Here is a 237656-nt window from a genome sequence, read left to right on the forward strand (position 1 = left end):
AATGAGTATGGAGCAGGAATTCGCAGTACCCAAGAGGGTTTCATAACCCCTTACATTTATAGATCAATGTTGACATTTGCATTAAGCATATATTTAGCTACTGCTAAACATCCAAAAATTAAAGGCCCAAGGCCAGAAGCTTCAGTGAGGTAAGTAGTTCCTGAAAGACACAGGATGAGCCAGGAGCAGGCAATCGCAGTACCAAAGAGGGTTTCCTAACCCTAATTGATAACCCAAGAGGGTTTCATAACCAACCATAATTGGGAAATGTTTGTGTAGCAGCATGGTCAATCTACTCTGAGGCATCTGGCATTGGTGGCTGGAAATCCTGGCTGATCCATCCCTGATTTATCTTGAAAAACGTCAGTCTCTCCACATTTTTAGTGGACAGACGAGTTCGCCTTGGGGTGACTATGGCCCCGGCCGCACTAAACACCCGCTGATGGCACACTACTGGCCGGGCAGGACAGCTTTTCCAGGGCAAACTCTGCTAGTTGTGGCCATAAATCAAGTTTGGCTGCCCAGAAGTCCAGCGGATCTTCAATGGTTGTTGGCATGGCCATGTCAAGGTATGCCACCACCTGCAGGTCCTGCTCCAAGTCTACCTGCTGCTGATGAGTTGCTTCACTATGCGGGTGAAAAAAGCTACTCATCAGCGACTGTAGACTCAGGCTGCTGCTGATTGAGCTTGTACTGCTCCTGCCACCCCTCCCCTCCCCAGCAGCCATGGCAGTGGAAGGTGAGCGCAGAGGGCCCCCCCCAAGTCAGACCTGCGAGTGGATGGACCATGTGGTCGATAGGCATCAGCCAACTGACTACGTAGAATCTCTCTGTAGTAGGTCAGGCCCCCATTTTGGGACGGTAGCGAGGGTCTAATAAGCTGGAGATCCAGAAGTCATCCTGCTGACTAATTTTGACAATTCGGGGGTCACTACGCAAGCAACTGAGCATGCATCGTGGCATTTGCGCCAGTGACTTGGAGGGACTACCTGCCTCCATCTCCACTGCATACTGCCACGGTGTGTCTGGGTCCTCTGTCTCAACTTCCTCATAACCCTCCAGCTCCTCTGGCTGCTCCTGCTCCTCATCTCCTGTCCGAAGACTAGAAACACCGGCCATCTCATCCAACCTAAACTGTGCTCCGCTCTGCCCCTCATCCTCCTCCTCCTCCAGTTCAGCCCCCACAGGGCTCATGTAGCCTTGAGATGTAGGCGCAATGTCTCCATTGCCGTGACCAGCCATGGTTTCAATCATTTGTTGTAGGAAATGTAGGAGTGGAATTACGTCGTTCATGGTGTAATCCAGGCGACTCACAAATAATGTGGCTTCCTCAAAGGGCCTCAGCAAACGGCAGGTGTCACGTATGAGCTGCCACTGGTTCACATTGAAGCTACACAGGGGAGTACTCCTATCTGCTTGGATCATCAAGAAATCGGTGATGGCTTTTCTTTGTTCATATAGTCTGTCCAACATATGGAGGGTGGAATTCCAACTTGTGGCAACGTCACAAATAAGACTATGTTGTGGGATACCGTTCTGATGCTGCAGGAAGGTGTGCTTGGCGGTGTACGAGTGGCTGAGGTGCATGCACAGTTTCCTTGCCATTTTCAGGATGTTTTGCAAATGGGGTGAAGACTTGAGGAAGTGCTTGACAACCAGATTCAACACGTGTGCCATGCAGAGCGCATGTTTCACACTTCCTTGTCGCAGCGCGGACACAATGTTCTTCCCGTTGTCGGTCACCATGGTTCCCATTTCCAGATTTCGTGGAGTAAGCCATACTCGGATTTCTTTACGAATGAACTTTACCAGTTCCTCCCCTGTGTGACTCCGTTCACTAAGGCAAACCATGTGAAGAACAGCTTGACACTGCCGTGCCCTACACACATGGTACGATGAAGGGCCACCGAGATTTGGATGTGCAGTGGAGGCCGAGGACATGGTGGAGGATGAGGAGGCGGCGTCGCACGCTGTAACAGGACCAACTGCCTGGGAGCGTGGAGGAGGAAGCTGTGTGACCTGTCCAAGTTGCTGTTGTGGCTGTGCAGGAACCACATTTACCCAATGGGCCATAAAAGACAAGTATTGTCCCTGCCCGTAGTTACAGCTCCACACGTCGGCGCTGCCGTGCACTTTTGAACACATCAACAGGTCAAGGACTGGCCCACCTTTTCTTGTACAAACTTAAGCAGGGCACTGCCTTCTTTGCAAAGAAATGACGGCTTGGGACTCTCCACCTCGGCTCGGCACAAGCCATCAATTCTCTGAAAGGTGCAGAGTCCACCACCTGAAAAGGGAGGGACTGCAACACCAGCAAATTGGACAGGAGCACATTCAACTTCTGTGCCGTTGGATGAGTGGGTGCATACTGTTGTCTCTTGGACATGGCTTCGCCGAAGGTTTGTTGGCGGAATGGCTGACTAAGCAGGAGCGACAGAAGGAGGGTTTGACACACAGGTGTAGGAGCCTTGACTGGAGGAGGGAGCGCATGGCCACGCTTCACCTTCTGCCGACAGATCTTGCATGTGGCTACGTGAACCTCCTCCGGATGCCTTATGACAAACTTCCACACCGCCGAGTAGCTGATTTTCCCACCCGCAGTCTGCACTAATTGACTGCTACTGGCGCCGTCTCCAGAAACCCCTGTTCCACTTCCTCCCGGAAAGGTGGGCTGCCGCAAGCAGGTGGTCTCCCCCGGGCACGTTTGGCTCCTGAATTTCCACTCTGACTGCCAACCGTGCTACCGCCTTGCTGCCTTAAGGACAACCTGCAACTCTCTTCTCCTGATGATGATGAAGCCCCTTCTGCACCCGGCTCCCAATTGCGATCGGCTTCATCATCATCAACAGTTGTGTGCACGTCACTGATGTCCTCCTCAGGTTCCCCAACAGTGTCTGCTTCAGGACTCTGAACACTTGCAACACCGCCTCCCACATCACTCTCCGCATCACTACTTGGCCGCCTAGCGGAGCAAGCGGCGCATGTCTCCTCCCCTTCTTGGCTGTTCAGTAGCTGCTGACTGTCCTCTATTAGATCGTCCTCAGTAAATAGTGGAGCTGAACCCACAGCATAAGATACTTCTCTAGGAGAGGGAACAGCATAGGACAAAGGCAATGGGAGGACAGGGACTGCTCCCGGGCCATTCCAACTGAGGGTTGTGTCTGAGGAACCCACCAACTGTTGACTGGGGGTGTCAGATGTCACTTGTGATGATGTGGATGAGCGTGTTAACCAATCGACGATGGCAGACGGGTTGCTGGTGGAGACACGACCGCTGGCTGATAATGGGAGCTCAGGCCTCTCGCTGCGACTCCTGCTGCCACTCGCCCCAAGTCTGCTGCCAACTCTGCCTGAAGTATTTAGGCACTCCTCTATGCACGTCCTGGCACCTCTCTGCCTGACATACTTAGTGTGTTTATGAGGGTATTACAATACGCTACACTACTCTTTAAACAGTATTTGTCTAGAACAGCAGCAGGTGATTACTTATGGCTGTCCTTTCACAGTATGTAGGCCCTTGACAGATTAACAGGTACAAGATGGTACACTACTTGGATGTACCTCTGCGGTATGCACTTATGAGGGCAGTAATAAGCGTAACTATACGCAGAAAAAACTCTGTATTTTTGTAAAACACCAGCCGGTGAATGCTATTGTTTCGACTTTGACGATATGGAGCACCTTGACAGATTAACAGGTACTAAATGGTACAATACTTGGATGTACCTATGTGGTATGCACTGATGAGGGCAGTAATATGCCTAACTATACGCAGAAAAAAATCTGTATTTTTGTAAAACACCAGCCAGTGGATACTATTGTTTGGACTTTGACGGTATGGAGCACCTTGACAGCTTAACAGGTACTAAATGGTACAATACTTGGATGTACCTATGCAGTATGCACTGATGAGGGCAGTTATATATGCAGAACTATACACAGAAAAAACTATAAAAAATAAAAAAACAGCCGGTGAATACTATTGTTTGGACTTGCACAGTATGTAGCCCCTTGACAGATTAACAGGTACAAAATGGTACAAATGCACTACAGTCCACTGAACAATCACATATTTCTGAACAGCAGCAGGACCCAACAGTGCAGCACCACAAAAAAAAAATCCAGGGATTAAACCCTAAATTGCAATTCTGAGCAGCAGAAGATTTGTGGAGCAAAAAAAATTAACTCAATTGGGCTGGAAAATTAGGAGATGAGATGCTTCAGAAAGTTCAGGCAGCTTGGAGATCTGTATGAGACAGCTGACAGCTATCTGCCCCTCTCTGCTGCAATGCTCAATAACGTGAATAGGAGGTTTAGCTATCAATGATCCTTCTGAGTGTAACAGCAAAGCACTCTGCACTCCTAATGCTGATGTGAATAGCAGTTGCAGTGTAACGCTGTGGTATGAGCTATTCACACACACACAGTCCCGTCCTCTCCATCTGAGTGCATAGATGAAATGAAGAGAGGCAAGATGGCCGCCGATTATATAGGGGCTGTGACATCACAGGGGTCATCTCACATGTGATTCAGGGTCAGCCCGCCTACCTTCATTCCCGCTGCTGTTTCCCGCCCCCCCATAATCCCCTGCCCCATGTACTCACATGTGAATCCGCCATCTTAGGTCTTCAATAACCTGGAACGCTGTAAAATGGAGTTTAATGAAGCGATTCGCGCAAACGAATCGCGGCGATATTCGCATTCGTTGTGAATCGAATTTTTCATGAAATTCGTAACGAATTCGGGTTCGTCAACTTCGATTCGCTCATCTCTAGCAGTGATGTTTTGGGGCTGTTACTGGGCAACACAGACTTTCAACTCCCTCCAAAGGTTTTCTATGGGGTTGAGATCTGGAGACTGGCTAGGCCCCTCCAGGACCTTGAAATGCTTCTTATGAAGCCACTCCTTCGTTGCCTGGGTGGTGTGCTTGGGATCATTTTCTTGCTGAAAGACCCAGCTACGTTTCATCTTCAATGCCCTTGCTGATGGAAGGAGGTTTTTACTCAAAATCTCACGATACATGGCCCCATTCATTCTTTCCTTTACATGGATCAGTTGTCCTGGTCCCTTTGCTGATATACAGCCCCAAAGCATGATGTATCCATTCCCATGCTTCACAGTAGGTATGGTGTTCTTTGGATGCAACTCAGCATTCTTTCTCCTCCAAACACGGCAAGTTGAGTTTTTACCAAAAAGTTCTACTTTGGTTTCATCTGACCATATGACATTCTCACAATCCTCTTCTGGATCATCCAACTGCTCTCTATCAAACTTCAGACGGGTCCGGACATGTACTGGCTTAAGCAGGGGGACATGTCTGGCACTGCATGATTTTAGTCTCTGGCCTAGTGTGTTACTGATGGTAGCCTTGGTTACTTTGGTCCCAGCTCTCTGCAGGTCATTCACTAGGTCCCCCCAAGTGGTTCTGGGATTTTTGCTCACTGTTCCTGTGATAATTTTGACACCACGGGGTGAGAACTTGTATGGAGCCCCAGATCGAGGGAGATTATCAGTGGTCTTTTATGTCTTCCATTTTGTAATAATTTCTCCCACAGTTCACACCAAGCTGCTTGCCTATTGCAGATTCAGTCTACCCAGCCTGGTGCAGTTCTACAATTTTGTTTCTGGTGTCCTTCGACAGCTCTTTGGTCTTGGCCATAGTGGAGTTTGGATTGTGATTGAGGTTGTGGACAGGTGTCTTTTATACTGATACTGATTCAAACAGGTGCCATTAATACAGGTAATGAGTGAAGGACAAAGGAGACTCTTAAAGAAGAAGTTACAGGTCTGTGAGAGCCAGAACGCTTACTTGTATGTAGGTGACCAAATACTTATTTTACCGAGGAATTTACCAATTAATTAATTAGAAATCCTACAATATGATTTCCTGTATTCTTTACCCCCATTCTGTGTATCATAGTTGAAATGTACCTATGACGAAAATGACAGGCCTCCCTCATCTTTTTAAATTGGAGAACTTGCACAATGGGTGGCTGACTAAATACTTTTTTCCCCACTGTATGTGTGTGTGTGCATATATATATATGTGTGTGTATATATATATATATATATATATATATATATATATATATACTCACCATAACTCTACTAGACATCCCAGCTGATTTGTTTAAAAATCAGACCCCCAAAAACAGCCCTTGAAAATCCCATGGTCACATGGATAGAGAATCAGTGAGTATAGATGGAGGTAAGGGACAATCACACACTGCACACTGAAGCACTCAGGGCTCTCGGAGTTGAGGAGAAGGGATTGTGATGTTACAAAGTAATGTGTCAGGCCCAGCAAATTGGTGCCCGTCAGTCATCATGTGTGCTGACAACTACTGGACTTTCTGCCTGGAGGAAAAGTTGAGAGAAACAGGGTATGTGCTCAGCAAAGATTACACTTTACATGACTAATTTATAGAACTTCAACATGTGCAGCTATATAAAGTTAAAGGGGTACTCCGGTGGTCAACGTGTTTTTCCATTTTTGACTTACCCTATTTGTTTTGTTTCATTTCTATTCTTGTTGTTTAGCCTACTCTATTTCCGTTCTTTGTTGTCTTTTTATCCCCCACTTTGTTTTCTTATCTTTGCTTCTATTTCCTGTTTCTTGCTGTGCTGAAAACTACAAATCCCAGCATGCCACATGCCTTGCTGGTTTGGGGCAGCTCCTTTTTTTTGTTTGTTTGTTTGTTCCGCCCTTTACCCATCCTACTATTTTCCCAGGTCAGCCCCCTTATACACAGCACACTAATATAATCAGCCTTGGTTGGGATACACTGGCATACACACACAAAAGGGACTACAACTCCCAGCATGTGTCATTCAGGAGTCTTCAGTCTTTGGTATGACACCAGCATGCTGCCTCTGTAGTCTCCTGGGGGTTGTAGTTCACCACACCTCTGTAGGGCATACACTAGTGTTTCCCAACCAGGGTGCCTCCAGCTGTTGCAAAACTACAACTGCCAGCATGCCCTCACAGCCTTTGGGCATGCTAGGAGTTGTAGTTTTGCAACAACTGGAGGCAAATTGGTTGGGAAACACTGGTGTTACATGATGTGTATGATGAATAGGCTAGAACAGTGTTTCCCAACCATTGTACCTCCAGATGTTGCAAATCTACAACTCCCAGCATGCCCAAAGTCTGTCAGGGTATGCTGGGAGTTGTAGTTTTGCAACAGCTGGAGGCACACTGGTTTGTAAACACTAGCATACACACACACACAGCAGAGACTACAACTCCCAGCATGTGTCATTCAGGAGTCCCCCCCCCCCCTCCCCCTTCACATATAGGGGGAGATTTATCAAAACCTGTGCAGAGGGAAAACTTTCCCAGTTGCCCATAGCAACCAATCAGCTTGCTACTTTCATTTTCATGAAGGCCTGTGAAAAATGAAAGAAGCAATCTGATTGGTTGCTATGGACAACTGGGCAAGTTTTCCTCTGCACAGGTTTTGATAAATCTCCCCCATAGAGATCCTTTCCAGTATGAGATTTATTCCCCTGCAGTCCATACATCCCCAGCCCGTGCACCTTCTCATCCACCCCTTCAGATAACACTTATCTTCTCTGTGAGGTCCTTCTCCTGTGCAGACCTGTATCCTTAGAATACAATGCAGGGAGGAGGGGAGGAGCTGTGTACTCAGCTGGATGAGATGAGGGGGCGTGGCTTATTCCTCATGCAGACAGAGAAAAAAAAAGTGCTATGACATCTTGTCCACAACAGACTCAGAACTGTGGACAACAGTAAAAGAAAACCCTCCGAACTACAGAACTTCCTGCCCAACAAACAGGTAAAAAAAACACATACATGCTGCCAAAACATATAACACATGTATATTGCAAAAAAAAACTAAACTTACAAAGAAGATGCCACATAGTCAAAAAAATTAACCACCGGAGTACCCCTTTAACTTCATCCTTCTGGAGTTCTCCTTTAAATGATGAATCTCTACCTATACAAATAGGAAGAGAATTGTCACAAGGACCATTATGAACAGACATTAATTAAATTTCTTTCAATATGTTTTACAGCTTTGTCCTGATTCTAAAACTGAAGAAGTTTTATTCACAATTCTTTGAAAATGATTTTGCATTCATAAGCTATTAAAGGGGTACTCCCCTGGAAAAAAAAAATTGAAATCCACTGGTGCCAGAAAGTTAAAAAGATTTGTAAATTACTTCTATTTAAAAATCTTAATCCTTCCAGTACTTATCAGCTGCTATATGCTCCACAGGAAGTTATTTTCTTTTTGAATTTCCTTTCTGTCTGACCACAGTGCTCTCTGCTGACACCTCTGTCCATTTTAGGAACTGTCCAGAGCAGAATAGGTTTGCTATGGGGATTTGCTCCTGCTCTGGACAGTTCCTGACATGGACAGAGGTGTCAGCAGAGAGCACTGTGGTCAGACAGAAAGGAAAATCAAAAAGAACTTTCTGTGGAACATACAGCAGCTGATAAGTACTGGAAGGATTAAGATTTTTAAATAGAAGTAATTTACAAAACAGTTTAACTTTCTGGCACCATTTGATTAAAAAAAAGTAAGAATACTTTTGCTGAGCAGACTACCCCTTTAAAGTTCTTTCAGGAGAAACTTGTACATTTGATCCAAGTTGCACAAAGAAACTTCTTGACCACATACAGTGGGGATCAAAAGTTTGGGCCCCCAGGTAAAAATGTGTATTAATGTGCATAAAGAAGCCAAGGAAAGATGGAAAAATCTCCAAAAGGCATCAAATTACAGATTAGACATTCTTATAGTATGTCAACAAAAGTTAGATTTTATTTCCATCATTTACACTTTCAAAATAACAGAAAACAAAAAAATGGCATCTGCAAAAGTTTGGGCACTCTGCAGAGTTAATATCTTGTACTGCCCACTTTGGCAAGTATCACAGCTTATAAACGCTTTTTGTAGCCAGCCAAGAGTCTTTCAATTCTTGTTTGAGGTATCTTTGCCCATTCTTCCTTACAAAAGTCTTCCAGTTCTTTGAGATTTCTGGGCTGTCTGTCACATTCTGCTCTTTTAAGGTCTATCCATAGATTTTCAATTATGTTGAGGTCAGGAGATTGTGAAGGCCATGGCAAAACCTTCAGTTTACGCCTCTTGATGTAATCCCCCGTGGATTTCAACGCGTGTTTAGGATCATTATCCATTTGTAGAAGCCATCCTCTCTTTAACTTCAGCTTTTTCTCAGATGGCATCAAGTTAGCATCCAAAATTTGCTGAAATGCTTAACAGTTGGACAGAGGTTCTTTTCATTAAATTCTGTTCCCCTTCTTCTCCAAACGTACCTTTGCTCATTCCGGCCAAAAAGTTCAATTTTAACCTCATCGGTCCACAGAACTTGTTTCCAAAATGCATCAGGCATGTCTATATGTTCATTTGCAAAGTTCAAATGCTGATTTTTGTGTGGTGAGGACATAGAAGAGGTTTTCTATCTCTTTATAGTGGAATAGTGTACCACAACTCCAGTGTCTGCCAGATCTTTCTGGAGGGATTGTGCAGTCAAACGTGGGTTTTGAATTGTTTTTCTCACAATCCTGCGAGTGGTTCTGTCTGATATTTTTCTTGGTCTTCCAGATCTTGCTTTAACTTCCACTGTTCCTGATGACTGCCATTTCTTAATTACATTCCAAACAGAGTATATAGACATCTGAAAAAGTTTTGCTATCTTCTTATAGCCTTCTCCAGCTTTGTGAGCGTAAACTATTTTCACTTTCAGATTTCTAGACAACTGCTTAGAAGAACCCATGGTTCCGATTGTTGGGGCAAGGTCAGATGAGTCTGGGCATTTAAAACCTTTGAGATTGACATCACCTGGTCTTCCCAGATGATGATTGAGCACAATCCATGACACTGGCAGGTCTCAGCTTTGCAAAGAGGGCAGTGCAAGCTATAAATTCTGAAGGGTGACTAAACTTTTGCAGATGCCATTTTTTTGTTTTCTGTTATTTTGAAAGTGTAAGTGATGGAAATAAAATCAAATTTTTGTTGACATATTATAAGAATGTCTAATCTGTAATTTGATGCCTTTTGGAGATTTTTCATCCAGTCCGGAGCCACGAGAATGGCAGAGATGCCCTCCGCTTTGAGCTTCCTCAGGGTTCTGGGAAGGAGAGGAAGGGGAGGGAAGAGATAGGGGAGGACGAAGTGCGACCAGGGAATCATTAAGGCATCCACGGCCAGAGCCAGAGGGTCGTGGGACTTTGCGACGAAGCGAGGAACTTTCTGGATGTGGCAAGATGCGAAGAGGTCTACGTCTGGATTCCCCCAGAGGTTGCAGATTTCCGCAAACACCTCCGGATAAAGAGACCACTTGCCGGGGTCAGCAGAGGAGTGGCTGAGGAAGTCCGCCTCCCAATTGTCCACTCCCGGAATGTGAATCGCCGAGATGGAGAGATCTGAGTTCCGCCCAGAGCATGATTCTGGAGACCTTGGACATCGCCACGGGGCTGCGAATGTCGCCCTGGTGATTGACATACACCACAGCCGTGGAGTTGTCCGACTGGACACGAACAGGATGGTTCTGGAGAAGTCACTCCCAATGGAGGAGGCAAAGGTAAATTGACCGGAGTTCCAGAATGTTGATGGGGAGAAGAGCTTCCTGAGAGGACCAACGGCCCTGGACCGTCCAATCCTGGAACACTCCGCGCCCCCCCCCCAACCGCTGAGACTGGGGTCCATCGTGATGACCTGCCAGTGAGGGGGCAGGAAGGACTGTCCCTGCCGAAGAAGGGGAGACTGGAGCCACCACAGGAGGGACTGGCGAATCCTAGGGGGAATAAGAATCCTGCGATCGAGGGAAAGCGGAGACTTGTCCCATCGGGACAGAATGGCCAGCTGAAGGGGCCGATAATGAAACTGGGCAGAGGTAACGGCTTTTATGGTCACCACTATCCAACGCAGGATTTCCATGCAGAATCGAATGGAAACTGGAACGGGACTACAGAGAAGGCGAACACCTGCTGATAGAGAGCAGCGCTTTTCCGGCAGAAGCCTAACCCGGGCAGCCATCTTGTCGAACTGGAGTCCCAAAAATATCAGAAACTGGGTGGGATTCAAGTTTGACTTTCCGTGGTTGATTACCCAGCCGAAACGAGACAAGGTCTGAAGAGTGAGGAGGAGACTCTCCTGATTTTGGTCCCTGGTTGAAGCCTTGATCAGGAGGTCGTCCAGGTAAGGGATCACGTACACAGCTCGGGCTTGAAGGATGGCGATAATTGCTGCCAGGACCTTGGAGAAGACCCTTGGGGCCGTGGCTAGGCCAAATGGAAGGGCCACAAACTGAAAATGGCCCTCCGGAAAGGCAAAGCAGAGATAGCACTGATGAAGCGGAAAAATCGGGATGTGAAGATTTGTGTCCCGGATATCCACCGATGAAAGAAATTCTGCTTGATCCATGGAAGCCACCACAGAACGGAGAGACTCCATATGAAAATGACACAGGAGTAGGTGGGAGGAACTGGGACAATCACTTCCTGAACGAAAAGGGTCTGAGGTGCAACCCGAAAAGCCACCGATAGATAATCAAGAAGAACGAGGAGGTTGAGAATGAAAAAAGCTGTCCCTTGGAAAGGAAGCAAACTCGATCCGATAACCGTCGGAAACGGCATCTGGGACCCAAGAGTCCTGCACCTGAGCAAGCCAAACATCCGGAAAAGGGACAAATGACCTGCCACCTGAAAATAATTCTCGGATGGGGGCGTCCCTTCAGGCAGAGGGAGGCTTACAGGTGCCCGACTTTGCTGCAAGCGGCCTGAACGGTTATCCGACGTGGCCATTTGCCCCTAGTTCTTGATAAAGCCACTGATGTGGTGAAACGTAGGACGGACTATGCGTCAGTGATTTTAAAAATTTTCCACCACACTCTAAAAAAACAAAGTCAAATAAAGAAGTGGACTGCAGCCACATTACTTTCTAGTACGTAAATACGTAGCAAGCACAGTCTTGCAAAATAAATTATTACAAATTGAGTGTTTTGGTGGAACTGTTTTTAAATCTTCATGAGACATTAAAAGTTAAGTTTTATATTTATGGTGGATGGTAAATTTAGGGTTTAGTGGTCACATTAGTGACCAGCTGGTAATATAATATAAAGTGATCCTCCATCCACTGGTCCGTAACAGTGGATAAGACTGCAAGGAAGCAGAGCACAAGTAGTCTCCAGCATTGGAGAGTTGGAGCGCAAGATCCGCCAAATCCTCTGAAATCCTCCCAGACAAAATGCCCTGGCAGAGCTCTTGTCCGCTGGATCCTTAAAGAAGGCCGCATCCGCTAATGGTAGAGTAGTCGATTTTCACTGGCGGGAAACCAGAGGATCCACAGCAGGTGGTGTCGACCATTTAGCAATAAGGTTCTTGGCAAAGGGAAACTGCGCCTGAACCTTCTTAGTCCTCTGGAAGCGTTTTTCTGGATGCTTCCATGCCGCTTCCAGCAAGGCGTCAAATTCCGCATGAGAGCTGAATACCGTAGGAGAGCGGCAGGAGCGATGGAAGGAAACTTCTGGAGCTGGGTACGAAGTTCCGGGGTCCTCTAGGTGAAAGGTGTCTCTGATGGCTGAAGCCAAACTGTCCACCATGTCAGACACGCTGGTTCGGTCCTCTGGATCAGAAGCAGAACCTGACGCCTCATCTTCCAACTCCCCAGGAGAATGGAAGTGGGTGGAGGAAGCCTTAGATGAAGGCGAGGCGGACCTGGCACGTAGACCTGGAGACCTAGGACAGTGAACAGGAGAGCGACCCCTAGAGCAAGGGTGCCGCCGGGGTTGAGGAGCGGGACCCGTGAGGAGAGGGTCTGTCCCGAGCTCGGGATTCTGGAGAGGAGCCAGAGGATAACACCTTAGGGCACTTGTGAGGATGGCCAAAAGGAGAGTCAGGGGAGAGGGAGCAAGCCTCTCTGGAGGCCGGACGCAAGGAAGATTGTTCCAAGACAGAAACCACAGAGCAGGAAACTCGCACCAGATCGGAAATTGACTGGGAAAGGGAGGAAACCCATTCCAGGGCGGGAGCCGGATTCACACGTTTTGGTGGAACATCCTGGGCGAAAGTACCAGGAGAGCAGAGGCGCACAGAGGTGCAGCCGGAACAGGTGGATTCAGCAGAACCACCAGGCATTTTAGTTTTGCAGCCCACACAAGTGTAATAAGTGACCAGGGCCACAGTGACCTGTCTGGAGGGAGGGTCAGGTCTGGGTTCAGACATAAGTGCAAGCCAAAAAAAAAAAGACAGCAAAGAAAATGGAGCAGTCTCACCCGGTTTCTGTGTCCCACAGATGGAGAGGAGAAGCAGGCTGCAGCATGAAGCAGGCACTTGTTCCAGAGAGAGAGAGAGGGAGGGAGAGAGGGGGAGGGTCCAGCATAAGGAGGTGGAACCCAACCATGCATGTCTCTCATTGGAGGAAGAGGAGGGAGACACCCAGAATGGCCCCTGGAGTTTACACGCCGCACTGATAGGAGGTCACTAGCCCCCAGTGCGCGGTGCAGTAATAGGACGGTAGGGAGAAGTGGCCGGACCCCGGACGAAAAGCCTGATCAGCGGGGAGTGGATGGAGCTAACGGTCGGCCGCTCGCTTATAACGCAGCCGACAGGGAAGAAGTGCCTGTGAATATACAAAAACTGCAGAGTTGCGGTTCCTCGGAAGCATTAGAAAAGTTGGCCCTTTGAAAGTGCACCCCTGACTTAGGATTCTGAACTTCTGGAATACCCCTGTTTTGGGCCCATCCTAATATATACAGAAGGGAAGGGGGGGTGGACAATACTCACCCTGTCTTGGAGAAAAAAAAAAAAAAAAAAACCTACCTACCGAAGTCTTCAGCCAGCCATTAAACACCTGCATCTGAAACAGCGAGACGAGCAGGGAAGGTAGGTTAGACCTGGACCCAAGGTACAACCTCAGGTGCTGGCCAAAGGTGAGAAGGGGTTGACCGTGCATAACTCGATGCCTGTGCCCTTCATCCAATATGAGGGAACAGTGAGCGCTATGCTCCTGGACCCCCACCTAAAAACGGGAAATAAAAAGGAGAAAGAAAAAAAAAATCTAAAAACAGTTCCCTGAACTAAAAGAAAAAAATAAAGTAAAAGACCAAGTCTGGAGAACTCCAGACCTGTGTCTGGATCCTATGGACACTAAGCTAAAACTGATTAGCTCAGAGTCTGTAGGCGGGGTATATCCTGCCAGAAGGGGCAGACTTTTGTTGCCTAGTGGCAGCAGCATATACCCATGGTCTCTGTGTCCCCCCCAGTGGAGAAAATGTGCCCGCAACTTGGCTTACCTGCTCCGTGGATCTTCTTGTATACTCTGCCCACAGAATTTTTCACGTTTGCACTTTCGTTTTTTCTTTCTCACCTTCTAATAATCATAATGCTTACATTTTCCACCTATAGACCTATACGAGGGCTTGTGTTTTTTGTGCCACCAATTGTTCTTTGTAATGATATGAATAATTTTACCACAAATTATGGTGAAACAAAAAGATATTTTTTTTTTGTGGTGTGAAATAAAAAAACAAAAAACACCATTTTGCTAATTTGGGGGCTTACGTTCCTACATAGTGCACTTTTCAGTAAAATTACACATTATTATTATTCTGAAGGTCCATAAGATTACAAAAATATTTTTGCTTTTATTTTACAACTTTAAAAAAAAATTATAACTTTTTGTACCAAAATTAATTTTTATTGGATCGCCCAATAAGACTTCACTAACTTAAAGGGGTACTCTGGTGGTTAAGTTTTTTGGCTATATTGAATCTTTCAATGTTCAGGTTTTTTTGCAATTGACATGTATTATATGTTTGTGTAGCATGTGTCTTTTTTCTTACCTGTTTGTGGGTCAGGAAGTTCTGTAGTTCTGTGTTGGATCTCTTACTATTGTTCTCATTTTAGGATTAGGCTGTGGACAAAATGTCAGGGCTTTTTTTTTCCTCTGTTCTTTCAGAACTGCATGAGGGAAATAAGCCACGCCCCCTCACCTCCCCCTCCTGGAGGACGCAGGTCTGCATGAGAGAAAGAAGCCAGAGCAGGGGGAGAGAGAGGACGTACACAGCTCCTCATCTCCCCTCCCCCTACTCTGTCTTCTATGGACGCAGGTCTGCACTGAAAGAAGACAGAGAAGATAATAGTGTTATCTGAAGGGGAGGATAACAAAGTGCACAGGCTGGGGATGTATAGACTGCAGGGGAATAAATCTTGGACTGGAGAGGATTTCTGTGTGTGAAGGAGGAGGGGGGGGGGGGAACACTCCTGAATGACACATGCTGGGAGTTGTAGTCCCTGTTATGTATGTGTATGCTAGTGTTTCCAAACCAGTGTGCCTCCAGCTGTTGCAAAACTAAAACTCCCAGCATGCCTGGACAGCCTTTGGTGAACTTGATGGACATATGTCTTTTTTCGACCGTACTAACTATGTAACTATGTAACAGCTGGAGGCACACTGATTGGGAAACACTGTCCTAGCCTATTCAGTATATTACAAAAAAAGTGCGTTGTTTCCCAACCAGGGTGTCGTCAGCTGTATCAAAACTACAACTCCCCACTGTCCGGGCATGCTGGTAGTAGTTTTGCAACACCTGGAGGCACCCTGGTTGGGAAACACTGGTGTATGCCCTATAGAGGTGTGGTGAACTACAACCCCCAGGAGACTACAGATGCAGCATGCTGGTGTTATACCACAGACTAAAGACTCCTGAATGACATGCTGGGAGTTGTAGTCCCTTTTGTGTGTGTATGACAGTGTATCCCAACCAGGGCTGATTATATTAGTGTGCTGTGTATAAGGGGGCTGACCCGGGAAAATAGTAGGGCGGGTAAAGGGCGGAGCAAAAAAAAAAGGAGCCGCCCCAAACCAGCAAGGCATGTGGCATGCTGGGATTTGTAGTTTTCAGCACAGCAAAAAACAGGGAATAGAAGCAAAGATAGGAAAACAAAGTGGGGGATAAAAAGACAACAAAGAACAGAAATAGAGTAGGCTAAACAACAAGAATAGAAATGAAACAAAAAAAAAAATAGGGTAAGTAAAAACGGAAAAACACGTTGACCACCGGAGTACCCCTTTAATGCTGATTCAGCATACAGCCTGCCATTGGCTTTCTGCAAGAAAGGAGCGCTGATCGGACAGCAGGGAAGCAGTTAAGACACTTCCCACCATCCTCACAGCTAATCAGGACCCTGAGTTGCTGGGATGTGTTTTCAAGGACTTTTAGATTCCACAATTAACTTTGATTGCAGTGTCTAAAGCGTAATGCCGGATATCAGCCTGATCAGTTGGGACCAACAGAGTATGAAGGGTGCACAGAGTACATTTACACCCTGTGTCCTTAATCCATTAAGGACGCAGTGTTTTTCCATTTTTGCACTTTCGTTTTTTTCTCACCTTTTAAAAATCATAACCCTTTCAATTTTGAACCTAAAATTACATATTATGGCTTATGTTTTGCGCCACCAATTCTACTTTGCAGTAGAGTCCACGGGAAAATGGAAAAAAAAAAATTAATGTGCGACAAAATTGAAGAAAAAAATTACATTTTGTAACTTTGGAGGGCTTCAGTTTCTACGCAGTGCATTTTTCGGTAAATATTTGACCTTTTCTTTATTTTGTAGGTCTATACGATTAAATTGATACCCTACTTATATACGTTTGATTGCATAACTACATGCACAAAAATGAATACATTTAAAATTGTAATTTTTTTACCTCTAACTTTTTTCCGGCGTACGGGACAGTATGAGGGCTAATTTTTTTGTGCCGTGATCTGAAGTTTTTAGTGGTACCATTTTTGTATTGATTGGACTTTTTGATCGCTTCTTACACATTTTTTCATGATATAAAAAGTGACCAAAAATAAGCTATTTTGAACTTTGGAATTTTTTCACGCGTCCGCCATTGACCGTGCGGTTTAATTGACAATATATTTTTATATTTCGAACATTTCTGCACGCAGCAATACCACGTTTATTTTTACACAGTTTTTTTGTTTTTTTTATGGAAAGGGGGGGGGGCAGATTTTTATTAGGGAAGGGGTTAAAAGATCTTTATTAACTTTTTTTCACAATTTTTTTTGCAATGTAGGGGCTACAACACTGCACACACTGATCTTTTACACAGATCACTACCATGCATTAACATGGCAATGATCAGTGTTATCGGCGGTCGATTGCTCAAGCCTGGATTTCAGCCTTGGAGCAATCGCCGATTGGACGCGCCGGGGGCAGGTAACGGACCCTCTGCTCGCATTCTAGCTGATCGGGATATCGCGATGGTCCCGATCAGCCCGACTGAACTGACTGGAGTGTATTATTGTTACTTTGGACGTGCCGATCAACTTTGAACGCCGCATCTAAGTGCGATCGTTGTGCCATGTGCTATTAGCCCAGGGTCCCGGCTTTCATTAGCCACTGGGACTGACCACCACATTATGGGTGTCAGGTCCGAGCATTCCTAGATGAACAGTTTCTTGGAAAGTGGATTGGTCGTCGTGGACCAGTTGAATGGCCCCCAAGGTCTCCTGATCTGACCCCCTTAGACTTATCTTTGGGGTCATCTGAAGGCAATTGTCTATGCTGTGAAGATACGAGATGTGCAGCACCTGAAACTATGGATACTGGAAGCCTGTGCTAGCATTTCTCCTGCGGTGTTGCTATCAGTGTGTGAAGAGTGGGAGAAGAGGGTTGCATTGACAATCCAACACAATGGGCAACACATTGAACACATTTTATAAGTGGTCAGAAACTTGTAAATAACTAATGAAATAATAAAGTTACGTTAAAACCAAGCACACCAGTGTTTTTCTTGTGAAATTCCCAATAAGTTTGATGTGTCACATGACCCTCTTCCTATTGAAAAAACAAAAGTTGGATTCAAAATGGCCGCCATGGTCACCACCCATCCTGAAAAGTTTCCCCCCCCCTCACATATACTAATGTGCCACAAACAGGAAGTTAATATCACCAACCATTCCCATTTTATTAAGGTGTATCCATATAAATGGCCCACCCTGTATATTAATTGATTAAAAGGCCGTTTTGTTTTTTATACTTATTTTACTGAAATTTTTTACTTTTGGGATAGAATGCAGTAGATCGGACCGGACTGTGCTAGGAATAGAATATACTCTTCGTACAATATCTGCTAATTTAGTGACCTTGGACTGTCTCTGTTCACAGTAACAAACTGTAAGATATTACTGCAAAGTTCATTAAAGGGGTTATCCACCATAAGGTGATTTTAGTACGTACCCGGCAGGCAGTAATGGACATGCTTAGGAAGGATCTGCGCTTGTCTTGGGGCTAAATGGCTATGTCATGAGATTACCATAATACTGTGGCTAGCTTTTTGTGAACTGGTATTTCCTATTTCAGTTTTCAGACTACAAATCCCAAAATTGCATCTTCCACCCTCCCACACATCAGCCACCCCACCAATTGAAACATAAATGAGCGGCATCCATTCAAATCAGTGTGGTTTTCAATCAGGGTGCCTACAGCTGTTGCATTAGTTGCAGATCGATCTCTCTCCCACCAAGTGATCCCTCCACCCATTGAAGCAGACAGTCTCCCTGTAATCAGCTGACTAGTGAGTCAGGTCTCGGCCGCATTGCAAGCTGGGAAAAATCTGAGACAACAGTCATCTTGTATGCTGTTAAAAATATTGGAGTGAAAAATCACATAAAAATTGTGAGAAAACCGTCACACAAAAGGTACAGACACTATATTATGAACTACACTAACTATACTTCCCCTGTAACATAGTCAAATAAAAAAAAATCCTGGAATACCCCGTTAAGCAAGAACACAAAGCATTGTTTCACACAAAATTGTAAACCGTTTATTTTTTTTTTCTGTACAGTAAACTGCAAATTTTAGAAATATTTCAGATTTAAGTTATTTTCTGCTTCTTTATCAAAATAAAAAAAAAATCTCTATGACCTATATTTACAGAGGTATAAAAATATACATACATTTATATATATCTATTGTGTCTTATGAGGTATGAGAATTATGGGTTCTTAGGCTATCCCCAGCCAGTACATTCAATAAGGCACTATGGAGATGTAAATAAAATGATTGCACACCGCTGCTGTGACAACACCTATGAAACTGGTCAATGCCATATCAAATGTCGCCAGTTACAATCCAAATTTTAGCTATAAATCTTATGTAGGCGCTAGTCTTACTCCTTGAAACCTTAAATAGCTGCTTTTGGAGGAATCATCAACATGTGTAAGCAAGATTAAATACAACTGACTATACTGAAGCCTAACATTCAAATATTCAGAATGTTAGGGTACTTTATCCACCATTTTAAACTTTATAGAGCAAGGATACATCCCATTTACAGAAAGCAAGATTGGTAGGCCGTGGTTGAAAATGTGCATTTACTGGGTCATTGCTCTTTTTGGAAAGTGAAATAGTGGTGGCCATCATTTTTTTTACACTTCTAAATGCTTGCTGAATTGGTCCTTTATTTCATTTGCACACAATGCAAGTGTCAAAAATTATACGCCAAAAATAAAGATAATACACAGAACCCCATTCATCTCTTGCCTAATTTTCAAGAGAATAGCGAAGAGTTGTCAGGTGCACAGAAACAGAATATCACCTCACTTTACCAAAGCTGCACATTTGCTCCATTTTCAAAATATGCAGAGCTGCTTTGCAACTACAGTATATCCTAAAAGTGCCAAAGCATTCCAGAGGATTTTAGTCCAGCTCAATGTGATAATACATTTACGTAAATGTTATACTTTTCTTTCCATATGAGAGTATATAATCTATCAAAGAAAAACATACAGCGACAACAGAGAGCTGGAAATTATTGTGTGGATTTTCCATTGTCCCTCTGTAAAAGGGGCATATTTTGTCTTTATTTACAAAATGCCCGAGCGGAGGGCACTGTTTGCCTTCTCTCAGTCTGTTATCACTACAAGCTCTCCTTCACTCTTGATTGAGTCCTCAGAGTCACTGTACAGTTCATGCATACGTGGCACAGGCCCTCTTGGATCCTGGTTTTGAAGGCTCCTGGAGTTGAGAATTACTGGCCTGTTGCCATCCTGGGATTGGTAAATATCAGAAGGGGACAGATGAGACATTCCTTTCAGAGATTGGGACTGAAATCCAGATGGTGATGGAGGACTTGCCACTGAGCCTTGGGATCTTGGAGAAAAAAAAAAATATATATACATTTCTTTTTAAGTCTCCTAAGAGGGATATAAGCATACAATTGCTTGTGGCAGAAATAATATGCCTTCTGCCACCCATATGCCATGTATGCCACAACATAATTTTACAACAGAAATATATGAGATGGAACATAGCCTAAAAGGGTATATTCACATGTACAGGATCTGCTGCATATTTTGTACAGCTTATTTTGCTACCCGTTAACTTCAATGGGTAGCAAAATCAGCTGCAGAAAATATGCAGCAGATCCTGTATGTGTAAACGTTCCCTAAAGCAACGTTTGTCAGCAAGCAATTCTATGACTGTCTCTTGGCATTCATCAGATCCCTTGGAATCAGCATAAACATTAGTTACACTTTCATTTGCATATGTTAAACTTATAAATGCCCATAAGGTTATGTTCACACTGCATTAAGTATGTAAAACTAGCTTTCAGTGAACAGTTATGTCAGGATGCAGCAGAAATGTGCGTTTTCTCTACTGATATCTGCACAAAGTTATGCAGATTTGCATTTCAGGTTTTTGAAGATGACAAAATTAGCAAGCAGGTTAGTTGACTACTGCGCCATAAATACAAAACAAGTGTTAATAATTCGAGAGCGGAATCTGTGTCTAATTAAAAAAACAAAAGAGCCACACCTTCTGGAAGAACAACCTGCATGTGCTGGCCTAGAGGCTAGGATTTATAAAACCTACAAAAAAACTTAGGCTGCAAGCTAAACAAATATGTTCGTAATCTAGTAACAAAATGAGGATTCATTAAACAAGGTACAAAAGAGAAACAGTTGCCTCTGAACTGAGCCAACATCTCCTTGGCGCTCCCTTTTGTATCCTGCAGTTATTTATCTGGAAGGGACACAAAAGATATGCCATGCCGCAATGATTCCTTTAGATCAAGGACAAGAGATGGGTAAAACCTTTTGTGTTTGCTTTAATTGAATGTCTCAATTATAAAAGACTTTCTCCTATAGAAGCACAATTTATGGGGCAATGTGCCCACAAAAATACAGTCTGTCTATAGTTTAGTATACTTTTAAAATAACATGAAAGCGGTCATGTAAAAGTACTTCAGCTCCCCATTACATAGAATAGATATGATGAATAGGACATTACCCTAAAAGCAATCTGTAAAACTGAGTGTTTTCTCCTGTATAGTCCTAGTCAGAAGTTACTCAACAATGAAGTGGTATAACGGCTGTCTACTTTTGCTTTGTAGTCTGGGATTTCTAGGTCTGTTCCTAAATGGGTGGCTAAACCGGACAGGGCTAAAATAAAAATACCTATAGTTTAGATAGATTATGCATAATTATTGTGTTTTTTTTTTTATACATATCTTTTTACTAATCCATAATCATCTGCCTTCATATCTTTAGATTTCTTATCAGAAAGACAGGTTTTTAAAACAGGAAAAAAAAAATACATAAAGTTCAAATCTAATTATGGATATAGTTCTGATCATTTATTAAAGGAAAACTGTCAGCCAGTTCACCCACACTAAACCCAATACACTGGGTTATAGTGTGGTTGAACAGGAGTCTCTAAAGGGTTCACTTACGTTGTAAAGTTTTGTTGCCGCTGAGTTAGCGTCCTCTAAAGTGTTGTACTTCACCTCGTGTTGTGCTCTGTGTCTTTCTTTGGGTTCCGGAGGAAGGTGCCGAAGTCTGCCCCCTTTGTTGCATATTCATTTATTTGGGTTCCGGAGGAAGGCTTCCGAAGGCCGCCCCCCTTGTTGCATATTCTTAAGTCGGGAGTAGTGAGGGACTGGAGCATGGCAGTTACGCAGCACAGAGCGGCTCTCCCGACACACTGTAAAAACTTCAGCGAATGTGCTCTGAAAAGAGAGCACTACGCTCAGAGGCGTATACCTCCACATCACTAGGACGTGTAGTAGCAGTAAATGAATATGAAACAAGGGGGGGGGGGGGGGCGGCCTTCAGAAGCCTTCCTCTGGAACCCAAATAAATGAATATGCAACAAGGGGGACAGACATCGGCGCCTTCCTTTGGAGCCCAAAGAAAGACTGCCGACGGGGGACCCGCCTGCAAAGGGCAACACAGGAGGTGAAGCACAACACTTTAGAGGATGCTAACTCAGCGGCAACAAAACTTTACAAAGTGAACCAGTATTGGGTTTAGTGTGGGTGAACTGGCTTACAGTTTTCCTTTAAATTCATAGCAAGAGTGGGTACATCTAGTATTAACTGTGGGGTCACAGCGAAGAAAAGAAAAAAAGACTAATATACAAATTGTAGAAATATATTTTAAATATTTAGTTGTGTGCAAAACAATCAATAAAACCAAATAAAAATGTTGTCTTATATAGAGATCTTACATACTTACGGGAGGACATATCCATGACGGGAGTCTTGTCTTCGGTTTTTCATTAGAGCTTTGTATTCTCCTACTCTTAGTCTCTTTCCCTCTACAATACAAGTACGTTTTGGTCGTGGCTTGTATTTGTAGTCTGGATACTTCTCCAAGTGCTGTCGGCTCAGCCGTGCCTGTTCTTCATAGTATGGTTGCTTTTCAGAGTTACTCATAGACTTCCAGCGAGAGCCTGAAAAAAGAAAAACCAACATGCTTGGCACAATCTAAGACACACGTAGCTCCTGTTTACAAAACAAATTTTAAACTTTATTTTAAAGAGTTTACAGACTCCTTTTAAACTTATTTTATTTTAATATGAACAGACCTGCACTTATCAGTGTTTATTGCATGATACCAAACTACCTGCTAACTGTAGTTCAGGATGAGACCCAGGGTTCAATTGCAGTAATAAGGCCCCTGCAGTGAAAAGACTGCTTGACAATTTAAGTACTGCTGGCATCCAACTGGATTCTATGGCATTTTACCATTCAATATCCAAAAATACTATATACTCAAGAAGACAAAAATAATCTTACCAAGAATTTTGCTGATGCTGGAATTGTGCATGTCTGGAAAAGCTTGCAAGATCTTCCTACGTTCATCCTTTGCCCATACCATAAAAGCATTCATTGGCCTCTTTATATGGCTGCCACGGCTCTCAGGGAAGTGGCGAGAACCTAGTAAAAATTTGGAATAAAGATAAAGTTAGACAAAAAAAAAAAAAAGCTTTACACTGGAAAATAATTGATAATTTTGAGCTTCACAAAAGTTGATGCGAAGACACCAATATATGGTTTGAACATAAAACTTGCTACAACTGGCTTTTAGGCCTAAAAGCCCAAAATGAAAGTTTTTTTCTTCCCAATAGCAAACCATATTGTAAACTGAAAAATATGATCAATCCAGACATCAGCTGCTAAATAAAGGCCAGAATCAAGAATGCAGTTTTGTGGCAAACACGGGAGTGGTTCAAAAGTGAAGTATCAGACTTTTCTTCTTGTCAGATCAACCCCTGGATTTGGCTCACAAAACTGCCATAAACATTACATTAGAGATTCCCACTGAACCCTTGGTAGACCTTACCATCAATGTCCATGCTGCATCGTAGCAAAGACTCATCCCCGTCTTGCAGAGAAGAGTCATCCTGAAGTTCCCTTTGAGGCATCGATTCAAACATTTCCTGTGAGACACAAAAATACTGAAGTTTACACAATTTGCTGTTAAGAATATACATTTCTGATGGTTTAAACAACTGCTAAACATATATGTTCCAAAAACAAGTTCAGTGTCTGAAAATAAACTGCAACTAGTGTGACAATTCTTTGAGTATTCCAGTCCAATGTATAGTAATTGCATTTTTTCAGTAATTTCCGACATAATCACTCCCACTTACTGGCTCAAAGTGTGATGTTTATAGCTTGTTGCCTAGGATTCCAGCACGTAGGTTAGCATTATCTTTTTGGTCACACATGCTCAGTCACAGCAATAGGAGTTATAGAAATGTGAGCGGTTTGTTCATGAAACAATAGAAAATAGGAATTAAGAATTCATGTCTAGGCTCTGAGGCAAGGCAGCAAGGAAGCACAATAGGGATAATCATCAAAACCTACGAGAGGAAGCATAATGTAGTTTCTCATAGCAACCAGATTGAAAAATGAGGCATGCAATCTGATTGGTTACTATGGGCAACTGTGCCACTATTCCTCTACACAGGTTTTGCTAAACCTGCTCCTATATGAAGTGCAAAATGGTGTGTAGACTTGCATTTTAGCAATCAGAAGAATATAGGTAGAAGGGGACGGCATGAAGCAGATGTCCTCCGCCACCTTATGGAAATTGTAGTCTGCTGTCCACATGGGAAGCCAAGCTGACAAAAAAGGGTAACTGTACATGTTAAGGATGTATTATTAGAGTTATACTGCTGTTCTGTGTGTAATGTCCCTGAAGCCTTTCATTCAAACTCTATAATACCACTATTTATGGCTGGACTGCATATTAATAGCAAAAGTAGCTCCCTGCTCTCTGGCACTTAACTCCCTGACTTGACACTTAATCTACCTTATTGCAGTAGACTGGCTTCAGAGACTTCTAATGGAGCCAATCTCCTGTAATGAGTCAGATCCATGTGGAGCTTTCCATGCTCCACAGATTGGTGGGGTCTCAGCACTGTGAACCTGACATGACAATTTTTTATTTATTTTTTAAGTCACAATAACACTTTATCCCCTTAACGACACAGGACGTAAGGTGGTACTTAAAGCACCAGGACATACATTTACGTCCTGTACATGACGCGAGCACCGGAGCAGTGCTTGCATCATGCACGGCAGGTCTAGTTAATCGCGCTGATGTCCCCCATTAACCCCTTAAATGCCACGGTATTACCATTTGCGGTAATGCGGGCGTTTAAATGGAACCAACATGGTGGCCAGAGGTCCCATTACCTGCCTCCAGCCATCTCCAGGGGTCTTCTGCTCTGGTCTGAGATCAAGCAGACCAGAGCAGAAGATATCCGATTGCACTGAACAGTATTAGCAATCAATTGAAATAAAAAAAAAAAAAAAGTGTATAAAAAGGAAAACAAAATAACCTCCCCCAGTTATATGAAAGTCGTCCCCCATTTTACCCCCCAAAAAGCATAAAAAAGAAAAAATGTTTTTTTTTGTTTTTTTTTACATATTTGGTATCGCTGTGTGCATTAATGTCCAAACTATCAAAATATTAATTTTAATAATTGTAATAAATTTAATGTTAATAATCCCATATGGTGAACAGCATAATTTAAAAAAAAAAAAAGTTATTTAAAAAGTTAACTATAAGCAAAAGTGGTAGCGATAAAAACAACAGATCATGTCCTCATATGGAAAAATGAGAAAGTTGTAGGTGGTTAAAGTAGGGCAATTTTAAACATACTAATTTTGTTTAAAATGTTTGAGATTCTTTTAAAGCGGTACAATTGTAGAAAAGCATATAACATGGGTATCTTTTTTAATCATATTGGCCCATAGAATAAATAAAACATGTTTAAAAAAAAATTACGGTAACGTTTACACCGTGAAAACAAAACCTTCCTAAATTTGCTAAATTGCGGTTTTCCTTATTAATTTCCCAACATAAATAATATTTTTTGGGTTGGGCCATTCATTTTATGATGAAATTAGTGATGTCACTACAAAGTGATATTAGTCACGAAAAAAAAAAGCCCTCATATTGGTCTGTGAATGGAAATAGAAAAGTTACGATTTTTAGAAGGAGAGGAGGAAAAAACAAAACTGTAAAATAAAATTGCCCTGGTCCTAAAGGCCAAAATGGGCTTGGTCCTTAACCCCTTAAGGACTCAGCCCATTTTGGCCTTAAGGACTCAGACAATTTAATTTTTACGTTTTCATTTTTTCCTCCTCGCCTTCTAAAAATCATAACTCTTTTATATTTTCATCCACAGACTAGTATGAGGGCTTGTTTTTTGCGCGACCAGTTGTCCTTTGTAATGACATCACTCATTATATCATAAAATGTATGGCGCAACCAAAAAACACTATTTTTGTGGGGAAATTAAAACGAAAAACGCAATTTTGCTAATTTTGGAAGGTTTTGTTTTCACGCCGTACAATTTATGGAAAAAATTACATGTGTTCTTTATTCTTAGGGTCAATACGATTAAAATGATACCCATTATTATATACTTTTATATTATTGTTGCGCTTAAAAAAAAATCAAACTTTTTAACCAAATTAGTACGTTTATAATCCCTTTATTTTGATGACCTCTAACTTTTTTATTTTTCCGTATAAGTGGCGGTATGGGGGCTCATTTTTAGCGCCATGATCTGTACTTTTTTTTGATACCACATTTGCATATAAAAAACTTTTAATACACTTTTTATAATTTTTTTTTTAATAAAATGTATTAAAAAAGTAGGAATTTTGGACTTTTTTTTATTTTTTTTTTGTTCACGCCGTTCACCGTACGGGATCATTTACATTTTATTTTAATAGTTCGGACATTTACGCACGCGGCGATACCAAATATGTCTATAAAAAATGTTTTTTACGCTTTTTGGGGGTAAAATAGGAAAAAACGGACATTTTACTTTTTTATTGGGGGAGGGGATTTTTCACTTTTTTTTTACTTTTACTTTTACATTTTTTTACATTTTTTTTTTTACACTTGAATAGTCCCCATAGGGGACTATTCATAGCAATACCATGATTGCTAATACTGATCTGTTCTATGTATAGGACATAGAACAGATCAGTATTATCGGTCATCTCCTGCTCTGGTCTGCTCGATCACAGACCAGAGCAGGAGACGCCGGGAGCCGCACGGAGGAAGGTGAGGGGACCTCCGTGCGGCGTTATGAATGATCGGATCCCATCAGCAGCGCTACGGGCGATCCGATCGTTCATTTAAATCGCGAACTCCCGCAGATGCCGGGATCTGTATTGATCCCGGCACCTGAGGGGTTATTGGCGGACGCCCGCGAGATCGCGGGCGTCGGCCATTGCCGGTGGGTCCCTGGCTGCGATCAGCAGCCGGGATCAGCCGCGCATGACACGGGCATCGCTCCGATGCCCGCGGTTATGCTTAGGACGTAAATGTACGTCCTGGTGCGTTAAGTACCACCTCACCAGGACGTACATTTACGTCCTGCGTCCTTAAGGGGTTAAGGGGTTAATGATCAGTCAGAAAAAAATGGTTTCCGGTATGGTCACATGTAGCAGAAGTGCTGTGGATTTTCTACAGGAAAGTTTTCATGTGGAAAATCTGCAGCATTTACACATTCAGCAAAATGGCTGGAATTTCAGGCACATACCACAGAAATGGTGCACAATTTCTATTTCTATTAACAGGTTGGGTTTACAATAGTAAATCAGGGCCATTTTGTCAGGTTGTGCGCCAGATTTTGCGCCAGAATTTCAAAAACCCAACCAACTCTACATTTTTACTCAGAAAACCTTGAAAAGGGGGTGTGGTCACCGAAGAGGGGGTGTGGTCACCAAAAAGTAGCGTATCCACGTATATTTAGTAAGCTTTCCACATAAAATGTGGTGGATTTGAACTCCGGAAAACCACACAGCTCAGAACAGTTAAAAAAAAAAAACAAAAAAAAAAACTGCAGGGGGGCAGACAGCTGACAAGTCCGGAATCATGGTAACAGGTAAACAAAACAAAGCTCATAGCGCAACAGCTGACCAGAGACCAGGGAGCATGCACAAACAGTTTGTGCATGCTCCCTGGTCTCCGGCCAGCTGTTGCACTATGAGCTTTGTTTTGTTTACCTGTTACCGTGACTCTGGACCTGTCAGCTGTCTGCCCCCCTGCGGTGACCGTGTCTATTTACATGGTGCTGTGTGCAGCAGCGGAGATAGGCGTGACCAAGCGGTGTGTTTGACCGTGAAACGGGGCCGTCGCCGCTCCTCTTGCAGCTCCTGGAGCAGTGTTCCTCCCGTGTGATGTAACTGCACTACGATTTCCAAATAAACCCCTCCACGTTTGCTGAATCAAAGGGTGAGTGCTTCTCTATTATTTCTCTGCACTGTGTGTTAAAAAATGAAACCTGACCTGTGATTGGTTGCTGTGGGCAAAACCAGTTTTTGTTTTTACAGATTTTAATTTATCCAACCAGATTGGTTCAGGTGCCAGATAGGAAAATGTGTCCAGAGTTTTCCTATCTAGCTCAAACTTTGCAAGCGGGAAAAGGAAAAATGCCTGATGACAAGTGATGCAAAAAACACAAAACCAGGTCCCAATGCAATGGATATATGCAGGGCTGGTTTTAGGCTTAATGTGGCCATGGGCAAAATTAAAAGTGGGGCCCCAGAAGCCAAACAAGTCAGTCACATTTAGTTAATTCAGGATGTAGCATGCCAAGAGTGTTGCAAGTTTGTTAACCTCTTAAGGACACAGCACATACCTGTAAGCCCTGCACCCGCTCCCCTGCCAGGACCTATGTCTAATGCCGTACATCACCGGTCGCAGTGATGCCCAGCATTAGCCCCTAGTTGATCGCCATGTCTAACGTGAAAGTAAAACCGTTCCCGGCTGTACGGGACCACCGCGGTGAAATCGGCTGGATCAGCAGAGCGCTGATAACACTGATCTATGCTATGGTATAGCATTGAACAGTGTATGCAATCAGAAGACTGCATGTAATAGTCCACTATGGGGACTAAAAAATGGTTTAAAAAAAAAGAAAAAAAAACCTTTCCTAATAAAAGTTTGAATCGCCCCCCTTTTCGCATAAAAAAAAAAGAAAAAAAAATATGTAAGCAAAAAACAAACAAACTTGTGGTATTGCCACATGCGTAAATGTCCGAACTATAAAAATATAATGTTAACTAAACCAATGGCGTATACGTCAAAAAAATTTCAAAGTCCAAAATTGCGTATTTTTGGTCATTTTGTATACCCTAATAAAAATTTATAAAAAGCGATCAAAAAGTCCCATCAAAACAAAAATGATACCAATAAAAAACTACAGACCATGGCGCAAAACATTTTGCCCTCATACATCCCCATATACGGAAAAATAAAGATCTAGGGGTCAGAAGATGCCAATTTTAAACATACTAATTTTGGTGCATGTAGTTCTATATTTTTAAAATAATATAATAAAATGAAACCTACATAAATTGGGTATCCTTGTAACCATATGGACCTACAGAATAAATATCACTTTTTTTTCCCCCACAAACAATTTTTTTTTGTTTCGTCATAGATTCTGTGGTGAAATGACTGATGTCATTGCAAAGTAAAATTGGTAGAAGGTGAGGAGGAAAAAACGAAAGCGCAAAAATGGGAAAAAGCCGAGTCCTGAAAGGGTTAAAGGATCAGGAGCACAAGCCACAAAGCATGTGTCCCTATAGACACACAGAATACTGCTATAGTGTTCCCAAATAAAAATCACAATATAAATAAAATTATATTATCACATACAGTACATAGTGGTAGATACCAGCTATACCCTGGCACCATGCAGACCGAATGAGGAGGGGTTCACATATATCAGGTGTCCGGCACAGTTTCCCTATGGCGTGCACTGGAGCGAAACTGATGCTTGAACTGATCCCGTTCATTTGAATGGGACAGTTCACAATGATTCAGAGTCTTAATTTTGACACCAGATGTTTGGACACACCGGAGAGAGAAGTTTGGATTACACCCCTGAAATACACTACTGTGTGTGTGTGTGTGTGTGTAATATATATATATATTTTTTTTTTTTTTTTTTCCCCATGCATACACAATATATTATATATATATACATATATACACACACACACACATATACATATATACACACACATAATATTATACACACATACACACATATATATTATATATACATATATACACACTACACCCATAGCTGTAGAGAATTTTCACAAGCTAAACAGAAGAGGAAAAACTACTTTGTCAAAATACACTCCAAAATGTTTTTTTTTTTTAATATATATATATATATATATATATATATATATATATATATATATATATATATATATATATATATATATATATATATATATATATATATACATACACACACACACACACTTTTTTTTTTGGGGGGGGGTTGTAATCCAGGCTATAAAAGGATTGTCCTTACACAGACTTGAAAATCCAAAGGCAGAATTGTATTGAATACACATGAATATACATGTTTTCAGGTAACGGAGGATGCTGATTAGCCTGGCTATAAGGGAAGCAATCACTCCCAAAGCCACAGTAAATTCCATCTCCATCAAAAATCTGAGGGTATACCTTGGATTTTTGCTGAAGAAAAAGGAAGACTGCTGATGTTTTCAGGCACTGACCATAATTTCCTATTAATCAAGGGTGTTATCACCACATGACCTCACTTGACTTATTGCCTGGTTGTTCCTGTTCTTTTTTAAAAGATGTGCACTGGAAACAGTGTTGCACCCTATTATAGTTACCTTAACATTGTGACCATCACGTTGCTCTGGTGTTTTGTTCTGTCCATGAAGAAGCTGCCGTGCTTCTTGTATTGCTTTAGTAATGGCATCACCTTCACCCAGGAAACCTGAGGAAGAAAATATTAATAAATCACAATATTAGGATGAATAAATTCATACAATTTCAGCAATAGAATTAAGCAGAATGGGAAGAGTTTATTAACCCACTGGCACCATCTGCTGTACATTCCTTGCAGATAGCACAGACAGTGCATGAGGCGGCCTCAGGAGCAGAGTCCACTTCACAAGCAGTGGGTGTCAACAAATATATTATGGCTGACATGGTGTTGGCATCTAAGTGGTTAGGCGGATTGAGGGGAGATTCCTCTGTCACCTAATCACTGCATTGCTGACTGTTTTAATTGGTAGCCAGGGGTCTAATGAAGGCCCCCAGTTGTGCCATCTTAGCATTATCTAATTAAGCCCTGACTCTTGAGGGCCTAATAGGTGTATGTGTATTATGCAAACTATCAAGTGATCAAAAACACACAAAAAAATTGTTATGTAGGAATCAAAATAATAAAGAAGTTGGCTATTTTGGGAGAGTTTGTTTTCACAGTGTACATGGTGGTAAAAACAACATGATAAAGGGGTTGTCTTTGCCAACCAGCCAGCACAAAGCCTAACTTTGAATACACAAATATATTTATAACAAACTCCCCCAAAATAGCCAATTTCTGTAATATTTTGATTCCTACACACCAATTTTTTTTTGTGTTTGTGTATACATAAGTTACATTAACCCCTTAAGGACCAAGACCATTTTAACCTTAAGGACCAGGCCAATTTTATTTTTATTCTAAAATCCGTAACTCTTATATTTCCATCTACAGACCCATATAAGGGCTTTTTTTTTTTTTTGCGTGACCAATTGTATTTTGTAAGGAAACCTAATTTTACCATAAAATGTACGGCGAACGCAAAAAATTTTTTTTTTTTTTTTTTTTTTTTAAGGGAGGAAATTTAAATGAAAACCACAATTTTACACATTTTGGAGGGTTTTGTTTTCAAACTGTACACATTACGGTAAAATGACATGACATGTGTTCTTTACTCTGTGGGTCAATACGATTAAAATGATACCCATGGCTAGATACTTAGATTTATTTTATTTTTTTTTGCGGTACAAAAATATAAAACACTTTTTGTACAAAAATCAGTAATGTAAAATCGCCCTATTTTGCGCCGTCATCTGTACTTTTAATCGATACCACATTTGCATATATAAAACTTTTAGATCATTTTTTTATAAAATGCTACTAAAAAGCAGCATTTTTGGACTTAGATTTTTTACATTTATGCCGTTCACCGTACGGGATCATTAACATTATATTTTGATAGTTGGGACATTTACGCACGCGGCGATAAATAGGTTTATAAAAAAAATAATTACGCTTTTTGGGGGTAAAATGGGAAAAAAAAGGTATAGGAAGCAATCAATAAAATCGAGGTAATGGCACAGATTTACTATTGTAGTAGGCTTTTTAGGCACACATCTCTGGAAAATTGTGGCGCACCGATGAAGTGGCTTATTGAGCTCCAATCGGATTTACACAAACTAACAGCAAAATTATGAAAAAAGAATTTAGAAAATTTTCCTTACACAATTACTTCAGATTTTTTTGACCACTAAGATTTGTGAAAAAAACACAACTAAAACTGCATTTTGAGTAGATTTCAATATTAAAAACCCATGGACAAGCTCACTTTATTGGGTTAAAAATGCAATTTGTAATGTTGTTTAGGTTTTCTCTTTTAAAGTATCACAATTTGCTAAAATGTTGGTGCATGAGTATGGGATGATGGGATGTAAATAGTAAATCTGGGCCATTGTGTTTTTAAATTTTTTTTTTTTTTAAGCCTATTAATACATATTTTACTAATGCAAATATCAGAAATTTTGGTTTACCAGAACAACCTCTTTTTCAAAGGAATATAAATCATCTGATAGTCTTAAAGGTTATGGACACCTTCGCATTGATTTTTCTTCATTGCTAACTTGTTTTCTGAATGCAAAATGAGGTCACTTTCTAAACAGCCTTCAATAAAAGTTTCATACCATTTAGCTGTTGCTCAGACAAACAGCTTGTCTGCTGTCTGTGTGATAGCAGCAGGGAGGAGTTACAGACCAACGCAAAGTGTGGACAAAATGGAGAGAAAACTTAAAGGACAGCTCACACAGGCTGGAGAAAGAAGAGAGCAGACCCAAGGCAGTGTGCAGGGAAGATCACATGGGATTTATACATGTACAGAGGGAAAACAAAGCTCACACAAAAAATGTAGAAGAGATACTAAGCTAAATGATTTAATGACATATGAAGACGTTTTTATACCACAAAAAGTACAAAGAAAGAAAAAAAATATATAAAATGTATTTTAGAAGGTGTCCTAGCTATAAATGTGTAACCTTAAAACATGGCTACTGCAGACATACCAAGCGGTAAGCTGGATCGTGTAGGACTAGATGCAGTATCTCGGTTACCTCCAACACCATTGCTTGCTGCTGGTGAAAGTTTTAAATTTGGAGAGTTACTCGATGTGGGAGACTGGTCAGAAGCTTTGGGTTTGGCTGTCAGATTCAAAGGCTGAGATGGTTCCTAAGTAAAATGTGAAAAGGAACATTAGAACCGTATTTTATATTACACCTTATTCCTTTACTGATTCAAGTTTTTTTACTAAAGTACTTCACCTGTTTTCCAGTAGTAGAGGCTCTTGGTGGTGTAGGATTATGAAGCAGCTGCATGGGATATTCCACTGAAAGTTGAAGTAGTGCATTAATACAAACTGACTGTAATGTTGCTCTTAATAGTAATACTTAACAAATGAAAAATAATTTTTAAAATACCGTATATACTCGAGTATAAGCCGACCCGAGTATAAGCCGAGACCCCTAATTTCAACCCAAAATCCCAGGAAAAGTTATTGACTCGAGTATAAGCCTAGGGTGGGAAATACCTCATCCCCCCTGTCATCATCCAGACCCGTCATTAACATCCTCATCATCCCCTTGTCATCATCCCACACATCCCCCCTTCATCATCCCCTTGTCATCATCCCACACATCCCCTTATCATCCCACACATCCCCCCTTCATCATCCCCTTGTCATCATCCCACACATCCCCCCTTCATCATCCCCTTGTCATCATCCCACACATCCCCTTATCCCACACATCCCCCCTTCATCATCCCCTTGTCATCATCCCACACATCCCCTTATCCCACACATCCCCCCTTCATCATCCCCTTGTCATCATCCCACACATCCCCCCTTCATCATCCCCTTGTCATCATCCCACACATCCCCTTATCATCCCACACATCCCCCCTTCATCATCCCCTTGTAATCATCCCACACCCCCCCCCTTCATCATCCCCACCCCCCTTCATCATCCCCACACCCCCCCCCCCCTTCATTATCCTCTTCTCATCATTCGCCCTCAGTGGTCTTCAACCTGCGGACCTCCAGAGGTTTCAAAACTACAACTCCCAGCAAGCCCGGGCAGCCATCGGCTGTCCGGGCTTGCTGGGAGTTGTAGTTTTGAAACCTCCGGAGGTCCGCAGGTTGAAGACCACTGCGGCCTTCAACATGCGGACCTCCAGAGGTTTCAAAACTACAACTCCCAGCAAGCCCGGGCAGCCATCGGCTGTCCGGGCTTGCTGGGAGTTGTAGTTTTGAAACCTCCGGAGGTCCGCAGGTTGAAGACCACTGCGGCCTTCAACATCATCCAGCCCCCTCTCACCCCCTTTAGTTCTGAGTACTCACCTCCGCTCGGCGCTGGTCCGGTCCTGCAGGGCTGTCCGGTAAGGAGGTGGTCCGGTGAGGAGGTGGTCCGGGCTGCTATCTTCACCGGGGGCGCCTCTTCTCCGCGCTTCCGGCCCGGAATAGAGCCGTTGCCTTGACAGCGACGTATCTGCGTCGTTGTCAAGGCAACGTGACTATTCTGAGGCCGGGCCGGAAGCGCTTAGAAGAGGCCTCCCCGGTGAAGATAGCAGCCCGGACCACCTCCTCACCGGACCACCTCCTTACCGGACAGCCCTGCAGGACCGGACCAGCGCCGAGCGGAGGTGAGTACTCAGAACTAAAGGGGGTGAGAGGGGGCTGGATGATGTTGAAGGCCGCAGTGGTCTTCAACCTGCGGACCTCCGGAGGTTTCAAAACTACAACTCCCAGCAAGCCCGGACAGCCGATGGCTGCCCGGGCTTGCTGGGAGTTGTAGTTTTGAAACCTCTGGAGGTCCGCATGTTGAAGACCACTGCGGGTGGGGGAGTTCACTCGAGTATAAGCCGAGGGGGGTGTTTTCAGCACGAAAAATCGTGCTGAAAAACTCGGCCTATACTCGAGTATATACGGTATGTGCAAAAAATCTTGGTGAAACTTTGCAACACGTGTAGCAAAATATCTGAGGTTTTCCCAAAGGACCAGGAGATTTTGCTTTGAACAGAATAATGAAAGTTAATAAACTATATATAAATATTTACTGCAGTATACAAGTAAATTATTTTATTAAAAAATCTTAATCCTTCCAATAATTATCAGCTACTGAAGTTGAGTTGTTCTTATCTGTCTGGAAACAGTGCTCTCTGCTGACATCTCTGCTTGTCTCAGGAACTGCACAGAGCAGAATAGGTTTGCTATGGGAATTTGCTTCTACTCTGGACAGCTCCCGAGACACGTGTCATCAGAGAGCACCGAGACAGAAAACAACGCAACTTCAGCAGCTCATAAGTATAGAAAGGATTAAGATTTTTTTTTATAGAAGTGAGTTACAAATCTTACAATGGAAAAGGGTAGCATGCACTCACCGCGGGTAAACAGCTGCAGGCCCGAGGTCCGGGATCACCACGGCATGGACGAGGACGGTAAGGGGCGCTCAGAGGCTACGTCGGCTGTTTTGGACGTAGGAACGTCCTTCTTCTGGCCTCAACGTTCACGTCATAGCGTTGCCCTTTTATGGAAGTCTGTAGAAAATGTGAGTAACCATAGAAACGTATAAACTATGGGTCTGTGTGTGGATCAAAATGGAACAAAAAGCGAAGGCGAGTCGAGGAAAGAGAAAATGAGTTCCAATACCAGGTAGTAAAGAATAAAGCTCATATTGGAAGCTATATACTTTTAGTAATAACTAATGGTGAATATATAGACCCTAATGGAAAGAAAAAGAAAAGCCAAAAAGTGAAAAAAGTAAATAGTGTTCACCATTAGTTATTACTGAAAGTATATAGCTTCCAATATGAGCTTTATTCTTTACTACCTGGTATTGGAACTCATTTTCTCTTTCCTTGACTCACCTTCGCTTTTTGTTCCATTTTGATCCACACACAGACCCATAGTTTATATGTTTCTATGGTTACTCACGTTTCCTAAAGACTTCCATAAAAGGGCAACGCTATGTCTGAAACAGCCGGCGTAGCCTCTGAGCACCCCTTACCATCCTCGTCCATGCCGTGGTGATCCCGGACCTCGGGCCTGCAGCTGTTTACCTGCGGTGAGTGCACGCTACCCTTTTCCATTGTATTGTTTGATACTTTATCTAGTGTGTGCCCCCCGCAGGTGCTGCGTTGTTATATATCGGGTCCGGAGGCTGCCAGTGTTTACCAGTGGTATTGTATATTTGCATGCTTAAGCTATACGGTGTGCTCTCTCCTTCTCTAGTGGCTTGAGTTACAAATCTGTTTAACTTTCTGGAGCCAGTTGATATATTAAAAAAAAGTTTTCCTGGATAACCACTTTAAGGACTTTTATTTTTACGTTTTTCCTCCTCGCCTTCAAAAATTCATAACTCTTTTATATTTTCATCCACAGACTAGTATGAGTGCTTGTTTTTTGCACGACCAGTTGTCCGTTGTAATGCCATCACTAACTTTACCATAAAATGTATGGTGCAAAAAAAAAAAAAAAAACATTTGTGTGGGGAAATTAAAAAGAAAACCAATTTTGCAAATTTTGGAAGGTTTCGTTTTCACGCCGTACAATTTACGGTAAAAATGACATGTGTTCTTTATTCTTTGGGTCAATACGATTAAAATTATACCCATGATAACATATTTTTCTATTAGGCTGCTTTCACACTATGAGGTTCTCCCGTTAATACACGTACGTTTGAAACATAATTATTAACACACGTTAAACAACCCCATTCAAGTCAATGGGTTTTTTCGTTTACCCTTTGTCACACGTTATAGCCAGTCATGACTAATGTACGTTAGTTGTGACGGGAGAAATAACGTGACATGCACTAATTTTTCGCACGTCACAAGAAACGGGTATATTAACGTATGTTATTTTTAACATTGAAGTCTATGGCCGACATACGTTAGAAAATACATCCGTTAATGCCCGTTATTATAACGGACATTATTTTTACTGAGCATGCTCAGAAGAGGTGACATCTGTAGACTCCTGCAGTGCTGAGGGACTACTACTGCTCCCATCATGAAACAGACTTGTTTCCATGCTAGGAGTAGTAATTCCTCACTGCAGGAGTCTGCCGGTGGCTGGGGAGGTTACATTAGTGTTTGTACTACTACCCCCATCATGGAACAGACTCTGTTCCATGATGGGGGTTGTAGTACAGGGGCTGAGGGATTGATTGCACCGGGTCTCACTTCTGACACCCGATGCGATCAGAAGTTATTAAGCAGGGGAGTGGGCGGCATGCTCCGCAACCCTGCGATCACGATGCATTTTTTACTTTCATTTTTAAATTCCCCGCGGGGAACCCTGAATGCCCTGTACTGAGGAGCCAATCAGGGATCCCCCTGGGGTTTTAAAAATGGACAATGTGAGGGAACATATGTATAATAAAAGTGTTTATTTGGGGGGGGGGGGGAGGAATAGATCGCTATATATCTAGCCCCCGCCAGCGCATTAATAAAAATATGACCCCTGCCAGCCCATTTATAAGTATATATCTATACCCCCACCAGCGCATTTATAAGTATATATCTATACCCTCCGCCAGCGCATTTTTAAGTATATATCTATACCCCCCGCCAGCACATACTGTGACCCCGCCAGCGCATTTGTCCTAATTTTCTATTGCAGCGCTATATGTGACAACCGTCCATACCTATCAGAACGTATTCAGCAGCGGCCCGGCCAGATGATCCTGACAGATATATTATTCATTCATAGCGCCGGCAGCTGTATATGTATATAGATGTGCTGGGGGGCAGACATATAGCGTTATCTGCCCCCCACATCGCTTCTATATACATATACAGCTGCCGGCGATATGAATGAATAGTATATCTGTCAGGATCATCGGCCGAGCGGCTGCTGGAATGCGCTCCTGACATATATACTTGTCATATATAGCGCATTTAGACAGCGTTATATATGACAAGTATATATGTCAGGAGCGCATCCAGCAGCCGCTCGGCCGATGATCCTGACAGATATACTATTCATTCATAGAGCGGCAGCTGCATATCTGTCAGGATCATCGGCCGAGCAGCTGCTGGAATGCGCTCCTGACATATATACTTGTCATATATAGCGCATTTAGACAGCGTTATATATGACAAGTATATATGTCAGGAGCGCATCCAGCAGCCGCTCGGCCGATGATCCTGACAGATATACTATTCATTCATAGAGCGGCAGCTGCATATCTGTCAGGATCATCGGCCGAGCGGCTGCTGGATGCGCTCCTGACATATATACTTGTCATATATAACGCTGTATAAATAGGGACCCACTCTAAATAGGTGGCCTTGACGTGGCGAGTGGGCTTGTACTTTTTGATCAAAAATGTATACTAACAACCTGTTAGTTTTTGATATTATGCTGAGAAGCAAGTAGATCATTATACAAGATTGTAGATGTGCGACCATGTCTGTTTCTTCTACCTGAATTCACAGAGGTGTAAAAACGTCCGGTACATGACTATGTTTTGTAGCATCCCTTAATTCACCCGTTATTAAACGTCTGTTAATAATACATAATAACATACGTTTATTAACGGGTGAACTTCATAGTGTGAAAGCAGCCTTACTGTTGTGCTTAGAAAAAAAGAAAAAAATCGCAAACTGTTTAACCAAATTAGTACGTTTAAAATCCCCCTATTTTGAAGACCTATAACTTTTTCATTTTTTCGTATAAGCGGCAGTATGAGGGCTCATTTTTTGCGACGTGATCTGTACTTTTTATTGATCCCATATTGCTTATATAAAACTTTTAATACTTTTTTTAATAAATTTTTTGGGGAATAAAATGTTATAAAAAAGCAGCTATTTTGGACTTTTTTTTACGTTCACCGTACGGTATCATTAACATTTTATGCTCATGGTTATGCATAGGACGTAAATGTACGTCCTGGTGCGTTAAGTACCAGCTCACCAAGATGTACATTTACGTCCTGTGGCGTTTAAGGGTTAACAAGAGGCTGTGCTCACATGGTGCCATTATTTTCAATAATTTCTTGGCCTCAAATATATTTAACATATAGAGAGGATTTGTTCTATAGGTTAAAAATTTACTTTGATTCATTTTTAGTACTCACCAGGCTTGCAAGGAATTGGTTGCATAAGAGGTGACATCTGGGGATCTGAAGGAACTGCCTGAGCAGGGGGGAATGCTGGAATCATGACATATGGCATGTTTACTTGCTGCAAAGACCACACAAAAAAAAAGTGTGAAGGTTTAACAATAAGAACAGAGATTGTAAAAGTTTCTAGTAGATTGAAGATGGAAACTGATAATTACCTGGATCTGCTGCTGTAACATATTAATTTTGTGCTGCTGCTGGATAAGCTGTTGCTGCTGTTTAGCAATCTGTGCAGGAAAAGTTGACAGAAGATAAGTACTACAATAATACAATGCAAAACAGTCATGTAGTACACTGTTTGTTTATTTATTTTTACTTGTTTTATTGAAAAGTGAGTAAAGGCAGATACAATGTACATTACAGGCGACAGGGGAATAATAACCGTAACAAGATCTTCAGAGTCACAGTTGCCATAGTACATAGTTAGTGGAAACAGAACATGAAGGGATATAAAACCCAGACACGAGTGCAAACAAGAACATGAACAAAATGCCTTCACAATGCTGGTGTACGGAGTCAGGATGACCTATTGTAGACAAGGCAGAGCTTCCCCACAGACCGTCCCTATGGTACCGCTGAACAGGGAAAAGGAAAAGAGGAAGGACAAGACAGAGGAAGAGGTAGGAAAGGTACAAGATTAAAGGGGGGAGCCAAGGGCACCTGAAGACAAAGAGGCAAAGGCTAAAGGCGAGTTCCAAGTAAGAGGAGTTCAACACCAAGTTCCCTACACCGTATAGAATTTATTAGGACACTTTCTATGTTTGAAAACCAGTTGTCTGAAGTGGATAATACCATTAACCAGTTTCTTCTATTAGGAGAGGGAGGGGGGAACGGGGGTCCATCCAGCGCAAGGCTATAGCCTTCTTTGCCAGTGATAGCACTTCCCAAAGGAAGATCTTCATGTGGTGTTGCCAGGAATTCCCAGGGAGTGCCCCAAAGAGAGATCAGGGGGTCTAACAGGACCAGGATAGAAAATAAAGAGGAGAGGAAGCCAATCACCTCCCGCCAGTAAGTTTGTAGAAATGGGCACATCCAGATCATATGCCGGGGGAGCGGAGGAAGGTATGTACATCTTTATTTTTTTTATTGCCGGCAGTATGGGGGACAATTTTATATTCTGGAGTTCTCGTTTAATGTCAGTAAACAAAGTCATGGTCTGAGACTGTCGCCAGACCTGTATGGCTAGCTTATGGAGGCGTAAGAGCCCTAAGACCAGAGGGGGAGCACCCTCCAGGAACACCCGTAAGGATTCAGGACCCAGAAAGAGCCAGGTGATGCTCCACATTCGGCAAGTGGTCCGTGGACACCCATTGCCGAATATAGTGGAGTTGTCCAGCCAGGAAATAAGCCACATTCAGTTTGTTTCTACCTGCTCCTGCTGCTGTCTTGCAAGCTCCATCTGCTGCTGCTGTTTCTCCAACAGCATAGCTGCCATGTTCCGATGTTCAGAATGTGCACTAAGAAGCTGATCCCTCAATCCTGCTAGCTGACGGATCATCAACAACAATTGTAGCTCTTTCTCTGCCAAGCTCTCCTGAGTGCCTAAAAACATAAAAGAATTAATCTAATATGGAAACACACAAAATATGCTAGACATGGTAGAAACTTAAGTTATATGATGGGATCACATTACAATGCCATGAAAATATAGCATGTCCATATCAGGCTAGGTTTCTTTTAAAAAGGTCCTAATTAAATTTACTTAATAAAAATACCATTGCAGTAACTGTATGGGGGGGGTTACCATGAAGCATTAGTGGCAACGTTATACTTGGACTTTTAAGGTTAGTGATTTAAGGTTAAGTTATTTGTAAAAAGCTGTCTAATGCACAAGACCATTTAGAAAATACCTTTCACATCTTTACTTTCAAGTGTTCCATTTCCAAATAGTTTGTCTCTCCAATCACTATTTAGCAGTTTCTCTAGAGCTGGCATTGCTGAAAAGAGAGTAGTATATATAAATAAAAATATATTGTCAACTGCCACAGGATATACTGTAATACTGAGCACAGACCATGCAGATTGAGAAGACCGAGGGCACATTACTGTCAAAGGGTTGTTCATTAAAAGGAGTTATACTACAGAAAACATTGGGGGAGATTTATCAAAACCTGTGCAGAGGAAAAGTTGACCAGTTGCCCATAGCAACCAATCAGATCGCTTCTTTCATTATTTTTTAGAGGCCTTTACAAAAATGAAAGCAGCAATCTGATTGGTTGCTATGGAAAACTTGTCAATTCTTACTCTGCACAGGTTTTGATAAATCTCCCCCATTGTCTATAGTTAAATCCAGCCCCAAATTATGAAAAACAAAAAGCACTATCCTTTCACAAGATCTTCTAGCAATATTATAATATATTAGTATCCCACCACCTGCAGTTTCTTTTCAAAAGTTGTGTCCATCTCAGTAAGTGTGATGAGGTGGACACATATGCTTAGTCATGCACCTCCCTTCACTGGGTATGCAGAGGAATCCCTAGTGTGGTGAGCAGTTGTTTTCAAAGCTGCAGTGTCTTCTCTGCTCCTTAGAGCTAGTGTAAATGAAGCAAAAATTGCAGTCTTTACCTCAGCCAAGCAGAAAAGACACTAGAGCTTGAGAGACTGCCAGCTCACCAGACCAGGGATCCCTCTTCATCCCCAGAGGGGGAGAGAAGGCGCAAGAGAGAAGGCGCAAGAGAGAAGGCGCAAGAGAGAAGGCGCAAGAGAGAAGGCGCAAGAGAGAAGGCGCAAGAGAGAAGGCGCAAGAAAACAGTAAATTAATTGAAAAAAATATAGCAGGTGGGACTATACCAACATTATTCCTGGAATATTTGGAGATACAAATATATTTTTAATAAGCATATAATGGGACAACCCCTTTACAATTAGATAACTTGCTAATCTTACTTTAAGCTCAGAGCCTATTGCCCTTCTCTGGACAGCAATGGTCAACTCTATAGCTTTTTTTTTACCTGTAACATTCCCTGAGAAGCAGAGTTAATGCATAGTATTAAGCAGTCTACAACTGATTGCTTAATAAAGTAAGCCTTCAATCCCTTCCAGACACTGTAATTCCATTAAAGGGGTAGTCCGGCCAAAGACATCTTATCCCCTATCCAAAGGATAGGGGATAAGATGTCTTTGACCAGAATACCCCTTTAATACCATACATCTACAATAAAAATAAGCCAGTAAAGTGTGTAAATGCACAGGAGGTCCAAGGAGAATCACGGAAGTTGCATTGGAAATAAAAAACTGAGCCCAGTTTTTACTTTCTAAGGAGACATCTGCAATTGCCTTGGACCTTCTGTGCTTTACTGACCAATCATTAGTGGTCAGCATTGTCCAGTATGAAATATACATTCAAGGCACTATCAGGTGTTGTGCTCTGCTAATAGTTAGTGGTATCATCCCCATCATCCCAAACTCTCCTGCCTATGAAGGCCTGTTTATTTCTTCTAAAGTATGTAAATGGTTAATGACATTATGGCAATACAAGAAAGGAGGAACTGACTGCAATGTCTTTAAAGATACTCATATTTTAAAAATGATATTAATTAAAAAGAAAAAACTGTAATTAGTATAAACAGTATGTCAAATCTATCATGTCAATTATCTGCTGGGTATAAAGTCTGTGTTTAGCGACTTACCATCTTTCATAGTTTTGCTCAGTTCAGGACTTTCAAGGCGTCCGTTAAACTGTGGTGCAACATTTCGAGAATCAGGGGCATACAAGGCATCCTGGGTAAAATAAAAGTCACAACAACAATGCTAACAGAATTAGATCCACTATTTAACTTGTGTTTCTATGATCCATTTCTATATTTTAGATTGCTAAATTACTGTCTGTAATCGTGTTTGAACTTCGTAGGCAACTGGCAATGTCAGAGTATTTGAAAATGTCAAAACAGTTTTTCTTCAACAAGCCAAAGCTAAGAAATATTTAATTTACTCAAATGTTCTCACTAGGTGGCAATGTTGTCTATTGAAAAAAGTTAAAATAGAAAAATTGGTAGGGATTGCTTGTCTAAAAGGTTAGATTACCTATTAGTTGGCTATCTTTAAGCATTACAAAAAACTTGACATGTCACACAGACATGGCAAGTTTTGATTGGTCGGGGTCTCCCACCATGCTCTGAATGTAAATAGGAGAAATACACTGCAGCACACTCCACTCCTGGCTCCATGCTCGATCTGACTCCTTGCAGGAGATTGGCTTAATTATAGGTCTATGGAGACAGAGCCAGGGAGTAAAGTGTGCTGCCACACACCTCTCTAGGCTATATCTATAAATCGATGGGGATCGCAGCACTTAGACCTCGACTGATCAAAACTAATGTCTGCGTGACACAGGGATTGGTTCTTTGGAGTTTCATGACCTACCCTCCAAAAACAATGTACTAGGCAGAATGTATATTGTAACTAAAGCATACATATGCATCTTAACATATGTAAATATTTAGCTTACAGCTAATAAAGTTAAATCAGAAGATCAGGAAGATTTTATGTAAGCATATTAATACAGGTTGTTGCGAGTGTTATAGGTACTCTATGATTTTTTTATTTGGAGAGTATTCTATTACAAACACATTAACTACTATGCAATTCAAAATTTGCTAACTTGTGTGTAAACTGTAGATAAAATCTGCACAATACCATCACAATTTTAGGCTGCTATTTTTAGTGGATTATGTTCATGTGTTATATGTGAAGCAGATTTTTCTCAGAAACTTCTGCAAAAAATGTGTTCCATTCACCTGTATGGGGTTGTTTCTGAATTAAACACACGCTCTCCACCCCCACCCAGCACGATTCAGAAGAATGAGACAGGCACTGCAACAGATCTGCCATGAGTAAATTCACACTTCACCCATATTTTCACCTTAAAGGAGTACTCTGGTGCAAAGTATTCCTGCTCCGTCCTGCCCGGGCTGCAAAATAAATGAAAATAAACCATCTCTCACCTTCCTGGGTTCCCGCAGAGCGCCACTACAGCTGATCGGTCCTTCGGTCCATCCTCTTCATACTTCTGGGTGTAATGAAGCGTCACATAGCGCTCAGCCTATCGTCGGCCGAGGCAGAAGATCGCGGCGGCCGGCAATAGGCTGAGAGCCATGTGACGCTTCGTTACACCCGGAAGTATGAAGAAGATGGACCGGAGGACCGATCAGCTGTAGTGGCGCTCTGCGGGAACCCAGGAAGGTGAGTGATTGTTTATTTTCATTTATTTTGCAGCCTGGGCAGGACGGAGCAGGAATACTCTGCACTAGAGTACTCCTTTAAAGGGGTACTCCGGCGCTAAGGTATCTTATCCCCTATCCAAAGGATAGGGGATAAGATACCTGATCGCGGGGGTCCCGCCGCTGGGGACCCCCGTAATCTTGAACACAGCACCCAGTTAGAATCAGTCCCCGGAGCGTGTTCACTCCGGGTCTGATTACTGTCGATCACGGGGACAGAGCGTTGTGACATCACAGTTCTGCCCCCGTGTGACGTCACGCTCCGCCTCCTCAATGTAAGCGTATGGGAGGGGGCGTGTAAGCATATGGGAGAGGATGTCATACGGGGGCGGAGCCGTGCCGTCACAACGCTCCGTCCCCGTGATTGACAGTAATCAGACCCGGAGCGAACACGCTCCGGGGACTGATTCTAACGGGGTGCTGCGTGCAAGATCACGGGGGTCCCCAGCGGCGGGACCACCGTGATCTTGCATGCAGCACCCCGTTAGAATGGCGCCGGTGCACCCCTTTAAAGGACTCAGCAAATTTTCATTTTTTCCTCCTTCCTTCATAACAATTTCAATTTTTTCACCTACAGACCTATATAAAGGTTTTTTTTTTGCGTCACCAATTGTACTTTGTAATGACATCACTTATTTTAGATATCACCTGCGGCGAAAATAAAACACACATTTGTGGGGTGAAACGAAAAAAGAAATGCCATTTTGTAAATTTTGGGGGCTCCCATTTCTACGCAGTGCACTTTTCGCTAAAAATTATACATTGGCCGATATTTTTCATTGTCTTTAGACAATTTTTTAGCCGACATTTATCATTGCCTTTAGAGACTGTTTTTTTGTGTCTAGAAAAGGCACAAAAAAGGCGCAAGCAGGGTTTATTTGTGCCTTTTGGTTTTCACATTTCTGCTGATTTTGAGTTGCAATCCACTGATTTTGACAATACACATGATATGGAAGGGTTTTATGAACTGCGCTTTTTTGTGAAAAGTCGCAAAGCCACTGAAAAGTCTCAAACTACACCAGCCCAGACTTAGTTTAGCTTTTTGGTGTATGTGAAGAGAGAAATTTCTGAAAATGTGACCTGCACAAAATTTATCAAATGCTCTGTGACCATTTCATAAATTTGGTGCTCCTACACATTACAAGCACACACACACACACACAAAAAAAAAAAAAAAAAAAAAGGGTAAAAAATGCTTCACTTACACCTACAATGATAAATGCTGGCCATTATCTTTATTCAGTTTTTTTTAAATACTTAAAAAAATTATAAGCTACATCCACCATAATTAGTATGTTTAAAATTGGCATCTTCAACTTTCATTTTTCCGTGTACGGGGCGGTATGAGGGCTCATTTTTTGCGCCGTCTGTAGTTTTTATCGGTACCATTTTTGTTTTGATGGGACTTTTTGATCGCTGTTTATTAATATTTTTATGGTATATGAAGTGACCAAAAAATGCACAATTTTGGACTTTGGTATTTTTTAAGTGTACGCCATCGACCGTGCGGTTTAGCTAACCTTATATTTTAATAGTTCGGACATTTACGCAGGCGGCGGTACCACATGTTTATTACATTATTTATTTATTTTTTTTAAATGGGAAAAGGGGGGTGATTTAAACTTTTAATAGGGAAGGGTTAATGAACTTTTAGTACATTATATTTTTTTTCCACACTTTTTTCTTCTTTTTTAGCCCCCATAGGGGGCTACAACATGCAATCTTCTGATTACATAGCATTGATCAGTGTAACCGGCACTCTGCTGCTCTAGCCTGCTTTCGCTGATCGGACGACAGAGAGGCAGGTGAGCACCCTCCCTTCATCCGGTAAGCTGATTTTGTCGCGATAGTCCTGATCAGCTCTGCCGAGCTGCCGGGATTCTTTTACTTTCACTTTAGACGCCGCAATAAACTTTGATCGTGGCGTCTAAAGGGTTAATGCCGGGCATCGGCCCGATCGGCCTTGCCCGGCATTAGATGTGGGTCCTGGCTGCCTGTAGTAACCAGGACCCACCGGGTTTGACACGTTCTCTGCCGGTCAGAACTGTTTAAACCCATTAACCTGGACCAGGGCGTACAGGTACACCCCGAGTCCTTAAGGATCTGGGATGCAGGGTGTATGCATATGCCCTGCGTCCCCAAGAGGTTAAAATCCAAATACAAATGCCTGACTCACCTGAAGAGTTGAATCCTGTTGTAAAGTAGCAAAATGGGTTACATGTTGTAAGATGTCTTCTTTAGAATCTTCCTCCATCTTAGGGCAGAATTCTGCTGGAGACGCTGACACCTTCAAATCGACACTGCAATAGAGAGATGAAAAGGGTTCATTGAGTTTATCATTTCTGTATTTTTACACGCTAATAAAATGTGGTCAAATAATAAGTTACAGGAATATCCTTGAGAACAAAAATAAAAGTTCAATCTAGTCACTTTAAAGGAGCAGTATAAACTACAACACTCATATTATGAACAATACAGCTATATCAGTGAAGGCCTAGACTTGAAAAGTACAGCCCAAGCAACTTTGCTTTTATTACATTCTGTTAAATGGTCACTCTCATTAAAACTAATTTTTGCTATTGCACTCCTTATGGTAAAAAAATATTTCCAATGTACTTTGTTAAAGAAAAATGACGTTTTCTGTGTTTTATTTGTGCTTAAAAAAAGCTCAGGAGCACATTTTCCCCCATCTCATACACAGACTTTGGACCGAAGCCCAAACACAGGAAGTGCCGCCTGGAGTGCTAGGGGGGGGGGGGTCCAACCAACAGCATATGGCAGTTAAGTGTGAGAGGAGCTATGATTGGATGAGGCTGGACACCCCCCCTCAGCACTCCAGGCTGCACTTCCTGTTTTTGGACTTCGTTCCAAAGTCTGTGTATGAGATGGGGGGAAATGTGCTCTTGAGCTTTTTTTAAGCACAAATAAAACATAGAAAGCTTTATTTTTTTTTAAACAAAGTATACTAGAAATATTTTTTATTTACCATAAGGAGTGCAATAGCAAAAATTATTTTTAATGAGTTACCATTTAAGAGCTTAGGATTGGGAAATGCTGTTTCCTTTTTTTTTTTCCATAAGGCTGCCTCATGAAAAATATTGATTTCCCCTTGTGGAGATTCAGCTGGAAGTGAGTCTACAGAGCAAAGCTCCCTTGAAGTTGTACTAGAGAGACCTGTTGTGCACAGGAAAATCTCTCTCTCTACATTTGTCTTCATCTTACAATAGCATAATGCAGGATAAAGGTTTACATAACAAGTGCAAGGAATTGAGCAATATATTCTTCACCAGATTGATGGTCTTTAGAGAAGTGATCTAATAAATTCTTATGGAAGTGATCTAACTACAAAGCTTTAATATCTGCGAATCTGAGCATGTTATTACCATTCTTCTATTTTCTCTCAATCCAATAACAGAACTAAGTATTCTGAAAATCAGCTGCAAGTGAAATACTGTCACAGGACTCCCATTTCTGGGACATTGTAAGCAATAACAGACCATTTAGGAATTGCTGTAAAAGTAATTCCCTGTTACTTGGTGGAAAATGTAGCTTCCAATCTAAGCTTCTCATTCTTGTTTTAGTACATTAAAGTGAATTCTACACAATGAATCAAACTAGACCTGAAGTGATATAGTGCGCCAAGGGAGAAAGTTCAATCAAAGGAAGTAAATTCATGACTCAAAGTTCACAGCCATTGTCGTTTGTCATTGTGCACACTATTGCTTGTGCTTATTGTCCTGATGAAAAAAGGGAGGAACACAGCTAGCTGTAAGGGAGGAAAAACAAGGATGAGGAAAGAAAAGCGGCAGCAACAAAAGCACATGAAAAGTGGTTCAGTACACGACACATGATATGAAGTCCTATTAGGAAATGTTACTTTACTAAGACGATGGATATCCACTGTTACTAGACATTAATATAAAACCAATAGTAACAAAAAGCTAATTATTATGCAAAATAAAATATTAAGAATATATAGGAGAAAGGTGAAGAAAAATCAGTCAATTCCTCCATTGAATCATTTTCTGGGATGTGTTTGCCTTCTTTACTCAGACCTTTACTCCTTATAAACACCCTCACCTCTGTATTTAGCTTTGCTGGCACAATACTGGAGGGAGTGCAAAAGCTTCCTGGTGGAGGCAAAGCAAGGAGAGGCCACTCAGCAGGGGGCACAGGAAGCAGAACAATGAGCGGACAAACTAACAAAGGAAGTATGACAAGAACACAATGGGGCATTGTGAGAATGTTCCGCTGCCAGGAACCTGTACGCTCACACACAGACATGTATCATTTATCCACAAACAGTTTACCTACAATGCATGACTCACACACCTATATGTCAGCAATGATGACAGATACACATATTTCTAAGCACCTGCTGAAATAAATGCAGTCTTTAGCAAATGTTATTAAGATCCCTTCATACATTACCACTGCTATCTTATAGTTTCATCTGCTTATTCTCCTCTCCCTCTCTTATCCTCCTTCATTCTCTCCATTTTTCACTCCCTCCCCCTACCCATCAGGCCTGTTCCTGCCCTGCAGGTTGCTGTGGGGACTCTGCCTTCGCTAAGGATGGCATTGTTAGAATACAATGACTTCCCCCACCCTCGCTCCATGCACTGAGCCTCTCCCACATTCCTCACACTCGGCCGCTGATCACCAGGGAAGAGAAAACACAAGGGACACTTTAGAACACCCATGTTATTAACAGCACTCCCGTACAAATATAGCTTTAAATATCTTTTAGCCTTCTTTCTCACTCACGCTCCCTATGAGCTAACATTTACTTTACTTCTTTATCATTGATTCTGCAGGTAAATCTCTGCACACCTGGTTAGAGCACTGACAAAAACAGCTCAAAAGCTACAGAAACAGAAATATATAAAAAAATATATAAAGGACATAACATTTCATTCAAATTAGGGAATATATGTACTAAATGCTGCTAAAATAATAAAAATGGAAGTGAAACCCTAGAAGAAAATGTTCCTGCAAATTCATCCAGAGACCATAGGTGTACATGTTGTGGTGAGTTTCTGAGGTTACATGAAGGTTACCTATGACTACCCAAACCTCATGCATCCTTCTGGGGTGTAAAAGAGGCACTCTCATTGTTAAAAACTTTTGATATACTGCAGAACCAATCATAATATGCCTTTTTGAAATATACATCTATTAAACATTTTTTTAAGTTTCACCAGAAATAAAACCTAAAAATTGCTGCCACTAGGTGTCGCCTGTCTTTTATCCAGACAACTAGTCTTGATTTTGCAACATACTGGATACCAGCCGTAAAGCATGCTTTTATCCAGTATGGGCGATCGCCGCTGTATTCGCTACAGTGTATGCACGGGCATGCACTGCCTGTGAATGAGCGCAGGGAGTGCGCACACACAGGCAGTGCGGAGTGATCCCTCAGTCCAAGAGAGGGAGCTCCCCAATCTCTAAACCCTATAATGCAAGCTAACCACATGCCACCCCCTTTCCCTCCGGCACCAGCCACGATCCCTTAGCCGCCCCAGCGCACACAGGCACGCAGCTGAGTGCATCGCTGCTGTGACCTGATCACCTGCATCTTCATGTTGGTCACTGGTGAGGAACTGAAGGAGCAGCGGGTGGTGCAATTTGGGGTCAAGAGGCGGGGGGGGTTTAATGTTTGCTGGGGGTTGTGTGAATGATGTGTGTGTATGTACTGCATGTATGTATGTATGATCTATGAATGATGTGTGTGTATGTATGATGTACGAATGATGTGTGTGTATGTATGATGTACGAATGATGTGTGTATGTATGATGTACGAATGATGTGAGTGTAGGAAAAGGGTTAGAGAGTAGAGTGCAATGATTTGCAGACTGCCCAGGCTCGCTCTGGAGACTCCGAGCAGATGAGTAATCCCTGTTAGAGACAGACAGACATGTCCCCTCCAAAAAGAAGAAAATCAAAGTAAGTGAGCAACAGATTAAATCAGATAAATGCCATTTGCTCTGTATATATAGGTCCTTTACACATTACTGAGTAACATCCTTTTTTTTGCACTATGACAGGTACGCTTTAAAGCAGTGTAACGTTTGTGGTCGTACCCCTGGCTCGCAGAGGAAGGTGGGTCAGTTTGGGGATTTGGAACACATCTCAGGCCAAGTGTGGCTTTCAACTGTGGGTGCATCTTTAAGGTGCTGGCCATTTTTGTTTTTTGTGTTGGTGTTGGTATTGGTAATTCTGGTCTTGGTATACGATTTTGGCAGTAACCGTATATGGTGGTAACATGTTAGGTGATCATATTTTCTCTTTGTAGAGGCTGGTATTTTGTAACAGTATGATTTTTGTTTAGAGGTATATAGAGTGTTTACCTATTGTCTACCTTTCTTGGCCTATAATCAGGTGTTCTGAGCAAGATACCACACTGATGCCCATCTGTTCTAAAGGGGCAAACAGCCAGTGAAGGTAAAATTCACTGTACACAATGTTATGCTATTAAAATGAAAATGCTCAGTCAACAGCAGCACACAGAGTTTCCACGGAAAAATGAGTGAAAACTGCTAATAAGGTGATGAAAACAAAACTGAATTATTAAAGAGGGGGTTTCTGGCCCTTCATTTATTAGCCACACAGGGCAGCAGCTAAAAATATGAATCTCTTGCTTTAAAAGGTTCAGGGGAATAACATTTTCATTTACTGGAAATGCTGTAAAGCTTCAGTCTGAATTTTCAGACAGAAGATCCACAGTGGAATATATTAGCAGCAACATGGAGATTTAAGAAAATCCACAACAATATCCACAGCTGCAAATCTGCACCCAACCCGCACAGCTAGTTTTACCTTTGCTGCTTCCAATTTGTCTGCAGATTTCCTGAACATTTGGATACAGTTACATGTAAACAAGCATTATGATTTTTAATACAGTAAACCCCTTCAGGACACAGCCCATTTTGCCCTTAGGACACAGCCAAGTTCCCTTTTTTTGCATTTTCGTGTTTCCAACTCATATTTGATGCTTTGTATTTGAAGCTGCAGATTTTATGCTACATATTTCAATGAAAACTAAATAACTGAACACAGCTTCAAATCTGCAGCTTGAAATCCTGTGCATCAAATACAGGTGAACAGACCCTTAAGAGACGTCTCTTTTTCCATTCATAGAGCCATAAGAGGGCCAGTGTTTTGCACGACCAGTTGTACTTTGTAACTCCACCTTTAAATTTACTATAAAATGTACAGCAACACCAAATATTTGTGGGGAGAAATTGAAAAGAGAACAGCCATTCATTTTTACAGAGTGCACTTTATTCTGCAGATCAATACAATGAAAAGAATACCCATATTTGCATGCTCTTATTATTGTACTGCAAAAAAAGTCAAACAAAATGAGTATGTTTAAAATTTATGTATTCCGACCCCTATAACTTACTTTTCCATACATAGGGCTGTATGACTGGGATGAGATTACCAAAATAATTTCCTTTTAGTAATGTTTACACCATTTACTGTACGGGATCATAATCATTATGGGGGAGATTTATGAAAACCTGTTCAGAGGAAAAGTTGCCCAGAGCAACCAATCAGATCGCTTCTTTCATTTTGCAGAGGCCTTGTTAAAAATGAAAGAATCAATCTGATTGGTTGCTATGGGCAACTCAGCAACTTATCCTCTGGACAGGTTTTGATAAATCTCGCACTATGTTATGTTTTAATTCCGCACGTAATGATACCAAATTGATTTTTTACATTTGAAAATGGCATAAGGAGGTGGTTTTAATTTTTATTAGGGGAGAGGCTATTTGCATTTTAACGGCACTTGAGTGCCACTCCTCTCACCTGCTCCATGTAGCTCAGGGTTCAGATCTTTTGCTAGAGCCTGCTGAGCCAGACCCTACCAGCAGATCACAATAACATTGAGTAATGCTATGCAACATGTTTGGCATTGCCATGCTAAAATGTCTGAACTATTAAAACAATGTTTATGATGCCGTGAGAGGAAACCGTCCAGAATTGCATATTTTTTGTCACATCACACCTTAGAAAAAAAATTAATAAATAAAAAAGTGGTGCAGATAGAGATTACTGGCCACGGTGCAAAACATGAGCCCTCATACAGCCGCATAAGAAATTTTTTTATTTTATTTTTTTTTAAATAAGGCATGTTTTTAAATATAATTTTGTCTGAAAAGCTTTAGCTTTTTTAAAAGCAGTACAATAATAGAAGTAAACATGGGTAATGTGTTAATCATATTGATCCACAGAATTTCAATTTTTTCCATAAAGTGCACCCCCCCCCCCCGCCACACACACAATTTTTTTTTCGTTGCACCGTCAACTTTACAGTAAAATGAAGAGTATCATTACAAAGTACAATTGGTCATGCAAAAACAAGCCATAATACATAGTCATGCATGTCTGTGGATGTAAAAATAAAAAAAGTTTTCAAGGAAGAAAAACCAAAGTGCAAAAATTGAAAACTTGCTGTGTCCTAAGGGCAAATGGTCTGTGTCCTTAAAGTGTACCGGGCATTACATTTTTTATATATATATAATGAGGAAAACAACATATGTATATTTGTAATATACATTGGTTAACCAATGTGTATATTTTTGTCCCAGGAGATATTGCATGTGTGTCTAAGAGGAGTCCAAATTCAGAAAGTGTAAATGGACAAGCAGGGGCTCTGCCCACTGGGGACAAGCAGGGGCTCTGCCCACTGGGGACAAGCAGGGGCTCTGCCCACTGGGGACAAGCAGGGGCTCTGCCCACTGGGGACAAGCAGGGGCTCTGCCCACTGGGGACAAGCAGGGGCTCTGCCCACTGGGGACAAGCAGGGGCTCTGCCCACTGGGGACAAGCAGGGGCTCTGCCCACTGGGGACAAGCAGGGGCTCTGCCCACTGGGGACAAGCAGGGGCTCTGCCCACTGGGGACAAGCAGGGGCTCTGCCCACTGGGGACAAGCAGGGGCTCTGCCCACTGGGGACAAGCAGGGGCTCTGCCCACTGGGGACAAGCAGGGGCTCTGCCCACTGGGGACAAGCAGGGGCTCTGCCCACTGGGGACAAGCAGGGGCTCTGCCCACTGGGGACAAGCAGGGGCTCTGCCCACTGGGGACAAGCAGGGGCTCTGCGACATGCTCCCAGGTCACGCAGCAGGATGGTTGACAATTTGGGAGTCTTCACAGATCCCTGCTTTTCCTGCCCTCAACTTCTGTATTTGGACTCCTCAGAGACACTCATGCAATACCTGCAGGAACATCTTTTTTTCACCCAAAATATACACATTTTTAACCAATGTGTATTACAAAGACACTCATAACGGTATTCTCTACATTATATAAAAAGTTTTTGTTAACAATAGGTATATGGGAGCTACAGCACTCTGGCATCCCATAAGAATTAATGGAGCATGCGCCAAAGTTCTCCTTTATACAGATGCCACTGTGATATGCTGCCCTATTTAAACTAGGCAGCATATTACAGTATCAGCTCTGATGTAATATTAGGGGGTGTAACACTCAGTTGTCAATTTATTTATAAATTCCTAGGAGAATTAACAGATTAATAACACAATGCAGACTTGAGATGTTCCAGAATTGTTCTTTTATGGGGAATACATATATTTACTAAAAACAGACACGAGAAATATCAGGCCCTCATAAAAGAAGTTACCTTTGCTCTTGTAGGTTTCCAGAATAGCATTTCAATCCATCCTGTTCTGCTGAAAAATCCATTTAAGATAGCACTAGAAGACAAAAAAAGTAAATAAGTTTAAAGAGGTTATTTTGTTCCAGTGGGGGGGAAACAAACAATAAAAAAAAAAACAAATAGCAAATTTTGAAATATACTTAATTAGCCTTATCTTACTATTTTGTGAAAAAGCTTGTATGCAGATTAGTGTGCAACAGTTCCAACAATAAACAAACCCATGTGTAGTCTAATCCTGCAGTCATCTATTTGTACAAAACACAACACTTTAGAGGCATCTGTGGTCAGAACGGGTTAGTATTAATTGACAGTGAAGGGAGAGATTCTCTTAAACACAGCGGGTTAATAAGAATGAGATACATCACAAAAGCAGCCCTGGTCTAAGCAATTACAAATTACATTGAGGAGGCTTCACTGTGTACAGGGGAAGACCACAAGTATTTATTAAGGGACAGCTGCTCAGAACTATATGGGTAAGAAATAGGAGGGAAGCCTTGATTGACCTTTTATGCATAATGCAAACTAGCACTGCAACTAACATTTTCATAATCGATTAGTTGACCGACTATTTCTTCGAGTAATCAAATATAATTAAAAAAAAAAAAAAACACAGGATTGGGAAGAGTTAATGGAAGGACGGGAAAGAGGAAACCGCACCTGGAGGGATCACAGAGTAAAAACAACAGGCCAGCACCTAAAGGGTTAACAGTCAAGAGCAGGGTTAGCACCTAGGTTTACCTGTGAGCCAAAGCCTTGCTGAAGAAGGGAGGGGGAGCAGTTTACAGATCTTAGAAATGGCAGTCCTCCCTGCACCAGAAAGATCTGTCATTGCAGGAAGGATGAAGAACAGAGGTTCTGGCAGGAGACGGGATCAGGGGGCTTTGGCAATGTCAGGACAAAGTTTCTTGTGACTGGAAGCACCAAAGACAAAGATGCAGTGCTTACTGATTATGCTGGTGCCGGCTTCCAGATTGAACTCCAGGTTGCAGTCTGTGCAAGAGGTAGGCCGCATATGTCGCTGGCCAGCAGTGCCTTGAAAAGGGAACACAAAAGGCACCAGAGAGTAAGGATTAAAGGGGTACTCCACCAAAAAATATCTTATCCCCTATTCGAAGTATAGGGGATAACATGTCTGATCACGGGGGTCCCGCCACTGGGGACCCCCACAATCTTCGTCAGGGCACCCCAGTCATCCGTGCATGAAGCGCACTCCCATACGTGCCGGATGACTGGTGACTACAGCCCCCACACCCCTCCATATTTGTCTATGGGAGGAGGGATGACTGCAACATACTAGCTGTCACGCCCCCTCCCATAGACATGAATGGAGGGGATGTGGCGTGATCACAAACGCGGAAGCTCCAAGCTTCCGTGTTCCGGACGCCGATGCTACCGGCCCCGAGATTGCGGAGGTCCCCAGCGGCAGGACCCCTGCGATCAGACATCTTATCCCCTATCCTTTGCATAGGGTATAAGAGGTTTTTCAGCGGAGTATCCCTTTAAGACTAAAAGGCTAAGAGGCTGGGAAAGAGGTAGTGGTAGCAGGTATATACAATTAGTTGATTAGCCCCACCCCCTAATGACAGATAAATCGATAATGGAAATCATTGACAACGATTTCCAATATTGAATAGTCATTGCAGCTCTAGTGCAGACACTTTTGAACAGTGTGGACCCACCAGGAGAAGGGAGAGTCTCAGGATGCATACACTCCAGGCTCTCTACTGTTCATAGCACTATCTATGCCCCATCCATACTTCCTATTTTCTTTTTTTCTCTTCAGCTAAAAATGGAACGTTTGGTAGTGGACAGCAGATTGTAGAGAAGAGAGACACCTAGTGGCCAAGACTTTACATCTTTTTTTTCTGTGGCAATTAGTCATTTTTGAAAATTAAGTGATTAACAAATATGTTGCAAATCACATGGAATGGAGAGAAAATGAGGGACATCAAATGGAGGGAAATTGTTTGAAAGTAGAGAGACTATTTAAGTATTAACACACTACATAATGTATTATTGTGCTTTACAGCAGCCACAGTCTATAGGAAGCAATCTGGAGCTGACTTCTTAACATACATGAAAGTGACCTGTGCAGAATTCACTGTGCATGAAGCAGGAGGAAGTAAACATAGCCTGTTACTTTTAGGCTATGTTCATGCAGTTGTGCTCCGTCCTGCTGTGGGTACATTCGGCTCTTTGTTTTCTACACTGCAAAAAAAAAAAAAAACACACCGTGTGTCCGAAACACATCATTAGGGTATGTTCAGCTTGGTCTAAATAAATACACAGCTGTAGCCTGCAAGAAGACATTTTGTAGGGCTCTGGCCAAGTTGAGGGCCTCATGTCCCTGGTCAGCTCTGCTTGATTATACTGAACCTGTCACCTGTTTCATGCTGTCCAAATCATGGGCAGCATGAAACAAATGCAGGCAGTGGAATGGCAAGACACTTATTTGCTTTGAAATGCTCAGGCATGTTAAAGAAATCATAGTTTTAAAAGTAGTGACCCGGGTAATTAGGCAATGGGGTGGATCCCTGCAAATGCTCCCAGCTGGCCATGAGTGGAGTGTCTCTCCTTAGGAGTGTATAGAAAAAGATAAGTCAAGGCTGGGTTCACATCACGTTTTTCAACTACGGTTCCCGCATACGTATTGGGATGGTATTGAAAACGGTATACATAGGCAAAGCATTGCAAACCATATGCACCCTGATGCATATGGCTGCGTACGGTTTGCTTGCAATACGGTCTTTAACAGTACTCCAAACTGTGTTCAACCACGGTTTTGACTCTGGGTTAAAAACCGTATTGCAACCGCATTCTTTTTAAAATTTTTTTTTTTTTTTTTTTTTAACATGGATGTCAATGGGAAATGCACATGTATACGGTTCCATACCCAAAAACGTATGCATTTTTTCTTTGCACATGCGCATTTGCATCCTAAAGTCCCCATCCTAGACCCCTCATATTAAAAATGGACAGAATTTTCAAAAACGTGTTTTTTTTAATTAAAACGGACGGAACTGTACGCACTTTTAAAAAAAGTATACGGTTTAAAAACGCATATGTTAACTTTTTCCCATACTGTTCCATCCGTTTTTTTCCCCATACGGTTTTTGATAGAAAACGTATGCGGGAACCGTAGTTGAAAAACATGAGGTGAACCCAGCCTCACTAGGGCCGGCAGTGCAGAAAGCAGCTGCAGGGACCATGTCCTGTGACTACTTATCTGCATCACGATTGCCTTTTAAAACTATGATTTCTCTGAAGTCTGAGGCTATGTTCACATTCCAGAATTTCCATGTAGAAATCTGCATTGGAATTCCACAGCAGCATAGACCCATTGATTTCAATGGGATTGTAGTGTGCTGAGCACACAGAATTTCCACCACAGAAACATCTGGCATGAAAATTTTAATTATGGTGTCCGCAGAAAGAATGGACATGTCCATTCTTTCTGTTGACTCTGCACGGAATGCATTGCCGTCTACGAGAGGGTGCATTTCTGAGCAGTCCCAGCACCGACATGTCATGCCAGTGCTCCGCAGTCTGCAGAATGTCCACACAGATTTCCTGTGCGGATATTCTGACATTTGAACATAGTCTAAGCATTTAAAAGTACATCATAGCATCACTATCATGCTGCCCATGGTTTGAGCAGAATAAAACCGGTGACAGGTTCCCTTTAATAGCCCTCGTCCTGGTAAATTTGTATCCATGTATCCAGTGCACCAACACCCCTATCAATTAGGTACAGTGATGGTAAGAAGCGAACAGCTTTATAAAAAGAAAAAGTGCTTTAGCACAAAGCAGATTGAGGTAATCTTGCCAGTGTACAATAGTACATAAGCCCACTTAACCTGCACAATTTGGATGGAAATATTTTTTTAAAAGGCCATGTTCACATGTAGCAGAGGTGCTATGTGTCCAATCATCACACAGAAAAAGCACAAACATGTGACTGCAAATTGCAGCAGTTTGTTTTAAAACACAGGTGGTTTTGCTGTGCGGCAACTGGCTCTGTGGTACACTACTATTATATGTGAAAGTCATTTTACCAGATGAGAGGAGTCAGACAGAAGCCGCGGTAAGCCAAACCACCTCACTTGAATGTACCTTGAAGAGCCATTAAGAACAATTAGCATTAGACATTGGATTTCTAGTCGTATTTTGAAGGGAAAAAAATATATATGATAAAAACTAAAACATAAAAAGCACAGGACAAAATTGGGCTGCTAATGCTTCCAGAGGACTGACTAGGCTGGATAAAAAAAAAACAAAAAAATAAAAAAATAAACACACTATAAAAAATTCTGACTGCAAAATAAGTACTATAAAAAAAAATAAAAAATGTATTTTAGTGCAAAGAAAGGGAAGAAAAAAAAAAAAAAACACTGCAGGTACATCAATTAGAGGAAGATCCTAGGACTCATTTTCCTCCAATGATTGTACCTACTTTGCACTAAAATATATTACAATAATGTATGCAATTTATAGTTAATGGGCGAGTGCCGTGGAGAGGTATCTTGTTATTTTGGGATATGTATGTGGATTGTAGGTCACCACCAGTTTCAGCTGCAGTATTTTGCTAAGACCCATATAAGTTCACTCTATGGTTGTCTGTCTATAACATGTGGGTAGTGCTGACAAGACTATTAGACAATATATAAAAATGGTATATCATTTTATTATATAATGATTAAGGTATAGTTCATTTATACCTTGACCCCCCCCCCCCCCCTTAAGCATAAACCATCTACAAAAGGTCCATTTTTGAGGATATTAAAATCCAGCCTTATTGACCTATATAAAACACAGTTCTTGAAATATAATTAAGTTACCTAGACACAAGTACAGTTTACATCAGATATAAGCAGGCCACCAGAAAAAGTACATTCTGCATAAAAGATTTGTATAATCATCATCATCATCATCATCATCATCATCATCTTCTTCTAGCCTCATTTTTACATGGCCTCAGCTGGCCACACAATATTCATGGACAAACACCAGATTTAGAGAATGCTAATAAAATAATTTATTTTATTTTATTAGAATTGATACCTTATGTAAGAGAGAACGTTTTCTTGAAAGATCCATTTGTACAAAAATATTTACGCAGCTAAGAATTTAACAATGTAATATCTCCTGATCAAAGCCTTAGGTATTACCAAAAGTAACTAAAATATTTGCATGCACAGTAATACTGTATATATTGGAAAAAGCAATAAGAAAATTTTTTTTTAAAATATATTCTGCATTGTCAATAACCAGACATTGCATCAATATTTATCCCCACTATACAATCTATGGGTTTATAAGTTATGTACTCTATATCACCACGCTTAAACAGCCACAAAAACGAATTATATTACATAACGCGACTATGCAGCCAGCAGAGACTACAAAGCCAATAATGTAAATGCTACAATTTTACTACAAAATGCATACCTTCATAGAGATAAGGAAAACATTGAGTCAACCTACATCTATCTCTTTGACTGCACATAACTCTTATGAATAAACATGAAGCAGTACAATACATTTTACATCATGTCGATGTTTAGTATAATATAAAATAAATGTAATACACACTTTTTTTTTTAAACATTAAAGCACAAGTATACATGAAGCTAATAGTCAAAATGCCCAGGTACCGTATATTACTTCAGATAGTTAATTTTTTTCCCCAAGATATCATTGGTTGGTAGCTACGTATATACATAAAGAAATATATAAAAATTTTATAAGAGAAAGAAACCTTGCGCCATAGAAAGGACTGCCCTCTTCATGCTCATGCTGCAGGAGCACCCATAAGTGATTTTGTTCAAATATCGAAGAATCGAATCATATAAAGTCCATGCATTAGCTTGTAATGTCTGGTTATTTCGGCACAATGCATGTTCCTTACCTACAGTGCTCTGCAGTGTTAGTGTAATTTGTGGTTTTATATCAGTTTGATCCAAATATTAAATAAATATTGTTCTTGACCTTTCTCCAGTCAGCAGCCCACCATTTATTAACGTCACAGGTAACGGCATCTCTCACCACATTGCTAGCTATTTGTGTAACACAGTCAGGGAGTAGTATTCTCATTACCAGAGATCCCATCTATTTGTTCCTACCTATGAAGAGGCAGGAAGTGGGTTTAGCAGTGATCCTATCAGATTCCTGCCTCTATTCTTATAGCTTATTTTTCCAACCAAAAATGTTATCTATGATTTGTTTAGAATTAAGAAAAACACATTCAACCCCCAAAACCAAAGTAATGCCATACTGTAAAGTAAAATTAAAAAAGGTACCAGAGCGTTCAAAATAAATTGACATGTCCTCGGATCATGTCAAAAGGTTTTAATTGGTCGGGGTCTAAAAGTTTAGACTTTGATTGATCGCTAAAACTAGTGGGGAGAGATGGATAGCCAAGTATAGCTTCTCTCCATGGCCCCATAAACTTACATTCTGAGACACGCTACTTAGCGCTGTATTTTCCCAGTTGTGATCTGTACACTGAGCAATCAAGAAACTTATGACATGTCCCTAAGACATATCAAAAGGAGTTTGCTGAAAAGTCAGCGACCATTTAAGTACATACTTTATTGGCCATTCTTATGTCCTTCATGATTGTCATAGTACAGAAGTGTTGAGTTGGCACCTTCTTACAACTCTGCAGATAAACCATGTACAGCTTTAAAAGACAAAGTCCTTGAGAAGGCCACCCATGATCTAGACAAGATTTTTGGGCAGTGACTTTAGACTTTTCTTACATCCTATTTAGGCTAGCACACTTCAGGGAATAACCCCTTCTGAAGGTCCTTTAGGGTGCGTTCCCACAGGGCGTATACGTAGCGTATTTGACGCTGCACAAAATGTATGGCAGCAGCGGGAAATACGCTGCGTATCCCTTGCTCACTATACACACAGGGCTTTCCGGCGGCAGCCCTATGCGTGTAGTGAGTTTTGGAGGCGGAGTCGCGTGTCACAGACACGCCGGCACATGGCCCCGCCTCCAAAACTCCCTGCACACATGGGGCTGCCGCCGGAAAGCCCTGTGTGTATAGTGAGCAAGAGATACGCAGCGTAGTTCCCGCTGCTGCCATAAATTTTGCGCAGCGTCAAATACGCTGTGTATACCCCCTGTGGGAACGCACCCTTAAGGGTACATTCACACATCCAGGATACTGCGCAGATTTCATGCGCAGGATTTTTAACTGCTGATTAGAAGATGTGCTCCGTCATTTAATTTACACTGAAATCTGCAGCAGAAAATCCTGTAAAGTGTAAAAAGTAAAGTGTACAGAAGATTATCTGGAGATTTCACAAAAGAGCTTAAAAGGCTTCAGAATGTACTTTGATATCAATTGTGTAATAAGTTTATAAAACCACAGTACAAGAAACTTTTGGGTGGGTGCTGCAGTAATGATATTTTATTACACATAAGGATATGTTCACACAGAATTTCCCCTACTTCTCTATGCAAAAACCACGGCACACAAGTAATTTGTAGCAGATTGCAAGCAAATTTCCATGTGAAAATTCGGCCTGGAATCTAAGACCCATTTACGTCAATGATCCTGATATGTTAAAGGGGTTATCCACAATAAGGTGATTATAATACGTACCTGGCAGACAGTAATGGACATGCTTAGGAAGGATCTGCGCTTCTCTTGGGGCTTAATGGCTATGTTGTGAGATTACCATAATACTGTGGCTAGCTTTTTGTGAACTGGTATTTCCCATTTCAGGTTTTTTTTTGCCTACAAATCCAATAATTAAATTTCCTCCCTCCCACACATCAGCTACCCCACCCATTAAAACATAAATGAGCTGCATCCATTCCAAAGACCTGTGGTTTTCAATCAGGGTGCCTACAGCTGTTGCATTAGTTGCAGATTGATCTCTCTCCCACCAAGCGATTGCTCCACCCACTGAAGCAGACAGGCTCCCTGTCATCAGCTGACTAGTGAGTCAGGTCTCGGCCGCATTGCAAGCTGGAAAAAATCTGAGACAACAGTCATTTTGTATGCTGATAAATATTGAAGTGAAAAATCACAGAAGAATGGTGAGAAAACCATCACACACAGGTACAGACACTATATTATAAACTACACTAACTTTGCAGCCCCTGTAGCATAGTAAAAAAAATCCTGGAATACCCCTTTAGTTCTTAAAGCAGAATACTCCTTAGGCTATGTCAACACAGGCGATAAACAGTAGTGGGCATTCTGCACGTTTGACTAACCAGTGGGCACTAGGACCGCTCGGTAATTTGCTACCTCAGACAGCAGTGCATTTCCTTGTGGACTCAGAAAGAATAGAATTATTTCTAAGGTCACCAGATGTTAGAGCGGAATATTCATTCGGCATTTCGTACAGACATTCTGCCGTGTGAACATAGCCATAGCCTATGTTCACACAGCAGAATTTCCAAGTGGAATTCTGTGGGAATATTCAGCTTGGAAATTTAGCTGCAGCAGAGTCCAATTAATTCCAATGGGATTCTGCTGCACTGTACACAAGCCAGAATATCCTGAAATCCTGATTCCAGCATCTGTAAAAACATTGAACCACTTAAGTGTTTCTGCTTGGAAATGCATTGCCGTCTATGAAGACTGTGCATTTACGCGTGGTCCTAGTGCCACCAAATCAAGTAAATGTGCTGAATGTCTGCCCATGTTTTTTTACATTAATGGAGACTTTAAAAGGGGTATTTCTGTGGAAAACATTTTTTTTTTTTAAGTCAACTGGTGCCAGAAAGTTAAACAGATTTGAAATTTACTTCTATTAAAATGAGCTGCTGTATACTACAGAGGAAGTTTGTTTCTTTTTGAATTTATTTTCTGTCTGAGCACAGTGCTCTCTGCTGACACCTCTGTCCACATCAGGAACTGTCCAGAGAAGGATAGGTTTGCTATGGGGATTTGCTTCTGCTCTGGACAGTTCCTGACATGGACAGAGGTGTCAGCAGAGAGCACTGCAGTCAGACAAAAGAAATTCAATAAAAAGAGAACTTCCTCTAGTATCCTCTATAACTTTCTGGCACCAGTTGATAAATTTTCCACTGGAGTATCCCTTTAATATCAGGCAGAATTTCCACATGGAAATTCTGTTTGGAATCTACTTCAAATTACTAGAGCAAAATTTTTTGCAAAAACGAAATAGAGGAAATTCAGTAAGGAAATTCTGCTGTGTGAACATACAGTGGGGCCAAAAAAGTATTTATTCAGCCACAAATTGTACAAGTTCTCCCACTTAAAGAAATGAGAGAGGCCTGTAATTTTCATCATAGGTATACCTCAACTATGAGACATAATGAGATAATAAAATCCATAAAATCACATTGTTTTTTAAAGAATTTATTTGCAAATTATGGTGGAAAATAAGTATTTGTTCAATAACAAAAGTTCATCTTAATACTTTGTTATAGACCCTTGTAGGCAATGAAAGAGGTCAAACGTTTTCTGTAAGTCTTCACAAGTTTTTCACACACTGTTGCTGATATTTTGGCCCATTCCTCCATGCAGATCTCCTCTAGAGCAGTGATGTTTTGGGGCTGTCGCTGGGTAACACGAACTTTCAACTCCCTCCAAAGGTTTTCTATGGGGTTGAGATCTGGAGACTGGCTAGGCCACTCTTGGACCTTGAAATGCTTCTTACAAAGCCACTCCTTCGTTGCCCGGGCGGTGTGTTTGGGATCATTGTCATGCTGAAAGACATTACATTTCATCTTCAATGCCCTTGCTGATGGAAGGTTTTCAAAGTCTCACGATACATGGTCCCATTCATTCTTTCCTTTACACCAATGAGTCATCCTGGTCCATTTGCAGAAAAACTGCCCAAAAGCATGATGTTTCCACCCCCATGCTTCACAGTAAGCATGGTGTTCTTTGGATGCAACTCAACATTCTTTCTCCAACAAACACGACAAGTTGAGTTTTTACCAAAAAAGTTTGGTTTCATCTGACCATATGACATTCTCCTAATACTCTTCTGGATGATCCAAATGCTCTCTAGCAAACTTCAGACAGGCCCCGACATGTACTGGCTTAAGCAGTGAGACATGTCTGTTACTGCATGATTTGAATCCCTGGCAGTGTAGTGTGTTACTGATGGTAGCCTTTGTTACTTTGGTCCCAGCTCTCTGCAGGTCATTCCCTAGGTCCCCTCGTGTGGTTCTGGGATTTTTGCTAACCGTTCTTGGGATTATTTTTGACACCATGGGGTGAGATCTTGCGTACAGCCCCAGATCGAGAGAGATTATCAGTAGTCTTATGTTTTCCATTTTCTAATAATTGCTCCCACAGTTGATTTCTTCACACCAAGCTGCTTGCCTATTGCAGATTCAGTCTTCCCAGCCTGGTGTAGGTCTATTGTTACAGCGGGTCTGACCCGGGCGCTGCAGAGAGGAGAACGCCGTGAGCGCTCCGGGGAGGAGCAGGGACCCGGAGCGCTCACGGCGTTCTCCTCTCTGCAGCGCCCCGGTCAGACCCGCTGACCGGGAGCGCTGCACTGTCACTGCCGGCGGGGATGCGATCTGCGTAGCGGGTCGCATCCCAATCTACTCACCTGTCCCGTTCCCCGGGTGTCACGTCCCGGCACGCGCGGCCCTGCTCTCTAGGGCGCGCGCGACAGCTCTCTAAGATTTAAAGGGCCAATGCACCACTAATTGGTGCCTGGCCCAATCAGTGTCTATTAGCTTCCCTGCTCCATGTGTATAAAAGCCCACTTCCCCTTCCTGTCCTTTCCGGATCTTGTTGCCTTGTGCCTAGTGAAAGCGTTTTGTATTTGCCCTTACCAGTGTTTCCAGACCTTCTGCCGTTGCCCTTGACTATGAACCTTGCCGCCTGCCCTGACCTTCTGCTATGTCTGACCTCGCCTCTGTCTAGTCCTTCTGTACCACGCCAGTCTCAGCAGTCAGTGAGGTTGAGCCGCTACCTGTGGACACGACCTGGTTGCTACCGCCGCAGCAAGACCATCCCGCTTTGCGGCGGGCTCTGGTGAAAACCAGTAGCAACTTAGAACCGGTTCTCCGGTACGGTCCACGCCAATCCATTTGATAGTTACATAAAGTATTCTGCATCTAGGAATGTAGCTGCTACACTGTATAAAATACTATTTATAAACAGGTATAATGTTAACCACTGATTTATAGGATCAGATGAAAGGAAAAAGTGATTTTCACTGAAATATCCAAATAGAAGAATGTATCAGGCTTAAATCTGTATAAAGTTTAGCACAAGTGTTGCTGCCAATCACTACAGTGTGCTGTAAACACTAGAGTAAATAATGTCATCTTTGTAACTGTTCACTGCTAGGGCCGAAATTTATTTTGCTTTGTTCTCCTGAAGCGGCTTGTGTATACTTTCTGAGGTTATGCAACAATAGTAATAAATTCCAGGCAGGATTATTTTAAATTTAGCCTGAGCAAAACAAGCAGCATAACACATTTGTAACACAGCTGCAAAACTATACAATAACCCTTCATAGACTCTACCTGCACTGTGACCTGTAGAAACTAGGGCGCTTTTTATCTACACAGCAGAAGAGATTGCTCCTTTGAGGGTCATCCACGCGTGAGGCTTTGGTTTCAATCCAGCTACTTGTGAAGTTCCAAACTTCTTTCATCTTTCAGAATGTCAACTTCTAATTCTCAATGGCTCCAATACAATCTGTGCCAGCCCCTAAAAACTTAACCAGGGTACAACATACTGAACTCTGAAATTTCTCTCTCATGAAGTCAGTCCTGCCTTTTTCCTTATCCATTAGAAGTAACTAGCTAAATTAGGAGCTAAATTCCAATAATGTTGGGAAGATTATTTTTCAAGCCATATTCAGTAAAAACTAAATATGTTTAAAAAAACAAAACATGGGAAAAAAAACCTAGATTGAAAAATTTTCGAAAACCCATAAAATGTAAATCAAAATACAGATGATGACATGTATCAGACACCACGATAACAGATCTCTCATTTTCCAATCTCCCTCTGTGTGTGTTCTCTGTGTACAGAGATACATCACATGGAAAGTTTCCAGTAAATGCTGAACAGCTGGCCAAACACTGTAAAACTGAACTGTGTATGGCAAGTGCAACAACTCGTTCTGGTACTTGAGCTGGGGTGTTTATCTTGCTGTTCAAATCTGTACAAAAAAAAAGGCATGCAGTTTTGGTAATAGACACACCCCCCCCCCCCCCCCCCCCCCAACCATCTACAGTATAAAAAAAAAAAAAAATACATCTAGTTAGGTACAAAATCATACCACTAACTGCTTTAACATAAATCTGCAAAAAAAAAAGGCATCAGCAAACCATACAGCTCACTTTTAGCCCATTTTCCCATGTCAGAACGTCCACAAACTGCGAGTACCGGTGCTAGGACCACACAGGAATGTACCAAATTAGACTGCTATGCATGCCATGTGGAGTCTGCAGAAAGAATGAATGAACGAACAGACATATGGCACTGAAATTCTGTCGTGTGCACAGCACAGCAGAATCCCGTTGAATTTAACGGGATTCTGCTGCAGCGGAGTTTATATGCCAAATTCCAATGCGAAATCTGGCACAGAAATTCCAACGTGTGAACATAGCCTTAGGGTACCTGGTAGTAACTTATTGACTTTGGTAGAGGAGATAAGGCTAAGCTCACATGTGCACCAGAGACGCCATTCAGAGCCAGTCTCAAATTCCATCAAAAATGCTAGTAAAATTCTTGAAACCACGAAAAGGATATTTTAAACCATCCATCTACCTACCTTCCGCCTCTTCTCTGATGCTTTTGTTGTCCTGCTGCAGTCCCCGGTACTCTACTCTTCCTGGTTCCCTGGTCAGCACGTCATGCTGTGGCTCAACAAAACCCAGCCTCGGCCAGTGATTGCTGGGAGACAATCTGACATATTAAGCACATGCCCCAGTCTTCTTTCTGGCGCCAGAGCTCAATACATCAGATTGCTGCTCAGCCAATCACTGGCTCGGGCGGGGCACCACTGAACATGACAATAGGAAACCATGAAGGGGAGAGCATCAAGGAATGCAGCAGGACAACGGAGGCTGTGGGGAAGCAGCAGAAAGTAGGTGGAGGTATATTTTTCTTATACCTGATAGAATGGTAAATTTGATAAAACACCCTCCCACCCTTTAAGCCAATGTGGTCCATTTGGTTCTATAACTAAAAATAATAAAAATGAGTAATCAGGTGTGAACCCAATTTAAACATGCATGCCAAGCGAAGGCAAAGGTGAATGGAAATATCAGGGAAGCTGGCCATAGACTCACCCATATCAAATCTATATGTTAGTACACCTTTACAAAGCATTTGGGGGGGGGGGGGGGGGGGGGGGGGGAAATCACACAACAGTCAAAAGTAAAGTTCCCCTTGCTTCCTCTTTATGTGACTTCTTAAAAAAGGTAAACGCTTCTTAACATAGTGGCTTCCTTAATTCCCCCAATACAGTAACAATTCTATCCAAACATGTTTTGCTGTGATATGTACATTGATCTGGCATTGTAATGGGGCAGCAGTGTAATCTGATTATAGATTAGATGATCTAAAAAAAAGCTGTAGAGAAGAGTAAATGGTAAAACTTTGCCTCTATCATTTTGGTGGTTTTTTACTAGTTTGTTTTACTTGGCTGGTCATTTTATAGAGTCTGCAGCCCCATCTATAAAAATCAGGAAAACAGCTTGTAATTCCTGAATGTTTTATAGTGAATCATCATTACATATTTGACCAAAACAAATAATTAAAGATGCAAGGATGCTTGGATACTTGATGCTTAGATAAACCGTTCCATAGAACTAATTAGCAAACTAAACATTATATGAACATTTTATTTTAAAGAAAACCACATCTAACACACACACACATACATACATATATATATATATATATCTCCAGACAAGTGCAAGAAAAAGACATCTGTTCCTCACCTGTACGCCTGAGAGCATACCAACCTCCTGCCCATCTAATGAAGTGAAATAAGACAAACTAGTTGAGCAGCTGGCCAAAGCAACCATACTTAAGTCCTCATGTTTAGATGCTCTTTGGAAATAACACACCACATCCTTATTTTGGATGAGTGCTAGGCAGATTTAAAGCACAGACTTGATCATGCCTACAGACCGCCCTGATGACTCCTGACAGCTAATTTACATGCTGCATATGGTGGGCTTACAGTATAATAATTATGACATAATGTGGCAATTGTTATTCATACAGTAAATTTCTAAAACTATTTTTATTTAAAATGAATATTAAGATAACACTGTAAATTCTATCAGAAGGTCATCAGAAAATGGCCTAATGTTTAAAACAAAGTTTTTATGTTAAACATATTTTTTAAGAATTGTTGGCGATTTTAATTTTCTAATTTTCCATTTTATCTACATTATAAAATGATTCTATTGATTGGCTGTGCCTGTTAATGTCATCCTTTGTTCTCTGTAATCACCATATTATGTTGACGAATAGATGAGTGTTGCATACATCATTATGATTCCCGAAGTGAAATTCAGAAAAAATGCCCCCCATGATCAATACAGTATTTCCAGTCATAAGAACTACCTGGAACGCACATGTAAAAGATTTTAAAGGCAAAGCCATTTAGATGGGCAGATGTGTGCTTATGGATTGGTGCACATTTAAAGGAGTTTGTTACATGGATTGACTATAGTACAGATGATTGCTTGTTTGTTTGTTTGGTCCTCTACTTCCACTATTCTTTAGCCTCACATGCTCTATTACAAGAAGAGACATGGGCCTGACATTTTTTAAACAATGCAACCAGCAGACAAACAAGCATTTTTTTGTTTGGCCAATAGTCACAGTGTAATAGGGCCCTAACTCTACAAGGGGCCAATGTACCTAAAAATTACTGTTGATAAAATACCTACAGTTTTAACTAGTATTACAAAAGACCAACAATCTGTTGTCAGATCCTCTTTTGTATTGATCCAATCTAACAGCCCATCTTCTATTGTCTCTAGGTCAACGAAAAGAGAGGACTTACCCCCAGGATCAGACTACGCAAAAAATAGTTGTAGTCTGTTTCCATGGAGATTTTGTTTTGTTTATAGTTAAATGTGCAGCAGCCACAAACAGACTACAAATGTGTACAGTTGTTTTAACTGCAAACCATTTGGCTTTAGGGTCCCGGTCTGTAGAACCATTAGAATTCCTTTCCTGACCTCTACTGGCACAACTGCTGTATCATACGGACAGTTTTATTCAGCTTAAAATGTCCCACATGGTACAAGAACAAAAAATAAACATTTACACTACAGATATTTTTTATATTTCTAATATGGCATGCACTGAGCAACAGGACGGGCACGGTGGGCACATTCCACTTGGGGAGGAAGAGATCTTGCTGACGATACATGGGTACAAGGGTACAGAAGTGGTGCATTGGGTGATGATGGAAGGATTAGTTGGAGCTACAAATAATATATATATATATATATATATATATATATATATATATATATATATATACATACACACACATACATACATACACATACATACACACACACGGTCCAAGCTATTTGGCCGCCAAATTTGCAAGCTAAGTACCTCACTGTTTCATAATTTCATATTTTAATTTGTTGCATTACAGCTGTATAGCTTTTCATGTTTTATCTATATACTCATGTTTCATCTATATCTTTGTGCTAGCAGTGTGCTGCTGTATTCTCCTGTTGCTGTGTGTGTGTATATATATATATATATATATATATATATATATATATATATATAGCAAACACAGATTCTGCCACGCTTTAATTGGTAAAATTGGTCTCCATTGAGGCTCAAAATCTAAATTCACCTATCAGTATGCTTTCAAGTGTGGGAGAAAACCGGAGTACCAGGAGGAAAACCACACAAACACGAAGATAATTTTTTTTGCATATGTTGTCCATGGTGAATTTGAACCTAGGACCCCAGTGCTGCAAGGCAACAGTGCCAACCACTGAACCACCATACCATGTGGCATGGGCAGTTTCATTGACATACAGGAACAGAGGTAAAATCTGGAAGAGCACCTGAAAACTATACTCTCCTTCTGCTGTCAGTCTTATTCAGTGTCATGATAAAGAGGGGGGGGGGGGGGTGTCCGTCTACTTTCCCAACATCCTTGTGACAGTCACTTGTTGCAGGTAACAAAGGAAATGTAAAAGTACACAAAAGACCTTTTGTTTGCCTGCAACTATTGTTGTTAGGCGTCACAATAGCAGATTAAAACAACAATAGCTGCAGGCAAACAAAAGGTCTTTTGTACACTTTAACACTCCTTGTGAAACCCTATCGCTGCAGGTGACAAAAGGACAATGGGAAGGTGCACATCATCTCCACCCTGTACTGTCTAATGTGTATTCATGCTGATCAGCTACGACATATGGCTTTACTAACAGTCCAAATACTAGGTCAAAGAGACATGCAGCATTCAGCATTCTTATTTCTATAAAAGCATAACTAAAGGGTTTACAATATGAAATATCTGATATATATATAGCATAAAAAGATGAACGGCAATCTGAGCGGCATCCTGATGATCAGACAGAAGATACAAGACTATATAGTCTGTTTTGCCAGGTAGTCAGAGGGGGAGATTTATCAAAACCTGTGTAAATGAAAAGTTGCACATAGCAACCAATCAGATTGCTTCTTTCATTTTTCAGAGGCCCTTTTCAAAATGAAAGAAGCGATCTGATTGGTTGCTATGGGCAACTGGTCAACATTTCCTCTGCACAGGTTTTGATAAATCTCCCCCAGTATGTGCGCAGAGATCAGGGTGTAGTGAAATGTGTCCAGGGAGCTGGCGCCAAATAGTGAGAAGAGCCAGGCTGTTCAACAGCGGCGCCGTGATACAATCGCGCGTAGCCGTTTGTTGCTATGGCAGCAGGAAGTCAGATCATGACCTCCTATCTGCCTGCTACGGAAGCCTGTTAGAAGCCAGAGGCTGTACTGTGTGCTGCTGATCAGGTCATACTGTGCTGCAGCTTAGTATAACCTGTAATAAATAAAATAAAAAGTTCTTCAATAAAAGTAGTGTTAAGAAAAATAAAAAAAGCCCCTTTCCCAATAAAACTCTTTATTGTCATCAAAGAAGACAAATCATATACATACTAGGTATTGCCACATCCATAATGATGTACTATAAAACTATGATATAAATTATCCCGCAGAGTGAACGCCGTCAATTTTGGTACAGATAAGTACAGTACAAATAAAAGAGATCAAAAGGTAGCAAAAAAAATCTCAGAATCGCTCCACTCAAAGCTTTCTAAAGTTATTACCATTTTAAGAGACCCAGTCAAATAAAAAAAATAAAAAAAGACTGGTTATTAAGGTAATACATGGGTCCGTCCTTAACCCCTTAAGGACCGGAGGTTTTTCCGTTTTTGCATTTTCGTTTTTTGCTCCTTGCCTTTAAAAAAATCATAACTTTCAAATTTACACCTAAAAATCCATATGATGGCTTATTTTTTGCGCCACCAATTCTACTTTGTAATGACGTCAGTCATTTTGCCCAAAAATCTATGGTGAAGCGGGAAAAAAAATCATTGTGCGACAAAATTGAAAAAAAAAAACGCTGTTTTGTAACTTTTGGGGGCTTCCGTTTCTACGTAGTACATTTTTCGGTAAAAATGACACCTGATATGTATTCTGTAGGTCCATACGATTAAAATGATACCCTACTTATATAGGTTTGATTTTGTCGTACTTCTGGAAAAAATCATAACTACATGCAGGAAAATTAATACGTTTAAAATTGTCATCTTCTGACCCCTATAACTTTTTTATTTTTCCGTGTATGGGGCGGTATGAGGGCTCATTTTTTGCGCCGTGATCTGAAGTTTTTAACGGTACCATTTTTGCATTGATAGGACTTATTGATCACTTTTTATTCATTTTTAAATTATATAAAAAGTGACCAAAAATGCACTATTTTGGACTTTGGAATTTTTTTGCGCGCACGCCATTGACCGAGCGGTTTAATTAATGATATATTTTTATAATTCGGACATTTCCGCACGCGGTGATACCACATATGTTTATTTTTATTTTTATTTACACTGTGTTTTTCTTTTTATTGGAAAAGGGGGGTGATTCAAACTTTTAATAGGGGAGGCGTTAAATGATCTTTATTCACTTTTTTTTTTCACTTTTTTTTTGCAGTGTTATAGGTCCCATAGGGACCTATAACACTGCACACACTGATCTTCTATGCTGATCACTGGTTTCTCATAAGAAACCAGTGATCAACGATTCTGCCGCATGACTGCTCATGCCTGGATCTCAGGTACTGAGCAGTCATTCGGCGATCGGACAGCGAGGAGGCAGGAAGGGGCCCTCCCGCTGTCCTGTCAGCTGTTCGGGATGCCGCGATTAGCCGCGGCTATCCCGAACAGCCCGGCTGAGCTAGTCGGGAACTTTCACTTTTAGCCGCGCGGCTCAGCTCTGAGCGCGCGGCTAAAGGGTTAATAGCGCGCGGCGCCGCGATCGGCGCTGCGCGCTATTAGAGGCGGGTCCCGGCTTCACTATGACGCCGGGCCCGCCATGATATGACGCGGGGTTACTGTGTAACCCCGCGTTATATCAGAAGAGCAGGACCAAGGACGTACCGGAACGTCCTTGGTCCTTAACCCCTTAAGGACTCAGCCCATTTTGGCCTTAAGGACTCAGACAATTTAATTTTTACGTTTTCATTTTTTCCTCCTCGCCTTCTAAAAATCATAACTCTTTTATATTTTTATCCACAGACTAGTATGAGGGCTTGTTTTTTGCGCGACCAGTTGTCCTTTGTAATGACATCACTCATTATATCATAAAATGTATGGCGCAACCAAAAAACACTATTTTTGTGGGGAAATTAAAACGAAAAACGCAATTTTGCTAATTTTGGAAGGTTTTGTTTTCACGCTGTACAATTTATGGTAAAAATGACGTGTGTTCTTTATTCTGAGGGTCAATACGATTAAAATGATACCCATTATTATATACTTTTATATTATTGTTGCGCTTAAAAAAAAAATCACAAACTTTTTAACCAAATTAGTACGTTTATAATCTCTTTATTTTGATGACCTCTAACTTTTTATTTTTCCGTATAAGCGGCGGTATGAGGGCTCATTTTTTGCGCCATGATCTGTACTTTTTTTTGATACCACATTTGCATATAAAAAAACTTTTAATACATTTTTTATAATGTTTTTTTTTTTATAAAATGTATTAAAAAAGTAGAAATTTTGGACTTTTTTTTTATTTTTTTTCGTTCACGCCGTTCACCGTACGGGATCATTAACATTTTATTTTAATAGTTCTGAACTTTACGCACGCGGCGATACCAAATATGTCTATGAAAAAAAATTTACGCTTTTTGGGGGTAAAATAGGAAAAAACGGACGTTTAACTTTTTTATTGGGGGAGGGGATTTTTCACTTTTTTTTTACTTTTACTTTTACATTTTTTTTTACATTTTTTTACACTTGAATAGTCCCCATAGGGGACTATTCATAGCAATACCATGATTGCTAATACTGATCTGTTCTATGTATAGGACATAGAACAGATCAGTATTATCGGTCATCTCCTGCTCTGGTCTGCTCGATCACAGACCAGAGCAGGAGATGCCGGGAGCCGCACGGAGGAAGGAGAGGGGACCTCCGTGCGGCGTTCTGAATGATCGGATCCCCGCAGCAGCGCTGCGGGCGATCCGATCGTTCATTTAAATCGCGAACCGCCGCAGATGCCGGGATCTGTATTGATCCCGGCACCTGAGGGGTTAATGGCGCACGCCCGCGAGATCGCGGGCGTCGGCCATTGCCGGCGGGTCCCTGGCTGCGATCAGCAGCCGGGATCAGCCGCGCATGACACGGGCATCGCTCCGATGCCCGCGGTTATGCTTAGGACGTAAATGTACGTCCTGGTGCGTTAAGTACCACCTCACCAGGACGTACATTTACGTCCTGCGTCCTTAAGGGGTTAAAGGGGTATTCCAGGCAAAACCTTTTTTTTTTTTATACATATCAACTGGCTCCGGAAAGTCAAACAGATTTGTAATTTACTTCTATTAAACAATCTTAATCCTTCCAATAGTTATTAGCTTCTGAAGTTTTCTGTCTAACTGCTCAATGATGATGTCACGTCCCGGGAGCTGTGCATGATGGGAGAATATCCCCATAGGAACTGCACAGCTCCCGGGATGAGAGTCATCAGAGAGCACTCAGACAGAAAACAACAACTCAACTTCAGAAGCTAATAACTATTGGAAGCATTACGTTTTTTAATAGAAGTAATTTACAAATCTGTTTAACTTTCCGGAGCCAGTTGAGATATAAAAAAAAGGTTTTGGCCTGGAATACCCCTTTAAGGGGTTAACATAGGACATCTTTTGACCCTTTATGAAATAATATTCACATTTTGAGTACGGTAGTTTTTGAACCAGATCTGGTCCCTAACAAATAAAGGATATTGGAGGAAAAATGACTGGCCGACTGATCAAATCCAAAAACGATTCACTTATGAACTGTCTTTGCCAAAAGCAAAAAGCACTACAAACTAATAGAAAGCAGAACTGGGGAAAAAATAAAAAACAATGGCCCTCATTTACTAAGAAAATCGGGTTGTAAGTCTATCTTGCTTTCTTACCCGATTGCTTTTTTCCCCTGGTATTTATTATTATGTCGCATCCTGTTTGTCGCACGTGGGTTTTGTTGGTTTTGGTTTCCAACTCCTCTGAGCTGTCGGGAAAAAATCCACAACAATTCAACAAATTCGGGTTGGAAACCTTCATAAATACGTGGGAAAGCTCAGAAATGTCGGGTTACGCCCCTTTTTCGGGTTTGGGAGAATCCACATCGGGTCCGTCGGGAAAAATGTCGCATCGTGTCGCAGACTGGCGCACGATGTCTGCGACATGGCGCAGACAAAGATGCGACAAAAAAACCCGACAAAAGAGGTCGGGTTTAGAATAGTAAATGAGGGCCAATATTTGGATTATAAAGAGTGACTGTGGATGAACACCACCATTTTTTGATTCAATCTTTCCAATCCATCAAAATCTGTATATTAAAAACAGACATGATGTTTTCATGCACAGTGGTAGAGATCTTTCAAAAAAAGGTGCTATGGAGAAGAGATGGAGTCTTATTGGTTGCTATGGCAAACTGCAGCAGAATTATTTCATCTCCCCGTAAAGCACATTGTAGAGGACACACGTTCTTAAAAACACAAAATGTATGAGAATATATAGAATAAGTATTATATAAGAATGTACCTATCAAATATCATTCATTAAGGTACGATACACAGAGAACTGAAATAAAGGGTAACAATAACAAGCAAACCTATCAATGCAAAATCTGCAGATGCATTTCTCAAATGAACCAGTCACATGAAAAAAATAAAAACAATATACTATACACAATAGGCCCAGATTATTCAATCTGTCCGAGGCAAAAATGTGACCGATTTAGGTCTCCCAATCACAGCTCCGCTTTCATTTTAAGAGATCAATTTGAAAATAGAGACAAAAATCTGACATTTTTGTCTGACAGATTCTCAGACAGAGAGCAACCAATTATAGCTCAGCACTCACTACTCAAATTGATCTTTTTAAAATGAAAGCTGAGCGGTGATTGGTTGCTATCTGTCAGAGGCAAATCAGAATTTTTTTTGTCTCAGATTAATAAATCTGGGCAAACGTTGCTTATTATATTTAATACCATATCTTAATGAACCCATTTGGTAAGAGCATGAGGCGAGCTATACAAGTTTTGGCACAGAAAATGTCATACAAGTTTCATAAATGAGGTGCATATAAGAAGCTTACACTAATACGAATTATGTCTCATTGTCTCCACAGTATACTTTATGCTACTAGGGTTAATACATTTTTAATTTGACAATGCAGTAATTATTGCCAAATATCAGAATAATATATGATCTAATATAAAGTCCTATTCATTCTAACACAGGAAAACAATGATTATTTTGTGGCCATGATAAACAGGGATGACAGCTGACAAGAAGCAGCTGCAATTTTTTAAAGGCATGTGAAGGAATTTCCATGGGGTTACTGTTAGGGTATGTCCACACATGGCAGATCGTAAGGGAGTCCATAGCTGCAGATTCACATATACAGCGGATACAGCATGCTGCAGATTTAAAAATCCATTCTGCAAGTCGGAATCAATGCAAAAACTATCCGCACCATATAGAAAGAAATTCAGTAAAATTACATTCACTTGCCTTGTACTGTAACCCAAAGTGGATTTTTCCTGCAGAAATGTAAGAGGTAAAATATATACCAAATGCAGAAAGAGCAAGATACATGTGGCAGAATAAAAAAATAAAAATAAAAAACACAAACTGACCCAAAGACCCCACAAACCAAAATGCTATGTATGTAGAATTTCTACCAATATTACAATATAAATACAGAAAAATTCTGTGTTTGATTTCAGCTTAAAGGGGTAGTCCAGTGGTGAAAAACAGTTCACAAGCTAGTATCTAGCAGCGGGTTTTTCCGCAGGAGTTACACTACCATTGATTTGAATAGGTCCGGACAGTCCGCAAATCAACACTATTGCGGACTGTCTGTAGACCCATTTAAATCAATTGTAGCGTAACTGGCTGCTAGTAATAGCGTGTGAACGCACCCTAAATGTGGGTTTTACGGAAATGGAGGATAAGTATAAATGAGACATTTCTCAACTGGAGGTAAGAAGTAACCTCTTTGTTCTCTGGATTGGGTCTCAAGCACGGTTCTCAGTGGTCAGTGAATCAGGCATCACCACAGTTATATCATCCGTGAAAGACTAAGGAAAGACTTGAGGAACGCGCTTGAGAAACACTGATCAAGTTGGACTCCCTCTCAATGTGGAAAAAAGGCAGATCAAGGCCTTTTCCCATTAGGAGAAGTGAAAGTCAAAAAAAAAAAAAAAAAAGCCAAAAGCTTTCAGGGACATTCCATGTTGGGCATCTTTCTACCTCTAACAGGGAACAGACATTAAGGTCAGTAGGGACTCCTGACTTCTGCCACCCACTAGTTATATACACTGCTCAAGAAAAATAAAGGAACACTAACATAACACATCCTAGTTCTGAATGAATTAACTAATCGTATGAAATACTTTCGTCTTTACATAGTAGAATGTGCTGACAACTAAATCACACAAAAATTATCAATGGAAATCAAATTTATCAACCCATGGAGATCTGGATATGGAGTCACACTCAAAATCAGAGTGGAAAACCACACTACAGGCTGATCCAACTTTGATGTAATGTCCTTAACCCTTAAGTTTCAGTTTTTGCATTTTCGTTTTTTCCTCCTTACCTTTTAAAAATCATAACCCTTTCAATTTTCTACCTAAAAAAAATTCATATTATGGCTTATTTTTTGCACCATTTTGTAAATTTTGGGGGCTTCCACTTCTACGCAGTGCATATTTTGGTAAAAATGACTCCTCTTTATTCTGTAGGTCCATACAATTAAAATGATACCCTACTTATACAAGTTTGATTTTGTCGTACTTCTGGAAAAAATCATAACTATATGCAGGAAAATGTATACTTTTAAAAATGTCATCTTCTGACCCCTATAACTTCTTTATTTTTCCGTGTACGGGGCGGTATAAGGGCTCATTTTTTGCCCCGTGATCTGAAGTTTTTATCTGTAACATGTTTGTTTTGATCAGACTTTTTGATCACTTTTTATTTTTTTTAATGGTATAAAAAAGTGACCAAAAATATGCTATTTTGGACTTATGAATTTTTTTACATGAACGCCATTGACCGTGCGGTTTAATTAATGATATATTTTTATAGTTCGGACATTTACGCACGAGGTGATACCACAAATGTTTATTTTTATTTACACTTTTTTTTATGGGAAAAGGGGGGGGGGGTGATTCAAACTTTTATTAAGGAAGGGGTTAAATCACATATATTAACATATAGGGGGCTATAACACTGCACACACTGATCTTTTATACTGATCACTGGCATGTATTAACATGCCATTGATCAGTGTTATCAGCGCTTGACTGCTCCTGCCTTGATCTCAGGCAGGGATCAGTCATTCGCCGATCGGACACCGAGGAGGCAGGTAGGGATCCTCCGGTGTCCTGTAAGCTGTGTGGCACATCACGGCAGTCCCGAACAGCCCAGCTGAGCTGCCGGGATACTTTCAGTTTAACTTCAGACGCGGCGGCCAACTTTGATCACCGCGTCTGAAGGGTTAATACAGACATCACCGCGATCGGTTGATGGCCACCGGGACAGTTGATGGCCGCCGGGACAGGCCAGATATGATGCTGGGTCACCATGTAACCCTGCGTTATATCACGGGAGCTGGCGCAGGACGTAAATAAGGCTCAGTAGTGTGTGGCCTCCAAAAGCATGTATGACCTCCCTACAACGCCTGAGCATGCTCCTGATGAGGTGGCGGATGATCTCCTGAGGGATTTCCTCCCAGACCTGGACTAAAGCATCCACCAACTCCTGGACAGTCTGTGGTGCAACGTGGAATTGGTGGATGAAGCAAGACATGATGTCCCAGATGTAACATAGTTCATAAGGTTGAAAAAAGACCAGAGTCCATCACGTTCAACCTATATCCCTAATGAGTCCCTACTGAGTTAATCCAGAGGAAGGCAAAAAAAAAAAAAAAACTCATACTAGAGGTAAAAAATTCCTTCCCGACTCCAAATATGGCAGTCAGAATAAATCCCTGGATCAACCTTCTGTCCCTATAATTCTAATTTACATAACCAGCAACGTTCTTACTCTCCAAAAATGCATCCAGACCCCTTTTGAACTCTTTTACAGAGTTCACCATGACCACCTCCTCCGGGAGAGAATTCCACAGTCTCACTGCTCTTACAGTAAAGAACCCCTGTCTGTGCTGGTGTAGAAACCTTTTTTCCTCTAAACGTAGAGGATGCCCCCTTGTTATAGATACAGTCCTGGGTATAAACAGATCATGAGAAAGATCTCTGTACTGTCCCCTGATATATTTATACATAGTTATTAGGTCTCCCCTAAGCCTTCTTTTTTCTAAACTAAATAACCCCAATTCTGATAATCTTTCTGGGTACTGTAGTCCTCCCATTCCCCATATTACCCTGGTTGCCCGTCTTTGAACCCTCTCCAGCTCCACTATATCTTTCTTGTACACTGGTGCCCAGTACTGTACACAATATTCTATGTGTGGTCTGACTAGTGATTTGTACAGCAGATTCAGGTCTGGGGAACGGGCAGGCCAGTTCATAGCATCAATGCCTTTCTCTTGCAGGAACTGCTGACACACTCCAGCCACATGAGGTCTAGCATTGTCTTGCATTAGAAGGAACCCAGGGCCAAACGCACCTGCATATGGTCTCACAAGGTCTGAGGATCTCACCTCAGTACTTAATGGCCTTCAGGCTACCTCTGGCAAGCAAATGGAGGGCTCTGCGGCCCCCTAAGAAACGCCACCCCACTCCATTACTGACCCATCGCCAAACCGGTCATGCTGGAGGATGTTGCAGGCAGAAGAACGTTCTCCACGGCATCTCCAGACTGTCACATGTGCTCAGTGTGAACCTGCTTTCATCTGTGAAGAGCACAGGGCGCCATCGGCGAATTTGCCAATCTTAGTTTTCTCTAGCAAATGCCAAAAATCCTGCACGGTGTTGGGCTGTAAGCACAACCCCCACCTATGGACGTCAGGCCCTCATACCATCCTCATGGATTCTGTTTCTGACCATTTGAGTGGACACATGTACATTTGTGGCCGGCTGGAGGTCATTTTGCAGGGCTCTGGCAGTGCTCCTCCTTGCACAAAGGTGGAGGTAGCGGTCCTGCTGCTGGGTTGTTGCCCTCCTATGGCCTCCTCCACATCTTATGATGTACTGGCCTGTCTCCTGGTAGCACCTCCTCTGGACACTACGCTGACAGACACAGCAAACCTTCTTGCCACAGCTCGCATTGATGTGCCATCCTGGATGAGCTGCACTACCTGAGCCACTTGTGTGAATTGTAGACTCCGTCTCATGCTACCACTAGAGTGAAAGCAACGCCAGCATTCAAAAGTGACCAAAACATCAGCCAGGAAGCATAGGAACTGAGAAGTGGTCTGTGGTCACCACCTGCAGAACCAATCCTTTTTTGGGGGTGTCTTGCTAATTGCCTATAATTTCCACCTGTTGTCTGTTCCATTTGCACAACAGCATGTCAATTAGTGTTGCTTCCTGAGTGGACACTGTGATTGACTTGGAGTTACATTGTGTTTAAGTGTTCCCTTTAGTTTTTTGAGCAGTGTGCTTTCAGAAGACCAGCATTGCATGGTGGTTTTCCATGGGATGACCTCCTCAAAGAGAATGGCTCTATTATGCAAAATGTATGGTGGACTGAAAAGCCGTCACACAAAACCTAGCCTTGTTGAGGAGCTGGTCTGCTCAAAAAGGTGGTCTTTTAGAGAGGTTTCACTATAGAATATTGTAGTCATCACTTCCATAGATACAATCCATAAACATAAGCACTAACAGTTAGTTTCTGGAAGAACTGACTTCCCAGGATTGGTCCAGCCCTGACATATATGCAAAACTGATAATATCCATTTTTATTCCTTTTGTATCAGATCTCCTCTTACAAATATGAAGACAGCAGATAATCTGTAAGCAAGCATCTCTGACAGCTGCTTAGAGTGGTGAAAGGTCTTGTGAGACTCTTTATAGAAGTCTTCATTCATCTCTCATATTAGGAGGAACAATGTATAGTGAACAATGAAAGCCGTACATGCAGCTGGTTCCACATCTGTCATCTCACACGTGCATACACAATTTCACCAAGGATTTTTATAGTGCTGGAGAACAGAGATTTCCTTTCTAAACACATTTCAAGCTTCTCACTTATTGTCATGTTGCTAAAGACACCAAGGTCTCTGACAGGTTGAAAAACATTTTTTAAATGTGCCGCATATTAGACATTTTCACAATTTAAAGTTGAGGGTAACCCTGTGTAACAAGTCTATCCTGTTGTATGTGTACTTTATTGCCATAATGGGATGATACATACATAGCCATATCGTAGCTGGTTAGCCAAGCCCCTTTGTTTAAGAAGAATAAAAAGGTGATGTCACGGTATTGAGTGTAAGGCCAGTTACAGAAGGGCGTCATACGGTCGCACTAATTACATCTGTATTACAGCTATAAGTCCAGCATGTGAGTCTGATGGTCAGAACCAAGAGAATTATAGGCGTCTATGATGCTTTTAATTCAGGTCACTGGACCTGTGGTCAGGTTTCAGAAATGACCAGCATATATTGTATAACAAAAATAAAACTGTAGTAGAGGTTATCTAAGCAATGATACCAAAATTCTGTACAAACTTCACAGCAAAATGCAGAATTGTTGTACAAAGTATTAGTGTGTATGTATTTCAGAATTGAGGTGACATACAGAAAAGCATCTACCATTTCAAGCAAGTTGTGTCAGAGGTGTCATGCGTCCTATTGTGAGAAACTTTTCTAACTTCACAAATCTTTTGACACTATTGACAACATTCTCCCAGCAAGTACTCATAACAGCATCCTCCGTTGATCCGGTCGAGTTTTTTAGGGTTTCTTAAAGGGTGCTACACTTCTATAACACACTGCTAGGAAAGTTTACCTTAGCGTGTTCTCAGGATAGGGAACCTCAACAGTGTGCCAACCTGGGGACAGTATACTATAAAGAGAGAGCACTCCATAGCGTAAAACCGTCCGGGTGACAGTAAATGAGAATTTGGTGAAACTCTTACCACAGGCGGTTGTGTGAAATCACACACAACAATGGTCAGCGTGGGGGAGTCTAAAGCCCGGTCTGCAGCCTCCCAACCAAATGAGCAGTAAAGGGTGAGGACTTCCAGGGAGCGGTGGGTTACAGTGGCGCTGACCAGGGATAGGCACGTCAGGTGAGTAGAAAAGAAGGATTTATTTAAAACAATGCAACGCATTTCTCTGCGCATGCATGGCTTCATCAGGCATTAAAACAATGCATCGCGTTTCACTGTGAAACGCGTTGCATTGTTTTAATGCCTGATGAAGCCATGCATGCGCTGTGAAACGCATTGCATTGTTTTAATGCCTGATGAAGCCATGCCTATCCCTGGTCAGCTCCGCTGTAATCCACAGCTCCCTGAAAGTCCTTAACCTGGGGACAGGGCCTGCTGTAAATTGTGACAATTCCTGTTCAATACTAGCACTATAACTTGTAGCAGTGTTTCCAAAAGCAGTGCCCCTCCAGCTGTTGCAAAACTGTAACTCACTGTCTGGGGATGCTGAGAGATGTAGTTTTGTAACAGCTGGAGGCACACTGCTTAGGAAACCCTGACTAAGCTATATAAACAACTAGAATCTTCATGGTTATTTGCTACTATAAATGTGTCTGGATTACAATATCCAGCACGTGAAGTTCAAGTATCAACATTCTTTATATGGTATAGTAACATCAGATATTGACTTCATGATGAGCTGTGCACAAAGCATCAATACACACAAAGCAGGGTATGCGACTATACAAACAGATCCGGCTTGGATAAGCATTCTTATATAGAAAGTAGGAACTATAATTACTACTTTGAGACCTGCCTATATATTGTGTATTTACAATAAACACAAGTCACGTGTTATCAAACAGAAGAAAACTATTATGTGTCACTATACTGTAAACATGAGTCATTGAGACATAAGTGATGCGCCTTCTGACGTGTCACATAGGTAGGGGGTCCGCGAGTCTGACCATCGCTGTGTCATAATAAAGAACGGTAACATCTCTATGATATATAGTAGGAGATACTGTATATAAGATTAGGTCAATCCCTGTGTTGTGGACACAAAAGAAGGGAATCACTCAGAACACCTGCACTCCCACTCTTAGTTGCTGCAAGGAGTAAGGCTTGTATTGGAGGGCTCCGAGTGACTACAGTTCCACAGACATAGGATAGTATGAAGCCAGCTTCCCCTGCATGTATTGGGAACAGGCTGTTGTCTTGGATGGACAATCCCTTTAACTAAAAAGAATATTACACATATAGGTGTTATGTGTATAGATGACAAATACTCTCATGGGTATATGTGACAGCTACTCAGGGGACAACTACTCCTATGTGTATATGTGACAGCTACTCAGGGGACAACTACTCCTATGTGTAAGGGGACAACTACTCCTATGTGTATGTGACAGCTACTCATAGGGGACAACTACTCCTATGTGTAAGGGGACAACTACTCCTATGTGTATATGTGACAGCTACTCATAGGGGACAACTACTCCTATGTGTAAGGGGACAACTACTCCTATGTGTATATGTGACAGCTACTCATAGGGGACAACTCCTATGTGTAAGGGGACAACTACTCCTATGTGTATATATGACAGCTACTCATAGAGGACAACTACTCCTATGTTTATGTGACAGCTACTCATAGGGGACAACTACTCCAATGTTTATATGTGACAGCTACTCATAGGGGACAACTACTCCTATGTTTATATGTGACAGCTACTCATAGGGGACAACTACTCCTATGTGTAAGGGGACAACTACTCCTATGTGTATATGTGACAGCTACTCATAGGGGACAACTACTCCTATGTGTAAGGGGACAACTACTCCTATGTGTATATGTGACAGCTACTCATTGGGGACAACTACTATGTGTAAGGGGACAACTACTCCTATGTGTATATATGACAGCTACTCATAGAGGACAACTACTCCTATGTTTATGTGACAGCTACTCATAGGGGACAACTACTCCAATGTTTATATGTGACAGCTACTCATAGGGGACAACTACTCCTATGTGTATATGTGACAGCTACTCATAGGGGACAACTACTCCTATGTTTATATGTGACAGCTACTCATAGGGGACAACTACTCCTATGTGTATATGTGACAGCTATTCATAGGGGACAACTACTCCTATGTGTATATGTGACAGCTACTCATAGGGGACAACTACTCCTATGTGTAAGGGGACAACTACTCCTATGTTTATATGTGACAGCTACTCATAGGGGACAACTACTCCTATGTGTAAGGGGACAACTACTCCTATGTGTATATGTGACAGCTACTCATAGGGGACAACTACTCCTATGTGTAAGGGGACAACTACTCCTATGTGTATATGTGACAGCTACTCATAGGGGACAACTACTCCTATGTTTATATGTGACAGCTACTCATAGGGGACAACTACTCCTATGTGTAAGGGGACAACTACTATGTGTATATGTGACAGCTACTCATAGGGGACAACTACTCCTATGTGTATATGTGACAGCTACTTCTATGTATAAGGGGACAACTACTCCTATGTTTATATGTGACAGCTACTCATAGGGGACAACTACTCCTATGTGTAAGGGGACAACTACTCCTATGTGTATATGTGACAGCTACTCATAGGGGACAACTACTCCTATGTTTATATGTGACAGCTACTCATAGGGGACAACTACTCCTATGTGTATATGTGACAGCTACTCATAGGGGACAACTACTCCTATGTTTATATGTGACAGCTACTCATAGGGGACAACTACTCCTATGTGTATATGTGACAGCTATTCATAGGGGACAACTACTCCTATGTGTATATGTGACAGCTACTCATAGGGGACAACTACTCCTATGTGTAAGGGGACAACTACTCCTATGTTTATATGTGACAGCTACTCATAGGGGACAACTACTCCTATGTGTAAGGGGACAACTACTCCTATGTGTATATGTGACAGCTACTCATAGGGGACAACTACTCCTATGTGTATATGTGACAGCTATTCATAGGGGACAACTACTCCTATGTGTATATGTGACAGCTACTCATAGGGGACAACTACTCCTATGTGTAAGGGGACAACTACTCCTATGTGTATATGTGACAGCTACTCATAGGGGACAACTACTCCTATGTGTAAGGGGACAACTACTATGTGTATATGTGACAGCTACTCATAGGGGACAACTACTCCTATGTGTAAGGGGACAACTACTCCTATGTGTATATGTGACAGCTACTCATAGGGGACAACTACTCCTATGTGTAAGGGGACAACTACTCCTATGTGTATATGTGACAGCTACTCATAGGGGACAACTACTCCTATGTGTATATGTAACAGCTACTTCTATGTATAAGGGGACAACTACTCCTATGTTTATATGTGACAGCTACTCCTAAGTGGCAGAACTATGTAAATAGGTGACAACTCCATCTATATGTGACAGCTACTCACTTGTGCCTATGTGTATAGGTGACCATTACTCCTATGTGTATATGCCACAACTCCTAAGCTGACAACTACCCCTTTGCGTAGGTATAGGTCAGTGTTTCCCAACCAGGGTGCCTGCAGCTGTTGCAAAACTCCAGCTCCCTGCAAGCCCGGACAGCCGAAGGCTGTCCGGGCTTGCTGGGAGTTGGAGTTTTGCAACAGCTGCAGGCACCCTGGTTGGGAAACAGTGGTATAGGTAATAACGTCTCATATATGCTGAGGTTGTGTCACTTGTGTCAGTTAGGGATGTGAGGTGACGGTGGCATCACCCACATACCCGGAGGACCCCCCTGTACAGTCCTGACTGGCTATACCCGGAGGACCCCCCTGTACAGTCCTGACTGGCTATACCCGGAGGACCCCCCTGTACAGTCCTGACTGGCTATACCCGGAGGACCCCCCTGTACAGTCCTGACTGGCTATACCCGGAGGACCCCCCTGTACAGTCCTGACTGGCTATAGCGGGGGTGGGCAGGAGTACGGTGGCATGGTGCCTGTGAGCGGAGGAGAAAAGTTGCCAGTGGCGACAGAGGGACATGAGGGGAGGCGAGTCACCCATACTCACTGCTGGGACGCGGTGCCCGCTCCTCTGCTTTCCCTCCGCTCCGTCACGCCGTGAGGTTTCCGTCAGCTCGTGTCACCGGTGTGAGCGCTCTCCTCATAGCACCGGGTGTATAGTCATAGTGCGCCCGCTGCCTCTCAGTCCGTGCTCTGCTTCTCCTGTGATCCTGTGGGTGTGAGCGCCTCTCCTGGGATGGAATCGCCGCTTCCTGCCCGCCCCCTGCTGTGTGTGTGAGGAGTTACCAATCAGCAGCCATAGCCGCGGCTCTGGAAAGGGCACTGTCCGCTCCGTATGAACAAGCGGCACTGCTGCTCCCTGCAGGAGCCGACCCCACACGTGCGTTATTTACTGAGGAGGAAGGGTCACGTGACGGCACTCTCTCCAAACTGCTTTCTATCCCGGTGCGCAGTGTGACATCCTCTATAATATCAGGGAATATTCCATCTACATGTATCTGTATAGAAAATATATATTACAGTATGTTTCTATACATGGCCCGCTGTGAGAGTCTGGTGTGTGTCTGTCCAGCTAACAATTGACAAAAGCCCCAGAGCAGCCCCAGCCGCAGGAAGACAATGAACAATGGCTCTTTGAGAGGAGGGAGGTGAATAAAGGCCTTTGTTCCTCTGTCCATATGATGCTCACAGACCCTATTACTGGGAGCAGCAGGAAATGGCTCAGTCCCTGTACACTGGGGGGAGGGGGCACATTCCTGTCCCGTGAGGGACACATCAAAGGGAAGTGGGGGAGAGCGGAGAGGGAGAGAGGCCCCTATACCGTGTAATAGCCTTAACCCGTTCCGTGCCGGAGCCCCTAGAATAATGCTCCATTGTGGCAGCCTCGTCCAATAAGTCAGCGCCGCTTATCTGCTTTATTACCAGTGACCTTTGGTACCAGGTGATTGTTTTGCAGCTCGGGAGAAATAACAAAGGTCCATGGTCCTGGAAGAAGGGCTGGGATTTATGAGTTGTATGGAGGAGACAATAACCCACAGCTCACCATTTCTTATTGCTGCTTCCAGCAGTGACAGTCATTCGTCTAGTACAGTGTTTCTCAACCAGGGTGTCTCCAGCTGTTGCAGAACTACAACTCCCAGCATGCTAGGGGTTGTAGTTTTGCAACAGCTGGAGGCATCCTGGTTGGGAGGCATCGGTCTAGTAAAAGGCTTCTGATGTCTGCACCAGAACATCTCCACCTGGAAACCCCTTGTATTCTCTTCTGTATTCTGCTCTTACTTTCATTTATATGTCTCCTCATGGGAAAGCTGGGTGACAGTCAACATCGCCACCCTGCTCTTAATGGGTCTGTCATCCAACTTTCTCAACCAGATTTGTCGGAAACAGAATTTTCCCAAACAGAGTTGCAGTTCAGGATTGTAGAAAAGCAGGATGACGAAAGTTATAATATAGGCGTTATAATATTGGCCACCTAAAATGTCACCCAGGCTTCAGATATAACTAGGAAAAGTCGAATTGAAATGTTTATTTGCAACCTAACGGAAGACCTTTCAATGGCATATAGACACATATACACTCACACACATCTCTTTAAAAAGACAAGCCAAAATTACATCCAAAATTAGTCTTTTATTAGGCTAAGTTTCCACTTGTTTTTTTTCCGGCAGTTTTTGGATATCTGCCACTGCAGTTTTTGAGCCAAAGCCAGAAGTGTATTCAAAAGTAATAGGACATATAAAGGAAGGACTTACACTTCTCCTCCCTTATGGATCCACTTCTGACTTTGGCTCAAAAACTGCAGTGGAAGTGCTCCAAAAACTGCCGGAAAAAAAAACTAAGTGGAAATTTAGCCTTATTCTAGGTTTTTACACAGGTTTTTTTTCTGGTGTCACTGCAGTTTTTAAGCCAAAGTCAGGAGTGGATCCATGAGGGAGGAGAAGTATAAGGGTATGTTCACACTGAGGAATTGGCATGGAACCCCTAACATAACTGTCAGTGGAACCCGTTCACACTGCGGAATTTTAGCGGCCGAGAATTCCTGTTCACTCTCTGTACAGAATTCCGCAAGCACTGCATTGCCGTCAATGGAGACGGGGCAGGGTTGCGTGCTCCTACCGCCAAAGGATTTTGGCGGCGGCTGCCAGATGGAATCACCATTAGCGGAATTCCGCAAGCGGAGATTCCTCTCAAATTACTCAGTGTGAACAACCCAAAGTCCTTCTTTTATATGTCCTATTACTTTTGAATACACTTCTGGCTTTGGCTCAAAAACTGCAGTGGCAGATATCCAAAAACTGACAGAAAAATAAAAACTGTGGAAACCTAGCAGTATGGCAGTCGAATATGGTTAAGGGAGAAGTCTTCTCATAGGTAGACAAATTGGACACTAAATATATGTGATAAGATAAAGACAACGTGAAACAGCTGGACCAAATAAAAAAAGAAATGATTATTAATTGATTAGGTAGGATTACAATGAAACACGCATATACATAGCATCTCCCACATATCCTACCGGCATATGCAATTTGATCAGATAACAGCACTGTCTTTTATAGTGTAAATTGTCCATTATAACATAGTTCAGGCAATCCAGAGACAAAAAAACATCTATGTTGTATAGTCTTCTTACCTTCATTCCATATGGTTCTTGGCAGAGCGTGATGACATGGGGGTATTACACTCATAAGCAAAACTTAGGAGTACATTTTGTAAGAAAAACAAAAAATCCTCATGACAAAGCAAAGTGTGGGGCTAGGTTTCCACTTGTTGTTTTATTTGTTTTTTTTTTTTACAACTAAAAAAAAGCCAGCAAAAATGCCTGAAAAACTGCCATAGCTTTTCCCTGCATTTTGGCAGTTTTCTGGCGTTTTTCCTGGTGTATGGAAACAGCCAAATTTGTACCCTGAGGCAGTTTTCTCACTGTCTTCAAGTACCACTCTGTGGGTCGGGTGCTGAGCGCCCGGTCCACAGAGTGTAAGGAGATGAGTGATGTACAGCATCACTACTCACCTCCCCGTCCGTATAGTATACAGGGGTGCATAGTGTACCTGTGTATACTATACAGTAAACGGGAATCCTGTCACCAGACTGACAGGACTCCCTGCTTCCATAGCCCCTTTGGGCAGTATACAGAATATACAGCTATCTATAGGTAGCTGTATATAGTGTATACAGAAGACAAGATTCCCTTACCTCCCTCGTTCCTGTCCCCACTGGGTCTGTGTAGCTTCACCCCTAGTGATGATGTCATTAGGGGGCGGAGCTACAGACAGGAGCCAGGCTGGTAAGTCTGAGGCTCTGTTCACATTGTCCGTTTTGTATAATGTGAACAGACCCTTCTGCCAGTGTCAGTGCATTTTTAAAATGTATTGATTTATAGAAAAAAAAAACACATAGGGTTCCCCGTATTTTTATTCACAGCCAGATACCAACCAAGAAGCAACAGCCTGACGTTACCAGGGCGGGCGAGGACCATTGTTACTGGCCCTCCCCAGCCTAAATAATGCCATCTTGTTACCGCCTAGGCCCAGGAGCGCCATTTTTGACACTCCGGGCCTGTTGGTACTTGCTCTTCCCGGCATCCCTCTGGCGGTGGGTACTGGGGTAATAATTGGGGGTTATCACTGGCTGTTTTGGGGGCTAACGCTAAGCCCCAGCTTAGTACAGTGGTCCCTCAACATACGATGGTAATTCGTTCCAAACGACCCATCGTTTGTCGAATTCATCGTATGTTGAGGGATCCGTGCAATGTAAAAAGTGCATTAAATACTCACCTGTCCCCGCTGCTCCGGACAGCGTCCTCACCGCTCCCGATGGTCTCCCAGGGGCTCCCGATGCTGTCCCGCTGCTCCGGCGTCTTCTTCTAGGTCCTCCAGCGTCTTCCACATCTTCACCGGAGTCCGGGCCTCGCTTTCTGGTGATGTTATTACGTTAGTGCGCCGGGACGGCGTGCGCAGCTACGTAATAACGATGCCGGAAAGCGAGGCCCGGACCCCGGAGAGGACCCGGAGCAGCAGGGATAGGTAAGTGAACCTGCTGGGGCATATTACACTGCTATCCGACAGCAGCTTAAGCATTTTGCGCTGCCGGATAGCAGTTAATGCGATGGTCCCGACATATAAAAGCATCGTATTTCGATGCTGACATCGACATGCGATGGATTTCGTCAATAAGATCCACTACTAAGCCTGAAAATGCAATAAAAAAAAAAAACACAACACATTGGAAATATTATTTTATTTTAAAAACACTCCCCCACAGCCCTCGTTAACCATTTTACCAAAAGAAAAAAAAATCCAGTTCATTCGCCGTAATCCATCGAATCCGCCGTAATCCTCTGCATACACGGACCTGAAATGAGAAGAAACAAAAACACAAAAAATTGGTTAGGACATTTGGCTGCCTGGGCATGCTGGGAGTTGTAGTTTATCAACAGCTGGAGTCTCCCTGTCTGGGAAGACACTGCCAGATGGGTCTGTTCACTATATACAAAACGGACAATGTGAACAGAGCCTCAGACTTACCAGCTTGGCTTCCGTCTGAAGCTCCACCTCCTAATGACTTGTGTTGCTCTCGAATATTCGCAATGCAAATTTTATTCGCGAATATTGCACTATATATTCGTAATTCCGAATACTGTTTTTTTTTTTTTCACAGTACACATCACAGTGATCATCCCTTTCTGCTTTCAGCTTGTGTGGTGTAAAGAAGGCTGTAATACTAATGTCTGAGACTGGCGTGCGAATTTTCGCATATGCGAAAATTTGCTTACGCAAATTTCCGCTTATGTTAATTTTTGTATATGCTTATTTTTGCATATGCTAATTTTCGCATACGCGAATTTTCGCATATGCGAAAATAAAACGTTAATATTACGAATATACGAATTAAGCGAATATATGACAAATATTAGTCTATATATTTGCGAAATATCGCAAATTCGAATATGGCCTATGCCGCTCAACACTACTAATGACGTCATCACCAGGGAGCAGAGCTACACAGACCCAGCCAGGACTGGAGGGAAGTAAGGGGACATTTTCATCTTTTGTATACACTATATACAGCTATCTATAATTCCATATTGACTTGCAGCGAACATCTAAAAAAAAAAAAAACGAGTAGAAACCTAACCTAATTTGTTTAACATACCAATGTATATATGTAGTAAAAAAAAAATATATAAAAAGGTCTCTTATGGTATATTAACCTGTTGGGGACGAAGGGCGTATGCATACGCCCTTGCATCCTGGTACTTAAGGACGAAGGGCGTATCCATACGCCCGTGGGAATTTCGGCCCCCGCTGCGCGCCGGGCGGGGACCGGGCCGGGGTGACTGTTGATATCTATCAGCAGGCACCCCGTGCAAATGCCCAGGGAGGTCATTAGACCCCCCCATGTCGGCGATCGGCGCAAATCGCAAGTGAATTCACACTTGCGATTTGCGCCGATTCCGGGTCATTACGGGTCTATGGTGACCCGGAATAGAAGGGGGATCGCAGGTGTCTAAGACACCCACGATCCCCCTAAAGCGATAGGAGTGAGGTGGCAGAGTTGCCACCCCTCCTATCCCTGCTATTGGTGGTCTAGACGCGACCACCAATAGCAGATCTGGGGCGGAGGGGTTTACTTTCGTTTTCCCCGTCCTGCCCTCCCACAATAGGCGGGGCAGAACGGGGAAAACGAAGAGGACCGGGCGCCGACGTCCACTTACCCCTCCGGAGACAGCGGAGCGACGAGGATCGGCGGACGGCGACGGAGATCGGCGGCGGCGTGCGGCAGAAGAGGACGGCTCCCGGATGCGACGGAAGCCGGTGAGTAGTTGCCTAGCAACATCTAGAGGGCTACAGTCTGAGACCACTATAGTGGTCTCTAGACTGTAGCCCTCCAGATGTTGCAAAACTACAACTCCCAGCATGCCCAGACAGCTGTTTGCTGTGTGGGCATGCTGGAATTTGTAGTTTTGCAACAGCTGGAGGTCTGCAGTTTAGAGACCACTGCACAGTGATCTCTATACTGCCCTCTAGATCTTGCAAAACTACTACTCCTAGCATGCCTACACAGCTGTTTGCTGTCTGGGCATGCTGGGAGTTGTAGTTTTGCAACATCTGGAGGTCCACAGTTTGGAGATCACTGTGCAGTGGTCTCTAAATTGTAGCACTCCAGATGTTGCAAAACTACAAATTCCAGCATGCCCACACAGAAAACAGCTGTCTCGGCATGCTGGGAGTTGTAGTTGCGTACCTCCAGCTGTTGCATAACTACATCTCCCAGCATGCCCTTCTGTGATCAGACATGCTGGGAATTGTAGTTTTGCAACAGCTGGAGGCACACTGGTTGGAAAATACTGAGTTAGGTAACAGAACCCAACTCAGTATTTTCCAACCAGTGTGCCTCCAGCTGTTTCAAAACTACAGCTCCCAGCATGTACTGACAGACCGTGCATGCTGGGAGTTGTAGTTTTGCAACAGCTGGAGGCTCATTGGTTGGAAAATACTGAGTTAGGTAACAGAACCTAACTGAAGGTTTTCCAACCAGTGTGCCTCCAGCTGTTGCAAAACTACAACTCCCAGCATGTACTGACAGACCGTGCATGCTGGGAGTTGTAGTTTTGCAACAGCTGGAGGCTCACTGGTTGCAAAATACTGAGTTAGGTAACAGAACCTAACTGAAGGTTTTCCAACCAGTGTGCCTCCAGCTGTTGCAAAACTACAACTCCCAGCATGTACTGACAGACCGTGCATGCTGGGAGTTGTAGTTTTGAAACAGCTGGAGGTTTGCCCCCCCCCCCCATGTGAACGTAACCTGCCAGTGTGAATGTACCCTAAAAACACTACACTACACTTCACTAACACCTAATAAAGAGTAAAACACTACATATACACCCCCTTACACTGTCCCCCCCCCCCAATAAAAATTAAAAACATATTGTACAGCAGTGTTTCCAAAACGGAGCCTCCAGCTGTTGCAAAACTACAACTCCCAGCATTTCCGGACAGCCACTGATTGTCCAGGCATGCTGGGAGTTTAGCAACAGCTGGAGGCACCCTGTTTGGGAATCACTGGCGTAGAATACCCCTATGTCCACCCCTATGCAATCCCTAATTTAGTCCTCTAATGCGCATGGCGCTCTCTCACTTTGGAGCCCTGTCGTATTTCAAGGAAACAGTTTAGGGCCACATATGGGGTATCTCCGTACTCGGGAGAAATTGCACTACAAATTTTGGGAGGCTTTTTCTCCTTTTACCCCTTATGAAAAGGAAAAGTTGGGGGCTACACCAGCCTGTTAGTGTAAAAAAAAAATTTTTTTACACTAACATGCTGGTGTTGCCCTTTACTTTTTATTTTCACAAGAGGTAAAAGGAAAAAAAGACCCCCAAAATTTGTAACGCAATTTCTCCTGAGTACGGAAATACCCCATATGTGGGCGTAAAATACTCTGTGGGCGCATAACAAGGCTCAGGAGTGAGAGCGCACCATGTACATTTGAGGCCTAAATTGGTGATTTGCACAGGGGTGGCTGATTTTACAGCGGTTCTGACATAAATGCAAAAAAATAAATACCCACATGTGACCCCATTTTGGAAACTACACCCCTCACGGAATGTAATAAGGGGTACAGTGAGCATTTACGCCCCACAGGGGTCTGACAGATTTTTGGGACAGTGGTACGTGAAAATGAAAAATAAATTTTTTTTGTTTGCACAGCCCACTGTTCCAAAGATCTGTCAAACACCAGTGGGGTGTAAATGCTCACTGTACCCCTTATTACATTCCGTGAGGGGTGTAGTTTCCAAAATGGGGTCACATGTGGGGGGGGGTCCACTGTTCTGGCACCACAGGGGGCTTTGTAAATGCACATGGCCCCCGACTTCCATTCCAAACAAATTATCTCTCTAAAAGCTCAATGGCGCTCCTTCTCTTCTGAGCATTGTAGTTCGCTCGCAGTGCACTTGACGCCCAAACATGGGGTATTTCCATACTCAGAAGAAATGGGGTTACGAATTTTGGGGGGCATTTTCTCCTACTACCCTTTGTAAAAAAGTAAAATTTGGGGAAAAACCAGCATTTTTGTGGAAAAATATTTTTTTTTCATTTACACATCCGACTTTAACAAAAAGTTGTCAAACACCTGTGGGGTGTTAAGGCTCACCGTACCCCTTGTTACGTTCCTTGAGGGGTGTCGTTTCCATAATAGTGTGCGATGTGGGTTTTTTTGCTGTCCTGGCACCATAGGGGCTTCCTAAATGGGACATGCCCCCCAAAAACCATTTCAGAAAAACTCACTCTCCTAAATCCCATTGTTGCTCCTTCGCTTCTGAGCCCTCTAGTGCGCCCGCCGAACACTTGACATACACATATGAGGTATTTTCTTACTCGAGAGAAATTGGGTTACAAATTTTGAGAGGATTTTTTTCCTTTTACCCCTTGTAAAAATTCAAAAACTGGGTCTACAAGAACATGCCAGTGTAAAAAATGAAGATTTTGAATTTTCTCCTTCACTTTGCTGCTATTCCTGTGAAACACCTAAATGGTTAACACACTTCCTGAATGTCATTTTGAATACTTTGAGGGGTGCAGTTTTTATAATGGGGTCATTTATTGGGTATTTCTAACCAGAAGACCCTTCAAATCCACATCAAACCTGAACTGGTCCCTGAAAAATTCCGATTTTGAAAATTTTGCTAAAAATTGGAAAATTGTTGCTGAACTTTGAAGCCCCCTGGTGTCTTCCAAAAGTAAAAACTCATCAATTTTATGATGCGAACATAAAGTAGACATATTGTATATGTGAATCAATATATAATTTATTTGGAATATCCATATTCCTTATAAGCAGAAAGCTTCAAAGTTAGAAAAATGCTAAATTTTCAAATTTTTCATGAAATTTTCAAATTTTTCACCAAGAAAGGATGCAAGTATCGCCGAAAATTTACCACTAACATAAAGTAGAATATGTCACGAAAAAACATCTCGGAATCAAATTTATAAGTTAAAGCATCCCAGAGTTATTAATGCTTAAAGTGACAGTGGTCAGATTTGCAAAAAATGCTCCCGTCCTTAGGGTCATAATGGGCTCCGTCCCCAAGGGGTTAATTAAAGGAGTTTTCCAGGATTAAAAAACGTATCCCCTATCCTAAAGGTAGGGGATAAGTTTCAGATTGCGGTGGGTCCGACCGCTGGGACCCCCCGCAATCTCCCGTACGGGGCCCCAGCAGTCTGTGGGAAGGGGCCGTGTCGACCTCCGCACAAAGCGGCGGCTGACACGCCCCCTCAATACAACTCTATGGCAGAGCCGGAGCGTTGCCTTTGGCAATCTCCGGCTCTGCCATAGCGCTGTATTGAGGGGGCGTGTCGACCGCCACTTTGTGCGGTGGTCGGCACGTGCTATCAGGCCGGAGAATCCATACGGGAGATCATGAGGGCTCCCAGTGGTCGGCCCACCGATCTAAAACTTATCCCCTATCCTTAGGATAGGGGATACATTTCTCAAGCCTGGACACCTCTTCAAATATGTAACGCAAGTAATGTTTGGTCAGAGGGTCTGACTCCTGGAGCTCTTACCAACAACTAACACACAAGTAATCCCAGCTGATGAGTACCAAAAAGTGTCCTGGTTTCTTTACTGTCATCATCTCTTTTGTGGTTTTATTTTGGACTGGCATTTGTTACTAACATAAGAAGAATGGATTGTTACTAACCTAAGAACCAGTGTTCTTAGATTAGTAAAAATCCCAGTCCGAGATGAAACCACAAAAAAGATGATGACAGTAGTAGAAAACAAGTACACTTTTGGGGATTTGTTAGCTTTATTTCCTTGCATAAGCTCTGAGAGCCCAGCACTATCAAGTTGGGGTAGTTAACCCTGTAACCCTCTCCCATCTTCATTACAATTGTGTTCCTTTTGCCTTCATCATTGTATGCGCAACCAGTTGTTCTCTATTGTATTAATTGCTATTGTTTTCTATTGTGTAATGGCCATTGAAGTTGCATCCTTTATTCCCAGCACTCCATACTCCATCTTTTTGTCTTCATATATTTCCCTGTATCTACATCAAGTTTGACAAAGGTCTTCAATAGCAAAACATCACATGTGTGGTTTGCATTAAAGGGGTTATCCAGAATTAGAAAACATAACTGATTTGTTAAGAAAAACAGTACCTCGCCTGTTATCACGTTGTGTGTGGCATTGCAGCTCAGTTTATTGAAGTGAATTGAACCAAGTTGTAATATCGCACTCAACCTGATATCAGGCGTGGTGCTGTTTTTTAAATAAATTAGCTCTGCTTCTCTATCCCTGGATAACCGCTTTCAATACCAGGGTTTCTTTTTCAGACTTGACACAAAATTGCCAGGGACGAGGAAAGGCTATACTAAACAGGCCACTCACTTTAGTGACGCTGCTTATGTGGGCTGACTGGCCCAATTGCCCCGGTGACACCTCCACACATTCAGCACAGGACAGTGCAGTATTTACTACTTCTTAACCCCTTAACGACACAGGACGTAAATGTAAGTACTGGTGATGTGGTACTTAACGCACCAAGATGTACATTTACCTCCTGAGCATAACCGCGGGCATCGGAGCGATGCCGGCATCATGCGCGGCAGGTCCCGGCTGTGGATCGCAGCCAGAGACCCGCCGGTAATGGCAGACACCCGCGATCCCGCGGATGTCCGCCATTAACCCCTCAGATGCCGTGATCAATATAGATCACGGCATCTGCAGCATCGTGGTCACTTAACAGGATGATCGGATCGCCCGCAGCGCTGCCGCGGCGATCTGATCATCCTGCATGGCAGACGGAGGTCCCCTCACCTGGCTCCGCTGCCTTCCGGGAGTCTTCTGCTCTGATCTGCCTTCCCGCAGACCAGAGCAGAAGATGACCGATAATGCTGATCAGTGCTGTGTCCTATACATAGCACTGAACAGTATAAGCAATCGAATGGACTATAATAGTGTAAAAATAAAAGTAAAAAAATTTAAAAAATAAAGTAAAACAATTTGAAAAACCCCTTCCCCCAATAAAAACGTAAATTGTCCCATTTTCCCTATTTTACCCCCAAAAAGTGTAATTAATAAAAATTATTTTATATACATATTTGGTATCGCCGCGTGCGTAAATATCCGAACTATTAAAATAAAATGTAAATGGTCCCGTACGGTGAACGGCGTGAACGTTAAAAAAAAAGTCCAAAATAGCTGCTTTCTTTTATAACATTTTATTCCAAAAAATTTATAAAAAATAAATAAACATTTTATAAAAAATGTAATAAAAGTTTTGTATAAGCAAATATGGTATTAATAAAAAGTACAGATCACGGCGCAAAAAATTAGCCCTCATACCGCCGCTTATACGGAAAAATGAAAAAGTTATAGGTCTTCAAAATAAGGGGATTTTAAACGTACTAATTTGGTTAAAAAGTTTGCGATTTTTTTTAAGCGCAACAGTAATAGAAAAGTGTATAATTATGGGTATCATTTTAATCGTATTGACCCAGAGAATAAAGAACACATGTCATTTTTACCATAAATTGTACGGCGTGAAAACAAAACCTTCCAAAATTAGCAAAATTGCGGTTTTCTTTTTAATTTCCCCACACAAATAGTATTTTTTTGGTTGCGCCATATATTGTATGGTAAAGTGAGTGATGGCATTACAATGGACAACTGGTCGCGCAAAAAACAAGCCCTCATACTAGTCTGTGAATGAAAATATAAAAGAGTTATGATTTTTTGAAGGCGAGGAGGAAAAAACAAAAACGTAAAAATAAAATTGTCTTAGTCCTTAAGGTCCAAATGAGTCCTTAAGGGGTTAATGTACACTTGGCTCGATGGTCATGTGCATTTGTTCTTGCATGTTTGGCCAGTGATCGGATGCTGCGTATCATTTTGAGTATATAGGGCCATCATCAAGGCACTTCTGTCCAGGATCCTGGAGCAGCGGCAGACAGAGAAGTTATTCTATTCCATATTTTTGTTTTCTTATTTGTCCTCCTGTTTCCTACCCCCTGGAGATTTTCTGTCAAGCTTGGAAAACCACTTTTAAAAAAAATCACACCATTCAAGACAATAGTATGTTTATGTATAAATGATTCACAAAAAGGCCTTTCCCCCAAATATTTACTACTTCTTAATGTACAACTGATAGGTTTTGCAAAGTTCTACAGAATTCAAGTCCATCTCATCTAACAAAGCGACAAAACATTCAGATTGATGAAAACATAGGTGTAGAATTCTGAAAACTGTCTAGAAGAAAAACTGTTTTTGTTGCCCATAGCAACCAGTCACAGGCCAGATTTAATTTTCATCATTAAAATTAAAGTTGAGCTGTGATTTGTTGCTATGGGCAACAAGGACACTTTTTTCTTTAAGGTAATTTTCAGAAATCTGCCGTGATTATTTTTTCAGTTGAAATATATGTATTCTTTTTTTTTTTAAAGAGAATTGTAAGAAATGACTAACGATGTGTGAAAGACATGAATGACTTTATTAAATTGGCATTGTAAGAATCAAAAATGTTTTGTTTGTTTTACATCTTGGCAAATATAAACCTTTCTGATGTGCTTCATAAAGTCTACTAGGGGTCCCCATACCATCCAGAGCATAACCCTGTCTAGCTGCAGCATCATCTTTGTCCAAGCTGAAGCAGAGGCTTAGACAAAGTCCAGGAAGTGAGGAAGGGGCTGGTATTCTGGGCTAGCTCCTGTCCTACCTATCAGACTCCTGTCTGAACACATAGGGGAGGGGGTTAAAGAGCAGCCTGCAGTAATTGGATGAAGAGACACTGAACAGCACAGCATACTCAGGGATGGAGTGATTGCATGGTGAGTGAGGGTGGGCTCAGTGCATGCTTAGGACATGCCCCTTTCCTGAGCAGTGGATGTCAGAATAAGTGATAAGCAGAACAGAGGGATTTGTGAGCCAAATACAGAAGCTAGACACATAAAAGAGACATGTAAAGCATCTGCATGACCTAGTGAGTGACATATATAAGCATTATTTTTCTCTGTGATATGATATGTATGCTTTAATTGCCACTACTCAGACACTGCTTTTAAGCTAGGATTACAGTGCGTTTTTTTGTGGTTTGAAGGTCAGGGGGAAAATACTGTACATCACAAAATCACATGCAGATCATTGCAGTTATTAACATGCTAAGCTTATTTTTTTTTTAAATGTTTTTAAAAGTAACCACATCGCAAAAGCATATTGATTTGTGGAAAAAAATGCAAGAATGTTTAAGGTGCATTTTTTGTACCTGATTTTAAAGTGATAATAATGTAAAAAAAATAAAAACACGCCCAAGTTCTCACTACTGAATATCCAGGCAGAATTCTGTTTGGAAATCCACTGTGAAATTCTGGTGCAGCAAAATCCCATTGGTGTTAATGGGATTCTGCTGCACAGTGCACACCACGTGGCGGTGCTTCCACCACTGTAATTCTACCAATCCTTGTAGAATACATTGCCATCAACAGAAAAATCCACACGGTCCTAGTGCTGACTGATTCAGCCGGTGCAAACCGCCCCTGGAATCTCTGGCTGGATTTTTTCTGTCTGGAAGGTCCTCAGTATGAACCTAGCCTTAAAGGCAAACTTTCATTACTTGAAAAGTGGGACTGGCTTATTACAATGGAGTATGATACACTCTTAGATGCTGCAATGTTTTTTACGGAATCATAGTTATAGAACCATTCAGGAATTGTGCTCTGAGATCTCCCTGGTGGCTCCCCCCCCCCACCACTCTGCAACCTTTCATTGATAGAACTTTTCCTATATCCAAAGAGGTACAATTATACACCATCGTAACAAGAGAGCCTGTCCATGTAAACGGCACTGTCAGATCAAACAACTTTTTATATGTTGTTACTGATGAAAATTCAAGACCTTTTGTAATATGGTTGTCTAAAATGTTTTGAATTTTTAATAAAGAAAACTGCTCCTGAAAACCCCACCGCTAGGGGTCCCCATACCTACTGGGGCACTAACCAGTCCTGCAGCAGCATGGACAATTCTGCATAAGAAGACAAACCAATCACCTTCCATCACCAGGGACACACCCCCTTCCCCTGTGAGCTAATTAAAAGAGGTATTATATAATAAATATAGGTAAAAGAGGCATAAAATGTACATGGTCAGGATTAGGTACTGAGTAACATCCTTTTTTCCTTTTTTTTTTTTTTTTTTGGGGGGGGGGGGGGTATCTGACAGGTATGATTTAAACCTGTCCATATTGCCTTGTATGTGCATGTGCATTTGATCAGCACAGCCCTGCAATGGTCACTAGCTAGGACCATTTGTGATCCAGTGTAAGCCAACTACCAGAAAGTGCTTACTACACAAATAAGAGAAGGGTTACATAAGATACATAAAGTACAGCATTCTCTTATCTTTCCTGTGCAAGCTTTATTAGTGAATGTTATAATGATATCTCCCTATCAATCTTTTATGTTATTCTCACGATACCAAGATAAAATCCCCTGTCTGCATGTCACTGCTTAATCTATATTTAGATATTAGGTTTCTTTTTTGGTTGCACCTGCTTTAGCTGTAATATGCATGAGAGATATGAAGACGCTTCAGACAGTGTGGCAGTCCTCATCTGAATAATGATTCATACAGCAAGATTTTGTAACTGACTGTATGCCAGATAAAACTTAGATTTTCTGCCCATCTTCTCATTGTACCGCAAAATTGTTTACTCTGTTTTTATTATCTTTTAAAAAGACTGTTTTTACATTATCATTTAAAAAGACTTTTCTTTAAAGGAGTAGTCCAGTGGTGACTCAGTGGGGAGCAACTTATCCCCTATCCTAAGGATAGGGGATAAGTTGCAGATCGCGGGGGGTCCGACCGCTGGGGCCCCCTGCGATCTCCTGTACGGAGCCCCGGCAGCCCGCGGGAAGGGGGCGTGTCGACCTCCGCACGAGGCGGCGGCCGACACGCCCCCTCAATACAACTCTATGGCAGAGCCAAAGCGCTGCCTTCGTCAATCTCCGGCTCTGCCTTTGAGATGTATTGAGGGGGCGTGTCGGCCACCGCCTCGTGCGGGGGTCGACACCCGCTATCTGGGCGGAGAGTCGGGCCCCGTACAGAGAGATCGCAGGGGGCCCCAGCGGTCGGACCCCCCGCGATCTCAAACTTATCCCCTATCCTTAGTATAGGGGATAAGTTTTTCACCACTGGACTACCCCTTTAAGGACACAACCAATTTAAATTTTTGTGTTTTTGTTCCTTGCCTTTTATAAGGCATAACTTTTATTTTTCCATCCACAGAGCCATATGAGGGGTTGTTTTTTGTATAACCAATTGTATTTTGTAATGACATCTTTCACTGGATTCGGCCATGCTAAGGAGATGAGTCTAAGTATCCTCTAGGTTTTAACCCTTTAGACACCTACACGATGTGGAAGCTGGACTTAGCTGCTGGGGGGTTCCAAATCGCTTCCCAAGTATGTTTCAGGCGTGGGTAGCAGCTGGCTAAGAGGACCATGTGGTATCAGTGCTTAGCACCAGAAAGGTCAATGAAGTGTAGTCCACAATCTGGGTCAGGTAGTATGGTGGAGTCAGATACAGGCAATTGGGTCGAGGCAAAAGGAGTCAGGCACAGGAAAGATGAAACACAACATAGTGGTCAGATAGAACTTGAATAAGGAGAAGCACTCATTGAGTCAGATACAGCACACCCCTGGGAAATTGCATATACCAAACAGATACATTAGTCTAGGCAAGGCCATGTTCTTATAGGTTTGGTGATTTGAAGCCATCCCAGGTAAAAAAGCTGGATGCAACATCCAGCACCCTATAGCTAAAATGGGGCACAGCGCTTGACTTATGATCTGGCATAGTTGTCCTAAGGTGAGGTTTTACTTGATCACAAACACTGCATGCAATGGTTTTGAATTCAGTGCAACCACACTGGTTGACAACTATGCTTGATTGCAAGACATATATAAACCTATTATTAGTCTTCCCCAATGTCTTTCACTAGAATCCTTATCATTTCATTATATAATTACTTCAGTCAGACAATAATTGTTAAAATTGTACTGTGACAGAATAGAATATGGCATGGAACCAATCCCCATATAATACAGGCTGATTGGATGCCATATGAAAATAAAAGATGTTTATGCTGTTATTGTACATTCAGTGCATGCACTATCATAAGTAAGTCGGTATCCTAATCAAATGGCATTTCCAAACAGTCCTAGTTATGTTAATCTAAATAATCACATGGTAGTATCTTTTTAAGCAATGAGCATGGGATGTGCTAGCCCATGTGTACATGCTTACATGATTCCGTACATGTCATTGAGAAATGTCAGAAGAAAGTGATGGGAGTCCAAAAGATGGGATCTATAGCTATCATAGGAAGGAAGAGTATGATGTCTCTGTAGCTTTAAGAGCCCAGGACTTATAAGCTATTAGGTAGGGAGGGGGTATTAAAGACACATTGCCAATTCATATTTATAGTATAGCTACATATCTATGTAAAAAGAGTATATACTATATCTATCAAAAAAACAGTATGCACCAGAAGTTGTTTGATGCATAACTCCCATACTATTCAAAAGAGAGAGCCACACTATATTCTCCACCTCATCCTATACAACTGATAGCTACCTTGCAGTGATATGACCACCTGCTAGAAGGTATTTATACTTGAGATTGGAACATTTCTTTAAGTAATGGGGCTATGAAGGTCATAAACAATATATTTCAATGTCAGTCATCAGACTAGCTGTGAAAGCTCAGAGAAGTACATGATCAAAAGAGATCTGTTGTGGACCTGATTTTAGTGACTGGAGGAAGGGAGGGAGGGGGGGGGGGGGTCCTAGCTCCCAGACCTCTAACTTGTACAGTGAACTTGCATTTTAAAATGAGAATTCATAATTATTAGGCAGCTCATTTTATTACAGGTAACACCGATCAAAAAGGATTAAAACTGACACTAGCAAGAGAAAATTTGTAAAACGCCATCAGGATTCAACACTAGAACTACTGAAGCGTGATGAGCACACAATCAGATGCTTTGTTAATAATGGCAGGGTCGCACAAAACGTGTTGGTAAGAAAAGGTGCAAATTAACTTCAAAAGGCTTGAGAAGAATTAAACATAAAACGACCATGAACCCTTTATCCTTTAGTGCCAGCATTTTCTAACTGCAAATTTTCTGTAGTTTTTTGAAGCATACGATATGAAGTGACATGTCAAGAAGGCTCAAATACACACACATTTTATTATAGTTTTCGCTGTGTCAGTGCTTTTGATAAAAAAAAATACAGACTTATATGATCTTCAAAATTGGGACCAAATATTAACTAAATTTTTTGTGTAAATAACCTTGAGTTAAACGGGTATTCCGGGCAAAAACATTTTATCCCCTATCCAAAGGATAGGGGATACGATGTCTGATCGCGGGGGGCCCACTGCTGAGACCTCCCGCGATCTCCCTGCAGCACCCGCTTTCCAGTTTTGGAAACCTCCGGCTTCCGGGACTGGGGATGTGACGTCACGCCATGCCTCCTCCATTCATGTCTAACCTGTGAAGAGGAAAACGTGCCCAGTTGCGCATAGCAACCAATCAGCTTGCTACTTTCATTTTTATGAAGGCCTGTGAAAAATGAAAGAAGCAATCTGATTGGTTGCTATGGGCAACTGAGCTAGTTTTCCTCTGCATAGGTTTTGATAAATCTCCCCCATAGAGATCATACCCCTGCAGTCCATACATCCCCAGCCCGTGCGCCTTCTCATCCTCTCCTTTTCAGATAACACTTATCTTCTCTGTGAGGTCCTTCTCCTGTGCAGACCTGTGTCCTTAGAATACAGAGCAGGGGGGAGGGGAAGTGAGGAGCTGTGTACTCAGCTGGATGAGATGAGGGGGCGTGGCTTATTCCTCTCATGCAGACAGAGAGAGAAAAAAAAAGCAGTGACATATTGTCCACAACAGACTCAGAACTGTGGACAACAGTAAAAGAAAACCCTCTGAACTACAGAACTTCCTGCCCAACAAACACATACATGCTGCCAAAACATATAACACATCTATATTGCAAAAAAAACTAAACATAAAGAAGATGCCATATAGTCAAAAAAATTAACCACCGGAGTACCCCTTTAAAGATCAGGAGAGCTGTCCAGCACCTTCAAAGTGTGCCACATAAAGTACAGACACCCCATTTTGCCTCTGCATCACAAGGCCCTGTATCCTGCACAAATGCTACCCAAGTTGACATTCTGGCCATAAGATGCAAGCCCGTAACCTGCCTAAAAGGTCCCTGTTGCCTTGTGAGTCCTTTCACTTACATTACAAACAACATAACATGGAAAATTGGATCAACATTACTTAAAATCCCATAGAAGGTCATCCTTCTAATTTGAGGGTAGGTTAAAAATCAATTCCCAACTAATATGGTACATATTCATCAATTAACAATCAACATTTTTTTGTTTTCCCCACTTAAAAAATATATAATATATTCACATTATATCCTAGAATTGTCTGTTGGGTAAGATCCCCACCTATCTACTATCTATTGACACAAAAGATCCACTAAGCCATATTTTGCAAGTCAAAGAGGCCAGTGAAGAGCTGTTTAACCCCTTAAGGACCGGAGGTTTTTCCATTTTTGCATTTTCGTTTTTTGCTCCTTGCCTTTAAAAAATCATAACTCTTTCAAATTTACACCTAAAAATCCATATGATGGCTTATTTTTTGCGCCACCAATTCTACTTTGTAATGACGTCAGTCATTTTGCCCAAAAATCTATGGTGAAGCGGGAAAAAAATCATTGTGCGACAAAATTGAAAAAAAAACGCTGTTTTGTAACTTTTGGGGGCTTCCGTTTCTACGTAGTACATTTTTCGGTAAAAATGACACCTGATATGTATTCTGTAGGTCCATACGATTAAAATGATACCCTACTTATATAGGTTTGATTTTGTCAGACTTCTGGAAAAAATCATAACTACATGCAGGAAAATTAATACGTTTAAAATTGTCATCTTCTGACCCCTATAACTTTTTTATTTTTCCGTGTATGGGGCGGTATGAGCGCTCATTTTTTGCGCCGTGATCTGAAGTTTTTAACGGTACCATTTTTGCATTGATAGGACTTATTGATCACTTTTTATTCATTTTTAAATGATATAAAAAGTGACCAAAAATGCACTATTTTGGACTTTGGAATTTTTTTGCGCGCACGCCATTGACCGAGCGGTTTAATTAATGATATATTTTTATAATTCGGACATTTCCGCACGCGGTGATACCACATATGTTTATTTTAATTTTTATTTACACTGTGTTTTTTTTTTTTATTGGAAAAGGGGGGTGATTCAAACTTTTAATAGGGGAGGAGTTAAATGATCTTTATTCACTTTTTTTTTTCACTTTTTTTTTGCAGTGTTATAGGTCCCATAGGGACCTATAACACTGCACACACTGATCTTCTATGTTGATCACTGGTTTCTCATAAGAAACCAGTGATCAACGATTCTGCCGGATGACTGCTCATGCCTGGATCTCAGGCACTGAGCAGTCATTCGGCGATCGGACAGCGAGGAGGCAGGAAGGGGCCCTCCCGCTGTCCTGTCAGCTGTTCGGGATGCCGCGATTAGCCGCGGCTATCCCGAACAGCCCGACTGAGCTAGCCGGGAACTTTCACTTTCACTTTTAGCCGCGCGGCTCAGCTTTGAGCGCGCGGCTAAAGGGTTAATAGCGCGCGGCGCCGCGATCGGCGCTGCGCGCTATTAGAGGCGGGTCCCGGCTTCACTATGACGCCGGGCCCGCCATGATATGACGCGGGGTTACTGTGTAACCCCGCGTTATATCAGAAGAGCAGGACCAAGGACGTACCGGTACGTCCTTGGTCCTTAAGGGGTTAAGGGGTAACAGAGTAATCCAAGTAAGCATGCCATAAATTTCAATAGAGCCAATGGAGCTCCTTAATCTTTATAACTGTTTAACCATAAGAACATGGGGGGGAGATTTATCAAAACCTGTACAAAGAAAAAGTTGCCCATAGCAACCAATCAGATCGCTTCTTTCATTTTAAGAAGGCCTCTGAAAAATTGAAGTGATCTGATTGGTTGCTATGGGCAACTTTTCTTTGCACAGGTTTTGATAAATCTCCCCCATACTGTATAAATACATGCAAATCAGGCATTGGCCTTTCCTGCCATCCCATGACCTCTCTAGATCTCTTTACTTTCTCTCCTCTCCCCCTGTATATTGTAAGCCCTCACTGGCAGGACTCTCACTCCCTTTCATTAAGGCTGGGTTCACATCACGTTTTTCCCCATATGGGAGCACATACGGAAGGGGAGAGCTAAAAACTTGTGCTCCCGTATGTAATTAATTTTAATGAGCCGACTGGAGTTAACCGGTCGGCTCATTTTTCCCTGTATGCGGTTTTCTACTGTACCTAAAACCGTAGTCAACCACGGTTTTAGGTCCGGTAGAAAACAGAATATGGGGGACTGGTTAAGTTCGGTCGGCTCATTGAAATTAATTACATACGGGACCGCATACAGCAGGATACGGGAGCGCAAGTTTTTAGCTCTCCCCTGCCGTATGCGCTCCCGTATGGTGAAAAACGTGATGTGAACCCAGCCTTACTCTGTTTCACATTCACTGTAGTTGAATCTGTGTTATTTATTTTAACCCTTATCATATGTAAAGCGCCCTGAAACTTTATAGCCCGGGGGCTATAAAATAAATTATAATAATAAATGTTTTCAATGTATATCAAACATCTCCACACTCAGGGGGTCTTATATATTTTGTTTACTCCTCATTAAACAGCGTCAGCCTCCTTACCATTCGTAATAATGTAAATAAATAAGTAGTAGAGCTGATACATGGCTGGTACATGAAACAAAGCATCCTGGTATGAGACATGGAATACAATTCGCACCTGCCTCAATAACAACACTATAGAATCCTTTTAGAAGGTCCTTATGCATTGGTATTTGCACGGATAAGCCATATAGTTCCTGGCTACCCAGACATATTCTGTAAATGTGGTGGATCTGTCCTGCCATATTACAATTTTGGTTGTGCGTATATGGTTTTGCCCATAACATTTTCCTTACCTTCCTCATTAGGGATCCAGAACAGTAGCACAGACATGTAATAGAGCAGCAGGAAACGCTAGCAGAATGCTTGGGTGTATAGGGAGAGGTATAAGCAGTAGAAAGAGAGAAGTGATCATGCCGCTGTACAGAACACTGGTGAGACCTCACTTGGAGTATTGTGCGCAGTACTGGAGGCCGTATCTCCAGAAGGATATAGATACTCTAGAGAGAGTTCAGAGAAGATACTAAACTAGTACATGGATTGCAGGATAAAACTTACCAGGAAAGGTTAAAGGACCTTAACATGTATAGCTTGGAAGAAAGAAGAGACAGAGGGGATATGATAGAGACTTTAAATACATAAAGGGAATCAACACGGTAAAGGAGGAGAGGATATTTAAAAGAAGAAAAACTACCACAAGAGGACATAGTTTTAAATTAGAGGGGCAATGGTTTATGCAGTAATATCAGGAAGTATTACTTTACTCAGAGAGTAGTGGAAGCATGGAATAGCCTTCCTGCAGAAGTGGTCGCTGCAAATACAGTGAAGGAGTTTAAACATGCGTGGAATAAGCATAAGACTATCCTTCATATAAGATAGGGATAGGCATAAGGCTATCCTTCATATGAATTCGGGTAGAAAAACAGACATGGTGCACATCTACAATCTTGTATAATGATCTGATTGCTTCTCAGCATAATATCAAAAACTAACAGGTTGTTCGTATACATTTTTGATCAAAAAGTACAAGCCCGCTCGCCACGTCAAGGCCACCTATCCAGAGTGGGTCCCTAACGTCCCTAGCATAAAATGGCGCAGCACCGGGCGGCGACGACAATGCCCACAGGGGGGAACGACCCACCGGCAGAGCGGCCCCAATGCCACTCAAACCAGTCTATGGGCCGCACCCCCCCGCAGACACAGCGCCACGGCAGCAACGGACACCGCACAGCACCACACCAGTGTGAACAGGGATGTAATAGCTCACTTACCATGCTCTCCCAGTCCGACTGGGAGGCTACTAGGAAAGAAATGGCCCATGTGCAGCTAACTACTGCTTATATAGGGTAGGGCTGAGGGGGTAGGGAAGAGTGCAGAACATGTTAAAACAAAGAAAAAGGAGGGGATAGAAATCACAGTGTGAATTCGGGTAGAAAAACAGACATGGTGCACATCTACAATCTTGTATAATGATCTGGTTGCTTCTCAGCATAATATCAAAAACTAACAGGTTGTTAGTATACATTTTTGATCAAAAAGTACAAGCTGAGAAGCAATCAGATCATTATACAAGATTGTAGATGTGCACCATGTCTGTTTTTCTACCCGAATTCACACTGTGATTTCTATCCCCTCCTTTTATTTTTTTGAACATGTGCTGCACTCTTCTCCACCCCCACAGCCCAAACCTATATAAGTAGTAGTTAGCTACACCTGGGCCATTTCTTTCCTAGCAGCCTCCCAGTCTGACTGGGAGAGCATGGTAAGTGAGCTATTACACCTTGTTCACACTGGTGTGGTACTGTGCGGTGTCCGTTGCTGCCGTGGCGCTGTGTCTGCGGGGGGTGCAGCCCATAGACTGGTTTGAGTGGCATTGGGGCCGCTCTGCCGGTGGGTCGTTCCCCCCTGTGGGCATTGGTGTCGCGGCGGTGGTGGTCGCCGCCCAGTGCTGCGCCATTTTATGCTAGGGACGTTAGGGACCCACTCTGGATAGGTGGCCTTGACGTGGCGAGTGGGCTTGTACTTTTTGATCAAAAATGTATACTAACAACCTGTTAGTTTTTGATATTATGCTGAGAAGCAATCAGATCATTATACAAGATTGTAGATGTGCACCATGTCTGTTTTTCTACCCGAATTTATCCTTCATATGAGATAGGGCCAGGGACTATTTATAGTATTCAGATCATTGGGCAGACTAGATGGGCCAAATGGTTCTTATCTGCCGACACATTCTATGTTCTATGAACAAAGCCAAATATTCAGAATAAATTAACCATTTCGACCATCTTCTAAACAATAAGATATTTAGTACTATCCTAACTGACAACAAGCTGAAGTTTCTCAAAATCTTGGGTCAATGAATAGCGTATGCTCTATAACTAGTCTATGACTTGACTTGCTTATCTATTAAGTACCGTATTTTTCGCCATATAAGACGCTCCGGCATATAAGACGCACCCAATTTTAAAGGAGGAAAATCTAGAAAAAAAAGATTCTGAACCAAAACTGTAGTAAAATATTTTATATCAGTATAGTTCCCCCACAATAGTTGGCAGTATAGTTCCCCCACAATAGTTGGCAGTATAGTTCCCCCACAATGGTAGGCAGCTCCTCCCCCCTCCCCCCCACAATGGTTGGCAGTATAGTTCCCCCACAATAGTTGGCTGTATAGTTCCCCCACAATGGTTGGCAGTATAGTTTCCCCACAATAGTTGGCAGTATAGTTTCCCCACAATAGTTGGCAGTATAGTTTCCCCACAATAGTTGGCAGTATAGTTCCCCCACAATGGTAGGCACTGGCAGCTCCCCCCCCCACAATAGTTGGCAGTATAGTTCCCCCACAATGGTAGGCAGCTCCCCCCCCCTCCAAAATGGTAGGCAGCTCCCCCCCCTCCACAATGGTTGGCAGTATAGTTCCCCCACAATGGCTGGCAGTATAGTTCCCCCGCAATGGTTGGCAGTATAGTTCCCCCACAATGGTTGGCAGTATAGTTCCCCCACAATGGTTGGCAGTATAGTTCCCCCACAATGGTTGGCAGTATAGTTCCCCCACAATGGCTGGCAGTATAGTTCCCCCGCAATAGTAGGCAGCTCCCCCCCCTTCCAAAATGGTAGGCAGCTCCCCCTCCCCTCCACAATGGTTGGCAGTATAGTTCCCCCACAATGGTTGGCAGTATAGTTCCCCCACAATGGTTGGCAGTATAGTTCCCCCACAATGGCTGGCAGTATAGTTCCCCCGCAATAGTAGGCAGCTCCCCCCCACAGACATACAGCTTCCAGCCATATACAGTGTATGGCTGGAGGCTGTATCTCTGTGTGCTGCCCCCACAGTGATCCGGTCACTGCTCCTCTGGTCCAGTGTCACATCTACTGCTATGGCCTGTGGACCATAGCAGTAGGTGCCGGGACCGGAGGAGCGGTGACCGGAACGCTGAAGATTACACACCGCCAGGCCCCGGTCGGCGTGCGTCTTCCTCCGGTCCTCCGGCGCCTCTATGGTTGTACGCACGGGACGTTACTGACGTCCTGTGCGTACAACCATAGAGAGGCGGAGGATTGCAGGAAGACCGCAGGAGGACCGGAGGAGGACGCGCATCGGCCGGGGAATGGTGAGTGACCCGCGGACAGCCTTATGTCCCGAAAAGATTTTTCGGGACATAGGGATGTCCGGCATAGGAAAACCTATGATTTTATCTGCCCGGGCCGGCTCCTGTGTGCGGCTGCAGGCGGGGGCCGGCCAGAGCAGGTAAAAACTAATACTGTATATTAAAAACCAGGGGGCCTCAAGCTGTTGTGAAACTACAACTACCAGCATGCCCAGACAGCCTTTGCCGGCCCGGGCATGCTGGTAGTTGTAGTTTCAGAACAGCTGGAGGCCCCCTGGTTTTTAGTATACAGTTATTAGTAATTCACTTGCCCGGCACCCGGAACTGTATGTTCCAGGCATAGGGCAATAAACATAGCCGGTGTGAGGGGAAAAATTCACCGGCGGTCATGAGGCTGCTGCGGGCGGGGAGCGGGTAGTCAGCGCTGTACTGCACCGCCGCAGCCTCTGTACTTACCGCTGACTTCCCGCTCTCGCCCGCAGCAGCCTCGGGCGTATATTCGCCGTATAAGACGCACCAACTTTTCCCCCCACGTTTTGGGGAAGAAAAAGTGCGTCTTATACGGCGAAAAATACGGTATTATACAATTCACATACACAGCCTTCCTTACCCCTCCCTTTTCCCTCTGTTTATTATCTTTTTGTTCATTCATTTCTTAATTTTGGTCTAATGTAAAATTTTCAAAGTTAGTGTTCAACCCCCTTAAAATGCAAACATATCTAATATCTGGCCATGATCGTATACCTGATGCCCCCCCCCCCCTTAATAATTGAAACCACTGTGAATACTGCCAATACTGTAGTAATAGATGCTTTATGCCACCTGGTAAACCTTACTTGCTTTACAATACATTAGTTCTTTGTCTATTGTGCTTGGACATTCTTATGTTGCTATGAATGGGAAGATCAATGAGTTTTAAACACTGGATCCATGGGAAAATGTTCATACTAGAACCATTGTTCCTTGTTGATGAAAACAAAATGACCACTTGGCAATAACTAAATAGCTGCTATTATTGTCATTTGAAATCTCTGCTTAACTGTTACATTGTTATGCTCCTGTACACACATTAAAGGGGTATTCTTGTCTACAAAACACCCCTAAGAGAATTGATGGAGAGCTGGCTACATAGAGAACACTCTATTCATTCAAGTGTACAATTTCCCTCCATAGGCATGATCATGGGGGTCCCAGTGGTCGCACTCCCACAATAAGCTTGTTATACTGGAATTAGGGGATAACATTTGGAGAAGGGGACACCCCTCTAACATGCAGGAAAAAGTAAGTGAACCCCAAAGAATTACCTGAATTTTAAGCAAACAAGTATTCCTCCTGGCTACCTGTGGCGGTTCATAAATTTCAACATGCCTTATTCTTCATTTTCTTGGCATCATCTACTAAGAAGAATGAAAAGGCCCCATATACCGTAAATAAAATAGTTGTTCAGGTCCAATAAAATTGACGGGTTTTGCCAACTTTTCTCTAATGTGTATGGGGGCCTTTAACACTAACAACAATGGAACTCCATGTGAATAATTGAGCAAGTGCCTTAAATTGGAGTGACTGTTTCATTGCAAACGGTAAAAGGCCTACTTTACATAGAAGTAGAATGAACACTTATCAACCATGCAGGAAGCCACTGCTAAAGCTAAAGAAAAAGAAAAACTGCATAGCTAAAGCCAACCCTCATATTGCTAAATGTCAATAATTTAGAAAATCCATGTTCTGACCTGATAAAATAAAAGTACAATTTTGGGATCTATATATTGTACAGTGTAAAGGTAATGTCCCCACACTGAAGTAAGATGGTGATAAGGTTGCTATATAGAGATTGCCTAAGACATGGGGGAAATGAACTCCAACAATGGCATCATAAACTTTAAGATTTTCTGCAAAATCTTTCAAGCAAATATGTTGCTCTCACTGTTTACACTGGGCCATTGAGCACTTTTTCAACATGACAATGACTCAAAGTCACTGCTGCATTCTTTAAGAACACGATGAAAGTTCTGCAGTGGCCAAATATGTCATCTAACCTCTATCCTACTGAGCGCCTGTGGGGAATTTTGAAACATGTTCAGCAACACTCCCCATCAAGCATTAAAGGGGTACTCTGGTGAAAAACTATTTTTTTTTTTTTTTTAAATCAACTGGTGCCAGAAAGTTAAACAGATTTGTAAATTACTTCTATTAAAAAAATCTTAATCCTTCCTGTACTTATTAGCTGCTGAATAGTACAGTGGAAATTCTTTTCCATTTGAAACTCAGAGCTGTCTGCTGACATCATGAGCACAGTGCTCTCTGCTGACATCTCTGCCCATTTTAGGAACTGTCCAGAGTAAAAGGAAATCCCCATAGCAAACATATGCTGTTCTGGACAGTTCCTAAAATGGACAGAGATGTCAGCAGAGAGCACTGTGGTCATGATGTCAGCAGACAGCTCTGTGTTTCAAAAAGAAAATAATTTCCGCTGTAGTATTCAGCAGCTAATAAGTACAGGAAGGATTAAGATTTTTTAATAGAAGTAATTTACAAATCTGTTTAACTTTCTGGTACCAGTTGATTTAAAAAAAAAAAAAAAAGTTTTTCACCGGAGTACCCCTTTTAAGACACTTAGGATTGGAACAGGATAGACATGACAATATGATGAAACTTTTATACTTTCTGCTAAAAAGGGTTAGCAGAGTACTTACTTGAAAGTAATGTTTGACAATCAAGTACTAGTACATTACTTGTTTGTCACATTTAATTAAAGCATACCTGTCATCAAACCATATTTCCTAAACTAACTCAGATTATATTCCCTAACTACTCCTAACATCCCTCCTGTCCTTAACATTTTTTTCCAAGCTTTAAAAAGCTCTGTTTCATACCTTTCCCCTTGCTCACATTGTGTGAGCTCCCAGCAGGAGAAAGTGGGCGTTCTCCAGAAGCCACGCCAAGAGGAGACCAAACAAGCTGACTTGTGGTAGGGAACAGAACAACCTAGTGGCCATTTTTTCAATCACATTAAAAACATATAAAGGTTGAGAATTTTATTAGCAAGTAAATAGCAAAGTGTCTTATAAATACATAAGGAACAATATATTAAACGTTTAGTTTGGTGACAGGTACAGATGTGTTTGCAGTCCAGGGTTAGAACAGAGTTACATAACTTCTTTTTTTTTTACATAAAATAACTTTTGTATCTTTCTGTGTTGGTATTGAGGATATGTTTATTAAATCACAATTGAAAAACTTCTAATTACAATAAATTGCAAAGCACAATGTATATAATCATTGAAATAGCTGCAATTCACTTTCTGGTCCATGGCATCATAATAGGAGAATGCTCACACATCACTGTAGGGACAGGAAACAGAAATGTTTAAAAAGGCTCCTTTCCACTCACACCTCAAGGGCTTTTCAAATTCTAAACCCATTAAAATTATACAGAGAAAATTAATGGTGGTCCTATCATGAAGGATTTGTGGAAACCAAATTAATGTTAAGAAAAATTCCCTTTTTCCCACATGATGCAGCCATGATAGGAGTCATACCAGATAAGTAGCTCTAGTGAGGGACCACTTTCTAAAGGACTGTCTATACCAGTGATGGCAAACCTTTTTGAGCCCGAGTGCCCAAACCATAATGCACGCCAACTTTTTTCCCCTCAAAGTGCTAGCACAGCAATTAAATCAGAATACTGAGGTTTAAGTTTAGAAAAAACAACTTAGGTAGGCAGTATGTTCCCCCACATTAGGTTGCAGTTCCCCCCACATTAGGTTGTAGTTATTATTAAAATTAAAAGCACCAACAATACAGTAAGTAATGGGTATTAGATTCCAACTTCCTATGGTCAGGAAAAGGGAGGAGGAAAGGAAAAGGATAGAGAGGGGAGGGACTAGGGGTGGGGATGGGCCTGACTGATACCGGCCCCTACCTATATGTCCCTCAGCCTGGGTCCCTGGCTCCAAACCTGAACCTAGGCAGAGTGTATGCCCTGAAAAGGGAGGCCCCACTCAGGAACCAAACCCTCTGGCTCCTATAGTGGCCATAGGATGCAGACATAAAGGGAAAGGCTCTCTGTCTCACTCAATTACCCTATATTCCTCTGTGGATGCAGGAGTGGACATGAAGCAATATATATATATTTATATATCTATATATATATATATTTATAAATATAAATATATATATATATATATATATATACACGTTATATATATATATATATATATATATATATATATATAGTTACTAGTAGGGTGAACTAAATGGAGACAAGATAATAAATTAATAAATGGACAGGTAAACAATATAAACCTCCCAATTAATACATGACAACTAAATAACAGTCATGAACATGCTGTCAAAAAGTACTCATCTGATAGCTGGCTTAGCTATAACAAACATCCATAATGCCAAGCAAACATATGAACATTTGACCAGGCGGCTGCCCTGCAGAGCAGTTCAAGGGAGGCATATGCCTTTTTTCCCAGGAAGCCAAAATTGATATAGTAGAGTATACTTTAAAGGGAGATTTAACCATATACAGTCATGGCCGTAAATGTTGACACCCCTGAAATTTTTCAAGAAGATTAAGTATTTCTGTCAGAAAAGGATTGCAGTAACACATGTTTTGCTATACACGTTTATTCCTTTTGTGTGTATTGGAACTAAACCAAAATAAGGGAGGAAAAAAGCAAATTGGACATAATGTCACACCAAACTCAAAAAATGGGATGGGCAGATTTATTGGCACCCTTAACTATTTGGTTGCACACCCTTTGGAAAAAATAACTGAAATCAGTCGCTTCCTATAACCATCAATAAGCTTCTTACACCTCTCAGCCGGAATGTTGGACCACTCTTCCTTTGCAAACTGCTCCAGGTCTCTCTTATTGGAAGGGTGCCTTTTCCCAACAGCAATTTTAAGATCTCTCCACAGGTGTTCAATGGGATTTAGATCTGGACTCATTGCTGGCTACTTCAGAACTCTCCGGCGCTTTGTTGCCATCCATTTCTTGGTGCTTTTTGACGTATGTTTGGGGTCATTGCCCTGCTGGGAGGCCCAAGATCTCGGACGCAAACCCAGCTTTCTGACACTGAGCTGTACAGTGTGACCCAAAATCCATTGGTAATCCTCAGATTTCATGATGCCTTACACACATTCAAGGCACCCAGTGCCAGAGGCAGCAAGACAACCCCAAAACATCATTGAACCTCCACCATATTTCACTGTAGGTACTGTGTTCTTTTCTTTGTAGGCCTCATTCCGTTTTCGGTAAACAGTAGAATGATGTGCTTTACCAAAAAGCTCTATCTTGGTCTCATCTGTCCATAAGACGTTTTCTTAGAAGGATTTTGGCTTACTCAAGTTCATTTTGGCAAAATGTAGTCTTGCTTTTTTATGTCTCTGTGTCAGCAGAGGGGTCCTCCTGGGTCTCCTGCCATAGCATTTAATTTAAATGTCGACGGATAGTTCGTGCTGACATTCCCTGAGCCTGCAGGACAGCTTGAGTATCTTTGGAACTTGTTTGGGGCTGCTTATCCACCATCCAGACTATCCTGCAATGACACCTTTCATAAATTTTTCTCTTCCGTCCACGCCCAGGGAGATTAGCTACAGTGCCATGGGTTGCAAACTTTTTGATAATGTTTCCTACTGTACTGTGAACAAAGACAAATCTAGATCTCTGGAGATGGACTTGTAACCTTGAGATTGTTGATATTTTTCCACAATTTTGGTTCTTAAGTCCTCTTTTCCTCTTTCTGTTGTCCATGCTTAGTTTGGCACACACAGACACACAATGCAAAGACTAAGTGAACTTCTCTTCTTTTTATCTTCTTTCAAGTGTGATTTTTATATTGCCCACACCTGTTACTTGCCCCGGGTGAGTTTCACATGCTTGAAACAATCTTATTTTCCACAATTTTGAAAGAGTGCCAATAATTTTGTACAGCCCATTTTGAAGTTTGGTGTGACATTATGTCCAATTTGCTTTTTTTCCTCCCTTTTTTGCTTTAGTTCCAATACACACACAGGGAATAAATATGTATATAGCAAAACATGTGTTACTGCAATCCTTTTCTGTGAGAAATACTTCATTTTCTAGAAAAAATTCAGGGGTGCCAACATTTACGGCCAAATCCACTCTAACTCCGGAAGACGTTGCTGCCCGCAGGAATGGTGAGGATATACAGTTTAAAAGTGTCCCCTGCCTGCCCTATAAGTAGTGCCATGGGTGGAAGGCTATACTTATCTAGTCCCTTGTCATGTGGAGGGGGAGTGATTACAGTGCTGCACACCGGGCTAGGTGAGTATAGTTCCCTGTCCAGGGGACTACTTACTGGGTAAACGGGGGACACTTTTAAACTTTACATCCTTACCACCTCTGCGGAACATCTCCCGGGGAGGGTGAGGAAGAAGATTTTACCATTTACTCTTTAGAGGACAATTCTTCCCTTCACTTTGATAAGCCTCTGTTATACCTTTCCAAATTGACTATAATCTATCTTTCTATAGTGTGTTTTCATGCTTTTATTGCCTCCGTTTTTACCCTGGCACTGCAAGAATAGATTGTCATCAATTCTACAGGTATTTATCACTTCCAGGAAGTGTGTGAATGAATCCTCTCACATCCAATGTATGAAAACTTTTCTCTACATTCTGTGCATTCTGATAGAACAAAGGTAAAATAATTTCCTAATTTCTGTGAAAGCCTGAAGAGACTTTAGGGACAAAGTCTGAGAATTGTCTACTTATCTGAGACTCCAAAAAGAGATTCTCTTATGCAGAGGCCTGGGTTTCGTCTTACCTGCGGGCCATGGAGATTGCCACAAGAAACCCTGCCTTCTAGGATGAGAATTTAACTTTACTTTACATAATAATTGGAGAGTAATGTTGAGCACGAATATTTTTATCAGCACTTCGTGATTTTTCGAACATTTAGAATATAGTGCTATATATTCATAATGACGAATATTCGTGTCTTTTTTTGTTTTTTTCACATGCAAATTTTATGCGAATGTTCCATGCAAATTTTCGTGTTTTTTACATGCAAATTTTGTATGTGAATTTTGTATGCAAATTTTTGCATGGAAAAAGGTGAATGAAAATATCAAATATGCGAATTTTGCGAACATAGGACGAATAATCGTCAATATATTTGCAAAATATCGTGAATTCGAATATGCCCCCTTCTGCTCATCACTATTGGATAGCAATGCTGAGGTCCCACTTAGGAAGTGAACATCTAAAGTTATTAACACATATACTGATGATTACTCTCTTTACTGATTATTGAGTCTTTTTATGATGATTGTGAAAAAAAACTTTTAAAATCTCCTTTTTATTAATATTTCCTCTACAATTTGTATGAAAAATACTAAATACAAACGTTCAAAAGAAAATGCAGATACTGCCTGCCGCCATCTAGTAGCCCTTAGCGTGAGTACATTATCTTTTTTCTTGTCTTTTTACATATGGGGAATAACTGCCAATATTGATTTCCAAAATGCACACCTCCTTACTTTTGAGGAACATTTCTCCTTTGATTTAAAGGAGTAGTCCACCCCTTGACATCTTATTCCCTATCCAATGAATAGGGGATAAGATGTCTGATTGCGAGGGTCCCGCCGCTGGGGATCCCCACAATCTCTCCTGCAGCTCCCGCTTTTCATTAGCTGCAGGGAGCGAAGATCGCTCCATGTCTGATGACTCATGATACAGGGGCAAGAGGATCGTGATGTCACGGCCCCGCCCCCTCAATGCAAGTCTATGGGAGGGGGCATGGCAGCCATCACGCCCCTTCCCATAGGCTTGCATTGAGGGGGCGGGGCATGACATCACACGGGGCGGAGCCGTGATGTCACGATACTCTGGCCCCTGTATCGTGAGTCATCAGACACGGAGTAATCTTCGCTCCCTGCCGCTGATGACAAGTGGGTGCTGCAGGAGAGATTGTGGGGGTCCCCAGTGGCGGGACCCCCGTGATCAGACATCTTATCACCTATCCATTGGATAGGGGATAAGATGTATAGGGGCGGAGTACCCCTTTAAGGCTGAATGTCTATGATTGGGATATTTACTGCATTACCAAAAATACAATATAAGCACAGTAGTAGTAGTAAAGAGTTATATGTCAAGTCCAGGATATTCTCCTCCGGCTCCCAAGATCTGTCCTTTGGACCATAACCTTCCCAGTCAACCAAGAAGAACTGTCTCCCTCTCACGTTCGTAGTGGCTAAAATCTTTGAAGGCATCTGTAGAAACAGAGACAGGCGTGGGAACAAGATTCTTTTGAGAAAACCATTTAATGATAAGAGGCTTGAGGAGGGATACATGGAAAGAATTGGGAATACGTAAAGAAGCAGGCAAACAGAGTTTATAAGAAACCAGATTCATTCTTTACAAGACCTCGAAGGGACCCAGGAAACGAGGACCCAACTTGTACCTGGGAATATTGAAACGGATGTATCCGGAGGATAACCAAATTTTATCACCAGGAGCGAAAGATGGAGGAGGTCTGTCTGGGCTTTCATTCATGAGGAGGCTTGAGACAGGGAATGCCGAGTCTGTTGCCAAATGGAGAAGTCACGAACAAGTTCATCAACAGCTGGTATGCCAGAGAAGACAGGAATAGGAAGAGGATAACAAAGATGGTGTCCATATACAACAAAGAACTGAGAAGTTCCTGTAGATTCTGAATCTTTATGATTGTAGGAAAATTCTGCCCAAGGTAGTAAGTAGACCCAATTGTCTTGACAAGCAGAAACAAAATGGCAGAGATAACTTTCCAGGATATGATTCACCCTCTCCACTTGACCGTTGGACTGAGGGTGACAGGCTGAGGAAAAGTCCAGATTGATATAAAGATGGGAACAGAGGGCTCGCCAGAACTTGGAAACGAATTGCACTCCACGATCCGAGACGATGTGATTGGGAAGGACATGAGGGTGAAAAATATGAAGAAGAAAATATTTTGCCAGCTGTGGAGCAGATGATAGACCTGGTTAGGGAATGAAATGAACCATCTTGGAGAATCGATCGACCACCACCCAGATGACAGTATTATTACAAGAAGGTGGCAGATCGGTGATAAAGTCCATGGCTATGTGAGACCAGGGCGTTTCCGATATGGGCAAAGGCAGCAAGAGTCCCACAGGTTTCTGCCAAGGAGTCTTATCATGGGCACAGGTAACACAGGCACGGCCAAAATCGTTGACATTGCTTTCAAGGTGCGGCCACCAGTAATGCAGAGAGATAAGTTGAAAAGTCTTCCGTTTTCAAGGGTGACCAGCCAGCAGAGAAGAATGTCCCCAATTGAAGACTTTGCGTGTCAATTTTACAGGCACAAAAGATCTCCCAGGGGGAACTTACTGAAGATCGGCAGGGGCTGCAGAAATCAATCGCTCTGGAGGAATAATATACCTAGGCGTGGAGTCCACTCCTACAACATCAGAGGATCTGGAAAGAGCATCAGCTCTGAGGTTTTTGTTAGCAGGGTGAAAATAAATGAAGAAATTGAATCTGGAAAAGAAAAGAGACCCTCTAGCCTGACGAGGGTTCAATCGCTGAGCAGACTGGAGATACAGGAGATTCTTTTGGTCAGAATAGATGCTGACCGGATGTGGAGAACCTTCTAACAAATTCGCCACTCTTCTAAGGCTAGTTTAATTGCAAGTAGTTCTCAATCTCCAATGGAGTAGTTCCTCTCAGCAGGGGAGAAAGTTTTAAAAAAGAAACCACAGGTTACAGACTTAACCTTGGAGTTTTTCTGGGTAAGAATGGCACCGGCTCCTACAGATGAAGCATCTACCTCCAAAGCAAAGGGTTTCTCAGGATCAGGTCTTGAGAGCATGGCAGTAGTAGAGGCAAATGCAGTCTTTAGGCGAGTGAAGGCCTCTTCCGCCTCGGGAGTCCAAGTCTTGGAATTTGAGTTCTTCTTAGTGAGAGCCACAATTGGAGCAACCATGAAAGAGAAATTTCGGATGAATTGATAATAGTTGGCAAATCCCAGAAAGCGTTGTATGGCCCGTAGACCAGTAGGGCGAGGTCAATCCAATACTGACGTCAGTTTGTCAGGATCCATCAACAGGCCTTGATAAGAGACAATGTAACTGAGGAACAGAAGGCTAGACTTCTCAAATAGGCATTTCTCCAGTTTGGCGTAAAGTATGTTCTCCTGGACATGCCGTAGGACCAGAAGAACATGTGAGCGATGCTCCTCAAAGTTGGGCGAGAAAATCAAGATGTCATTCAGGTAAACCCCTACACATGAGTAGAGCAGGTCTCGGAAGATGTCATTAACAAATTCTTGAAAGACAGCAGGAGCATTACAGAGACCAAAAGGCATCACAAGATACTAAAAGTGTCCATCTCAGGTATTGAAGGCTGTTTTCCATTTATCTCCCTCACGGATATGAATTAGATTATAAGCTCCACGCAAATCCAATTTGGAGAAGATCTTAGCACCCTGTAGATGATCAAAAAGTTCAGAGATCAGTGGTAGGGGATAGCGATTTTTGATCGTGATCTTGTTAAAGCGCAACTGTCATGAAATCTGGGTGCAATAACCTGCACACAGCCTTTGTACTGTGTGCAGGTGGTGGGTATAGCAATGTTTTTACCTAATACTTGCAGGCTCTCATGACCCCCAAAAATGCTTTTGATCAAAGCCACTGAAGATCAAAAGCGATGTCCCGCCGCCGCCACGCCCACCCCCTTTATGTCAGCGCTGGGACCTCTGTGTGATTGACACACAGGTCCCAGTGCATGCGCCCTTCAGCTAATCTAATGTGTGCGCCGCTGTGTGTCATGTGCTTGGACCTGTGTGTCAATCACACAGCGGTCCCAGAGCTGACATACAGGGGGTAGGGGCCTATCCGACCGTCAGTGGCTTTGATGAAAAGCATTTTTTGGGGCCATGAAAGCCTGCAAATATTAGGTAAAAACATTGCTATACCCACCACCTGCACACAGTACAAAGACTGTGTGCAGGTTATTGCACCCAGATTTCATGACAGTTGCGCTTTAAGAACCCCATAGTCTATACCAGGAAGGAGGGAACCATCCTTCTTCCCGACAAAGAAGAAACTGTCTCCGGCCGGGAGGTATATTTTATGAAAAATCCCTTTTGGAGGTTCTCTTGGATGTATTTTACCATATCTTGAGTCTCTGGAACAGATAATGTATATGTTCTTCTTCGAGGAGGCGTGGTCCCAGGCTGTAAGTCAATGGGGCAATCCTAAGGACGATATGGTGGTAGGGTCTCAGCCTGCTTTTTGCAGAATACATCTGAATAAGCTTGATATGGGCGAGATAGACCAGGCAGAGGAGGACGAGAAGAGACTACTTTTTACTGGACTGGCAGTCAAGTTGCGGAGAATGTAGTTGGAGCCAAGGAAGACCAAGAAGAAGCTTCTAAGTAAAATGAGGAAGCACATAGAATTTAATTTTCTCCTTATGCAAGACTCCCACTTGCATGACGAGAGGCTCTGTGCCAATAACACTTTACAGTCCAGATTTTGTCCTTTTAACTGAAGAAATAAACAAGGCTTAGCAAGCCGAGTGACAGGAAGACGATATTTATGGACCAAGGAGGCATCAATGAAGTCGCCAGCGGAACCAGAGTCCAGAAATGCAGGAGCGATGAATGTAGACTGGGCAGAAGCGTAGATTTGAACAGAAATGGTCAGACGAGAAGAGGTAGGATTCACACTTAGGGACGCCTCTCCCATGTGACCTAGGTGCGAGGTTTCCCGGACACAAATTCTCATTGCATCATCGGGATCTTTCCAGCTGCGTTGATCGAGAATGGTCCACTTGTATAGCCTCTTCGGCAAGAGGCAAAGAAGACTGTAGAGGTGAGCATTGGAATACGGGTGCCAAGCGAGGAAATCGCCATGTTCGGGCAGGTTCTCTTTCCATACAAAGTTCCTCCTGCCTCTCGGCAAAACGCAGATCAATCCGCCATGATCCGCCATGAGCTCCAGATGCATGGAAGCCTCTAGTCATCTTTGGATCACCATCATACTTTGTGGGTAAGGGTAAACGAAGCTTGGATACAGAAGGAGCTACAGGAACAGGTGGAGAGACTGGAGCAGGTTGCAGCTGCTATTGTTGCTGCATGGCAAGAAGCTGTTGCATCATGGCTGACAATTGACTCAGTTGTTGCGCCTGAGGGACTACCTGCTGCTGATGAATCACGACGGAGGGGAGATCCGAAACTTCAGGCAGAGGTACCTCAGCGGGATCCATGGCAGCATCTTACTGTAAAGATTCACAGCAGTTGGTAGGGCACTCTCAGTGGTAGTGGATCAACTGGACCTGTGTGGCAGATGACACGGGCCGTGCCAGGGAGCGGGGTCTAAGGTGCTGCTTTTCAACAGCCCGCTGCAAAAAAAGGGATGGTCTTGCTGTGGCTGTTGGCACCCAGGTCGCTACCCCCGGCATGACTCGACCACACAGGCAGCTGAGGTCATGTGAGGCACAGAAGGAATAGGCAATACGTGGTCTGGTTAGCAGGAGGTCTGGGCTGGCGGCACAGGAGCATAGTCAAGAACGTAGCAGGAGGTCTAAAGACAGGTGATAAGAGGCAGAGTCAGGAACTCGGAGCAGAGGGTCAGGAACATGGTATAGCTGGGAAGGTAAAGCTTTCACAATGGCTCTAGGGCAACAAAGATCCGGCAGGGGTATGTGGGAGGTGCAGGTATTCATAACAGAGGTGAAGGTGTAACATATAATTACAGGCGCATTGGCCCATTAAATCTTAGAGCACCAGAGCCGTCTTTACAGTAAGATCCGGCCATGGATCCCGCTGAGGTACTTCTGCCTGAAGTTTCGGATCTCCCCTCCGTCGTGGTTCGTCAGTAGCAGCAGTTAGCCCGTCAGGCACAACAACTGAGTCAATTATCAGCCATGATGCAACAGCTTCTAGCCATGCAGCAGCAACAACAGCAGCAGCAGCCGCAACCTGCTCCAGTCTCTCCACGTGTTCCTGCAGCTCCTTCCATATCCAAGCTTCGTTTACCCCTACCCACAAAGTATGATGGTGATCCAAAGATGTGTAGAGGCTTCATGACTCAGTGTTCCATGCATCTGGAGCTCATGGTGGATCAGTTACCAACGAAACAAGCTAAGGTGGTGTTTGTGGTTACTCTAGGAGACGGGGGCACGTGCGCCGGCACTATGAGAAGACAGAAGGTACGGAGGAGGGCGGATGTGAGGGATGGGCTGGGATTCCCATACGGGCGCGTCCCGTAATGCGAATCCCAGCCCCACCGGCAGTTGCAGGAAGGGAGCGCTCACGGCCAGGTTGTCTGGCCAGAGCGCAGACTGTGACAGTTCTCAATGGTTCCTTTTTACATGGTCCGTTTTTTGTATCCAGGTCCAGCATGTTTCCTGCTAACGTGCATTCCTCAGGGACCCCATCCTTTTGGTTTTCCAGCAGGGACATTGCTGTTCACAACAAAGTGTACTTTACAATATAGATCCAAGCTCGATTTAGGTAAGTTCCTCTTGCTTAATAGTTTTAAAATCATTGGATGTGTTATCACTTATACAAAGGAAGGCCATATATAATATTTAAAGAAAGCATGAATATGAAATGTAGCACTCCTTAGTTTAAAAGTCCATTCAGACTCTTTTTCTCAGGATCATGTTATTTCAATTCCTTCCTCTACTTAGGGGAATGTTCACCTCAATAATTTGGATGCTAAGGCAAGAAGTCTTTGCATCAATGATGCCAATTATTCTGGGCATTTGTGAATCCTGTTTTTTTTAGCTTTGGGTGTTAGTAGGTATTCCCTTTTGCTAGATAAGGCATGTCTACATAAGCCCCATTCATATACTAAGAAACAAAAAAAGTGTTTCTATAGATCCAAAGTTAACTTTATTAGTACAAAAATACAACATCCTATAAAAATCATTAAGATGGAAAAAATTGGAAACAGAGCTCAGCTTCCAGTTGACTGTCAATCAGGGATGGAAGGGGGAGCAAGGAGACAATCCAGTCTGCATCACTTCAGGGGCTTGGTAACACCTCTTTGCACCAGAGAATAAAAGCATTTTTCTTTGTCATGGAAACACAGACAGATATGTAAGAGGTAGCATGAGGGGAATTGATTATTGTCTGTGTAAATCAAGTCACCCCCCCCCCCCTATTTTTATAGATGTATGTTATGTGTACTTCCTTCAAATTTCTCAAAAAGGTGCACATTCTGCATAAATAGCTTAATAGTGTAGATCTACAAACATTTCAAAGTGTTGTCTGGGCTGGTGTGAGATTTCACAGAAACTTGACTATTTGTGCAAAAATGTTGCAACAATAAAGAAAAATCACAGTTGATACATCACAAAATGCTGCAAAAAGCTAACCTTGCCAAACTAAAGTGGGGCAAAAAAGTATTTAGTCAGCCACCAATTGTGCAAGTTCTCCCACTGAGAGAGGCCTGTAATTTTCATCATAGGTATACCTCAACTATGAGAGACATAATGAATTAATAAAAAAAATGCATAAAATCACATTGTCTGATTTTTAAATAATTTATTTGCAAATTATGGTAGAAAATAAGTATTTGTTCACCTACAAACAAGCAAGATTTCTGGATCTCACAGACCTGTAACTTCTTCTTTAAGAATCTCCTCTGTCCTCCACTCGTTACCTGTAATAATGGCACCTGTTTGAACTTGCTATCAGTATAAAAGACACCTATCCACAACCTCTAACAGTCACACTCCAAACTCCACTATGGCCAAGACCAAAGAGATGTCGAAGGACACCAGAAACAAAATTTTAGACCTGCACCAGGCTGGGAAGACTGATTCTGCAATAGGCAAGCAGCTTGGTGTGAAAAAATCAACTGTGGGAGCAATTATTAGAAAATGGAAGACATACAAGACAACTGATAATTTCCCTCGATCTGGGGCTCCACGTAAGATCTCACCCCGTGGTGTCAAAATGATCACAAGAATGGTGAGCAAAAATCCCCGAACCACATGGTGGGACCTAGTGAATGACCTGCAGAGAGCTGGGAACAAAGTAACAAAGGCTACCATCAGTAACACACTACACCGCCAGGGACTCAAATCATGCAGTGCCAGACGTGTCCCCCTGCTTAAGCCAGTACATGTCCGGGCCTGTCTGAAGTTTGCTAGAGAGCATTTGGATGATCCTAAAGAATATTAGGAGAATGTCATATGGTCAGAAACCAAAGTAGAAGTTTTTAGTAAAAACTCAACTCTTTGTGTTTGGAGGAGAAAGGATTCTGAGTTGCATCCAAAGAACACCATACCTACATGGGGGTGGAAACATCATGTTTTTAGTCTGTTTTTTCTGCTAAGGGACCAGGAGGACTGATCCATGTAAGGAAAGAATGAATGGGGCTGTAACACTCACGTTTCTGAAGACAGGAACACCGGTGTATGTGGATCCGCTGGACCTGTGTGGCAGATGACTCGGACCATACCAGGGAGCGGAGTCTAAGGTGCCGCTGGTTTTCACCAGAGCACGACACAACAGCGGGATGGGCTTGCAGCTGCAGGCGACACCCAAGTCGCTACCCCTGGCACGGCTCGACCACACAGGCGGCTGGGGAGATGCGAGGCACAGGAGGGATCAGGCAACTCGTAGTCTGGATAGCAGTAGGTCAGGGCAGGCGGCACAGTAGCATAGTCAGGACGTAGTAGGAGTTCAGTAGGCAGGCGGCAGAGGAGCAAGGTCAAGTCACAAGAGCAGGAGATCTGTACACGGCAAGGCAATACAATGGAACTCTTTCTCTAGGGCACAAGGCAACAAAGATCCGGCAGAGAACTGAGGAGGGTGGAGGAATTTATAAATAAGCCACAGGTGGATTACACTAATGAGCGTACTGGCCCTGTAAATCTTAAAGCTCCGGTGCGCACACGCCCTAAGGGACAGGGACACGTGTGCCGGAGCAGAGAGGCGGAGGCAGAGGCAGGAGAAACACCCGGAGAGTAATGGACTGGGGCTCGCATGCGGGTGCGTCTTGCGGCAGCAGAAGGTAAGGGGACCATGCGCTCACGGCCAGCGTGTGAGGCCGGAGCGCATAGCGTAATAGGGGCTATGTATCGTGAGATTTTGAGTGAAAACCTCCTTCCATCAGCAAGGCATTGAAGATGAAACATGGCTGGGTCTTTCATCATGACAATGATCCCAAACACACCACCTGGGCAATGAAGGACTGGCTTCGTAAGAAGCATTTCAAGGTCCTATAGTGGCCTAGCCAGTCTCCAGATCTCAACCCCATAGAAAACCTTTGGAGGGAGTTGAAAGTCCGTGTTGCCCAGCGACAACCCCAAAACATCACTGCTCTAGAGTAGATCTGCATGGAGGAATGGGCCAAAATACCACCAACAGTGTGTGAAAACCTTGTGAAGACTTACAGAAAATGTTTACCTCTGTCATTGCCAACAAAGGGTATATAACAAAGTATTGAGATGAACTTTTGTTATTGACCAAATACTTATTTTCCACCATAATTTGCAAATACATTCTTTAAAAATCAGATAATGTGGTTTTATGGATTTTTTTTTTCTATTAGGTATCTCACAGTTGAGGTATACCTATGATAAAAATTACAGGCCTCTCTCATCTTTTTAAGTGGGAGAACTTGTAAAATTTGTGGCTGACTAAATACTTTTTCCCCCACTGTACATGGTACTTGTAGGAAATTCATAGAAAAAGCTCTTTTTCAGGCTGAATGAGACACCCTGTTCCAATTTAGACACTTTGGGGAGATTTATCTAAACGTGTTCAGAGGAATAGTTGCTGAATTGCCCATAGTAACCAATCCGAGGGCCTCTGAAAAATGAAAGAAGCGATCTGATTGGTTACTATGAGCAACTCAGCAACTTTTTCTCTGGACAGGTTTTGATAAATCTTTCCCACTGAGTGATATTGGGGGAGATTTATCAAAACTTGTCCAGAGGAAAACTGGCCCATAGGTACCAATCAGCTTGCTGCTTTAATTTTTAACAAGGCCTCTGCAAAATGAAAGAAACAATCTGATTGGTTGCTATGGGCAACTTTTCCTCCAGACAGATTTTGATAAATCTCCCCCTACATATTGTCTTGAGTATCTTAAAGGCACACTAGGTATTCCTAAAACATCTTAAGATATTGATAGGGCTAGCTGACCCTGTTATCAGGGCTGGTGCAAGGATTTTTGCCGCCCTAGGCAAAAGCTCATTTTGCCGCCCCTTGACTCCGCCCATTGGCTCCGCCCTTTGACATGCCTTACCCTACTACTGGGGTGACTCACTGTAACAAACCTCTTTCTCATGTAATATCCTTACTACTGGGGTGACACATTGTAACAAACCTCCTCCTCATGTAATCTCCTTAATACTGGGGTGACACACTGTAACAAACATCCCCCTCATGTAATCTCCTTACTACTGGGGTGACACACTCTAACAAAGCTCCTCCTTATGTAATCTCCTTACTACTGTGGTGACACACTGTAACAATCCTCCTCCTCATGTAATCTTCTTATTTCTGGGGTGACACACTGTAACAAACCTCCTCCTCATGTAATCTCCTTACTACTGGGGTGACACACTGTAACAAACCTCCTCCCCATGTAATCTCCTTACTACTAGGGTGACGCACTGTAACAACCTCCTCCTCATGTAATCTCCTTACTACTGGGGTGACACACTGTAACAAACCCCCTCCTCATGTAATCTCCTTACTACTGGGATGACACACTGTAGAAAACCTCTTCCTCATGTAATCTTCTTACTACTGGGGTGACACACTGTAAAAAAACCTCCTTATGTAACCCCTTAATGACACAGGACGTAAATGTACGTCCTAGTGTCCTAGTACTTAATGCACCAGGATGTACATTTACGTCTTATACATGACGGGACCAGTGCTCGCATCATGCCTGGCGGGTTCCATTGGTAATGGTGGACATCAGCGATTGCACTGATGTCTGCCATTAACCCCTCAGATGCCGTGATCAATACAGATTATGGCATCTGCCGCAATGCGATCATTTGAATGGATGATCGGATCGCCCACGGAGCTGCCAGGGGGATGCGATCATCCAACATGGCGGTCAGAGGTCCCCTCACCTGCTCTGGCCGTCATCCCTGGGGCTTCTTCTCTGGTCTGAGATAGAGCAGACCAGAGCAGAAGATTGCCGATAATACTGATCAGTGCTATGTCCTATGCTATCAAATGATTGCTCTAAATAGTCCCCTATGGAAAAGTGTAAAAAAAAAGTAAAAAAAAAAAAAAATGAAAAATCCCCTCCCCCAATAAAAATTTAAATGGCCCTTTTTTACCATTTATTCCCAAAAAGTGTAAAAAAGAATAATTAATAAAATATTTGGTATCGCCACGTGTGTAAATGTCCCAACTATCAAAATGTAATGTTGATAATACTGTACGGTATGCTGCTTTTTTGTCACATCACACTCCCAAATTTTTTATAAAAAGCGATTAAAAAGTTTCATATACACAGAAGTGGTACCGATAAAAACTACAGATCACAATGCAAAAAATTAGCCCTCATACCACCCCGTATACGGAAAAATGAGAACGTTATAGGGGGTCAAAATAGAGTTAATTTAAACATACTAATTTTGCTAAAAAAGTTTGAGATTTTTTTTAAGCAGTACAATAACAGAAAAGCATATAACATGGGTATCATTTTAATTATATTGACCCACAGAATAAAGAAAATATGTCATTTTTACAATAAAGTGCACAGAGTGAAATTAAAACCTTCTTTTCAATTTCCCCACACAAATAATATTTTTTTGGTTGCGCCATACATTTTATGGTAAAATAAGTTATGTAATTACAAAGTACTCACATGGGTCTGTAAAAAACAAGCCTCACATGGGTCTGTGGATGTAAATATAAAAGAGTTTTAGAAGGCGTGGAGGAAAAAAATGAAAATGGAAAAATACTTACTTACCTTACTACTGGGGTGACACACTGTAACAAACCTTCAGAGTACCTCTAGTTGTTGGAAAACTACAACTTCCAGCATGTCAGGGCATGCTGGGAGTTGTAGTTTTGCAACAGCTGGAGGTACTCTGGTTGGGAAACACCACAATAGCCCCTTATAAAAGCCTGTGTACCTGCCCCTTTAATAAATTCAATTACACCAATAGAGCCAGACACAGGCTGACAATCAATGGCTGATGGACTACTATACCCAGCATGCCCTGAAAATCTGCAGCAGAGATAGTGTCAAGCGCAGTGCACATGCGGCAGCCCCATGCTGAGGCCACTAACCCTACTTCTCCTTCACCATGCCGCTACCTGCTATGCTCCAGGGATACATGGCTGAATGGTGCCCGGGGTTTCTCGGCCCCAGGCGGTCCCAGGACGCACCAACTACAGCCCTGTAGGCCTTGGGGCTTTTACTAAGGAACCAGAGGCTGGCGGGCGGGGCGGGACGGACCTGTCTGGTCATCAGGCAACCAGGGTGCGGAGAGACGGGGCCTTGGCATCTGTTACGCGGAACAAAGTATACACAATGGGAAGGGAGCAAAGGCAACTGGTACTGCTTGTGGGCGGGTCCTATAAGACAGGGTTGAGTGAGAGGACGGGGAGAGACACGTGGATGATGGGAGTTGTGCTGTGCTCTTGACAGCCGGCAGCCAAATAAAGGATTGCAGCGCCCATGTTGTCTTGTCATTACAACTTTACAAATAAACTGTGGTCGCGAGCTGCATCAGCACCCTCATTAAGGGGGCGCTCTAGGCAGCGGCCTATTCTGCCTATGGGTTGCGCCGGCCCTGCCTGTTATTGTTGTTGTTAATTTGTTTAGATGTTTTTCATCTGTGTTATATGAACATATTATCACTTTTTTATTATTATCATTGTAATGGTTGTATTATTCTCCCCTTGTCTACTCTTGTGGTACTCCAGTATATCTCTCATGCATGTGTTACATGTAGATTTGTTTTCTGCTTATATGATGGCTGCACCTCTATTTATATGATGACAAAGGAGGAATTTATTAAGGTTTGCATGCTAGTTTTCTGGTAAAAAAAAAAAAAAAAAAGCCTTCATTTTGCTAAAAAAAAAAAAAGTCAGCTTTTACTATGTTTTTGGCAAAAATTGAAAGCATTCTATAAAATGTTCTTACATTTTTCATACTAGTTTTCTGGTGTAAGTGCTAACAAATATCCTCCAAAGAATATTTTAATGCTGCCGAACTTTTCATCATACAAACATTACATTTTATATACATAAAACCAGAAGAAGAAAAAAACCTTTGAGTTAACATTTACTTAAATATAATTTAATAACTCATCCTTTTGATAAAAAAACATCAACAATGCAGCGCAATAAGATCTGTAACTATACTTATTAACACTGTGGCATATGTTATTAAGTTGTATTATGTATGTCTATGCTATGCTGTGCTAATAAATGATGTTTTATACACAATATAGAAACTTTTGTCTTTTTTTTATGTCGGATAAGTCATCTCAGACTTTTGTTTAATTTAATCTTTTCTGTTGCATTGGAAGGTGAAAGATTCTCTTTCCAATGGAATAATACACGTTGACCAAAGTCTTTCTTATCTGCCTCATATGTTCTTTCTCTGCAGCCAAGAGAAGTAATAAGCATTGCTCTCTGGTAGTGAACAAAAGCGCGTCTGAAAATAGCTGCAACTCCCTCCAGCCGGACTGGATCCTGGTTACATAATGTCTGTCGGCAACACAGGCCCATTGTGCTGCTGTCACTGGACTCATTGTCTGATATCCAGGGCCTCTCCGCTTATTGTTCTTAGCCCTTTGTCTGTCAGATTCCTTTGTCAGTCTTTGCACAGAATTGCTCTCCTTTCTTCCTTTGTTCCATCTCTATCCTTTGTCTTTTATTTTCTCTCTTGTTTTCATCCTTTTTGTTAACCATTTCAGCACTTGCTGCCTACCGAATCCACAATATTTTTTTACACAGTATAGCAATGGTTATGCAGAGAATAAACATATAACGTGATGTCACTATTCAATAAACCAGTGGTCTCCAAGCTGCGGACCTCCAGATGTTGCAAAACTACAACGGCTGTCCGGTCATGCTGGGAGTTGTAGTTTTGCAACATCTGGAGGTCTGCAGGTTGAAGACCACTGCAATAAACTATATATTATACATTATAAATGATTTTATGCATTAAAAGTGAACTGAACTATTATATTGTAAAAAAAAAAAAGTATATAAAAAAAATAATATTAATACATCACTTATTATAATCTGGTCACAAATATTAGATTTTAGATACTGGATCCTACCAGTTTTCATTCGACTTACAAACAACTTAATATTTATGGCATCTGGCTGGCAGTCCAACTATATTTTCAGTTGGGTGGAATAAAAGACCTGACAGATTGGATTTTAACCTTTGTAAGATAAGCAGTCCCAGAGGTTTGAGGAAATTGTTTACACCCCCTCCTCTTTTAAAACAATGTGCATGTTTGGCTTAGTCAAACATTCATGTCAGTAGAGAAGTGATATATTTTGGCCAGAACAACAGCAGATTTAAAGGGAATTGGACCGCAGGTTAGGACAGTTTTATAGCTAACACTGTAGGAGCAGTTACGATGAGCATTATATTACCTTTCATATCAGTTTTATTGATATGCAGATGAGGCCATTCTTTGCTACTTTCACACAGTCATCATGTTCCTGCCTACTGACACCTGTTATTCCGGCCTAACGGGTAAAAAAAAATAAAAAAAAATGGATTCAATAACTGCACACAACGGATGATAACGGATGACCAATGTCCATTATTTTAACCTGTTGGGGACGAAGGGCGTATGCATACGCCCTTGCGTCCTGGTACTTAAGGACGAAGGGCGTATCCATACGCCCGTGGGAATTTCGGTCCCCGCCGCGCGCCGGGCAGGGACCGGACCGGGGTGACTGCTGATATCTATCAGCAGGCACCCCGTGCAAATGCCCAGGGGGGTCATTAGACCCCCCCCATGACGGCGATCAGCGCAAATCGCAAGTGAATTCACACTTGCGATTTGCGCCGATTCGGGGTCATTACGGGTCTAAGATGACCCGGTGACCCGGAATATAAGGGGGATCGCGGGTGTCTAAGACACCCACGATCCCCCTAAAGCGATAGGAGTGAGGGGGCATGGGTGCCACCCCTCCTATCCTTGCTATTGGTGGTCTAGACGCGACCACCAATAGCAGAACGGGGCGGGGGTTTACTTTCGTTTTCCCCGTCCTGCCCACCCAAAATAGGCGGGCCAGAACGGGGAAAACGAAGAGGAGCGGCGCCGAAGATCACTTACCTCCAGGACCTCCAGGACCACAATAGGAGGGACCTCCACCATCCTCAGGCTCTCTGCCTCCAGAGACTGATTGGAAAATTTTAACTTTAGAAAATATGAATACTGCTTGGGATTTTGTTAGTTATTCTTCTTGTAGACAAATACTCCCACTTGAGTTCTGTGAGGAGGTCTCCTCCTCAACCTCTGTCTCCGATTCCACAATGGCCTTAAGCAATCCAGTTCAAAGAGAGTAGCAGAATACCGGGGGAGATTTATCACAACCTGTGGCCCAAGAAAAATTAAAGAAGTGATCTGATTGGTTGCTATGGACAACTGGTCGACTTTTCCTCTTCACGGGTTTTGATAAATCTCCCCAACCATCTCTTGCTACTGCACAGATATCAAAACAAGTGGGGGAGAAAGATCTAAATTTTGTGCAATATTCACAACAACTTGCAATGTGACCATCAAAACTCACCATGGGTTGGCCTCTTTTTGGGGTGTCTTTCTTTGCCACATGATGACAAGCTGTAAAAAAATAATATGAAAACCAATTAGTGCTGGCTTTTAATCCCTTAACCCCTTGGGGACGGAGCCCATTATGACCCTAAGGACAAGAGAATCTTTTGCAAATCTGACCACTGTCACTTTAAGCATTAATAACTCTGGGATGCTTTTACTTATAAATTTGATTTCGAGATTGTTTTTTCATGACATATCCTTATTTATGGTAGTGGAAAATTTTCGTCGATACTTGCATCATTTCTTGGTGAAAAATTAAAAAATTTGATGAAAAATGCAAAAATTTATCATTTTTCTAACTTTGAAGCTCTCTGCTTGAAAGGAAATAGACATTCCAAATAAATTATATATTGATTCACATATACAATATGTCTAGTTTATATTTGCATCATAAAGTTGACATATTTTTACTTTTGGAAGACATCAGAGGGCTTCAAAGTTCAGCAGCAATTTTCCAATTTTTCACAAAATTTTAAAAATCGGAATTTTTCAGGGACCAGTTAAGTTTGAAGTGGATTTGAAGGGCTTCCATATTAGAAATACCCCACAAATTACCCAATTATAAAAACTGCACCCCTAAAAGTATCCAAAATGACATTCAGTAAGTGTGTTAACCCTTTAGGTGTTTCACAGGCATAGCAGCAAAGGGAAGGAGAAAATTCAAAATCTTCATTTTTTACACTCGTGTTCTTGTAGACCCAGTTTTTGAATTTTTACAAGTGGTAATAGGTGAAAAAGCCCCCCAACATTTGTAACCCAATTTCTCTCGAGTAAGGAAATACCTCATACGTATATGTCAAGTGTTCGGCGGGCGCAGTAGAGGGCTCAGAAGGGAAGGAGCAAAAATGGGATTTGGAGGTGAATTTTGCTGAAATGGTTTTTGGGGGGCATGTCGCATTTAGGAAGTCCCTGTGGTACCAGAACAGCAAAACATACCCACATGGCATACTATTTTGGAAACTACACCCCTTAAGGAACGTAACAAGGGGTACAGTGAGCCTTAACTACCCACAGGTGTTTGACGACTTTTTGTTAAAGTTGGATGTATAAATGGAAAAACAATTTTTTTTTTCCTAATGCATTTTTTCCCTAAATTTTACATTTTTACAAGGAGTAATAGGAGAAAAAGACCCACCAAAATTTGTAACCCCATCTCTTCTGAGTTTGGAAGTACCCCTTGTGTGGATGTCAAGTGCTCTGCTGGCAAACTACAATGCTCAGAAGAGGAGGAGCGCCATTGAGCTTTTGGAAAGAGAATTCGTTTGGAATGGTAGTCAGGGGCTATGTGCGTTTACAAATCTCTTCTCTGGTGTTAAAACAGTTCCCCCCCCCACATGTGACCCCCATTTTGGAAACTACACCCCTCACAGAATTTAATAAGGGGTGCAGTGAGTATTTACACCCCACTGGCGTTTGACAGATCTTTGGAACAGTGGGCTGTGCAAATGAAAAATTAAATTTTTCATTTTCATGGATCACTGTTACAAAAATCTGTCAGACACCTGTGGGGCGTAAATGCTCACTGCACCCCTTAATACATTACATGAGGGGTGTATTTTCCCTTGTGAAAATGAAAAATTTAGGGTAACACCAGCATTTTAGTGAAAAATGTTTTTTTTCCATTTTCCCATCCAAATTTCATGAAAATTTGTCAAACACCTCTGTGGTGTTAAGGCTCACAATACCCCTTGTCATATTCCTTGAGGGTCACATGTGGGTATTTATGTTTTTGCGTTTATGTCAGAACCCCTGTAAAATCAGCCACCCCTGTGCAAATCACCAATTTTGGCCTCAAATGTACATGGTGTGCTCTCACTCCAGAGCCTTGTTGTGCGCCCGCAGAGCATTTTACGCCCACATATTTACGTTACAAATTTTGGGGGTCTTTTTTTCCTTTTACTGCTTGTGAAAATACAAAGTATGGGGCAACACCAGCATGTTAATGTAAATTTTTTCAATTTTTTTACACTAACAGGCTGGTGTAGCCCCCAATTTTTTCTTTTCATAAGGGGTAAAAGGAGAAAAAGGCCCCCAAAATTTGTAGTGCTATTTCTCCCGAGTATGGAAATGCCCCATATGTGGCCCTAAACTGCTTCCTTGAAATACGACAGGGCTTCGAAATGAAACAGCGCCATGCGCATTTGAGGAATAAATTAGGGATTGCATAGGGGTGGACATAGGAGTATTCTATGCCAGTGATTCCCAAACAGAGTGCCTCCAGCTGTTGCTAAACTCCCAGCATGCCTGGACAGTCGGTGGCTGTCCAGAAATGCTGGGAGTTGTTGTTTTGCAACAGCTGGAGGCTCCATTTTGGAAACACTGCCGTACAATATGTTTTCATTTTTATTGGGGGGACAGTGTAAGGGGGTGTTTATGTAGTGTTTTACCCTTTATTATGTGTTAGTGTAGTGTAACACATAATGCCGCAGCGATCCGATCATCCAGCACGGCAGATGGAGGTCCCCTCACTTGGCTCCGCTGCCTTCCCGGCATCTTCTGCTCTGATCTGCCTTCCCGCAGACCAGAGCAGAAGATGACCGATAACACTGAACAGTGCTATGTCCTATACATAGCTCTGAACAGAATTAGCAATCGAATGATTGCTAAAAATAGTCCCCTATGGGGACTATTAAAGTGTAAAAATAAAAGTAAAAAAAGTAAAAAAACAAAGTAAAAAAAATGTGAAAAACCCCTCCCCCCAATAAAAACGTAAATTGTCCCATTTTCCCTATTTCACCCCCAAAAAGTGTTAAAAAATATTTTATATACATATTTTGTATCGTAATAACAAAATTTGGTGCGTAACTATCTGAACTATTAAAATAAAATGTTAATGATACCGTACGGTTACGGCGTGAACGTAAAAAAAAAAAGTCCAAAATAGCTGCTTTTTTATAACATTTTATTCCCCCAAAAATTCATAAAACATGGATTAAAAGTTTTATATAAGCAAATATGGTATCAACAAAAAGTACAGATCACGGTGCAAAAAATGAGCCCTCATACTGCCGCTTATACGGAAAAATGAAAAAGTTATAGGTCTTCAAAATGGGGGATTTTAAACGTACTAATTTGGTTAAAAAGTTTTCGATTTTTTTTAAGCGCAACAGTAATAGAAAAGTATATTATCATGGGTATCATTTTAATCGTATTGACCCAATGAATAAAGAACACGGAATTTTGACCATAAATTGTCGTAAAAACGAAACCTTCCAAAATTACCAGAATTGCTGTTTTCTTTTTAATTTCACCACACAAATAGTATTTTTTTGGTTGCGCCATACATTTTATGGTAAAGTGAGTGATGGCATTACAACGAACAACTGGTCGCACAAAAAACAAGCCCTCATACTAGTCTGCGGATGAAAATATAAAAGAGTTATGATTTTTTGAAGGCGAGGAGGAAAAAAAGAAAACGTAAAAATAAAATTGTCTCCGTTCTTAAGGCCCAAATGGGCTGCGTCCTTAAGGGATTAAGGACTACCCGTTTTTCAGTTTTTTGCACTTTCGTCTTTTCCTCCTTAAATTTTCCGCCTAAAAAACCATATGAGGCCTTTTTTTGCGCCACCAATTCTACTTTGTAATGACATCAGTCATTTTACCCAAAAATGTGCGGCAAAATGGAAAAAAAAATTATGTACGGCAACATTGAATAAAAAACGCCATTTTGTAAATTTTGGGGGCTTTCGTTTCTACTCAGTACCTTTTTCGGTAAAAATGACACTTTATCTTTATTCTGTAGGTCCATATGATTAAATTGATACCCTACTTTTATAGGTTTGATTTTGTTGTACGTCTGGAAAAAATCATAAATACATGCACGAAAATTAAAGGGGTATTCCAGGAATTTTTTTTATTTGACTATGCTACAGGGGCTGTAAAGTTAGTGTAGTTCCTAATATAGTGTCTGTACCTGTGTGTGACGGTTTTCTCACAATTCTTATGTGATTTTCACTCCAATTTTTATTTTTAACAGCATACAAAATGACTGTTGTCTCAGATTTTTCCCAGCTTGCAATGCGGCCAAGACCTGACTGACTAGTCAGCTGATGACATGGAGCCAGTCTGTTTCAGTGGATGGAGGGATCGCTTGGTGGGAGAGAGATCAATCTGCAACTAATGCAACAGCTGTATGCACCCTGATTGAAAACCACAGGTCTTTTGAATGGGTGCAGCTCATTTATGTTTCAATGGGTGGGGTGGCTGATGTGTGGGAGGGAGGAAAATGGAATAGTGGGATTTGTAATAAAAAAAGAAAAAGAAAAAGTCAAACAGGAAATACTAGTTCACAAAAAGCTAGCCACAGATTTTGGTAATCTCACAACATAGCCATTTAGCCCCAAGACAAGCGCAGATCCTTCCTAAGCATGTCCATTACTGCCTGCGAGGTACGTACTAAAATCACCTTATGGTGGATAACCCCTTTAATACGTTTTAAATTGTCCTCTTCTGATCCATATAACTTTTTTATTTTTTCACGTACGGGGCTGTATGAGGGCTAATATTTTGTGCCGTGATCTGAAGTTTTTATTGGTTCCATTTTTGTTTTGATCAGACTTTTTTATTGCTTTTTATTAATTTTTTATGGTAAAAAAAAAGTGACCAAAAATACGCTACTTTGGAATTTTTTTGTGCGTACGCCATTGACCATGCGGTTTTATTAACAATATATCTTTATAGTTCGGACATTTACGCACGCGATGATACCACATACGTTTATGTTTATTATGTTTATATTTTTATATTATACCAGCCCATTTTGGCCTTAAGGACCAGACCAATTTTATTTTTGCATTTTTGTTTTTTCCTCCTCGCCTTCTAAAAATCATAACTCTTTCATATTTCCATCCACAGACCCATATGAGGGCTTGTTTTTTGCATCATCAATTGTACTTTGTAATTACATGACTTGTTTTACCATAAAATGTTTTACCATAAAATGTATTGCGTAACCAAATATTATTTATGAGGGTAAATTGAAAAGAAAACCATAATTTAGCAAATTTTTGAAGGTTTTGCTTTCACGCTGTACACTTTCTGGTCAAAATGACATGTTTTCTTTATTCTTTGGGTCAATACGATTAAAATGATACCCATGTTATACGCTTTTCTATAATTGTACCGCTTAAAAAAAATCTCAAACCATTTTAACAAAATTAGTGTTTGAAATAGCCCTATTTTGACCACCTATAACTTTCTAATTTTTCCGTATATGGGGTGGTATGAGGGCTAATTTTTGCGCCATGATCTGTAGTTTTTATCAGTACCACTTTTGCTTAGGTTTTACTTTTTATAAATTTTTTATACATTTTTTTGTAATAAAATGTGACAAAAGAGCAGCAATTTTACGTTTACACCATTCACCATACGGGATTATTAACAATATATTTTAATAGTTCAGACTTTTATGCACGCAGCGATACCAAATATGTGTATTCATTTTTTTTTTTTACGCTTTCTTGGGGGGTAAAATGGTAAAAAAGGACGTTTTACTTTTTTATTGGGGAGGGGATTTTTCACATTTTTTTACACTTTAATTGTCCCCATAGGGGACTATTTATAGCAATCATTTGATTGATAATACTGTTCAGTGCTATATATAGGACATAGCACTGATAAGTGTTATCGGTGATCTTCTGCTCTGGTCTGCTCGATCTCAGACCAGAGCAGAAGACCCTGGGAGACAGCCGGAGCCAGGTGAGGAGACCTCCGGCTGCCATACTGGATGATTGGATCCCCGCGGCAGCGCTGCAGGAGATCCGATCATCCATTCAAAGTACCGCACTGCCGCAGATCTGTATTGATGACGGCATCTGAGGGGTTAATGGCAAACATCTGCGCGATCGCGGATGTCCGCCATTACCGACCGGTCCCTGGCTGCTGATAGCAGCAGGGACCTGCCGCGCATGACACGAGCACCGGTTCGGTGCTCATGGTCATGGCGGCGTGTAAATGTACGTCATGGTGCGTTAAGTACCACAGCACCATGACGTTCATTTACGTCCATTGTCGTTAAGAGGTTAAGGACGCAGGGTTTTTCCGTTTTTGCATTTTCATTTTTTCCTCATCACCTTCTAAAAATCATAACCCTTTCAATTTGGCACCTAAAATTCCATATTATGGCTTATTTATTGTGCCACCAATTCTACTTTGCAGTGACATTAGTAATTTTACCAAAATACTCACCAAAATGAATTATGCGACAAAATTGAAGAAAAAATGCCACTTTGAAAATTTTGGGGGCTTCTGTTTCTACGCAGTGCATTTCTCGGTAGAAAAGTACATCTTATTTTTATTCTGTAGGTCTATACGGTTAAAATGATACCCTACTTATATAGGTTTGATATTGTCATACTTCTAAAAAAAACTACATGCACGAAAATGTATTTGTTTAAAATTGCCATCTTCTGACCCCTATAACTTTTTTATTTTTCTGCTTACAGACTGGTTCATTTTTTGTGCCGTGATCTGAAGTTTTTAGCGGTATCATTTTTATATTGATCGGACTTTTAGATAGCTTATTATAAATTTTTTTTGTTAAGTAAACAAAAATACGCTATTTTGGAATTTTTTTGCACGTACGCCATTGACCGTGCAGTTTAATTAACAATATACTTTTATAGTTCAGACATTTCCGCATGCGGCGATACCAAATATGTTTATTTTTATTTACACAGAATGGGAAAAGGGGGGGGGGGGGTGATTCTTACTTTTATTAGGGAAGGTGTTAAATCATCTTTATTAACTTTTTTTGTTACACTTTTTTTTGTAGTGTTACACCCCCCCTGGTGGCTATTTCACTGCACATACCGATCTCATACACAGATCATTGCCATGCATTGACAAGGCAAAGATCAGTGTAATTGGCAGTCGATTGCTCAAGCCTAAATTTCAGGCTTGGAGCAATGAATCGCCAATCGGACGCTACGGAGGCAGGTAAGGGGACCTCCGCTCGTGTTCTAGCTGATCAGGACATCGTGATGTCACCTTGATGGTCCCGATCAGCCCAACTGAGCTGCTGGGAAGCTCTTACTTTCATTTTAAACTTTGAACGCCACGTCTAAAGGGTTAACAGCACGCAGCACAACGATCGGTGCCGCACACTATTAGCCCAGGGTCCCTGCTGTCATTAGCCGCCAGGACCGACCCAGGGTCACGGCGTGACCCCGTGTTTTATACCGGGACAGGGCGCAGGGCGTACAGGTACGCCCTGCATCCTTAAGAGGTTAATCAGAAAGGGGTTAATGTGTGTGTTTTTAAACTTTTGCTTTCTTTTGTGTTTTTTTTTTTACAATTTTAGTCCCCTTAAGGGACTTTTAGGAGGAATCATTAGATTCCTCATACAGATGTTGTTCAATATGGCTCTGCGCTCGATTGATAAAGCCTGGTCCTGCCAAGCTTTATCATCCTGAGCGCAAGAGCCACTGTGGAAGGAGAAGGAAGCCCTCAGGCTACCTCAGCAGTGGATCGCTTTGACAGCAGGCGATCTAAAGGATTAATAGCCGCCCGAGGTGATCGCCGCATGTCGGCTATTAACGCCGGCCCCCAGCTACAGGAATCAGCTGGGGGCTGGCCGGGATGATGCGGGCTCGTAAGTATTATTAAAAGATACTGGCCATTAATTCAACAGGTCAAAACTATAGGTGATATCATTCCTGCTAGACCTCCCATAGTATATACTAGAGCCCCTAATTTGTCTATTAAAATAGCTCCGACAGTACGACAAATTAAAAAACAAAAAGATGCAGACTCCACCATAGTTGACCTTAAGGTTTTTTTTTAGATGTGGACAATGTCCAAATTCTAAAGCTACAAATTTTGTGAAAAGGACAGTATCAGTCAACTCCACATCCAATGATTTTAGCTTCACCATTAAAGATTTTTTAAATTGTGTAATTTATTTAATTCAGTGCCCATGCCACAAACAGTATGTGGGACGGACTTCACGTGCACTGAAAACTAGGATTCTAGAACACAGATACAATATTAAAAAACAGAATGAAAAACACCCCTTGTCGGCACATTTAAAATTTTTCCATCAAGGCAATCCCAATAATCTAAAATATATAGCCCTGTGATGGTCACATTTATTTATAAATTATTTTATCTGTATCATTTTATTAGTGACTATCGTGATATCACAAGGGCCCTGTGAATCACTGGTACCACTGTTTATTATACTATCTTGTATATTTTATCAGATTTTGAATAAATCACTGTTATTCATACCTACCATTTGGATCCACTATCTTTGACCTAGAGCCCCAATTTTTTGTATACCAATTTTTTACAATATTTTTGGGCACCGTGAGTATCGGTGTTACTATTGGGTTGCCCAGGTCTATATTGGTTTAGATATAACAGGAGCCACTCCGCTTTTAATTTTATCAACCAGCTATCCGCCATGATGCAGTAGTTGCTATCTGCCCAGCAGAATCCGCCTCAGCCACAGCCTCCTCCAGCTCCAGTACAGCCTCCCGCTGCTGCAGTTGCCACCGGTTCAAAACTCCATCTGTCGCTTCCTGAGAAGTTTGAGGGGGATCCCAAGACTTGTCAGGTTTCGTGACACAGTGCTCCATGCACATATAACTCATGGCGGACCAGTTCTCCACAGAACGAGCAAAGGTAGCCTTCGTCATCAGTCTCCTGTCTGGTAGGGCCTGAGCCTGGGCAACTCCACTATGGGATCACAGTGATGCTATCACTACTAATCTCCAGGCATTCCTGATGGAATTTCGCACAGTTTTTGAAGAACCTGCCCGAGCTTCCTCAGCTGAGACTGCTTTGCTGAGTCTTTCCCAGGGCAACTCCACTGTGGGCGAATATGCCATCCGGTTCCGGACCCTGGTGTCGGAGTTGTCTTGGAATAATGAAGCTCTCTGTGCTACTTTCAAGAGGGAATTATCTAGCCAAATAAAGGATGTCCTCGCTGCCTGGAAATTGCCATCTAATCTGAATGAACTGATACAATTGGCATCCCGGATTGATATCCAATTCTCTGAGAGACATGAGGAACAACGTCAAGAAAGAGAATCAGCACGACCTCGGCGCTTTCCTCACTTGGCACCTGTCTTCCAGCAACCACCGCAACCTTCTACTTTGCCTCCCGCAGTGGAGGCTATGCAGGATGATCGGTCTCGCCTGACTCCGCAGGAAAGAACTCGCCATGAGCTGAGAATCTGTGTCTGTACTGCGCCAGTGCCGATCATTTCCTCAAAGATTGTCCTGTACGTCCACAGCCACAGGGAAACGCTCGCACCTAGGGTTTGTTGGAGAGGCCTCCCTAGGTGTGAATCGCTCCTCTCCACGCTTAAATATGACAGTTCAGCTTCATCTTCCTTCTAAAGTGAACCTCTCACTCTTGGCCTTCCTGGACTCTGGCTCCGCCTGTAACTTCATTGATGCCTTCCTAGTGCACAAGTATCTTCTGCCAGTTCTACGCTGTTCATCTCCACGGTCAATGGAGAAAAACTGGACTGTACCCTGCTTTACCACACTGAACCCCTGTTAATGCAGGTCCTCCTATGTGCTTCCACACTGTACTTCTCCTCTCTTACTGGGTCTACCTTGGTTGCAGCTCCATGCCCCACAACTGGATTGGAAGACTGGAGAAGTCCTTCGCTGGGATCCGCACTGCAACAATCATTGCATTCATGTACGGGTGACCAAGTTGGAACCATCTTCTCGTCCACTGCCCAGTTTGCCTTCCTTTCTACTGAATTTTGCTGATGTCTTCATTGAAAAGCAAGCCGAAGTGTTACCTCCACATCGCTCCTATGATTGTCCCATATACTTGCTGCCCAGGCCCCACTCCTCCCAGGGGCAGAATCTACCCCTTATCTGTTCCTGAAACTAAGGCCATGTCTAAGTATATACAGGAAAACCTACAGAAGGGATTCATCAGGAAGTCCTCTTCCCCTGCTGGAACCGGTTTCTTCTTTGTAGCAAAGAAGGACGGATCTCTACAACCTTGCATAGACTACCGTGGCCTGAATAAGATCACTGTTAAGAACTGCTACCCGCTTCCTTTGATCACTGAGTTGTTTGATCATCTGCGAGGGGCCAAAATCTTTTCCAAGTTGGATCTTGGTGAAGCTTATAATTTAATCCGTATACGAAAAGGGGATGAATAAAAGACTGCATTTAATACTTGTGACAGTCATTTTGAATATCTGGTGATGCCTTTTGGACTCTGTAATGCTCCGGCGGTCTTCCAGGAGTTTGTCAATGACATTTTTTGTGATCTCCTATACACCTGTGTTGTTGTCTACTTAGATGACATTCTCATCTACTCGCGTGATCTCCATACTCATCGTTCTCACCTCCGCCAAGTTTTACAGCGCCTCCGAGACAATCATCTCTATGCTAAACTTGAAAAATTTACTTTTGAGAAGACCAGTCTTCCATTCCTGGGGTATATGGTCTCCAGTCATGGCCTGCAAATGGATCCTAACAAGTTGACCGCTGTACTGGATTGGCCTTGACCTTCTAGCTTGAAAGCGATTCAGCGCTTCCTCAGCTTTGCCAATTATTATCAGCAATTTAGTCCTCACTATTCCACCTTAGTTGCCCCCATCGTCTCTCTTACCAAGAAAATTGCTAATCTGAAGGACTGGACTCCTGAGGCCAAAGAAGCATTCAAACAGTTAAAATCCGCCTTCCCTTCTGCTCCTGTGTTGTCAAGACCAAATCCAGGCAAGCCATTTATTTTGGAAGTCGATGCTTCTACAGTTGGTGCAGGTGCAGTTTTGACACAAAAATCATCCAAAGGAAAAACTGTAACCTGCGGTTTCTTCTCTAAGACTTTCTCTCCAGCGGAGAGAAATTATACAATTGGAGATCGTGAGCTCTTGGCTATTAAGTTGGCCTTGGAAGAATGGCGTCATCTCTTGGAGGGCTTTGTATACCCACTTACCATTTATACTGACCACAAGAACTTGCTATATCTGCAGACTGCCCATCATCTCAACCCTCGACAGGTCTCTGGTCTCTATTCTTCTGCAGATTTTACTTTTTTTTATTCACTTCTGTCCAGCAGAAAACAATCTTCTAGATCCTCTGAAGTAGATCTAGATCCTCTGAAGTACAAGACCAAGAATCTCACCCTCAACATATTGTTCCTCCTAGTCATCTCATTTCCGCAGCACCAGCAAGTCTTCAGCACCTGCCTCCTGGAAAGACCAACATTTCGCCCCGCCTAAGACTCTTGAAATGGGGTCATTCCTCTCTGTTGGCTGGTCATGCTGGTATTCGTAAGCCCTTGCAACTCATCTCCCAACAGTATTGGTGGCCAACTGTAAAACAAGATGTCATTGACTAAGTTTGTTCCTGTTCAGTCTGTGCCCGGGACAAGACCTCTCGTGCCAAGCCTGCTGGTCTACTACATCCTTTGCCAGTTCCTGAGCTGCCCTGGACCGAAATAGCAATTGATTTTATTACTGACCTTCCTTCTTCTGGCGGCAATACGGTCATCTGGGTTGTTGTGGACCAATTTTCTAAAATGGTTCATTTTGTGCCCTTGCCAGGTTTACCATCTGCACCGCAGCTTGCCAAGCTATTCTTTGGTCATATCTTCTGTCTCCATGGATTGCCCACTCATATCGTCTCGCAGGGCCCTCTGCTCTCGTCTCCAAGTCAAACTGGACTTCTCCTCAACTTACCACCCTCAAATCCAATGGTCAGGTCAAAAGGGTGAATCAGGTCCTGGGGGACTATCTTCACCATTTTGCCTCTTCTTGCCAAGACGACTGGGCCGATTTACTACCCTGGGCCGAGTTTTCTTACAACCATAGAGATTCTGAAACCACTGGGACTTCACCCTTCTTTGTGGTCTATGGGCTTCATCATTGTCCTCCTCTTCCCTTGTCTACTTCTTGCTCCAGAGTACCTATGGCTGACAAACTGGTGCTGAATTTCACCTCCATCTGGCAGAAGACTCATTACTCCCTTCTTCATGCCACGACCTGTATGAAGTCGCAAGCGGACAGGAAAAGACGCCCTCCTCCCGAGTTCTCTCCTGGGGACAAAGTGTGGTTATCCTCCAAATACATCCGCTTTAAGGTACCCTCTTATAAACTGGGTCCACGCTTTTTGGGTCCCTAACAAAACAACTTAATCCCTCCATCTGCCCTGCTCTCTCAGAATCCCGAATTCCTTCCATGTCTCCCTATGTCTCATCCACAACCGCTTTTCTCAAAAGGACACCTCGCCTTCCTCCATCTCCGGTATCTCTGATGTTTTTGCTGTTAAGGAAATTCTAGATTCCAAGCTGGTCAGAGGAAAATGCTTCTTTCTTGTGGATTGGGAAGAATTCAGTCCAGAGGAGAGGTCTTGGGAACCACAGGACAATATCTTGGACCAGGATCTTCTCAAAAAATCTCTGAACCACAAGAGGAGGGGGAGACTAAAGGGGGGAAGCACTGTTACACTCTGCGCTCTGGCCGTGAGTGCAGTGTCCCCGTCTGTCAGCAGGGCTGGGATTCACATTGAGGGATGCGCCCGCATGCGAATCCCAGCCCGTCACCCACCACGCTCTGCTGCCTCTGTATCCCAGCTGCCGGAGCTCTGAAATTTAAAGGGCCACACTGGCCGATAATTAGTGTTTGCACCTGACACCACATTATAAGTCCCTGCACCTCCCACTCTTCCCTGACGGATCTTCAGTTTCCCCAGCCTAAGATTAAGCATTCCATTTTGCCTGTTGCCTTACCCGTGTTTACAGACCTTCCCGCTACATTATTTGACTCTGCACCTTTGTCGCCTGCCTTGACCTTCTGCTACATTGACTACGCTACTGCCTTATCCTCTGGTACCTCACTTTGCCCAGCTACCTGTGTGGTAGAGCCGTGTCTGGGGAAGCAACCTGGGTGTTGCCTGCCGCAGCAAGCCCATCCTGCCTTGCGGCGGGCTCTGGTGAAGCCCAGCGGCACCTTAGACTCCGTCCCTGATACGGTCTGTGTCATCAGCCACACAGGTTGGAGGATCCACATCCAGCTCCTTTACAATATAGTGGAGCTGTAGAGGGTTCAAAGACGGGCAACCACGGTAATACTGGGAATGGGAGGACTACAGTCAGGGGCGTAGGAAACCCCACCAATCTGGGGGGGATAGCATTGTAATTGGGAGTGGCTTTGCAAAAGGCGGATCCATAAAGGGGGAGTGACCAAAATCACTTAATTTTGCATGACAATACAGGCTCCTCATCACAGTTACCTTCAGGGAGCAGTGAATTGAGGAGATAGGGATTCGTCAGGACTTTGGGAGGTAGGCTGTGTGTGAGGTCAGGACGAGGGGTTAGTGTAGTCACCATTAACACCTTGACGAAACATGTTGTACATGTATGCCATGGTAGCAGTCTGGGTGTATGAAGTACGCTTACTAGCTGAACGCTCTTCATTTATTGCTAATGACGCACATCAGTGATTATGTCCCTTCCATAATAAATGTGTAAAAAAAAATAAACATAATTGGTATCGCCAAATGTGGAAATATCCAAACTATTAAAATATGACAATCATGTTAGACTCTGCATTTTTACAGTGCACTGCCTTCTCATAATAAGGATAGTAGGTCCCCCATTAAGTAGGCCTATTCCCCCACTATAGCCCCCCCAGGTAAATAAATACGTCAGAAAGTAGGTAGGTTTTTAGCTAGCTAGATAGGTAGGCAGGTAAGTAGGTAGCTAGCTACATGGGTAGGTTGCTAGCTACATCGGTAGCTAGGTATGTTTGTAGCTAGGTTGGTTGCTAGCAACATAGGTGGGTAGCTAGCTAGGTAGCCAGGTAGGCAACTAGCTAGGTAGGTTGTTAGCTAGCTAGGTAGGTAGCCAGGTAGTTAGCTAGGTAGGTATTTAGGTTTCTAGATAGCCAGGTAGGCAGGCAGCTAGCTTGCTACGTAGGTAGCCAGGGTAGTAGGTAACCAGGTAGGTAGGTTGTTAGCTAGCTTGGTAGGTAGGTAGGTATTAACACTTATCAGGTTAAAATGATGGGTCTCCCAGTACATTAATAATATAGACACTGATTTGAATAGGGATCTTCCATACAATAAAATATACCTTTTATTACGTTCCAATAAAATATCGACTTACACTACAAAATATACAGGCCGCCACCGGTCACCTATGGATTAGCACACATTTATCTTATTGCACTTGCGTATACGTCGTCTCTCAGGATAGAATCCATTTAAAATGCAAAAACAGTATATAAAAACACACAAGATATATACACAAAAATTCCAACAGGAGAAATGGTCCAGGTTTATCTTCTGTTCTTAGTCAAAGTTGATTTTGTTACATGACATAAATTCCTTTATGTATCAAAATGTTCTCATTTATGCCACTGTACACATGTAACTGTTTATTCACTGTATCTGTCTACATTCATTTTAGGGATGGTAACTAGCATTCACATGTAGCAGTTAATTCTCCATGCCACTGTTCACACAAATGTATGTTTTTAGTTTGTGGATATTCCATTGCAAACAAACAAAAATACTCTCCTTAGTCACTGTGGTTAGTCCGATTTTTTTGCAGTCACCATGTTAGTTACCATAAAAGAACAATATAAATACTGGAATATCGGACCAACCACAGTGACTAAGGAGAGTGTAATTGTTTGCTTGCAATAAAATATCCACGGACTAAAAAACGTACATGTGTGTGAACAGTGACATGGAGAAAAAAACTGCTACATGTAAATGCTAGTTACCACCCCTAGAATGAATGTAGTCAGTTACAGTGAATAAACATACAGTACTTACATGTGAACAGTGGCATAAATGAGAACATATTGATACATAAAATAATTCACATCAGGTAACAAAAAAAAACTCAGCTTTGACCGATAGTGAGAACAGAATAGAAGATAAACCTGGACCATACCTCCTGTTGGAATTCTTTGTGTATATATCTTGTGTGTTTTTATACACTGTTTTTGCACTTTATATGGAGTTTATCCTGAGAGACTACTTATACTCAAGTGCAATATAATAAATGTGTGCTAAACCATAGGTGACCAGTGACAGCCTGTTTATTTTGTAGGGTAAGTCAATATTTAATTGGAACTTAATAAAAGGTATATTTTATCCTATGGAAGGTCCCTATTCAAATCAGTGTCTACAAGATAGGTAGGTTGGTATTTAGCTATCTAGGTCAGTTGGTAGCTAGGTGGATTGGTAGTTGGTAGCTAGGTAGAAAGCATGTAGGCAAAGTCAGTTAGGTAGCTAGGTAGATAACCAAGTAGGTAGCTAGGTAAATAACCAGTTAAGTAGGTATCAAGGTAGGTAGCTAAGTTGCTACCCAGGTAGGCAGTCAGGTAGTTAGGTAAACAGGCAGGTAGCTTAGTAGGTAGACAGGTAGACAGTTAGGTAAGTAGCCACGTAGGTAGGTACGTATCTAGGTAAGTAGCCAGGTAGTTTTAAATATATCCAGGTAGGTTTGAAGCTAGATAGGTAGTCAGTATCAACTCTAAAGGATGCAACTTCACCACTGCTTATATGGGTCTTCCGTACTTAATAATCAAAAATAGAACACTTTGGGGACCTTAAAACTTCACTTTTATTATAAACTATTAAAACTATAGCACCTCTACAACATTCCATAAAAACTCTGAATGTGATGGCCGCCACCAGCTACCGCTCATACCCACTTGTTACTGGTCATGCAATGTGGCTTTTGGTCACAATACACAGTGTTACTTCACACTTACTCTATTGGACCATTTTTACATAGACACGCTATTATGTAATTACTTCTGTGAATGTTTACTAATGCTTTTTATTGTGCAGTCCAATTATATGTGAGTTACTGTCCTTTGTATGTTTAGTTCACAAATAGAGCAACTGATGGAGTGCACTTCATACAATCATAGATACTATTCTGCACCTAATGTGGAGAACTATACTGCACCTAATGTGGGGAACTATACTGCACCTAATGTGTGGAACTATACTGCACCTAATGTGGGGAACTATACTGCACCTAATGTGGGGGAACTATACTGCACCTAATGTGGGGAATTATACTGCACCTAATGTGGGGAAACTATACTGCACTTAATGTGGAGAGCTATACTGCACCTAATGTGGGGAAGTATACTGCACCTAATGTGGGGAACTATACGGCACCTAATGTGGGGAATTATACTGCACCTAATGTGGGGGAACTATACTGCACCTAATGTGGGGGAACTGAACTGCCAACCTAATGTGGGGAACTATACTGCCAACCTAATGTGGGGAACTAGACTGCCAACCTAATGTGGGGAACTATACTGCACCTAATTGGGGGAACTATACTGCACCTAATGGGGGGAACTATACTGCACCTAATGGGGGAACTATACTGCACCTAATGTGGGGGAACTATACTGAACCTAATGTGGGGAACTGTACTGCACCTAATGTGGGGGAACTGTACTGCACCTAATGTGGGGGAACTGTACTGCACCTAATGTGGGGGAACTGTACTGCACCTAATATGGGGCAACTATACTGCACCTAATGTGGGGGAACTGAACTGCACCTAATGTGGGGGAACTGTACTGCACCTAATGTGGGGGAACTGTACTGCACCTAATGTGGGGGAACTGTACTGCACCTAATGTGGGGAACTGTACTGCAACTAATGTGGGAAAACTGTACTGGACCTAATGTGGGGGAACTGTACTATACCTAATGTGGGGGAACTGTACTGCCAACCTAATGTGGGGGGGAACTGTACTGCCAACCTAATGTGGGAGGAACTGTACTGCCAACCTAATGTGGGGGGAACTGTACTGCCAACCTAATATGGAGGAACTGTACTGCCAACCTGAGTGTATTTGTGTGTCTGTGTGTGTGTGTGTATATATATATATATATGCACGCACGCGGCGTGAGTTTGTGCTTTAGGGTGCACCCCCTAATGCAATAGGCTACGCATGCCTATGAGGACAATGCTTCATCATATGCATCAAAGTACTCCACTGTGTGGCCAGTCAGTAATGGGTAAACAATGGAAGAATAATGACATAACCTCTTCCTAACCTGAACTAAACTCTATTGAAAATGTGTGGGACATTATTATACAGGAGATTTACAGTGAAAAAAACAGCAACCGCTCTGAACAGCAGAGGTGTCTCTAGACTTTGTAAGGCCTTAGGCGAATCTCAGACATAAATCCTCCCCCTGGCCAATCATTGTAGAAGAGTGTTGTAGAATACAGGGCATGCTCACCAGGTGCGCACACACAATTTTCTCAAGGGTTGGGGTTTAAAGACATAAAATAATATCTCCACACCAGGACATAAGACTATACAGAGACCAATATCATCAATAAGATCACCATACAAGAGGCAAATAATTTCACCACACCATGACCACTACCATTACCATCATATTGTGATTGGATAACGCCACTGATACTAAGTAAACAACTACAATACATTGACTATATAGTGGTGACTAGAGAGGAGCGAACTTACAGTAAATTCGATTCGTCACGAACTTCTCGTCTCGGCAGTTGATGACTTTTCCTGCATAAATTAGTTCAGCTTTCAGGTGCTCCGGTGGGCTGGAAGAGGTGGATACAGTCCTAGGAGACTCTTTCCTAGGAATGTATCCACCTTTTCCAGCCCACCGGAGCACCTGAAGGCTGAACTAATTTACGCAGTATAAGCCATCAATTGCCGAGCCGAGAAGTTCGTGACGAATCGAATTTACTGTAAGTTCGCTCATCTCTAGTGGTGACCCAGGCTCTACACAGGCCCTGCAGACCATATAAGTGGTTATATAAGGGGTAATAAATAATGATAACAGTGACTCACAGAGGGTGTCTTCTTTGTGTTATCTGGCTCACACTGCCATGAACACTTCTTCCCCCCATAACTCATCTCCACAGAACCTACCAGGCAAAGATCTTAGGCTTCATACTTTTACAGCAGATTCCTCAACTTTTTCCAGATCCTAATCTGCCTAATCTAACCCCCAATTTCCAATAAAAAAAAAAAAACTTTGTTAAAAAATATCAAAATAAGTAAACATATGTGGTATTGCCGCGTGCGTAAATGTCAGAACTCTAAAAATATATTATTAGTTAAACCGCACGGTCAATGGCGTAAGCGCTAAAAAAATCCGAAATCCAAAATGGCATATTTTTGGTCACTTTTTATACCATAAAAAATGAATAAAAAGCGATCAAAAAGTCCGATCAAAACAAAAATTATACAGATAAAAACTTCAGATCATGGAACAAAAAATGAGCCCTCATACCGCCCCATATGCGGAAAAATAAAAAAGTTATAGGGGTCAGAAGAGGACAGTTTTAAATGTATTAATTTTCCTGCATGTAGTTATGATTTTTTCCAGAAGTGCGACAAAATCAAACCTATATAAGTAGGGTATCATTTTAACCGTATGGACCTACAGAATAAAGATAAGGGGTAATTTTCACTGACAAATGCACTGCGTAGAAACGTAAGCCCCCAAAAGTTACAAAATGGCGTTTTTTCTTCAATTTTGTCGCACAATTAATTTGTTTCCTGTTTTGCCATAGATTTTTGGGTAAAATGACTGATGTCATTACAAAGTAGGATTGGTGGCGCAAAAAAGAAGCCATCATATGGATTTTTAGGTGCAAAATTGAAAGGGTTATGATTTTTAAAAGGTAAGGAGGAAAAAACGAAAGTGCAAAAGGGTTGAGGACATCATTTTTTTTTTGTAGATTTACATCTTCCTTTTCCCAACTGACCTTCATTTAGCCATAATAATTAAAATTTTTCACCTACAGATTCCTGTGAGAAATTATATTTCTCACAGGAATCACTCAGCTTTCCTTCTAGGAAAGCTGAGTGATGATTCCCGTGAGAAATATAATGGCAGCCATATTTATTTCCTCCAGCTTTTCTACACTTCAGAACAGCAAAGTTTGCCTATATATGTGGTAACAACATACACTCCCCTTGTATGAAATGTTGGATGTGTTACCACATATTTAAGCAAACTTTGGTGTTCTGAAGTCTAGGAAAGCTCGGTGAAAAAAAAACTAATGCTGCAATTACATTTCTCACTGGAATCATCACTCAGCTTTCCTAGTAGGAAAGCTGAATTATGATTCCTGTTATTTCTCACAGGAATCATCATTCAGCTTTCCTACTAGGAACGCTGAGTGATGATTCATGTGAGAAATATAATTGCAGCCATATTTTTTTCATCCAGCTTTCCTAGACTTCAGAACAGCAACGTTTGCCTATATATGTGGTGGCCTGCCCTAATGTTAGAAGAGCAACATCCTTCATGGATTCTCAGGCCAAAAAAGACATACAATATGTGGTATATTATGCTGTTTGCCCATGTCCTAAAGTTTACGTGGGCCTTACCACACGCCCTCTTAAATTGCGCATCAGAGAGCATGTACGGGAAATTAGATTGGCACAGTCGGCGGCCTCTATTGAGGACCTAAAAGCTATACCGAGGCACTTTAAACTACATGATTGCAATGACTCACTGCTGTAGATCTGTGGAATTGATAGATTGTATCCCGGCATGCGAGGTGGTGACCTGGGCAACGTGAGAGCTATTGGATCTGGTGCTAATAACTATGCAGCCTCTTGGCTTAAACGAAATACTTCAGTTCGGACCATTTCTCTGACCATTATGACCACTATTGAGTTCCTTGTCTGCTCTGTCTGTTTTTAATATATTGTTTTTACTATCATTAATTATAACAGCTCTCTTTTTTCTCTCTCTTGTTATTCTTTTCAGGACACCATTTATATGTTATAATTGTTGCTCATGGGAGACCCTTTAGGATACAGGAAAAGTTGGATCTGCAACTCCTGCTACAATGTTGCAGATCGATGTCTTCCATCATCCTATGTGCTGACAGATTTTACATTGTATTGGTCTATATCATTTTGGGTATATCTTTAGCAATAAACCTTTTTCTATTACCTAATTGCATTCCGTGTATATTCTATTTTAAAGGGGTACTCCGCCCCTAGACATCTTATCCCCTAGCAACAGGATAGGGGATAAAATGTCAGATCGTCAGGGTCCCGCCACTGGGGACCCCCGCAATATAGCAAGCAGCACCCACCTGTAACTGCTTCCGGAAGCGCTAGAGGTTCTCTGGCTAATTTCTCCCGACCACGGTGACGGAAGATCATGATATCACGCCTCGCCCCCTCAATGCAAGTCTATGGGGGGGGGGGGGGCGTGACTATTATGGTTTGATGCATGTAATAATAGTATATACACATAATATATTTACACATATGCATATTGAGTTCACTTCATTCACCCATGATTTTATATTCATATTTCACTCCACATATAGGCTGATGACATCACTTAGTTGCCACCTTTTTTTGGTGACGCCTCTTATCATCTTTCACCCTGTTTTTTTACATTAGGGTATATCAGGCCCCCCCAAACATACATACAAATAATCTATTATTATTATTATGTCTTTTCTGTGTCCGGTGACACTAACTTCTTACATATGACATTCCATGCATTATTGCTTCATTTAATGCTGCATCATATCAATTTATGATGCCCTATATACCCGCACCCTAATTACTTGAATATACACAAGCCAATATATATGAGGATGCACACAAAATGATTTATATTACTTTTTTATTATTAATTTGTATACCAATTTGTTTTCAATTTTTGTAACCTCATCACTTTACATTCACAATTTATTATCACTGTTGTTATAACCTTGTACTTACCTGTTCATTACCACCTATCTACTACACTAACATCAGTTTCTTATAGTACTTATTGCTTATCTGTGTATTCTATCATTATCTCCTATGGGCTGTTTCAGTGTACTGTGTTTTCACAGGCACTGTGCCTGTCGCATGTGCGCATGCGCCGCTCTGGCACCTCCGGGGATCCGGGAGGCCGCTTCAGCATTATGACTTAGTCATGTGACTTCTCACGTGCTGCGGTCATGTGACGCCGCCATTTCCGGCTCCCGGGCGGCAGTCTGTGACGGCGTTCATGGGCCGATGATCTGCCACAGGTGTTCGGCATACCATTTTTCCAGGTCTGTATACCGATTGGTGTTCCTGTAACATAAATAGACAGACTGACCGGGATAGAGCCACTCCCAGACAAAGGTGACGTACCGATGTTGACGTACATATGTTGGAGTGGTGCCATCCCGGCTCCTGCCATTCAGCTACACATTCCTGGCACTGTTTTATTGGTCTGTATCCCATTTCGTATTTACATTACTTGTGTTTACATGCACTAAACATAAGTGCGTTGTAGCTACCTTTTGATTATACCATACTCTTTTATTTATGTTCACACGCTGCATCCTTTTATGGTTGCAACGGGATGCGACCTGTTTATATATATTAACATTAACTGTTAATGTGTAGGGCCGGTGATATCACCTTTTTTTATGCTGTATTCCTCTCTGTTTTTATCATATGCATTGTCTTTTCTATGTAATTAATAAACTTGGTGTCAATGGGACACAATATTTGTTATATAAGTGACTCCGGTTTTCTTTGTTCTTTGATGTTATATATACATATGTAGTTCACACATTAATGGCCCATACTTACCTCGGGGATATAGCTGGTATATATATCATTTATTCGCCACTTTGGTGGCTATACCTGATTAACTTCTTCCTTCCCTTGGTGTGTTGTCCTTTTGGTTTTCTATATATGTGTATGAAGTGTTGGATGTTTAACCACATATTTAGGCAAACTTTGCTGTTCCGAAGTCTAGGATAACTGGGTGAAAAAAATATGGCTGCTATTATATTTCTCACAGGAATCATCACTCAGCTTTCCTAGTAGGAAAATAATGGGATACAAATTAATTTATGATGCTAATATCTCTAAAATGTGCCAATTGCTGGAGCCTGGCTTTTCCGAGACTGTCTCTACACCTATGGCACGGCAGCACAGATTTCCAACTGCGTCACAGCTGCGCGCAGGCACGTTGGCTCATCCCCCCAGAATGCTTCACTCTCTTAAAGTAGCGGCGCACAAATTAATTCCTACAGGCAGGCCACAGGCATCGGTGGGGCCTACCGAAGCTGGTATTTCTACAGTTCTCACTGCTGTTATTGAAAGTCGCGACGGCGGTGACCTTCGCGTGTGGGATTAAACCATTACCGGTTCCTGGGAGGGGGGGGGGGGGGGGTATGAAACCATTATCGGTCCCCCACCCCGAATTCCTGGGGGGATCCATCCCCTCCCCCCTCCCCCCCCGGTTCGAACGCCCCTGACTACGGCACCCAGAAAGATTATCAGAATTGGTGTTATTTAGTTTAGAATAAAGAAGGCTTAGGGGGTGACCTAATAACTATGTATAAATATATCAGGGGGCAGTACAGAGATCTCTCCCATGATCTATTTATACCCAGGACTGTATCTATAACAAGGGACTCAGAACTCATTAGGGATATAGTTTGAACTTGATGGACTTTTTTCAACCTTATGAACTATGTTACTATGTTACAGGCAACAAGGATGGTTATCCCTAGATTGAAAATTCACATTGGCCCATCATTTTCAGAACTTTCTAATTTTCCAAGAATGGAGGAACTTATAATTGATGACCTAGGGTAAAATAGAGAATGTGATTTCAAAATTAAAGCGGGCGAAGAACAAGGACCATCGAGCTTGGCGGGGATTTAGTTGCTGGGCGGACTGGAGATAAGCCAAGTTCTTGTGATCAGTGAAGATGTTCACAGGGTGTGAGGCACCCTCAAGTAAATGCCTCCATTCCTCCAGTGCCAATTTAATGGCCAGCAGTTCTCTGTCTCCAATCGAATAGTTTCTCTCTGTGGGGGAGAATGTTTTAGAAAAGAAGCCACAAGTTACTGTTTTGCCCCCGGGAGACTTTTGGGTAAGGACAGCTCCAGCCCCCACCGAGGAGGCATCCACTTCGAGAGAGAAGGGCTTGGTGCAGAGGCAAAGGCAGCTTTCAGTGACTGGAAGGCTTCTTCGGCTTGAGAAGGCCAAGATTTGGGGTTGGCTCCTTTTTATGTTAAAGCCAAAATAGGAGCCACGAGAGTGGAATACTTCGGAATAAACTGTCTGTAGTAATTAGCAAAACCCATAAATCTTTGTATGGATCGGAGTCCAGAGGGGCGTGGCCAATCCAGTACCGCAGAGAGCTTGTCTGGATCCATTTGAAGTCCTTGGGCTGAGATAATGTATCCCAGGAAAGGCAGGGAGGACCGTTCAAAAAGGCATTTCTCAAGTTTGGCGTATAGGCGATTGCTCCTAATGCGGGTGAGAACTTGTCGCACATGGACCCGATGTTGAATCAAATTGGAGGAAAAGATGAGGATGTCATCCAAGTATACGACCACGCAGGTATAGAGTAGGTCTCTGAAGATGTCGTTGACAAATTCCTGGAAGACGGCAGATGCATTACAAAGGCCGAAGGGCATCACCAGATACTCAAAGTGCCCGTCCCTTGTGTTGAAGGCGGTCTTCCACTCGTCCCCCTCTCGGATGCGGATCAAATTATAGGCGCCTCGTAGGTCCAATTTGTTGAAGATATTTGCCCCTCGGAGGCAATCAAATAGTTCCGAGATTTTTAAGTCCTCTGTATTCAATGCAGGGACGGAGAGAACCGTCCTTCTTAGTCACAAAGAAAAACCCGGCTCCAGCAGGGGAGGAAGCCTTTCTAATAAATCCTCTCTCTAGATTCTCACGAACATAGTCAGACATGGCAAGAGTCTCAGGAGGTGAGAGAGGATAGATCCTACCCCGTGGTGGGGTCGAACTGGGCACCAGGTCAATAGGACAGTCATAAGGTCTGTGAGGAGGAAGGACCTCAGCTTGCTTCTTGCAAAAGACATCCGCAAAAGAATGGTACGGCTTGGGCAGACCAGGAGGCGGAGCGACTTGCGGGACCTGTTTGACAGGAGGAGGCTTGAGACAACGGCCAGAACAAGAGGAGCCCCAATGCAGGATTTCACCGGAGGTCCAATTCAGGACGGGACAATGTCGTTGTAGCCACGGCAGACTCAGGAGGAGTTCGGAGGAGCAGAAAGGGAGGACAAAGAACTCTGAGGTTTCGGTATGGAATATTCCAATGTCCATCTGCAGAGGCTGGGTACGGAACTGCACCGTGGTAGAGAGTCTCTCACCGTTAACTGTAGAAATCAGGAATGGCTTAGGTAGACGGGTTACTGGAATATGGTACTTGAAATGAAGTTGCTAGCTGAACCAGAATCCCAGAAGGCGGAAGCGGAGAAAGAGGACTTGGAAGAGATGAACAACTGCACGGGTATGATGATACGTGGAGAGGATGAATCCACACCTAGCAACGCCTCCCCCACGTTTACTAGGTGCGAGCGTTTCCCGCTCGTAGGAAGTGTTTCATAGGAAGTGCTCAGTACTGGCGCAGTACAGACATAGGTTCTCGTCTCTGCGACGGCTTCGTTCTTGCCGTGACCGATCCACCTGCATGGCTTCCACAGCGGGAGGCCCGGAAAGAGGTAGAGGTGGACGCTGGAAAAGAGGATCCAGACGAGGGTAGCGTCTAGGTTGAGCTTTTCCTTTTTCTAGAAGAAATTCCTCACGTCTCTCTGCGAAACGCTTGTCGATTCTAGTGGCCAGCAAGATGAGGTCACTAAGGGTGGAAGGTAGTTCACGTGCAGCCAGAACGTCCTTTGCTTCACTATTAAGTCCCTTCTTGAATGTGGCACAAAGGGCATCATTGTTCCAGTTCAGTTCTGAGGCTAGGGTGCGAAACAGAATGGCGTAGTCGCCCACAGTAGAGTTTCCCTGGGACAAGTTTAGTAAGGCAGTCTCTGCGGAGGTAACCCGGGCCGGTTCTTCAAAAACATTCCGGAACTCTTGGCAGAAGCTCTGGACGGAGTAGGTGGCTGGATCAGCGCGGTCCCACAGCTGTGTAGCCCAGGCCAGGGCTTTCCCGGAGAGCAGACTGAGGATAAAGGCTACCTTGGCTCGCTCGGAAGGAAACTGGTCAGAGAGTAGCTCGAGGTGGAGAGAGCACTGTGAGAGGAACCCTCGGCACTGCTTAGGATCTCCATCATACCTGTCCGGCAGGGATAGACGGACTCAGGAATCGGTGGCAACTGCAGGCGGTGGAGATGCAGCAGATGCAGGCGGAGGAGCTGGCTGTTGCTGAAACGGCAGGAGCTGCTGCATCATGGCAGTTAGCTGGGCCAGCTGCTGACCTTGCTGGGCCACAATGGAGGTGAGGTCCGGTAGGCTTGGCAGAGGAACATCAGCGGGATCCATGGCCGGATCTTACTGACACGTACCGGCGGGACTGGTAGTGGATCCTCTGGACCAGAGAGTTGATGGCGCGGGTTGTACCAGAGGACCGGTTCTAAGTGGTTACTGGTTTTCACCAGAGCCCGCCGCAAGGCGGGATGGTCTTGCTGCGGCGGTAACCACCAGGTCGTATCCTCCAGTAGCAACTCAACCTCTCTGGCAGCTGATATGGCGCGGTACACAGGGAGCAGGCAGGAGCGTAGTCGGACGTAGCAGAGGTCAGGGCAGGCGGCAAGGGTTCACAGGCAAGTAGGCGGTAGCAACGGGTTCGGCAACAGGCAAGGCAATACACACAATAGGAAAGCTTTCTCAGAGGCACTAGGGCACAAAGATCCGGCAAGGGCAGGAAGGGGCAGGTGCCTTTTATTAGGAAGGCAGGGGAAGTGAGGAACCAGCGCAATTGCGCTGGCCCTTTAAATTTACTGAGCGGGGCCGCACGCGCCGGGAGGCAGAGATGGACGGCGCAAGGAGCGGGGAGCCAGGTAAGTGGAACTGGGACGCGGCAAGTGAACGGGGGCCAGCCGTCACGGCAGCCGCTTCCCCGACACAAGGGAACCCGGGCTCCCGGTCAGTGTGATCCCGGGGCAGAAGGCCGAGGGGGCGGATGCTCCGGTCCGGGGACAGGGACCGGAGCGCACGCTGTAACAATATCACTTAGAATCTTTGGTCAACATTTTGGCTTCTCCACACTTTTTAAACTGGGAACTCCCCTCTTGTGGTCAGGTCTTGACTGGTTCCCGTCCTTGTGATGTAGTCACTCAGATATTCTTTTTATATTATATATTTATATTCTTTCAATTTTTTACATCACCAGCCTTGTCCCCTTTGACTATTGCATTTCTTATGTTGTACAAAAAATCCTGTATAGACACAGTGTTTCATGTTATGCCTGTACAACCTGTTATCATAACCTTTAGTTCTAATCCTTCAAACAGGAATTGTTCGAACCATAACTACTAGGTACAATGCATTTGGAAAGTTTTCAAACCCTTTCACTTATTTCAAAATTTGTTATGTTAAGGCCTTCTGCTAAAATAAAATAAATAAACAACTAAAAAATTTTCACTCAAAAACCAATGACAAAATTAAAACAGAATTTTAGATTTTTTTTGCACATTTATTAAAAAAAAATAAATAAAAAATTTGGCATGGATATAAGGCTAGGTTCACATCAGTGTCATGGAGCTCCAATAGGCAGCTCCATTACGACACCTGATAATGGTGCTGGGATGGAGGTTGAGACTAGAGATGAGCGAACTTACAGTAAATTCAATTCGTCACAAACTTCTCGGCTTGGCAGTTGATGACTTTTCCTGCATAAATGAGTTCAGCTTTCAGGTGCTCCCGTGGGCTGGAAAAGGTGGATACAGTCCTAGGAGACTCTTTCCTAGGAATGTATCCACCTTTTCCAGTCCACCGGAGCACCTGAAAGCTGAACTAATTTATGCAGGATAAGTCATCAACTGCCGAGCCGAGAAGTTTGTGACGAATAGAATTTACTGTAAGTTCGCTCATCTCTAGTTGAGACACTGGACATCAACGTAACCTGACAGGTCCCATTTACTTTGAATGGGGTCCAGAGGGGTTTTGTTAGATGCCTGTTATTACACCTGCTTTAAACTGAGAAAAAAAACTGAAATGCAGGATTTTTTCTCCACTAAAGTTCCGTTATTATAATGGAATCAGCAAACAGAGCTCCATAACAGGGCTCCAAACGTTGATGTGTGTCATGACGAGCGCTCCGGTCTCTGCCTCTGGACCGGAGCGCCCGCCTCCTGCTGCAGCCATGCGTGCCTCGGTTCTTCACCCTGACCGGGGGCGCAGTGTCCCTGTGGTCTCCGGCGGGGATGCGGGTCGCGTCGCGGCTCGTCCCCGCACGCGATCTGCATCCCAGTCTCATTTACCTCTCCCCGCTCATGTGTACACCGGCCACGTGTCCCGGCGCGTGCGTCCCTGCTCTCTGGGGCGCGCGCGAGCTATGTTAAGTTTAAAGGGCCAGCGCACCAATGATTAGTGCCTGGCCCAAATGGTTAATTAAGGGCCAAATTATAAAAGTACCCTGCCCTTACCGGATATTTGTGCCCTTGTGCCTCTGAGAAAGCTTTCCCTGTAGCCTAGTATTGCCTTGCCTGTTGCCGAACCCGTTGCTACCATCTACTCGCCTTTGAACTCTTGCCGCCTGCCCTGACCTCTGCTACATCCGACTACGCTCTTGTCTGCTCCCTGTGTATCACGCCATATCAGCTGCCAGAGAGGTCGAGTTGTTAATGGGGGACACGACCTGGTAGTTACCGCCGCAGCAAGTCCATTCCGCTTTGCGGCGGGCTCTGGTGAAGACCAGTAACTGCTTAGAACCGATCCCTCAGTACGACCCGCGCCATCGCCTCTCTGGTCTAGAGGATCCACTACCTGTCCTGCCGGTTCGTGACAGTAAGATCCGGCCATGGATCTCGCTGATGTTCCCCTGCCAAGCCTAGCGGACCTCACCTCCATTGTGGCCCAGCAGGGTCAACAGCTGGCTCAACTGACCGCTATGATGCAGCAGCTTCTGCCTTCTCAGCAACAGCCAGCCCCTCCGTCTGCATCTGCTTCTTCACCTCGCCTGCTGTAACCACCGTTTCCAGAATCCGTTTGTCCCTGCCTGACAAGTATGACGGAGATCCGAAGCAGTGCCGTGGGTTCCTGTCGCAGTGCTCTCTACACCTCGAGCTACTGTCCGACCAATTCCCTTCTGAGCGAGTCAAGGTAGCCTTTATCCTCAGTTTGCTGTCCGGGAAGGCCCTGGCCTGGGCTACTCCGCTATGGGATCGCGCTGATCCAGCCACCTCTTCCATCCAGAGCTTCTGACAGGAGTTCAGGAATGTTTTTGAGGAACCTGCCCGGGTTACCTCCGCAGAGACTGCCTTATTAAACTTGACCCAAGGAAGTTCTACCGTGGGTGACTATGCCATTCAGTTCCGCACCCTAGCTTCTGAACTGAACTGGAACAATGAAGCCCTTTTTGCCACCTTCAAGAAGGGACTTAACAGCGAGATTAAGGACGTTCTGGCTGCACGTGAGCTACCTTCCACTCTTAGTGACCTCATCTTGCTGGCCACTAGGATAGACAAGCGTTTCACCGAGAGACATGAGGAACTCTTCCTGGAAAAGGAAAAGGCTCGTCCTAGACGCTACCCTCGTCTGGCTCCTGTTTTTCTGAGTCCACCTCAACCCGTTACTGGGCCTCCCGCAGCGGAAGCCATGCAGGTGGATCGGTCACGTCTGACTCGGCAAGAACGAAGCCGTCGCAGAGACGAGAACCTGTGTCTTTATTGTGCCAGTACCAAGCACTTCCTTAGAGATTGTCCTCTACGTTCACCGCGTTCGGGAAACGCTTGCACCTAGTAAACGTGGGAGAGGCGTTGCTAGGTGTGGACTCTTCCTCTCCACGCCTCATCATAACCTTGCAGTTGTCCCTCTCTTCCAAGTCCTCTTTCTCCGCTGCCGCCTTCTTGGATTCCGGTTCAGCTGGCAACTTCATCCATGCCTCCTTGGTAGACAAATACCACGGTGCAGTACCGCACCCAGCCTCTGCAGATGGGCATTGGGATATTTCATACTGAGACTTTGGAGTTCTTTGTCCTTCCCTTCTGCTCTTCCGAACTCCTCCTGGGCCTGCCGTGGTTTCAACGTCATTCTCCTGTCCTGAATTGGTTCACCGGGGAGATCTTGAGTTGGGGTTCCTCCTGTTCTGACCGTTGTCTCAAGTCTGTACTTGTCAAACGGGACCCGCAAGTTTCTCCGCCTCCTGGCCTGCCCGAGCCATACCACTCCTTTGCGGATGTCTTCTGCAAGAAACAAGCCGAGGTCCTTCCCCCTCACAGACCCTATGATTGTCCAATCGACCTCATACCCGGTTCTACTCCACCCGGGGCAGAATTTATCCTCTCTCACCTACTTAGAATCTTGCCATGTCCGACTATATACGAGAGAACCTACAGAGAGGATTCATAAGAAAGTCTTCTTCCCCTGCCGGAGCAGGATTCTTCTTTGTTACTAAAAAGGACGGTACTCTTCGGCCGTGCATAGACTATCGGGGACTCAATAGCATCACTATCAAGAACAGTTACCCTCTTCCCATGATTGCAGAACTCTTTGACCGTCTGCGAGGTGCCAAGTTCTTTACTAAGTTGGATCTCAGAGGGGCCTACAACCTCATTCGGATACGAGAGGGTGATGAATGGAAGACTGCTTTCAATACCCGAGATGGTCATTTTGAGTATCTAGTCATGCCTTTCGGACTCGTAATGCACCAGCCGTCTTCCAGGAGTTTGTGAACGACATCTTCAAAGACCTGCTCTATACTTGTGTGGTAGTTTACCTGGATGATATTCTAATATTCTCCTCTGATCTGGATCAACACCATACTCAGGTTCGCCTTGTACTTTCCCGTCTTAGGAAGAATCGTCTTTATGCTAAGTTTGAAAAGTGCCTGTTTGATCGTACCAGTCTCCCCTTCCTGGGGTACATCATTTCTGCCAAGGGACTACAGATGGATCCTGCCAAGCTTTCCACAGTCCTGGACTGGCCTCGTCCCTCTGGCCTAAGGGCCATACAGCGATTTCTTGGATTCGCAAACTACTACAGACAATTTATACCACATTACTCTACCCTTGTGGCACCTATCGTGGCTTTAACCAAAAAGGGAGCTAACACTAAGACTTGGCCTCCACAGGGCGAGGAGGCCTTTTGCGCTCTCAAATCTGCTTTTGCCTCTGCTCCGGTCCTGTCCAGGCCCGATTCCTCCAAACCTTTCTACCTGGAGGTAGACGCCTCCTCCGTGGGCGCCGGAGCTGTGCTCACGCAGAAGACTGAGAAGGGCAAGTCGGTTTCCTGTGGTTTTTTCTCTAAAACTTTCTCTCCCATTGAGAGAAATTATTCCATAGGAGACAGAACTACTGGCCATTAAGTTGGCTTTGGAGGAGTGGAGACACTTACTTGAAGGATCTCTACACCCCGTGAACATTTTTAGGGACCATAAAAACCTATCCTACCTCCAGTTGGCTCAGAGACTGAACCCCCGTCAAGCCCGCTGGTCTCTATTTTTTGCCAGGTTTGATTTCCTGATCCATTTTCGACCCGAGAGCAAGAGCATCAGAGCCGATGCACTTTCCCGCTCCTCAGATATCTCTGGAGTAGAGATCAAGCCCCAGCACATCGTACTTCCTGAATGGTTGTTCACCGTGGCTCCTGTGGACCTGCAAAATCTCCCTCCAGGAAAGACCTTTCTTGCCCCTCGTCTCCTTTTGAGAGTACTTAAATGGGGACATTCATCCTTGGTTGCTGGCCATCCTGGAATCCGTAAGACTACGCAGTTGATCTCCAGAAGATACTGGTGGCCTTCTATGGAAAAAGATGTGGCTGATTTCGTACAGGCTTGCTATGTCTTTGCCCGAGACAAGACCCCTCGCCAAAAGCCGGCAGGGTTGCTTCAACCCCTTCCAGTTCCTGAATCTCCCTGGTCCCATATCGCTATGGACTTTGTGATGGATCTGCCTCCATCCCACGGTAGAACTGTTATCTGGGTGGTCGTGGATCGCTTTTCCAAAATTGCCCACTTTACTCCATTGCGCTCTCTACCTTCTGCACCATTGCTGGCTAAACTATTTCTACGCCACATGGACTGCCTTCTCACATAGTGTCCAACAGGGGGGTACAATTTGTTTCTAAATTCTGGAGGGCCCTCTGTGGACAACTAAGGATCAAGTTGGACTTTTCATCCTCCTATCATCCCCAGTCCAACAGCCAAGTAGAGAGGATTAACCAAATCCTTGGAGATTACCTCCGACATTTCGTCTCCTCCAGACATGATGATTGGGTCGACCTTCTTCCCTGGGTGGAGTTCTCCTACAACCACAAGGACTCTTCTGTTTCTAATAAGTCACCCTTCTTCGTGGTGTTTGGTTGTCACCCGTTGCCACCCCTGCCCATCTCTACCACTTCTGGAGTACCTGCGGTGGATGATCTGGTACAAGATTTTGCTTCCATCTGGCGTGAGACACGTCACTCCCTCTTATTGGCCTCCTCCCGCATGAAAATCCAGGCCGATAAGTGACTCCTCTCTATGCTCCCGGGGATAAAGTTTGGCTTTCCCCAAAATACATTTGTTTCAGGGTACCCAGTTTTCTGGGACCCTATACATTTGTTTCAGGGTACCCGTTTTCTGGGACCCTATAAAGTCAAGAGGAGAATTAATCCTGTTTGCTACCAGCTTCCTCTCCCCTCTACTCTAAGAATTCCTAATTGCTTCCATGTTTCCCTCTTGAAACTGGCAGTTTTTAATCACTTCTCCCCTAAGGACATTTCCCCTGCTCCAGTGACCGGGACCTCGGACGTCTTCTCTGTGAGGGAGATCTTGGCTTCTAAGTTTGTCCAAGTGAGACATTTTTTTTTGGTTGACTGGGAGATCTGCGGTCCCGAAGAAAGATCTTGGGAGCCAGAGGAGAACATCCTGGACCGCAGTCTCATCCTCAAATTCCAGGGTACCAAAAAGAGGGGGAGGGGGGGGGACTGTCATGACGAGCGCTCCGGTCTCTGCCTCTGGACCGAAGCGCTCGCCTCCTGCTGCAGCCATGCGCGCCCCGGTTCTTCACCCTGACCGGGGGCGCAGTGTCCCTGTGGTCTCCGGTGGGGATTGGGGTCGCGACGCTGCTCGTCCCCGCACGCGATCCGCATCCCAGTCTCATTTACCTCTCCCCGCTCCTGTGTACACCGGCCACGTGTCCCGACACACGCGTCGCTGCTCTCTGGGGCGCGCGCGCGAGCTATGTTAAGTTTAAAGGGCCAGCGCACCAATGATTGGTGTCTGGCCCAAATGGTTAATTAAGGGCTAAATCATAAAAGTACCCTGCCCCTTCCTGCCCTTGCTGGATCTTTGTGCCCTTGTGCCTCTGAGAAAGCGTTCCCTGTAGCCTAGTATTGCCTTGCCTGTTGCTGAACCCGTTGTTACCATCTACTCGCCTTTGAACCCTTGCCGCCTGCCCTGACCTCTGCTACATCCGACTACACACTTGCCTGCTCCCTGTGTACCACGCCATATCAGCTGCCAGAGAGGTCGAGTTGTTACTGGGGGACACGACCTGGTAGTTACCGCCGCAGCAAGTCCATCCCGCTTTGCGGCGGGCTCTGGTAAAGACCAGTAACTGCTTAGAATCGATCCCTCAGTACGACCAGCGCCATCGCCTCTCTGGTCTAGAGGATCCACTACCTGTCCTGCCGGTTCGTGACAATGTGAACCAAGCCTTAGTATTCAGACCCAGATGAAGCAAACAGCGAAAACACGTTCGGGGTAAGTGAGGTGTTCCTACATAGGGTGCATGACTGGGTAAACTGCTGTTTATTATGCTGTGATTCTTTTTCAGTCTCCCCTGTTTTTTCCATTACAACCCTTCTATACCTCTTGTTTCTCTGTGTATCCGCTGCCTTAGCATACTTCTTACACCAGTGCTGATTAGCCGGTTATCCTTTCTATTAGAGGGCCACACTCTGGAACAAGAATTAATGATTGTAACTACTTCAGTCCATCATTATTTGTATTCCGATCAATATTCTACTACTTCTGTGTTTTTAAGAATATTTTTTAACTCCGTGTTTAATAAAGATTATATACTTGTTTACATACTTTACCTGTATGCCTCTATTTTTTTGAGACTACAATTATATGGCCGAGGTTTTTGTGCCATTCTTGCTTTTTGTTACTAAAATTTTTAATCTGGGGCCTCCCATTCCTTTGATAATATTTTCAGCTGTTTCTGCACCTGTGGTAATTTTAGTTGATTGGACAAGATTTGGACAGAAACACTCCTGTCTATATAGTGTCCCACGGCTGGCAATGGATATCAGAGAAAAAGCCATGAAGTGGAAATTACTGCCTGTAGAGTTCAGAGACACGACTGTGTGAAGGCTCAGTTCTGAAGAAGGGTACAAAAAATTCTGCTGCACTGAAAGTTCCCAAGACCACATTGGCCTCCATAATTCTTTCTTCAGCTGGCCTCCCCCCAATTAAGTAATCAAAGGATAAGGGCCTTGGTAAGAGAAATAACTATGAACGGAACCGTCACTCTGCCTGGGCTCCAAAGATCTTGTGTGTAGATGGGAGAAACTTCCAGAACTCAACTATCGCTGCAGCACTCCATCAATCTGGGCTTTATGGCAGAGGGGCCAGAAAGAAGCTTCTCCTTAATAAGAACACCTAGAGTTGGCAAAATAGGACCTCAAGGACTCTCAGACTGTGAGAAAAATTATTTTGTTGGTCTGATGAAACCAAAATGAAACTTTCTGATATTACTTTTAAACCTTTGCTCCTCTAATTTAAAACTATGTCCTCTTGTGGTAGTTTTTCTTCTTTTAAATATGCTCTCCTCCTTTACCGTGTTGATTCCCTTAATGTATTTAAAAGTCTCTATCATATCCCTTATGTCTCTTCTTTCTTCCAAGCTATACATGTTAAGGTCCTTTAACCTTTCCTGGTAAGTTTTATCCTGCAATCCATTTACTAGTTTAGTAGCTCTTCTCTGAACTCTCTCTAGAGTATCTATATCCTTCTGGAGATATGGTCTCCAGTACTGCGCACAATACTCCAAGTGAGGCCTCGCCAGTGTTTTGTACAGCGGCATGAGCACTTCTCTCTTTCTACTGCTTATACCTCTCCCTATACATCCAAGCATTCTGCTAGCATTACATTGTCTTCCTACCTTTAAGTCTTCTGAAATAATTACTCCTAAATCCCTTACCTCAGATACTGAGTTCATGACTGTATCACATATTCTATATTCTGCCAGAGGGTTTTCACGCCCCAGGTGCATTATCTTTCACTTATCCACATAAAATTTCAGTTGCCAGAGTTCTGACCATTCTTCTAGTTTTCCTAAATCATTTTCCATTTGACATATCCCTCCAGGAACATCAACCCTGTTACATATCTTTGTGTCATTAGCAAAAAGACACACCTTACCATCGAGACCTTTTGCGATATCACTTATGAAGATATTAAACAAAATTGGTCCCAGTACAGATCCCTGAGGTACACCACTGGTATCAAAACCTTGCTCTGAATATACTCCATTGACTACAACCCTCTGTTGTCTGTCGTTCTACCACTGCCTAATCCACTCAACAATATGGGAGTCCAAGCTCAATGACTGTAGTTTATTGATAAGTCTTCTATGTGGGACAGTGTCAAAAGCCTTACTAAAATCTAGATATGCAATGTCTACTGCCCCTCCGCCATCAATTATTTTAGTCACCCAGTCAAAAAAATTTATAAGATTTGTTTTACTTGAGGTAAACCAATGTTGTTTTTCATCTTGCAATCCATGGGATTTTAGATGTTCCACAATACTATCCTTTAGTAGGGTTTCCATTAATTTCCCCACTATTGATGTCAGACTTACTGGCCTATAGTTGCTTGATTTCTCCCTACTACCTTTCTTGTGAATGGGCACGACATTTGCTAATTTCCAATCTTCCGGGACGACTGCCAAGGTGCCAAGATTTTCTCTAAACTAGACCTTCGTGGGGCCTATAATCTGATTTGTATACGTGAAGGGGACGAATGGAAGACTGCGTTTTAAATATCTAATGATGCCATTCGGACTCTGTAATGCTCCAGCAGTCTTCCAGGAATTTGTCAATTATATTTTCCTTGACCATCTGTACTCCTGTGTCCTTGTTTTTTTGGGTGACATATTCATCTACTAGCCCAATGTCCAGTCTCATCGCTTTCACCTCCGCCAGGTGTTACAGCATCTTCATGAAAATCATCTCTATGCTAAACTGGAGAAATGTACTTTTGAAAAGACTAGCCTCCCTTTTCTGGGCTATATTGTTACCAGTCAAGGTCTTCAAATGGATCCCAACAAGTTATCCGCAGTTCTGCACTGGTCACAACCTACTGGTCTGAAAGCGATACAGCACTTCCTCAGCTTTGCCAATTACTATCAGCAATTCATTCCTTACTACTCCACTCTGGTAGCTCCCATCGTTGCACTCACCAAGAAGACTGCTAATCCAAAAGTCTGGACTCCGGAGGCTGAAGAAGCATTCAAACAGTTAAAGTCCACCTTCGCATCTGCTCCTGTTCTATCTAGACCTGATCGTAACAAACCATTTATCTTGGAAGTGGATGCTTCTTCAGTTGGAGCAGGTGCAGTGTTAACGCAAAAGTCTACTAAGGGGAAAACTTTAACCTGCAGATTTTTCTCTAAAACCTTCTCCCCTGCGGAAAAAACTATTCCATTGAACATTGCGAGCTCTTGGCCATTAGGTTGGTGTTTGAAGAATGGCGTCACCTCTTGGAAGGCTCTATACATCTTGTCACTATTTATTCAGACCACAAAAACTTTCTCTATCTTCAGACAGCCCATCAACTCAACCCATGGTAGGCCCGGTGGTCTTTATTTTTCTCCAGATTCGACTTCTACATCCACTTCCATCCTGCAGAAAATAATTTAGGAGCAGATGCCCTTTCCAGGTCTTCTGATGTGCATGACCATAAATCTCTTCCACAGCATATTATTTCTCTTGAACGTCTCATCTCTGCATCACCTGCAAGTCTTCAACATCTGCCTCCTGGAAAGACTTATGTATCTCCCCGTATGAAGCTCCAAGTCTTGAAATGGGGACATTCTTCTCTTCTGGCCGCAATCCCAGTATTCGTAAATCCCTACAGCTCATCTCCAGACAATACTGGTGGCCTGGGTTGATCTGCTTTCCTGGCCAGAGTTTTCCTACAATCATAAAGATTCCGATTCCACTGGTACTTCACCCTTCTATGTGGTCTATGGACTTCACCCTCGTCCTCCTCATCCCTTATCTTCTTCCTCTGGAGTTCCTGCTGTTGATGAACAAGTGCAGAATTTTTCTTCCATCTGGCAGAAGACACGTTGCTCTCTTCTACATGCTACTTCTCGCATGAAATTGCAAGCAGACAAGAAAAGACGTCCTCCTCCTGAATTTTCTCCTGGTGACAAAGTCTGGTTATCAACTAAATATATCCGTTGGCCTATTCCCTCGATCTGCCCTCCGGATCCTGAATTCGTTCCATGTTTCCCTCTTGAAACCAGTCATCTACAACCGTTTTTCTCAAAAGGACATCTCACATTCTCCCATCCCTGGCACCTCAGATGTTTTTGTTGTTAAGGAGATCTTGGACTCCAAATTTGTCAAAGGAAAGTGCTTTTTCTTGTAGATTGGGAAGGATTCGGTCCGGAGGAGAGGTCTTGGGCGCCGCAGGACAACATTCTGAACCAGGACTTCTCAGGAAATTCCTGAACCACAGAAGGAGGGGGAGACCAAGGGGGTGTACTGTTACACTCTGCGCTCCGGCTGCAAGCTTCAGCCGTGAGCGCAGTGTCCTGGTGTCCCCGTCTGCCGGCGGGGTTGGAATTGCATAGCGGGAAGTGCCCGCATGCGAGTCCCAGCCCGTACCTCACTCCGCTGCCTCTGTGTCTCAGCTCCGGGGCACACGTTCCCGTCTCCTAGGACGCGGACGCACCCGCCGGAGCTCGGAAATTTAAAGGGCCAGTGCGCCCATGATGTGTTTGCACCTGACACCACATTATAAGTCCCTTATAACAGTCGGTTCTGTTACCCCTCGACAGTAAAATAGAGTGCCCAGTAGGGAAGATAAAAGTATTAGATATAGGAGATAGTTTTGAATATTTAGGGATTAAGGTATCAGGGAATCTTAATAAATCCGGGAAGTTGAATTTAGATCCTCTGAGTGAGGTAGTTAATTCTAAATGCAAAATATGGAGCAGAATGGGTTTATCTATGGCAGATAGAATCATGCTGGTTAAAATGGTATTACTCTCGATGGCTCTACATTATTGCAGAGCTGCTCCAATTAGGATTAAAGACGCTTTTTTGGGGGGACTGGAAAAAAGAATGAATGAACTGATATGGGGGCGGAAAAAGGTTAGAATGAAGAGTGTATATCTCAATCCCCCAATAGATAAAGGGGGCTTGGGTCTCCCCAATTTTCGCATTTATTATTTTGTAAGTCAATTAACACATATTTTGCAGGATAAGGATAATACGCTTGAATTTCTAAGGAGAAAGGGTATAGAGGTGGAGGATTTGTTCACAATTATGGAGTGGCAGATTGGGAAACATAATTTATAGAAAGTATCCAGGTATTCAGCTGTTAGATTACACTTGGAAGAATATTAGGGAATTGATGGGTATAAAAGGAAGTTTGAAATGCACTCCACTTTGGCACAATATATATTTAAAGGAATTTGGAAAAATTTCCAACTTCATCGATTGGGAAAAGAGGGGTATTAAAGTGGTGGATCACTTATTTGAAAAAGGTAATTTAGGTGGACACAGATTAAAAGAGATTTTGGGTTGGAAGAGAAATTAAAATTTGGATATATACAAATTAGAGAGGCTTATAAAAAGGATAAAGATAATGATAGATGGATAGTAGGGGAGCACTCAATTATGGACTATATTAAGGACCCACTGATCACTAATAAAAGGAAAGTAATGGGGAATATATATAAAATGATTGTTATTAGTAAGGGGGAGACTCAAATTTATAAATGTAAAGGGAAATGGGAAAAAGACTTAGATGAGAGAAGTACAAGACTGGTTGGAAGCCTTCTGTAACATCAAAAAATCAATATTAAATCAAAACCACCGGATTTCCCTGTTTAAGATACTTCATAGATTGCATTGTTCACCAAGGTTTTTGCGGAAAATCGGATATAGAAATGACCATACTGAGGGGGAGGGGAGGGGGGATTGGGGTAAGGGAGTGTAATAATAATTTTTTATAATGTGAATTTTTGTGATTGTTATATTTTGCGAAAAACACAATAAAATATAAAAAAAAAAAAAACATTATAAGTCCCTGCACCTCCCACACTTCCCTGCCGGATCTTTAGTGCCCCTAGCATGAGATTAAGCGACCCTTATAGCATGTTAGCTTTACCCGTGTTTCCAGACCTTCCGCTATGTTATTAGACTCTGCACCTTTGCCACCTGTCTTGACTTTATGCTACATTTGCCTACGCTACTGCCTTATCCTTTGGTACCTTGCCTTACCCAGTTACCTGTGTTTTCGAGCCGTGTCGGGGGTAGCGACCTGGGTGTCGCCTGCCGCAGCAAACCCATCCTACCTTGCGGGAGGCTCTGGTGAAGACTAGCTCCGCTCCCCGATACGGGCCGAGTTCATCAGCCACACAGGTTAGAGGATCCACATCCAGCTCCGTTACAATAATGAAAATCAGAAAATCAGAAATTTAGAAAGTTTTCCCTTGACAAGTCTCCCTGTCCCAGTCACTGAAAAACACCCTCCCAGCAGGGAATGGTATTGGGAAGGTGATGAGCAGTGTCTGTTTTTCTCTAGATATGATGTTTAGAATTGAGGCCAGGAAGTATTACTTTACTAAGAGAGTAGTGGATGCATGGAATAGCCTTCCTGCAGAAGTGGTTGCTGCAAATACAGTGAAGGAGTTTAAACCTGCATGGGATAAGCATAAGGCTATCCTTCATATAAGATAGAGCCAGGGACTATTGATAGGATTCAGATTATTGGGCAGACTAGATGGGCCAAATGGTTCTTATTATACATTCTATGTTCTACCTTGCAGATGATCAAATAACTCTGAGATTAAAGGAAGCGGGTAGCTGTTCTTTACTGTAATTTTATTCAAACCTCGGTAGTCAATGCATGGTCGCAATGACCCGTCTTTTTTTCCACGAAGAAGAAGCCGGCTCCCGCAGGGGAAGAGGACTTCCTGATAAATCCCTTCTGAAGGTTCTCCTTGATGTAATTAGACATGGCCAGAGTTTCAGGAACAGACAAAGGGTAGATTCTGCCCCTGGGAGGTATGGTGCCGGGTACAAAGTCAATTGGACAATCGTAGGGATGATGCGGTGGTAAAGACATCAGCATAGTCCTGAAGAAAGGAAGGCAAACTGGGCATAGGATGAGAGGATGGTTCAAATTTTGAGACACGTATGTGGATACAGTGGTTGTTGGAATGCGGACCCCAGCCAAGAACTTCTCCAGTTTTCTAATCCAGCTGTTGAGCATGGATCTGCAACCACGGTAGGCCAAGCAAGAAAGGAGAAGTACAATGTGGGTGGACAAGTTCTCCCTATGTGAGACTCCGACCTGCATAGACAATGGTTCTGTGCGATATGGCACAGTACAGTACAGTTTTTCACCATTTACCATAGAGATGTACAGAGGCTTTAACAGGCGGGACACCGGCAGATGATGCCTATGTACTAGGGAAGCATCAATAAAATTACCCGCGGAGCCAGAGCCCAAAAAGGCAAGAGCGAAGATGATCTCTTTGGAGGGTAGAAAGAGCTGAACCGTCATATTTAAGCGTGGAGAGGTGATATTCACACTTAGGGAAGCCTCTCCCACAAACCCTAGGTGCAAACGTTTACCTGTGACTGAGGATGCAGAGGACAATCTTTTAGGAAGTGATCCGCACTGGTGCAGTATAAACACAGATTCTCAGTTCGTTGGCGAGTTCTTTCCTGGGGGTCAGGCGAGACCGATCCACCTGCATAGTCTTCACTGCGAGAGCCAACGTAGAACGTTGCGGTGGCTGCTGGAAGACAGGTGCCAGACGAGGAAAGCGCTGAGGTCGTCAGGACTCCCTTTCTTGGAGTAGTTCCTCATGTCGCTTAGAAAAACGGATATCAATCCGGGATGCCAACTGTATAAGCTCATTCAGATTAGATGGCAATTCCCGGGCAGCGAGGACATCCTTGATTTGACTTGATAACCCTCTCTTGAAGGTGGCGCAAAGAGTTTCATCATTTCATGCTAACTCCAATGCCAGGGTACAAAACCGAATGGCATACTTGCCCACAGAGGAGTTGCCCTGAGTAAGACTCAGCAATGCCGTCTCAGTGGAGGAAGCTCAAGCAGGTTCTTTGAAGACATCCCAGAATTTGGTGTGAAGCGCATGGAGATTGGTTGTGAGGGCATCACTGCGATCCCAAAGTGGAGTTGCCCAGGCAAAAGCCCTTCCAGTTAAAAGACTGAGGATGAAGGCCACCTTTGCTCGTTCCGTAGGGAACTGGTCCGCCATGAGTTCAATGTGCATGGCGCACTGAGTAACGAAACCATGACAGGACTTGGGATCCCCCTCATATTTCTCAGGAAGAGACAGACGAAGTCTTGATCCGGAGATGACTGCAGGAGCGGGAAGTGCCACCACAGCAGGAGGAGGTTGTGGTTGTTGCTGGGCAGTTAGCAACTGCTGCATCATGGCGGATAACTGGCTCAACTTCTGTGACTGGAGTGCCACGATGGAAGCGAGATCCGAACTATCAGGCAGAGGAACCCCAGCAGGATCCATGGCCGGATCTTGCTGTAATGGAGCTGGATGTGGATCCTCTAACCTGTGTGGCTGATGACTCGGACCGTATCGGGGAGCGGAGTCTAAGGTTCCGCTGGTCTTTACCAGAGCCCGCCGCAAGGCAGGATGGGCCTGCTGCAGCAGGCGACACCCAGGTCGCTACCCCCGACATGGCTCGACCACACAGGTAGCTGGGCAGGGCGATGTTCCGAAGCATAAGGCAGTAGGGTAGGCAGACATAGCAGAAGGTCAAGGCAGGCAGCAAAAGTGTGGAGACTAATAACGTAGCGGAAGGTCTGGAAACACAGGTAAGGTTAACAGGCTATAAGGGTTGCTTAATCTCAGGCTAGGGGCACTGAAGATCCGGCAGGGAAGTGTGGGAGGTGCAGGGACTTATAATGTGGTGTCAGGTGCAAACACTAATTATGGGCGTACTGGGGACACGTGCGCCGGAGCTGAGACAAAGGCAGCGGAGCGAGGTGAGTGGCAGGCTGGGACTCGCATGAGGGGATGTCCCGTGAGGCAAATCCCAGCCCTGCCGGCAGACGGGGACAGCGGGACACTGTGCTCACGGACGGAGCTTGTGGCCGGAGTGCAGAGCGTAACTATTATGGGATATTGAGTGCAGACTGATGGGGAAAACAAGAATTTTGTTGATTTTTAGCACAAGGCCATAACAAAAGCGTGAAAAAAAGAGTCTAAAGGCTTTCCAAATATACTGTATGTTAGGACTAGGTAAATTGTAAGAAAGCTGCTCACCTGACATCACTGGACATCATTTCTGCACTCACAGGATCTTCATTAAAATAGTTTTCTTTATTATTTTGTCTTACATTATTAAAACTTTTCGGGAACATCCCCTTCTTTAGATCAAGAAAGATCATTTACACATCACAGTATAAAAATATATAACTGTGACAAATATATGTTTTGAAAACTAAGAGATACAATAAAGATTAAAGGGGTTTGTAACATGTCCTCTGCGTCCTTACACATAGCATTTGCCTCCAGGGGGCACTAGGTGAGCTTACTAATTTTTACAGCTCAGTTAAAATTTTATGCAAACTTTATAATACCATATGCAGTGGGTGCTCTTTAAGGGTGACTGTATGCATTTAAAATTGTATTGTTTTACTTTAAACTCTGTAGGAAAGCAGGGGGTTTGGAGTTCTAGCTCTGTCTCCTACAGAGATATATTAGGAAACTAGGGTATAATTCTAATAAAAATAGGAAATTTAATTTCATGGTAAGGTGTGATGATATCTTTATATGTCTCTGAGGGTGTTCAAACAAAGTTTCTTGACATCAGTGACATTTTAGGTACAAACCCAAGAGACAACTTGGACCGTCTCAGACCCAAAAGCACTGGGTTCCACATGTTAATGACAGGGCACCAAATTAATGGACACCAAGGACTGAGGGTATTAATATAAGTGGATACTAACACATGAAATGAGTGTTACAACATTAAAAGGGTACTCTGGTTTTCCACTGGAGAACCCACTTAAAGATCTAGTTAGAAATATTTACATACTTAGGGGTAGAAGGAATGGTGTATAACTGGAGGATTAGACCACACAGGGTTTATTGGAAAACCACATAGATAGAGCCCCATAGATCTGCATAGCAGCTTTAGGAACAAAACAGTAGGGTATTTTTTAAAAAGACTATTTGTTTTTTCTTAACCTCTTGGGGACGCAGGGCGTATGCATACGCCCTGTCTCGCCGATCCTTAAGGACTCCCGGTTACTACGGGCAGCCCCGGTGGGTCCCTGTTGCTACGGGCAGCCAGGACCCACAGCTAATGCCGGGCATGGCCGGTCGGGCCGATGCCCGGCATTAACCCTTTAGATGCCGCGATCAAAGTTGATTGCAGCGTCTAAAACGAAAGTAAAAGAATCCTGGCAGCTCAGCGGAACTGATCGGGACTATCCGACAAAATCGCGATGTTCCGATCAGCTTGCCAGACGACGCAAGGGTCCTCACCTGCCTCTCCGTTGTCCGATCAGCGGTCTACTGCTCCATGCCTGCGCAGCAGGGAGGAGCAACAGAGCGCAGGTTACAGCTTTGCAATGGCAGAGCACTGATCAATGTATGCAATGTATGGGGGCTAAAAAAATAAATAAGTGTAAACATTTTTTTAATAAAAGTTCATTGACCCCTTCCCTATAAAAAGTTTAAATCACCCCTCTTTTCACATTTTACTGCGAATAAATTATTGGTAATATGGAGATTTACCTTAATGGCCCTTTCACATGGGCCGATTATCAGGCAAATTAGCATTTTCGATAATCTGCAAACGCTTGTTCCATGGTAGATTGGAACATTTGTGCAGCAATTTAACCCCTTAAGGACTCAGCCCATTTTCACCTTAAAGGGGTACTCCGGTGGAAAATATATTATTTTTTTTTTAAATCAACTGGTGCCAGAAAGTTAAACAGATTTGTAAATAACTACAATTAAAAATTCTTAATCCTTCCAGTACTTATTAGCTGCTGAATACTACAGAGGAAATTCTTTTCTTTTTGGAACACAGTGCTCTCTGCTGAATCACGAGCACAGTGCTCTCTGCTGACATCTCTGTCCATTTTAGGAACTGTCCAGAGCAGCATATGTTTGCTATGGGGATTTTCTCCTCCTCTGGACAGTTCTTCAAATGGACAGAGATGTCAGCAGAGAGCTCTATGCTTATGATGTCAGCAGAGAGCTCTATGCTTATGATGTCAGCAGAGAGCTCTGTGTTCCAAAAAGAAAATCATTTCCTCTATAGTATTCAGCAGCTAATAAATACTAGAAGGATTAAGATTTTTAAATAGATGTAATTTACAAATTTGGTTAACTTTCTGCCACCAGTTGATTTAAAAAAAAAAAAGTTTTCCACCGGAGTACTCAGCCCTTATTTGCAAATCTGTCCACTGCAACTTTATGCATTAATAACTCTTAGATGCTTTTCCTTTTCATTCTGATTCCGAGAATGTTTTTTCGTGACATATTCTACTTTAACATAGTGGTAAATTTTCGTCAATAATTTCCTAATTTCTTGGTGAAAAATTCCAAAATGTCATGAAAATTTCGAAACTCTCTGCTTGTAAGGAAAATGGACATACCAAATAAATTATATATTGATTCACATATACAATATGTTTACTTTATGTTGGCATCATTAAGTTGACATTTTTTTTTACTTTTTAAAGACATTAGAGAGCTTCAAAGTATAGCAGCAATTTTCCAAATTTTTCACGAAAAATTCAAAGTCAGAATTTTTCAGGGACAAGTGCAGTTTTGGAGCGAATTTGAGGGTCTTTAAGTTAGAAATCTCCCATAATGGGCCGCATTATGAAAACTGCACCCCTCAAAGTATTCAAAATCACATTCAGAAAGTTTGTTAACCCTTTTGGTGTTTCACAGGAATAGCAGCAAAGTGGAAGAGAAAAATCTTAATTTTTTACACTAACATGTTCTTGTAGACCCATTTTTCCCCTCATTTTTACAAGGGATAAAAGGAGAAAAAGCCCACCATAATTTGTAACCTAATTTCTCTCGAGTAAGGAAATACCTCATATGTGGATATAAAGTGCTCTGCGAGCAGAAGCTCAGAACGGAAGGAGCTACAATGTGATTTTGGAGAGCGAATTTTGCTGAAATAGTTTTTGGGAGGCATGTCGCATTAAGGCTAAGTTTCTATTTGTTTTTTTGTCCTGTGTTTTTTGGTTTGAAAAAAATGCAAGAAAAAACACCAGTGCAATTGCCTGGCATTTTTTTCTGGTGTTTTTTCTGGCGTTTTTCATTTGTGTGGAAATTGCATTTTTGGCACCTTTGGCATTTTTTTTTTGATACCCAAAATCTGTTGGGTACCAAAAAAAAATAAAAAAAAAAAAAAAAAAAAAAAAAGGATGCAGTAGTGATGGAAAAAAATGTATTTAACAAAATTTTTATTTTTTATAACTAAATTTTAATACATTTTTTATAAAGTGTGCGTGTGTTTCACCTTTTTTTCTCTATTATTTTTTTTTAGGTAGTACTACTACTCACAGCATGGAACAGACTGTTCCATGATGGGAGTAGTAGTACCTGTACTAATAGACATATCGCCCCGGGTCTGTCGTGACACCCAATGCGATCGTCCATAATATAGCAGAGAGGCAGAGCGGCTCTATACAGTGCTTGCATCTCTGCACTATACTCCAGTCAGTGATGTGAATAGAACATCACTCATTCATATTTTCCGCCAAGAGTGGTGATTGGCTGGATGGTTGCAGCCAGTCACTGCTCTCAGAGGGAAATATGAATGAGCCGCTCTGCATCTCTGCTATAGACAGGACGATCGCAGCAATTGTCAGTAGTGATACCCGCTGTGATCTGTTCTTACCTGCAGGTACTACTAGTCCCAACAAGGAGCACACTCTGCTCCATGATGGGAGCTGTAGTACCTAAATTAATAGACAGATTGCAGCGAGTGTAACTTCTGACACCTGTTGCGATCGGTCTATTAATGCAGGTACTACAGCTCCCAGCATGGAGCAGAGTGTGCTCCATGTTGGGAGTAGTAGTACCTGCAGTTAAGGAAAGATCACAGCGGATGTCACTCCTGACACCCAATGTGAACCTCCTGTATAATGTATAAATGCGGCCGGCCGCTCTTCTATGGTCTCCTTCACTGATGTATATATACACATATTCATATTTCCCACAGAGAGCTGTGATTGGCTGGAACCATCTGGCCTCTTCTATTCTGGGACCATAGAAGAGCGGCTGGCCGCATCTATACATTATACAGCAGGATTGCAACGGGTGATCTGTCAATTAGTACAGATACTATTACTCCCATCATGGAACAGTGTGTTCCATGCTGGGAGTAGTAGTACTACCTAAAAAAATGTAAAAAAAAAAAGAAAAAAAAAGTGAAAAACACACACACACTACATTTTTATTATTGCCGGCCACATTTTTAGGTCCTTGCCAGCACACATAAATTGATCCCTGTTTAACCCCTTAAGGACCGAGGGTTTTTCCATTTTTGCATTTTCGTTTTTTCCTCCTTGCCTTTAAAAAATCTTGAATCTTTCAATTTTGCACCTAAAAATCCATATGATGGCTTATTTTTTGCGCCACCGAATTGTACTTTGTAATGACATCAGTAATTTTGCCCAAAAATCTACGGCGAAACGGGAAAAAAAATTATGGTGAGACAAAATTGAAAAAACCCGCTGTTTTGTAACTTTTGGGGGCTTCCGTTTCTACGTAGTACATTTTTTGGTAAAAATGACACCTTATCTTTATTCTGTAGGTCCATACGATTAAAATGATACCCTACTTATATAGGTTTGATTTTGTCGTACTTCTGGAAAAAATCATAACTACATGCAGGAAAATTTATACGTTTAAAATTGTCATCTTCTGACCCCTATAACTTTTTTATTTTTGCGCATATGGGGCAGTATGAGGGCTCATTTTTTGCGCCGTGATCTGAAGTTCTTAATGGTACCATTTTTGCATTGATAGGACTTATTGATCGATTTTTATTCATTTTTTCATGATATAAAAAGTGACCAAAAATACACTATTTTGGACTTTGGAATTTTCTTGCGCGTACGCCATTGACCTTGCGGTTTAATTAACAATATATTTTTATAATTCATACATTTGCACACGTGGCGATACCATGTATGTTTATTTTTATTTACACAGTTTTTTTTTATGGGAAAAGGGGGGTGATTCAAACTTTTAATAGGGAAGGGGTTGAATGATCTTTATTAACTTTTTTTTTTCACTTTTTTTTTGCAGTGTTATAGCTCCCATAGGGACCTATAACATTGCACACACTGATCTTTTACATTGATCACTGGTTTCTCATAGGAAACCAGTGATCGATGATTCTGCCGCTTGACCTGGATCTCAGGCACTGAGCAGTCATTCGGCAATCGGACAGCGAGGAGGCAGGTAGGGACCCTCCTGCTGTCCTGTAAGCTGTTCGGGATGCTGCGATTTCGCCGCAGCCCACTGAGCTAACCGGCATACTTTCACTTTCGACGCAGCGTTCAACTTTGAACTCCGCATCTAAAGGGTTAATAGCGCGCGGCACCGCGATCAATGCCGCGCTCTATTAGCCTCGGGTCCTGGCCGCTGTTAGAGGCCGGGCCCGACCCGCTATGACGCCGTGGCCCCGCGTTATAGATCGGGAGTGGACACTTGACGTTCCAGTACGTCATGTGTGCTTAAGGGGTTAAAAATTTATAATAATTTTGTAATAAAAAAGATACATTTCGTTAGATACAATGTTTTGTATCTTTTTTATTATTTTTTTTTAAATGGTACCCTACGAAATTTTATTAAAGAAGGTACGTCCACCACTTTTTTGGATCGCTAAAGTCCAAAAGAATAAAAAACGCCTGAAAAAACGCCAAGGCGCTAAAAAACGTCAAAAGAGAGTGAAAAAACGCCAAAAGGGTTAAAAAAAATGCAAAACTGAAAAACGCCAAGTGGAAAAAGAATTTAGCGATTTCTCATTGATTTACAGCTAACATCTGGCTGCAGCATTTTTGGCCGAAAAAATGCCATGCAGCAGAATTGGCGTTTTTCTTGGTATTTTCCCCCCAAAAAAACAAGTAGAAACTTAGCCTTAGGAAGCCCCCATGGTGCCAGACAGCAAAACAAACAAACAAACAAAAAAAAACACACACACACTATTTGGGAAACTACAACCCTCAAGGAACGTAACAAGGGGTATAGTGACCCTTAACACCCTACAGGTGATTGATGAACTTTCGTTAAAGTGGGACATGAAAATGAAAAATTAGATTTTTTTCACTAAAATGCTGGTGTTACCCCAAAGTTTTCATTTTCACAAGGGATAATAGGAGAAATGTCCCCTAAAATTTGTAACCTCATTTCTCTCGAGTAAGGAAATACCTCATATGTGGATGTTAAGTGGTCTGTGGGTGCAGAAGGGAAGGAGCTACAATAGGATTTTGGAGAGCGAAGTTTGCTGAAATGGTTTTGTGGGGGCATGTTGCATTCAGGAAGCCCCCATGGTGCCAGAACAGCAAAGAAAAAGAAAAAACATGGTACACTATTTGGGAAACTACCCCCCTCAAGGAACGTAACAAGGGGTACAGTGAGCTTATACACCCCACAGGTGTTTGACGAATTCTACGTGAAAATAAACATTAGATTTTTCACTAAAATGCTGGTGTTACCCCAAATTGTTAATTTTCACAAGGGGTAATAGGAGAAAAAGCCCCCCAAAATTTTTAACACCATTTTTTCTTAGCATGGAAATACTCCATATGTGAATGTAAAGTGCTCTGCGGGCGTACTACAGGGCTCAGAAGAGAAGGAGCGCCATTGGGCTTTTGGAGAGAGAATTTGGTGGGAATGGAAGTTGAGGGCCATGTGCGTTTACAAAGCTCCCGTGCTGCCAGAACAGTGGACCCCCCACATGTAACCCCACTTTGGAAACAAAACCTCTCACGGAATGTAATAAGGGGTGCAGTGAGCATTAACACCCCACTGGCGTTTGACTATGGAACAGTGGGCTGTGCAAATGAAAGATTAAAGCTTTTCATTTTCACGGACAACTGTTCAACAAACACCAGTGGGGTGTAAATGCTCACTGCACCCCTTGTTACATTCCGTGAGGGGTGTAGTTTCCAAAATGGGGTCACATGTGGGGGGGATCCACAATTCTGGCAGCATGGGGGCTTTGCAAATGCACATGGCCTTCAATTCCAGCCAAATTCTCTTTCCAAAAGCCCAATGGTGCTCCTTCTCTTCTGAGCCCTGTAACGCGCCCGCAGAGCATGTTAGTGCTTCATCCTGCCCGGGCTGCAAAAAAAATGAAAATAAACTATCCCTCACCTTCCTGGGTTCCCGCGGAGTGCCACTACAGCTGATCGGTCCTCCGGTCCATCTTCTTCATACTTCCGTGTGAACAAAGCGTCACATGGCGCTCAGCCTATTACGGGCCGAGGTAGAACATCGCGGCAGCCGGTGATAGGCTGAGCGTCATGTGACGCCTCATTCACAGGGAAGTATGAAGAAGATGGACCGGAGGAACGATCAGCTGTAGTGGCGCTCTGCGGGAACCCAGGGAGATGAGTGATGGTTTATTTTCATTCTTTTGCAGCCCGGGCAGGACGGAGCAGGAATACTCTGCACCAGAGTACTCCTTTAACATCCATACATGGGGTATTTCCATACTCAGAAGAAATGGTGTTACAAAATTTAGGTGGCTTTTTCTCCTATTACCCCTTGTGAAAATGAAAAATCGGGGGTAACACCAGCATTTTAGTGATTTTTTTTTTTTCATTTTCACGTCCCACTTTAACAGAAATTCATCAAACACCTGTGGGTGTTAGGGTTCACTATACCCCTAACTACGTTTCATGAGGGGTGCAGTTTCCAAAATGGGGTCACATTTGGGTGTTTTGTTTAACATTTATGTTAGAACCGCTGTAATCAGCCAACCCTGTGCAAATCCCCAATTTAGGCCTCAAATGTACATGGTGAGCTCTCACTACTGAGCCCTGTTTTGTGCCCCCAGAGTACTTTACGTCCAAATATGTGGTATTTCTGTTACAAATTTTGCCGGTCTTTTATTCCTTTTACATCTTGTGAAAATGAAAAGTATGGGGCAACACCAGCCTGTTAGTGTAAAAAATTTAATATATTTACACTGACATGCTGGTGTAGACCCCAACTTTACCTTTTCATAATGGATAATGGATAGGAAGTTTTATGGGGGGGGGGGGTGGAACTTTGTAAGGGTGTGTATGTAGTGTTTTACTTTTTATTTTGTGTAGGTGTAGTGTAGTGCAGTTTCCCGCTGGGAGTTTGAGCTGCAGCGGAAAATTTGCTGCAGCTCAAACTTGAAGCGGGAAACTTCTGTCTGTGTGAATGTACTCTGTACATTCACATGGAGGGGGGGGGGGGGGGTCAAACCTCCAGCTGTTGCAAAACTACAACTCTCAGCATGCACTGACAGACCGTGGATGCTGGGAGTTGTAGTTATGCAACAGCTGGAGGCACACTGGTTGGGAAACACTGAGTTAGGTAACAGACTACCGCAGTGTTTCCGTACCAGGGTACCTTCAGCTGTTGCAAAACTACCAGCATGCACGATCTATCAGTGCATGCTGGGAATTGTAGTTTTGCAACAGCTGGAGGCACACTGGTTGCGAAACACTGAGTTAGGTAACAACCCTAACCCAGTGTTTCGCAACCAGTGTGTGCCTTCAGCTGTTGCAAAACAAACTCTCAGCATGCACTGACAGACCATGCATGCTGGGAATTGTAGTTTTGCAACAGCTAAAGGTACACTGGTGCGGAAACACTGGGGTAGTCTGTTACCTAACTCAGTGTTTCCCAAACAGTGTGCCTCCAGCTGTTGCACAACTACAACTACCAGCATGGCCTTTGTCTTTCTGTGCATGCTGGGAGTTGTAGTTATGCAACAGCTGGAGACACACTTTTTCATAGAAAAAATGCCACCTGCTGGTAAAGGGTGGCTGGTGCTGTCTCGGACAGCAGTAATCCCCCTTTTTTTCCAGGTAACCGGAGACTAGATTGACGCGGAATCGCCGCAAATCACCGCAAATCGCCGGTCTCACAACCCCCCCCCCAGGTTTTTAGCCGGCATCCCGTACTGGTCCCCGCCCGGCGAGTGGCAGGGACTGGAAAACCGCAGGCAGACCTGTCCTTAAAGACTCATAAATGGTGGCGTACACATACACCCTTCGTTCCCAAGAGGTTAAAGTATTGCGACCAACTCCACTTCGCCATATGTAAATAGGTTATGTACAGCTGATACTGATGAACTTAGTGGGCCTTACATGACTGAAGGCTCAGCAAAGATGCTCAAAATCGATAATTATAGTTAGAGTAGGGTCACACACAGTGCATCTGCAGTATTGATGCTGCAAATGCATCATTTCTAGCCAAAATAAGAAGTACAGAAAGGATAAGTGTATCAATGAAAAAACCTCCATGTAAGCCAAATGCCTATGGATGGATCTGCCTCACAGATACCAGCATAGATATTCTGTGAAAATAAATGCAAGAAGCTGCATAGTTTTACAATTGTAGTCTGTCCCCTCTTTCATAGCCAGCACTCTGCTCCCCCTATTTGGCCCAGGCATTTTTAATTAGTAGGAGACTGCATAAGGGTTTCTTCCTAGCATTCTCCGAGCCCTCTGGAAGGGAGCACTTGGTAGGTATTCACACTGGTGTGGTTGCACTGCGGTGGTCTTTGTTACTGTGGTGCTTTGTCTGTGGGGTGGTGTGGCCCGGAGCTAGGTCGCTCCCCCTGTGGGCATGGTGATGCGGTGGTGGTGGCCGCCGCCGGGCACTACGCCAATGTTTGGTTAGGGACCCACTCTAAATAGGCTTGAGAAAGCGGGCTGAACCGCGAAAGGAGCGCTGCCTCACCTCGGCCGGTCAGTCAGCTGACGATGTTTTAACGATGTTCCAATAAAGAAGACGTTTTAACTTCACTAGTGGGTGAGTGCAATCAACTTTTTTTTTCTACTTGCATATTGCATTTACAAGGTCTGAACTTCTGATTAGCACCCCCTGAAGTACACGCATCCATCACCTCTGCGCTGTTCCACGCTCCACACCGTGTCTTTAACCCCTGACATCCCAGCTTTGGTGCCTGCCTTGTCTTTCTCAGCCTACCCACTCTGAATAGGTGGCCTTGACGTGGCGATTGGGCTAGTACTTTTTGATCAAAATGTATACTAACAACCTGTTAGTGTTTGAATTTATGCTGAGAAGCAAGAAGATCAAATTACAAATTGTGGATGTGCGGCTATGTTTCTTTTATTCTAATTTTGTTTCACAATACCAACATAGATATTCTGTGAAAATAACAGCTGCTGTGAATGCAAGAAGCTACATACAGCAGCTGGGAAAAAGCATGTTTGTATGTTCTACCAGCATTACAAGAGTGATTGGTGGCTGAGTATATGAGTGGAGAGGGAAGTTGAACAAGAAAAGGGGGAAGTTCTGTTGTAACAAAGGGAAGAGTGAGAAGTACTGCTGTGATCAAGAGGGAAAGGGGAAAGGTCGGCTGCAGTATAGAGAAAGTAGGAGAGAAGCCCAATTGTCAGAGATGGCATCAGCATCCAGTAAGGTCAAGCAATTCTGGGGACCACCAAAGTAGGGAGAGCTTACCCCTGCTCTCTGCTCTACATTTTTGCATAGTTTCTCTTATCCAAGAAAGTGGGGAAAACTACAGGGAACACTACCAGCCCTGCATTACTGGTTGTGATTAGAATGAACAGAACCCTTCAACGTGACAAAAGTCACCACGTCCCCACAGGTTCCTCAGTCAGAACCATGTCTAAGAACCATCATCCTAACCTTAATGTCCAAAAAACACAAACAAGTAACTATATAGAAGGTGGTTGCACAGCCCCCCCCCCCCCCCAAAAAAAAAAGTCAAAGTCAAGCTGTTTGTTTCCAATACCCATTATCTGAGCACTGTGTGACCTTTTAATGTGATCTTGTGCCATCAAACCTCCTTAAATCCATAGCTCTGTAGCATTGCCAATGTAGTTTCTGTGGCTAAATGAAGTTTCTGGCATTGCTGTGATATTACGGTCACATATCCATGGTGGATAAGTCTTGCAACCATTCGTTGGTTCTCCTACATCAGATTCTGGAGAATACAAATTAAAGGGGTGTCAATAGAGGAGCTTCGAGAGCCCTGCTGATATTATCCCTTCCACCTCATGCATCACCTTTTTTGTTTTGCAGTCAGCATCATTCAACATTTTCCTTCTGTAATGCGATGGGAATGATGCTGCCAGTATGAGATGAGTTGCTGCCAGCGGGAACGGGTGGTTTGGGAAAGAATTATGCTGCCAATGGACAGGGATGGGTTGAATGTTGATGCTGATGTCAGTGGAAGAGGGATGGAGTGAACTTTGATGCCGCTGCCAATTAATTGGAATTGGAAAGGGGGACAATGTTACTGCTTGTTACGCCGAGCGCTCCGGGTCCCCGCTCCTCCCCGGAGCGCTCGCAGCGTTCACCTTCTCGCAGCGCCCCGGTCAGACCCGCTGACCGGGAGCGCTGCATTAAAGTCACCGGCGGGGACGCGCCCGCTCGCGGCTCGCGTCCCAGTCACCTCACCTGTCCTGTCCCCCGTCGGCTCTTTCCCAGCGCGCGCGGCCCCGCTCCCTAGGGCGCTTGTGTGCTGGCTCTCTGCGATTTCAAGGGCCAGTGCGCCACTGATTGGCGCCTGGCTCAATCAGTGCTCACACCTGTGCCCTCTGTATAAAACCTCACTTCCCCTTCCCAGCATTGCCGGATCTTGTTGCCCTTTGCCAGTGAAAGCGTTCCTTGTATGTCCCAAGCCAGTGTTCCAGACCCTCTGCTGTTGCCCCTGACTACGATCCTTGCTGCCTGCCCTGACCTTCTGCTACATCCGACCTTGCTCTTGCCTAATGCCTTGTACCCCGCCTATCTCAGCTGTCAGTTGGGGTTGAGTCGCTATCGGGTGTAACGACCTGGGGGGTTACCTGCCGCTGCAAGTCCATCCCGCTTTGCGGCGGGCTCTGGTGAAAACCAGTAACCCCTTAGACTCCGTTCCCCTGGTACGGCCCACGTCATCACCCCACTGACACAGAGGATCCACCACCAGTATCCTCACAGTATCCGGATCCTGACAGTAGATCCGGCCATGGATCCCGCTGAGGTCCCGCTGCCAGTTGTCGCTGACCTTACCACGGTGGTCGCCCAGCAATCTCAACAGATAGCGCAACAAGGACATCAGCTGTCCCAACTGACTGTCATGCTGCAACAACTTTTGCCACAGCTTCAGCAACCATCTCCTCCGCCAGCTCCTGCACCTCCTCCGCAGCGAGTAGCCGCTTCCAGCCTCCGCTTGTCCCTGCCGGACAAATTTGATGGGGACTCTAAACAATGCCGTGGTTTCCTGTCTCAATGTTCCCTACACTTGGAGATGATGTCGGACCAATTTCCCACAGAACGGTCTAAGGTGGCATTCGTGGTTAGTCTCCTGTCTGGGAAGGCCTTGTCTTGGGCCACACCGCTCTGGGACCGCAATGATCCTGTCACTGCCACTGTCCAGTCCTTCTTCGTTGAGGTTCGTAGTGTCTTCGAGGAACCAGTCCGAGCCTCTTCTGCCGAAACTGCTTTGTTGAACCTTGTCCAAGGAAATTCTTCTGTGGGCGAATACGCCATCCAATTTCGTACTCTCGCTTCTGAATTATCCTGGAACAATGAGGCTCTCTGCGCGACCTTCAAGAAAGGCCTATCCAGCAACATCAAGGATGTACTGGCCGCATGAGAAATGCCTGCTAACCTGCATGAACTTATCCATTTGGCCACCCGCATTGACATGCGTTTTTCTGAAAGACGCCAGGAGCTCCGTCAGGATATGGACTTTGTTCGCACCAGGCGATTTCTCTCCCCGGGTCCTCTCTTCTCAAGTCCACTGCAATCTGTTCCTGTGCCTTCTGCCGTGGAGGCTATACAAGTAGACCGGTCCCGCCTGACCCTACAAGAGAGGACTCGCCGCCGTAACGAGAATCTATGCCTGTACTGTGCTAGTACCGAACACTTCCTAAAGGATTGTCCTATCCGTCCTCCGCGTCAGGAAAAATGCACTCCGATTCCGCACAAAGGTGAGACAGCTCTAGGTGTGAACTCTGCTTCTCCACGTCTTACTGTGCCTGTGCGGATTTCTCCTTCTGCTAACTCCTCCTTCTCAGCTGTGGCCTTCTTGGATTCCGGTTCGGCAGGAAATTTTATGTTGGCCTCTTTCGTTAATAGGTTCAACATCCCAGTGACCAGTCTCTTCAGACCACCTCTACATCTCTTCAGTTAATGGAGAAAAATTGGACTGCACTGTGCATTACCGCACAGAACCCCTGCTAATGTGTATTGGACTACATCACAAAAAAATTTAATTTCTTGTCCTACCCCAACTGCACTTCTGAAATTCTCCTCAGCTTGCCATGGCTCCAACGTCATTCTCCTACCCTTGACTGGACCACCGGGGAGATCAAGAGCTGGGGTTCTTCTTGTCACAAGAAATGCCTCACGTCTGCTCCCGTCAGTCAAACCCCTGTGGCTCCACCTATACCAGGTCTTCCCAAGGCCTACCAGGACTATGCCGATGTTTTTTGTAAAAAACAAGCAGAAACTTTGCCACCTCATAGGCCTTATGACTGCCCTATTGACCTCCTTCCTGGTACTACTCCACCCCGGGGTAGGATCTATCCTCTGTCCGCCCCTGAGACTCAAGCCATGTCGGACTACATCCAGGAAAATTTAAAGAGGGGATTCATTCGCAAGTCCTCATCCCCTGCCGGAGCGGGGTTCTTCTTTGTTTCAAAAAAAGACGGTACCCTACAGCCGTGTATTGACTACCGCGGTTTAAATAAAATCACTATCAAAAACCGCTATCCCCTGCCTCTAATCTCGGAACTCTTTGACCGCCTTCGTGGCGCCAACATCTTCACTAAATTGGACTTAAGAGGCGCATATAATCTCATTCGCATCAGGAAAGGGGATGAGTGGAAAACCGCATTTAATACTAGAGACGGACATTTTGAATATCTCTTTATGCCCTTTGGGCTCTGCAACGCCCCTGCAATCTTCCAGGACTTCGTTAACTAAATATTTCGGGACTTATTATATACCTGTGTTGTGGTTTACCTGGACGACATCTTGATTTTCTCCTCTAGTCTAGAGGAACACCGTCGTCATGTCCGCCTAGTGCTCCAGAGACTCCGCGAAAATCAACTATATGCCAAGGTGGAGAAATGTCTCTTTGAATGCCAATATCTTCCTTTCTTAGGTTACCTAGTCTGTGGCCAGGGACTTCAAATGGACCCAGACAAACTGTCAGCGGTTCTAGATTGGCCACGCCCTTCTGGACTCCGAGCTATCCAATGCTTCTTAGGATTTGCCAATTACTACCGACAGTTTATTCCTCATTTTTCCACCATTGTGGCTCCGATTGTGGCCCTAACCAAGAAGAATGCCAACCCTAAGTCCTGGCCTCCCCAAGCGGATGAGGCCTTCAATCGCCTCAAAACTGCCTTCGCTTCTGCTCTGGTACTGTCCAGACCTGACCCATCGAAACCCATCTTGCTGGAAGTGGAAGGCCTCCTCAGTCGGAGCTGGAGCCGTACTCCTTAAAAAAAAAACTCTACCGGACATAATATTACTTGTGGTTTCTTTTCTAAAACCTTCTCTCCGGCGGAGAAAAATTACTCCATTGGTGATCGTGAACTTCTGCCCATCAAACTAGCTCTTGAAGAATGGAGGCATCTACTGGAAGGTTCCAAACACCCCATTGTCATCTACACAGATCACAAGAATCTCTCGTCTCCAGTCTGCCCAACGTCTGAACCCTCGCCAGGCTAGGTGGTCGTTGCTTTTTGCCCGCTTTAACTTCGAGATTCATTTTCGTGCTGCTGACAAAAACGTCAGGGCTGACGTCCTTTAACGTTCCTCTAATGCTACCGAATCTGAAGCCCCTCTGCAACACATTGTACCTCCTGAATGCCTGGTCTCCTCTGCTCCAGCTTCTATTAGACAAACTCCTCCTGGAAAGACCTTTGTCCCTCCACGCCAGTGCCTCAAGATTCTCAAGTGGGGACACTCCTCGCACCTCGCTGGCGTCAAGAAGTCCATCCAACTCATCTCTCGTTTATATTGGTGGCCTACCCTGGAGGGTGATGTCGCTGATTTCATTCGGGCCTGTACAGTTTGTGCCCGAGACAAGACTCCTCTCCTGAAGCCTGCTGGACTCCTCCTTCCTTTACCTGTTCCTGAGCAACCATGGTCTCAAATTGCCATGGATTTTATCACGGATCTGCCTTTATCCATGGTAACACAGTCATCTGGGTGGTGGTTGATCGTTTCTCCAAGATGGCACATTTCATTCCGCTTCCAGGTCTTCCTTCTGCGCCACAGTTGGCGAAGCAATTTTTTATGCATATTTTTCGGCTTCACTGGCTTCCCACGCATATCGTCTCGGATAGAGGCGTCCAATTTGTTTTAAAATTTTGGAGAGCTCTCTGTAATCAATTAAAAATCAAATTAAATTTCTCGTCCTCCTATCATCCCCAATCCAATGGGCAAGTAGAGAGAGTTAACCAGATCCTTGGTGACTATTTGCGACATATTGTTTCCTCCCGCCAAGACGATTGGGTCGACCTTCTACCCTGGGCTGGATTCTCGTACAATTTCAAAAACTCTGAATCCGCCGCCAAATCCCCGTTCTTTGTGGTGTACGGCCGTCACCCTCTGCCCCCCCTCCCCATTCCCACTTCTTCTGGATTGCCTGCCGTTGATGAAGTTACCCGGGACTTCTCTATCATCTGGAAGGAAACTCAAAAGTCCCTCCTACTGTCCTCGTCCCGTATGAAGAAGCATGCCGATAAAAAGAGAAGAACTCCTCCTGTCTTCGCTCCTGGGGGCAAAGTGTGGCTCTCTGCCAAGTATATCTGCTTCCGTGTCCCCAGCTATAAGCTGGGACCACGTTATCTTGGACCTTTTAAAATCAAGAGTCAAATCAATCCTGTCTCCTACAAACTTCTTCTTCCCCCTTCTCTCCGTATTCCTAACGCTTTTCATGTTTCCCTTCTCAAACCTCTTGTCCTTAACCGCTTCTCTCCCAAGGTTGTCGCTCCAGCTCCTGTCTCTGGCTCCTCCGATGTCTTCGCTGTTAAAGAAATTCTCGCATCCAAATCAAAGAGGTAAAAAAAAAATTCCCGTAGATTGGGAGAATTGCGGACCTGAAGAGAGGTCTTGGGAACCCGAGGATAACATCCTCGACAAAGAGCTCATTCGCAAGTTTTCAGGTTCCAAAAAGAGGGGGAGACCCAAGGGGGGGTACTGTTACGCGGAGCGCTCCGGGTCCCCACTCCTCCCCGGAGCGCTCGCAGCGTTCACCTTCTCGCAGCGCCCCGGTCAGACCCGCTGTCACCGGCAGGGACGCGAGCCGCGTAGCGGAACGCGCCCGCTCGCGGCTCGCGTCCCAGTCACCTCACCTGTCCTGTCCCCCGTCGGCTCTGTCCCGGCATGCGTGGCCCCACTCCCTAGGGTGCGTGCGCGCCGGCTCTCTGTGATTTAAAGGGCCAGTGCGCCACTGATTGGCGCCTGGCTCAATCAGTGCTCACACCTGTGCCCTCTGTATAAAACCTCACTTCCCCTTCCCAGCATTGCCAGATCTTGTTGCCCTTGTGCCAGTGAAAGTGTTCCTTGTATGTCCCAAGCCAGTGTTCCAGACCCTCTGCCGTTGCCCCTGACTACGATTCTTGCTGCCTGCCCTGACCTTCTGCTACGTCCGACCTTGCTCTTGTCTAATCCCTTGTACCGCGCCTATCTCAGCCGTCAGTTGGGGTTGAGTTGCTATCGGGTGGAACGACCTGGGGGTTACCTGCCGCTGCAAGTCCATCCCGGGCTCTGGTGAAAACCAGTAACCCCTTAGACTCCGTTCCCCTGGTACGGCCCACGTCATCACCCCACTGACACAGAGGATCCACCACCAGTATCCTCACAGTATCCGGATCCTGACACTGCCAATGGGAGAAAAGGTGTTTAGAGTAACAAATGCTGTATTTGCTTAATATGTTTAAAATAAAAATATGCTTTAAATATTGTCCTTTTTTAAAAAGACATTTCACGACTGTTAGACAGTGTACTTTAATTCATGCCACTGTGATATCAGATCTCTAGCAGTTATTGTGTAGAAGGTGGCATTGAATAATAGCTGCAAGAAAACAGAGGGTCTTTTGTGCAACTCCATATTTCATGTGACACCCTATAGCTGCAGGTGACAAAGTGACAATGGGTAGTTGCACAGTAGTCCTTCCATTATGCGTATTCATGTTGATCATTTCAGCCATATGGCGGCACTTTTACAATACTTGGTATTTTTAGTACATAATATAGCTATACTTTAGCATACTTTTATCCTGCTAAGAAACCTTGTAGTTCAAGGTAAAAATATTTCAAAGTAGGTAAAGGTATTAAATGAGTTTTCTGGCATTATGTACACAGAACATAAACAGTACACGAATGAAATGTTTAGCAACTTAATATAATTTGTATTTAACTTCCTCACTCTTTTTATAATGCATTTGTGTTCTACTATTGAAATTTTTTTATTAACATCCAGAGACTGAAATTCCCTGCAGAGCTTGTCCTTTCTCAATAACAACGGGGCGAACCTGCTACCCCCACTTCTCATCTACCCCCCGACCCCCACTGATAGATATCAGACCACAATCTAGAATTTGATAAAATATTTTGTGGCATATGTCATACTTTATTTAACAACAACACATTGGGAAGCCTGACACAGTACAGCCGGGCCACACCTTCACCCAGAAATGGCTTACCAAATGGCCTCGCTCCCACATGAACTGGCCGCATCCACATGACCTTCCCACAGAGAGGTCATGTTCCTTTGATCCTACATGCTGCCGACCCCATTGAACCTCCTTTTGTACTCCCCTTTTACCCACCTGTCCCCAGCTCTCCACCTCCTAGCTTTTCCCTCGGAATTCCAATCCCTTTGTCCTCTACACCAAGCCCCCTCCACCTAAAACCTCTCCCCAAGCCAGAACCTTAGAGCCATCTTCTAACTTACCTGCTATCCTGCCCTCTATCCCCCCCCCCCCATATTCCCTATTAAAAAACAAACTATCATGCAGCTCCTCATCTTGACCATCCAAAACTCTTCACTCTACAGTTTTAACTAGGCACTCATTTGAACAAACTTTTCATAGATCAATAGTACGAACGAATATAGAAACTCTAATATATATTTTAAGACAAAATTGCTTCTTTCTTCTGTTATGAAACTTTTTCCCTCTCTAAAGCCCCCCTCCCCCCTCTGCTCAAATCTTCTCTCTCTAAAATCAGCTCAGCTTTGTCCCCCATGTCTGCAACTGAAGTCTACTAAGGGGGAAGGAGGTAGCTCTCATTACCAACTCTTGAAGAACTGCAAATTATAGATAAAACCTTCAGAGCCTAAATATGCTGAAAAATATTTTACAAGTTATATAATTCCCAGTAATAATGCTGCTGCTCGTATACACACACAGGGCTAAGAGTTTGCCAACCGTTATAACCTGAAGTGTAAACTGTTTAGCACACAGAACTTAAAGTGGTACTCCGGTGGAAAACTTTTTTTTTTTTAATCAACTGGTGCCAGAAAGTTAAACAGATTTGTAAATTAAAAGAAAAAATATGGGTATGTGCAGCTCACAATTAATGATACACACCGAGGTCAAACTAGGGCATGCAACTATACCTTAATTGCTCAAAATTAGGGGAACCAAGAATAAAAAATAGCCTGGACCTTCTAGGTGAGCATATATATATATATATATATATATATATATATATATATATAAATTAGTAGAAGTCCGCAGCACACAATCCAAGTAGATGAAAAAAGTGAAGTTTTATTCCATAAACAGGTGAAAGTTACAGCGACGTTTCAACCAGCTCTCCTGGTCTTTCTCAAGCATAACACAAGTGAACAAAAGGACCCATTTTATGGGCTGTACAATTACAAATCCAATTTAGTGAAAAAGTACAAAATCAATATAAAGTGTACAAAATTCAAACAGTACATCACATGAACAAGTGTAAAAATATGTGTCACATGTATCTATATCTAATGCATATATCTAATGCATTATATGTGACACATATTTTTACACTTGTTCATGTGATGTACTGTTTGAATTTTGTACACTTTATATTGATTTTGTACTTTTTCACTAAATTGGATTTGTAATTGTACAGCCCATAAAATGGGTCCTTTTGTTCACTTGTGTTATGCTTGAGAAAGACCAGGAGAGCTGGTTGAAACGTCGCTGTAACTTTCACCTGTTTATGGAATAAAACTTCACTTTTTTCATCTACTTGGATTGTGTGCTGCGGACTTCTACTAATTTGTATTACATATAGGACCATTAACCAGGGTCCGGCTCTGCGTGCACCGCTTTTTTCTTCTTTTTTTTGGGGTGCTGTTTCTCTTGGATTACTATATATATATATATATATATATATATATATATATATATATATATATATAAAAATACATTTCTGGATCGTGCTTCAATAATAATAATAAACAATTTATTAAAATAAATGCAGATTATGAAAATACATGCAAATTGTGATTAGTTACTTCTCACAGGGCCCATGTGAGAAGAACATACATCATTGATTGGTTGCATTTACTATATATGTGCATAAAATTAGAAACTATAACAATGTCACTGGCATAAACATTGTTTCTGATGTGCAACTGGTATAAGTCCGCTAATGTGACAAGCAGACTCCAACTGCACAAGACAAGCAATATGAACACAGCTGAAGTGCTTAATTAGTAGTTTCCCTCTTTTGAATGTTCAGAATAAAAGTATATCCTTTTTTAGTATTAAACAGTTTGTAACAATTTCAAGATTATATTACCGGTCCTTATTGTAGCGATCCGGGCAGTAGATGTTATTGTAGCAGTGTCTGGATGGTTTCGGTGCACTAGGTCCTCTGTGCAACGGTCTCAGATATTAACAGTAAAGTCCAGCAAGGTCCAATTGGGAGTGGTGGCGGTCGCTTAGGGCTGATAGCGCTGGCAGGGGCTGATGGTCACAGAGTGCCGAGAGACCGCTGGCGCTGGCAAGCGCTGGAGATGGTAAAATCCTCACCACTAGCTGGATAAAAGCAGAGGCCGTGCGCTTGATGCGAGGAGCTCACCTCGTGTTGCCGGCGTGTGACGTCAGATGGTGTTAGAGCCGGGATCACTGCACCAGGGTTGAATATACAATGACTGGACCGGACGGATACCGGACTGGGTGCGCTGATGGTATTAGCAGTTCATAAGAGGTAAACAGCCGTGGTTAGTGAACACAATACATATACAGCGTTTATGCCAGTGGCTATTTACACAAGCCTAGACGCGTTTCAGGGTTGTTTGGTATAACCCTTTCCTCAGTAGTCATAATGGTTGCCATAAATTATTGCCTTTTTATAAAAGCATAAATCCCGCCCATTAACATATTACTGGGTGATAATAGAAACAATGAATTAAATTAATGGATAGGTTCCCTAGAGAGCAATGCTAGGATAAGAAGAGGTAAGTGTAAAGAATAATGTGTGAATGATGTTGGAAGATGTGAAGTAGCGTTTTTACAAACAAAAGTGATTTTATGCAATATTATAGATTTTGGTTGTTTATCATTATGGAATGTGTGTGGTCAATGCACATGGTTATATTGTAAAAAATGTCTTAGGGTGCATTCCCACAGGGCGTATACGCAGCGTATTTGACGCTGCGCAAAATTTATGGCAGCAGCGGGAAATACGCTGCGTATCCCTTGGTCACTATACACACAGGGCTTTCCAGTGGCAGCCCTATGTGTGTAGTGAGTTTTGGAGGCGGAGCCATATGCCGGCGTGTCTGACGCGCGGCTCCGCCTCCAAAACTCACTACACACATAGGGCTGCTGCCGGAAAGCCCTGTGTGTATAGTGACCAAGGGATACGCAGCGTATTTCCCGCTGCTGCCATAAATTTTGCGCAGCGTCAAATACGCTGCGTATACGCCCTGTGGGAACGCACCCTAACAAAATAATCTCTGGTGGAAAACATTATTTTTAATTTTTTTTAATAAATCAACCAGTGCCAGAAAGTTAAACAGATTTGTAAATTACTTCTATTTAAAAATCTTAATCCTTCCAGTACTTATCAGCTGCTGTATGCTCCACAGGAATTTATTTTCTGTCTGACCACAGTGCTCTCTGCTGACACCTCTGTTCACGTCCGGAACTGTCCAGAGCAGGATAGGTTTGCTAGGAGGATTTGCTCCTGCTCTGGACAGTTCCTGACATGGACAAAGCAGAGACTACTATGGTCATACAGAAAAAGAAATTCTAAAAGAAAAAAACTTCTTGTGGAGCATACAGCATCTGATAAGTACTGGAGAGATTAAGCTTTTTAAATAGAAATAATTTACAAATCTCTTTAACTTTATGGCACCAGTTGATTTCCCAAAACTTGTTTTTCACCGGAGTACCCCTTTAACGACGCAGGACGTATATATACGTCCTGCGCCGGCTCCAGCGATATGAAGCATCACATCGCGTCGATCCTGGCGCTCATCAACGGCCGGGACCCGCGAAAGTGAAAGTATCCCGGCTAGTCAGTCGGGCTGTTCGTGACCGCCGCGGTGAAATCGCGGCATCCCGAACAGCTTGCAGGACACCGGCAGGGCCTCCTCGGTGTTCGATCGACGAATGACTGCTCCGTGCCTGAGATCCAGGCAGGAGCAGTCAAGCGCCGATAACACTGATCACAGGCGTGTTAATACACGCCAGTGATCAGCATGAGAGATCAGTGTGTGCAGTGTTATAGGTCCCTATGGGGTCATTTAACCCCTTCCCTAATAAAAGTTTGAATCACCCCCCTTTTCCCATAAAAAAAATAAAACAGTGTAAATAAAAATAAAAATAAACATATGGGGTATCACCGCGTGCGTAAATGTCCGAACTATAAAAAATATATAATTAATTAAACCGCACGGTCAATGGCGTACGCGCAAAAAAATTTCAAAGTCCAAAAAAGCGTATTTTGGTCACTTTTTATACCATTAGAAAATGAATAAAAAGTGATCAAAAAGTCCGATCAAAACAAAAATCATACTGATAAAAACTTCAGATCACGGCGCAAAAAATTAGCCCTCATTCCGCCCTGTACGTGGAAAAATAAAAAAGTTATAGGAGCCAGAAGAGGACATTTTTAAACGTATAAATTTTCCTGCATGTAGTTATGATTTTTTCCAGAAGTACAACAAAATCAAACCTATATAAGTAGGGTATCATTTTAACCGTATGGACCTACAGAATAATGATAAGGTGTAATTTTAACCGAAATATGCACTGCGTAGAAACGGAAGCCCCCAAAAATTACAAAATGGCGTTTTTTCTTCGATTTTGTCGCACAATGATTTTTTTTCCGTTTTGTCGTGAATTTTTGGGTAAAATGACTGATGTCACTGCATAGTAGAATTGGTGACGCAAAAAATAAGCCATCATATGGATTTTTAGGTGGAAAATTGAAAGGGTTATGATTTTTAAAAGGTAAGGAGGAAAAAACGAAAGTGCAAAAACGGAAAAACCTTAAGGGGTTAAAGGCGTGATCTGGAGAAAAAATATTTTTTTCAAATCAACTGGTAACAGAGGTATATAGTTGTAAAAATTACCTCTATTTTCAATATTTTAACCCATTCTGGCTCTATGATGTATATTTACGTTATGGGTGGTAAGAGTTAACAGTCTATGAAGTGGGTGCAGGAGTTGTGCTCACTGTATAGATGGTGAGTATTGTCTGCTATTCGCAGTCAGGATTCAACGCTAATGCCGGGTATCAACAGTTACGCCGATGTTCAGCATTAACCCTTTAGATACTGTTAAAGGGGTACTTTGGCGGAAAACATCTTATCGCCTTATCCAAATGATAGGGGATAAGATGTCTGATCATGGGCGTCCTATAATAGACATTTTATATACTATAAATTATTATGTACATAATCTACCCATATTCAAAATAAACTAGTATTTATGTTGTATTCTTGGCAACCTCACATGGAATGCAGGTGTAAGCCTTCCATCTCTATTTGTATATCTTTAATCTTGTTTCTTTTTCAAGCTTATCTTTATGTTATTGTGGTCTGAAGTTAGACGAAGGGAGGATGCTGGCTTCTCTCTCAAGCGTCCGGGCAGTTTCCTATTTACAAAAGTTCTAGCTAATGTTCATGCCTCCTCCTCCCTATGCCCTTCCCAAACTGAGCCACACTGAGGTCTGGCACCTATATTGATTCTATCTCACTTCCTAAACCCAGTCACATGGTTGGCACCAGCTGCTCACATACAGTAACTGGTAAGTTATCGCATCCTACACCTGTGGGAATACAGTGTACATTAGGAATAATACTTTTGTGAAGTAACACGATCACAGAATGCATGAAAAATTGTTTCCAACTCCCTTAACGGCAGTTAGACTACTAATATTTTAATGCTAGACTTATTTTTTAAACAGCATATGGCAAATGACAGAATTAGTACATTTTGTGTGGTTTAGGTGCTATTTTTGGCTGTTCTTGGTAAGGGATATTGTGTGAAACTGAGTTTGAGTAATAATAAAGGATATGAACATTATAGTGGACAGATTACCCTCTATATGTCATGCCAAGAGCTTATACTCTGGTGGACTCATCTGTATATTTCATGGACAGCCATTCACTTGAAAGGCTACCAAGGAAGGCCTGCATTGCAATTTTGACAGTAGGCTGCTCAAACAACTCTTGCAAACACCACTTTCAACTGTACATGGGCCCTCAAGACATAGGTCCATTTAGAGACTATAGGAGCAGAGTTACTGGCCTGTGGCTGATGAGAGATAGGGAGCATGCTGAGGTTGTCAGTAGACATGTTCAATTTGTTTCATAACAAATATTTTTTTGTCGTGTCCCGGTACAGGACATGTCCTGTCCCTTTTGTCTGGAGTCCCCTCAGCCAGAGTCCTTTCATGCTAATGGGCTTTCCTGAAGGGCTAACCCCTAGTTGCCTCTTAATATGTTGATATTTAATGTGTATTTTTATATATTTAATTCATATAGGATACCTATGTATAGGACCTTAGAGGTCACGTGCCTGTAATTTATGCTATGCTATGGTTTAAGGGCCTTTGGGTCATGTGATATACCCAGGGTTCCAGAGGTCAGGACTGACAGGTTTGGCTATCCAATGAGCTTAGTCTCGCCCTCTTATTATATAAAGGGCTGCTGCCACTAAATTCGCTCTCTTGGTCCCTGCACTTCAAAGCAAGCACATCAATCTATATCTCTTCATCAATTCAAGCTAGGCCTGAAGCCTTATCTTCCACAGCCTCTAAACCGTGAGTTATCCACCTCAAAACTACTTTAATCCTGTGTGACTACTGGAACTCAATTATCTTCAAGCCATTAGCACAGTGGCTAGCAAATCAAAGCTTATTGTACTTAGAAGTCCCAGTAAACCTGTGAGGAACCTGAACTACGGTCCTCTTTACTAAAGACTGTTCTGTTTCCTGCAGTTGCATAAAATAATCAGTAAAGTTTATTCCGGTTTTCATCAAATATCTGCTGTGGACATTCAATTATTTCTCCCTACCGTTTCTGGGACAGTTGGCAGTAGGACCATTACTCTAAGGAAACTGCATCCTGGTGTCACGACAACATAGGGTTAATACCAGCATACCCTACACTATTACCTGTACCACCTAGTCACCACATTTTCATTCTTTTTTGTAGTTTTTAAACATCTGGATCCATACAAATGTCTGAAAAAAACGTAATCATTTATTCAGACAAAACAGATAATCTGAGCATACAATATAAATAAGTAGAATGAAATTACAAAAATCGAATGATGCAGAAGACTAAAAGAATGAAAACTTTCTAATGCTGGGTTCACACTACGGTTTGTAATTATGGTTCCCGTATACGGCTGGGAGGAGGGGTGGGCGGGGCTTAATCGCGGAACCCGCACTCAGCCGTATTTGGGAACCGTAGTTAATGTATGTCTATGAGCCGACCGGAGTGAACCGTAGCCTCCGGTCGGCTGCGTTTTCGGCCGTATGCGGTTTCCCGACCGCAGGCAAAAACGTTTTTGCCTGCGGTCGGGAAACCGCATACGGCCGAAAAAGCACCCGACCGGAGGCTGCGGTTCACTCCGGTCGGCTCATAGACATACATTAACTACGGTTCCCGAATACGGCTGAGTGCGGGCGCCGCTATTAAGCCCCGCCCACCCCTCCTCCCAGCCGAATACGGGAACCGTAGTTACAAACCGTAGTGTGAACCCAGCCTTAGGCTGCATTCACACCTCGTTTTCACTGTACGGGTGCCGGATCTGGCTGGGGGAGGGGAAAACCGGGCGCTCCCCTACCCCAGCCGGACCAGCACTGAAATCCATTTACTTTAATGAGCCGACAGGAGTCAATCAGTGACTCTGGTCGGCTAATTTTTGACCCATGTCCGGTTTCCTGACCGGACCTAAAACCGTAGTATACTACATCCTACAGGTGATTGACATACTTTCATAAATGTTGGACCTGAGAATGAAACATTTCATTTTTTTTCACAAAAATTATGGTGTTACCCCAAATTTTTCATTTTCACAAGGGTTAATAGGTGAAAATGTCCCCCCAAATTTGTAACCCCATTTCTCTCGAGTAAGGAAATACCTCATATGTGGATGTAAATTGGTCTGCAAGAGCGCTACAGGGCTCAGAAGGGAAGGAGCAACAATGGGATTTTGGAGAGCCAATTTTGCAGAAATGGTTTTTGGGGGTCATATCACATTTAGGAAGCCCCCATGATTCCAGAACAGAAAATGGCACACTATTAGGAAAACTACACCCCTCAAGGAACGTAACGAGTAGTACAGTGAGCCTTTACACCGTTTGACGATTTTTCGTTAAAGTTGGACGTGAAAATGAAAAATTTAATTTTTTTCACTAAAATGCTAGTGTTACCCCAAATTTTGTATTTTCACAAGGGGTAATAGAAGAAAATAGTATGGAAATACCTCCATAGGTGGATGTAAAGTGGTCTGCGGGCTCACTACAGGGCTCAGAAGAGAAGGAGCACCATTGGGCTTTTGTAGTGTAATGTACAGTAGTGTAGTGTTTTTAGGGTACAGTCACATGGGGTTCACAACGAGTTTCCTGCTGGAAGTTTGAGCCGCAGTGTAAAGTTTGCTGCAGCTCAAACTTAAAGCGGGAAACTCGTTGTAAACCCTCACACGTGTGAATGTACCTTGTCCAGGCATGCTGGGAGCATAGGCGTGCGCAGCCTATTGCATTAGGGTGTGCACCCTAAAGCACAAACTCACGCTGCTCGCGTGCATATATATATATATATATATATATATATATATATTAGAGGTGCACCGAACTGGAAATTTCAGAACCGAAATGAAACCGAAATAAAAAAAAAATGTCCGGCCGAAACCGATACCGAAACCGAAAATGACTTCTCCCCGTCTTCTGGTAAAATGCAGCGCTCTGCTCATTAGATTCCCCCACATTAGATTGCCAGCTCCCCCACATTAGGTCGGGAGTTCCCCCACAATAGTAGGCAGCTCCCCCACAATAGTAGGCAGCTCCCCCACAAAAGTAGGCGGCTCCCCCACATTAGGTCAGCATTTCCCCCACAATATTAGGCAGCTCCCCCCCACATTAGGTCAGCAGTTCCCCCACAATAGTAGGCAGTTCCCCCCACAATATTAGGCAGCTCCCCAAAAAATATTAGGTAGCTCCCCCCAGCAATATTAGGCAGCTCCCCCCAACAATATTAGGCAGCTCCCCCCACATTTGTAGGCAGCTCCCCCCCCCCACAATATTAGGCAGCTCCCCCCAACAATATTAGGCAGCTCCCCCCAACAATATTAGGCAGCTCCCGCCACAATATTAGGCAGCTCCCCCCCACAATATTAGGCAGCTCCCCCCACAATATTAGGCAGCTCCCCCACATTTGTAGGCAGCTCCCGCTCACAATATTAGGCAGCTCCCCCCCAACAATATTAGGCAGCTCCTCCCAACAATATTAGGCAGCTCCCCCCACAATATTAGGCAGCTCCCCCACATTTGTAGGCAGCTCCCCCCCAACAATATTAGGCAGCTCCCCCCCCCAACAATATTAGGCAGCTCCCCCCAACAATATTAGGCAGCTTCCCCCCCCCCTCCCATTTGTAGGCAGCTGCCCCCCAACAATATTAGGCAGCTTCTTCCCCACCCCCATTTGTAGGCAGCTGCCCCCCAACAATATTAGGCAGCGCCCCCCAATTTGTAGGCAGCTGCCCCCCAACAATATTAGGCAGCTCCCCCCACATTTGTAGGCAGCTCCCCCCCCCCCCCCCACATTAGGTCAGCAGCTCCCCCACAATAGTAGGCAGCTTCCCCCCACCCCACAGACATACAGCTTCCAGCCATATACAGTGTATGGCTGGAGGCTGTATGTCTGTACTGCTGCCCCCACAGTGTTCCGGTCACCGCTCCTCCGGCCCGGGGTCACATCTACTGCTATGGCCTATGGACCATAGCAGTAGGTGCCGGGACCGGGGGAGCAGTGACCGGAACACTGAACAAGATGACGCGGTCACTTACCAGGCCCCGGCCGGCGTGCGTTCTCCTGCGACGATCCTGTGGTCCTCCTGCGTCTCTATGGTTGTACAAGCATTAAGAGGCGGAGAAGCGAGGGACCGAAGGAGGATCGCAGGAGGATGCCGGGGAATGGTGAGTGACCGGCGGACATCCTTATGTCCCGAAAAGATTTCGCTACACAGGGATGTCCGGGATAGGAATACTTCTTTTTATGTGCCCGGGCCGGCTCCCGTGTGTGACTGCAGGCGGGGGCTGGCCAGAGCATATAAAATCTAATACTGTATACTAAAAACCAGGGGGCCTCCAGCTGTTGTGAAACTACAACTCCCAGCATGTCCGGACAGACTTTGCCGGTCCGGGCATGCTGGGAGTTGTAGTTTCACAACAGCTGGAGGCCCCCTGGTTTTTAGTATATAGTATTAGGTTTTATATGCTCTGGTCGGCCCCCGCCTGCAGCCGCACACGGGAGCCGGTGTGAGGTGGTTTTTTGCGCCCCCGTAGATCCATGCGTCCGCTCCTCCCCCAGCTCTCCGAACATTTCCGAAGCTAGAACTGGGGAGGGCAGAGCAAGGGGAGAAAGAAGTTCATGCCCCCTCCCTCATCTCCCCTCTCTGAGCTCGGCTGGACGCAGATCTCTACGGCACGCCCCCTCCCTGAGGACGTAAATCTCCATGGCAGGTCCCCTCCCTCATCTCCCCTCCCTGAGGACATAGAGCAGTGCTCCCAATGAGCTCTATGTGTAAAGGGCGACATACTGCATGGGCTAAAGGGGGACATTTTGCACGGGCTAAAGGAGGACATACTGCACGGGCTAAAGAGCCCGTACAGTATGTCCCCCTTTACACATAGAGCTCATTGGGAGCACTGCTCTATGTCCTCAGGGAGGGGAGATGGGGGAGGGGACCTGCCGTGGAGATTTACATCCTATGCTCGGGGAGATAAGGGAGGGGGACCTGCCGTGGAGATCTATGTCCTCAGGGAGGGGGCGTGCCGTGGAGATCTGCGTCCAGCCGAGCTCAGGGAGGGGGCGTGTACCTCCTTCCTCCCCTTGCCCCAGCTCTAGCTTCGGAAATGTTCGGAGAGCTGGGGGAGGAGCGGATGCATGGATCTACGGGGGCGCAAAAAACCACCTCACACCGGCCCGGGCACATAAAAAGAAGTATTCCTATCCCGGAGAGCGCGCCCCCCCCCCCTCCCCCCCCCCCCCCCCCAGATGTTACGGCCGGCCCCCCCTGCACCGCCCACGAGTGCCTCCAAATTGTGCCCTTCCAGATGTTGCAAAACTACAACTCCCAGCATATCTGGACTGCCTGGGTATGCTGAGAGTTGTAGTTTTGCAACATCTGGAAGGGCACAGTTTGGAGACCACTACAACACCCAGCATGTCCAGACAGCCAACGGCAGGACTCCCCCCCACGATCAGACATCTTATCCCCTATCCTTTTGGATAGGGGATAAGATGTCTTAGGGCTGGAGTACCCCTTTAAGTACCAGGGAGCAAGGGCATACCTGTACGTCCTTGGTCCCCAATAAGTTAAGGGAAGTCATGCACATTAAACCATGCCATTCTGATGCCCAAAAGGATGCCCCCTGCCTAAGTCTTTAGGTAGTGTAAGGGGGAAGGAGCTAGTCGGTTTAGTGTGAGCTGAGGTACAGTGTGAAGAGGAGTGAGAAGTCTGTGGTGATCTGAAGGAGGCCATAGAAGAACTCAAAAGTCTACAGCCACGCTATTTACAAGCAACCCATCGCACATGTACAGTTCCAAGCCTGGTGATAAGCTAGAAGCTCCGGGGGAATATACAGTGGTCAATCTAAAGTCAGCGTGGCATAATATCAGTCATAAAGGCAACAGGCTCCAGAGGGTTACTCTGAACTTTCCCTGCTCTGATCTGTACTGTAAAGGATATTATCATCCTTCCTGCATCAGTGGTCTGTGGTCATTATTGTCCCCCAGGAGAACATATAAACCTTGGAGCGTGGTGGTTAACGCTAGCCTGGCGTCACAAACTATGCATCACCCCAGTAGGACACTACACATTTGAATATTTTCGTTACATTTCTGCTGAGCATAATGAAAATGCATTCTGATTTTATCTATTTGTTTTTTTGGTTGGGGGGGGGGGGGGGTTGTTGGGCCTTATTATCATCTGTATATTCTTTGGCAAATCAGCGTACTCCTTTGGTGTTTCTGTCAAGCCAGACTGCAGACGGGGAGGGTGTTGATTATGTTTTAGTAGGATGCGGAGCAGATCTAGTGAGATAGAAGATGGGGGAGATTTATCAAAACTTGCGCAAAGGAAGAGGTGTACAGTTGCCCATAGTAACCAATCAGAGAGCTTATTTTATTTTTCAGAGGCCTTTTTTAACAATGAAAGAAGCAATCTGATTGGTTTCTATGGGCAACTGCACCACTCTTCCTCTACACAACTTTTGATAAATCTCCCGCGTCTTCTATCTCACTAGATCTGCTCCGCATCCTACTAAAACATAATCAACACCCTCCCTGTCTGCAGTCTGACTCGCCAGAAACACAAAAAGGGTAAGTGGATTGGCCAAAGAACCGAAGCAATACTTTCACTCCAGAATAACAAATAGTTTAGAATACCAAATGAAGTTGGAAAACGAAAATGGTGGAATGAAAAAATGCACTTTACAAAACTAAACTAAAAGAACAGAACCAAATTTTTCATGTGGAGTTATCCTTTATAGTGCCATATTCATGTGTATTAATTATTTTATATCTATTACATTTTTATATTGATGCTGTTTGTTACATTTATTTCCACCCATATCATTATGCACCTAGAATGGTGAGGCCCTTGAGGTAAAAGCTATTATTTCTGAATATTATTTTCCTGACGCGGGTGGGGACCGGTTATAGCTTTAATTTCCTCGGTCCATTTGTTGTGAGCTGCACCTTTTTGAGATTTGTAATTTACTTCTATTAAAAAAATCTTAATCCTTCCAGTACTTATTAGCTGCTGAATACTACAGAGGAAATTGTTTTCTTTTTGGAACACAGTGCTCTCTGCTGACATCTCTGTCCATTTTAGGAACTGTCCAGAGTAGGAAAAAATCCCATAGCAAACATATGCTGCTACAGGACAGTTCTTAAAATGGACAGAGACATCAGCAGAGAGCACTGTGCTCGTGATTTCAGCAGAGAGCACTGTGTTCCAAAAAGAAAATAATTTCCTCTGTAGTACTCAGCAGCTAATAACTACTGGAAGGATTAAGATTTTTAATAGAAGTAATTTACAAATCTGTTTAACTTTCTGGCACCAGTTGATTAAAAAATAAAAATAAATACGTTTTCCACCGGAGTACCCCTTTAAGTACCAGGGTCCCATGATGTACCGGTACGACATGTGTCCTGAAGAGGTTAAACACACCTGACCCCATTCCCCACCATGTCTGTACACACACACACACACACACACACACTCTGCTCTACCAATCAATGGCCACTATTGTGAGGGGTCTCAAAAGATGGGCATTAGTACTGCATACGGAACACTTTATTACTGTGTCAGATGTGATATGATTTTTTCTGCTACATATTTTGCTGCAGATTTTCTTCTGCTGATTTTGCTACTGGCATTTTTTGGCACTGGGCATTGTTTGTCATTGACGCCAGTCACAGTGTGGGGTTTAAAAACAGTCTTCTAGTTGCACAAGCTTCCTTGCAGCAGGCTGTAATAGTGGATTACATGGCAATAATGGAGGCCTTCAAAAGGCCTCTTGCTGCTATGGCAACCAATCAGCATTGTAAAGGGGGCTGATTGAAACCCTGACAGGTGCAGCAAAAAAAAAAAACACTTACATGATACGTTTTGAGATGGCGGATAAATGAGATGGCATTGGGATCCGAGTACTCCACCCCTAGACATCTTATCCCCTATCCAAAGGATAGGGGATAAGCTGTCTGATCGTGGGGTCCCGCCAATGGGACCCCCGCAATCTCCGTGCAGCACCCAGCATTCGTCGAGTGCTGGGTGCCAGCGACAGGGGGTCGTGACATCCCAGCCACGCCCCTTGTGACATGCCATGCCCCCTCAATGCAAGTCTATTTTCTGTAGGTCAATGTGATTAAAAAGATACCCAATTTATATAGTTTTTCTATTACTATGCTACATAAAAAAAGCCCAAATAAAAAAACAAAAAAAACTTGAACGGATGCACAGTCCCTGTCTTTAACCCCTTGAATGGATGCACAGTCCCTGTCTTTAACCCCTTAAGGACCCAGCCAATTTTCACTGTAGGACCCAGCCATTTTTTGCACATCTGACCACTTTCACTTTAAGCATTAATAACTCTGGGATGCTTTTACCTTTCATTCTGATTCCGAGATCGTTTTTTCATGACATATTCTACTTTATGTTAGTGGTAAAATTTTGTCGATACTTGCATCATTTCTTGGTGAAAAATTCCAAAATTTTATGAAAAAATAGAAAATTTTGATTTTTTTTTTTACTTTGAAGCTCTCTGCTTACAAGGAAAATGAATATTCCAAATAAATTATATAGGAACATAACAAGGGCTCCAGTGAGCCTTAACACCCCACAGGTGTTTGACGACTTTTCGTTAAAGTTGGATGTGTAAATTATTTTATTTATTTTTTTCACTAAAATGCTAGTTTTCCCTCAAATTCATTTTTTTTGCAAGGGATAATAGGACAAAATGCCTCCCAAAATTTGTAACCCCATCTCTTCCGAGTATGGAAATACCCCATGTTAGAACATAAAATGCTTTGCGGGCGAACTACAATGCTCAGAAGAGAAGGAGTCACATTTGGCTTTTGAAAAACAAATTTTGCTGAAATTGTTTTTTGGGGGCATGTCCCATCTAGGAAGCCACTATGGTGCCAGGAAAGCAAAAAAAAAAAAAAAAAAACACATGGCATACTATTTAGGAAACGACACCCCTCAAGGCACGTAACAAGGGGTCCAGTGAGCCTTAACACCCCACAGGTGTTTGACGACTTTTCGTTAAAGTTGGATGTGTAAATTATAATTTTTTTTTCTTCACTAAAATGCTAGTTTTCCCTCAAATACATTTTTTTTTACAAGGGGTAATAGGACAAAATCCCCCCCAAAATTTGTAACCCCATCTCTTCTTAGTATGGAAATACCCCATGTGTGAACGTCAAGTGCACTGCAGGCGCACTACAATGCTCAGAAGAGAAGGAGCGCCATTGAGCTTTTGGGAAAAATAATTGTTTGGAATGGAAGTCAGGGGCCATGTGCGTTTACAAAGCCCCCCGTGGTGCCAGGACAGTGGACCCCCCCACATGTGACCCCATTTTGGAAACTACACCCCTCACAGAATTTAATAAGGGGTGCAGTGAGTATTTACACCCCACTGGCGTTTGACAGATCTTTGGTACAGTGGGCTGTGCAAATGAAAAATCATATTTTTCATTTTCACGGACCACTGTTCCAAAAATCTATCAGACCCCTGTGGGGCATAAATGCTCCCTGTACCCCATGTGGGTATTTCTTTTTTTGTGTTTATGTCAGAACCGCTGTAAAATTAGCCACCCCTGTGCAAATCACCAATTTAGGCCTCAAATGTACATGGTGCGCTCTCACTCCTGAGCCTTGTTATGCGCCCGCAGAGCATTTTACACCCACGTATGGGGTATTTCCGTACTCAGGAGAAATTGCATTACACATTTTGGGGGTCTTTTTTTCTTTTTACCGCTTGTGAAAATAAAAAGTATGGGGCAACACCAGCATGTTAGTGTAAATTTTTTTTATTTTTTTACACTAACAAGCTGGTGTAGCCCCCAACTTTTCCTTTTCATAAGGGGTAGAAGGAGAAAAAGCCCCCCAAAATTTGTAGTGCAATTTCTTCCGAGTACGGAAATACCCCATATGTGGCCCTAAACTGTTTCCTTGAAATACGACAGGGCTCCGAAGTGAGAGAGCACCATGCGCATTTGAGGACTAAATTAGGGATTGCATAGGGGTGGACATAGTGGTATTCTACGCCAGTGATTCCCAAACAGAGTGCCTCCAGCTGTTGCTAAATTCCCAGCATGCCTGGACACTCAGTGGCTGTCCGGAAATGCGTGGAGTTGTTGTTTTGCAACAGCTGGAGGCTCCATTTTGGAAACACTGCCATACAATACGTTTTTCATTTTTATTGGGGGGGGGGGGGGACAGTGTAAGGGGGTGTATATGTAGTGTTTTACTCTTTATGTGTTAGTGTAGTGTAGTGTTTTTAGGGTACATTCGCACTGGCGTGTTACGGTGAGTTTCCCGCTAGGAGTTTGCGCTGCGGCGAAAAAATTGACGCAGCCCAAACTTGAAGCAGGAAACTTACTGTAAACCTGCCCGTGTGAATGTACCCTGTACGTTAACCTGGGGGGGGGGGGGGGGGGGCAAACCTCCAGCTGTTTCAAAACTGCAACTCCCAGCATGTACTGACAGACCGTGCATGCTGGGAGTTGCACTTTTGCAACAGCTGGAGGCACACTGGTTGGAAAACCTTCAGTTAGGTTCTGTTACCTAACTCAGTATTTTCCAACCAGTGTGCCTCCAGCTGTTGCAAAACTAGAACTCCCAGCATGTACTGATCGCCGAAGGGCATGCTGGGAGATGTATTTATGCAACAGCTGGAGGTACGCAACTACAACTCCCAGCATGCCGAGACAGCTGTAGTTTTGCAACATCTGGAGGGCTACAGTTAGAGACCACTGTATAATGGTCTCAAACTGTACCCTCCGGATGTTGCTAAGCAACTCACTGTCTTCTGTTGGATACAGCCGCACGTCATCCCCGCCAGCCGATCTCCGTCGCCCGCTGCCTCCGACGCCCGCCCGGATCGGTAAGTGGATCTTCGGTGCCGGTCTCCTTCCGTTCCCCGTTCTGCCCCGCCTATTGTGGGTGGGCAGGACGGGGAAAAGGAAAGTTAACCCCCCCGCCCCCGATCTGCTATTGGTGGTCGTGTCTAGACCACCAATAGTAGGGATAGGAGGGGTGGCACCCCTGCCACCTCACTCCTATGCCTTCAGGGGGATCGTGGGGACCGGAATTCTCCGTGACGTACGCGTACGTCATGGGTCCTTAAATACCAGGGTGTCATGACGTACGCGTACGTCAAGGGTCCTTAAGGGGTTAAAACATTTGGCCAAAAAGTTAAACAGATTTGTAAATTACTTCTATTTTAAAATCTTAATCCTTCCAGTACAATGGGGGATGCCTGCAGCAGACTACAAGTGCCACAATGGCATCCTACACAAGATGAAAGGTGTGGATGTGTAACATATAGAGTAATACATAAATTTAGGTGCACTACTGTGGGAAATGTACACAGTGACATATGTCCCCCTTGAGGACGCAGGGACTTTTCATTTTTTGCCCTTTTGTGTTTGCCTCCTAATAGCCATAATGCTTTCAATTTTCCACTTACAGACCCATATGAGTGCTTGTCTTTTGGGCCCTCAACTGTACTTTGCAGTGGCATCACTCATTTCACCACCAAATTTACGTTGAAACAAAAAAATAAAAAAAAAATAATAATAAAAAAAAAAAATATATATATATATAGGGGAATATGCAAAGCAGCTCATTACACAACCTTTTTAGGTAGTGTTCCCTGGTATCAGCTTAGCTCCTGTTAAGGAACATAAAAAGCTGAACGGGATATATGCCAAGCCAGACTACTCCCCAAAAGGGAAGTTTCAACCCATCTGCAGACAGCTGTTTCAGGGTTTTTGCCCCTCATCAGTACAGAGCAGGGTGATCTGACTTGGCTGTGGTGAGAGGCCTGAGGCTTTAAAAGGGGTCAGTACTTTCCTCAGGGAGAGGACACCTCTTCAGGTGTAACGGAGATTCAGGTTAGGCCATTTAGCACTCCGCAGGCATTCTGGGTAGGGGAATATGCAAAGCAGCTCATTACACAACCTTTTAAAGCCTCAGGCCTCTCACCACAGCCAAGCCAGATCACCCTGCTCTGTACTGACGAGGGGCAAAAACCCCGAAACAGCTGTCTGCAGATGGGTCAAAACTTCCCTTCTGGGGAGTAGTCTGGCTTGGCATATATCCCGTTCAGCTTTTTATATTCCTTAACAGGAGCTAAGCTGATACCAGGGAACACTACCTGAAAAGGTTGTGTAATGAGCTGCTTTGCATATTCCCCTACCCAGAATGCCTGCGGAGTGCTAAATGGCCTAACCTGAATCTCCGTTACACCTGAAGAGGTGTCCTCTCCCTGAGGAAAGGACTGACTATATATATATATATATATATATATATATATATATATTAGTGGGGTGAAAATTAAAACACTTTTTGGGGGCTACCGTCTCTACACAATGCACTTGGCAGTAAAAACGGCATATTATCTTTATTCTGTAGGTCCCGCCAATTATGACAATACGCAGGGGTGTGGAAATTTAAAAAAAAAAAAAACTACTTGTCCAAGGGACTAAAACAGAGAACAATCTACTTGTCCCTCATGGAAATCCACTTGTCCTGGTAGACAAAATAATTTTTATCAAAATGGTACGAAAATTTGGGGGATTTCCATTTTTTTGCCATTCACCTTGTGGTCAAACTTACACATTATTTTAATACTTTAGGTCGGCCTGATTATACCAGTACCAAATCTTTTTTTTCCTTCTTTACAAAAAAAATTAATTCCTGACCTCTATAACATTTTTATTTTTCCGTATAACAGGCTGTATAAGGGCAACATTTTTGGGCCGTAATCTGCTGTATGTATCGGGACCATTTTGGTATTGATCAGATTTTTTGGACACTTTTTACTTAATTTTTTCTGGGATATGATGTTATAAACATCAAAAAAACTCAACTCTGTGATTTGTTTTTACATTAACGCCATTGACCATACGGAATATAATATATTTTTTTAATAATTCAGACAATTACGCACGTGCAAATACCAAATGTTTATTTTTATTATGTTTACATATTTTTTAATATGGAAAATGGGAAAAGGGGGGGGGGGGTGATATGAACTTTAATATGGAAGGGGTTAATGGGTGTTTTTTTTTTTTACTTAAACTTTTTTTATACACTTTATTAGGAAGAATCATTAGATTCCTCATACAGATCAATGCAGTTCTATTGCTCAAGGCAGGCTCAATCAAATGCAGATCTATGGGGGCAGCCATGAATACAGATGTAAGCCCTCTGGCTACCTCCACAGGGGATCGCTCTGCGGGGGGTCGGGGCGGCATCCACCCCACTAGACCACCAGGGATGGTTATAAGAAACCTTCAGACTCCGTTGTCAACTTTGACAGCGGTGATCTAAAGGGTTAATAGCCACCCGCGGCGATTGCTGCATGCCGGGCTATTAGCAGCGGCCCCCGGCATCTGAAATCAGTCGGGGGCCGCCGAGTATGGAGCGGGCTCAAGTCATGAGCCCGCTCCATACACCCTGAGTGCCAGTGTGATGTGCAGACTTGCGTCCCATGCAAGTCTGCGCCCGCTCCTCCCGTCAGTCTGCACCTCACACCGGCGTTATATTAAATAAAGTCGGTCCGGCCCTGCTAGCCCAATACAGGGCTAAATGTATGAAAAATTCACCTGTCCGGCTCCCGGAACCATGTCCCGGGCGTATGGCGATAGGATTTCCACATCCCTGCATTACCCAATACCAAATTATAACTTTTTGTATGAAAATTAATATGATTAAAATTGACCTCTATAACCTTTTTTTTCCATATACGGGGCAGTATGACAGCTAATTTTTTTGCTCCAAGTTTTTATCTGTACCATTTTTGTTTTGATAGGACTTTCTAATCGTTTTTCATTTTTTCATTCATTTCATTCTATTCTTTTTACATATACACCATTGACCATGCAGTTTAATTAATGTTCTATTTTATTAGTTTGGGCATTTACGCACACAGCGATATCACATGTATATGATTTATGTTTGTTTACATTATTTTATTTAACTGAAGGACAGGGGGTAAATTTTGTTTTTTCCTCCTCGCCCTTTAATAGACATAACTCGCTTATTTTTTGATCTACACATCCATATGAGGGTGTGTAAACAGATTGATCCACCCCCACTAGACCACCACCGTTAGCCCAAGTAACCACCGATCATTCTTGTTTGACTAAATTAATTTAAAATTTGTTTGCGGCTACAAGACCTCTATTCTCTGAACTATGAACTGAACTCTTAACTGCACAAATTACATACACCCCCCCAATCTTTCTTGGCTTTGCTCTAAAAACATGGGGAAGATTCATCAAAACTTGTGCAGAGAAAAGTTGACCAGTTGCTCATAGCAACCAATCAGATTGCTTCTTTCATTTTTGAAAAGGCCTCTGAAATATAAAAGAAGCAATCTGATTATTTGCTATAGGCAGCTGGTCAACTTTTCTTCAGCACAGGTCTTGCTGAATCTCCCCTATGGTCATATATCTGATTATACCAAGACTCATGTAACTAATGCAGGTTTTGCCAATGCCTGTTTTACGAGCCTTCTTCTCCCTTAATAAGCTATTAATAAACTATATCTGACTAGAAAAATCCTTACCCGCCAGCAACCCTTCCAGGGGCATAAGTCACAGAGACAAGATAATATCAAGCAATTCACCTAGCCAGAATCCTAGACTGGATCTGGGAACATTATTGCAAACTATTGGCGGATATTCAATATTATCTTACCCTTTCCATTAGGGTCCCTAAACCTCACTCACTGAGCTCCCTAATTGTGTCCTCTGCCCTATGACCAGAGATTCACTAGGGTTGTGGTTGCAACTAAGGCTTCAGTGGGAAGGTCACCAGTACCTTACACCCTTAAATGTTAAAAAAAAATACCCAAAAGGCACCACACTACCTAGATATGTTTCCTGTAAACCATGCTGCCTGAAATGCATGGCTCATGTAGCCAGTTGTCTTCTCTGGCTGCTTGATATACTTTCCCATACCTCCCCTTGCTTACATCTCCTAGTAATCATTACAGCTCTGCTCTGCCAGCCAGCTTACTCTCTGAGAACAGCCTCTACCCTCCTGCTTTAAGCTGAAGAGAGGTTCAGTGTCTAATTGGCTAAGGCTGCACACACCACACAGTTCTCAGCACTAAAGAGAGCATGACTTATCAGTGCAGGGCAGAAAACACATGGCCTGTGTCTCCCAGGAGGGTGGGGCTGCTTTCAGAGAAGGATTAGGACAGAGAGTATGGCTGGATGCTCTCATTCCCTCACTTCATGCTTGTAAGTGACAACCAAAGAAGGGAAACTGCTCTACATAGATTATGAATGATAGTTAGACAATTAAATAGGTTGATGAGACGGAAATGATGGGCTATAGGTTTAGCTCCCCTAAGTACCCCATTAATTCAGATAAAACATCCAAGCTTTCACTGTAGACCTACTTAAGATTAGCTGTCCTGCATTGCTCAAATAATCCCAGGTATATATTTTAGAAAACTGTATCTCTTCGAGGGTAGTAGATACAGCTGTTTATTATCTCTCCTTAAGATATTTAGGCAAAACTTAATCTCTTAATAGGATTCAGATTAGGACTCATAAAAGGCCACTTCATAATAGTTCAATGTTTTGCTCTTAGCCATTCTTGGGTATTGTTAGCTGTGTGTATTGGGTTATTATCCTGTTGGAGGAACCATGACCTGTGACTGAGATCAAGCTTCCTGACATTAGAACAAGCTTTTTTTTCCTAAACCTTATGGTGGATATTTATCAAAACCTGTGCAGAGGAAAAGTTGTCCAGTTGCCCATAGCGACCAATCAGATCAATTCTTTCATTTTTCACAGGTCTCTAAAAAAAAAAAAAAAAGTAATGAAAGAAGCGAGCTGATTGGTTGCTATGGGCAACTACACAACTCTTCCTCTGCACAGGTTTTGATAAATCCCCCTCTATATTTTTACACTCTAACGCAGTGGCTTTATTGTGAGCCTACCACATAAACATGTTTTCTTACTGCACTTTATGTTTGAAAGGTTTCAGACTTTGCCCTCATTTTACAATTACTCAACAATTTAAATTATTCAGCTGAATCAACATGAATAGGTATGTAACTTTATAGGCCCTTGTGTCAGCTTTGTTGTAGGCAGAAGTGTGAGGACTGCTTTGTATTCCTTAATGTATCTGTTTTTTTCTGTAAGTGCATCTGTATAAAAAAAATATATATAACAACATACTTTTTATTTTTTTTATTAGAGTATGCACTGCTAACCACTCCACGGTGCTAGTTTCCTATGCTTCAGTACTCTGGTGGACATTAAAGAAAACACAAGAGGCAGTACAATAATGGAACAGGCTATTGAAAAGAAAGAAAATAAATGTGTAATATGCAGTGATACAAAGAAGAACAAAAAGGCACAGGGACAACTGACTGGAAAGTGCCCAAGTAAACAGAGGACACTACTCAAACATGGTAGCTAGCACTAAACCTGCACACAAATTTCACCAAGGAACACAACTGCATGAAATTTATATGTTCTCCATGAGTTTTGTTGGGTTTCCTTACACAAAAATGTACTAAAAGTGAAATGTTTCTTCTGGAAATTGACCCTAGTGTATGTCTGAAATAGAAAAATTAGATTGTGCGTTCCACTGCACACAGGGATTGTAATGAAGTGAACATCTTTGTCGAGCACTGTGGAAAATGTCAGCACTATATATGTTAACACAAATGACATTACAATAACAGCTGCTTGAACAGCGTAAAGGGGCTGCAATAAAACTTAAGCTACTTAAAACTCCGTTTAGTACAGGTAAGCAGTAACTTCTTTGCAGTCAATATAATTTAAAACTTTTAGTGGATAATAACTTCATAATCGACATGTATTGGAGGTATTTTCCCACAGAAACTGAGGATTCTGGTGCTCCAGATGCAGCACACACGATTGTGTTTTTGTCAATTTTTATGGATTTTAAAATGAAGCTGGAAGAATTGTATTCAATGAAGTGGCTGTCTTTTAAACACCTGGGAATGGAGATCCATGTACCTGTGATACAGAGACGAGCTGATGGACGTTTTGCTTTTACCATCTTAAGTTAATGGTACATGAAATAATTCTCTTTGACATCTTTTTATAGGGGAAGAACTGGTTGGAATTAGGGATGAGCGAACTTACAGTAAATTCGATTCGTCACGAACTTCTCGGCTCGGCAGTTGATAACTTATCCTGCATAAATTAGTTCAGCTTTAAGGTGCTCCCGTGGGCTGTAAAAGGTGGATAGAGTCCTAGGAAAGAATCTCCTGGGACTGTATGTACCTTTTCCAGCCCACGGGAGCACCTGAAAGCTGAACTCATTTATGCAGGATAAGTCATCAACTGCCGAGCCGAGAAGTTCGCGATGAATCAAATTTACTGTAAGTTCGCTCATCTCTAGTTGGAATCACAGCCTAACTCCCATGTGAGCACAGGAAACACCAACTGATATGTAGTTGAGGCAGAATCCCTCTTTACATAAGCTGAAAAGGGGGACAGATCTGGGCATCTGCAAGCTGCCCAAAGGACGATAGAAAGATATGCAACACAAGGTCTCATGGATTGATCTGGAACCTGCAGTACATTGGCAATTGCTTTTTTCAGATTAGCAATCACTAAAATGTGCCATTTTACTTTACTGTTACTGGCATTTGAAAAACTTTTGACATGTCATCCAGATTGCCAAAAGTTTAGACTGCACTAGATCTCAGTCCTGTAAATGCAAATTACCGTATAAGCCAGTAAAGTGCACAGCAGCTGGTGCTTCACTTTCCAGCCATCAAATTTCACTGTAGTCTATGCAGTATGCAGGACAGGACAGAGAGGCTTTTTTCCTAAACTTCTGACATGTTAGGAGAACAGTAACAATTTTACCAAATATGGCAATGCATACCAGAAGGAAAAATAGCATTTCCCAAACCTAAGAAAATAATATTTGTCAATATCAAACAGCTGTTTGAATCTATCACCTTGGCTTACATGTATCCCTAGCTGTCAAACTGATGAGTGTAATTTCACTACCTTGGAATAAGTGCAGCTACACTTAATATTTAAAGATTCTGCACCACCACCTAGTGAAATAAATAGGTATAGCATGCTCAGTTAAAATAAATAAATGAAACTTCAGAATATGATTCTGCTATACAGGACATTAATGAATTACCTATGACCCCTCATCCCAGGCCCATCCTGTACTTACATTAGTCTAGATATTAATTGTGCAGACAAAACAGGACTGAAAACTGCACTAACAAGAAAGTCTGTGCGCCAAAGATAATTGAAATGTTTCCAGCTTAAGTTTTGTAGCAAAGTGGCTGTTAACCACCATTAACCCCTTAAGGACTGAGCCCTTTTTTTGCAATTCTGACCACTATCACTTTATGCGTTAACTCTGGGATGCTTTTACCAATTATTCTGATTCCGAGATAATTTATTCGTGACATATTTTACTTTAACACAGTGGTAAATTTTCGTTGTTACTTCCATCCTTTCTTGGCGAAAAATCCCCAAATTTCTTGAAAATGTTGCATTTTTCTAACTTTGAAACTCTCTGCTTGTAAGGAAAATGGATATTCCAAATAAATTATATATTGATTCACATATACAATATGTCTTCTTTATGTTTGCATCATAAAGTTGACATGTTTTTACTTTTGGAAGACATCAGAGGGCTTCAAAGTTCAGCAGCAATTTTCCAATTTTTCACAAAGTTTTCAAAATCAGAATTATTCAGGGACCAGTTCAGTTTTGAAGTGGATTTGAGGGGTCTTCATATTAGAAATACCCCATAAATTACCCCATTATAAAAACTGCACCCCCGATGTATCCAAAATGACATTCAGTAAGTGTTTCATAGGAATAGCAGCACATGTTCTTGTAGACCCAGTTTTTGAAATTTTACAAGGGGTAAAGGAGAAAAAGCCCCCCCCCCCAAATTTGTAACCCAATTTCTCTCGAGTAAGAAAATATCTCATATGTGGATGTCAAGTGTTCGACGGGCGCAGTAGAGTGATCAGAAGGGAAGGAGCGACAATGGGATTTTGGAGAGTAAGTTTTTCAGATTTTTTTTTTTTTTGGGGGGGGGGGGAGGGGGGGCTGTCGCAATTAGGAAGCCCATACGGTGCCAGGACAGCAAAAAAAAACTCCAACATAGCATACTACTTTAGAAACTACACCCCCAGGGGAACATAACAAGGGGTCCAGTGAACCTTAACACCCCACAGGTGTTGGCCGACTTTTCGTTAAAGTCGGATGTGTAAATGACTTTCACTAAAATGCTGGTTTTCCTCCAAATTTTACATTTTTGCAAGGGGTTATAGAAGAAAATGCCCCCCAAAATTTGTAACCCTCTCTCTTCTGAGTATGGAAATACCCCATGTGTGGACGTCAAGTGCACTGCGGGCGCACTACAATGGTCAGAAGAGAAGTAGTCACATTTGGCTTTTGGAAAGCAAATTTTGCTGAAATGGTTATTGGGGGGCATGTCGCATTTAGGAAGCCCCTATGGTGCCAGAACAGCGAAAAAAAAATTAAAAATAAAACACGGCATACTATTTTGGAAACTACACCCCTCAAGGAACGTAACAAGGGGTACAGTAAGCCTTAACACCCCACAGGTGTTTAATTTCTCATTTTCCTGTACAACTTTAGCGGAAATTTGTCAGATTTTTTTCACTTAAATGCTGATGTTACCCCAAATTTTTCATTTTCACAAGGGGTAATTGGAGAAAAAGCCTCCCAAAACACCATTTCTTCTGAGTATTGAAATAACCCATATGTGGATGTAAAGTGCTCTGCGGGCGAACTACAATGCTCAGAAGAGGAGCGCCATTGAGCGTTTGGTTGGAATAGAAGTCGGGGGCCATGTGCGTTTACAAAGCCCCCCGTGGTGCCAGAACAGTGGACCCCCCCACATGTGAACCCATTTTGGAAACTACACCCCTCACAGAATTTAATAAGGGGTGCAGTGAACATTTACACCCCACTGGCGTTTGACAGATCTTTGGAACAGTGGGCTGTGCAACTGAAAAATTTAATTTTTCATTTTCACGGACCACTGTTCCAAAAATTTGTCAGATACCTGTGGGGAGTAAATGCTCACTGTACCACTAATTACATTACGTGAGGGGTGTAGTTTCCAAAATAGTCACGTGTGGGGGGGTCCACTGTTCTGGCACTATGGGGGCTTTGTAAACACACATTCTCTCTCCAAAATCCCAATGGCATTCCTTCTCTTCTGAGCATTTTAGTTCGCCTGCAGAGCACTTTACATCCACATATGGGGTATTTTCTTCCTCAGAAGAAATGGGGCTACAAATTTTGGGGGGGCTTTTTCCTATTCTCCCTTGTGAAAATGAAGAGTGTAGGGCAACACCAGCATTTTAGTGAAATTTCCCCCCCATTTTCACATCCAACTTTAACTAAAATTTGTCAAACACCTGTGGGGTGTTAAGGCTCACTATACCCCTTGTTACATTCCGTGAGGGGTGTAGTTTCCAAAATGGGGTCACATCTGGGCATTTGTTTTGCGTTTATGTCAGAACCATCACCCCTGTGCAAATCACCAATTTAGACCTCAAATGTACATAGTGCACACTCACTCCTGAGCCTTGTTGTGCGTCCGCAGAGCAGTTTACGGCCACATATGGGGTATTTCCGTATTCAGGAGAAATTGCGTTACCAATTTTGGAGGTCTTTTTTTCCTTTTATCGCTTGTGAAAATTATGTATGGGGCAACACCTGCATGTTAGTGTAAAAATATATATATTTTTTTTTTACACCAACATGCTGGTGTAGACCCCAACTTTACCTTTTCATAAGGGGTAAGAAAAAGCCCCCCCAAAATTTGTAGCACAATTTCTCCCCAGTACGGAGATACCCCATATGTGGCCCTAAACTGTTTCCTTGAAATACAATAGGGCTCCGAAGTGAGGCCAAAATTGGGGATTTGAATCCGCCACAAAAATACCCCACGGCAGTGTTTCCCAAACAGGGTGTCTCCAGCTGTTTCCAAACTCCCAGCATGCCTGGACAGTCAGTGGCTGTCCGGCAATTCTGGGAGTTGTTTTTCAAGAGCTGGAGGCTCTGTTTTGGAAACAGTGCCGTACAAGACTTTTTTTGATTGGGGGGGGAAGACTGTGTAGATGTAGTGTTTTACTTTTTATTTTGTGTAGGTGTAGTGTAGTGTTTTTAGGGTACAGTCACACGGTTGGGTTTACAGTGAGTTTGTAACGCGGCGGAAAATTTGCCGCATCTCAAACTTGCAGCAGAAAACTTAAATCTGCCCGTGTGAATGTACACTGTACATCCCGTTCCGATCACCGCGTCCGGAGACGTGGTGATTCAGGAAAGCTGCGCCGTAAATGTACGGCGCTGTGCGCCAAGTACTTCTTAGCAGCGCTGTACATTTACGCCACTCGTCCTTAAGGGGTTAAACATTAAAAGGGGATTTGCAGTAGAGCTGGGCAGTATGACCAAATATGTGTATCACGGTATTTTTGTACCTTATGGCGGTTCCACAGTATATAACGGTATTTTTTTCACCACCACGCCCCCCCCCCCCCAAATCATGTGACCCGCGAGCTGTTCTGCTCCCCCCCCCCCCAATTAATTATCAGTACTACTCACTTATGTCACCCGCAAGCACTGCCCTCCTCTTTATTGGGGGCAGCCGGCGATGGAACTCTATACTGTACGCCAGTGGTCTCCAACCTGCGGACCTCCAGATGTTGCAAAACTACAACTCCCAGCATGGCCGGACAGCCAACTGTTGTCCGGGCATGCTGGGAGTTGTAGTTTAGCAACAGCTGGAGGTCCGCAGGTTTGAGACCACTGCTGTATCCCTATGCCCGGGCTGCAAAAGATAAAGAAAACAAACTTTAACTTACCTATGTTGGCCTCACACTGTTCCTTGGGACTGGAACGTCGGACAGCCGTCAGCCTATCACCGGCCAGTGATAGGTCATGTAAGAAGCCAACCAGAGCTCCTTACATGACAGTGGGCTCAGCCTATCACTGGCCGGGGCGGGACATCGCGCCGGCCGGTGATAGGCTGACGGCTGTCCGATGTTCCCGTCCCCAGCGTAAGGCCGACGTAGGCAAGTTAAAGTTTATTCCTTTATCTTTTGCAGCCCGCGCATGGGGATACAGCAGTGGTCTCAAACCTGCGGACCTCCAGCTGTTGCTAAACTACAACTCCCAGCATGCCCGGACAGCCAACAGCTATCCAGGCATGCTGGGAGTTGTAGTTTTGCAACAGCTGGAGGTCTGCAGATTGGAGACCACTGGCGTACAGTATAGAGTTCCAGTGCCAGCGGCTCGCAACAAAGAGGAGGAGGGCAGTGCTTGTGGGTGACATGTGAGTAGTTCCCCGCTGGGCTGATAATTGGGGGAGAGCCGAACAGCGCTGGCGGGTAACATGATTTGGTGGTGGGGAGCAGAACAGCGCTGGTGGGTCACATATGATTAGTTCCCTGATGTGGGGACAGCGCTGCGCTGATAATTCATTGCCAAGGGGGAGGGGCCCAACTGGTATTGCGGTATGGGAAAAATTCATATTGTGCAGCCCAAAAATTTCGGTATTCGGTATGAACCGGTATACCGCCCAGCCCTAATATACATTTTTTTTTTTCTAAATTATATAATAAACCACTTACAAATGCCAGTATAGTCAGCTATTAGCAACAAGAAAAGTACAAACCGAGCACTCACCTGGGTGAAGTCACTTCTTTTTGGTTTACTGGGTCCGTGGTGGCATACAGGCGAGCAAGACAGATGGCACAGCAGGGGGAGGGGGGTTGCAGGAACTGAGGAGAAGCAACAGACCCTTTAGCGTGTCTGCGCTTCGTCAAGCCTATCTAGATAGGCCTGACGAAGCGCAGACACTCTAAACAGTCCATCGCCTTCTCCTCAGTCCATGCCCCCCCCCCTGCTGTACCATCTATCTTGCTCGCCTGTATGCCACCACAAACCCAATAAACCAGGCAAGAACTGATTTCACCTGGGTGAGTACTCTGTTTTAACTTTTCTTGTTGCTACTAGTGATTACAGACTTTGTTTCTGCACCTGAGCACCGCTCTGTCTGTTCACTTGATTCCTGAGTTGAGTAGGAATGTTGTCTTCAGTATGCACATCACGGTAGTGGTGCCGGTGCCAGGCGCCCGTCTTCTTTGTTCATATATTACTGCCAGTTTAGTAAGCATCTTCTGCACCTCATTCTGCATACCAAGGAGGCTCTGTCCCCTCAGTCTCCCCACTGACTGATGTGGCAGAGATGCAGTCTATAAGAAAACCCCCTATGGAGGAGTATGTGACTATACAATGTAACCTACTTCATTGCGCCAGCACTACTTTATGCTCAGTGCATTTCTATAGAGAAGTAATTTCATGGTCACATGCTTCTCCATAGAACACCATCTTGTTGACAGGACTGCTAATCAAACGCATCAGACAGATAGGGGAATCAAATAGGCAAAATGGGTGCAGATGTTAACTATAATGAACTTTGTAAGTTGCTTATTATCATTCCAACATCTTTTAGACAAAACATTGAAAGTCATCAATCTTTGATATATTGAAGCCAGATGTAATCAAGTTGATGACCAATATGACTTCCTTGCCAGTGCCATTTGCTGCCACGCCTATGTAAACGGCATATATACACGGAAGTAATGGATCTAGCTTTTTGCAGATATAAACCTTGATAGAGCTCACTCATTTTAGATCTGTGAAGTCAGAATGTTGGATAATATAAACAACATTACCCACCCGTACAGCTGCAATTTATACAACAAGCAACAATACAAACTTGAATTAGAGGTTATTTATCAAAAAACAATGTACACAGCCATCACTAGTTTCCAAGAGAAGAAGAAAAAATAATAGGGGCTCCAAACTTTGTATTAAACAATAATAATAAAAAAAAAAATTCAAACAAATAAAAGGAACTAGATGTGGTCAATTTACAACACTTTGTAGCAAAGTAATGTTGTCTCCTTTAAGCATAATACGACCTATAAGAGAGGAAACAAATAATTAGCATAGTGAATTAACTACATCACTTCCATATAGAACACATTAAGATCACTTGCCAAAGGCACAGTACAATGTCTACTTCTGTTCAGTCAATATTTTAGTGAAGAAGCCGTGTCAATAGTTTTTGATATGTATAACTTTTCCTTTTATAAACTCATTGCTGTTATTGAGGGGACCCCCCCCCAACTCCTGCCTTATACACAGCACTAGCTAAGCCTTGTTCCTACTCCCTTTGTTCCACCATGGTGCCTCTTAATAGAGACAGACAAAAAAATGGTTGTGCAGCTCACACACCTTGTGTAGGAGAAATCATTTATATTGACTACTGGGTTTACAGTCCTAGGCGAACCCCTCTGACATTTTATGTGGTAGTTGATATTGTTACCACTTACCCTGTGGTAAGTCTGGAGGGATCGACCGATAGTTTTTTTAGGGCCGATACCGATAATCGGTGGAGGTTAGGGCCGAAAGCCGATAACTTATACCGATATTCCGGTATAAGTTATCGGCTATTTATCCCCCCGCGACACCGCTGCAGATCATTGATTTAAAGCGGGCGCTTTAAATCAATGCACTGCGGTGGCTTTTGCGGTGCCATAGGCCGCCGCCGCCACCCGCTTCTCTCCCCCTGCCTGTCCGGGGGTCCTGAGCCCTATCACTGCCACCCCCGCCGCGCCCGCCCCCATTGCCTCCTCCATCCCCGGTTTTATAATTACCTGTTCCCAGGGTCCACTCCACATCTGGCTCCGGTGGCGTCCTCCTGAGCTGTCACTGTGCGCACTGACGGTGACATCACACACGTCACTCGTCATTGCGCAGTGTAACGCAGGACGCAGCAGGAGCAAGAAGTAGCGTGGGCTCCGGGAACAGGTAATTATAAAACCGGGGATGGGGGGAGGCAATGGGGCGGTGGGGTAGTGTTGGGCGATATGATCAAAAATGAGTATCACAGTATTTTTCTAAAGTATCACGGTATTTCACAGTATTTTTTTTTTTTTTTTTACATTGAGACTTGCATTGAGGTGGCATAGCAGAACTAAATGGGCTTTTGGAACTAAATGATCTGAACACTGGGGCAGTGGAGTACCCTTTTAAACAGATGTAACAAACAACCCTACAGCCTCCAGCTGTTGCAAAACTACAACTCCCAGCATGTTGGACTATATAGTAGTGTATAGTATAGGTCAGTGTTTCCCAACTAGGGGTGCCTCCAGCTGTTGCAAAACTACTACTCCCAGCATGCCCAGACAGCCATTTGCTGTCCGGGCATGCTGGGAGTTGTAGTTTTGCAACAGCTGGAGGGCGTCAACAGCTGGAGGGCCTACTGTAGGTATAGTATATTATACAGACCCCTGTCCATCCCAGAACCCTGACTCCCCTTCCCAGTTGCTGCAGGGACCATCCGGGGAGGGTGGTCCGGGCCATCCATCCTTCCTGTAGTGTCCGGCAGCATTCTGGGTGGGGGGTGAACCAATCCGGGATGTCCTTCTCCGGGGGGTCCTCTTCTCCACTCCGGGCAGACTCCGGCCTAGTAACGCTGCATAGACGCCGTGACGGACGTAGCGGCGTCTATGCAGTGTACTAGGCGGGAGCCTGCCCGGAGTGGAGAAGAGGACCCTAGGAGAAGGACAGCCCGGACCGGTTCACCCTCCACCCGGAGTGCCGCCAGACACTACAGGAAGGATGGATGGCCCGGACCACCCCCATCATGGGGAAATTAAATTTTTTTTATTGACTCGGAGGGTGGGACAGGGGCCCGACCGGTATAGCGGTATGGGCAAAAATCCATACCGTGGGAGAAAAAAACCAAACGGTATCCGGTTCATACCTGTATACCGCCCAGCACTACTGTGGGGGGGGGGGGGGGGTGACGCGGTGCGGTGGGTTGGGGGGGCGGTCGTGGTGCGGTGGGTGCGGGGCATTATCAGCAAGGTAATTGCCGATACCGATAATGCCCAAAATTGTGATTATCGGCCGATAATATCGACCATACCGATAATCGGTCGATCCCTAGTACATACCATTTGCACAGATAAATACTAAGTATATTTTAAATATAGCAATCCAGATTTGGCAAGTTACATTCTTAATATTTCTCAATATTTAATCTAATAATTTAGATAAAACATATCAATGCTATCAATCCTCACATAATATATATGTCAGAGGGGTTTACCTAGAAGGACTGTAAACCCATAAGTGACTGAGCCTTAGGCTAGGTTCACACAGTAGAATTTTCAAACATAATCCTGCTTAGAAATTATGCTCAGAAATTCTGGTGCAGCAGAATCCTATAGCTGTCAACTTGATTCCACATTATAGAATGTCAGCAGCTGAGATCTCAGTCGCCATAAGAATGATCTCTGCCTTTCTTTGGTCCTAGCGCTGACTGATTGTTGGCCCCGGATACACTCAGAACCTCCGTGTGGAAATTTTCAGATGGAAATTCTGCAGTGTGAGCATAGCATCACAGGCAATAAACTGCAAATTCAGTAGAAGTAAGCCCCTACTGGCTGAAGCTTTATACTTTTAGGAAGTTAGAAAAACAATAGATTAGAAGTTTCTTTGTAAGCACAAGTTAAAGGTGTCCATTTATGTTTTGATAGAGCGCACTGTTTCCCCAACAAGAGTGCCTCCAGCTATTGTAAACCTACCACTCCCAGCATGCCCGGATGGCCTTTGGTTATGCAAGTTCCTCAGACCCCTTCAGCTCCTGTTTTGTGCCCAATTCTGAGACAAGTGCTCAGAGCAGGACCTACATGCTCAATCGCTGTCCCTTTTCAACCAGTGATTGGCTGAGTAGGCAAGTCTTTCTCTGGGCCATCACCACAAACCGTCAGAAGACCGGAGCAGCAGAGGGACATAAGCAGACAGAAGCTGGAGTTGAAGCTGCAGGGGACTGGGGTAGATAAGTATTTTTTTTTTTTTAACACTAGAATAATTCTTTAAAGTGATAAACCAAAAAAAACAAAAAAACAAAAAAAAAACACTATCAGGCCAGGGCTACATTGGATTTTAGGGATGGTGTTTTTACTTCTCCCTTCAGTTTCTAAGACCCATAAATGTTGCAAAAAATAAGCCATGACATGGCTTATTTGTTGCAGGACAAAATATACTTTAAAAAAAATAAAAAATTAACTTAAGCAGATTACAGCAATTCAAGGTTTATATAGTTTTTGTTAGGTTTTATTTAAAAATGATAAATATAGACTGAGAAAAAAAATGATGGGGGGCAGAATAGGTAGTTTCTAATCAAATTCTTATTTATATATTTTTAAGCTGTGTAACGGCACTTATATTGCAGGGAGAGTGGTATTTTTCATTGATATTTTCTGACAAATGTTATATTTTATAGGTTTAGACATTTCTATAAGTGGCAATATAGATTGTTTAGCTTTTATAATTTTTTCTCCATATCATATATTTGTGGTGTTATATAAAAATAAAACCCTCTTATCTACAGAGACTAGGTAGCTGGTAGGAGCTACAGTAAAAGAAGTGAGCACTGTCTGATGCTAGAGGCAGCTCCTACACCTTAAGGGACAAAGCAAGCTCACAGTTAAGCAGCAGAGCAGGACACATGGGCTGGGCCCAGATTTTATGCTGATGAAAGAGTGAACTGCTGGCAACTGGAGCCGCTTCCTTCTCCTGAGTGCGCATTACGTAGAGTGACCGCCAAGGACGCTCACTGGCTAAGGCGGTCAGTTGATGCTCCAGGTGTTGTAATACTATAGCATCAACAGCAGGCAGGAGGGGGGGCATGGTAGATCAGCATTGGAACAGAGGCAGAGGTAAGCAAAACAGGTTTTTACTTTAAAGATGGACAACCCCTATTGGAAAGGGCTGACAAAATCCTAGGCGCCACCAAGAAATTACCTGCTGCCTGGGATTTGTTGTGCCCTGTCATAAAGGACATCTGCAGCCTAAATACACTTATCCCCTATACACAGGTTAGAAGATAAGTGTTTGATCGCAGGGTGTCCAACCGCTGGGACCCTCTTATCTCCCGAACAGGGCCCCAGCATTGCCGCGCTGTGCTGCTAGGTAGACCCTTTCCACACCCCCGCCCCATACAGCTCTATGGGATGCAGGGACGAACGAACGCTGCCTCCCTGCCACTCCCATAGAACTACATGGAGGAGGCGTGTTGGCCACGGTGTCATGCTGCGGCCAGCACGCCTCCTGCAGTATTCGGGACCCCCCCCCACGATCAAACACTTATCCCCTATCCTGTGGATTTAGTGTATTGTGTATTTAGGCTGCAGATGTCCTTTAACGTACTGCGTTTGACAGGTTTCCAGCAATGTGTACTAGGAAAACTAATATAGAGGGCCTTTACTAGGCCCCTGGCTGCCATCTTAACTGCTTGGCAACCCATCATCAGAAAAAAGAAGGGACAATCACTCAGTGTATAACTGTAGCATCTATAGGGTTCCACACTCCGAATCAGCGTGGATTCTAATCCAGGTTGCTACCTGCAGGTGTCATGCCCGCTGGCACTTGTCAAGTATGGAGTGGGCTTAGCTCCTGAGCTGGCTTCCTACTTCTCCCTTCCCGACATCAGGACATAGTATGCAGTATGTCAAATGTTGGTAGAGGGTCAATTATAAAAGGCAGCTTTCATCTTTTTAGGAAAATAGAGAATACTGTCCACTAATATTCAGGTTCATATAATTAATATAAATGTTTATGTAAGAGATCATTTAACCTAAATTTACATGTATTTGTCAATCTGACAACTCACCAAGCTGCTTCCGTGACTTTGTCTTCATATGGATTTCTTCAGCATCATCCAAAACCAGATTCATATATTCATCAAAACCCTGAAAATGACAACATTAAGTTAACTATACTAACTTGTGATCTAGACATCAAGATTACAGTCAGACTAAAAGAGTTATTGGTGCTATGTGAGCAAAGCCACTAAAACTTCCATCGGCTGTCCGGGCTTGCTGGGAGTTGTAGTTTTGAAACCTCCGGAGGTCCGCAGGTTTAAGACCACTGCGGCCTTCAACATCATCCAGCCCCCTCTCACCCCCCTTTAGTTCTGTACAGTACTCACCTCCGCTCGGCGCTGGTCCGGTGCTGCAGGACTGTCCGGTGCTGCAGGACTGTCCGGAGAGGAGGTGGTCCGGTGGGATAGTGGTTCCGGGCTGCTATCTTCACTGGGGGCGCCTCTTCTCCGCGCTGCAGGCCCGAAATAGAGGCGTTGCCTTGACAATGACGCAGAAGTACGTTGGCAATGAACGTACCTCTGCGTCGTTGTCAAGGCAACGTGACTATTCTGAGGCCGGGCCCGAAGCGCTTAGAAGAGGCCTCCCCGGTGAAGATAGCAGCCCGGAACCACTATTCCACCGGACGACCTCCTCACCGGACAGTCCTGCAGGACCGGACCAGCGCCGAGCGGAGGCGAGTACTGTACAGAACTAAAGGGGGTGAGAGGGGGCTGGATGATGTCGAAGGCCGCAGTGGTCTTCAACCTGCGGACCTCCGGAGGTTTCAAAACTACAACTCCCAGCAAGCCGATGGCTGCCCGGGCTTGCTGGGAGTTGTAGTTTTGAAACCTCTGGAGGTCCGCAGGTTGAAGACCACTGCGGGTGGAGAGTTCACTCGAGTATAAGCCGAGGGGGGGTGTTTTCAGCACGAAAAATCGTGCTGAAAAACTCGGCTTATACTCGAGTATATACGGTAGTACAAAAATATAAAAGTATCTAGCCATGGGTATCAATTTAATCATATTGACCCACAGAATAAAGAACACGTAATTTTTACCGTAAATTGTACAGTTTGAAAACAAAACCCTCAAATGTTTTGGGTTCACTGTACATTTTATGGTAAAATGAGAGGTTTCATTACAAAGTTCAATTGGTCACGCAAAAAACAAGCCCTTATATGGGTCTGTAGATGGAAATATTAAGGAGTTATGGATTTTAGAAGGTGAGGAGGAAAAAATGAAAATGCAAAAATAAAATTGGCCTGGTCCTTAAGGTGAAAATGGGCTTGGTCCTTAAGGGGTTAAAAAGGCAGCAATCTGAATGGTTGTTGTGGGCAACTGGTTAACTTTTCTTCTGCACACCTTTTAATACATTTCCTCCTATAACTTTCTGTAAGAAAACAAGTATCCTTAAAATTGACCTGGCACTTATTTTTACATACATTGGGCTAAATAAAGGATTATTTTTTTGCATCATTATCTGTAGTTTTTATTAATACCATTTTTCTTAAGATGGGACTTTTTGATCCCACTGTGGATTTCCCAATTAGCCCCCATAAAGGACCAGCACCTGCATTTTAAACACTTAAATCTCACAACAGCAGCCATATAGCATTAAAACCAGCATAGAAAAAAATCAAGAGTACACAAAGGCAATACCATTGCTTAACACTAAATGCAACCAACGATGCATCTCGGTCTTTATTAACCATAAAATTGAAGTGTTAAAATATTAGACTTACAATAATGCAGCCTTCAATACGCATGTTCACCTGCTCATACAGCCACACTTGGATCCGAGATCTCTGTAACAGATTTACAGCAGTAGAGTCAAATTAATGTACGTACAACTGACTGTAGTTTACACATATTAGACTATGTTCACAATGCATTTGTGCTTTACATTTCAGGGATATGTTGGAGTAATCTGCCAAAATATGAGCCAAATGTGTGGTTTGATTGATAAAAGTGGGATGTTGCACAATTCTTTCCTCCAAGGCCATTGTCATGGCCAATGTGGGGTTGGGGGGGGGGGGGGGGGGGTTTGAATAAATAAATAATAACAAAAAGAGACATCAAGAGGTACTGCAGTGTTAAACAACTTGTCCGCTATTCACAGGATAGGGAATAGGTGTCTGATCATGGGGTGTCACAGTATTCAAAGGCATTATTAGGCATTAAAGGCTCTAAAACAAGAAAATACAGTTTCAAAGGGAAATTTACAGGGGGTTCAACTGCACTAAACCCAATACAGGGGTTATAATGCAGGTGAACCAGATTACAATGAGCACAATCTAAACTCTGACCAAAGAATCAGCTTACTGCAGTTATGTCAGGTGCAGAAGGCACCAATTTGGAGGAAGTCCAACACACTTAAGAAGAAATAGAAGTCCAGCACAGCACTGGAAAGTATTCTTGTCTTTATTGGGATCCAGGACACATCAAGGAAGAGGAAGTGCACACCACAGACCGTGATCTGTTTCAAGCAGAAGAACCACTCTTCAGGTAGGGTCACACATTCTGTATTTTGATGCGTATTTTGCTGCTGCATATTTTCCTACCCACTGAAGTCAATAGGTAGCAAAATCAGCTGCAGAAAATATGCAGCAAAATAGGGCACATGTGACCCTACCCTTAATCTTACCATGATCAAGAGCGGTTCTTCTGCTTGAAGCATGTCACTGTCTGGTTGTTTTGACTTATCCTTGATGTGTCCTAGATTACAATGAAGACAAGCATACTTTTATACCAGTGCTGTGCTGGACTTCTATTCCTTTTCCTCAAGAGTGCTGGATTAAAGGGAGGTATCGCTTACCCGGATTCCCAGTCCGGAGACACCCAATGTATTAGCTGGCATTGCTCATCTGGAAATGGCCGGCTTTGCACAATGGAAGTGGGACCTGGCATAGCCAGAATCCCTGCCTCCATATGCCTGCCCATCTCAAATATTCATAGCACCCCATCGCCCATGGAAACACCAGGTTTGTGGGCATATCAGTGCAGAGCAGATGGAGGTATGCTGCAGGGATGCTAGGTATGACGAGTCCCGCCCATTGTACAAAGCTGGCTATTTCCATATTAGCAATGCCCGCTAATGCAACGGGTATCTCCACTGCCAAGAGGTACAGACCCCATTGGATAGGTTTTACTGTATAAAGCAGATTATATAGTTCCTGGAGCTGATGGTGGTTGCCAAACCAAATAGATGTGCAAATCTACAAACTAAAGACAGGTATGCGATACGCCACAGGTCCCCCAGTGTTAGAAATCCTTTTCAGGAAGTGAAGTGGTCATGTCCCTTCCTTGTGGGGGAGCGAGGTGAGTGGTGTGTCTGCTCATGCAGCCTTGTCTGAGTCCTCTTTTGTCTATGACACATGGACAAACCTGATGCTGCTGCAGAACTGGTTAGTGTCCCAGTAGGTATGAGGACCCCTAGTGGTGGGATTTTCAAGAGCAGTTTTCTTTATTAAAGGGGTATTCCGGGGGGGGGGGGGGGGGGGTTGGGGGGCAATGTATATATTAACAGGCTCCAGAAAGTTAAACAGATATGTAAATTACTTTTATTTAAAAAAAAATCTCAATCCTTCCAATAATTATCAGCTGCTGAAGTTGAGTTCTCTTCTGTCTGACAACAGTGCTCTCTGCTGACATCTCTACTTGTCTCGGGAAATGCACAGAGTAGAAGAGGTTTGCTATGGGGATTTGCTTCTACTCTGGACAGTTCCTGAGACACGTGTCATCAGAGAGCACTTAGACAGAAAAGAACAACTCAACTTCAGCAGCTTATAAATACTGAAAGGATAAAAAAAAAAAATAGAAGTAATTTACAAATCTTTAACTTTCTGGAGCCAGTTGATTATATATAAGAAAAGTTTTTTAAATATTCAAAAAATTCTTTAAACAACCATATTACAAAAGGTCTTTAATTTTCCTTAGTAACAACAAAAAGTTTTTGCAACTGACCGTGCCCATTTAAAAGGAATCTGCCATCAGTATCCCCCAGACTAACCAGTTGGCACAGGAGATGCTGATGAAAATTATTAGTGCTTCTTTTCTTTAGTAATCCCTGGTCTTCTGGACAAGTTAATGATCCTGCTTGGTACACAGTAGGGGACATTCCCAAACCACAGGAGCACTATAAGGGCCGGTGTATATATAATAATGCCTGTGGATGCAGCTATTGCACATGTGGTGGAGAGAGGTCTAGTTCAGGAATAGGCAACCTTCGGCACTGCAGATGTTTTGGATTACATCTCCCATGATGATCTTACAGACAAAATGCCGACAAAGCATCATAGGAGATGTAGTCCAAGACTACTGCAGTGCCGAAGGTTGCCTATGTCTGGTCTAGATGCCGAGTGAAGCTCCATTCTGTAGCAGAGGAGGAGGCTCAGCATAAGACAGGAGGTGTGACAATGAAGATGCTGGACATCACTGGACATCATACAGGATTATTAGTATATCCAGAAAATGACATGATTGTCACCTGCACAACAATCCTGTACCAAGAGCAGGGATCGACCGATATGGCTTTTTTTAGGGCCGATAGGAGGTTAGGGCAGATAGCCGATAACCCCCGGCGACACCGCTGCAGATCAATGATTTAAAGCGGGTGCTTTAAATCAATGAACTGCAGCGGCTTTTGCAGTGCCAGAGACCGCCGCCACCGGCTTTTCTCCTGGGGTCCTGAGTCCTATCACCCCAACCGCCAAAATCTGCAGCAAAAATACGCATGTGTGAACGTACCAATTGAAGTTAACAGGCAGCAAAATCAGCTGCACAAAATATGCAGCCGATCCTGTACGTATGAACGTACCCCAAAGGTAGGGTCATACGTGCCGTATTTTGCTGCTGCATCTTTCTACCCATTGAAGTCAACGGGTAGCAAAATACATAACTAAATTTACTACCTACTGACTTCAATGAGTAGGAAAATACGCAGCAGAAAATACACAGCAAAATACGCCAAGTGTGACCACTTGTGTGGGATGGGTGGTGTTGTCCGACCACTGGGACCCCGAGATCTCCCAAACGGTGCCCCGCATCGCCACTCTGAGGTTGACAGTACGCCCCATACAGTTCTGTGGGAAAGGCACGAACGATGCCTCCCCACCTGTACCATAGAACTACATGGAGAAGGTGCGTCGGCCGCGATGTCACGCTGCAGTCTGCAGACCTCCTGCACGGTAGAGTCACGGCCCCCGTGCAGGAGATCGCAGGGTGGCCCCGGCATTTGGATCCCCGTGATCAAAAACTTAACCCCTATCCTGTGGATAGGGGATAAAGTTTTTTTTCCTGCAGATGTCCTTTAAACACACCAACTAGGTTTGAGCCAAAGTAAAATCTACATAAAAAACAACATTTTATAAATGTTGTAGTAAGAGAAAAACACCAAAGGCTACAAATTATGACATGTACACACAGGATTAGTGTCAGTAGCCCAGTGTTTCTCAACCGAGGAGCCTCCAGCTGTTGCAAAACTACAACTCCCAGCATGCCCGGGCAGCCAAAGGCTGTCCAGGCATGCTGGGAGTTGTAGTTTTGCAACAGCTGGAGGCACCTTGGTTGGGAAACAGTGCAGTAGCCATTGGAATATGCCAATAAGCCCCTGTCTGCCTTCATATTACAACCTGGAGATCTGCTCTCACAAGGGGACAGATTTGTGCCTCCTGATCACAGTATAATGGGGGCCTCCACATAAGACAGGGTTAATATACAATATATACTTACGTTTTGTAAATACCTAAAAATAAGATTCTGAAAGAAACATGTTAAGGTAAACAAAGATAAGATGTTATAGACAAAGTCTCCCAAGGCCCAAACCACAGCAAGTGAGGGTCTAAGATGACTGACTCCACTCTGCTATACCCAGTAACCCTTCAGTGACATGACATATACTCTGTGTATAAATATGTATGTCACCAGTCCCCTTCCTAGTACGATCCACTACAATGGACGTACAGTAGATCCCCGCAAACAGTGAGATCACACTCCATCCATACAAAGTGCAGCCACCACGTGTGCCCATAGACAGAACCCCCGCCCTCTACCGCAGAGCTCCCCGGGCCTCCCTCACAACATAAAAGGATACGATGGGCTGAACCATCACTTTTTGTACTTTCTGCCCCTGTCCACGGTACGCCATCTTCACTGCAAATCGTCCGCCTGTAAGTAACCGGAAACGGAACGAACACCGCGACCAACTAGCCGTAGTGACGCACGAAAAGCGCCGGAAAAGGATGATACAAGACGCAGGAAGAAACGTGACGTAACACCGGAAGACCACTTTTCCCGCCCTTTTCGGCCAGTCTATCCAAACATGAGCGGAACCTCGCGCTGACGTCATCACCATGTGACAGCTTTATCGTGTCATCTTGTCACATGATGCCGTTGCTCGTTGTTATGGCTCTCCTGGCGTTATAGGAGAGGGCTGCCCTGTGAGGGTAGAGGATGTGTTTACCCATTAGAATAGATTTGCACGGTGTATTTTTCTGGTTGTAGAAAAAGCAGCTGTGGCATTCCAATTCCAAGGGTATCCTTGGTTTCGGTCATAAAATCCGGTCATGGATGCATATTAGGGTTGGCACCTTTCTTGCCAAAAAATGCCGGCCATGCTAATTTGCATAATTAATGATGTATGCGTAACATCACAGGATACACATATGAGGGGGAAATTTAGTCCTATAATGACCCCTATAACTTATTTCTTATTTCCTGTATGAGGCTCATTTGTTGCGCTCCAATCTGTAGTTTTTAACAGTACCATTTTTGTTTTTTTGATTGCTTTTTTTAAATTAAATTCGGGAGTTGTGGTTAGTTACTAACTACAACTCCAAGCATGCCCTGATACAGCCTGTGGCTCAGCAGCTGCCCCAAACAAAAACTACAACTCCAAGCATGCCCTGATACAGCCTGTGGCTCAACAGCTGCCCCAAACGAAAACTACAACTCCAAGCATGCCCTGATACAGCCTGTGGCTCAGCAGCTGCCCCAAACAAAAACTACAAATCCCAGCATGCCCTGATACAGCCTGTAGTTCAGCAGCTGCCCCAAACAAAAACTACAACTCCAAGCATGCCCTGATACAGCCTGTGGCTCAACAGCTGCCCCAAACGAAAACTACAACTCCAAGCATGCCCTGATACAGCCTGTGGCTCAGCAGCTGCCCCAAACAAAAACTACAAATCCCAGCATGCCCTGATACAGCCTGTAGTTCAGCAGCTGCCCCAAACAAAAACTACAACTCCAAGCATGCCCTGATACAGCCTGTGGCTCAACAGCTGCCCCAAACGAAAACTACAACTCCAAGCATGCCCTGATACAGCCTGTGGCTCAGCAGCTGCCCCAAACAAAAACTACAAATCCCAGCATGCCCTGATACAGCCTGTAGTTCAGCAGCTGCCCCAAACAAAAACTACAACTCCAAGCATGCCCTGATACAGCCTGTGGCTCAACAGCTGCCCCAAACGAAAACTACAACTCCAAGCATGCCCTGATACAGCCTGTGGCTCAGCAGCTGCCCCAAACAAAAACTACAAATCCCAGCATGCCCTGATACAGCCTGTAGTTCAGCAGCTGCCCCAAACAAAAACTACAACTCCAAGCATGCCCTGATACAGCCTGTGGCTCAGCAGCTGCCCCAAACAAAAACTACAACTCCAAGCATGCCCTGATACAGCCTGTGGCTCAGCAGCTGCCCCAAACAAAAACTACAAATCCCAGCATGCCCTGATACAGCCTGTAGTTCAGCAGCTGCCCCAAACAAAAACTACAACTCCAAGCATGCCCTGATACAGCCTGTGGCTCAGCAGCTGCCCCAAACAAAAACTACAACTCCAAGCATGCCCTGATACAGCCTGTAGTTCAGCAGCTGCCCCAAACAAAAACTACAACTCCAAGCATGCCCTGATACAGCCTGTGGCTCAACAGCTGCCCCAAACAAAAACTACAACTCCAAGCATGCTCTGATACAGCCTGTGGTTCAGCAGCTGCCCCAAACAAAAACTACAACTCCCAGCATGCACAGATACAGCCTGTGGTTCAGCAGCTGCCCCAAACAAAAACTACAACTCCCAGCATGCCCTGATACAGCCTGTGGCTCAGCAGCTACCCAAACAAAAACTACAGCTCCAAGCATGTTGGACTATATAATATAGGTCAGTGTTTCTCAACCAGGGGTGCCTCCAGCTGTTGCAAAGCTACAACTCCCGGCATGTTGGACTATCTAGTTGTATATAGTATAGGTCAGTGTTTCACATGATTAGTGTCAGTAGCCCATTGTTTCCCAACCGAGGAGCCTCCAGCTGTTGTAAAACTATAACTCCCAGACAGCCAAATACCATCAAGGTGGCCAAAATACCGGCCAGGTGGCAACCCTAATGCATATAGGCAGATAGGTCCTTTCCAGAGCAATGCGCTTGGATAAAGTGATATATCTTTTATCACAAGCAGATGAGACGCTCCAGCTGTAACATTTCAAGCACATGGAGCATGAAATGCGTGGGAATTAGTTAAGTGTAGTGTTTGTCCTCTGTACCAGTTTTCGGTAACCAGCCCTGTTAGGGCTCATCCATACTGCTGTATTTCCGCCCAGAGATATTCCGGGGAGAGATTCTGTCTGCGGTCGCTGCTAAAATACATTTGCGCTAAGACAATGCGGACATACAGCATCACTGTTTTAAAAAAAAAAAAGTAAATCTATTCTAGAGGACAGTTATGTCTGATCATTTGAAAGTCCAGGGTCAGGCCCCATTTCTGAATGTGTGGCATCAGATAGAATGTCAGATGCCACAAATTTAGACTGTTGTACCCAGTGGTCCAGATTTATCAATCTGTCAAAGACAAAAACTGGAGTCATTTAATCATAGCAACAGCTCCGCTTTCATTTTACCAGAGATTAACACATTCTTATCATGTCCCTTTTCCAATTTTTTCCCCAAATAAAGATTTAAACAAAAAAAGTAAGCCTATGTGGTTTATGAGCATGCAAATGTCCAAATTATTCAAATATAACATAGAAACTGCACAGTGAACATCGTAAATGGTAAAAAAAAAATTCTATAATTGTGGTTTTGGTCACGGCAAATCTCACTAACGGAATTAAAAGCAATTATACATTCAGGGTATACCGGGTCCCGCCTCCATAAAGGGGTTGTCCAGGATTAGAAAAAAAATTCTTTTTTTTGTTCTTGCAAAAACAGCACCACTCCTGTCCACAGGTTGTGTGTGGTACTGTAGCTCAGCTCCATTGAAGTGAATGGGGCTGAGCCCAAACAAATGTTTCACTTTCTGTTTCACTTTTTACTCCTACCTTTTAAAGCTTTGTAGTGAATAAGAGAAAGTAGGGGGTAAGAGGAGTCATATAATAAGCTTAATATGTGCATTTTTGCTGCAGATTACTACTATACACATATACCAGCCATGAAGTGGTATAAGGAAGGTGAATTTGACAATTGGCCTAGCAGATTGTACCAATATTTTATGTCATGTGAAGGATTCTAATAAGTTTGCCAACAGATGCACTATGACTATATTTATTCATAAATGTTCCCCAATGAACAGATACATAATACAGACCCAAGTATCAGCCCACCAGAACAGTACAGACCCAAGTATCAGCCCACCAGAACAGTACAGACCCAAGTATCAGCCCACCAGAACAGTACAGACCCAAGTATCAGCCCACCAGAACAGTACAGACCCAAGTATCAGCCCACCAGAACAGTACAGAACCAAGTATCAGACTCCCAGAACAGTACAGAACCAAATATCAAACCACTAGAACCTGTACAGAAGCGAGTATCAGGCCCTCAGCATAATACAGAGCCCTGAATCACAGCTCACCCCCCCCCCCCCCCCCCCCAGCATAGTACAGACCACTTTTTGTGTACAATGAAGCAAGGTGAGTTTCGAGCAGGTGTCTTACTGTCTCTATCTTCTGGTTTCGGTGGAATCTGTGTGCTGTTACCTGGTAGCATGTGTCGGGAGACTGCCACGGCCGGTGACGTCTACAACCAGCTTCTTGCGCTATGAAAAAATGTCCCAGCTGACCTCCGGCTGATAGTGACGTCACTACAGTTTCCAATGTGGATCAATTCTAACAAGTTTCGGATATTAGCGATTTCCTTCCTCAGAAATGGTAGCCGCAGGTTTACACCGTCATTTATACTACAGGTCCCAGCGATCCTCCTCCCAGGTAACTACATTCTAAATGTCCGTTATAGTGTTATGTCCGTATAGGTGAGGAGGTATAAACGTCTGTAGGTATCCGAAATCACTTGGAATGCGAGTCTCAGTTCATTAACCCCTTAAGGACTCAGGGCGTACCTGTACGTCCTGAGTCCGCTCCCTCGCCTATAATTCATTGCGCATGAGGAAATAGCTGTAACTGGACACGATGGTCCCACGGGGACTTAATGTGGACTTTGAATTATTTGCCTCCCTAAAATAACATAGAAGTCATAACTACAGGTTTAAAGAAAATAAAATACAAAGTACAGCTATTTCCTCATACGCAATGAGTTGTAGATTAAAAAAGTACCAAATTAAAGGTAACTCTCAGTCCTATTGAGATACAGCTTTAGCACAGATAACTAAATGTATCTGGAGGAACTATCCCATTCTACAATAATTTCCCAATTTATATATATGTAGAATCAGGTGGAAGAATAAAAACCTTTATGCACTCAAGCAAGAAAATAAAACACGGATATAAGAAAACCAAAATCCAAGATTTTTAAGTACAATTAAAACACTGATATAAAAAGAAACCAAATAGAAAATATATTAGTGCTTTTATCCTCTGGGTAACAGACATGCAATACATCTTTAATGAACTGAGGCTCGCATTCCAAGTGATGACGGATACCTACAGACGTTTATACCTCCTCACCTATACGGACATACCACTATAACGGACTTTTAGAATGTACTTACCTGGGAGGAGGATCGCTGGGACCTGTAGTATAAATGATGGCGTAAACCTGTGGCTACCATCTCTGAGAAAGGAAATCGCTAATTTCCAAAACGCGTAAGAATTGATCGACACTGGAAACTGTAGTGACGTCACTGGCAGCCGGGCAAGAAGCTGGTT

The 237656-nt window shown here is 43.2% G+C and overlaps 2 protein-coding genes and 1 long non-coding RNA gene across 9 annotated transcripts; 1 reads left to right on the top strand and 2 right to left on the bottom strand.

The window, feature by feature from the left end:
- Positions 1-18817: 18817 nt before the first annotated feature.
- On the bottom strand, positions 18818-86411 carry SOX13 (SRY-box transcription factor 13). 7 transcript variants are annotated; one of them, XM_056558139.1, is made up of 16 exons: positions 85861-86409; positions 53951-54023; positions 47921-48066; positions 46477-46600; positions 42711-42801; positions 40932-41018; positions 40451-40623; positions 39240-39308; positions 39037-39142; positions 33220-33284; positions 32965-33127; positions 30492-30598; positions 23635-23731; positions 23088-23228; positions 22525-22741; positions 18818-20158 (listed from the first exon to the last, which is right to left on the bottom strand). In XM_056558139.1, the coding sequence occupies exons 4-16, from the start codon at positions 46552-46554 to the stop codon at positions 19912-19914; spliced, it is 1641 nt and encodes a 546-aa protein (XP_056414114.1). In that variant the 5' UTR covers positions 46555-46600; positions 47921-48066; positions 53951-54023; positions 85861-86409; the 3' UTR covers positions 18818-19911. The 7 variants fall into 7 exon arrangements, with proteins under 7 accessions (XP_056414114.1, XP_056414112.1, XP_056414113.1 ...); XM_056558137.1 differs by lacking the exon at positions 47921-48066 and adding an exon at positions 54932-55018; XM_056558138.1 differs by lacking the exon at positions 47921-48066 and having other exon boundaries at positions 33013-33127.
- Positions 27797-152938, top strand: LOC130356495 (uncharacterized). Its single transcript, XR_008888899.1, has 3 exons — positions 27797-28059; positions 102744-102891; positions 152759-152938. It is a non-coding gene; the product is annotated as an uncharacterized LOC130356495 (long non-coding RNA).
- Positions 152939-220831: 67893 nt separating this feature from the next.
- Positions 220832-232876, bottom strand: SNRPE (small nuclear ribonucleoprotein polypeptide E). Its single transcript, XM_056558143.1, has 5 exons — positions 232656-232876; positions 232295-232321; positions 228307-228369; positions 226595-226673; positions 220832-221828 (listed from the first exon to the last, which is right to left on the bottom strand). The coding sequence occupies exons 1-5, from the start codon at positions 232707-232709 to the stop codon at positions 221773-221775; spliced, it is 279 nt and encodes a 92-aa protein (XP_056414118.1). The 5' UTR covers positions 232710-232876; the 3' UTR covers positions 220832-221772.
- Positions 232877-237656: the final 4780 nt, after the last annotated feature.

The sequence above is a fragment of the Hyla sarda genome, chromosome 2, assembly GCF_029499605.1.
Source record: "Hyla sarda isolate aHylSar1 chromosome 2, aHylSar1.hap1, whole genome shotgun sequence".
NCBI classification, from domain to species: Eukaryota; Metazoa; Chordata; class Amphibia; order Anura; family Hylidae; genus Hyla; species Hyla sarda.

What these genes read in the sequence shown, in the direction of transcription:
- SOX13 (XM_056558137.1), bottom strand. Translation starts at nt 54,012, where the DNA reads ATGGATTTTTCAGCAGAACAGGATGGATTGAAATGCTATTCTGGAAAC. An exon ending in GGAAACCTACAAGAGCAAAG is followed by an intron (nt 46,601 to 53,950) that starts GTAACTTCTTTT and finishes TCTCTATTGCAG; the next exon opens with TGTCGATTTGAAGGTGTCAG. An exon ending in GAGCAAAACTATGAAAGATG is followed by an intron (nt 41,019 to 42,710) that starts GTAAGTCGCTAA and finishes CTCTCTTTTCAG; the next exon opens with CAATGCCAGCTCTAGAGAAA.
- SNRPE (XM_056558143.1), bottom strand. Translation starts at nt 232,709, where the DNA reads ATGGCGTACCGTGGACAGGGGCAGAAAGTACAAAAAGTGATGGTTCAG. An exon ending in AAGTGATGGTTCAGCCCATC is followed by an intron (nt 232,322 to 232,655) that starts GTATCCTTTTAT and finishes TGTTTCTTTCAG; the next exon opens with AATCTTATTTTTAGGTATTT. An exon ending in GTATTGAAGGCTGCATTATT is followed by an intron (nt 226,674 to 228,306) that starts GTAAGTCTAATA and finishes TGTCATTTTCAG; the next exon opens with GGTTTTGATGAATATATGAA.